The sequence below is a fragment of the Cuculus canorus genome, chromosome 5 (assembly GCF_017976375.1).
Source record: "Cuculus canorus isolate bCucCan1 chromosome 5, bCucCan1.pri, whole genome shotgun sequence".
Classification (NCBI taxonomy): Eukaryota; Metazoa; Chordata; class Aves; order Cuculiformes; family Cuculidae; genus Cuculus; species Cuculus canorus.
This window is the reverse complement of record NC_071405.1, coordinates 13,955,358-14,243,715: the sequence shown is the minus strand read 5'-3', so window position 1 is coordinate 14,243,715 and position 288,358 is coordinate 13,955,358. Positions and strand designations below refer to the sequence as shown.

Here is a 288,358-nt window from a genome sequence, read left to right as displayed (position 1 = left end):
CTACAGGCCAAAATTCATATAAGCACTGAATAATCAAACAATACATATGTAAAAAATAGTCTCTACTTAAGCAAAGAATATTTGTTTTTTTTAAAAAAGGAAATACTGCATAAACACATATGTGAAGATACCCTGGAACGTAGAATTGTGTATTCCTTTTGCTCTTTATCCTCACACTTTAGCATGACTTCCTGAATAAGTCAGCGATCTTCAGGAAAAAGCTAACAGAAAAATAAACAAATAAATAAATTAGAAATTAAAATACAAACTGTAAATACAACACTCAGTGTTTTTTTTTTAACAGAAACTTTCTATATGGATATATGCAAGTTACACATATGGAAAATAGACTGTGGCTTTGTGCACTTCTTAATATAAATATCCCTGACATAAAAATTACTGTTCTAGAAGGCTTTATGGAAGGATTGGAAAAAAGTCCCTTGAATGCAGACCTATGTAAACTGTTTAACAACTAGGAAGAGAGTCTGATAGAAGCTTTCTCCCCCCCCGCCCCCATCCCACCCCATTCTTTGCAGACTTCTGTCTCGTTTTGTAAAACTGATTTGCTGTGTTGTTTCAGAAGGGGCAGCTGAGCAATCCGTCTCACTGCCTCTCTTTCCCATGGAACAAATCCCCCCCAGCCCTCCTGCTGCATCCTGACAGAGACTGCAGGCCTTTCTTCGCTGAATTCTTTCAATAATGCTGTAATTGCAACATTAGAAGAAACAATCAGGACTAAAGGGAGCTGCTTCTGTATGCCAGATCTGCCTAATAACTTAATTAAATAAACAGAAATATAATAATGTAAATATTTCCTTTCTTTAATTCCTAGGCATCCTGAGAGAATGTTGCTGAAATGATATAAAATTATCGAAAACTTTTTCAGTTCCTCCACACTTAAAAGTCATTTCACTGTCCTCTCATGCCACCCACTCGTACTATTCCACTTTTAAGATTTCAGAACCATTTATCAGACAAAGAAAAATGCATCCTTGGAAATGAATACCCCAGATAGTCAAAAGTGTTTATAATTGAAAAGGAACCATGAGGAGTATATTGCTCTGTAATTTATAACTGCAGATTTCCTTCCTCAAATTATTGTCATTCAGCAGTTTTCTCTGAGAACTTTTACTGTTTCAAATGTTTTAGAAAAAATGCAAGAGACACTTGGATCATATTGTCTTTTGGCACGTACACAGCCACTCTGGGGTGATGACCCTACCCTATGGCTTATACTGAATAAACTCTAATGGCTTCAATACATTGACTCATGATTTACATCGGTTCAGCTGAGACCAGGCTTAAACTTATCATCAAAAGATCATTCTCCCTCTGTTTTCAGTGGGGAATTTTCTTTGGCTTCACCATAGCAAAATTCTGAAAACAACCTGTTACTCCTAGTTGTTCAGAAAGAATAATTAAAATCTTCTCAGTGACAGCAATACAACCCTGAAACAACAGCACACATGATACCACCCCAGGTCAAGCGTTTCAAAAAATCTCTCTAACCTAGAAAGAGTAACAATAAAACATTTACTTCAAATTATGAATAAAACTCCTACTGCTAGCCAGATATGACTCCTGGCTACAATGATTTTAGCTTTGCTCTTTTTTTGACAGAACTGCTAAATGTAAAAACCAGGGTGTAAATGTACAAACCTGCCTAATGCTCACTCCCGACCAGATTGAGTTTCTTGAGGACTTTTCTCACAGAAGCCTTCAAGAGCTCTGGGACCTAAGCAAGACACTCAAAAAAGACAGGCAACAAAAGAAACAGCAACTTGCAGTTGCAATAATTATGGACGAGACAGATTTTCTGGCAATGTCTTCCATCATTGGACTCAATGATTTTAAAGTTTTTTTCCAACCTAAAGGATTCTGTGTGATTCATTTCAGTCTAGACCCATGTTTTCCATTTGACAATCTCCATCCCACTCTCTCTCATACATGCATGTGACTTAACATTATATGCCAAAAAAAGTGCCATAATTTTCTATCTAATGTCTCCTGTGATTCCTCTTGATCCACATTTGGCCTAGGGACATCCTACATCAACTCAACACACACACTATAATACACTGCGCCAGCAAACACTTATGCTATTAACTACATTTGTAGGCTGCAAAATGCAAGATGCAGGTATGCATTACGTGTTTAGGAAGAAGCACAGAAGATAACTTCATGCCGTACTTTGCAAAGAGGATGTAAAATAGTTCAGGCAGCTAATATTGATGGAGGGAAGAACAAGCTATGCTCCAAGAAAGGAAGGAAGATCATAGGTTACTGCTGAAATCAGCATACCTGTTTAATAAAGCTGCAGCAACCATGTTCCTCTAACAGCAGTTAGCACACACAAGAACACAGGAAAGAGAGCTCCCAGCTCACAAACTCTCCAGTAACAGCTCCCCCTCAGTGCTTCTGTAAGAGGCTAAGCTTTATCCTTCATCACACAATCCGTCAGCTTTCACAGAGCAGAAAAATTTTTACAATCAGTGTGTAGCATGCCTTTGTTTATCCTTACTATTGTTGTTATCACTTAGTACCCAAATGTGTCATTCAGAGGCTCAATGCTCACATGCCAACTGCTGCTCAAACAGTCACGGAGTCGTAACCTGTACAAGAAATCTGCCTCCTTGCTTCTACTGCCTTTCCATGTGGAGGCACCTCATCCCAGCTGAAGTCCAGAGAGCTCTACACAGAGCCAAGCTGCGGATTTGAGGGTTAATTAGAGATTACAGATGCACCAAAAGGGGATATGAAAGAAAAGAAACAAAACGGTCTTGATACAGAGTAGCAGTATGCATTACTTAATGGCTGCAAATTAAGATCAAAAGAAAAAAATATTTCATAGAACCATGCTTATTCACAATTCCTTGTCGCTTTAATATTCATCTCCTTGTCTTCAGAAAAAGTGACCCTTGGCTTACTGCCATTGTTTCTTGCATCTTTCCCCTCTTCAGACCTATTCTTGTTTCTACTTAATGCTCTTAATTTCTTAAAAATAAAAGTTTATATTTATCTATATAGATATACACACATATTCCTCTCAGTTTCCTCAGGATATGACTCTTCCACGCTGCATAAACTTCCTTCCCTGGATTTCTCTAGCTCCATCATTCTTTTTGCTACTGTCCAGAGTGCAGCTGTCAAGGGCAGGAAGCCCCGGACTCTCCTGCTCATATACAGATTGATCAAGGTCAGGAAAATCATAGCCAGTACCTGCTGCCTCCTACCCTGCCTCCCATCCTCTCAAGCCTTTCACGTCAAAACAAATGGGTCCCCAAATAGCCTGGAGAGCTTTCAAATACAGAAACCAATGAAGCAGTTGATGCAGTAAGGTAAAACCCATCTCTGGCAAAGACATCAGGTTATGACATTCTCATACACGGCAGAAGGTTGAGTAATGGGCAGAGGAAACTCAAGTGACCACCCCTAACACAAAAACTACAGTGGGTAATCATGGCAAAGGCTTCAAGGGATAAAATGGGTATGTCTGACTGTTGCAATTGCTACATTATTTGAAATAATGAACTAAACATAAGATAAGAAGAAATTAATCTACATTATATACACAACCAGTTCAGTGTTCCTGATTTTCAAAGACTTGCAGACGCATTCTTAAACCATAAACACTTTTTCTTTGATCAGTTTTGCTTTAACTTGGAATAGAGGACTAGAGAACCACTATAACAAGTGCCATAGAAAAATTAAAGAAGGTGACGTTATATGTGTTCTGACCCATTCAGTCAACATATGCACAAAAGAAATAAAAAATAATGGTTCTTGGCATTTTCCTGAAGTTTCTAAAGGTTGAGCTTGGAGCCCTCTCACAATAAGATTAGGAGAAACTGATGCTGGAATGCTAACAGAAAGAGGGAGATCTTGTGAATGGATTACAAGAAAAAGGATGGCTATGCCGACTGCAGAGAGACTGAGGCACGGAGAGCCGCATGAAATTCTAAAGAATCATCTTAAATCTAAATGCTCATCAAAACGTTTCACATAAATGAATCATCATGGTTTCTGAAAGGGTGAAAAACTGCCATTCAGTAAAACTGAGTTTGAACTGTGAAAAGGTGAACTGGAACTGAAATGAACTTTCCCACGCTAAAGAAAATGCTTACATCCTGCCTGGCCAGTTTTAGAGAAAAAAGTCAGCTATGGCATTTGGATGTAGAACCCAAATTCGTCTGTCAGGGTTTCTCTAATCCAAGGTGTTCATTGAAACCCATTTCACCTTTACGCTCACCTGACAAAACAACATCAATAAACTTTACCAAAGACAGACTCTGCAAGGTGTCTTCAGCTCCCCATCAATTTCAGATTCATTCGAAACTCAGCACCTCACAGGATTTGACCCAGCTTGAGCAAACATCACTGAGAAAATAGCAAACCAAATCTGTAATTTCTATCAAAATATAATTCGCTGCATTTCCTTTTGTAATCTCAAAACTAAGATGCCGGCAATCCTGTCCTTGGAGAAATAGGATAATTATTATAGCACAAAACTGTTAATAGTAAGCATGTCCTCTACTTCTCCTTGATGTCAAAAAAATAATTAATTCAAGCCATGCAAAAATTAGAGTAATTTAAAATGCCAAACAAGTGAAGTGTAGTCTTGTCAGATACAATGTGCCTTTTGTAAGACATTTCCTAGTTTGCCCAACCACAGTGAAGTCCCCATGGCTTTTTTAGATCTACTCTCTGGGGTAGTTAGATTATCCTAGAGTACACCAGAATAATTAAGCAATATCACTTAAAGTGGATGTGACTTAAAGGGCTCTTTTCTAAAACATTGCTCGCTATCAATTGCCTCACTCCAAGTCACATAGAAAACAGAAGTACCATTGCATCTCAAAAAAATGGAGGGAGGGGACTTTAGGATGAGATTATATCTTAAAGATCATTCCACTGCCAAATCCCTTCTGAACAGGACAAATGTGTGGTTTTCATTTGGACACAAGGTCAGACATACAATTATGAGACTGTTGCCGTGTTGCCTCCTGCAAACTAACCTACTGTTTAAGACTGTACGAGCCCACTGAACTAGTACTTCTTCAGCAGTGCCACAATGGGTCAACAGTGGCCATTTGATTGCCCAGTGGCTGCACCAGACTTATCCCTCCAGCCCATCTCACAAGCGCTAGGGCATTGTATAATTTGTAGCAAGTGTATGATTTGCATTAGTAGAATTAAAACAGTAAAACCACGACCCATTATTTCCGAGCACATTCCACATTCAGCAAGCAATATTACAAATATTCTAATCCTATTGTGACAAACATTTTTGTAATTTGAGTTACAACTCCAGTGCTTGCCTTCTGATGATGATTTAGTCCCATTAATTCTGCCTTGGATCCTACTGTGTGGTTATGTTTATCTATTTCCTACCCTGCGTGTCCATCTATAACTGCAACCTTACAATGACAACTGCTGAAAGGACAAGGTCTGAATGAGCTACTTCAATAACTGTTTAGCAGTAAGACATGAAGCTTAGCTCAGGCTAATCCATCCATGTATTCCTACTTCCCAGGAATACTGTTGTGCTCCACATGCTCTAGTGACTGTAGCTTGAACTTGTGTCTTTTATCTCCTTATACAATGCCATCAACTTCCGTTAAGAGTTTCCTTTCTTTTCAGTTTAGGTCTGCAGGTGACATGGTTGCACTTAGATCATTGACTAAAGTCATCCAAGCACCATTAACTGTGGTGGAGGCTTGTCATTGCTGCCAATTCTGAAGATCATCTGATTCCCTCAAAGAGGCTTCTCCACTATTTCATAATTAAAATTTCCAAGCCTCACTAAATGAGACAGCACGACTAAAATGGAGGTAATATACAGCATATGTATTGTGAAAGCATAAAACAACAGCAGAGCTCCCTCTAACAGATAGCCATGAATAAAAGACATTAATCATATTAAACATTAATTGGTTCTTAAAACATTTTTGTTTGAAGAACTTTCATATTCTTGTCTCTTCGCTTAACATATATCTGGCTACTTTATTCATCTGATATTCATTACGGTAGCAATCATTCTTATTATATTTATGACCACTCAGGTTACATCTATAGTTGAGCACTAAACAGTACCAGGACTCGTTCTCTGGCCTTTACTTCAACTGGCCTCCCATACTATTAAGCCTTTTTACTCTCCAAGATAGGCCAGCTACTTCCATTTACCTGCTAGGAATAGCACATGGCTCTTCATATCTCTGCTTTGCTGAGGAACTGTGTAGAGCACAAATTGGCCCAAACCATACCAGAGGCCATTCCAACAATGTAACACCACAGGAGAACAAGATTATTGACCTGTGCTGTGTTATTTCCTAGTAGGTAGAAGCACTGCGACACTCTCTTTCCTTGGAAAATACCTATTCTTCATTCACCCAAACCGTTCCATTAAAGAAAATACACAGGGAAAAGGTTGTGAGTAAAAATTACTTGCACCAGCCTTTTGAAATATTTGCTTGTTAGTATTCCAGTCTGAGGTGTGCTTTTGAAGGAATCTACTCCTCCAAATGCTCCCAGTTACCACATTTCAATTCCCATCACACATCAGACTAAGAGCAAGGACTCACTTTTTTTCAGCCGCAACAGAACTGGGAGGGCACTCATGCTATCCAACAAAGAGCAGACATTCAGCCACAACAAAACTGATTTCACCTATAGAGAGTCCAAATTCAAACGCCTGAAATGAAGACAGTGTGGTCCTCAGCACCAGCTATTTCGCTCTGTAGATCTGCTCCTCTCACATTGCACTTCACAGACATAGCCTTCGTTTGCAGGTCTCTCACATTAAAGCCTCTGTGCTAATTGCTCTGAAACCACATGGACTGGTATCTCCCCAGTGAGAACACTGCACAGATAAGAGGGTCACAGTAAGAACTGGAAGTCATTTAGCCACTACAAGGAAGTGAAGGACTACTCTGGATGAAGCCTGTAGTGCTCTCTAGTTTGACTCCCTCTTCAGCACAGAATAGGTTCAATTCCTCCATCACTACAACTGATTCCACACCAGACTGAAAGATTAATGCTTGTCTTCAGTATAACTTCTCCTGACTGCGTATGAATGAGTTCCACTGTTATCAGAGACAACTGCCACTCAAGCTACAAACCTGCATTTTGTCTTGCAAAGCAAAAAGGATGACTTGCAAACAGTCATTTATAAATAAGGACTAGACCCTATCAATACATGATTAATGCATATGGTGTTACTTATTATATTGCATATAATGGCCAGACTTTTGCAGAGGAGGGGAGACAAGCAAGTATGTGTTGCAAGTATGCTTGACACTTCTAAGTTTATATGTCTTAAATTGACTTTAGACTTCTTTGGTTTCTACCGTACATATTTTCAGATTTTTTTGATCTGATTCAGCTTGTTCTGCTGAACAAAAGTCTTACTGCTCTAAGACCAAAGGAACACAGTGGTGAATCAGGCCCTTTATTTGACTCCAATGGCTTACTATCAGGCCTACTGCAAACTACCTATTGAAAGCATGACAGCAAGCACTATGCTCTATAGTAAGCATTTGGAGTATCATGCTCTGAGTATACACCATATGAAGAGATCTTTTGTTCAGGAAAGCAAACTGTACACTGTTTAGTAAGCCACACTCCAAATATAGTATCGATAAAGCACAGCTAAAATCAACTATTGCCTCAACAAGCATTCACAGATTTTGTCTGAATTAAGCACGCTTGAATCTTTGGGCTACAATGCATTCACTCAGTTCTTTCACAAGACAGCTCATGCAGAAATAGAGTAGGGTAGGACTGGGTATCAAGCAACGCGCAAGGGCTTGAGGCTCCAAGCGGGGAAGAAAAAAATTAGAAAAAAAACCAAAATAAAAATAAACCATATGGAATCCACACTCAGATGCCTTTAAAACAACCACAAACATTCTTGCTGCCTCAAGCTGCAAATGTCGTGAAACAATTACTGGGCTGGGGGACTTCAAAGGTTCACTGAGAGCAGCAGTTTTATTTTTCAATCAAATACAGGAATAGGGCTTTTTTTCTTCCCTCCCTCTCTTGCTTTCTCCTTTTTTTTATTCTGAATGAAACAGCGCCCAAGCTTCCTTATTTCAAAAACCCTGTTCCGCTTCGCTTGACCACTCCATAACCTTAAGAGAAGCTCAAAAACTTCAAAACGAAACTGTGAGTCATACAGAATGAAAAAGCCATTCTTATATTTCATTAAGGTCGAAAACTGCTGCATTCCTTGTTTGTAAAATCTGCATGAATGAGCTTTCAAACCTTGCATCTGAATGCTGGGTGAAGCTTGAACTTCCATAAACTCCAATTTCCTTAATCGTTGATCCTAGGTGGTGACTGGCTGTTATTTCAAGGGGGTTTGCAGATTCATAATGCACCATGCACAGAAACAACTGGACTCCTCCTTGCCTCTGGCTACCCTATTAAAACTTTTTTTCCTTTTTTTTTTTAACTTTTTGAAGGATCTGTGCACTTTTATTTCATGCTTTCATTTCAAAAAGCCAATGATCTAACCTCAGTTTCCTTGGAAGAGCTTTTGGCAAATCCTGCTTGGTGCAGAGACTCTCACCTAGAGCACTGGCTCGCTGGTGGAAGTAGCTGTGCTTAACACCATGTTTTCTGGTGGATGAAAACACAGGGCACGTTTAGCAGAACAGATGTACAGCCAGCAGTCCAAATTGTGCAGTGTGTAAAGAGCACACCTCCCTGCAACCAGGAGAATCCAGGTGGCTGGATCCTGAAGGGTTAAGTTGGCACTGACCCCTTTGTATAGAGTCATGCACACAAAAATCATGCAGAAATAACATGCTGCCCCCTTTGAAGAGAACTGAGTCAGATTGTTAAAAATGAAACTGACTCATTGTAGAAACAGTGGTCACTGGAATGGCATCTCCACAACTGCTGCGGTAAGAGAGGAAGCTGCCTGACCGCAACTGCCTTTGTGCTTATTCTAGCTGTTTAAGTTCTAAAAACCACAAAACCCCATTTGAAATTCCACTGTATAGCAAGGTTTGTGTAATGAGGTTACAATTCATAATAGGATCATTGAAAACTGAAACAAGCAGCATTAATATGTGGACTGCCTGCAACAAGCTAGCAGCAGTGTGATGATGTCATTTTTAATTAAAAGACTGTCCCTGTTTGATACGCTAAAAAAAAAGAGTACAAATCAGGTAATATGCGCCGATTCCTTCCATAGGCAAAGACTGTCAAGCAGCATTGTGGTATCACAGAGCACCCTGAGAGCCATATGGCATGGCTTTAATGGAACTAATTCCCACGTACTCTGCTTGTGTCACGCGTATCAGGATTCTGCTCCCACACTGAAAAGACATTAGTCAGAAACAGGGGGAGGGGAGGCTCGGTGATACCCAGCATCATGTCCTCTATCGTGTGGCATGCCATAAAGGTGACTGCAGAAGTGCTGAGATCAAGCAGAAATGGCCTGCAGGTTCATGCAAGAGGACTGATCGTCTGCGTAAGTCAGCATAACTCCTTAGGAGGCACCAATTTACAGCAAAGCAAGTCTAAGCCCTTTGACAGATGAGACAAAGCAGCCCTGCGAAATATGAATTCAAAATGGATGATATTTGTGTAGCCATTTCCTCATTCAGTATTGCATTCTCATCAAAGACTGAATGACATGGAAAACAAGGAATCCTCTTCCATGAAAAGCTTAAGTTTTAAGACCAGATGCAGCCAAGCACTCGGCACTGTCGATTCCCTTTCAGCCACTTATGCTTTCCTTAGGATGATTAAGTCCAACTCTGGACTTCAAGTAGAAGCTGGATACATTCCTGTGAGTGGCAGTAGTGGCTGCTGATATTCTGCACCTCACAAAGATTGGGCACCAAGATCCCAGTCTGCCCACCTTTAGATCTCTGAACTGCCTTCTTAACTAGAGAGACATCGATCTTAGCTGGGTGAGAATTATAAACAGGTCAGCAGTAATGAAGCACATCACAATTTGGGTGGAATAGTAGAAGATAGATGACAAAGAAAAGGTTTATGCTTTAATTAACTGTCAATTCCATGTCTTGCTGATACTTCAGAGATAAAATTCTAAATAAACAGAGGGGTTTTTTTCATTTTTCTACCCTTCCTTACTGGGTTTTGATCCAAATAATGAAGACTATTATGTGAACAATCCTTACGCCAAGCTGGTTTCCTTTGTAACATTTCAGTGTAAATTTTGATATATGGGTACATGTGGATCTCTGAAAAACGTTGAGTTGATCATGATCAAGAAACAAACTCGGGAATTGCTAGCATAAGGTTTTGATGTTAAGTCTTCACTTTATAGAATCCTGTCCTCACTTCAGATATACATTGCCACTAACAAAAGGAATATTTAGCAGAGATCTTAATTTGGACTAGTTATGCCTCCCCACCAGTTCTTCACAAAATGAAAGTATGGAGGAATCCTTGTCCCAGTTCCAGGTATCTGCAGGCCTGCAAAAATCTGCCTTGCTTTCTGTTAAAGACCAGAAATATTTCCAAAAGTTTTCAAGCGTTAGCCTAACCAGGAAATGCTCAGGCACTGCAGCGCTAAGCACCTGGAAATATTCTGTTCTCCAAGCAACATCCTACAGGGTACGTTTTTGCGAGACAAACAAACAGGACACGTCTTTCACTAAGGCAGATACTCTTTTAAAATCCCACGTGTGGGTGCATGTGGCTGCAAGCACACACATGTGTGTGAAAGCGAGAGAGTGTGTATAACCAAGTTTCGAAGTCAGTGGGAGGGAAGGATTACCACAGGATTGGACCCCACATGTTTAGTTTTCACAGAGACTTAGAATGAAATACGTTAGACCTAAGATATTAGGGTTCAAATTCTAGCTGACCCCAATCACTTTAAGCCTATTGAATGCTGTACTCCATATATGAGGTTTAAATTACACTTGTAGAACGTTTCTTGTCAATACTAAAAGCAATATGTTTTTTGAAGAAATAGTATTTCCTTCTTGGACCGTGATGAGTCCAAGGTCGCACAAACCAAGTGTTGTAGAACAGGTTGCACTGTAAAGGGCTCATAGGGTCACGCCGAATTTTACTATTCAACTCAAGAAACTTGGCTTTTTGTCAGGGAAATACAAAAGAGTTTATTTTCATGTGCTAATAATAGACATCATTCCATATATTCATTACTGCAAAGCCAAAATTTATTGGCTAAAAAAAAAAATTATCTATCTATCTATCTATCCTATAAAACACAGATCATTATTCCTACAAACTTTATTCACTGAACTACAGCCAGATGAACAATGAAGAAGAGCTTTCAATTTGTTCTCTTGGATGGAAAAATATTGGTTGGAAAATCAAATGTAAAGCTGTTCTCAGTGAATTAATCTATAAATAAAACACTGAAGATCCTTAACATCAGTATAAATTTTCCCACCCCTGTTCAATCTCGCCTTACCTTGGAGGCATATTAAGAAATGAAACTGCCAGGATGTTTCTGCATGATACCCTTTTTGTCTGTTTCACAGCTAGAAAGTGAAAGGCTCAGCAGGGTAAATACCAGCAGAGTAAAGTATTTTATTCAGATATCAGTTGCAAAGATCGGGGGAGGTGGGGGAACGCGATGAGGCCTTTCAGCCTACAGTGCCATGGGAGAAGAAAAACGAGACAGCAGAAGTGTGTGGTAACACAAAAAGAATGTTATCTCAGCGGAGGGGAAAATACTTTCAAATGCATAATTGCAAACACATACCCTCAGCAGCTAACCCAGAGCCCTCTCTGACGGCAAAGCTAAGAGTTTGGAAAGTGGCCAAAGTATCAGTTTTATTTGAGAGATCAAAGTGATGAAAGAGAGAGAAAGAATACCATCAAATATGATTGATAAAAAGTATTGCTTTCTTTGATTGGTTTCTGCTCCCCCTCCCTTTTCCACCTCATTCTTCTCCCAAGTTCACCAAGAAGAATGTCAAATCTGTGGTACGTCTAGTAACACATGCTTGGATGCGAGATGTGCCTATAGGAAAACACCTGCTTACTACACATACCTGTTTAAACTCTTCATGGATACAAGATTCCTACTCACTGCAGGTAACTGCTCTTAGCTATGATACAATTATTCGTAACACTTCACAGCTTGCACATACAGCTATTGTTTTGCGTTATGGTATTTGGTTGCTTTGCACAATCTTCCTAGCACTGCTTAGGATCTCCCTTTGGATTTAGGGGGACTCTGACCTGTGTGAGTTGGTGCTCTCATTATTTCTGGTCCATAAATATCCAATAGCCTCTCTTTATTGTGCACACCATCTTAATACAAACATACCGAGGAAGATAAAAGGTTTATGATGGCAACACGGTTGAGTTTATGGTTCCATTCACACAGGTAAGAGTATGTTACCTTAAGCATAGACAACCAAGTTGAAGACCTGAGATCTAAAGGGCACTTTCACACATGATGAATCCAAACCATTGCTAAATGCTCACAGGAATCATAGCTGATGGGAAGGTGTAAGACTATGCTTAGGCCTGTGTATTTAACAATACCATACAGGCCAGGACCTGCAAATTATGTACCCAGTCACTTTATATGTATACACATGTTGCAAAATCAGTTCTTTGCATCAGGACTTTGCAGGCTGTGGAGATGACATTTACTAGAACCTCTTACATGAACAAGAGTTTATTACAGAATAAAAGACAGATCACACCACAGGAATTTGGAGAAAGAAGGCTGTGGAGATTATTGGTTGGTAATGAAATGGGAGGAAAAAAATGACAGAAGTATTGATTCTAAGCAGTACTAAGAGAAATATTACAGAGCAGGGACAAGGCAGTTGCAAGCTGTGGTAAGCAGTAGAAGGAGGGTGGAAAGAGGAAAGGAGTTTACAGCAAACAAGAAAACATTGAAATAGGCCTGAGAATATTTGAAAGGTAACCAGAAATGACCATAACTAGACCAGGATTTTGTAGGTCTTTCTGTGATAAACAAAACCGCACAGTAATTCAACAAGGACAAATAGCTATTATTATGAAATTGCCCATTAAAGCAGACCAAGAAGATACAAGAGACCAAGTAGGACATGTCCAGGTAATAAATAATATCTTAGCAAAAATGAGAGAGGTCTGCTTGTTTGTTTGTTTTCAAGGAAGGAAAAATGTTCCTTAATAGTGTGCTTGAGCAACTCCCTTATGGATTTGATAAACTCAATCTTAACAAGATGTGGTTGTGAGCCTGGTTCATTAATCATTCAGCTGTCTATCTAATCCTGTCCACAATAATCACACAATATCTTGGAAAGCTTGAACCACGGGGCAAACAGCAGAGCAGGGTGCGCATGAACACATTGTATAACTCTGTAAGGGAAATAAGGACATGTAGGATGATTGGAATCACAAGATAAACCTGTAGCTTGGAGTAGAAAATCTTTAGAAGGTGGATGAAGAATACGGCATGGACAGGGAAGGGAGGGTAGGGAAACTGTAAGGACGGAGCAGCTTATGTGTGGTTGGGACAGATGCAGAGGCTGAGACAAAATAGAAGGGTCAAGAAAATCACGAAGGAGAAGGACAAGAGAAAGTTTAAAAACAGCTCTGGTACAGCTTGTGTTACTGTTGCAGGTCCTAATTTTTCACAAAACCACATATCACCGTGGCAGGGCCCGATCAGGTGCATTGTGAAAGCAGGAGAGTGTACAACAGCTCAGACCATGAAGGGTATTACTAATTTGACAGATAACTAAACTCTTCCTTTCTTCTTCTGCCCACTCCACCATTCTCCCCCTAGTCTCTCCTCAACATCCATCAATCTTTATTGATGTGTACCAAGATTTGTAAGGAAGCTGACAAGCCATGTGCCTCCCAAGATAAAAGGACACATTAAAATCCATGTAGGTAAATGTGATGGAGCCATCACTTTTGGGATGAATCCAGCCAATTTCACTATTTCCCTTCTTGATCCCTGTAGTGTTTTAAACAACATCTTTTTATTTCTAAGCTCTAATTACCCCTTACAACACCCAATGAGATAACTACGCAATTAGTATTACACCTCCGTTTAATGTGGAAGAAAATTGAGACTAATAGATTGAACAATTTAACTGCACCACAGGGAGAGTTAATTCCCAAAGCAGGGATTTAGACAAGATGAGTTCTTAGCAGTGTTGTCTGACCATAGTAATTGATAGTATTGCTGTTTCAACCTGAGTACCTCAAGGCAAGGTAGGTAACTCAATGTTTTAGAGCTGTAGTCATTCTTCATTCATTTTACACCCAGAATGAATTACTAAACAGAATGAATTATTGAGAACTGAAAACAGTACAATTCTCCGAGTCTTTGTCAGTAGCCCATTACTCTCTTTTCTGAAAGGCAAGTTCAAACTGCAAAAACTATGAAGTTAATTTAAAATGAAGAGAGCAGAAAAAAAGGAAACAAATGAGCGTTAGACTGAAAGGACAACAAGAAGTATGAGGAAACAAACAAGGATCGTACTGAAACCCTTCAAGAAGATCAAGTTATTTCAGAAACTGAGATTAAATAGACAAAAAGCTTAAGGAACTAATGTGAGAGAAACCACACAATGAAGAACAAACTAAGGCTGAGTGCTACAGGGAAATCAAAACTAATTCAGAACATAACATATGTACACTTAACAGCTCCAAAACTGTGAGACTGTAGGATACCACATGCCCTTATCTCCCTTGAGAGTTAGTTAACCTACTGGTTTCAAAGTCTAGCAACTGCAGTTACCAGGCAATAATGCATAATGCCTGCAAAGAACATAATGGTATGTGGCACTCACCATCACATAGTTTTAGCCTAACAAACAAGTGCTGTACCCGAGAATGTAAGCAGAGAAGTCAGACCAGAAGAAGTACATAATTACAACTCCTTGATTTAATTGCCTGTGTCATCCACTAGCTTTTGATCAAGGAGATCACAGAATCACAGAATGTTTTGAGTTGGAAGGGACCTTAAAGATCATCTAATTCCAATCCCCCTGCCATGGGCAGGGAAACCTCCCACTGGATCAGGCTGCGCAAAGCCTCATCCAACCTGGCCTTGAACACTTATGGCATCCACAACTTCTCTGGGCAACCTGTTCCATTGCCTCACCACCCTCGTTGTGAAGAATATCCTCCTTATGTCTAGGATATACCTAGGAATGATGCCTGATACTTCCACAGAGGTTTCCATATAATCACTGACTGGTTTTCATATAACCTTCTTACTCTATAAGAAGTACAGTAAAAATTTGGAGAATTTCCCTGCCAATAAGGAGGTTGCAATCCAAATATGGAATTTTACAGTCCCACGCACCCTGTCTAAATCGACCTTGCTAACTTGTAAGTGACCATTTTTTGCCTGTGGCATTGTTCTAACTTCAGACACAAGAAATGGACAGTGTCTTAAATCCACTTAACATTGCTTATGAGCATAGCTGTCATGTATAACTTCAAAACAGCAGCAAATTACAACAAAGTTTTCAATTAAGAACAGGTACCTGGTGATCTTCCACTCCTCTCTTGTCTGTGCAAAAAACATAGGCAGCAGAATGTGGAGTACTGTTTGGCAGCGTTACAGTTTTTGGGTTCTCTTTGGGGTTTGTTGCTATGAAAAAATAGTGACTGGTGGGCAGCATGTTGCTGAAAACAGGTAAATCTTTATGTAGCGCCTCAGTGGCTTCAGAACAAACTAAGAGATGTTATGGTTGAATTAAACATAAATTTTCAGGTTACTTTTTAAAAGGAATGACTCATTATTTTGCCTGGCAGTTATTTTAGTGGCAAAGCAATGTGCTCTCTAATACTAGAAAAGAAACAACCAAGAAGGAATGGCACATGTAATATGACAATGATTCAGCAGAGCCTCGTGGTGTGGGCTGTCAGCTAATATCCTGTGAGATACTTTGTTGGCTAAACCTAAAATTATGATGGTAGAAAGATAAATGGCACTCGCACTGTTTCTGGGAGATTTTTCTGTCTCTTATTTAGATGATGTGCACATGATCACAGGTTGGTAACTGCCCGTAAAACACATGCTGCTGAACTCTGAGATTTATCATTTTCTCTGAGAGGAAAAAAAGTCACCCATTAGTTTTATAAATACAGCCAGGAAGCAGCTTTGTGCACTTAAAAGAAATCAGCAACAGCCTGTGCACCTCAGACATTAATTCTGTATGACGTTTCAGGCACATAAGGTCCAGTAAAGTTGATCCCAACCTAAAGAACACAAGATCATTTACTCCTTGAACAATAGGCAGGGAGATTGAAACACAAACCTTATCTCATTTCAGAAAGGGCTTAAATGGCTGGGACTAAACAGCAGAGAATGTAGCAGCCCAAAATTCAGGCTGTGCACGGTCAAGGATTTTTAGACCTGAACCCGCACTTAGAACAAATAAATTATTGTGAGAACTAGTTTTAGGACCTTATTAAATAACGAATTATCCAAAGCACTTCTGTATTTTTCACCCTTTTTTGACACATTAATAACATTACTGCAATTTCCCGATTGTTGCAAGAGGAAAAGTTCATTTCAGATGGATTGCAGACATTCATTTACTTAAGAAATTAATATAATTTGGTACTGTCATTTCAACTAATTCAAAATGGAAGCAACATGTAAGGAAGATGTCCTATATGGGTAACTTAAAAGAAAAAATTAAAAATCTATGGGGCTTTAGTGATAATTTTTGCAAAGGATTTTAATAAGAGCAGGGTTAACTCCCAAATAATTGCCCTCCCCTCAATAATCCCTTGACAGTTTGTGGATAGAAGCCACAGGTGCAAATATTTATGTAGACAACTACATCAGACTCTGACAGCTGATAAATTAGTGTAAATTATCATCTAGTCAGGGAAAAAAACCCAAAACATCAAAAACCCCAATGGAAACAAAACCATGGGTAACTTTTAGTTTCTCTGTGACTGTGTAGCCACCCAGATATTTTACCTATATGAGGCACACTAAGTGTCTAGAGAAAGTGCCCTGGTGTCGACTGAGCATTCTGAAAGGTTTTCACTGGGAAGCCAGCTTCGCAGGGGGCTTATTTTCACAAGAAACGTAGATGCATTTTGGGCCAGCCCTTTCAAAAACACTCAGGCACTCTAGAATTTACAAAATCTCCACAACTTGTTCCCTCTGCAACAGCTCCAGCCTTTTGGACCCATTAACATTGCAGATTACTCCCATTGCTTTAAAATACCCTCCTGTGAATTAGCACACTGAGATGGGAATCACTTTACTGACATTTCACATGTGTTTTCCTAACACAGCCATAGTCGCAATTCAAGTCTTCAAGTGCTTGTCAGTTTGACAAGTAAAAATAAAATAAATAAAATAAATCTCGGAGTAGCTTCACACCGGTCTCCTTTACAAACGCCCAAAGGTGTTTGAGACATCTTCCCAAGTGAAAAGGAGTTCCTTTGGATAAACAGTCTGTGAAGGAGAAAGAACAAGTGTCTTGGGCAGAAAGAGAACTAAACTACATTTAGCTGAGAAGAAACAAATGTGTCCTGTGAAACAGGAAGAAAAGGAGAGGGGGGCAGCGGAGAGGGCAGCAGACAGCTCTGACTTGCTCGCTCTTTCCAGGCTTTGTATTTATTTCTGTCATGGATCTGAAAAGGCAGGCAGCAGACTTTGTAGAAGCGCCTTATGAAATGGGGTAAATAATGGACCCCAGATGCCCTTGTTTCCTTCATTATTCAGTCTAGGCCTTCAAAGCTGTTTTGCAGTGTGAGGTATCAGAGGGAGGTAGAGTGTTCTGTTAACAAGATTTCAACGAGCTTTGGAAGCAGGTCCAGGGAAGCTGCTGGAAATGTTTCAGACATACAGTACTTTTGTGCTTTTCTGACCTGTACGTAGCGAGAAAACATGGGACAGAGGGTGTCTTAATTTTTAAGAAAACATCATCTAAACAATATGTAAACAGCAACATTTTGTATGTCTGTGATCCCATTAATCCAACATTCCCAAAGTATCTGAAATACATTAAATCGTTGAAACAATGTAGTCGAGCTTAAACTGAAGAACAGAGAGTTTAGAAGATGTGTTAAAAAAGCAGTGAGCAACTGGTCAGCCATGGCCATGAATCCAGGCATTCGTTCCGTCTCCTGCTCTCCCCTACTCCTTCCCCTGCTATGAGGCAACACTCCCTGCCTGCTTAGCAACAAAGAGAATGTATTTCACTTTTGCTTTGAGACCACCCTAGACTTTTCTCTGTGCATATTTCTAAGACTCCTCATGATTTGTCACCAACCAAGAGCCGCTTAAATCCAACTGACACATTCAAACTCTTTACTTTTTTGGTAGGTTTAGCATTGCCTGGCAGTTCAAATCCAGCTTCCACGGATCACACACATTGCTAATCATTACATATCTTCCTCTCCAGTTTTTAACCTATCCTTCCTCACTGACCTTAACTTTTAAAAGCCGAACGGTGTCTCAGAAAGCATTTTATAAAAAAAAAAAAAAAGATTCCTGTCTATTTCAAGTTGCCATTCTTTTAGCTTTTGCTTTTTTCATTGTTGACACCAGCAGCTCTGCATTTACTTTAGTGACATTACATCCTGTACATGGGGATGGGTCTCTACACTCAGATGTTTCCGAGTCATTTTGGGTATAAGGATGCATTGTGCACTGCATCCTCTGTTACCTTGTCCTACACTTTGAGTGTGCAATCTTGTCCTAAAAAAACACAATAGCACCACCTAAAGGACATATTATGTATATAGGAAGACGGATTTGCAGCAAGTCTATCTAGTCTATCATGTGCCTGTGTGTGCATGTACACACACGTGCTTTTGAAACCACTGAGCCCTACAGTGGCAATTTTCATTTTCTCAGGAAACAGCGCAGCACAAAGCTTATTCACGATTATAAAATCATGCATACAGAAAAAGACATCCGAATTTTTATAGCTTTTCTGATAAGACTGTAACAGAAAAGACAACTGTTAAAGCAGCTGCCTTTTTCTCGGCACTCAAAATGAATGTAACAGGCATGCCTAATATAATAATTTGAGCAGTTTTAAGGAAGATTAAATATAGGAAGAAATACTGTTGCCAACAGAAAGGCAAGTCAATAAAATCCATATAAATCTCTCACAAAAAAATGCGTGTGAGAATACAAGAAATTAAAAGAAATTAATAAGGGGGGGGGGAATACGAGATACTTTCATTCCATTGGATCTAGGTAACACATCAGCATGCATACTACTACATATCTTATATATGTTATGCAATGGTCTTAAGTTTCCAGAAGAGTGGGGGAGTTTTTAAGAACAAGTTTATCTTGTTGTCCATTCTCAGCATCAGTCATAGCTTTCATAGTTCACTCTTACAGATCATTTCTGTGAAAGTATGAAGTGCTTTCACAACCGAGAACACATGTAACAAAGACTCTTCGTAACAAATACTTGATGGTTTGATCTATTGGAATGTACATATTTCCAAAAGAAAACACAAACAGCTTCAAAGACAGTACAAACAAGAGTCTAGTAGTGGTTACAGATATCCATGTTATATATTCATCTAACTTGTTCTATTTACAATGGCAAAACTGATAAGAAAAAAAATCAGATCCTTTGAAACAGTGCTTGTTTATAAATATATCAGAGGTGGCAACTAATTTTCAAATCCTTAAGACAGTAGTCATGCAACACCTTTCTGTGCTTTGGTTTTAAAATGGAAAATTAAAAAGAAACATCAGTTGCCCTACAAAAGACCTTGAAGTTATGTTGAGGGGTATGGACTAATTCAAGATGTTGTTAATAGATTCTGGAGACTTTCACTTGACAATCTAAAGTCATTACCATACAATACAAGTGCAAAACTGTTTAATTGCTTCAATTTGGTTACTAGTTGGCAATGTTGCATGAGAAAAACTGCTTCTTGATAGCTGAGGAGGGAGGCCAAAGAGTGATTGGGCATGAAACACAAACTACTTCCTACCCTCCAGGTCAGGATACAGGCGTATTGGCAGAATTGGGTGGGGAACCACAGGCTGTAATCGCCTGTTCAGTTCAGAAACAGGAGACTTTGGTCTCCCAGAGAGCAAATTGAGAAGGAAATATGTTTCAAGGTTTGTATTTTAAGCACTGCTTTTTCAGAATAAAATGAAAGCAGAGCCTTTCAAAATATTTAATATTGTACTTGTGTAAGAAGGATGTGCCAACCTTAAATATAGCCGTTAGGGGCCAGATATTAGGAAGAACTCAATTGCCCACGTGCATCTCCAAATCAGATGACTGGATTTCCTGAAGCACTAGGCCTCCAGCAGAAGTTTTGATTATTTTGGCATTTCCTTTAGGAGTTGAACTGTAAGTCGACAACAACCGCTGAGTGCTCAGCTGCTTGAAAAACCTGGCCTGGAGATTAACAGCTGTGCAACATTTAGCATCCTCAGCATCTCAGAATTGACAGCACTAGTTGCTTAAGTCTAGCAACAGCTTTTCGGAAGTTAGGCACTAGTTTTCCACCTTTATATATTAAAAAAAAATTACCTATTCTAACACTAATTCTACAGTAAAAGTTATCACAGACCCAGGTTTCCCCAGTCTCCTGCATTTCCATTAAAAAGTAGCAGTAGAAAGGCAAATATGTAGAAGACGGAAACAATCTCAAGGCCCCAGGCGAGATTGAACACTCACATAACTGAGGCACATACAGACAAGAAAGGCTTGTCATTCCCTACATGAATTTGAAGCTCCGTGTTTATTTTCAAGGACACTCCATATTAACATCTTTTGCCTATGTAAGTATCCTGACCCCTCAGTACATCCTTTATCTGAAGCAGAACTTGACATTATTAATGGAAAAAGCCAATTAATATTTCTTGAAGGACATGACTGATGAACCTACCAACAGGCGAGGAAACAGGTGAACATCGTGGGGAGGTGTGCATCTTTTCCAAAGGCATTAAGAGGAAAAAGTCAAACCTTCTAAAACTTCAGCCATTCACTGCTGCAGCCCGTAAAAAGAATTCCTGCTACATCCCCCAAACACAGGTTTTGTAATGCTAAAGGGCAGCCTATCAACTTACAAAAACTTTTAAAGGGGACCATAAAACCATTCCTTTCTTTTCAACTAGAAATGAGAGAGACAGTTCATAAAAAAATTGGTTACCTCAAATCAGAGGAATACCTACCAGCCTGTGGTTGGAATGGTCATTTTTCTGCCAGGGCATTATGGATTGATTTCTGATGGAGTGTTTATAAAAGCCCATCAATTCAAAGTGCCTCGTGAGGAATTTAGCTCAACATAGGTTAAGAATCTCTTATGCAAGAGTCATCATCCTAGTGATAGATCCTTTAAATATTTCCATAATTGTCAACTCAGCAGCAGTTACAATGCCAAACCTAGTAATTTTTCAAAAGACCATATCCTGCTAAAGTTCATAGAATTTCATCTGAGTAAAACCCCAGGATATAGTTTTCAAGTTATGTTTCAGCGTATAAGATGTGCAAAGCTGGTGCTGTAACATTCAGTGAAAACGTGGAGAAGGCTACAAAAAATATTAATTAAAATGAACTGCTGTAGTCACTGAGATCAATCGTTCACAGAAAAGCCTTGAAAAATGTTTATTCTCCCAAATTAGATGGAATTCTAAGCAGTGTTTATTGGAGAGAAGAGATGGAGTGTGCAATGTCTTATTCTTGCTTCCTGTATCCGCCTTTCTCTTAAAAGTGCTAAGTAGCAAGGCTGCAGGGATTATGGTGCCAAGGGAATTCTTGCCACTTTCCTTCTCTCTCTCTATTTAAACATGACAACTCTTGGCAGGCCTCGGTCACATTGTTTGTGTAGCCAGGACAAGAGGGTGGAATTCTGGAACATGTTCCAGCCCACATTCCGGATTTTCCTATAAACTAGCCTCTTATTTTAAACACACGCGTCTGTGAATTACCTTTGTGTTGCTATGCCATTTGAAAATCTGTTTCAAACAGTCCTTGTAAATTAAAATTTTATTCAGCTTTAATTTCAATCAAGGTATTTCTTCAAGGTAAACCATCTGCTAAAATGCAGTGTTTGATTTTGCAGGGGAAAAAAAAGTTAAAGTGGGGTGTGTGAAAGAAAAAGGAGAAATGGCTTGGAGTTAGCCAAGGAGTATGAAATCTTTCACTCTAAATTAACAGTTTAAAAATCGCATATATTGATTGCATAATAATTTCTACAACTGGGCTTTACTGCTTGTGTTGTCAGCAGACTTGCCTTCCCTTTCTGGAGGGCAATTTGCCTTTTTTCACACCATCAAGTAAGTAACAGGCAAAATTTCAGTAGTCATTTGCCTAACAATTGGGTATGCTAATTTGCAGCTAAAAAAAGTACAAAGTGAAGGTCAAACTAAGACAGTCAAAAATTCAGTCCCTGCTCTCTCTTACTCAGCTGATGGTTGCACAAAGATCAACATTGCTCAATCTGGTGTGTGTACTTTCAGCTCAATAAGCGCTTTCATTCATCATTCACAACTTGCTTTATTATGAAAGCTGAACTATATCTTTAACACAAACCACACTTCCTTTGTCCTGAATGAAAGATCTGCCTGGGCACACTGGAGAACAGGCTCCTTGTTGATGCAGTGTTATCACATGCACTGAGGCCAATAACTTACATCTTAAAGCCCACAGCAAAAACTAGCTATGTAAAACAAACTTCCTATGTAGAACAACCTACCCAAGTAGAACATTTTTAATTAAATGATGGAGGTAAAGGAGCTCTTTCTCCATTAGTGGCACCAGATTTAACAATCCATGTTTGTGCATCTTCTGTCCTGAAGCTGCTGATGAACATTAAGGCTTGCGCTCCCTGCAGGCACAGCCCTGCAGAATGCCATCTGCATACCTTACTAGAAACTCATTAACTGGCATTGGTGTAACTTCAGCTTTACACTTGCATGCCAATCTAACACTTTAGTAGTTTCTATGTCACTATTTTCCTTTGATTCACTGCCCTTTCGACAGTTTTTCCGTTCTTAAACAGTATTTGGAAAGGGTATTGTGTTCTGTGTTTAAATACTCTCTACATCTCTAAGGGACAAAGTGAGAAATAGCAACGAAATATGGATGTTATAAGGTACCACTTCATTTCCCTGTTAGCTTATAACCACTACAGGTATGGAAAGGCAACAAAATCAGGCTGTCAGAAAGCAGACTAGAACAGGAGAATGGGGAGGTTGTGTGGAAAGAAATAAAGTAAAAACATTGAAAGACAAGGAAGAACCTACTTAAAATTGTTACAGCAAACACCTTTTGTGACTCTGAAGACTGCCTAATGAAATTAGAATAAGCTCAAGAAATGCCTGTACTGTCCATACGTAGAGCATGGATTTCATCTCACTGTATTTCACAAGCCGCTTCTGACAACCGAGATAAGATATGTCAACACTCTTTGCTTGTAGAGTTTTTCACTCTTTTAGCACATCAAATGCATTTTATATCTTAGCAAAATCTCTTCTTCCTTCCCTTCTGCAAACATATATGCGTTTTTATGAAGGTTAGCTGGAAGTGGTATTAATCACAGGACTGTATCATGAGAGAGCATGACTGGACCCTCAAAGCTTGACTCTCCATTCTCACTATGTAACCAAAGGAGCCTGTTCTGGTTCATGAACGAAAAAAATGCAAGAGGCATGGAGGTATCTGCTGTTTGCCAAGCTAGGGCTGCTTAGTTACTGTCCATCCAAAGAACCCTCCTGCACAGTATCGTAGCATGAGTGCTAAGTGATAGCCTGAGAAAACAAGTCACACGTGTACTGCCATACTGAATAATATCCATGCGCTCTTCTTATCTCTCCACCTCCTTTCGTCTGCTGCTGAAAAACCATTAACACGCTCAGAGCTCTTAAAGGCAGAACAACAGCAATGGAGTATATGGAATCCAGGTGACCTTCTGGACTCTCTCAGCTGATGATTAGCATACAAAAGAGTAAACCTACCTTCTTAGCCAAGAGCAGCTTCATAGCCACTGGCTGACCCAGCCTTCACATATCCCACTCTCCAGAGGAAACTTTCTATTCTTCTCTTGGCTTGAGTAACTCCAGTATTAGCAAGACTGTGAATGGAAGGCAGTCCAAGGGCAAGCACGTACATTCATTTCCAGGCACAGAATGAGAATAGTTTCTGAAAAAAAATGAACAGGAATATGGTTTTATGAAAAGATAACACATCCTGTGAAAGAAAGGAAAGGTAAGAGAAATAGGTACGGAAAACTTGGAATCGTCTCTAGCTAACTCTAGCAACCTACAAAAGAAAAGCCATAATTAAATATGCCAGTTCACAATATAAAGAGATTATTAGTATTCTGGGTTTTGCAACTGATAGCCAATAAATATCTTTGTAAAATATTAACAATATGTACAAATCTTAGGCAATAAAGCACCTCCTTAGGGGTACCTTGGAAAACATTAAGCCCTGAATTCTGGTTATCTTCCTTACCAAATCAAAGGGTTTCACAGAATGTGGGTTTTCTTTAATTCTTCAGCATTAAGAAAAAACAGGAACTTCTCCTTTAAAAGGTGACTGATTTCTGTTCTGCTACAATTTTAATATGCTTCTGTTAATAAAATCCTATCATTTTCAGGCATTAACAGAATATACTATTTACAGTCAAGACTTTTAACATCAGAATTATCATATAACAGCTACAGAAGATCTACAGTCCATCCCACAGGTCTTAAAGTGGTAAAAGTGCTGTTTTCTTTATGTCCCCATAGCTATATTGAAAGTGCAGTAGCAACAGCACATTCCTAATAGCAAATTCCACACAAATGGAAAACATACAAAGAACACAGAAGCTAAGATTATCCCACCTTTTGCATACAGGTATGCTAGTTTTCTTGATAACACTAGAACTATAAAATTGGCAGTTCTTATAAACAAGCATTTATCTAACAGGAATCTGTTTGTGTTGAGTGGGTAAGAATTTGTATTTAAATTTTCTGAATGTATATTTGTGTTTCATCAGATGTTTGGCATCAATCTATAATTAAACTAATTTCTGTAATCAAATGGCAAGAACTATCATGTTTAAAAGGATAGCAAAAGCTGTGAAAGATCCTTGATAGCAGAGTTCATTAAAAATGAATTTAAATCCTATGTTCTGCATCCTGTAAAAATTAATTTCAGTTATATGCCCAAAGGTCACAGGCATTTTATGCCCTATTTAAGTCATATTCCATAGCGCATTTACACCTAGTCCTTTGCAGTGCTGGTTTAAAATTAAACAAGACACCCAAGGACTTTTCATTTTAATTTAAAGAGTTAATGTAATGGTTTGAAAAATTGTAGAATAACCATCACTAGAAGATTTTAAAAGCAAAGGAAACAAATATCAGCCAGGAATGACAGAGGTATAATTGATCCTGCCTTGGGGCAGGGAGATGAATTAGAGGATCTTTTGACGTTTCTTCCAATCCTATTTTTCTTCAATTCCAAAGTGTGAAAATGGGAAAACAAAGAATCACAGAAAAATTCTTAACAACAGAAGGAAAAGTAATTACATAATTGAGACTTAACTGATTGCAATTTCCATGTTACATTTGGACTAGGATTAGCAACATATAATAGTACAGAATAATGGAGATGAGAGAAAGATAAAAAAGAAAGGGGAACCAGAATTTAGAAACCTGTTGTGGACCTGAAAGCAACTGTTTTTTTGCCCTACGTGCCCTGAACATCACCTCACAGAAGCCTGTGCACAGCTTAGTTTTGTTTTGAAAATCAGCTTGGATTTTCTTGTATGCCCAGCCTCAGGAGAAGGGAAAACAAATCACGCATTTCATAGTGAAACCGTCAAACTGAACATAATCCCAGGTACAAATGATAGATTATATTCAAGTACAAGCCCAAGCATAAAAGCCATGTCTGAAAACTGAGGCTATACATACACCAATCTGTTCCTTTTGCAGTGACTTGTGCTCCCATGTATTTTCTCAGAGAGGTATGAAGGTATCTTTTTGAAAATTAGATTCTTAAACCTATTCAGCTCCAATGTTATTTCCTTCCTGCAGAGCAGAAAGGACAAAGCCACCTTTCACTTGGGAAGGGTAAGCTTGAAGCACTTTGACTAGAGCTAACTTCCCAGGAATTTTTTTTGGTTTATTTTCCTTTATTAAATGATTTGATAAGATCCTTATGCAATTAACCTTTATTTCCTGGGAGTGGAAATTCTTTTCCTCTATCTCTATTTGCAGTCCCAATGTATCTCAAGGGTTTCCAAACTGTGAAATTGTTCTGCCTGTAATTCAAATCAACCAAGTTTCTGGTCTTTAAGAGTAAGAAATTAAACAGCCTGTCTTGCTTATGCTGCCATTAGTGCATTCGGTGGTGAGCAGAGAACCAGTTTTACAATGGAAGTTTACTTAATCTTATAATCAATATCTTGCAGTGATTTGATGCCATTGTGAATCATAGAATAAGTAATGTTAGAAAAGACCTCTATGATCATCAAGTTCAACTGTCATTCCAACACCATCCTGACATGAAGTCCCACATCTACACATTTTTTGAACACCTCCAGGGGTAGGGACTCCACCACTTCCCTGGGCAGCATGTCCCAATGATTGACCACTCTTGTCATATAGAATTTTTTTCTACTAGCCAATCTAAAACTCCCCTGGAGAAGAGGAATGAGAAGAGGGGTGTAAGAACAAAGCAAAAATACACATTAAAAAGGCAAGCTCAGAATTGCAACATATAAAGAATTACCATAGAGCACTGGGGATATTACCACATTTTTTCCATCTATTCCATACTATATTCAGAGTTTGCATCAAGGGCATGTAGAAGCTCAAGGGAATGCCCCTTAAGAATGACAGCAGGAGTTAAGAAGACAGATTCCATTCCTGACTTGGCCACTAGATCCTTTGAGAGAAATCATTTAATGCGATGAAACATTAACATTTTGCAAAACACTTGTGCTTGTACTCCCCAAGAAATTTGTCTGACCTGAAAGTAAATAATAAGCATAGATTATATGATGACCAGTAGCTATAGATACATTGTGAAATAAATCTAGAAAATAATGGTTTTCTGCAGTCTTTGTGTCTCATATTTAGAGATTATAGAAGATGTGTGGAATTAAGGAACGGGCAACAGAATTTATGAAGACAAGACAACTATATGGAGTCTTATACAGGTAGAGCTACAGTGACACTGACTAAAATGCAGGTATGTGCAACAGAATAGAAGGGTTCAAAGGTGACTTTGAGATGTCCTATTTAAAGATGCCCTATAGATCAAATTCATATTTCCCAACAGACCATTAAAATAGCCAGGAATTATAATACAGTACACAGATTTCTCAGTCAGTTCCTTAATCTTCTGCCCCAAAGGCTACACTGAAAGTGATGAAAAGTACAGTAGTAGGGACTCTGAATCAACCAAAGTTCACGTAGCAAGAGCATCCTCTTATCGTTAAGGAGTTGCACAGGTGCTGTAATGCAGATAATCAGGGAATTGAACACAAATACATTCTGTGTGTGGTTTATGCACTTTTCATCCATTCTTCATCATTATCTAGTTCCTCTCCAGTGAAAAAGAAATATAAAGAGAAGCATAACAATTTGCCAGCATTTTCCATCTTTTGAAACAATTGCTGCTACGATACCTCCATTTTAAGAGCAAAGTTATGGATGTTTCCTTTCTTTTTAACTCTATCAGGTGGCGTTACTCAATAAATACAGAAGGGCCAGGAGCTAAGCATCCACACTGCACTGAATATCTCTCCCTGTCTTTCCTATCTCCATTTATTTTAGCCTATGCCTACTGTTTTTACCCGCATTCTGTTTGCAAAGAAAACCGGCACAGGGATTTTGCAAGAGGAATGTCTAAGCCATGGCAATGTCATAATCTGACCAAAAAAAGTGAAATTGTCAATGTAGTCGTGTTCTCTGTCCACCTGCCTAATGCCTAACGGGAAAAACAGAGGCAGAGAGAGGACATGGTATTATTGGATATGTTATTGTAGGAATCAAGGGTTGTGGTTAAAATTGTCCAGCAAACAGAAGTCTAAACTGTAAACTGGTCAAGTAAGAGGGGCTAATAAACCTTTTCTGTTGGTTGTAAAGTGGAGACAAGTAGTTATTGGGTAGGTGCTCTGCACAGCTGTAAAATGTGAGGGACTTGGAAGGCATTGTGACCGAGACACTAAGAGATTGAATGTGACTGCATAGTACTGAATAACTTGTTTGTCGTTCATGTGAATAAAATGTGGAAGTAGATCGATGCTTTTCTCCATAATATGGGTTCTCTACTAAGCACAGTAAATCTCCGTCTTACTACAATAGTGTGAGATCATTCATGCCATTAGTTTCAATGAGACTGACTCTATACTGCATGCAGTTTGCTGTTCTCTTTCCTCAATATAACAAAGCCTGAGAGTGCCAGCTGCCTCTTGAGTCTTAAAAAGAAAGAAAGAGAGAGAGACTTTTATTTACGATGATTTTGATTGGTTAATTTCACTCTATTATTTTGTTGCTTCCTCCCATATGAAAAAATGCATTGTCGTTCAAACTAACACACACAAAAAAGGCCGCTCAGTTAGCATGCAAAACATAAATTACCAGCTTGTAATGACACTTTGAACATGTAGCATAATAACGCCATCAGCCTCCGTTTTCCCTCCAAATATCACAGTTATTTTCCTTTTGCGGTTGGAGCTATAATCACAATCCCATCTGCTGAGCTTTAGTTGAGCTGTACGCGCACAGAGTAATTGGGTTTTACGAGTGTAGTATTATAATTATTGTAGTCTATGGTTGGCACATGAATGAAAGTCATAGTCCACCACCTATAGATAGGACTAAGTTATAAAGATAACCGTACAACAGAGGAATTTTCAAACCATTTTAATGACCTTCTGGCTTTAGTGCTATATAATTTAATATAGGCGTGCTGTTGACACTCCTGTGGAAAAAGCTGCATCAGCACGCTTACCAGGGACCCTCTTCCCTTCCCTGTGTGTTAGAACTTCTCAAATAAGGTGCCAAATTAGGATGTATTTTGTTGAGAAGTCAGAGTATTGGGATGGCTGTTGAGCTGGGAGTAAAATCAAAGAGGAAAAAGATTGCAGTGCCCAAGTTTGAACAAGTCTCAGTGAGTACACCACAACAGATCTGGTCTGAAAAGATGGGCTGAAAATATTCAGATAACGTACAACCAAATTCAGGGGACATATTCAAGTGGTTGGTCTGTATACTTGGGTTCCAGATGCTTTCTGGAAATGATTTTTGAGACCCTGCTCAGTGATGTGAACAGCAAGTTGTCTGTTATCTGATTACACAAGTGTTTATTTTAAAACTAAGAAAGGGTGAGCAAAAAATGAACAGAAAGCCCAGAAAGTTTACTTTGAGAAAACAACATGTTGCATCCCTACATCAGGACCAGCTAGTTAAACTTGGACAAATCATAAAATCTCTCAATACCACAGATTACTCACCTGTAAAATAAAGCTAAGAGTTTACAGCTACCTCAGATACAGAGGTGAAGCAGTTAATGTGCAGAAAATACTGTTTGTATTACATATGCTATGTATTATTATTGTTTCTGATGTCTTATAAGGACTTCAGCAACACTGAGGAATCAGACCTGGCTGTAGTCTGACTACCCAAAGTTCTTGGGAGTGAGCAATAACAATCCATCTGTTCAATTACCAGGATTACCAGGCAAACAAAGCAAACTTTACACTAGAATACAGTAACATACAGGGTTATTAGGAATCCAGTTCCAGAGGTTGTTAGATGCAACATTACTGTGCTATATAAATGCATATTACTAACAGCATACAGTTTAGCAGTTTGGCACACATATTAGTTTTGAAAATGTGTATAAATGAATAAATGGTCATGGCAGCTTGCTCAAAATTGATATAACCTTCTCAGTTTGAAAAAAAAAAGAAATGAAAAATCAGCTACTAAAAAAGAAAAACATAGATACGCATTTGCCGCAGTATACTGGAACAGAATCTCTTGGGTAAATACCTCATGTTTTTTTGATATTAGAACATGTTTCAAAGTACGTATTTACCTGACAGACCATAACAGCCCAGAAGGAGCCCGTCTAGTCTACTGGGTAATATCTGATGGATTTTTTTTATGATTAGTATGCATGCCAATAATCATCCTAAATTGTAAATACTGTACATTTTAAAAAGCCAAAATATAAATTTAAACAATCCAAAATACACAATTATTTGGACCACAATGCATGGACAAGCTAAATAGTTGGGGTTTGTAAAATAAAAGCAAGGACAAAGAGATATTTTACACTCAGCTCCACAGTAATAAGAGCTGGCATTTTGGAAAAAAAAAAAACCAAAAAACCCAAAACAAGCCAAATTCTATCCTGATGCCAGAGCCTCAGCTACCAAAAGTATTTCACAGCTTTTTGCAATGACTTCATGGTAATTACTCACTTAATCCATTGAGAAGAGTGGAACACAAAAGTAATTTCAGACAAATTCACCACGTGATATCCTGTTTCTGTCCTATACAACATTGTTCTTATTTCATGTGGGCCAACAACATTCGTAACTACATACCATGTGCTCAAGAGGTAAGGTATCTGAAGTGATTTCACCTGGGTACACACTAATAGCACAAGACTTGCTATGTTTCTAAATCCTTTAAATAAGGATGAATGTCATCTTTGTCAACTAACCTAGATAGGCAGAGGAGGAAGAGGTCCTTGTAAGACACTTGTCCTTTCCTCTCTGTGGGAAGGATTTTAAAGGGAAGGGAACAACCATTATCTTTATTTACAATGCTTATATTTACTGCAGAAAGAGCTTGTAGTTTAAACAGAAAAAGACTTTAAAAGGGTGTAACCTTTTCCTTTAATTATTGGCTTGTATCTTTGTGCTTCACATACCGTTGTACAGTTCTCTAAAAAATGGTTGGCTAAATAGAATCTAGAGGCTTTATTTTTTTTAATAATGAAATAAAATCACTTAAGGATATTTTTGGTGTTAAGGATTTCATAAAAAGTTCCATAGGATGCACGTCCTGCCACATTTGGTCAGTTATTTGTATCATACGCCCCCATGACTTTCAGGTAAACTTACCACAGTCACTGCCATTAGCATCTCAAATTGTACTTGGAGTGAAAGTATTATCAGTATTTGCACACAAGTACTACTGCGTATGCAATTCACAGCTATATCTGTGCAAATCTATGGTCTATGCTCCATTTAAGTTCCACTTAAATCCTGATTGAGAACCCAGAACAGGCTTTATGCCTTCTTTAAAACCTACTGGATGCGTGAACTTTATCCAAGGAATACAAATATACCACAGATTCAAACTTTTTACCATATCCCTAATAACCAGAAAGCTAAATGGAATTCATTGTGAATATAACAAAATAAACACTCGGTGAATAGGAACAACGTTAACAGTGAGGGCTTTCTCCAATTTGTTTTCCTTAGGTAATGAGGACACTTTGCTACTATTACTAAAGCCCCACAGTGGCTGTGAACACTTCCAGTTAAATGCAACTGCAGACAACCAGCCACAAGAGATGCTTAACAACACATCTACACGACTCTCTTCCCCAAGCTTCCCAGGCCTGAAATGCTAAGAAGTGGTTGAAATTCAGCCTGAAAACCCAGCCAACAATCTCTGCACTTCAATTCATCCTCCAGAACATATCTTTGTATAGGTTTACAGGCCTAACCTCAGTTAACTAGCGCTCAGTTAATACAATTTCTATCTAAGCCTCTAACAATCATCGTCTTGAATTTCGTCATTTTCACCTCCAGATATTAGGGCCAGACATTATTTCTAAGCTTCTGCTTTTTTTCAGAAAGAACCACTGGTTTCTTGAGTTACTAGAACTGCTAATTGTGAAGCCAAGACCTAGCACATCATATCGCACAATTTCACAAGAAACTCAATAATCCAAGGGGAAAAATGGGTGTATTAAACACTCATCTTAAGAAAACACCTTTCAAAATAGTGAATTCTTATTAGCAGCATGAATATCTCAAAATTTACACTAGACAATCAAGTAAGCATCTACATTTCCTTTAAAACAAACTGGTAGTCACATAAGTTGCATGTAATTTATCAGCAAGGAGTGTAACCAGTGTTTTGCTCTTGTTCTATTACCTCACAAGGCAAATTTTTACTATTCGAAACTAGATTAAATCCTTTCTGTCATGCCCTTCTCTGCAGTCACCGACTTTTAGTCTTCTAGATTTTAGACTCTTGAAATAAGATGTATGTTGTTCAGAGTACTCAAAATCCACCCATGAACAATGATGCAATATTTGGAATTATCTTTTTAAGACTGAGGACGGAGAAATGATTATTCAAAAAGAATTGTGAAATCAGGGATATTTGTACAGGGCTAGTCCTATAGTATGTATTACCTATTCTGTGCATTTATTATCATCCATGCACATCTATTCATTCACAAATAGCCAATAATCACTCTTGCTTCTGCCTGCTGGATATAAAAATGTTTGCTTTATTTTTCATTTATACATTATGCCTAACTCACTTCTTTTTTTTTTTAACCAGATAAAAATGGAACTTGAATCTTTTGTATTTGATGTGGTTCCTTGAAAACGAGTATCAAAATTTGCCACATAATTAAGCCAGGAAAAGAAGACTCCACAGTAGATAAAAAAAAGTTGGCTTCAGGATTTTTTTCAGTATATTCATGGAAAAAGTCATCAGAACAAAGAGCATGTATAACATATATGTAACTGCAGTAAAATATTGGCTATGTATATCTCATTCCTCTGGGTGCCCAAAGAACAGCATCAATAAACTTCAGCTACTGCAACACAGAGTAGAAAAAATGAATATGAATAATGAATATGAATATAAGGCTCCTTTATGACTGGAAACTATTACCACTAGCTTTCCTTTAAATAAATCCCTAAAGGCAAGAAGAGGCTGTTTCCATATGCATGGACTTCATGAGACAAAGGCTAACTGGACTGACTGTTTAGTACAGCCTCCCACATACGACAAAGTGTGTCCTCCTGGACACTGGCAAGAAGGGACTTTTGCCAGTGGCATGCATTAGGCTTAGGAAGTCGCAGTTGATTTTGTTAGACAATCCTCCTCCCCTCTCCAGGGGGCATTTGCAAGCAGACACGTTGTCAAGACACATTGCTTTGCTTCAAGAAAAAGAAACTGAAGTGAACAGGACCACGAGTGTCAACATACAAGAGTCCGTGTATAAATCTTTTTTCCTGGACCCTATTCCTGCATCCCTCAATACACTCGTTAGCCAGAGAAGTAGCAAGGAAGTTATAAACTACATCAGTTTTAGACACAGATGTGTACTGGTGAGACATAAACAAGGGCAAAAGCTGATGTCTCAGTTTATAATTGCAATCAAGTCTTGTTTCTGGAGATTTCATTAACACAAAACTTATTAAAATCAAAAGGCAATTCTTTTGGCAATTACTATTTCTTAGATCAGTAGGATTTCTTGAATAAATGGTAGATTTGGTTGAGTTTAGATTATGGTATTTAATTCATCTACCTTCCTCTTTCACAGAATGTTTCAAAATTCAACCCCCAAAATGAAAAACGATAATCCTCTCAAGCTGGGGGCACATAACTTATTTGTCAATGAAACCTGTGTCACCCTCTCCAGCTCCACATGACCCACATGATAATTAGTCCAAGCGCCTTCATGCCATATGATTTTCACCCTGACAAAGACATTTTGAATGGTAGTGGAAAGCTGCAATACCAGTAAAAATACTTCTGTTTGTCAATCAAAGCCAGCAGCTGGCCCATTGCAACTCAATCCTGTAAGCAGGTTTGCCCAAGCATTAATTTGCAGCACATTATCTGCTTATCTACTTATGATTTAGATAATATATTCATCATCTCAAATTCTCCATGCTTTAAAATAGTCTTTTTTTCCGAAGTAGGAAGCTGCTATAAAGTGATAGACATTTTAAAGTAAATTATATTTTTTCAATGTCAGTCCATGAGATACGTTGTATTCTCACACTGCAAGGTCTCAGATTCTATTTTAATGATAATTCCTACATCAATTGAAACTACATTAAATTCTTAATACACACTAACTCAGCTACAGACAGAAGAATGAAACAAAGGAAAATCTTGAGGGTTTAAGTTAACATTAACATTAACATTTAAATTTACCAATATGCTTGTGAGTTTTGTCCAGAGAAGAGGTGAAGACCATTAAAGAACACTCTAGGCTAGTGTCTGAAATAGGCTGGCTATTTTTTCACTTTTTTTCATTCCTAAACTTATTTCAAGGAAGTTTTCTCTCAAATGAGTGAAAGTTGAAAAACATACAAGTTCATGGATATCTCTATTGGTAAGATGGCCAAATTTATATCCTTTTATGTAGAAAGAATATTATTCATTGAGGTGAGTATTTTAGTAACAAACTAACTATTGTCACCTGATATCAAGTATTCTCATCACTTCCCTAGTGCCATGCTCTTTGCATATCTTTGTGCTACAGCAAAATATAATAGAGATAATGTGGGAGAGGGAAGCTGCAAAGTTTTTGTGTGATTTTCCTTCACCATCCTTCCTGTCTTTCATTAATAGCCTCCATTGTTTATCTTAATCTACTCTAATAGGTGAACTCATCTCAAAGACAGGTATGGAAGAAAGCAGCAGTTTACTTGTAACTCAACCGTTTGCCTGCAGCAAAATCACATAGCTACATTTCAGAGAATAACTTGGTTTTATCGGAAGAGAGAGAGAGATATGGAGATCAGGAGGGAGCAGGTAAGCAATTGTAGGCTAAGATAACGCTCTCTCCCCTCCCTGCAGTCTCAAATTGTTCTTGCTGTCTGAATGCGTAGATTTGAATCTCATGCATTTCTTCATTTGAGGCTAAGTCTGCCCTCAATGAGATGTAAATCTATTAGAGTTACTAATAAAATGCAATTACATAGCAGAATTGTTACTGCAAGGCACATTTGTAAGTTCACATATAAGCAGGGAAGTGCTTGCAAGACATATTTCTTAAAGAGCAACAAATAAGTACATCTGGTATAGTTTGCAAAAGCGATTACTAGATATTATATCATTAAGAAATAATTTTTCACCATGAGATTTGCATGGACAATAGATCTTTTAATCTCTAAGCTGCTGTTGAGATCTCTGTAGTTGGCATAGATATTGAATAAGTTATGTAAAGCAAGTTTGAGGGTTTAAGCCAGTTCCCATTGGCAATCTTCCATATTAACAGTGAAAGCAGCTTTTGGTATCAACCTGAGCAAAACGACCAAGGTGATAATAATTGACTGTTCTACTCACAGCATGCTGAACAACATTGGCAAGTGCGAAAACTAATACCAATGCTGGCAAGGAAAGGGAATGGGACATGTGAGGTGTTCATAATTTTTAGTTACAAAATACGTATTTAGTACCTTCTATCAGAATTACATTAGCCCATCCCAATTTTCCTTTTACTTGACATTTTTAGTATTTCGTAGCTGCAGCGCTAAAGGGGAGGCAAGATCTTTCCTTTAGCAAACTCGTACACATTGTACAGGTAGGAAAGGAACAGAAGAAGGGAAAGCTAAGAAAACAGTGCAATGATACATGACAGGTTAGCCCCACAAGTTTAGGCATTTGTTTTAGCTGTAGCTAAACAGCCCAGTACAGAAAAAAAAACAAAGTTCACAACGGCACTATAGCTTTTTCCAAGTAGCCTGGCCAAGTCCATGTGCAGGGAATATTAGTAGAGGAAATCAGAGTAGGAAACAGAGATAAGCAAGGTTATTTAGGGTAAACAGTAGGAAGAAGCCATTGGAACAACTCACCAAATGGTAGTGAATTCACCCCAGCACGTCATCCATAACACAGGTGCTTAGAGTCTATCAGGACAGTCAGAAAACAAATAGACAGCAGACACTAGGAAACAAACAACATTCCCTGCTAAACAGTCCATGAGGTGCCCACAGGTCAAATACTGCAATTTTGGTTTCCCCATCTTATAAAATGTAGAATGGAAAAAGAAAAGTAATCATGATCAAAGGATATGAACAGCTTCCATGTAATGAATAATATAATAGTCTAGGAGTCCTCAGCCTGGAAAACAGGTAGTTATGAGGGAAATATGGTCAAGATCTCTAAAATCATGACTGGCATGGAAAAGGTGAACAGCTAAAATTACTCCTGGTGGTTAACAGTACAAGAAGTAGGAACAAAAAATGAAATGCGCAGGTGACAAATTTAAGATGAACAAAAGGAAATATTTCTTCATATGGTGTATTTAAGCTGAGAAATTCCTTACTAGACAGAACAGGTAGCTAAAAGTTTGTGAAAGACAAATTTAAATACTTCTGGTTTCCTTAGCTCAGGAGAGCATTCTAAAAGAGTAACACTAGTACAATTACCGTGTTCTTTTTCTCTTTCCCAAGCATTCACTCTCAGATTCAGTGCACTTCACTTGGTGCACATCTGCTCCAACTCTGCACACCCACTTGTAAGCTGCAGAACTCTGAAATTTAAACGTTTGAATTTTAACACTCTAAATAGATTATGAAATTTTGAATAGGGTTAAAATAGAGCTTGAAGCTGCTTTAACTCCTATAAGTTTCAACTAATGAATCAAGGCTTTTCTAGGAGGTATTATGGGAATGTGTCTTAAATTAAAAAAAAAAAAAAGTTGGATTTTTACTGTGCACTGATATAATGAATGGGCCTTCATGAAATGTTGGTACTTTGGTATGGTTGATGACCCAATAAAATCAGTTCCATTCAAAGAAGATTTTACATTTGTTACTTTCTTCTGGTAACACAAAGACCAAAATGTTTGTGCTTCAAATGCCACATTCCACAAAAGACGTTTTCAGTGCGTTGCAAAAGAAGCAAAGAGAATTAAGGGTTTGAATGGCAAAGTTACTAAACAACGGAGTTGAAAAGGAAGGATCAAGTTTGCCTCAGCCCCAAATACTCCTATTTGGTGGTCACCTGCACTGCTGAAGATCAAACCCATTTCCCTCTGCCTGCTTGATTTCAGTGAATTGACCCATGCATGACCTCCCATTTGCCAAAAATATTTCCTAAACACTAACCCACTGGTGTTTGATTTCATCTATAAATGATTTATTTTTTTTTTTTTGTTAGGTGAATGGATCACTGAATCTCTTCTACTATGTTGGAGATAAAAATTGTTGACCCAAGCACTGTGCATCCTAATACAATGAACCTCAGTGTTAACGAAACCAGGAAACCCCGTGCATGTTCTGGATTATTGCAATTCCAGTTCAGCAGCTTCACAGAATTTCTCAGACTCAAACGACCAAATTCATTATGTGGCTCCATTCATAAAACCCTGCTGTACTTTATACTGGCCAATAACTTGAGGTCTGATGATAAGATACTGATCAAATGAACTCTGGTCAGATCTGCCTGAGCAGTTTTCTGCGCTTGACAAAAAGGAAATGCAGCAGCCAAAGAAGTCCTTGCAGATGCCCCACCTATGAATAACAAGTTGCTGTGAGAATTGGTAACAATTAGTTTAATAGGAAACAAGAGAAACAATTGCTTTTGCTCCATGTCCTGAACTACTGCATTACAATGTGGTTCTCAGTATCTGAAGTGTTTCAAATATATTGTCTCTTTATTTAGGTCACAATTAAAGCAAAGCATTCTGTAAAACTCTAACAGTGGGTGAGAGAAGGGAGCCTCTTTTCCTCACCGTAAGGCTATCCTCAGAATAGCTGAATACCCTTGATCAATACGTAAAACATTCACGGGCATTCATTGCAAGGCCCCATTTTCTATTCTCCTCTTTTTGGGCACAGGCTCTGATAGGGAAGATCAATATATTTCAAGCAAATCCTGAACCATGGGCTTTAAATAATCATTTTAAAATAATAATAATGAGATATAATTCCTTTTGCCACATTGAAACACACAGACACTAGCTGGGGAAAGACCAGCATACACAAATAGTTAAGGAAATGAGCATAATCAGCATATTCTTGAAAAGAAAACACATAGCTCGCACTATGCTGCAGTCTCTCTTGCATGGAGCATCTCTTCCCCCATAGTCCCACTTTGGTCTGCCTGCAAGCAGGTCTCAGTCCCGGCTTGTGGAGGTGAGAATCTGCCACAGCACTGCAGGCTGCAAGACTGCCATGAATTTAAACAGACTACATTTTACTCTAAGCTTTTCTTCCTGGAGGCTATGTACAAACTTTTATCTGAGTTCCCACCACACCTCTGCCTGGGAATGGATAGCTTTCCCTCAGGGTCATTTGATACAGAGTCCCTGCTTTATATATACAAACACCCACACCTTCGTTATACTTCTGCTTTATTTTCCTCCGAGGCTTGCAGTTCTTTCTGTCCTAGTGATAAGGACAAGGTTCTTCGGTATGACTATATGATTCAGACCAGGAGCAATTCAACACTCAGTCTTTAGAAGAGCTGCTGAATAATGCAGCCACATAATTCCCTAGTAGCACTGCAACTCCTCCCTGCCCAGGAACCTTCTCTTGGGCCATACACACCTTGTCAAACAGAGACACCATAGCCCAGCTGCAGAAGTCCTCACCCAACTCAGGTAATTATGTCCCCGGACTAACAGTATCCTGCTTCTTCCAAGCCCACTAGCCAAAGTGTTAGTAAGACTTAAGTCTGTCACTCAACATAGTCAAAAGCTTTGAAGACAATGACAAACGCAATGGTCATGCATTCTCAAGAGGAGATCAGCAGCTATTAGATTTCCTTCTGTACTAAATCAGGTCAAGAACATCGCTTTCAATACTGCTGAAAATTTTCCATGCAGACCTCAAAGTGCTATTATTTTTAAACGCAGAACAGAATGATCTGTGATAGGATAGTCCATGAAAAGCACGTGTTCAGTGATAGCAAACCAAAAAGAACATGAACTACAGCACAAGGAAGATGCTGCATTTCAGTCACGTTAAATATAAGAAGAAACTTAAATACAGAAGACCTGAATTGTAATCACTCAGGAATTTTCTTCCTGAGAATTTGGATTTGGGCAGTTCTACTTAGAGCGGGAGTTTTTAGTGGATAGAAGAAGAAAAGATGAATTAACAAGCAAGCAGAGGTGTCCTGTGCAGTTTGTCAAACTTCAGTTGCTGGGATACAGCAATAGAAGAAAAGGTCATCACATGTATGACAGTTATGCAGAGATTCAAGACTTTAAATAGAAAAGAGTTTATGTAACCTTGGTGCCCAAGTGCTTCCTCATGACAGTCTCTCACAGCCAAACCATCATGGTGCAGTTAGGAAATGTTACCTGTTAAGTTGAAGGAGTTCTTATATTCACATCGCAATTATATCAACAGGCAAGGTGTAAGGTGTAGCCATCAAAGGGATTTTTATGTTTTATAACAGGAGATGCAATTAACAAATTTCTTTTTGTTCTATGGTTTATACCATAGCAATAGGACAATTCTAAAATAATTTCATTCTACAAACCGAACACAGCAATTAGAGGATTCTGTTGGGTTTCAATGTGCCGTTTAGAAGACAGCATTGCAAGATTTGACAAGATTGAAATTTACTAAAAACAATAAGGTGATAGCACTAATTCATTCATTTCATATAACTACATAATAATTCATTGCATTTTTACAGGGAAATCTACATTTTGACAGTTAAAAATCAAACTCTTCTTCCCGTGAATCTAACATAAAATTCCAAGAAAAAGAATTCTACCATGTTCAGATGGGAAGTGCCCCATGGTCTAAAGTGTTTAAAAATTATCTTCAAGAGGTATGCTTAGAATTTTCATTGAGAAGTACATTTTAAGTATAATAGCATGAGATTAAATAATTGAGAAATCCACCCTAGACCCAGAGCAAAGCAGTTTACAAATCCACTTGAACTGAAATAATATATTTCACAAACCAGATTAATCCTTCAGTCACTATTAAAGATTTTGTTGCTGTACAAATGAATAATTGGACAGGCTTTATACTAACTGTTGGGTTTGATGCAATAAGTCTTTTCTCAGAGCCATTCACATACCCACCACTCCAGTAAAATCATGAATGTATGATTGATATGTATCTGCATGATGGCTCTCAGTCATGCCTGGTACCTGCAAACATTGCTATCCTAGCTGCAAACTGTGCTATACCTTTTATGGTCTTCATAGAGAATATTCCATCCATGCCACAAAAGACATCACTTGAGGAAGAATGAACACGTCAAAGTATTTGCCAAAGCTGATATCACCATTTAAAATGCAATAAAAATGCATTTAAAATGGTCTAAAAGGCTGGTCAGAGGTTGCATAGAATTATCGTTGCTCTCTGCATCACACATTACCTTGGTCATTCTGCGAGGACAAGTCTGTAAGAACTGGGACTGTAAAAACTATCCATTACCAGCTCTTCAAGCCTTCCAAATTGTCTTCTAGAAACCAGAACCTTCAGAAACTTCAAATTTTGACTCTGTTTTAGGATGGGGATATATCCAACTCAATTTGGACACATTGCAGCTGAGGGATGGGATCATTATTGGTAATGTATGACATGGCATATCATTATGCTCACTGCAGGGAGGTTGGACTAGACAGTCTGTTAATGTCTCTTCCAAAACAAACCATTCTATAATTCCATGGTTCTATGACAAAGATTCAGGAAAATTATTCCTGAAGTACTGAATGTACTGATCATGCTGGGCAAGACATCTAGAGAGAGTCTTCTGATGAAAAACAATTTTGAGCTCTTTGTGAGCATCTTCAGCTTTCAGGGAATTATCAGCCTTAAAAAATTCCCTATGCTTGAAATATACTTGGATTTCACTGGAAGTAAAAGATGTATGACAGACTTGAGCATAAAATGTAGCAGTTCAGTTATATCACTGTATTTATGGTTAGCTTTTTCTCAAGAATGGTTGAGGTAATCGCTCCAAAACAGCTAAGGTAAGCCATTTTATCCCTTTTAAAAGCTGCTGCAGTCTAGGGAAGGCAGTTAGGAAGGAGAAGGAGGAGAGAACACTGATAGATTATCAGTTTCATGGGTCATCAAGAAAGCAAACTTCAGTCCACGGCAGCATGCAGAAGAAAAAAACCTCTGCTTTCATAGAGAAGAAAGTAATTGGTAACTACTGGCTATAAAAAAAAGTTTGGCAACCTCAAAAACTGTCTTTACAGTATTCTTTGCATACCTTACATTTGTTGAATGGTTTCCAAAACTAAAGCTTTCCCATGGGAAGGCAAAGAAACAATAGCAATTTCTTCTGAATGAAGCTCTACTAAAGCCAAAGAGTAAACATACAGTATGTGACCTGAAAGTTTGCTTTTAACTGTACAAGTGGCTAATTACATAACTAATCAAAATACCTTCAAAAGTAATTCCTAAGGGAAGATGAGGGGAGGTGGGGGGGGGGGGGGGGATTAAAAAGGAAAGAAAAAAAGGTAAAACTGCAGCCCAGAAAAGAGAGGTGGTAAACAGTTAAATATAAACAGTTATAATGTATAAACTTGTATGTGTGTGCACATACATTCAAGTTTAATGATGTTTAAAGATTTATTGTTCTTCTGCACAGAACTGTGTAACCTGGAGAAAATCTGTATTCTACCTGAGATTTCAGTGCAGGTTAAAGAGACGGGTTGGTATGCAACACAGCTCATATTCCAAAAGGGAACACGAGCTGATGACGTGGCAGCTGTGGAATGTGATTACTGGATGTCCTAGGCATACTTCTCAACATCAAACAGTGAAATAGTTTGAGTTTCAAGACTGATTTTGAAAGGTGAACATGCTGGCAGAATTTAAATTCTCTTTTAAAAATTAGACAGGTGGGGAAAAATCTCTTTCTTTACTGGGGAAACATGAAAAAACTCTACATTCGGAAAAAGGCCCCTCGGCTCAGTAAGATGACATGTACTCACATCTCCTATGCTACTATCATAGCCATGCATCACATGGAATTAACCTAGACATAGACTTTCCTTCATATTCGTTGTTAACGAAAATGAAGAACAGGTTTAGACTTTATAAACCTTGGAGTGCCATCATTTTTATGCACCTGTATTATGGGTTGAAAGGAATTCAAACATTTAATGCTTAGTCTTTATACATATCCATTTATACAACAGTTTAAAAAAACTGTCCACTTCTTTGCAAAATTAGTTCCAGGCCCAGGTGTCCCAGTTTTGTCGTGGCACTGTTCGTCTGTGTGCTGAAGGCAGGATTATCTAGGGTGTCCCCTGACCCCTGCTGGCAGGGTTGGCCCCTTGGTTTCTGCGTGCAGGACACAGAGGGGAAAATACACTTTATGGTGTCAGGAATGCCAAGAGGAAGGTATAAAAAGTTTGAAAACTAGGCAATAAAGTGTTTCGCAGGTAAAAACACTCCAATCTTGTCTGGAGACTCTGGCAGGCTGAGGTTATACAGGAGAGAAACCAGGAAACTCTTCTGAGATCAGGACCCTCTTTTAAACTCTTTTAGACCCTCCTGATCAGAGACGTCCATCTGAGGTTTATGTACCAACTGCCAACGCAGACAAATTCAGCTGCCTGAGACACAGTTCGAGGAACTTCATCCTGCTGCAGAAGAGGTGCTGGGAAAAACAGCGTTAAAAACATTGGAACAGGTTTCTCAGGGAAGTTGTGGATGCCTTATCGCTGGAGGTGTTCAGGGCCAGGTTGGATGTGGCTTTGGGCAGCATGATCTAGTGGGACGTGTCCCTGCCCAGGGAATAGGGGTTGGAACTAGGTGATCGTTAAGGTCCCTTCCAACCCTAACGATTCTATGATTCTATCTCTGACAGCAGAAGACCAATGGAGATCAAGCACAGTCCCTGGCTTGGTTCAGCCCAGCCCAGCAGGTGCTGGGAACAACAGCAGGAGAAGTCCTAGTGCTTGCCTCGTGCTGCTTATCACCGTCTTCCAGGCTGAAGTGGCAATACTCTACAGCTCTGTGAAAAACCTGGAGGATCTTAACGACTCCTGGCTTAAAATGTGAGGACTGCTTTTGGTCAGGGAGTATAGTTATTGAAGAAATTCTGCAGGAATGTATGCCAAATAAATTGGTCCAAAGATCCATCTGTTTCATAATGTGGTATGGAAGGAGATCAACATTGAGCTGGATCTACTCACTTCCAAACAGACCAACCTCCCCCTGCTATGCAAATGAACAAGACATGCAGCTTTGGAGACAGCACCTCCCTGAAGGCGGTTGTACAAAAGCAGACCAGCATTTCACATTACAAGAGCTAAAAGAAGCCTCAAAGCAAATGTTGTCTAACATGCTGACAGCAAGCTGAAATTAATAGTTGAGGAAATTGTTTTTCATATTTAGACGCATTTCCAAGGAACAGCAGAGAATGAGTTCAACTGGAGTTAGAGAAATTCTTTTCATTATAATGAAAAGTCAACAAATTTTCCGTTAAATGTTAAGAAGTATCTTATTTTTGATCATTACATCTCCATAACTGCAAACTGAACACTAGAGGTTCTAGCCTTAAATTAAATAAAACCATCTGCAGTTATTAAAAATAAGTTTAAGTTTCTGTGTGGGTCAGTTATTTACTAATGAGTAAGTACACTTAAAATCCTAACTAATGCCTTTGCTTTACCCAATCTGATTCAGTTTATTTCAGCAACTAGACAATCATGTAATCTTTAGTTGGAAAATATACAGCTCTGAAAAAATATGATGAGAAGCCTGGAGAGGTACACTATAATTATGAAGAGGCTCGTCAGTACCTCCAACATTATGTGCCAATATCAATAGTCTTAATGAACTACATTTTCCCCATATGCTTCCATATGTGGCCAGAAAAAAAGAAAGCATGAGAAACCGTTTATGTCCAAAAATCAGTCTCCTAGATTCATTCCCCTCCACCCAACCAAGTCTCCATTAGATGTCTGTCAGTACCAGTAAATCACTGCACTCAGGATTAACTAGCAGATATTCCACATTTTTTGGTCATCATTCTGACTTTTGTATCAGCTTTATTTCCCGCTAGAAAAATAAATAATCCTTTGGGAAATATATTTGCTGTCAAGACTACTTTCAGTATCGAAAGCCCAAACTGCATATGATGAGATTTTTCTGAAGTTCTCTTTTCTGAGTAGTAGAGATGGTTGCTTGCAGCTTCTCCGGAATGCATCCCTTCCCAAAATGCTGCAATGCATCTAGCTATTAATTTCCTACTGCATCTAAAAAAACTGTTGTCACCTATGTTCTCTTGTGATGCTCAAATAAACCTTGCTTCTCTCCTAGAATATAATCTTTTTCTTCCCTACCAGACTCTAAACCAGCAGAACCTCTGCACTATAAATCAAATAAGGTGGACTACTTGCAAGTGGAGAAGGCCTTTAGCAAAAGCCTGGGAAAATTTCCCTGGCTTTAATGGGCCTTGAACTTCACTGGTTTTTGTTTCTAGCGTGGTTCTTAGTTCATCTGAATTAAATAAGCCCCTTAACCTCAGAAGTAATCAGGAGTTTTGAATATTTAACTCAAAAATTTTGCTTTCACAAATGCAACAGTATTGTGTGTGCACCCACGCATGCTTTACCTTCTGGAACCTATCCAGAAGAATGAAGAAGGTGAAAATGAAAACAAGGAACCATAGAAGCACACTATCTTCACTAAAGCTCTCTATACTTCATCTTTTCTCAAAGCAACACGCTGCATGTTCTTAGCCACAGGTCCATATTATCCAAGTCCCCTTAACTGATTTTTTGGGGAATTACTATGCAATTAAAAGTGTCCAATTCATTTTCCCTCTCCAGCCTCTGAACTTATTGATGTGAGATAAACTTTATCACAATCCATGTTGACCTTCCTCTCTTTTGAACTCAGAAACATTTATTAACTTGTAAGTTATGTAGCAGTGGGAGAACTTAAATAACACCCTTCTTGGTACTTTGCTTCCTGCTGAACAGCTATTTCAGCACCCGTGACTCCTTAAAAATGAGCTCAGCTAAAGCTGAGAGAATTACAAGAGCTATAATTCAGCTTATTTCTCTCTTTTTTTTTTTTTCAACTCATAGAAATGGAGAATCTTACCTGACTAGTAAGAAAAAGGCAACTGCTTTCTCCCAACCTGATCTTGGAATAAGCTGTCAGCTGCTCCCTGAAAATTGCTCTTAGCACTAGCCACATGTCAGAAAGAAGGCAGGCTGCTGGAGTCATTACAGGCAGAATTTTAAGCAAGTCATAGGGTTCACTTACGTAAGGTACTATAGGATCAGAAAACATTATAGAATCAGGGCCCTAATGCACAAACAATAAAACCTTGTGTGGATAAGTTAATGAAGTATATTCATTGATTTAATTTTATAAATTGTATTATATTGACGTAACTCTACAAAAACCAAAGCAGAAGGAAGCATCCCTATGCACAATCAGCATCTGTAGCTGTGCAGTCACATTGCCTTCCACTAATTCATGTTCCAAGACACAAAGTAACGGTTGGTATTTGTGAGTGTCATGCTGATTACATTTTCTTCCTGCCCTGCCCCCTCCTCCCCTGGTAACCCTGTTAATTTTTTTTCTACATACAGAATCACAGAATCATTTAGGTTGGAAAACACCTCTAAGATTATCAAGTGTAACCATTAACCTAACACTGCCAACTCCACTCCACTAAAATCATGTCCCAAAGCACAACATCCACACGTCCTTTAAATACCTCCAAGGATGACAACTCAACCACTGCCTGGGGAGAAACTCATTTAGTGACTAGGTCCAGCTATCAGGTACAAAGTTCTGCGACGTAAAACCTGCTCAGGATCCCCATCTTATATCCTATTCAGAACCAGAGATTCCAATAGCACAATAGGAGTCAAAATCTGTAGGGCAACCTCTGTTCATGCCGTTTTACAGAAGAACTGGTGTGGCTGCTCACAACAGTGAAGCAGTCCTTAGCCAATCCCTTGTGTTAGGGTGGAGTCAAGTTGATATAAGAGCTAAGAGGACCCAAGCACAAGCAGCTGTAGCTGTCATTATGAAATGTTTCAGAAGATTTACATGCAAGTTATCAATTATTAAGTATTACACTCAGTAGATTCTGTCACCATCTCTCACAGTGCCGCCTGCAAGTTTATTTTTACAGAACTCTTTCCTTTGCAGCTGAGCCACTTCTACCCTTTTGCCTTTCAGTTCTGCCTAGTTAGAGTTCAAGAGATAATTTCTTGCTAAGAAATAAGGCCGGAATGAATAATGCTACTAGTGTTATTTATGTATGGATAATACATTCCATGAATGTTTTCACCAAAATGATTTCTAAATGCTGGTTTGATATTTCCATTTATCTAATGAGCAGTGCCTCATGTTCGCAACTAAAACATAAACCAGTGCAATGTGTACAGAAGCTTTTACAGTGCAGCATCACAGCTAATAGGAATTAGTACAAACACATTCTTTTTTTGTGACATTACATTTTTAGAGTTCAATGGCCCTTATTATATCTCAAAGCAAGATGAAGTTTCTCATGATTCACCATGTGGATGATATGACAGCAGAATCAAAGAGAGGTCAGTTATCTACATCCAGTAGGTTCAGCCCATCTCTTTAATTACAGTTTCTTCCCCAACCCTCGAGGTCGGGCCAGGGAAATGGGGTGATGATAGAGGTAAAGGAGAGGGCAAATATTCTTCCCATGAAAGGTATTAGATCTTCTAAAATATTGCAAATATCTTTGCCGTGCACATGTCAAGATAGCCACATCAGTGTCCCATGCTTCCCAGCTACATTATATCAAATTTCAGAAGGTGCTCTTCCATTGAATTCTCAATTTTTCCTATGCCCACATAGTACATTAGCTAACTAACACATGGTAGGTTTGTGCCAGGAGACCAGTGAAGTCTTTTCCATTACTGACTCAGTGAGTTCTTGTGCCTTTTTCAAAATGATCATGTATTATTTTTATAGAACATAGTTACCTATAAATCCTTATTTGTGCACTAGGCAGCTGGGGCAAAAGAACTGCCATAAGTCTAGAAGCCGGAAGAAAATGATCACTATAGGCATTTCTTGCTTGCACTAATTTAGATTTTATAACTTAAACTTTCTGTCTTAATTTCCCCAGATCGGCAAAATAAATTACATTTGCAGGGTCCTTGGAAGTATTTTACTTAATATCTGACAGCATACATATCTGTTTATGTGTGAATACTAAGAATATTAATTAGAAATCTATTATAAAAGCAAAATAGATTACTGCTATAGCACTCAATGTCTTCAGTGTATTAAGGTTCCCATTCTGTTTTGCTCTGCACAAAAAAAAAAAAACTCTTACCCTGAAGAGTTTTCCATCTTCAACCAAAACCTTAACCCCTTCACACATTCTTGTTTACCAGATACACTTTTATATTTATATACTTTTCTATAACCATGTGTATTTTTAAAATGGATTTTATACTAGGCACAATTCTAGAATCCTTCCTCCTCTCAGAAGTAGCTGGGACATGTGGATCCTCCACTCAACATTGCCTAGGTTATGGGCTTTCACTTGGACAGAAAGACAACATTTACTCCCCAGAGGCCAGTCCAACTAGCTAGTAGATCCTCTGCATCCACTACTGGTGACGGGTATATATAAAAGCTGTAACAAATGCCAGTGAATATTCTACTTGTCAGCCTGAAGTGTAAAAGTCTAGAATAGAATTGGATTAGGTCTAATCCCCAGTCTTAAACTCTCTAAAAGGGTTCGCATATTTTGGCTGGACAAAGCAACAAGCATCCTTCTCTCCCTACTAAATCTTTTCTGAAGTCAAGTTTGCATAAAGTTATTTCAGTTCAGGTAAAACCTCAGTGGATTTTTTCTTTCCTGAGTAGGAACCACATTTGGCTTCTCTGTGCTAGCTCAAAAACTTATTGCGTTCTCTAGTAACGCAGAAAAAATTTGCCTTTTACCAATAACATTCTTGCAAAGGAAAGAGCTGCTTCTAGAGTCACGGACACACTACTAGAGGGAGGCTTATCTGTTAGCTAGAATGTACAGGCCAAATATTAAACAGGCAGAGACTGTATCATCAGCACAAGCAGAATGATGGTGAGGTGTTTTAATTGCATATAACTCTGAAACCTGGAAAGACTGAGAAAGTGCTTTATGCACCAGATATCACTCGATCAAATAAGCAGCAAGTTGCACATCTTTCTGGCTGCCACAGTGCTCAGTTTGCCGAAAGGCACCTGGTGTATTTGTACACAGGTGAAAGTCACTTTAAATATTTGTTCTTGATTAGGTATTATTTTTCATATCACCATCTGCGCCAATATGACTCACTCATTCATAAACTTTCTTCTCTTTGAGAAGGTAGGAGAGTTATTGCTGCATGTATCAATCACTCCAGGTTTATGAATTAAAAGCTTCTTCAGTTCTTATTGCCACACAGGTGTTCAGGGTGTTCACCATTCAAACTCTAAGATATTCTAAACTGTAAAAAGAAGCAAACCTGTACATTTTTAACAGAAGAATGTAACCAAGAGCTACTGCTGAGTGACACGGACCAAAAATAAACGTACAGATGACTAAGCACACATTTGCCAAACAACTTCTAAGACCGATTTAAGAGTCAAACACAGCACTGCCAAAGCTTTGAACTAAAGGAAGCAGATGCTTTTGCTGCTGTGACATGCATTTCCACCCAGCAGGTAGACGGGATGAAATCCGGTCTCATCAGGTCACTAACAAGGATTCAGGGCTAACAGCAGATTGGGCTAAGCCAGCAATAACAACACTTTTACATATGATTTCCTGATACATGGAAGTTAGATATTTCCGCTATTTCATCTTCTATTTTTCTTAGGACAAACTGCTGAAAACTACATTGCAATGGAATGCAGGCATCTATTCTGATACACAATAGTTTATTGAAATAAACTGCACAGGAAAAGTTCTTTCCCTGTATGTATGTATGATTAGCACTAAGTGAAGTGACCTGTGCACATGCATGCAAAGACAAAGATACTTTGCTCAATAAAAGTAAAGGTGATGTTGATGGGATTAATTCCTGGTAAAATAATACCTTCAAAATCCTCTTAGATCAGTTATTGCTGTCAGTATAATGATTTTTATTTTTTGCTTTATTACCATCATATGTTTTCATAGAGTCAAATCTTTAGATGTTTACATACTTGGCAAAAGTAAAAGCCTCAATTAGGTCTGTGGAGCTCTGAGTCAGTTTTGTGTGAATTAAACCTGAAATTTTTCTTTCTACCTTGAACAAATAGATTTGCCACAGCAACAGGAATAGAGGGGAAAGCCTGCTTGGTTAAAAAAAATACACTGTCCACAAGACATCCGTTTTGTCAATAAATTGTTCGTGCTATGGTCAGTTCCCATTTCTCTGGTTTTCTCCCCAGAGGTCTCTAATGTCCCTACTTCTGGTCATTTTCCCAAGGGAAATCTTTGTGTGGCATTAATAGCTGGAAAGGCACAGATTGAGAACAGTGTGAATATACACGGATTATAAGGCTATAATGACACCAATGGCATATTTTAAACCCAGAGTTCCCCAGGGTTTGCATCGGTAACTCAGCTGAGAGACCCAAGTTCTCACATTACTTATGTTCATTATGAAACATCAAATAGTTGAAAAGAGAAGACACTTTGATTAAAGCTCCTCAGCAGTTAAACACTAAAGCCAGAAGCTCCCTCTATGAGCCCAGTGACCTTATGGATACCTATGTTGGCCTTGATGCACTTGGTGGGGAGAAAAGTTAGGCTGAGCAGTGGAACATAAGAAGGATGTGGAACTGTTGGAACAGGTCCAGAAGAGGGCTACAAGGTTGATCAGAAGGCTGGAGCACCTCCTATACGAGGACAGGCTGAGAGAGTTGGGGTTTTTCGTCCTGGAGGAGTCTCCAAAGAGACCTTATAGTGACTTTCCAGTACTTGAAGGGGTTATAAGAAAGCTGGGGAGGGATTGTATACAAAGACTTGTGGTGATAGGACGAGGGGCAATGGGTATAAACTGGAGAGGGGCAGAGTTAGACTCAACAAAAGGAAGAATTTCTTCACTGTGAGGGTGGTGAGGAACTGGCACAGGTTGCCCAGGGAAGTTGTGGCTGCCCCATCCCTGGAGGTGTTCAAGACAGGTTGGATGGATCTTATGAGCAACCTGATCTAGTGGGAGGTGTCCCTGCCTGTGGCAGGGGGTTTGGAACTGGATGATATTTAAGGTCCCTTCCAACCCAAACCATTCCATGAATCTGTGATCTTATCCGCATAAATTTAAACCAATGCATTTAAAACCACAGACTAATTAAAAAGGATGCATTCTAGTGCACAGCACTTTACTGGGAGGTGGGGAGGAGATCCTGTTTAAGTGTACATATCAGATGCAGCTTAAAAGCAATTGAAAATGTGACAGTAATTCTATGATGGGAACATTAGTCACCTGGAACAGACAGGCTGGGTTTATTTCATATATTGGCTAGCATTTTAATAGCTCTTAGCAGCAGAGCAGTGACCAAGACCAAGCCAAAATGCTGGAGACAAGCAGTCTTTGAAGGCATTCCAGCCACACAGTGATGTGGGACACTTACAACCAGCAACAGGCACACGAATTACTATGAAAGTTCATTTTCTTTTGTATTCCCACTTGTCTCTTAGCTATTGAGGGTTTCTCTAGGTTACACATGTGCTATGGTATACCACTCTATCTTAGATAATCTCTCTCATGAGGGAGACCTGCTTTTCCTATAGCAACAGACACTTCAAAACTTCAACTGAAGTCAGCAGGAACAATGGTGGTTGTTTCTTACTGCTGAAAGATAAATGAAGGACTTCTCAGTGGTCATGGAAATATTTTGACACTCAGATTTAATGTCTGTTCTCAGACTTGGTGACACAGAAAGCCAAAATGATTCTGTCTTAATATTCCACTTTCAAAAGACACCAATTCATTATATGGCTGCATTCTGCCCTGTGCCAAAATTCAATAAACTGCAGTTGTGCATTAACGAAATATCAACAAGGAAATGAGAAGTATATTCAGTCAAGTTTTGTTTCCATGAAAGCATAAGGATAGACAAGAGGGAATACAAATAGTGTACATTGGAAGCCTTCATTATTCAAGTTGCATGTAAGCACTCCTTTCATCAACAAAGACTAAAGAAAGGAGAATTATGCCACAGATGATTTTTATTTTTCTTCAAAATTAGATAGGTAAAGATAGCGGACTAGAATTTATTAATAAGTGAAAGGAAGCCTTAAAAAAACTGAAGAAATAATAAACTGATCCGACCAGCTGTAACTCCTCCAAGTTATTCTGTCTCAATCCAAACACCTTCAGCACCAGTCCTCTAAAAAGACCTTTTCAATCTTTCCTTGCCTTTTACAATACACCAGTGTTGCTCAATTCATTTAAAGCTTAATTCATGAATAAGAAACCACATTTACTCCACGCTCCTGCCTGGGATCTATCACACAGATGGGATGAAAGGACCTCGATTCAGAGGTTGCCAGGAAGCTAGGTCACAGTGGTACAGGGTCAAAGTTTAGGCCAATACAATGAAGCCCACAAAAATTTGAGTAATATGCACTTCTCATCACAATACATGGGAAATTACACTTACTGAGCCCCACAAAATATTCCCTACAGATCCCAAAAGTCTCATTAAGGAGAGAATATCAACAGAGTCTGTGGGCATCAAGTATTTCTCACCCTTGGCTGAAACTGCTGGGATGGGGAAAAAAGGAGATGGCAATTGTAGAAGGACGTAAAGCAGAGTACTGTCTGTTCTCCAGTGCTACATGGCTGCTGACCAGAATAAATAATCATTTTCCTCATCTGAATCTTAAGAAGCACTTTGGAGATCATATGTATGTCACCCAACATTTAGGGAGACGGGAAAGGAAAGCATACTCCAGTCTTGGACAGGAAGGATTGTGAGCAGCTCCCAAAGCCCACTCATGATGCACAGGAACACTAAAAGCATCGGTGTCTGCGCCGGTAGGGCAGCAGCTCCCTTCAGTATGCAGTTCACATACAGCTTTACCTCCACCAGAAAAAGAAACATTCAGCAGGGAAGAAGAAAAAAAAAATCCGTTAACTAACTTTCCAAAACATAAAACATTGAAACAGAGTGTTTGCTACGAAATTCTCAACTGCCAAATGAAATGTATCAGTGCAAAAAATAGCAGAGAAATACCAAAAGATGCCATCATGTCCAGAACCGCAAGCATTTCCTTGTATTCACTATCCCCATAGCTAGACAGGGAGGTTCCTCCACCCAGTGTGACTGTAACTTCCCTTATAGAAATACCACGCACGCTCTGAGTAAAGCATTGAATGTGGTTTTTAACACTGATGATTCAGCTCCTAAGTGGCACATAAACAGCCAGGCTCACTGCAGCTTCATTCTGCATTTGCAAGCAGCAGCCAGAGGTGCTGGGAGTATACCCTTCAATTGTTAACCAAATGGAAAGATCCCCCTTCATTCATTTCAAGCTGGATCCATTGCACAAATCATCACCTTCTCTTGCTAAAGCAAGTTTCTGGACTCAGATGCAATTTGCAGCTGAATGGGAAAGTTTTGGTTACATAGATCTGAGCACAGTTCCAGCAGCAATAAGATTGTCCCTACCTACACCTGCTGCTGCTTTTGGAAAGCTGGGCTTCATTCTTCTGCTGTACTACACCCAGTGCAAACTGAAGACATGAAAATGAAACCTTGATGCTCCTTTATCAAAGGAATAACTGGTGAGCATTGTTGGCTGCAAAACTTATCAGCTCATTTAATTGTATTCTAGCTCCCATTCTGTCTCCCCTCCTAATCCGTGTCCCAGTCTTTTAACTTAGGAGTGTAGAAGCCTCATCCTGGCAAAACTCCAATTCTCATTGCAGTCACAACTCTCTTTCTTGTTTCCCTTTATGTTATCTTCTTTCCCTTTATGTTATCTTCTTTAGCATTTATATCCAAAGTCCCCATGGGCCACGTTCCTTACTGCAGTCCTCTCTTCAAGCCCATATCCTTCCTCAGACGTTATCCCGCTAGTTTTGCATGACATTGTTCTTGCCCAGATTGCTTTAGCCTCCACCATCCTACCACTAAACATTGCTCCTTTTCCTTAGTTGCTACTCTAGCCCATTAAACTAACATCCAAATTATGGTTTTCACTTGCATTCCCAGTCTCTATGTCCCATCCACAGTCCAATCGGTTTGTTCCTTTACATTGTGCTCTATAGGAGCAAAGAAAATAAAATCTCCCTGCACAGTTGTCCATGCTTAATATGGGACTCAGTAATCTAGGACTGCAGCTAGATCTAGGGAGATCCCATTCAGCTCTGGCCTTGAAGAATCCAAACACGCTGCACATACTTCAAGGAATGCACTAATGGCAGTATTACAAATCTCTAATAAGGACACCCAAATTATAAGGTGGGGTTTTCTTGCCCAAGACCTAAAAGGCATGTTCCATTCACAGGAATGGCAGGAGGCGGAGGGAATCTTTTATATAAAGTCTGCAATTCTGCCAATTTTTTAGGTACAAAATTCAATCCAAACTTCAAGCTTTAGCACAAAATGAAACGAATAAAGATGAAGAGTATTTCTGACATTGGCAACCAAAATGTCATTTTGTTCTCATTCTCTGAAACATCTGGACTCTTACTGTAACATCCCTAAAAATCAGGCGAAGACTGTTACTGCAAACAGAAACCACAGGCAACACAAACATTGCTCTTTGTCCAGGCAAAAAAATTTCAAATGAGCTAACAATAAAACAATTGATAACTACTAGCTTTTCTATAATCCAGGGTTTTCAAAAGCCCCAAAGCAGTCAAGTTAAATTTCATAATGCTCCTGGAATGGACTGCATATCAGATAAATATTGTTGGGGAGATTTTCAAAGATACAAAGGTTATCAGATTAACCAGCTCCCCACTAAATCTAGTGGAAAGAAGGAAATCATTCACAGCAAAGAGGTAAGTACTACAAACAGACCTTCAGCGAATTTGTAAGAGCAGGCTGGAAGTCTTGTAATCCCCTACCTTATCTGTCATCTTACTGCTGGTGCCCGAATGCCACTCACGCCCTGGCTTTGGACAAAACACATGCCATCACCAAAATCCTGTTCTGCACCAGCGCCTAATGAAGACTGAAGACCTGATTCCAAACATTGTCTTTTTTTCCCATGTGGATAGAGAAGCTTCCATTAGGTGCGTTTCCTCAGATTTCTCCTAATATACACTGCAAATCATATCTCTTAGAATTCATTTGCAGTGGCTATGGTTTAGTTTTAAAACAAGAGGTAAAGAAGCTGCAGTACCAATGACCTGGATACATTTCATAAATTAATTTATTTGCTGCGATATTTATCTTAAAGGTAAGGAGACAGGAAAAAAAACAGACAGAACAATGAGAATGTTGATGACAGCAGAAGACCGAACTTCCAATCTTTAGCTTTATCCACTGGAAAAACCTGAAATATTTCTTCCTAACAACAATCTTGGTCCCAGTTCTCCATTTAGCAGTTCATCCTAGGCAGAAATTGCTTGCTTCCACATTGTTTAATTCTGCCCTGTCCCAGAGATAGTTCTTGAGTTTTGTCACCCTTTACAACAGCTGCTTTTTCTTAAGTTATCCAAAAGGTGAAAGGAGGAGACAGAGGGAGCGTGGAAACAGAGCTATTTAGAACTGTCTTTAGGCTTTGGCCAAATATAATCCATGAGAGTAGGAAACGAGCATACACGATGGGGTGAAGGTTCTTGACTGTTTACAGTTAAACACCCAAACCACAAGATATTTATTATTTCATCTTTGTCAAGCAGATTTTAGGAATCCAAAATAGAGGCTTCAAAGACCTTTTTATATACCATTGAATTATGGTTTAGAGTTTTGATCTAAAAAGAATAATCACCTTACTCTAAATGCATTTGCACTCATAGTTCTACCTAAAATCATCTATTAAGTTCTACAGAAAGTTTTAAAACCCGTTGGAAGAAACACTGTTTCCATTCCACTGCATACATTTACGGAGTGTGTTTTATAAACCTTGCAGATGCATTCTGCATTCTTATTGTTTCAGCAGAACACTCCCATGACTGCACAGAGCTTGCACTGTACCTGGAACTCCCAACACCCCTCCGTGTTCCTCCTGCAGTCATCTAAAAATCTCCTAAATTCCCACAGAGAGATAAAAAGGACACTAATACATAAAGGGGAAAATGAACACTAATACATAAAGGGGAAAATGGAACTATTTCCCATGTCTGGGAACGCCATTACTGGTATGATTTATGTCTTCATTTCAATAAACAGCAACTTCTTACTGCAGCCAGAATTTCAAATAGCAAAGGGGAGTAAAGGACTTGCCTATTTCTAAGAGCATCGAGTATTAGGTCAATTGAAAGCCTGAGAGAAGGTTCTGTGAGGAAGCTCCTTGGCAACAGCCTTCTGTATCAGTCATCGTAAACACAGCCCTCCAGCTTCTAGCACTATATTTGCACACACACACGCATTAAATTAAATATGCCAAAAGAATACTGTGATACCATATAATACGCACTGTAAATTTTAAATGTAATTGCTTCCTATAACCATGTTTGCCTTAACACTGTAAATACGGAAGGGTGTAACCCTTAAACAGGTCCTTATCAGTTAACTGTACAGAAATAAGAAACAGTTGGTGAGTTTTTAAATGTATTGACTCAGCAGTTTACTAGAAGAGATGACTTGGCTGCACTGAAAGACTGGGAAAAAATAAGAAGAGAAAGAGTTCTCAGCAGGCAGTTGGCTCTCACTTTTGCTCTCTTTAAGACCATACATACCAAACTTAAATGTGTTGTGAGGAAAATTATAATAAATCTGTTCCCCTACTCTTATTACTACAATAGTGAATTATTTGTATAGTATCTGCTTTCCAGATTTCTTAATACCAGTGAAGTTTTTTGCCAAAAAAATATATATTTAAATATAAAAAAAAATAATTTCAAAACTTCACCATTTTATACGGGTCAAAGCATAGGGTATACTGTAATAAAACAAGGCTTATCCTCTGGTGTGTCTGATCAACAAAAACGCTTGTGAGCATTTCCAGTGAATTAAACAAGACCATTAACTTGACTAGTTGCTCATGCAAGCTTGCAAAACTGGAAGTTTTGACACACAAGATTTAAATGAAGATGTCATTTTACAACAGATTCTGGAGCAAACCATGATTCATTGGTCACAGACAAGTGGAAGATATGATCCCAGCTACTCATAAGGGAAAAAAGTAATAGAAGAAACAGTGCTTGTCCCTTTACAGTCAGGAGAGTCTCACTGACACCGAGAAAATAGCAGAATAAAAAAACAAGTAGAAAAATGATATTTTATTTACCAAAATTAATACTTTCATCCCCACTTTACTTGCCATTGTTTTTAAACTGCTGAACAAAAAAAAAAAAAAATCCCAATTTTGAACTTATTACCAATTGTTATTAGCCTGTAGAGCTGAAGTCTCAGGTACTTTACCTTCCGGAAGCACCTCTACTGTCCCATACTCTCTGGCAGCACATGCCTGACTGAGTCAAAATGCCACAAATTACCTCATCTTCCTTTCAGTGAAGCAGAGCCATTTATAGCAAAGGCATTTGCCCTGGATTTGGCTCGGGCTGTCTTCTCTTTTTTTGCTAATATTTCTGTTATAAAACAAAACCTTATACCTGTCTTATCCGAGTGCCACTCCACTGGCTTCAGAGAAGCTACACAGCAAGCATGGTTACATACAGCCTTTCTCCTTTTACTTCACAACCGTAATTTCTCTTACCTACATTTTTACCATTTTAGCACCTAACTTTTTTAACTTCAGTCCAAGACTTTTCAACACCTCTCCTACACTTCTTATTTTTCTTACTTTTAATGCAGCAATTCAACGCTATCTGCCTATCTACCTTTTCCCAATTGAAATAACCTTACTATCCTTTTCTTTAAATTAATAATTCTTAGGAATATCATTTGTAGACAATCTATAGAGAATCTGTATATTGAACTCAACAGTTTTTTAAAAAAAACAAACCAAACCGCACAGCCATCAGTCTGTAACCTATATAGATAAAGCCAGCATTCTACATCATCACAGTTTAATTAGAGCCTTTGAAGCCACGCACCTTTGATCTAAGCTAAGCGATAAATGTGTTATATTTTAAATGGATTATTATATGTTCTGTTTAACATGATGGTAGGTTTGAGCCAGCACAGTCGTAGTGTAATGAGGAAATAACCTGAATGGAACAGCACTAAAAGTAGAGGCATCTGCTCTGCTCCTTTTGAACGTACAGCTGCCTGGCTGCCTAAAAATTTCTGAAGAGTCACGACAAACAAAGCTACCCAAACTCGTAGAGGGACTGGACATGCGCTACTGGCAGAATAAAACTCTAACCTTTGCATTTTCAAGGCAGTGTGTGGAAGTATGGCTTGTAAATGTTTTCCAGCGCAAACAGTGAGGACCCAAAGACAACAAATCTTGTAAGGGGCCCTTTCCAACAGAAATGAGCCAAAACCAGAGAATTTGTTTAAAAACCTTTTCAGTTTTGGGAAACAACAAATGGAATTCCTGTTCAGAAAATGAATCTATCATTATAAGGACCTAATGCAGGCCCTTATTTCAGTCAAAGGTGATACAGTTGTCCTGAATTTGATTGATTGAGGTTTTTCTGATCACATGAGATGTCCCCACCTCTAATAAGAGCAAAAGTCAGCCGTTTTTCATTTCTCCAATTCGGAACTAAACACCCTACCCCGGAACGGTTAACTCACCATAAACCTTAGCCAGAGATGTTTCTGCTTTCAAGAAAGAACAAGTTGGATCCAAATGTATTCTAAATTTCACTCACAATATTTGTAAGCGTTTTTTCTATATCATACTCTGATCAAAAAGTAATTTGTCCTTGTTTCTAGTTTTAAGTGAAATAGTGTTTTAACTTGGTAATCTGAAGGCAATAAAAGCAGAAGGCAGATAATCATTCTTCAAAACATTAGGTGTACTATGCTTAAAAAAAAAGATAACTTGCTTTCTGTTCTGACACTCTGGGTCAGATTTTATGGCACTCATAGAATCTCATCTATCAGTAAATACGACACTCTTACACCTGCCACTATAAACTATCCTAAGCTACCAAGCCTCAGTGACCCATTTCCTAATATCAGTACCTTTCTCTGCAGTCCAGCATAGCACTTTTATCCACCTAAAAATTGACAAGCAGGCTGTAAAGGAGTGATAATAAAAGTACGCGAATATGAAATAATTGTCCACAATGACAGGCTAGTGGCATATGTGTTAATAATACTATACAAACAACCACTCAAACCGCAAAGCTGCTAAAGTGGAAGAAGCAAACAAAACCCAGTGATTATCAATAGTCCAGTCAAAGGTATCAACTGCAGGGAACTATGGGAATGTGAACCCAGTGTGCTAATTCCAATATTTAAAATACTTGGGCTGAATGTCAGTCATTTTTTTTTTTTTTGTTACTTGCAAAATGGGCATTGGGGGAGGAGGGGATGAAAAAATACAACCAACTTTCCACCATAATTATATTTCTCAATATTGTCACTGATTAGAAGCTGACCCAAACACTCCCACTGTTGAGGAAGACTCCTTGTGGAATAAAGGAGCTCTACAAAATCTCTCTTCTCATCAGTCTTTGGCCCCATGCTTCCTATTTAACAGGGAGAGCAATAGCTTTTTGTGGATGTATTGCTTTGTCCTGTTGAGTAAAATACCTTCTGAAAAAGCTATTGGTCTATAACGCAAAACTCCTGGAGCTGTCATATTAGAACACAGAAGCAATTTACTCACATAAAAGTAAAGTTTGTAGTCTCATTTCTATGAATAAGCTTAATTAGAATATGAACGTGATCCATAAGATGTTACTATCAAAATAAAGACCACCTGAAAGAGTAGAACATGCTTATTTTCACACCTGCAAGCCATTTACATTACTTATTCAGTAAAGTGGACTTTGTAATCAGCACATTGTGGGCACCTTTTAACTCAACTAACCAACAAATTCCTCTAATGTGTTTTTTCCTTACTGCGTACTGAGAACAGCATGGAAAATCTTAAAATCAACCAAGCATCTTTTCTTTCCTACTAATTTAGATGTGATTCTGTCCTCTGTTCTTTTCCCAGATTAAGGGAATTTAACTAGTTTCCTTGTAAATGAATATTAAATAGTCAATTTTAACAATAATGTTTATATTTCTGGAGAAAAAAAATCCACAGATTTTTAATCTAGGGCCCTAATCCCAAGATCTTGATACAGCAATGAAGGAGGAGCTTCAAGAACCATAGAGTTGTTTAGGGTAGAAAAGACCTTTAACATATTGAAGTCCAACCATAAACATGACTGCCAAGTTCACCACTAAACCACGTCCCTAAGCAGAACAACATTCACAACAGGACAATCATTCCTCTTCTTTCTGAGTAACCACATGAAGGATAAGGCTTCAGCACTCCTTTAGGAGTGAATGAATTATTCACGTAGGATATTTCAAGAGGTATAGGAGGAAAAAAGTACAGCTTATTCTGTTCTCCCAACAGCACATGGTCTAATAAAAGTCAAGTGCACAACTCCTCCTAGAAGCAGTCGATTGCCACTAAATACAGGAATCTAAGTGCAACTCAGAAGGGACCACTTTTAGTTTGCCCCCATTCATAGGCCCATCACTGAGAGCTTGGCTGCTAGTCTGGGTTTGTGGGTGTGTTTATATTCTGAGCCTGGAGACTGCTAAGGTAGGATGTAGAACTACTATGTTATGTAGATATTGCATGTATCTTCAAACTATAAAATGTTAAGTAACGATTATTTAGCCCCGTACCAGCAAAAAATATGCCCATTTTTGTTTTGTTTTTTTTTAAATACACTGCAATAATGCAAAAACATCTCGCAAAATTGGTTCTTTTATCCTTCCTTATATCCCATATTTGTGCCTTTTTACCACACAAGTTCTGAAAATCTTGCATAGTTCAGCAGTGTCTAGATTTCCACTAATGGGATTTGGACACGTATTCCAGCCCTTTCATCAGCAATAAGGAAGCTGAGTGTTCTCTATTAATCAGCTCAGCACGGTCATTATTTAACCCGTAGACAATGTATGGCAGCAAAGTTTAAATTTTCAACCTTGAGAAGGCAGCAAGCTTTGCTAGCTGACCCTGCTGAAGGCAGGCAGAAATCAGAAACTCTTTGTAGACAAGAAATGGCAGACAAACTTAGTCTTCTAATGAGAAAAAAAATTCAATGAATCTGACCTAATGCTAAAGCCACAAATAAGGAAAATTGCTAGACAACCTCCTAAATTATGGATATATGCTGCACAGCGTTGCTCAGAGGAGAGATAACATGAAAGGCTGTAAGACATCTTTAAACTCCTCCAGGCTCACAGAGTTAAACTACAACACCAACAGAGCAGCAGTTCCATCCCTTTTTTTGGGCATGCTTCACCATCCGTAACAAAGATAGGAGTTGAGAGTAACTGAAACAGTTCTGCACCGCAGTGGTGTCCTCTTATTTTGATCAGTTCTCATGCCAGACAGTATCAAACATTGGTTGCAATGGAAGTGCTCTTTGAGCACATCTTTCTGCTCTCTGCTACAGCACACATCCAAAAGCTTTTAGTTGGCGATACCTATATTCACCCACAGATATCATCATTCAGAGACACTATTTCATTCCAAGCAATAAAATAAAAATTGCCAGAACAGCAAGATAGACTGACCCAAGTCTCTGCAATAGGATGTTTAAATTCTAATACAATTTAATGTACAATTTTTATTACAGCTTCTATAAAGTATTTTGCTATAAAGCAGCAACAGGCCATTGGTTTGCACTGTTGTGTTTGTACTCGAACCGAAATTGCATAAGAAAGATAAGACGTATATGGCACAACACAAAATGAAAAAGGCTAAATTCAATAATGTGCAAAAGGTTTGATTTGTATTTATTTTAAAAGTAGAAGTTCCCTACTTCTGCTTAAACAGAGCAGATGAGATATACTGCTTAGAAATACAAAGAAGCCAACACAGGCTGAGGGAGGAAGCATTCCTAGTCAAACATCTCTTTATGTTTTCACCATCAAAGAAAGCAGCAGTGATAGTTTGGTCTGGCCATGCTTAAAAAAAAAAAAAAGACAAAAAAAATTCTTTATATAGCTGAATCTGTTACTACAAACCTTGTGCAACTGCCTGTTTTTAAAGATGTAGAATTTTCTTTCTAATGTGATAGCATTCACATTTGAGGAATTGAACAGAATAGAAAGTTGCTGGGAAATTAAGTTTACATGTAAAATCTTGATTTGTACATTAGATGTGTTTCTGCTTGGTCAGCCACCACCAAATCTCATTTCAGTTAAATTGTCTTTGAGTAGCGCTCTGGCCTTTACAGTTAAAGGTAAATGCCAAAAGATCCTACAGTTTTCTTCACACAATTTTGAATGCACATCCCAAGCGATGGGGCAACACAGAGGTGGCTGCAGTAGCCTCCCAGAAGGGTCAGGAGTGTGCCAGCTGTGACTCCGAGCATCCTGTCACCTGAGAGCATAAATCATATTTCACCACGTGGCAAACCCAGTTATCCAGGCTATCAAGCAAAATAGGTTGTGTATGAACACTTATTGTGAGTATACGTAACTTCTTATCTGCAAATGAGGTTTAGTGGTAGGAGTATAATGCCAGGAATTCTCCACTCAAATGTAGCCTTGCCACTCACTTTTTGATTCTTTTAAATATTATCATCAATACTGAGATTTTTATGATCTTACAAGATGAGGCTGGTAATGTTACATTAACCTCAGGTACACAGAAACATGAAAACTTTTGTTATTGGTAAAAGCTAAGTATATTTTAAATTATGAGAATACCAACAGGGAGATAAACAAACACATACCTTTGCAAAAGCCATGTGGATTCACTCCTATCCCAAAGCAGTTCTACACTTAATGCCATAATGGCATAAATCATACATCCCCAGCATTAGCTCAATTCAACAGTAATTCACTGAGCAAAGGACGGATTGACAGCTTGGCCCAATGCTTTTTAGGATCCATTTCACCGTTCAGAAAAGACAAGAAAATCAGCTTTTTCAAGGTCAAGCAGTATTGGAGGCTGAACTAGATTACTAGAGCTCTCCCCTAAACCATAGCTAGCACTCCGAAACTTTTCTTAGTCTATAATACTGATCTTCAGTCCTAACAGTGACCTCTCTCTCCTCCAGAACGTGCAACTCAACCCTCCTTTCACTCTATGCCTTTGCAAAGCGGAGGCAATTAGGAGCATACTTATTACCGATGATGGGAAATAATTACCAAGTGAGATTACTTTCTACAAAGAACTTGATTTCCTCAGCAAGCCCAAATACAGCCAGCACAAAGAGCTTGTAGTTCAGCAATTCCAACATTCTATCTGTATGGAAATCAATACAATATAGAATAACACCCAAAGTATTCCTGTGTATTTAACTTGTTTCGGTTTTTCCCCTTGAAGTTAATGCTCTCACTCTAATGCTAAAGCAGTCAAAACAATAAATGTTTCGAGTCAGCTTTTAAGAGAATGGGGCACCTCTCCTCACAAATAGGGTGCCATATGGATTCCCTCCATGAATATGGGATTTCTTTTTAAAGTCACAGAATGCTTTCAGCATTTAATGGCTGGTGCTACTGCTGCTCGGGTTCCTTTTGTGAGTTGCACCCCAGGGACACAGACCTCCATGCATTACCAGCTTTTTTCCTTATTTTTCACCCCCCATTATCAATCTGTGTAAATAAGATGCACAGCATCCACTAGTTAATAAACAAACTCTCGCTTTGATTGCACTTTCAGTTTCCAAGCACAGAGCTGACTAACTACAAAGAATAAATGTGTTTGGGCTTTCAGTGCTGGCCTTGGAAGATTGTTCACAAATACATGATTCATATCCTATCCTGGACATTAACACTTTTCTTATGACTCATACGTACAGTTAAACAATAAAACAGAGCACTTATTGAATTTTTGTTTAACATGCATGAAGCACCTATTATTAATATTTTTCGATTTAATTGTTTAACAATGTCAATCCTATTATTAGCTGTAAGTAAGGGATGTTTCCACTTCTGTCTTGAAATAAACATACTCTTTTGAATTTACTCTGACTTATCTTTAGAATCTTTCAGTGACAGCTCAGAAAATAAATAATAAAAAGCCATTGAGCACTATATGGAGCAGGGTACGTAACTTAACACTGAACCCATAATACATTATTTGAATCGATAGAAGGCAGTTGCCTTGTATCTCTCATTCTATAGAACACGATGCGTATAACATACTGATCAACACACCATTTCCTCTCATTGTTTTCCTCTCCAAAGTGAAGGATAAAACAGAAAATATGGCCTTCCTTACACAATAGAGTCTTTCGGTCTTCTATCTAGTCCATGCATGTTAGGATGTTCACTGTAATACAATTCCCGGATAAATTATAACTAATGACTGACAAATCTGAAACCCATTAAGAGTTCAAGTTCTGCTAAAAAAAACCCTGAGGGTTTATTTTTAAAAAGTTATACTTCACAGTTCAGTTTTCTTTTAAGGTTTGCTAAATCATCACAATTCAGCGCTATTTGCAATTTCACTGCAAAAACCCCAGCTTCAGCTCAACACCAGTATCCATGGAAATCCTTAGAAGAGTCTGTAGGAATTTTACTGTAGTGTAGATATAGATTCAGGTAATATATAAGATTCTCACCTCCAATTTAATCCTGCAGGATAGTTTCTCATCTTGGGACATGTATGTCTGTCCCAAGCATGTATTCTGTTTACATAAATAGAGCTTTCAAATCAGTTTTACAAATCTATCTTTGTGCAAACTAATTTCTAAACAACTACAGAAGTAAATGTTCCACTGAGACAGAGCTTTTCAGTCTCCTATATTGAACTTTTCCAAAGGACAAATTCACCTAAAATACTAGTGGACAAATTCAGGAAATATACTGATGACACAGGAACATGTTTTACAGATGTTCTTCTTGTCAGTAACCCATCAAGCGATGAGTAAGAACCTCCTGGGTTTCATCCTAGCCCCACTGAAGTTACTCACAAAAAATCCACCCTATGGGTGCAAGGCTGGCCTTAAATTCAGAAGTTGGCTCTACCATGAGAATGTGTTTGCTCTAGCCACTAATATTGTGTAATTTCTAAATGCTTCCTGACTGTTCATGTTCCCAACCAGTTATGGAGCCGTGGTCTCGGACACGCTGCCTTCAGAAGCTGACCTTGCAGAGGCAGGAACAGTGATTTGCTGGTGTTGACAAAGCCTTTCTGCTGTGGCTGCTGCCCTCGCGTCTGTGAACGCTGTTTCAGCATGGCTGAGCAAGGACAGAAAAGAAGGGGGAGTCACTCACAAGCAGACACAAGTACCAGTCATTGCTCCCACAGGGCTAATAATTCAATCCCAGAAAACTACACTTTGGTTAAAATAACATTAACACTTTAGCTCCGTCCCATTAGCAGAAAATAGAAAATACTGCCGTGTCAGGATGAAGCACCATTCCCAGTTTCCTTCTCAGATTTTCAAAGAGTTGAAGGGAAAGGAAATGGTATCCATGCCTCGTGTTTCCTCTGGGACCCAAACCTGCTTCCAGTGAGAGGTTGAGAGGGCCAGAAGAGAGTTTGGTTGAGAGGGCCAGAACCAGATCCCACTTGTCTGCTGCTGACCCCTTCCTCTCACCTCTCAGCATCTACATGTATCCGAGACATGAGAATCACCTCATGAACATGACCTCGTGCACAGCATTGCCTCTCTTGTGTTATGGCCCACACTTGTGTGCCAGGCACCTCCGTGGCCACGGTGCCTGGGCGATGCAACACATTCATTGTTGCTTTTTTGTTAGAGTAACATTGAACACATCATCTCAGCCAGGGTCTGTGGGAAGAGGCACCTCAGGCAGTACTTCTGAGATGGCATAATTTATCCTCTGTCCTAAGAGACCTGGATACAGCTGCCATCTTAAGGCAATGCCATACACCACATTGTCTTCACTGGCTGAGGAGCCACCTGAGGGTACCTCAGCACCAGCTGGTGTGGAGCAACCTGGGATGACCCAGTAGCATTGAGGCACTGGGACCAGCTGGTGTGGCAGGAAGTGTGACTGCTCAGCACCACAGCACCAAGGTTTCAAGCAGGCGCTATGTTAATGACAGGCACGAAGTTTTTCACATGTACCTCTATTCCAGATTGCCTTGCAAAACACAAGCTAGTAGCAGGTTTCATTACACAGCTCTTATCTCAGCACCAGATGACCGAAAAAACTGAAGGGAAATATGAGCAGGGGAAGCATTTCTTCATGTTTTTGTGTGCCGCTTGTTGCTAGGAAAAATATTTCCTTAGTATCTCTATGGGCTCTGCAAGTCAGCATCGGTGGAGCTCTGCTGGTTGCCAGAAAGTATAAAACAGCAAATGTCAGGAAAAGAATAGGAAGAAGTAAAGCTTTAAGAATGTGCCTCATGATGAATGTCTGTTCTCTCAGTACTGTCCCTCACTTGTCAGTAAAGAGATATATGCATCTTCTTTCTTTGCTGGAACAAATCTTGGAAGCTTCTTCCCAAGGTACATTGCCTAAGCTATATTATTTTTCTGTCTGTTTTTTTCAGAAGCTTGAAAGCAGTTTTTTGTGTCAGGGCAGCACACGGTGGAGCACACTTGTTTACTGACTGCTGAGCAAAGGAACCTGTATTTGAAATCTGCAAAAGATAACGAGCAGGAAGGTCTCCAGAGCAGCAGAGGGGCAGAGCAGCCTGTCCCCAGGTCTCCCACCTCAGTCCCCTTGTTCCACCAGAGGTACTACTGGTCATAAACAGTATCAGATGCCTCAAAGAGGAGGACAGAAAAAAACTCCAGTCTGGACCCCCCTGTGCTGCTCTGGAACCTGCCAGTCATTTCAATGGGGTATCAAGGCCTTTTGGGTGTCCACACAGCTGAAACTGGCAACAGAGTCATTGTGTTTCAACCCTTTCAACCCAAAGGATAACATATTCCCTAGGCCAGTTCTTCAGCTGACTTTCTGCTAAGAGCTGGGGCCAATGGCAATGACAAAGGACTGTGGGGTTGAGAGTTTGAAGCTGGTTGTCGCTGAATTTTCCTCATACAGGCCACAGAACAATTCAATGTATCTGCTTGAGATGGATATTTAATCCACGTAAAACGGTTTCCAGTCCTCACTGATCACCCTCCAAAATCGTCCCGTGGCTGCTCCCATTGCTCATGGCTATTTAAATTCTCACATGTTGTTCTTTGAATTTTCAGTTTTTCACAATAAAGTGGTCTTTGCATTGTTTTATAAGCCATTTGTTTTTAAGTAAGACTTTTTTTTCCCACAAAAAGAAAGAGCAAGACTTTGTCTGAATACAAATCCCATGCCCAAGAGTGTGCTGACATTTGTGCACAGAGATGTGCTCTCCAGTTTATTCTATTGTGCTTTACTTTTTTTTTTAAAGTAGTTCAATGGAAAGTTTCAATAATTCCAGGCAAGTATCCTTTAACAACACTACCACAGAAATAGCCTGAAAAACCGGAAATACATCTCAATGTTGCCAAAGGAATTATGGGTTGATGGTTTCTTATTTTTGCTTTTTCTAAATGTAAATGCTCTCAACAAAAATATAAAAGACTCTTATGGCTGATAAGCAGTAATTTAACTCAGGTCATTAGCACCAGCAGCTGTACTTTTAGATATCTGGGTATATTAATGCAAGTGTAGGATTTCTGCTGTTGCCGTCACCTCTATTTTTAGATCCCATGTTTGGGGTGAGCGAGTGGCTTCTGTTGCAGCAGGTGCTGGTGTCCGCTGAAGACTGTAGCCTTAAGTTTTAGCAGGACAATTCCAGCTATGAGTCCTTCCTGATGCCCAGTAGAGGCTGAGCACTCAGGAGGGCTTAAGAATCTCAGTACTTCTATTGATCTAGACCTAAATTCCCACAAGCAAACTAATTGCCGAGTCCTTACCTGACCAAACTGGGTTTGCCCCAGAACATCCCCTGAGAAAAGGCTGGAGCATTAATCCACGGCGCCATCTAGCACCCACAAAGGGAATATTTACCATAGGACTTTTCCCACATCATTATGACTCAAACCTTATCTAGTATTTCACACAGAAACACCGAAGATGATAACAACAGGAAAAAGAATGTTATTGTTCTCACTTCTTGACCTCCTGGAGGCCAAGAGAACTGGAGCATGGCAAGTTAACTTGCAATCCCTCCTGTACCCCTTGATGGATCTGCTTTTCTTACTCCAGGAATGGCGAGTGGCTTGATCCACATGTGGGCAGAAAACCATTTTAGGTACATGAAATCTCCCTGCCCTTTCCTCCCCAAGCCGTCACAGCTCCAGACCACTGCAAAGGGCAGTGGCCAGAGTGAGCTGTTTCAGAGGAGCATGTGAGAAAGTTGACACTATGAAAGCAAAGCCAAAAATCATTGCAACAAAGCTTTGATTGTCACGAATTACACATAACACTTAAGCATTTGAAAGCTATTTTTCTTTCTAGTCATATCCACCATGGTTATGCCAAGCATTTTCCATCTAAAATATTAGAAATGACTGGCAGATTTCAGATCTGAGAATTCAGACTTGTTTCATATAAGGGAACAAAATGAAAACTGCTTATTTCTTCTGTCTAAATATCCTTCACTCACCAGGCTCTCAGCCTTTGAGCCTATTTGATAAATAGGAAGACCTCCATGGCTTTCATCAAGACATGGGTATCTGTTTGAAACACAAAAGCAGAGAGAACGCAGGCTGAAATCAGACAAGCCAGGAAATGCTTGAAAGCAGTGAGACAACAACTGCATAACCACAGGTAATATGCAAGTGAAAGATCAAATTTAAAACTCCAGCTCAAGCCTGCAGGATATTTGCCAACCTGCAAGTTAGGCTCCAGTGATGTATGGAATATATTTGCTCTGAGTCTATGCTCTGCTGTATGCCAGAAGCTTTTAAACCAGCTTTACAAATATGTTCCCATCTTTTGCCAAGTGAATATACAGTCTTTTTCCCTCACGTTGGTATCTACAGTTGTTCTTACTAGCTTCATGATTTCTGAGGCTGTAATTAATCTTGAATATACTCAAATACTTTTGTAGGGTACACCAAGCGTAAGTGCTTTCTTATTCTAACAAAACAAATACTGTTTGCATATTTACATTGCACATAGGATTTACAAAAAGACCAACAAAATGGCTTAAAAATGCTTCAGTGATCAGTGGTATGTTAGCTCTGCAGATTGGCAGACTATTCTGCTCTACTGCATTTCTCTGCAATTAGTTGTTCCTCTGCTCTCCTCTGCCTCCACTCCATGTCTGGTGTGATCCCTTCTCCTCCCACATTAACTGCTGTGCTTTTTCTGTGTTTTCAATAGCAGCGACTTTCAGAAGCCTGGCCTGTTCTCTCTGCTGTAACTCCTTTAGCTTTATACATCTTTCCTTTGCATTTTCCTAGATCTTACAGGATATCTCTTTTTCTGCAATTGCTCTCCTGCAGACGTAGACTTCCCTAGCTGTTGTTATTCCTCCAAGTCTCAATTCTATACCTGAAATGCAGATGTTACAAAATCACACAGTATCACAGAATGACCTGAGACGGAAGAGACCTACAAGGATCATCAAGTCCAGCTCCTATCCCTGCATAGGACAACCCCAAAATTTACACCATGTATCTGAGTACATTGTCCAAATACTTCTTGAATAGTGTCACTTGGCGCCATGACTACTTCCCTGGGGACACTTCCCTTCCAGTGCTTCAAAACCCTCTGAGTGAAGAACCTTCTCCTAATATCCAACGTAAACCTCTCCTGGCATATATTCGTGCCATTCCCTTGGGTCCTATCATTGGCCAGAGAGAAAAGACCAGTGCCTGCTCCGCCTCCTTCCCTTATGGGGAAGCAGCAAACTGCTATGAGGTCCCTCCTCAGTCTCCTCTTCTCCAGGCTGAACACACCAAGTGACTTCAGCTGGTCCTCATAACACATCCCCTCTACACCCTTTGTCTTGTCAACTTTGTGGCCCTCCTCTGGACACTCTCCAGTAGCTTTAGATCCTTTCTATACTGTGGTGCCCGAAACTGCACTCAATACTTGAGGTAAATGTTCATACCTTCTGTCTAGACCTCCTTAATCCATGCCACTCCAGGCTATGCCTAGACCACAAGGCAAGCGTGTGCTGCAATGCAGTTCCTGCAGTCCAAGAGGAAAGGTGGCATTAGATCCCAATAACCTGGTGATACGGCCAGGGCACACAACCAGCTTGAATCTCCAAGTGCCTTGATAAAGACAGCCACTCCATCAGCAGTACGTAACCCAAATGTTCTTCCAGTCTTCTTCCATGCCCTCACTTCATTATTCCTCAACCCTTATGCTGCAAACCACCAGGCAGAGTGAAGTGCAAGCCCTCCTCTCTGCCTTTAAGTTACAACGTTTGATAGCAGAGCTCAAGTCTGCAAGGAGGTGAAGCAAGACTGGGTGTTGCTCAACTGCGGGATACCAGTCCCATGCAAAATCCCACATCCGAGAAGAATGGATAGAAAGGTCGCCATAACTACTTCTGTTTATCATATTTAGCACAGTCAAATACTACTCTGGTGTTTGTTAATATTTAGACTGTAATGCCTGTCAAATATGAATAAAGAGGATTCCTCCTTTGCCAGAGTTTGCAGCTGTACACAATGCAAAAAATAAAATTAAAAACAATGAGTTTGTTAAGGAATGCAGGAAATGTTGTGATGTATTTTTATTGCAACCACTTGAAAGTGGAATTGCTGTGGAAATAAAACAACTCCAAATACACTGAACATGCTGACTCAGTTGATCCAGAAGAAAAATTACAAGTCAGCAACTTCAAGCAATAGCAGTACCAAGCGTACAGTATCTGCTCTACTGATGTAATGTGCATTGCAACATTGTGTTTCCCTGAATACTGCACTTATGAATTTGATGAGACACAGCTTTTAGACAAGGTTTAGGACTTGCTGCAAATTACATAACAGACTTTTACTTTATAGCTGAGACTCTTAGATATTGGACCCACCCAACTTCTTACCAAACAGGATATTTAAAGGGAGCAATTTCCTGTAACTTCCTTCTGACCTTAATCTGAGCACACATCAAATTTAAGATGAGAGCAGACCTAGCCAGTTCTCCTAATGTATTCAGAATTATCAGCATCACGACATTTTGCATTCAAAACAGCTTATGCAAATCATTTTATATTGGCACATGCAAATTATTTAATCACTTTTTGCTATTTGATAACTTTTCAAACAATTTTCTTTTTTTTATGAGCACCTTATAAGCAGATACTAAGATAAAGGCGGACACATTTTCACTTTAAATTTTCCATATAATGTTGTAATTTAGAAGTGTCCATAAGAAATTATTAGAAGCTGATAAAAGTCTGTAAACAAAATGAGGATATATTCTAAAGAAGGAAAACCACACCTAGAAGTTACAATTTTAAGCAATTCATTGGAGTGTGTACTCTATACCTATATTAGATGAGAGAACTGTGACATGCAGGGGGAATATGTTGTGTGTCAAACTGGAAATGGGTTAGGGATTCTTTGTGCCAACTGCTATTACTTCAGGAAAACACAGGAAACAGCTAAGTTTGTAACTTGTTAAGTGGTGGAAGTTAGGAGCAAAGAGAGAATACAGGTGTCTTAGTTAATGTGAAATATATCCAGCCTGTGAAACTGTCTCCGTAAGGAGGATCAGAAAACAGAGTTAGCAGATACACGTGAATTACCTACTAAGAGACAAGAAAGAGGCCTAAACAGTAAATGGACAAATAAAAACTAAATATAACCAGAAAATATTCTCTAGTTTATATGCCACTTTTATTCTCCCTTCACCCTTTCTACTCATTTTATCTATGCATCTCACAGAAAGACTGTACGATAGAACTTGTCTGTTCTGTGAAAGGACAATAGAAGAAAAAGCTAGCAGAAAACTGTGGACTTATAGCGCTTTCCTTACTATTATAGTACATTTCTGTGTCCCTGCAACCACTATTTGGAAGTTTAATGATCACGAAGCATGATATCATGTAATCAGTTTATGCCAAATATCAATATGAGCGATTTTTAAAGGAGGTAATCTTATTTGAAATGTGAGTTGCAAGGCTAATTTTCTCATTGTGTACTCTGTTTAGCAACTGTGAAATAGAAAGAATCCAGAAATTAAATATAGAAAGCCCCTTGGACTTATTTCCCACTCACCCACCCTCCCCACTTTGTTTTGCCCTTCTGGAGTTTAAACCTCGCTGATGAAAATCACGGAAGAAGACTTTGTTCACTACTACTAAAATCCCAAGATTTCAAGGGCTTTTTGTGGTCTGATGAAGTTGTCCACCTTCGAAAATTCTGGCCTTACTTTCTGCTGTTCTTCCCTCAGACAAAAGTTTCCCTATAATGCCAGAAAACCTTGGCGCTGCTCTGCTACAAGAATAAGGCAAAAAGTAGTGACATACTTTGAAAAAGAAGAGAGCACACAAAATAACACCAGGATTAAAAGAAGGCTACAAAATCTCAGAGTCCACTTCTTAGAACAGCTCTGCTTATGCTAGAATAGTGCCTCTAGCCTTTGTTCTCCAGTGAAATAGCAGTGACCAAGCAATAGCTTGGTTGTTCTCATAGAAAGGGAGCTTTAATAGTAGTGCTTATCCTCCCTGTAGAATATTTTTGGATGCCAGACACTAATATTTTGCTTTTCTACCGATGGTCCAGAATCAGGTCAGGAGAACCATGATTCTAACTGGCAAAACTGCACACTGAGTTGTTGCAATATATCACCCAGGAGCAGCTGAAAGAACAAATATTATGTGTGGAGACTATGCAGCCATGCAATTGGAATCGGGACAGCTGTGGTCTCTGCAGAGGGAAAGGAACATTCACCAGAAAAATAAGATGAAAATCCTCAGTGGCCAAGGAGTTCTGCAGCTCCAGCTATGATTTACATGTTGATCTTTATATGTCTGGGCTAATCCCTTCCCCTCACTTTCACTGAATAATACATCACTGAGCAAGTGGTTTTATGTAATAATACGGGCTATTAGTCCTGATACAGTTATTTTATTTCATAAGCTCAGGAACAACTGTGTTCAAACTTGTTTCTCTTAAAATACTAAAGGCAAACTTGAAATGTCCCATACCTTTAATTCTTTGGATGACTGCGACCTTGCTTCCAAGCTTTGAAATACATAGTAATTTAAGCTAGAAGTGACTCCAAGAGAAAAATAAAGACTGAAACAAAAATACATTAATTCAAGTGACATTTAGGTCAGTACAATCTTTGGCTCACTCAGAAGAAACCAATTTAAAGTCCAGGAAGGCAATGAAATCGAGTGGCAAAAGGCAGCTCCAAGTTAGCACTATGAAAAGAAAGAGAAAAATCATTGCACTAGAACCTTTGTTCCTACTAATTTCAAGTAACAAATGGAGGACAGAGAAGCTTGCAAAATAATAATTATTATGTATTTATTTCTCGTACAGTTGGTACCTTAATCTGGTGTTTCAGTGTGGACACTTCACGCAATTTTTTTATCCTGGTTTTTGTCATTAAGCGGCCCAAGTGGAACTATCCTCTGATACTAAGTCCTTATGTTTAATTTACATAGACAACAACCTCAGGTCTGACACTTATTTTTGCAGGCAAAAATCAGAATCCTGCTAACTTGCATTTTGTTTTACTTCTCCACAGCTTAATTTGCTTACCTGGAGAGAGCTCACCCATCCTGATACGGTACCTGCACGAATAGAAAGCAAACAATGAAAGAATTTCTGTGGTTTGGGTCAATAAATAAGACAAATTTTTTCTGGTGGTTGTGGTTTCTGGGCTTAACAATGTGCCATCCATCCTTGCTATTGCAGCTCTTGGTTAAGTCTTATGTAAACTAAATCCTGTTTCTCAAAAGTAGGCATGAATACTTTCACTTTGCAGTTAAAGGCTGTGAAGATGGTAGAATTCACAGAACATTTTGGCATGTAACCAATACATGTGGTAATATGTCTACCACAGTTCTAGCCAGGTACCGTAATAGATCATGAATTTCAAGTTGCCCACTCTATTATTTCCAGCTGTGCTTTTGTACAATATGTACACCTACAACTTTCCCCACTCTTAAATGGGTGTAAGCAACTGGAAACTCCTTGGAGCGTGCATTATTCCTGACCAATCTGTTGCTTAGAGAACAGCAGAACAATACAGGCATCGGGGATGATGACATTAAAGTTTGGCTCGAAGAAATTAAACCCCACCATTTACGGTCTTGGTATTTATTTATGAATTTAGCTTCCTTAGTATATTTATCTTCCTTAATCCACCTTTAAGCACTTAAAAAGCAACAGCCTGCTTTTGAAATTGCTAAGACCGCATGTCTCCCACTGACCCAGCAGGATTTGGATGGCCTAGCCACTTTGAAAGTGAATTTGATGAGGGTGCTCAGATGTTGATCTAATTTTGAAAGTGTTTACGAAATTCCTACTTGTTGATCTTTAGGTAACTCACAAATAGAGAGGAGAAATCCAGATTCCACTGAGACAAGGCTTATATTTCACTATTGTAGTCACCAAGTATCCTTCCAACTAATTAATAGTTAGTACAGTACAGATTATCATTCAATGAAAACTTTGTAAAGTCAAACATTTTATTCTTTGAGAAAGAAGTGGTGAAAAATGACACTACCTTTCTTAGCACAGAAAAGAAAAAAATTGCCTACATCGAAAATGTTGGAAGAAAATCAGACAAAGGATGCACTATGCTGAGGGACATCAAGCCATGTACATTCTGCAAAAAAATGCTTAGATAATAGACAATTCTGACAATTGAGCCCTTGTTTTCAAAGCAAGAAAATTCAATTTGCATTTTCATTTTTGAATGGGTTGGTTTGATCTGAGTGCAGAGGCAATGACAGTCACTGAGAATACAAGACCTTTAATATTAGCCGACAGGTTTTAGTCATTGGTAAGACTTGTAACCAAAAGTAAAGCATACACAGTAAAATTAAAGTGCAAAATAACTAATCTGCAAAATATATATGTATATGCTTAACACAAAGGAATTGCGTCGTTTTGCTTAAACAGTTTTCTAAGTTAGATCTCACTTCAAATGTAAATGTGTTCAGTGTCACTACCACTTCTAAGGATGAAGACTAGAAAACAGGGAAGATAAAAATCTTTCTCAAAGATGATATTTCATAACTCATCTTCTTGGTAAAGCCATTGTGACAGTATAAAAGGCTTTTACTCTCTTGCAGGGGGTCGCAGGTGCTGCTATGTGTACTAGCTCCAGCTATTCCAAGTTCTGTGACTGCACTTCTACACTTCCCTTACCTTTTGCAAATGTGAATCCTTAAACAACACTCCCAACTTTTGGTTCAAAAAGAGCACAAAAACCATAACAATGAGTTATGTCTGTTTCAATTCTGGTTAAATGTACACAACAGAACTGGAGTCAACCAAATACTACAAAATCTGAGGCCTAAATTCAGGAAGACATTTAAACTAATGATGGCTTTAACCATGCTAAGATTAAGCATATACAGAATCGTAATACATGAATATATTTCGTGATCACAAAATACAACTAGACAAGCACTTTTTAAACTGTGATTGAACACTGTTAAGTGATGACAATAGCACTGATTTATTACACAACCCCTTTTCAGCAACTATTGTCAGAAAGAGCTCAAAAAATTGGAGAAAAAGAGTAAAAGAAATTTTTTCTTCCCACAGTAGTCATGCAGAAAGTCCTGTAATATCTCTGAATCACCTTCTGGTTTTAACTGTTCATGACCTAAGAAACACCTAACTTCACTGACTTCAGTGGGGCCTTAAATATAGGTCTTATGAATTAAGTCTTATGTAAGGGATCAGTAAATCTCAGAAGTTTCAGAATTCAGATCAGATCAGATTTGGGTAGGAATTCAAAGTATGTGGCAACAAATCACGTCAAATCTCTAATTTATAAGTCTGGAATTTCAATCTGGTAACAGTTCACAGGATCTAAAGTGATATCTCTCCAGCACACCTGAATCTAAGGTGGTGAGTACAAACTCAAAGAGAACATTTCCGTCTATTCCAGTAGGAGAGTACATTGTTAACAAACAAGGGCTTGTATCATGCATGGCTTTGGGGCTTTGCTCTTGCAATTCCTTGAGAAATAAGCAACTATGAGCAGAAATCTCTTGCATACTGACACAAATCTGACCACAGAACACAGGCCAGGCACCTCCACATTTGAGAGAAATTTGCATCTACTCCTTTGCTCGTGTGAGAAAACATGGGTACCTTATGAGTCTATTCATCATGTTTAACCTTGTAGATACACTCTGCATCAGCCCTCCGGTGGACCCAAACCCTCAGCAGAAGAAGGCAGCAGCCCTGTCCCTGCCTGGCTTCATTTCTGTGCCCAAGAAGTGACCACACCTACATTAACGCTGCGTGGCTTTGTTAGGAGTTTCAACACAGAAAGCTTGGAGTGGAAGAGTGGAGAGGCAGCTGTGCCGTTCAGAGACCATCTCCTCCTAACAAAGGGTAAATGCTGGGCCGGCTGGGAAACTTTTTATATGCTAGTGCTGCTGAACTTGGCTGAAGGCTTTGATTCCACAGGACTGATCTTATAGGAATTTGTAGGGAAAAAAAGATCCATAAGTTGTAGTCTGCATTTAAAAGTGTTACCAGCATAGCTGTGATGTGATTTTGACAGGTGTAACTGCAACTATAAGATTGTTATGTACGTGGTGCACTGAAACCCTGTTGCTGTTGTATATTGTTATCCGGTCCAAGCACTTTTCCTTAAAGTGTAATTTTGTCTCCTGGTCTTGCTGTTTCATAGCAACACTGGTAAACTTCAAAAAATCAACCTATGCGGAAGCAAAGCACTTGCTGCTTAGAAAAAAAATTACATGTAAAATACTTTTGAGGTGTTCTTACACAGACTCATTCACCTTTCCTGGGAGTGCAGAAAGGGAAATTGTCTACTTGGTCTTAGGTTGAATTTCTCCTCTCTTCTTAGTTCCAGCCTTCTTCTGGAAGTTCTACAGCTCACCAAAAGAAGCTGCAGAGGACGACATTTGTTTACTCTGGATCTCCCTTTGAAGAGTGATTACAACAACACCATTCTGCATATCCGGAGGGTGGATTTCTTATCTCCCTGAAGGAGAAGGAGAACAATCACATATTTGATAAGTTCAAACAAAAGCGCACACAATTATAGGAAGTGAAATGTTTGCTAGAAGAGGGCAGTTTATACAAAACCCATTTTTATAACCTCATATATATATTTATTTCATGACAGCTTTCAAGAGCAATGTTCTGTAACTCTGCAATATCTGCATTTTGTGGTGGCACATGAAATATTTTCCATTTGAAAATTGACACTGAAGGAGAAAGACTGCAGGAAATAGTCATTCCAATAACTTTGCTCAGTGGCTACTTTCATCCCCACCCATCTCACACTCTAAGGCTATGAGGAGTAGGCAAATCCACACAGGCAGCCTCTCCACCTGTGAGAACAGTGGTCAGAAACTTGTGGGCGGGAGAGGCACTCACTTCCACATCAGCTCTGATAGAGATCTGCTGTTGTAGGCCTCCTGCTCTGCCCTCTGCAACTGCCCTAAAGCAGCAAAGGTGACCAGGAATAAAAGTGCCAGGCAGTTTGTTGTGTTGTGAGAACAAAGGACCACGGTTTTGTGGCTGCAGGATGGAAGAGGCACTGCTGACAAATAGGGTCTCATATGCAGAGTGCGGTATTCCAGAGGCAGAGTTCTTTACCAAAACCATCCACCTCTGAAAAGACATTCATGAAGGTAGAGTGATATGTGAGACTCACAGAATCAGTTCCAGTGAGCCATATCACACAAAATAAAAGCATACTGCAGGTTGTTCAGCCTGGAGAAGAGAAGGCTCCGAGGACATCTTATAGTGACCTTCCAGTACCTGCAGGGGCTACAAGAAAGCTGGGGAGGGGCTGTTTACAAAGGCTTCTAGTGATAGGACGAGGGGCAATGGCCATAAACTGGAGAGGGGCAAATTTAGACTAGACATAAGGAAGAATTTCTTCACACTATGAGCGGTGAGGCACTGGCACAGGTTGCCCAGGGAAGTGATGGCTGCCCCATCCCTGGAGGTGTTCAAGGCCAGGTTGGATGGGCTTTGGGCAGCCTGATCCAGTGGGAGGTGTCCCTGCCCATGGCAGGGGGTTGGAACCCAAACTATTCTATGATTCTATGATTCTATGATTCTATGATTCTATGATTCTATGATTCTATGATTCTCTGACTGCTTGGGAACAGTGATCTGAATGTGTTTGGATTATGGGGGAGACAGGAATTTCTTCCTGATGCAAGAAATGAGAAGCGAAGGGAGATTTTGATTATGTCCTTGTCAGTTCTAAAAAACTCATAACAATTCCATGTTTTAGAAAGATTTTTCATCTGTGTCTGTTTCCTTTCAGAAAAAATGTATTTGCTTGTAGTAAGCATTAAGCCAATCTGTGTCTAACAAGGAATGCTTGCATTGGTTTTTTTTTTGTTGGGGAACATTATAACATCTTACTAGGAAAATCTCTCTTTTTTTTCTACAAAACTTGAGAAAAAAAAATTACTAATCTGATCCAGTTCTATCAGAATTTTCTCCAGGAGCTCATCATCTGTAAAATTAGACCAACACCTCTCACATGCCATAGTGACGCTCAGACATATCCTTTATAATAATCCTTAAAGCTTTTGGATAGCCTTAGAAATAAAGCAACACAGCAGTGAATATTAGTATCATTCATACACACATAATAATTGAATATCAGGAAAATGTGAAGCAAGCAGTTAAAGTGGTTTTAGAGCACTACCATTGAAGAATGACAGCTTGTATTTTCCTTGAAAGGCAGATTTAAATTACAGGACAACAGTAAAGCGGACTGTGAGGAAATGCTTCACCACTTCACACCAGCACCCAAACTGTCAAACATCAAAAAAAGAGATCAAAATGGAAATCTCAGGCCATTGTGTTTTCAGATGAGATTGTGGTTACTTGCCACCTCTAATAAGGTCAGAAGAGAAAAAAGCCTCTACAAAAAATAGTTGAAAATGTTAAATTAATATAGGTTTGGACATAGGGGAAAAACAATCAAGCAACCATATGCAAAAATAGCTTCATTTCTTACTACTCCCAGTTTTCCCCTTACTGTTCTACTGCCTTTTCCATCATGAACTATCGCCACTTTTGTTTTGTTCTGGTCACATCAGACACTGTCCTGACAGAGGCTGCAAACTGTCCTCTTGCTGGACTGGTAGGAGGTTAATGTGCAGGGACCTATGTGAGTCAGCTACAAATAAATAGATTAGGTTGTCCTCTTATTTTTAAGGGTGACTATTCTAGCCCAGAACTGAAACAATTTGGTGAGGTTGAATAGTATTCATGTATCATAATAAGAGCATCGGTGTAAGAGGTACAATACAAGATTCCAAATTTCACATGTATTATTTGTGTAACTACAGTAGCTTAAAACCAAAGCAGTAAAAGATGGATCCCAGGATAATTTACTATAGACAAAACTAAGAGGTTACAACTGTTATCAAGTTCACTGGGAAATATAGAATAAAGTTGTAACTCAATTTAGTGTCCACATCATTCAAAGAAAACATTTACGATCTTACATCATTTCCACTTAATGTTTCTGTTGGAAAACCTCATAAAACATATTATACACTGATTGAAACATGATAATGAGGAGTCTTTAGAGATTTTGGAATCCACTAAACCTCTTACAGTCTTTAGCTGGCATATAAAAGCTAAATGAGGCTGTTCATTCTCTACATTTTCTACAAGGATTTCCTAAAGAAGGCTTCCTTGGTATTATCTGTAGCTTTTTTTTTTTAAGGCAATCCTCTAGCCTGAAAATCCAGATTCCAGGGGGAGTGAGAAACATTTTCAGGATCAGATTGTAGTACTTATAGAGAAAAGAATGCTAGTAAATTAGAGAGATAGGCATAATACAGTGCATCTCAGTACAATGCATTTATACTACAGTTATAAGGGTATAAAGAGATTGTTTAGGTACGTACAGATAAATGTACTCAAAAGGGAAACTAAGTTACAGAGGGCTTATTTGGATCTGTATAACTTCAGATCTGCATTAATACCATACCTGTGTTTAGCACTTTGAAAAGGAAAGAAGTTGATAACTGCAGTTGTTTAGTGAACACAGAAGGAATGCCCACCACAGACTTTGTTCAGCCTTCACCACCGCTGCTCTTTTATTACTTATGAGGACTGGAGCCCTTCCAAACTGCACAGCAATCCTATGTCCTGTCCACACATCATCACTAAGACCTGATCATAGAATCATTTAGGTGTTCACAGAACTGAGGTCAAAAAAAGGCTAGCTTAGAAATCAATATTTATTTTGCTGGAAAACTTCCATTTCTCTTTTTGATGTGATGTACAAGTGACTGCTGTGGAAGTGTAATGCTGGGGTTCAATCCTCCTACTGAGATAAAAGGCAAAATAGTCTTTGACTTCCAGACCTCTAAGTTAATTTTCTGAACTTATTGGAAGATTCAAAAAGTGAAAATATATGTTGCATTTTAAGGCAAGTATCACTTTCTTCAAAGTCATGTACAATTACCTGAAACATAGATGCCTTTCTTTAGTAATTTATGCAGAGTAACTGCAAAAATAACACACAAAAATATCTTCCTCCCTACATATGTACATTGATTCTTGTCCGTCAGCATAGATAGATCCAAAGAGTTTTTTCACCTCTAAGTTTTCAAAGTTAATGATTTACTTTTGATTTCCTATAAATATGAAAGATACTGCTGCCTTTCCCAGAAAGGATAAAGAATTCTCTTCAGTTGCCTTTTTTTATGTGACATTCTGCAATTCCCTTCTGACAGAAAATGCAACATCCACTTCTGCAAGGTATAATTGCATGGAGTGTAGAAGAGAATACAATCCAGTAAATCCACCCAGAGATTACACTTGCTCTTTTTTCTGTTCCGTAGATGAGATTTTTATCAATGGGAGCTTTGGCATTAGACAGGCTGTTCGAATAAATTCAGGGACAGAAGTGTCATCTGGTTAACACTCTTAAGTAAAAGCAGAGTCACAAACATGAAAGAGATCGCTGATATCCTTCTATTTATGATGTGATTGTAAAGCGTAAAGTGTGCTACAATCTTAAGGCAATACATGGTAATTACCCTTAGCAGATCTCTGATGTTACAAAAGTAATTGCTAAGATCTTTTCTGTATTGCTGATAACTATATCTATCACAGCTTGGTTTGTTTGTTTTAAATTGCATTCTTGCAAGCAATAGGAACACTTGCTGATATAATTCTATAGAAATACTTTTTTTTAAATAGTTTAAAACACTGGAACATATCCAACAGCCCCTTAGCTCTGTTCATCAAAAGAAGACAGCAGTCTTGCTGGGGGCAAAAGTCCACAAATGTACGTATTAGGCTTGACCCTGGGCTACCAGCGTCATGGAAGAGTTTTTCTTCTAAGTCTATCATCAAGAGCACTCCAAGCCTGTAAAATATATATAGACAAAAATTCATGGGTATGGTTTTGGTGCTTATAAACAACACCCAGCTGCAGAGGTAAAGTACATGTAGTCGGCTACATACATGTAAAAGTGGGGATAGTCATTTAAGAGAGCCTATATTACAGACAGGCAGAAATTCATGCTAAGCCCCAGCTGTGCTTACTTACATGACTCCCAGAATTAGTAAATTACCCTAAAGCATATCTTGTTCCCCGTGTCCTTAGGAGTAGGTGAAAACTACTCCCTTCCCTGCAGGAGACATAGTTTGGGAGAGGTTAGACTCAGGTTGGCTCAGGTACAAAAGACTTAACATTTCTTTTCCCTAATACAACGAACAACTGAACATATGCAAAAAAATATACAAACACAATAATCTTATCACACTTTTCATAAAGCAGTAGAAAAATGACTGGGTTCATAGGCTTCGTTATTATGCAAATAAAGAATGGATCAGGAAGAAGGAAAATGGAAGCTTTGGAAAACAAGATGTGTTTAGAAAGTAAAATGAGCTACTAGTTTTAAGGGAAAACTTCATGACTAATTGTTTTCTATTAGTTAGGAAGTCATCCAGTGACTGGTACCCACCACTCATGATGTAATCCCACAGCTAAGATGAATTGCCTTTCTATTACTGCTAGATGTGGGGCAGAGGTGTTTTGTGAATACTCTGGATAACTTCTGAAAGAGACTCTTTTTTCAGTAACTGATAGTTATGAGCTGACAATATCCTACTTGCATATGTTTCAGAAGGGCAGAAGTGAGAGCAGAAAAGGCCTAGTGAAATATCTTCCCTTAAGAAAAAAAACCCAAAAAATATTGATATTGAGTTCATTGTTACATCCTAACTAGATAAAAAAAATATGGCACATAGGGAGTTATAACTATTTAATATTTCTTATTGAAGAACAAGAGGAAACACATCAAGGATAGTTACATTACTAGCAGTAGTGCCACTGACTTATTCTGGGTTTAAGTCTGTACAGAAAGATCTTGTAGAGTAAAGAACTATTTGTTGGAAAAGGAGCAGATATCAAAAGATCTTTGTCATAAAGCTACAGAAACTCAAATCAAATACAGAACAAATGTCTGCAATGATTGCTGAAGTAAGATGAGTTTGTGGTAGCTCAGACAATTCTGAGAGTATTTAGGTGACACAGTTTCAAACAAAACAATTTATGGGAATAAAGCAAATACTATGTATTTCCATTACTGCCAGACAGAGAACCATATCCAAGAGTCAGGATTCCCCTAACTCTTTTGTTCAGTCGTGCCACACAAGCAGTTCAGCTAACCAGAAAAGGACATTGCATTCTTCTTTGCACATGCAGTTAAATTGTATGAATCTAAGGAGAGCATATTAATTTAAACAATGAAGTCAGCCAATAAATCTTACAGTTGTCTAATTCTTCCAAAACTGTAGCCTTAGTCTATGCCTCTAAATAAATAAGGATGTTCATCATGAACTTCTGAGATCAGAGCCAATAATAGTCCTTCTATAGAGTGATTCCACTGATTTTAATCATGTTACTTTTAGCGTACTCTGGCACAAGCCAAATACCCATCTCATAGACTATATATAAACATTAGTGTGAATAGCAACCTGCTTATGGACTCCAGCATACTTGCTGACCCCCAGCTACAACCACAAGAAACAAGAATTTTAGAACTAATCATACCTCCTCCTCTTCTGTCACTCAGTCCAAGTAGGAAGATAATTGCTTTGAACATATATATTTAAATAAAAGTGGTTGCATTAATTAGTTCTCCTGTCATATTCACTTTAGTTTTTCTCGTTGTTTTTTTTTAGACAAAGATTGGCCGTAAGTAACTCCGTGTTTTTAAGTGAATGAGACCATATGAGCACTTGGTCCTGCACTTTTTCTGCTGTTAATAGCTGAGCCATTCAGTATGGGACAGCAGCACCCTCAGAATTCCTAAGAAAACTGAGTCATCCCATCATCTCTCACAGGGAGGCTGAACAGCTGCATATTACTGCCACCTAGTTTTCAATTTTTATCATTATTACCTAGACTTTTGCATTCTCCATGGTAAAAATATATATACATAAAAGCAGAAAATTTTCATTCTAGTCACCTATGTGACATATTCTGGGATGTTTAACAGTGAAAAATTGTGCAGTGATAAACTTACTGAACAAATCTACATATATCTACATACAATATTGAAATATATCTTGAGGATGCATAGTTACCAATCTCAAATACAAACACAGGGTGAAAAGCCAACTCAAGCTTTCTACGCAGGCTGGAAACAAAAGCCAAGTTTGTAGCACCACAGAAGTTTGTAGACCTACAGCTGATCTTTGCCAGTTGACACTGAATCTAATGACTTTTATCATGGACCTTTTTCATTGACAAATGAAACTTTCCCACTTAATGTAGTTGCTGTACAAAAATCTCGCAGAAAGGTCTTGCAACATAAGCTGTCTCACTGAGATACTATATATTTTTCATTTTGAGATGTACAAAGAGAACTTTTACACTGGGATAATCTTTTTTTACACCAAGATATGAACTATAAGCTTAGCAATAAAACATAGAGACATGTGCAGTACAATTAAAGCAATTTTAGAAACCTCATATAAATTCCATTTTGAGGTCTGAGATGGAACTGTTGAGATTCTCCATTATGATGACGTTTTGCTTTCATGCTGGCTCTGTGGTGGCTGGCTCTGACGAGAAGAACCTGTGGGAAACCGTGCAAGTTGAAGGCTGAACTCAGAACTCAGCTGAGCAACCCTTCACAAGACATGAAATAATAAATATATTGCTACAGGCGGGTTCTAGTTTTGAGAAAAAGAAGAATGCCCATAACTGAAATTTCTTATAACCATTAGAGCAGGGACTCTGTTATGCCAAGGCAGAGAAACATGCTTTATAATTTATCCAGTGCAATTCTATTAAACTCGATTAGGAAAAAGTCTGTTCTTCACTTCAACTGAATTTTGTCCATTTTTTTAACAAATAATATGACAAAAAATAGGCCAGTTCATTGTGTTAATGCATAGGAATCACACCCAGAAGCTGCTCAATGAATCTTATAGAGGAGCCTCAACTCTTCTTCATGAAAGAAAAGGATTTAAGTGACAATTTTTTCATGGCACCAAGAGCTGCAATGACTGAAAGTAAAGCAAGATGTTTGTGACTTTCAGGCATGATGCAATCTGAGGAATTTTGCATGCTGCATGGGTTGACAAGCCATGATTCTGAAGCAAGCTTTCTAAGACAAAACTGAGACATCTATATTGAAGCAGGTTGAGAGGCCACAGATGTCTCCAAACACTCTCCTTTTTTTTTTTTCTTAAAGCGTTATTGAAAGAAAATTCTATTTGAACTCGGATCCCAGGCTTGAAAACCATATTGTGCACCCCCCATCGTGCTCAGGTTAAGTTCATTCAAACTATTTTATGCAGCTACAGTATGGATCACACTCAGTTTTTCTTTTTTCCCTAACAGGTTTGTTTCTGGTCATAAATTCTCAATCAGTAGGCAAACCACATTGTACAATTTAGTAAATAGTGTAGTTAAAACATGTTTAAAGTCAAAAGAAAAAGGATCTGACAATGGAGCATTGTCCCCTTTTGCAGAACTGAAGTGTACCTTCTTTGATTCAGTAACCTTGCTGCACTTTGGTATGAAATTGCCCTCTTTTCCATCAAACTTGCATTTAAAGTGTCTCATTAGCATGTCTCACCGGATCAGTAACGATTCTGCTAGCCCAACACTCGTTTCAGTCAAGCCACCATGGTTTTTCTATCTGTTTAACATCTAAAACTCCTTGACAAAGTTCCTTTTAAAATTTACTCCTTTTGTTTCTCCTTAGGTTTTCTGCAAAGATCTTTAAATTTCAATGTACTCCGAGATGACTACTGAACAAAAATAATGTCTAGCCCAGCTAGTAAATCTAGCCTCCATTCAATGGGATTAAATAAGTGCTTCACGGCTATTGTAGAAGCTTCTAAAAAGGATCTTGCATCTTTAAGAGTTTCCTACAATAAATTAAACACATCTCACCCATTGTAAAAGACAAAAAAAAAAAAAGAGGCTTGATCCAGCCCAGGGTAGCCACTGTAGACCACAGGGATGACGTACCTCTAGTACCAGACACCCACAGATAATGGAGCCAAAATCAACAGCAACAAGCAATGGCAGCAGAATATTATTTCTTTAGGAATTAAGGCTTGGACTTCATGTCAGTAACACATTGCCAGCAAAATAAAATAAATATATAATGTATTCAAAATCTGCAATCAAATGGGTTATTAAAAAGGAACATGGCAGGATTTTAGCTTGAATTTGCAGTACCTCAGCCAGGAAATTCTTGTTTCTTTTGTAATATTTAAGATCTCAGCCCCAATGTTCAGACTCATTGCAGTACCTAAACCCGCTTAAGTACAGGCACACGAGTCACCCTGCCGATGTGATTGAGACTGGTGCCCTGCTTCAAGTTAAGCTCACATTTAAACTTAGAGCCAATACACTCCTCCAAATGTCTAGATGTTTCTCTGAACTGAGATAGAGAAATCTTGAGCCATCTAACCATAAGGCTGATTGGAAAAAAAAAATGGTGTGAAAAAAAAAATGGTGTAGAAAAATGGTGTAAAAAAATATCTGTGCAGGGAATTATCTTAAAAAGAGTAAGTGAATTTACCATGAGGTCCTGTGGATGGGTAAGAGGCTACAAACCACTGCACCTTCAATGTGACTGTCCTAAATTAACACTCATTGCCCTCAATGTTCCCTGAATGATCTATCTGAAAATCATTCTCACTTGATGAGTGTTGAATGCCCTGCCTGAAGTGAACCAGTGTTTCAAAGATGTGTTAAGAACACAGAAAAAAACCCTTCCAGCATGATTGGGCACCACTTTAGCAAATCTTGCTGTAGCAAAGAATGTAGTCAATAAATCAAAAAATATCCTTTAATTCTTATACGCAGATAAGGGCCTGCGTTGTACTCATTCCAATAATTTGTACTGCCATTAGCTGTACTGCTAAAGTTCTCCATGTTTCACAGCAGCTGTGTTTAACCTCCTGAGTATCTGTAAGGATGGAAGAAAAAAGAAAAATGAAAACTACTTGCTTGTTTCTTTGTTCTCTTTAAAAATTTGGTCTTTATGTCTGCTTTATCAAAAGGGACACCTGTGATAGGAATCTTTCTTCAGTTTAGGTAATACATATCAAGTTGTTTCAACAGGGTGTAATAGAGAGAGCTTCATTAATACTGACTGGCAGCTGTGTGTCACAAGAAAGGCAGCCAAGGTAACAACATCATTCATAGGATCATAGAATCACAGATTCATAGATTCATAGAATCATAGAATCATAGCATAGTTTAGGTTGGAAGGGACCTTAAAGATCATCCAGCTCCACCTACCCTGCCATGGACAGGGACACCTCCCACTGGATCAGGCTGCCCAAAGCCCCATCCAACCTGGCCTTGAACACCTCCAGGGATGGGACAGCCACAGCTTCCCTGGGCAACCTGTGCTGGTGCCTCATCCCCGTCATCATGAAGAAATTTCTTCTTCTGTCAAGTCTAAATCTGCCTCTCTTCAGTTTATAGCCATTAATCATTACTTTTAAAGCCATCAGGAAAACTTCATAAAACATGTTCTTCAAGTACTAATTTTCTTTAATTTTAATCATTTAGTTCTCATTATTATTACAGACAGATTAATACTAATACCACTGCTACTATTTATTGCTATTACTAGGTGTAATACAGGATAGGAAATACCGAAATGACCATTTTTCTATGATACCACAGCCCCAGCAAGCCTAACTGTCTGTTATTGCTAAAGGAGGAGATGACTGTGTGTGGGACAGCAGTCGCTGGTGGAAGGCTGCTTCATCCCAACTGCATCCATCACTGTCCCTCTCTCTTCCCGACCCTGCTAACAACAAATGGGGCTGACTCTTCAGTTTTATCTGCGCTGCTGGGAAGCCAGATGTACACAAAAACCAGCAGGCATAGCTTTCTTCTAGAACTAGGTGGCACATAAAAAGAATAACATCCCTCTAAAACAAACGGCACAGAAAGTTACACCATTCATTGTAGGCACCTTGGTCTGTACTGTCAGACCCTCAGGAAAGGACCCCAGGGTCCAGAGTTTGCTGCTGCTGTTTCTAGGACCAAAAGGAGCAACGCATTTTTGTGCAGTCACTCCCCAGGTCAGATCTTCTACCTACGCAGGGAAGAATTGTAACCCAAGAATTCAATTCTTAAATTCCTTAACAATTCCTTCAAATCAACCCTTAACAAAAATTCCTTAACAAATCTTCAATTCCTTAACATCACAGGGCTAATCAACCATGGAACATTAGCCGGATATTCTGTATCCCGAGTGTAAATGCAATCTAAGTGGTGGAAGAATAGAGAACAATTTCCTCAGTAGCAGTGATTAAAGAAGTCTGAAATAAACTACCTTGAGTTCACCAGCCAAGAAAGTGGGGAAGCAGAGAAGGAAGTGCTTCTTGTATAAACCAAGCAGGAGAGAAGATTGTTATCTCTTCTCCCCGCTCCCTCGTGCTTTAACCCACCATAGTTTACTAATATTATTATCCAATCATTAAGTTAAACCCATTTTCCTTTGTGCTTTCCTGGTGTATATGGTGTGATCTTGTTGTCCCTGAGGTCTGTCAGTGTTCCAGCTAAGCTTAAAGCAGAATCAGTCATATTCAGCCAGTTTTCCTGTTCCTCAAGCTGGATGGAACTTGCAGAGCTGATAATTATGGCATAACTTTGTGACCTTTTCCCTATACAGTCACTCTTGTGAGCCCAAGTCATCAAATGTCCCTTTGCAGGTATCCTGCTTCTGCAGAAGTCCTTCAGGACTGTAACTGGTATCAACTTGGACAGCTTTGTTGGACATTATTAGTATTTTCCGATAGTTCCTCCTGATAGTCTTTTTGCCATACAGTAACTGCCTCTCACAAGTTTCAAAGTAAAAAAAAGTAAAAAGTTCAAACCTTGAAAACTTTAATGTTTTCACAATATAGTGTTATTTCTAAGCCTGCCTCATCCTTTCTGAATGTCAAACTCGCAAGTTTTGAACCACTTGTGTTTGCATATTCAATCAAACATCAGCTGATGGACCAGTGCTTTGGTCCAAAGTAAACCAGACTAATTCAGTTCACAGATGGTAAGACTTTTCTTTAAACCAAAAGCAGCTACAAGTTAATATTTTTATATTAATTGAGAACTATTAAAGTATTGCTACAAAATGTGCCACATTGGTTATTGATATTCATTATTCTTAACTTCCTGCAGTACAGGCATACAGATTATCTACACTTTGGCTTGATGTGTATTACAAATATGCAGCTTGGAAAAACTCACTGAATATGGGAAATTTTTGTGAAACAGAGTTCCCAGTTAATCCCCAAGGTTCAAGCGTAATTTAAGGAAAGCAGTGTCCATGAGACACCTCACTTTATTTTAGCACCCTTATTCAAAAGAATTATCCACAAAGATAAAATTAGTTTAATGATAGATGGGGAAAATAATGTCTTCTTAGCCCCTGAAAGCATTATTTATTCTAAAGCAGATTAAGAATGTCTATTGCATGCAAAGACAAACAAGCCAGTGCCTCAAAGAAGGAAGACGGGACTTTCAGAGGAAAGTCAGCCAGAAGAAATCCCACATGAGCAACCTGACAGACATTCCAAAAGGGTGTCATCAGCCCTGCAGCATAATTATACACACAGTAAAATAATTCCTGGATTCATAAAGCTTTCAAATGTCCAAATCCAAAACCAACAGGGACCTAGCTGTGAGATCCCCGGAAGAGAGAATATAGGTGGAAAATTCATAAATTCATCTTAAAAGAAAGTATTCTCTGGTTCTGCACCACCTCATAGTCATCCACTGAATAGGCTGCATCTATTCATAATATCCCATACTTTGCTGAAAGCTCTTTAAAGCAGGGAACATCTTTTTACTCTATGTATTTAGGGCAGTTAATAAAAAATGATCCCATCCATAACTATGATCTGAAGTCCTGCAATGCTACACCAAAAATAGTAACAACAAAGCAAGGTGTTGCTGTGTGTCATTATCAAAGCATTTTACTCATGGCTAAAAGTCAGTTCTCCGTGTTTCACAGAGAGGAAAAAGAGGGAGAACTAAATGTGTCTGACTAGTTTTAATTAGTGTATTCCTTAGCCAAAAAGCTCAAATCTACCAGCTAGATCCTATGTACAGACAATGAAGGAAAGAGGTGTTTCTAAAGAACGATTCACACTACCCATCAATGTCTGAGGTACTCATAAATTGTTATATTTAAGTTATGACTGATCCTCTTACAGTGACTCTGTCATTTCATCAGCATTCACTGTGACATGGTATAGACAACTAGTCCAGACCAAATGCTTTAAATTGCAAATCTCTAAATTTTGAAGTAGTGCTGCAAGCTACAGAGAATTTTATGAACACAGTGGGCTACTCCTCATCCTGCCGTACTTATCCAGTTTTGACACAGACCTTGCATACCCTCCTGCAGTTAACCCTGCTCACAAGGTTAGCTGTCAGCAGACACATCCGCTTTACCTCACCCTGCAGGAAACAAAAATTGTATTTTCTTTAGTACGGCAGGCTGCAGTTTACTATCCTGACCTGAAGACAGACACTGTTCCTTCTGACAACCTCCTACAGTAATTACCAACAGAACAAAGTAATAGGAAATGGTTTCCCCTGCTTTTTTTTTTTGTAAATTCCACTCTGTGTGTCAAGGACGAGCTATCCTGCTCTTGCCCTTTTATAGCTGATAACTTATGTGGCAACAAATTCTATAAAAGAGAAGGAAATGCAAAGCTGTTAGTCAAAAGAAAGCAAGCATGAACCAAAAAAAAGCAGAGCAAAACTAAGAAAATGGAAAGGAAGTCAATGCCTTGCAACAACAGAAGGCTGAAGACACTGGAAAAGTCACAAACCTTCCACTGCTGCCATAAGATGGGCATAAGAGTAGTGAGACACTGGCACAGGTTGCCCAGGGAAGCTGTGGCTGTCCCATCCCTGGAGGTGTTCAAGGCCAGGTTGGATGGGGCTTTGGGCAGCCTGATCCAGTGGGAGGTGTCCCTGCCCATGGCAGGGGGGTTGGAACTGGATGATCTTTAAGGTCGCTACCAACCCAAACTATTCTATGATTCTTTAAGGTTCGAATACTATGCGCCTTAGTAAATCAGTAAGTTCAGAAACCAGTTACCACAAGTTACAGCAGGAACAAGGAAGAAAAGTATTAAAAAATGGGCAGTTGCTTTTGGTTCCAAAGCAAAAAAAATCTGCAGTCATTTGGGCAGCGAAAAAAGGCTTTGTATCATTTTCATAAAGCACTTGTAAATGTGCAGGTGCTGGAGAAAAAAAAAAATTAAAATTTAATTTCCCTTATTTCAGTTCCTCTTTGGAAATGATACACCAAGAAGAACAGGAAATCCTGTTCCTGAAATGCAGATGTCACAGTGGCAGAATACAGCTCCTGTAAACACAGGACACTGACCAACATTTTAGGACAAAAGCAATGACCAGAACAATTAAGTAAAATATACAGGAGGATTAATTGGTAAGAAGAATTCATTAATCAAGCTGAAATTCGTAAGTGACAAACCAGCTCCCGAGGAAGGAGAGATCAGCAGTACAAGTATCAAATGCAAAGTATTTGCCTCACTCTTAAGGAGAAAATTCACTTTTTAATAGGAAATGCAAATGTAAAACATAAGAAAAATAGGTTCTTTTCTACTTTGAAATTTTGAGGTAATTATGAAGCCTGTTAATGAACAAGGAGGTAGAATGTCTCTGCAGTGAAATATTAATTTTGGTCCATTGTATGCTTGATGATACCCTAATTCCAGACCAGATAGATGCACTCAATTAAAAAAAGACCTCAGTTATGTGTGGGCGAGAATTCTGTGCAAGGAAACCATTAAAACTATAGTCAAGCTTACCTAAAGTTACACAAATGCTATTTCACTGTCCAATGAAAAAAATTGTGTTGTAACCTAAGCTGTCTTGCCTGAAGAAGCAGGTTGATCGGGCAATGCTGTCTTCCAGTTTGGGGTCATAGATTTGAAGCAGGCTGTACCAGATTGCCAGTGACCAAATGTTCTTCCCAACTGACAGTCCTACACTGATCTCCTTGAAAAAGAGTTGAAAGCCTCTGTTTTCTTCCTAATGGACAGGTGTTCCCCAACACAAAAAACTAACCCATCGTTACATTTGGTTGCTAACTAGAATCCTTATGGGTAGTCTCAAAGGAAGACAATGGGTGGAAATGACCATGGAAAGTTAATGACTCTTTTAGCCCCACAGATGGTCACCCTAACTCATAACTCCAGGAAATTGTCTAAAACTCTGTTATTCAATTAGAAAACCTAGTAAAATCTTAGTATGATAACGAACAGCAAAATAGACACGAGTTTGTTATGTGATGAATAGTAGAAAAAAAGACAAAGACTTTTTACTTACCCAGGCAGGAAGAAGGCATTTTCTCCCACCGCAAAAGAGAGGTTTAAGTCTCCCACTACAGAGCTGTCATGCAGCAACATTTGAATTTTGTATTCATGCTTTATACATTTCAACACCAACAAAATCTTGTCATACTGGAAACTGCTCAGAGAAGTACAAAAGAATAATAAATGATTTGGTTTGATAGGAAAGGTCTCAATAACTAAATTTATATACTTCAATTCAGCAAATTCCTAATTATTCATATATTTATATTATTTCCATATCTTTTAAAAGAATCAGTGTTGTAACTACATGTCCTAATACTAAAAGAGTAAAATCACTGACAATAAATATTTTAATATACAGGTAAATAATATCCATGTGTCAAATACTAACATGACAATTAGAAACAGCGCTGATATCTTCCTCAGGAACAGAATACAGTAACTTTTAAGACAATCGTTTCAAAACCATATTCATGATTAAACAGCCCAATCTCAGTTTTGAAAGTGATCAAAGAGCCCAGAACCATGTTCACAAAGATTTTGCAGTGCTGGGTACTTAGCCATCATTCAGTGATTTTAGTGCATTAAAACCTACCAATTCAATGGTTGTAGGTATTTGGATATCAAGAGAGTCCTAAATCCTATTATATTCAGTGGGATCTAAGCACCTGACTTGTTTAGATACTTCTAAAAATGCTGGTAAATGCCCAACAAACATTTCTGAATTATAATATTGGTACAAACTTGTATGGACAGGGAAAAGACCAGAAAACTGCATTTTGAGAACATTTCTAACATCTTTTATGCTGTGAGATCAAGATACATATGAAGAGGCAATTACTTTTTACCACTGTGAAGTTAACCTGTTAAAAACAGAAAACAGAGACTTGGTGAACTTGAAAATGAACTACTTAACCAGAGACAGGATTATTCCTATATGGCAGAGGTGAGCTGAAGAAAAATCATGTTTAGTTCATCCATTTTTCAGAAGAAAGGATTTAACCAACTTTTCTTGGTGAATTTGAAAGACAACCCTGTGCATTAGACCTCAGCCATATTCTTCTGAGGTGTGTTTCCATCTTAGTTGCTGAAGTCTGCTTCCTGAGAGAGACAGATTTAAATTTAAACTCAATACCCTGGACACCCTTTTTATTTTCCATGGTGTCATTGTTTTTGTTCTGCACTTTAAGCTGCCTGATCTGAAATTAGCTATTCATCATACTGCCCAGTTAAGCAAAAAGAGTGACTGTACAATGGAAAGTGTTGTTGAGGGTCTACTTCTGTTGCCAAGTGGTATCTAAATATCATTTCTTGATCAAGGTCCAGCCTATTTTATTTTTATCTTGTTCATAACAAAAGAGAAACAACTTGGCAGAAGTCTGCAAACTATTAGTGGAAAGGCAGAGTAGCTACTGGGTACCAGAGTATCCAGCTAGATACACAAATATTCCCCGACATAAATATCATGAGCACACAAATAAAAACATAACTTACATATAGCACTGTCACAACCTGAATGCTTTTTGCATCTATCTCTGAAACCGTGTCCGTTTGTGCCCAGCTCAACTGTGGGCAAATAAGAAGCAAAGAACAATATTGTTCTTTGCTAGCAGAACATAGAATTGCAAGTCCCGCAATTTGCAGGTCACAGTAAGCGTCACAACCAGAAAGTGAACATGGAAGTTCTGAGTCACAGGAACACAATAAGTGTTAAAACTCATGATCTTCTCCGAAGAAGTAATATCCCAAAGGCAAAATTAAGAACATTTCCCTCACTATTCATGAGGTCCAGATTTTTCCAGAGACTCAATGAGCACACAAAATATCAAATGGTGATATATGCCCAGAACCAACCCATTAGATGTGATTTACATCGACATAGGTTGAAGGTTTCCAGACATCAGTCCAAAAACGCACAAGAATTTTTCCTTCCCAAATCCAGGTTTGCTGCCCAGAACTTTGATTGACTTTCAACAATACTGTGAGTTACTCCCTATAACCATCGCAACTGTGATCTAGATCCCCATCCACATCCTCCTGCACCTCTTTGTCTATTACACAAGTAAGTAAAACCAGAATATTTTTCCAATAGACCAGGAGGAAAAAAATTCAAACAAAAAAATCCCGGCAATCGAGAAAGAGAGAATGTAAGAATATTATCCAACTAAGATCTGTGAAGTGAAAGCGTTCTTAACAGCAGACTTGTTTCTGACAGGTTCAAGAGGCCACAGGTCAATTTGTTTTATTCATTAATTTTTCTTTTGAAGCCTAAGAAGGAAAAAAAGTTATTTTAATATAACACCATCTCAAGGTGTACAGCGTATATTTTCTTATCATCACTTTGCACATTCCATATCTACCCATGTCTCCACTCCCCAGGATTTCCTTTCAAAGAGAATTACCAGTCCTAGATTTTATATATTAGTTTCATTGTCAGTATTTAAATGGAAAATCTTACATTGAAAGAGAAGCAGATATTTGACTCGGGCAGCAGCGATTGTGCTTAAGTGCCTTCACATGCAAAAGTCAAAATATTTACCTCAGTATTTGTTTGTAGAGAAGACACCCACAGTTACAGTCATACATATACACACTTTTGACATGTCTGACTGAAATCCACATCAGATTGCACAGTCATTATCACTATGACTTCATTATGGTGTTTAATCATCTTTTCTGTTTTAAGTTAATTAATACAACTATTCTGTTCTCATTTGAACACTTCATTTGCTAGGACTACAGGTCTTGAAAAATGACATTTTCCAAAGTAGCAGCTGAAAAAGATTTAAGCCTTTCCCTCCTCTACAAACTTCTGTCTATTAGTTTCCCAGCACAGAGTGGTATACCAGGACAAAACAGCTATAGAGGTTTCAGGATCAATAACAGTTTTAAGGTCTGGCATGGCACATTGTCTTAAAATAGAAAAGCAAACTTCCAATTGATTCACTTCATACATATAGCACAAGAACCTGACTTCATGTGGCCAGTAGATACCACTGACTCAAAACGCTTTAGAGTTGACTTCTGCTGCAGTTGATCTTCACAGTCTGTTGCATCAGGCTGCTAATGAAGGACTCACCAGTTTGACAGGTAGGAAGTGTGTAGAGACCTAAAACCATTCCCAAACAGGTATTTCTAAAATATGCCCTGTGACATAATAAAAGCTGTAGCAAGCTGAGGAATTGCATTGGGATTTTTTGCGTTTCATGAATAATGTATCTCAAATGTAAAATCTGGTAAATTTTTTATATCACACAAAGCTATCTGGGCCTTCTCACATGCACGTGAACATACACACAAATACAAAGGGAGAGGTGTGCAGAAAAAAAATTACAAGCTCCCTTCAAAAATATATTTTTGGGAAATATCTGTAGAAGGAATCAGAGCCCAAGCAAGGAACAGTAAAGAAACAGAGAGGGAAGAACAGTGTAATGTGGGGAAAAACAAAAGCAGTTCAGACAATTCATTGGGAAGTGCACACATTGAAGCAGGAAGAAGAACTTAGGTGATGCCTACCAGCTCACAGAAGAGTGCAGCTTTCTGGAGAAGCCCTAAGAGAGTCAAGAGTCCATAAGTAGTATCATCTCAGAAATTTGCTCATACACAGTGTCCCACTGGTGCAAAAGCCAACTTCATAAGCACACTCTGTAGGGTATTTCCACCACTCTCCAGAGGAAAAACTTGTTTGGACCATCATGAAGAGAAAACAAGGAGATTCAGTATAATGTGAAAACAAGGAGATTCAGTATAATGTGAAAGGTGTGGGGAAGAATTCAAAGTCACATTTAGTCTGTTCAGCACGCTTGGCGAATTACATGACTTTTACTAAGAGATAATTTGGCATATTGAAGAAATACTATGACAAACTGTAGTTGTTCCTACTTTTCTATCATTGGCTAATCAACTTTTTCTTTATTTCCAGCAGTTGCCAATATTTTGTGGGAATGACTACCTGACCTCTATTTCGGTATGTCTGAAATACAGCATGAAAACTAGTCTTAAATGAGCCATTTCAATGAAAAACCAAATAAGCAGTTACCCGCATTAAACAGATAATGCCCAAATACATAAAATTGATTACAGGTTACAAGAAGTCCACTTTGTTTTTCACCCAATAAAAATAGATCACAGTCAGAGAAGGAAGTATTTAATTTCTGTTGATTCAATCTTTTAATTAAAGTAAACATAAATATTGTAAGCCCCGGTCAATTCGTCTATTTTTGTCCTAGAAATGAGTAATTATCTTGTTTGTGACTAATCTCAGTTGAAAATTTATGAGAGGTAAGGTCCACTTCGGAAACACGTGGTCTAATATCAGGACCTGAGACTGTACCAGAGGTATTTTTCTGTTTGCAAAGAGCAATTTACAATTATTACTCTTTTCCAACTAAAAAGGAATGGAAATAATTCAGGTCTCTAAAATTATATCTGATTTTGTTTCTAATCCTAAAAAGACTTCAGATTATTTCATATCTTCCCCATTTTTCTGTCACACCTAATGATCATTTTACCCGCAGAGACTTAGAAATCACACGTACTCTGTGTCACCCTCAAAACAGGGAGAAAACAAGAAGCAATTTTTACTCTCAGCTCTCATCAAGGTTATGGTATTATCCTTATTCGAAAAAAATGTTCTGTCTTAATCTACAGTAACAAAATTAAGGAGGTTCAGTTACCTGCACTGACTGAGAAGTCTTTCCATGATGCAAATTCACATTGGTAACTTTATAGTGCATATTAACCAAATAGTTTCCAGAGACATGAATTTCATGAAGCTTTACAAGGATTCTAGGGGTGGAAAAATATGTTCCGTTTTGGAGTATATTCTGTCTCGGCCACAGTGCCTATGGTAGCCGAAGTTTTTTATACATCGACATCAAGATCAAAGTATTCCTATCCAGCAAGTATGACCGTTGACATCAACAGAGATGTTCCAAGTTGCTCCAAAAGAAGAGGTGCCTGAACATTTTCCATAGGCATTTGAACAGAGTAAGCTATGATCTCATACAAAAATAGCATTAAGAAAAATTTAAACCACAACCATAGAGCAAAGAACATTTAGCTCAGAAAAAAATCCTTCCTTCAACCAAGGCAACTTCTCACAACAGCCAGAATTTTGCAAGCCTTTTCTGGAAAGAAAGTAGTGTACCCGGGAGATTTATGTATCAGATGTTCCCTGTTTGATATTGATAGCTTTGATTCTCACAGCCCAGAAGAACAAACACATCCTGGGCTGCATCAAAAGAAGCACAGCCAGCAAGTCAGGGGAGGTGATTCTGTCCCTCTATTCCTCTCTTGTGAGAACCCACCCAGAATATCGTGTCCAGTTCTGGAATCCTCAACATAAGAAGTATATGAAACTGTTGGAACGGATCCAGAGGACGCTACAAGGATGATCAGAGGGCTGGAGCACCTCCCATATGAGGACAGGCTGAGAGTGTTGAAGTTGTTCAGCCTGGAGAAGAGAAGGCTCCGAGGAGACCTTATAGCAACCTTCCAGTACCTTAAGGGGCTACAAGAAAGCTAGGGTGGAACTTTTTATAAAGGCATGTAGTGATAGGACAAGGGGGAATGGATATAAACTGGAGAGGGGCAGAGTTAGACCAGACATAAGGAGGAATTTATTCAGGGTGAGACTGGTGAGGCACTGGCACAGGTTGCCCAGGGAAATTGTGGCTGTCCTATCCCTGGAGGTGTTCAAGGCCAGGTTGGATGGGGCCTTGGACAGTCTGATAACAGTGGGAGGTGTCCCTGCCCATGGCAGGGGGGTTGGAACTGGATGATCTTTAAGGTCTCTCCCAACTCAAACCATTCTACGATTCTGTAATTTTATGTATCATAGGATTTGTACAAAATCCAGTTGTCGGAATTCAACATAATGAAACTTATACATTAAACCAATTCTATGCATTAAAACTATTCTCCAAAAAGGTTATGGCAGCCCAGAAAAATGGACTGGCAGGAATTCGCCAACTGTATATTTCATTAAACATCAGGGCTTTGTATGAATGCATCACGTGTTGTAAGGCTCATCAATGTCAACACATCTGCAGTCAGGATAATGTTCCCCCACGCAATCTGTCCTTTTTAGATACAGTTATAATAGCCTGATAACAAGCATACTCCAGACTTACCAGCTGTATTAAGTTTTATCTGATATATTTTCCAGGGACCAGAACATGTTACATGTTTATTATTATTATCGTTGTTATTGTTGTTTATAACTATGCAAGCGAGCTAGATAAATATAAATACTTGAGATTAAAATCCTGATTCTCTTAAAGACTTAGATTGTTTCCACTGATTTTGACAGAGCCAAGATTTCATTTCTGAACCTGGTCTTATTTAAAAAAAAAAAAAATTATCAAAATAAAAAATAGACAGCACAATGTTGGGAGGTTGAGAAAAGATAATAGCAAATCCAGAGACAGAACTACATGATTATGCAAACATGTTATGAAACACCACTATGTTTTTCAAAGCAAATATAACAATGATCCAAAATAGGAGTGGAATAAATTGTCTGTGACTGTTTTATCCCATTTCATAAAAAGGACCACAAAGATTCACAGAGTTTTACATCAATATCTTGGTTTCAGGAAAATCAAATTATTTTGCAGCTGAAGGATGAATTTAAGATGGAAATTTAGAAGCTGAATTCCTGAGAAGGAATTTCAGAAGGGTTAGGTAAGAATTCACTCCAGACCATGAAAATTTCGAAAATATAAAGTTAACTAGTTTTTGCCCAGGGTCAGACCTATAAAGGTTTTGAAGTGCTGAGTTCTGACTCCCAACCCCACATTCAAATTAGTAGATTTCAAACAGCTAGGTACTTTCTAGGTGTTACAAAGATGATCAGGCTGCTTTGATTGTGCCCTTGTGTGGGACAGAGGAAAAGACTTCTGCATACCACTGATAATTTTTGTTTTCCAAAGCAGAAAAGGAGAGGGAAGAGCGCAAAGAGGATTGGTGAGCATCACCGTACTCCAACACAGAGTTGTTCATCAAAATCTAAGTTTTGCTATTGTGATTGTGCCAAGATTTATTAAAGCACAGCATGTGTTCACTTATTTCTATCCAAAATTAACTGAAAAGGCACTTTGCATCTGCCCTCAGGAAAAAAAGTTTGCTCATTTGGCAAACATTGTTTAAAAATCTGTTTCTTTCAAAGTTTGCCTCTTTAGTTCTTTTTGTTTGTTTGATTGGGGTTTGGGGGGCTTTTTTGGTTTCATACATGGGTGTGTAGCTTTCTTCCCCTCCTGTACCTCTCTTCCTCCATCTGTTGACCTCGCTTTAGCACATAGTTTCCCACTTACTTTGCCAAAAATGTATAAAACTTGGGGGCGTCTGCTCCGATTTCTTTGTGACTTGTAACTGTATCATTAAACTAACATTTGCTCTCTTATAAAGAAGTCCCTATAACTTTAATTAAGCTCTTCTGTTCCATTTGCTCTTGCGCAGTGGCAAGTGTGAAGTAATGCTTCCACATGGAAGTGATAGGGAATGGTCTTCATTATAAACAAGCTGTGTGAAAAGCCAGAAACCTCAGTACTGACTTTCTCACAGTACCTCGTACTATACTTTCTGGATACAAGATGTTTTCCTACACAAAACAATATTTTCCTTATCTTGCATTTCCACCAAAGCCCCTTTCTCTCCCACTACCACTCCTGAATTCTTCTATTCTGACAACAAACATACTCCAAATCCTCTCAGAGGCCCAGGAAAACAAGACCATTCTTTGAAAATTCAGTTTTCCAGCCATGGACATGGACCATACAGCATCTCACTAGTCTCCTCATTTTCACAGTTAATCCGGGGGTCATTCACACTACTCTATTGCACATCAAGAGTTGGATTAATAAGCTGAAAAACAAAAATTTCATCTGCTGGATCCTCCTGCGTCAGAAACACTAATGCAGACAGGTAGTAATATTTACATAGGAAGAAAAACTACATAATTAGTTTGGGAATAAGTTTCTGTAAATCCAAATAGATAATGCTACTGAAATAAGGAAGTGTCACTGGTATCAGAATTAGAAATAGTTTTTCCTTATTAAAGTGATTCTTTACTAAATATTGTATATAAAGGTAGACTCAGAGGATATACTATTTCCTACCACTGCAGACAACTTCCTGTTGTGCAGTTGCACACTAGAGATCACACAGTATTTCAGGGAACATTTTTGAAATCAGATCTAGTTATTTTCGTTGATTTCTCTCAGTTTACATATCTCCTTTGAGAAGGAACATTCAAATGCTAGATAGTTTGAAGTAAGAATGTGACAGTTTTACCTTTTAAATGGAATATGAGTGGTGCTTCCTCTTCTACTCTGATCCCTTCTCGTTACAACACCATTTCTTCTTCACAATTTTGTTTATATGCATTCAGCAGGTCTTATTTCTGTCCTACAATAAAGCTATAATCATTACAAGCTCTTCTCTTCCATTGTCATGTACTTAAGGTTTTAACCCACATGCCACACAGTCGATTCAGAAAACAAAAGCCAAATCCCCCAAATCTTAATATTTTGTTTTGACAATAATATAACCTTTCAGTCTTTCCAGGTGAATTTTCCCAGTATTCCCCTCAATTTCTTAAACTCAATATAAATCCAGAGGTATGTTCTCTGAAGAGCTTATATCCCGAAAGAATAAAAGAGAGCATGACCAGAAAATCCATTTACAAATATGCTGTGCAGACAGCGACTGACCACCGGCAACCCTGAGAAAGTATGTTTCATTAGGAAATTTCCAGGTAGCTTGAACAAAGGAGAGAGAAGAGAACATTCCCGGGACAAAACCAGGAAAGCTGTAAAATCCTGCCTCTTAATTAATTGTTTCTTGAACAGAAAATATCTCATATTTTTTGTTTCTTAGAGTAAAACATACATCAGTTGTGAGGAATCTGGAGACCATTCTGAAGTAGCCATTGTTCTAAAGTACAGCCCCATCAGCACAGAGATCCAAACTGTGTCAAAAGCACACGAGAACCAATCCCATGATGTTTCCCCCCCAAGTCTGGCACTGAATATACCCATGCTAGATCTCATAGAAAGGTATGTTCTGCAGATTTTCTCCTCCATTGTGTTCAGAAGCATTTAAACATCAGGCAAAACATAAACTTAGAAGATGTGGTTTCCTGGCTCTGGGTGAAATGGAGATCCCACAACCAGGTGTCCTTGGAGGTAATCCTCAACCATGATCCCTCCCAGCTCCAGGCACTCTAAGGACAGCCCTGCTAGCACTCAGCATTCTGAGCACGGAGTAAAACAGTAAGCACACAAGATATGTGTCGTGCTAGAAGATGTCTTCTGGACCCTGAGCAGTTTCTAGTAGCCATCTTTGCCACTGTAAAATTCACAGAATATAAACCAACAAGGAGACCTAAATATTACTGAGCAAAAAGTAATGAAATTACTATTTCAGACTTCCAGAACTTAAAGGGGGTCTATAGGAAACCTGAGGAGGGGCTCTTTATCAGGGAGCACAGGGAAAGAATGAGGAGGAATATTTTCAAACTGAGAATAGAGATTTAGATTACATTTTAGGAAGACATTTATTCCTGTGAAGGTGGTGGGGCACTGGAACAGGTTGCCCAGAGAAGCTGAGGATGCCCCACCCCTGGAGGTGTTCAAGCCAAGCTGGATAAGGCTATGAGCAACCGGATCCAGTGGAAGGTGTCCCTGCCCATGGCCAGGGGGGTTGGAACTGGATGATCTTTAAGGTTCCTTCCAACCCAAACCATTCTACGATTCTGTGATCCTACAATATTAATTCACTTTGCTCACTATTCAGTCACGGGTCTGAGCAACAAGGTATCACCAGGTATCTCTCACTCCTTCCACAGAAACAGAGATTACTTAGGAAAAATTGCTAGATGCTCTTTTTCACTGACATACAGAAACTCTTCTATTTCGTAAATAAAAATGTGATCTCTTTAAACAAGTACAAAAAGTCTATATTATCAGACCGCAGAAACTTCCCTCTGAAGTCCTCACACACAAAAAAGAGAAAAACACAATGGGCTAATTTCTAAACAAAGGATTGTGCATTTTCCCACTTTAAACTGTTTATAAAATCTAAAATCCAGTCAAACTATACTGCGAGTGAGAAACAAGGGCTTTCAATTCATCCATGCCTCTTCCTTCAAGCGTGCCTTTCACCATCTAAGAAAATCCCAAACAATAACAACAAACTAAAAAGCCTAAACTTTTGGCTAAGTTTCCAGATGCTAATTTTGTCTGTCATGAGCTGCTATTGTCAGTCTGAGAGAGGGATTGTTCCCAACTTTTTTAAAAAAAGGAAAAAAAAGTAAAAGATGCAAAATACACTCAAAGTAACATCTGTGTTTTCTGATTTTATTAAAGCGTTTTGTCTTTGTTATACAGAAATAACAAAACACTGAGCCCTTCCCATCAGTATTCATGACGTCTGCCTTTTCATACAAAACGCTCTGAAAGAAAATTCCCCCTGGAAAAAAAAATACTTCCCTTATAAAAAAACAGATTGAGAGACAGATGATTGCATTGTTTAATCAAATTTCCATCTGAAAACTCTTTTCCTAGTTTTAGATATAGCTCACCCAGCAAGGCACAGGCACTAGGAAGCACGTGGAAGTATAAAGTAGCAGCTCCTCCATTTTATTATCTCCCTTGAGCTTTGCAATTGGCAAATGAAAAAGAAAGTGAGGAACAAAAGTAGTGGACATAGATTAAGCCCTGCTTTTTAAAGTTCAAACTGAATTTTCTTTATTTTTCTACAGCTGTCAGATAAGCAGGGTAAAACCACTAATGCATGTTTAATATATAAAAACTCATAATGTTCAGTAGTACGACCTCCATTGGAGACATTAGTTCAGGCCAGTGAACTTGGAGCAAGCCAAGTGTGGAAATGTGGAATTGGGCCAGTGACCCCCACCAGTGCCTGTCATATCTGCTGAAAGCAAACTTGTCAAATATAGAAGGGGCAGAAGGAGGACAAGGGTATCCTTAAACCAGGGAGCAGCAACAAAGCAAAGATGCCCATCATCTATTCACAGTTGTCTGTTGTTCAGTAATGGCTCTGGCCGTCTCAGGAACAAAAAGTCTGGTTATAGCCTCAACCTTTCAACCTTGGCCCGTCCGGGGGCCTTTCGTTTCACAGGCTCCCCAAAACTGATGAGTGATCATAAAGCTATGATACGCTCCTTGCTGTTATCATCTCTTCAAACGTACTCGGTAACAAGCAGAAGAGGAGCAGAGTATTCCCAGGACTGCTAGCCTGCCGTAATGAAAGAGCCACTGTTCTTCCCTCTCAGCTACAAAAACCTTTAAAAATAGTTGATCAGTTGTATTAGTTTCTTAGGAATTTTTTTTAATAAGTCAAATAATTTTAGATATCTGCCTCACGTCCCAACAGTGCATTTAATTTATTTGTATATTTTTCCTTGAGTTTTGGCTGTAGCCTGCTTGCTTTCTGTTCCCTCAGTTTTGTTTACTCATTTTTATTCCTCAGGAACATCAGATGCGAAGGCAAGGAAAAACCCACAATAAGCATGTGATATCAGAGACAGGGAACCAGGTAAACTCCCATCATTGTCAACAGAAGACAGAGAACCTACACTGACATTGTAAAAAGACCAAGAAATCTGTAGGACACATTGAGCTCTCAAACCAGCAAGCCTTGATGACCTCGTTAATGATTTACATTGCTGTTACTGGGAGAAAGAAGTGACACTGCATAGTGCTGAGGGTGTTCGGTGTGCAGCAGTAAGGGTACATTTTGATGCCTTAATACTGACATCATGCTGTGTACAGTGGGTGCTTAGAGTTCCCATGGCAAATCCTGAATTATTGAAGTCTTAGACTCCACTGAATGCTTTGCATCTCACAAAGATCCTTTCCCCTGCAGAAAACAGTAACTTCTGCCTGGCTGGTAGTACCCTGCCTCCATTAGGTGTAGAGGACTCCAGCCCTCAACAAGCTCAAAGCTTTTGCACTTTTTCTGGGCATCAGGTGCTGCTGTCCCTGAACACCACCACACTGGAGCATCTTGCCCCTTCATTAGAAAAATCTTAGAAAGTAAAATATGACTCTAGCATCCCACTTACTTCTCCTCTTTCTCCAGCTGTCACAGCCTCACATCCTTACATTTCTGCAAGACAATTCTCCAGTGTTTATTTCCCACTTTCTATGTATTGCATTCCTGACTATTCTGTATTTATAATTCTCCTTCTCAAAAATAACATATTGCAAGTGATGTTTTCCAAATTAGTTACCAGACTATCTCTTCAGCAAGATATCTGGGGTGGCTCTTCTGTGAAAGCAGATCTTTCTTTCCATGGCAAGGTGGTTGAAACTAGGTGATCTTTAAGGTCTTTTCCAACCCAAACCATTCTATGATTTTATGATCTCTGGTGGCATTTTTCCACTATGAGTCCTGATAGTTAATTACCTGTCCTACCTATCTAGCTACACATCAGTATTTTTACCAGATGCAAATGAGCTTTAGTCACTGGGGAATACCATAGTTGTTCTTTTTTAACACACGAAATCTGCTGGAAGTTACTATTTCCATTTCAAAAATATTGAATTATATTTTCGGTTTCGGGGGGGGGGGTCTAGGCAAAAGAAAGCAAGTTTGATTGCAAAGGAAAGGACTTAATTTTATCCTCTTCAATATCAATTCTTGCAGATCAGATGAGAAGCCTGATACTCCTTGCTATGCAAAGATCTCTTTGAATATGTCCCTACGTGTGCAGGTTTCTTACATTTGTTGTTTGCATTTTCTCATCCTAACCGTAGTGTTTATACTGTGATGATTTTCAGACTTCTTGTGTCATGTTCTTAAAAGATAAGCTCTTAATACAGTCCTTTCCAGGAGAGTTATTTTTAACAAAAAGATTAGTTTCATTTAATTTTTCATTTTGTTTATTCTGTTGCATGAGAGCCTGAGATAAGTAAACTTCCCTGTTCTGAATGAACTGTATTCTACCGAAGCACTCATCTAAACTATACCTATGACTGTAAACCAATCATTTTCATAGCAAGATTTTATACTGCAAAAATGGAGAGAAGTAATTTCATAGATGTACAAATGATAACATAGCATATAAGAAATAGATATTTCCCTAGAGTAACCAAGTTTACTGAATGACAAAGAAGAAATTACAGGTGCACTCATCTAATGAGAGTAATTTGTATTCTTAAGAAAATTCTGCCCATGTAATTAACAGAAACACACCATCTTGTAAATGGAATCCCTTAAAGTAAACCCTGTGGACCATAGCTATCCTTCTGCCTCACTACTGCTTCCTATTTTAAAATAAGATAGGGTAATTTTTGAGTACTGTCAAAATACTTATAGCGTCATAAGCCCTGGGGATGATTACGGAGCGTTCAGACCACTGAGATGGAGCTTGATCCACCACCATCGCCTCCAAGATCCATGACCTCTTTTGGTCTCTGAAAAAAAACCACAAGACAGCCAGTTTTCAAACATGCACTTTCAGGGGGGTCTGGTAACATTACTATTAAGCTTAGTTTATTACCTGTCACTGTTATTTTTATGTATATTGCTTATTATGCTTATTATAAAGCTTACAGGTAGTACTGAGAACACTGAGAGGATTTCGATACAGAAGACAATTGGTTGGAGAAAGGGACAACAACTGGCAATTGAAGTGGGAGAATAGATTGAGCCAGATTTGGCCCTCAATTCAAACACAGTACCTTCACTTAACTATGTGCGTGGATTTTTTGGGTGCTAACATGCAAACTGAATACAAACTGAATATAAGCAGACATACTGACATTGAGCTGTCGTATGAGAAAAGGACTCAGGCTAAGGAGAATTAACCAAAACACACCAAGTTGATAAGTAGGAGTTGCGAACTGGGGCAGATTAAAGAATATGGGCTGAACAAGAAGCTGCAAGATGGACAACTGGATAACTGTGGCGCTGTTCCCATCAGAGCCAAGCGTGGAGGCTTTCTGCATTTGATAAATACCAGCAAATCTGTTCCAAGTGTGTGTCTGTGTGCACGCACTACAAGTTGATCTTATGACCAGAATCTCTGCAGCTTGACTGGTCTGTGCACTGCATTTAAAACTCCAAACTATGTTGGTGAACCTGTGGTTATCTCTGAGTAGAATAGGTGAGAGTTTTAATTATGCATATGCATACATCTAGTTTGTTTTTTTAATTGTAGAGAAGGTACAAACTAACTAATGGAAACCTATAAATACAGAAGTGTTAAAAAGACAACAAGATCAAGTTCTCAGAATTCAGAAAGCCTGAGAAGTCAGAACTAAGGTTGGCCACACAACATTAATGGAACTCCCTATATGAATGGATCTGTATGAAAAAAACTCCTCTATCCCACTGGTGAGCCTCTAGTTCTCTCATTTAATACTCACATTCCAGCTCATCAGACTGCTCAGCTGAAGCTCATTCCTGAGCAGATCTGTGAATGGAGCAGAGGCCCTGTAGAAAAATGCTGCTTGATCACACCTTTAAAGGCTGCGTCATATTGCATCTGTACAAGTGGGCCAATTTGTGTTCCACAGACAACCAGGTTCAAGCCTGGCATTTCTTAGACCCTGAAAGCCTGGATTTGGCATTTTATATTTAATACAGTATTGTGCCAATAATGCATGTTCTGCAGCTCTGTCAAGCTGTAAGAACTGTCCCTTCGGAGGCAGAGAATTCTTTGACCGCACAAGCTTTTGTCACACAGCTGGGGTAGTGTGGAGTACTTGGCTCAATTTCACAAACCGTATGTGTGTGTGCCCTCATTCTTCTTTGTGTTTTTGCCTCTGCCATCCAAAGGGTCAGAGTGCACTACTGAACCTAATGAAAACCTCCCCACATCTGGGAAGTAATCTCTTCCCTTTTACTGCTTGTAATGCAGATAAGAACAGAGAGGTTTACTCCGTTTAAAGGTCACAATGTGAGTGAGTAGCACACCCAGAGATGGGACTCCCTTTTCCTGGGAGAATTATAGATAGCAGAAATTGGAAGGTTTAGTGATATTCTTTAAGCAGATCATATTCCCCCACACCCTTCTCTACTGCCCCATAGATTTGTTTTACATTTGCTTTTCTGCTTGTTATTTTTGTGGAATGAGGTGGAAAGTGCTTGTTTGTTTGTAGAGTGTTTGTCATGAGTCTGGTTGCATACTTGAGTCATTTCCCATTACACTGATATTAAACATTCCTACAAGCCCTCATGCCTTTTCCTATTATGTTCCTGGCTCATTGACTCCAGGTTTCACTCCAGAAACTACCTACTTTCTGTGCTAACTGTTTGCCCTAACGGAAAACCTCATAAGTTTTCAAGGCGACCTAGTAGAAAGCATTTAAAATACAGGATAAAAATATATATTTAAATATTATTTAAAATATAAGAAAAAATATGGTAAATTCTCAGATTTTCAACAAAAGAGATAACATTTAAAAAGCTCCTCCTCAGCTTTATGGGGGTTCATATCTCACAAGGACTGAGATACTTGATTTCGCTTTGTCCCTAGCAAGAGTTACACAGGTTTTTTTTTCCTGCAAGCCATATTTCTTGATTATTTTTGTTCTATATCTGATACAATATATATATTTTTTTTTAATGAGAGACATTTGTTGCTTGTAAATTGGTCTGTCTTTTATTTTACGTTATATATTGACAATCAAAAGGTAGTCAAACATGTCTAATAAGAACAATAATAATTATCTCAAGTGCAAATGAGTTTATATGGTCAAAGTTCCTCCACATATCATCACCAAGTCTTTATTCTAGCTCCTAATGTATCAGCACAGCTCTATGATGTTTGTTAAGACAAAAAACATGCCCCTTTAGTGGAATTTTATAAATTGTCTGCCAGTTTTGGATGTATAACCACTGTTTGTATGAGATCTACCTATGCCACGTCTGTTAACTGGCTCTGAAACTACTTCTGATCTTTTGTATGTCAGCAGTTCTAATCCGAAAGATGCAATTTTTCTTTCTGAGGGCCATCTCCTCATTTTGTGTCTCTCTGCTTCTCTCCTGTGCCACAAACATGTATTTCATTAGACTATGTAACATCCATGTTTGATTATCCTTAGCAGACTAAAATTTGCCAGTTTCCATATGGCTGATCTGTTCAATCTGCCGCATTTTTCATGATTTATTCAGAAAAAAAATGGCAATTTACAAAAACAAATTCTTTGTTTCCCCACAGAAAGACCAGTTTCTATTCTCCGAGCCAAAAATCTAGCACTAAACAATATGTACAACAGAAGCAGATGTAGCTATTATAGTGTGGCCTGGTGCTTTGAGAAAAGGGGTGACATGAGTAAAATTAATGCATTAATACATTCACTTCAATGTGTTTAACCTTTTCTACTCAACATCACTCATGCGATTCTTTTGAGTGTAAAAAAATTTAAACTTCTTCACCCTTGCTAGTTGGCAATCCCACCCAGAATTGCTGTAAATATTAAAAGGAACCCCTTGAGAGCCCATGTTTCTAAATATATCCAGTGGGAGCTTTCAGCTCATAAACAACCATTTCTGTTGTTGTCAAATTCAGCATTAAACCAAAGTATCTATTTTATATCAATACAGTTTAATTGGTTTTCTGGATGGCATCTTCACAGAATAATGCCAAGATCAGTAGCGAGTACCAGGGCTGTATTAGAAGAGTAAACATTAAGTGATTATGTCCCTTTCTGAGAGCACAAAAGTTACTCTAGCTTGAAGCCATATGGCCTGGAAGCATGTTGACATATCTCAGCAATAAAGGGTTGTGTTACAGAAGGGACCAGGTCAAGGAGATCAGAAAAGCTGGATCGGCTACTTGACCAGTGTCACATCACTGAATCCGGCGTAAAGAGCTTGAACAAAATGACATGAACTCATCTGCGACCACTGTCTAGGAGCGGAGACCTTTAACAATGGCAGCACCTGCCAGATCGCCGTTCTCCTCCCCAATAAAGTCACCAACAGCCCCCTCACTGTTCTGTCATGTGCCTGGCACAAGGCCCCTATTGTTACAAGCCACTCTCACTCCAATAATTTCTCCTCTAAATGACACTGCACCACCACAGGTCGTTTCAAGAGGACTGAAAAGAAAGATTTTGCATCTGTTTTGAGTTGTAGGCACCAAGGGGGAGGGGACTTGAAACCCCTTGATAGCTGGCAAATGGTAATAGCAAAATGTCTCTATTGTCTGTGTCTGAACAACCAACCATACTACATGAGAGTTTTTATTGTCCTCAAGGCAATCTGCCACGAATGCTCCCCTTTGCCCATACTCTACAAAGAGAGAGAGAAAAAAATCACCACAATAGTCACAGTTAGGAAACCTTAGTGAGAGTTTAATGACCAGCTACCAACTAATGGATGGTGAGTAACATATGGCAGAGCTTGGCCTCTTCACATATTGATTAAAAATAATTTAAAATTTAAAGCCAAGTTGGTTTGACAAAGTTCCAGCTTCTCAGCAGCCACTTAACAATCTGAATAAATCTGAAGGGGAGAAGCTTAAATTCTAACCCAAGGCAAAGTAGAGCAAATTCATTGTCACATTACATAATTGAATCTATTACATTCACCCAAGATTAGCAGCCAACACTTAACGATTTTCTCCCTCTACCTAAAATATTTGCTGATGTAAACAGCACAGCAACTCTTTGTAATATGTGGTAACTTTTTTGGAGTGCCTTTATTAGACCCTCTTTATTAAGCATAGACATTAATGGCTATGGTCAAGACCCGTTTGTCACATTTTAGCCACATAATATTATTTCAAGCAACAGGGTGATTGTATTCTCATGTCCTCTAAGCACCACTCAAGTTAAATGGTCATATTTTTATACACATCATTGTGTCCTTTTCTAGGGTGATGCATGTCAGAAGCTGCAGCATTTGAGATAATTGTTCCTACTGAATGGATTTAAATAAAGTCTAACTGGATTACTCTGTATTTGCTTTCAAAACCAGCTACACACACTAAAAAATAGATCAGATAACAGCATAGAAATTACAGTAACTGTCTCTACCAAGAATCAGATTTGCAGCTAGGAAAATGGCAAGCAAATAAAAGGAACAAAAAGATGCTTGTACTGATTTTTAAATGGTGATTATATGGAAAAGGAAGAGGGGACCCAACTATATGCGCAGTAAGAATCAGGATGAATAATTTGGATATTTAGCAACTGACATAAATTGTTGGCTAAAGCACTAAGCTGGAACCAGGAGATCTGTAATGTTGTCCCTATTCAGGTGCTGAACTGCTCTGTAACCTTACCCATGTCACTTTTTCTCTGGCTTCTCTCCTATTCTTTTTTGCAGTGGCTGCTGCAAAACATTACAATCTTTGCCAAGGCTCTACCCATTAACTCAACCCAAAAGAGTCACCAAAAAGAGAGTTTTTGAGCTCAAACTTTGACTGCTTTTCAGTCCCATTATGAACATTTTCCTAACATGACAAAGGCAAATGATGGGTTTTGAAAAGTTAAAAATTTGCCTTCTGGAGAATGTTACACCCCGAGTACTCCAGAGAATTCTATGGCCAACCTGAAGTAGCAGTGAGTCAAAGTATCTGTAGGGTTTCCACAGGTTATTGTGCATCATGATGACACGGTGGCATATATAAAAGTATAAGGGCAGAAACTATGGGAAAAGAAATTATGTGTACCTCTTCTGGGTAGCAGTAGTAGCAGCAGCGGCATGGAAGTAGGCAGCACAAGGTTGGAGGCAGTTTGGCTCTTAATCAAGATATCAGTTGATTACATATTTTAGAATAGTGACTTTAAAAATACTTTAACAAGTTTCACTTGATTATATCTTTTTGTTTCTCTTAATGGAATTACCAAAATACTCATCAGGAACTCCATTTATTTCCAGAGCTTTTCTATTTTGCCAACACATTAGTTCATGAAAGAACTTTGAAATGGATTGAGGTATATACCAACGGAGACACAAGCAGAACTCCTAAACTGCCACAAGAATTGAGACCTAATCTGTTTAAATGCTTTTAAAAGAACAATAAAAAACCTGACTGGATAAAAAACTACCATCTTCAAGCACTTAAAAAAAATGCATTATTAATTGCAGAGTGCTCCTCAGAGATAACAAAGAATGATTGTTGCATTTTACTGATTGGAACTGGAATGCAGCAAGAGATTTTTCTGAGGTTGCACAGGAAAATCTGTGTCAACACTAGGATTAGAAGTGAGATCATCTGGCTTCCAGCTCCATAAAATCATCCTTCCTCTCCAAAAAAACTGCTTTTCTTTTCTAATAATAAAAGCCACTACAGGAAGGGGTGGTCTTATGTTTTTGTCTTTTAACTTCAGAAATATAAAGAATGATCAGCTGTGGTCTTCCCTGCATTTGGACTTCTTAAATGCTTCCTGAACACAGCCATTGGGCACTGTGCACAGGAAAGAAGTTAACAGCATCATTTTCATCTCATTTCTTCCCCTTCGAGCTCCCAAACAGCAAGCACCATAAATTAAGATTTGGATTAAATTAATCCTTGGCACACCCATTTCTCTTTTAGGTATCTTTGTGGAATCTGACCACATCCCAGTCCTCAGGGTATTTTTCAGCTCCACAAGGCAGGAAGTACTGCTCTCCATCACGAGATGGGGAAAAATGGTATAGATCATTGACTTGCTAAAAATCCAACATGAAGGTAGGTTTTTGAAAGTAGTGTCCTAAACCAAGCGTAGTGTTCTGCCTGTTGGATCCACCTTCGTCTTAAAAGACTGAAAGTGCTACTTGCGATTCAATGGGGATGCCAGGATCATCTTGTCTTATATCAGCCAAGTGCAAAACACCAAATGTATACAAATTTGACATATTACCCATTCATTTTGGTATTTACTGTATATTCCATATAGGATATGTTAGATATATTTGGTTGGGTTTTATGTTTATGATAATATAAGTATGTCACATTGGCACGAACACACAACTTCTGCAGAACTGCAGCTGCCACGTGAGATTTCAATACCATGAGTATTGACTAAACATCCACTGAAATTATTTTCTTCACACCGTTGCACCGAACATTTTACAAATCTGTTATTTTAAAACCAGAATAAAACCAAAGAGCTTGTAGAATACACATAAACACCTTCCACAGAAAATACGTTCAGAACATCAAGTGTACCATCATTTTCTCCCAGGCAATTATGTATTGACCATAAACATTATTAGAGTTTATGTGCACACAAATTATCTCTGAACTACTTGTCATTAAAGATAATTAAAATCTTCCATCTGAAGAGAAAAAAAATATGACCTGGGAGTCCATTTGGAAGCCATTATGGACAGTCTTTGTGCCTCATGGCAGGGCACATTGCAGTTGAATTAGCCACGTGTTAGCACAAGTTCAGAGCAGTAAAGAAACACAGCGCACTGACTGAAGAAGGGCAAGGGAAGGCAGAGGAGATGTGCTGCAGCCTTTGCACTGCCCAAGGACCTTGAGTCTTTCTACCCAATATTGGGATGCCAGAATTTTCACCTTCTCCAAGATGAAACACAAGATGTATTAAGAAATCCTCAGTGAAGACATCCAACCCTACAGCTAACTGAGCACTGTGAAGATTGTCTTCCTAGGAAGGAAAGGAGAGAGCATTCAGCACTTTCCAGGAAAGTCAGCGAATTACCGGCATTTGCATAACATTAGTAAAAACTACTTCTGCCACAGATATTTTAGGACCATTTAGGACTTCCTCCTCCCTTCCTCGAACCCCGTCTCTGAGCAGGTCAAGTAAAAGTCTGCTGCCCTGAGCCCTGCTATCTTTCTTAGCAATCTGATTAACATATGGACAGACTCTGGCTTACTGAAAACAGGAAATCAATTTGAAAGGCAAGACAAATATTATTTGCTTTCTTCCCATCTGCTGTGATATGTGAACACGCCTGCTTTCAGCAGTGATACAGGGTTATTGATTTAGGATATTTATAGTGTATATGCTGTTATCAGGCCAGCTATCAAAGGGCTGCAGGAAAGGCTGTTTGACCCTACAGGCTATTTAAATATGTAGCCGCTTAAAAAGAAGTAAGAATTTCTTATTCAAGTTGACAGCAATACTATTTCATGTCATGCCTAAAGATACCATTTCCTGCTTTGCCATCTATTTCTGTTTGATTGCAAGTCAAATTAAAAGTAATTGTTAAAGGTCTCTCCTGTCTGCGTGGTGACCCAAATGCATTTCCAGGCTACTGCTTTGACCCTCTGGGTCTGCAGAAAGCTGGTTTTCACAGCAGCGTTGCCTATTTACCCATAATCAGGCTGAGTCACTTTGCTAGAGGCAGCACAGAACTCCAGAAAATCCTTTGCCATAAACACAGGTTGTCGTTTAAGCAGACGAGTTTTAAGAAGTCTATATATAAATAATCGAACCAAGTAATTCTGAAGTGGCCACAGATAACTATCTATAAAGATAGCACAAAGCAGTAGCCTGGGCCAAAATGTGAAATATTGGGCTGGATCACCGCTGAGAACGTATAAGCAGTATCTTTCATAATAGTATTACATTCAGTCCATAAACACTTCTCCATGTTGCTCAAGCCTTACTAAACAAACCTCGAGTTGTCAGGAGGATTTATTTTGCAATGTGAACCAAATTAATACAGAGCTTTGTATAACAACATGAGGGTTTGACAAGGAACACAGTCTGCACACAAACGCAAGTGTCTTCCCAGAACTATAAACTAAGATGCAGACTAACTTACACAAGGCTTACGCCCAGCTGGTCAAGAAGCAAAGATATCACATTAAATGTATGATCCATAAAGACAAAGCAGTTATAGGACACTCCATGCATACAGGGAAATCCTCAGGACTGTCTCATATTTTCCAGGATGTTTGCAAGCAGAAATTCACATCTAGGACAATGAAATTTTCCAAATTTGCTGTTCCTTCATATCTCTCACATGGTTAATGTTTTATACCACATACTTTCTGAGATGCAGGCAGAACTCTCTGTATTTCCACTTTCTTAACACTTTCTATAAACTGTCAAGTATTGCCATTTAACTTGTCTTCACCAACTCGGAATTATTGTTTCAGGCTCTTTGCAAACTCAGGCAGATATCCGTACTTTGGTTTCCTTCACATTGGAAACATCTTGCCTTTGACAATGCAGTTGGAAACTTGTTTATTTGAATGAAGTCTGGTTGTCTGGAAAATTACTGAAATACTATCATCACTTTTCCTGGGTAGTCTCATCTTCCAGAAGGTGTGTTCCACAGTTCAGGTAGCCTTTAAAACTAGTGTCACTCTTGCTGTTATCCAGAATAGACAATAGCTGGATTTGGAAGATTCCCTTACACACGAGTCAGACTCCAGTCCCTGCTCTGTCATTTTCAAGGGCTCCCAGCACATGACCTCATGTGAGATCCTCTAGCCTAGCAAGTCTCTTAGGAGTACAAGCACCTTTTTAGGAATAGATGAGTATGACTGATGCTCTTGGAAGCACTGCGCTGTTTATGTGACCATCTGATGCCCCTCCCAGCCCAGTTTCTCTGTCATTTTAAGTAGCAAAGACAATATTAGAAGTTACTCGAATATAAAATAGAAATGAATATACATTAGTTATTAAGTAAAGCATTCAATAACTATCATTTGTGACTACGTAATCATGGAGAGAAATCAGATATTGAGTAAGTCTTTCATTTGTCTCATGCAGATAAAACATTGAATTGAGATACAGGAGACCTGTACGTGACTTTTGCTTCTACCTAGGATTCCTATAGCCATTTAATTTGCCTATTGGAATTGTCTGTTAGGTGTAGGTGACTTTTTTAAAGAGCTCTTGGGCAAAAAAATAAACCCTACCTTTTCCCTGTAAAAAGTACAGCATTTCTGCTGTTGGCAGATGCCTATATTAAACATTTTGGTGCAACATGAAGGTACATTCACTCCTCACTTCTTCTTTCTCTCATCATTTGCTTCATAATCTAGACTCACGTTCTGCAAAAAGAGAGTGTGATGCAAAAGAAAAAAAAGGAAAAAAGCTAGAAAAACCACTCAGAGAAAACTGGGTTGGCAGCTTACCCCAAAGGGGAAAAGGATGATGGACAGATACACATATCTCTTGCTGGCAAAAAGTATCTCCAGGAAGACACTGAATTTGATGGCTGGAATACAGGCCACGCATGGGTCTCGGACCATAGGCACTCCCTGTGTACTGTCATTGGGACTCAAGTAGCAGACCCGGCACTGGAACCGTGATTGAACTTAGCTTGATGGAATCTTGGATCCTTCAAAGGATCAAGAAAGGTCAAACTAAGGGAAAGATGCTGTGGGAAATCCACAGATCTGGAACAGAGGCAAGACATGTCAGACCTTCCTGACATGAAGGATCTGTGGACCTGAGACCCTCACACAAGAATGAGGAGGATGTCTCCAGGTATTCAGAAGGGACCAGGGTCAAAAAGGATGGGGCAAGGCAGAGCAAAGGTAACTATTTGCAGCAATGAAGAGTAGAACTGTTTTTCAAAGCCACATGGCTTGAGGGCACTTGAACAGAAACTGAAGTTTAGGAAGCAATTACGTAGCCAGAGTATGAAGAAGCTATGAGGTAATGACAAATTTGGTGTAGTTTCAGTTGACGCACAACATCACTTCAGAGAAGTGTCTTCTGCAGCAGATGACAACTGACCAGCAAACACCTGGCTACAGTTTTACGGACATCCAAGAAGAAAGAATTGAACTACCAGCAGATTATTAAATTAGCAGGAGTTATATTGTGTTATACCATTACTCAGATGCAACAGGGACAATTGTAAGTCACTGGCTGAGGAGCACCCTGGAAGGATGATTCCAACCGTGTGCACAGTATGTTTCTAAACACCCCAGGGTTCTGCTGGGAGTTAAGCACCACACAGACCCTGCATTGGCCTCCTGCCTGTAAATGAATTTTTACTTTTTCCAATTTTTATTGTCAGTTTCTTCCATCTTTCACTTACCAAGGCATCTTGCTGATCCTTCATGCACAAGAGGGTGTGTAGGATTGCAGTCTTTTCTACTAGTAAGCATAATTCGCAGTAAAAGTCACAGAATTAATTTTCAGGGTCGGGTAACCCTTGTGCCTCAAAAGCTCTAACACATTATCATGGGAACCCTTCTCCTGACCGGAAGAAGCATAAATAGGAAATCCTGACATCTGGAGGAGCACATCTGGCGACCATAATGTTTCCAAACTTGCTAAGAGTCCTTGTCAGCCTTTTACACCGGTTTATTACCAACTTCCTTGTGTCATGTTCTTTCTTTACAAGGTGTGCCCATATCACTCGTGTATCCTGTTGAGCAGCATCAATTGTATAGTAATCACCTGCTTATCTGTAGCACAGCAAAATTTTTAAGATATTCCTGGCACTGGTGAAAATTCAAGAAGTTTACAGTCAGTTGCTTCTCAGTTGTTCAGGATTATATGGCTGTTGAAAATATCCAATTCAAGGTAATAAAAAGAGCATGGGAAGGAACGTAAAATCATCCCATTCAGGCCTCAAACCACAACTCTGCCTACAGAGAATAGGAAGAAGCTATCGTGTAGAATCATTTGTACTTGACGAGTGTGTTTCTTTGGAGCATTCTGGGGTTGCTGCCATCAAGCATAATACAACATGCTCAAAAAGTATCTCCTATGATACTGTTAAGCATGACAAGACCATCTTTCACACATGGTAGAATAAATTCACGGGAAAAAAAGGATGTCTCTAAGCAGATAAAAAGTCTTTATAAAAAATGTGGCATTCAAAAAATAAGTTTCTGTTGCCCTTTTGGTCTTCAAAGGCACCTCATTTGCTAAGATGTTGTGACTTCTTCTCTGTTCAAGTCCTTTCTTGTGACCTTTTCCACATGTCAAACCAAGCTTCTCCTCTCCTAGTCCTACAGTTCTCTACCAGTATAACTCAGAGGCTTGCCACCACATAAGATCTTGGATTTCTCATTCAGCTTGCTCTTCACTGCCTTCCAAAGTGTGTTTTTATTCATTGCTCCTCTATCTTGCCAGCACTTTGCAACCGGAACCGTACCACTGTACACGCTGGTAAACATCGAGCAAAATGTTGTTGGCAAATAGTTGCTATATAAAAAACAACATAGGAATTGTCTGCACTGTCTTGCACACAGCAACAAAACATACTATTATTGCTCCAAACATATATCAAAATGGGTCAAATCATAATGATTTTTTTTTACTCTATTTAATCAAGCTTTCTGTTAAGCCAAGAACTAAGTAGAACTTGAGAGTGAATGTCCCCATGCTTGGTCCAAGAGAAACTGTTTTTTCTAGATGGGCTTAGTTGAGAGGAAATGAGATCTATGCACAATATTCTGTGCATCTGTGTAAAGTTCACCTAAAATTACAAGAACTATGTAGTGCTGACTGTTGTTTCACAGAGCCCAGAACTGACTAAATGTTCAGTTTTCACTCTGCAGTCCCAGGTAATTCTCCTCACGCATTACCTCCAAGTATCCATGCCTTGACATTTCAAGAAATACCAAAGATACTTTTCCTAACTCGATGTGTGTTCCCTGCACAGACAGAGGGCATTTCACAGGAGTCAGTGGAACAGAAACATAAACAAATACCGGTGCCCTGGTTAGGCCTCCGAACAGGAATGCTAAACACCTCCTCCTGCTCTCTGTCACTGATACCTTCATCCCCATGGGTCACTGCTGGTGGCCACAGCTTTTAATCACGTGCTGGGCCTCCAATGATTTATCACCCCTTAATAGTTTTTGTGTTGAAGATTCCCAGTTGGCTGCTCAGCTCCCCTTCCCCCTCGCCATGTAGCATTACCCAAGAGCATCAAAACCAAAGCAGGAAAATATACTGTCCATGCGGAAGTAGAATTAATGCTGTTTAAGAAAACTGTTACTGACAGGCAATTTTAACAAATAATTAGTGACACCATAAAAGATTTTAGGAATTATGTAAAGGTCATAAATTAAAGAGCTGAAATCTAGTATAGACTATGTTGTTCTCTGCACAGTGCACTTGAAAACACAGTCAGTCTTGATTTTGATAAATTCTTGCCGAGAATTTCAGCCCAAAATTGCTTCAGTGGAGCTTCCTTCCAACTGAACAGAAACCCTGTGTACAGCAAAAACTCCAGCACTTACAGAGTTCCTGCATGTAACGTGACATTTCTGATTTCAGTACACAACCAGGATTTGTGTCATACAGAAAGCTGATGCTACAATTTTCATCCACAGGTCTCAAAATTTTCCTGCCCTTACCTCCATTTCAAAGCTGAACTGACTTCCCAGTTCTCAGGGCGGGATGCTGCCCAAACCAGGGTTAAAGCCAAGTTTCCTTAGTCCTCAGAGAAAAACATACTGCTATAGGCCTAGACACCTCTCAGAAACAGATAAACTTTTTCCACTTGATCAGACTCATTGGGAAGAAATGGTTATGATTCCATTTTGAACAAACAGCTTCAGTCCATACCAAGTCCTCACACTTGTGTCTCAGATTCTAGCAGGAAGGGATTCTTCCCACTCAGGTGGCAATAACCTCTGCAGGTGGTGGTGCTGGCAGTGATGAGGATAATGTTCCATCTCCTCTTCTGCTAGAGTTTGTCTGATGAATCCAAACAATCCACCTAGCTCATTTTTCTCTAAAACCAAGTAGAGGCAATTTAGCTGTGGGTTCTGAACACCGGTAACCAATACATTGTGCACAGGAGCCACATCATTTCAGTCACCGAATGGAGGAGTTCAACCATTTATTAGGTTTTGTTCAAGTGGGAAAAAAAAGATACGAATTGGTAATATTTCACTCCTGCTTCTCTTTCGTATATCTCTAGTCCTATTCAGTGGTCTAATCAAAGATCCATAACACTAGCAACCGATGAATCAAATTGAAAAACTAAAGAACGTAATAGATTTCAGTGACAAGTTTACACTAAGAAATCTGTAAATAAATGTCAAAAGGTAAAGAAATCCAACTTGTCAGTCAAGTACCTTGGAGAGAACTTATTTGGCATGCATGAGAAGTTTCCCGCTACTCAGGTGGAGAATGTAGCTTCAGCATGTCAATCCTCCCTTCCCACCCAGCTCTCATGCTCCTGGGAAGTGGAAAACCAGGGAGAAATGGAAGGAAAAATGGGGACGGAGACATGTTCAGGTCTTATCCCCGCATGAAGCTCTGATGGAACCAGGAGACACATACTGATATTAAGACCTCAGAAATACACTCAGATGCCATAATTTAGGTATAGCTTTAGCATCTGCCAACACTCTGGAGTTTCCTTACTTTTATGACATCAGCAGCCATTGTTTTGCAGATAAGGTGTATTCTCGATACATTTAAACTTAATCTCTGTGGGCTTGGCTCCAATAACACTGAGTACGCATAGCAGTAAACAAAATCATTGCCTTCTCAGTGATTATCATCTCTGAAAACAAGACTTTCTGTTATACATAAAGTTGCTATCTGTAAAACAATAGCATGTATGTAAAGGCAAATAAATAAAAACATGATTTAATTCATAAAACACAACCTGCAACTCTGCCTTACAAACAAGGGTGTCCATACACACAACATATAACTTACCCTGCAAAACAGGCACCTCTAAGGCAGGATTACAATACAGGTTGCCTTCTCACGCCCAGTAGTGCAGACCACAGTGTTTCCCATCACTGGTGGATCAATCCACAAAGGCTGAAAAGGATAGCAACGAGATACAATTGTTTAATTGCTAGCACATGGTATATAAATAGCACCTTTGCATCATGTCATACAACTTCCATTGCCCTACATGGTAGCAGGTTCTCAACAAATAGGTGTATGTCAGAATGAGGGCAGGCCACAACCCTTATAAAGCAAACTGTTTCTTTCTTTCAGTCTTACCACTTGCCACAGGCTGTGAGAGAAATGCTAAAATCTAAAGTCAATACACAGAGGTTTGTTTATTGCATCGTAAGGACCAAAGCAGACTTTCCTGCATATGAGACAGAAGGCAGAATGTATAAAAAAGTTCCTCTGAGGTCTGCAGAGAACGTTGAACAGACCCGCTGCTATATTGGCCTTTTTCTCACATATCTGTGTTTCAAATTTTAACACAGCTGTGAAAAGAGGAAGAAAAAAAAAAAAGGCAACACCAATAGCCTTGCCAAGTGGGCATTCAAATGTCAGAGACAAAGGAAAGTTTGGTAAGGAGATGAGTTTGCTGTGGGCAATGACTGTGTCAGACAGCCAATGATATCACTCCCTCTGCTGTCTCCATCACGATTTTCCAGAACCGGATTACAGCGATGACAGATTCCATTCCAAAACTCCCAGACAGCTCTTTACATAGATGTTAGCAGAACAAACGCATTACATGAGATTTCCTCTCTCCATCAAGCAGCATTTGATGTTCTTTAATCCCCACCTTGGGAAAAGCATTCAAGAACCATATGGACTCGCTGAAATGACACAGGATGTCCTGTCTCATAGCTAAACTCACCAGTTAAGGAAACTTTGTGGGGCAGAGAGGGCAGAGAAAGTAGGTTGTGCCTTTTATTTCCAAGAAGAGGGCAAGGATAGGCTCCAAAGCTCTGCACATCGCTACATTCTCCATAGAATACCAGTCTGGTGACTTAATAGGGCGCAATGGGGAACATAAAACCAGAAAAGGACTACCTGCTGTATTAGAGAATTCTTCAGAAGGCAGAAATAAGTGATGAAAAAATTAAAAATTTCTTCCACTTTCATCTTTAAAAATTCATTCTTCCACTTGTACAGAATTTGGACCATAGCTGTTTGACTATAGAAGTGTAGGAAGTAACAGCACTTGACATTTGGATGGAAGATTTCATTTAAAATTATTAGCCAGTATTTTCATGCTGTCAAACTGACCCAGTATTTAAGAATTTATGTGTTCAATTAATCTAGTTCCCTTTTCTAATCAAATTATCTATTGCCTTTTGGCATTGGCTATAAGCTATTCAATTAATATTTTTACTCTGTGTGGAAACTCAGTCTTATTTGTAACTATTACTGATTGTATCATCTCAAACAATATCATCAACATCAACTGTCTGCAGTCTGCTGCATCACCTTTGACCCGAGTAGAAACTTTTTCTTCTCCTTCACAGAATGATATTCAATGAGCAAAGGACCACTTTAAGTTGTGCTTTTAAAATGCGATGCATGCATTTGTGCACGTAACACTTATCCCACTTTCACACTCTATGTATTAGAAGAATGATCAGAAGATAAAAGCAAATAAAAAATAATAGCACACGCTCTTTTAGAGTTACCATTTCTTAAAAGTGCCTTTAAAATATTACCGCTCTATCTTTTTCTCAGCCTTACACAATCATATACCTCTCTGTTGGTATTTAGTTAATGGAAAATCAAAGGAGGTTTAACAGGTGTTATTGTAAAGGACCTCTACACTTGAGACAACTGCTTCATGGTCATTATCTAAGTATGTCTTGCGGTTTGGACATACACTTGAAAGTTTAGATTTCTTACATTACCCATAGCTCCCATTCCCTGTATCAACCTCCGTTTTGTTAACACCAGTGAGAACAAGGCGCATGTTTCAGATATGAGCTCACATGAAAGTGTCTTCTAATTCAGAGTTAACAATTGATTCAGGCCCATCTCTGCTTGTTGTATAATTCTTCTTTTGTTCCCAGTTGTATTCTGGGTGTATTCTAGTATTTCTGCAGTGTGATGAAATTCATTTCGAATAAGAGCACAGCTACCAACATGCTGCCCACTCTAACTGACTCAGGCACCTTCTGCTCTGTTACAGTGACCTCCCAAGTCCCCAGGATTTGTCTGTGTAGACAACATAATCACAGTTCATCAAAAAGTGCAAGGAACGAGCAATGTATTAGAAAAGTTCTTTTTACTATTAACTGCAAGCAAAGGGTTGTAATAAGAATGTATTACATTGCCTGGCACTAACAGGCATGTCACTGCAAGCAAAACCAGTTTCACGTCTTGGGGAGTTTCAGAAGCAGACAAATACCGTGACTGTCTTTTTCTTCTTGATGTCCTTATATAATTGATCTTGAGCTAGGAACTTTGCATTCCAGCAGAAGCCTGGATTAAAAACCTAGACCAACAACAGTCAGCCATCAATCTTGAGGCCATCTACCCTATCTGCAGCCATTTGTATCAGCCATTAGCTATTTAGTAACTCTAAGTCTCAGAGAGGGAGATCATCTTTCAAAGAGAATAAACGCTCCGTGCATATCCCCATTCATTCCTCCTATTCTTTTGCTAATTCCCATCTATTACTCCCTCAGCACTTGCAATGAAATCTCATGCTCATTGCTTCAGTCATATTTATATGCCACATTCCTAAGCATCAGAAAAGAATAACTAATCGCTTTCTTTTTTCAGATACAATTTCCTACAAAAATTTAAGTGTGAATTTTCAAAAAAAAACCGGCAGATCAAAATACAAGGATCAATAAGACCTTCAGCACATATCCACAACTACTTGCTTCTTATTTATATTGATTTCTCCCTAGCCCATTGCTGATGTGAAATGTGGCACCAGAGGCAGCAGTGTTAAATATACCCTCCCTTTAAGGGTTCTTTTCACACTTCCAAAACAGTGTAAGATGAGAGGGCAGTTAACATAAAAGAGACAAAGGCCCTGTATTCATAAAGTTACCTCTGCATAAGAAGATCTTTTCTTCTTCAGATATTCTGAAGTTGCTTTTTCTGTCTGAAACATTATAATTTTAAAGACATACATTTTACTAACATTCCAAATTTGCATTGAAATCCTCTTTCTGCTATACTCTTGTTCTCAAAATATCCCATTCTGTGCCCCATTATATCATCACAAACTACCTCTCTCAACAAGGTAGTGTCTCTACACACATAACCCTTGAATTAAAAAATGGCAAAATGCTCTTGGGCAACTAGCACTTCACTTCCACCAAGACAGCCATGAGGGCTACATCTTCATCAGAATAACAGTAGTCTCTAAAGTTAGGAAAATCCTGGGATTCATTTACATGGATATGACCATGTGATAGGTTTGCACCTGACATAAATAGTTGCAAGTGCTTCAATATTGCAGACATGCTGATTTTCCCCACAGAACAATAGATACAGAGAACAATAGAAGATAAAATAGGTTGATGGCTCCTCCACAGCACAGGAAAAATTACATTTTGCTGCCAAAGCACTGGTATAGTTATACACATAATCAAGAGGTTTGCTCTCATCTTTCTACCAACAAAGCTCAGTTTCTCAGAGCACAGCCAGCAATCGTGGGACTGTTCTTGCTCTTTGGCTGCAGCAGATCTGACCTGGCAGGACACTGTGCTCTTCTTAATACCTTTTTCTTACTCTGCACTCATTCATCGGCCAAGGACCAGGAGAAGAGATGCCCATTGCTGGGTCTTTTCACTGCCTCTCTTCCACCTACTTCTGCTCAGGCAACAGACTGCTTCACTTTGCACCAGGAAGGATTAGACTACATATTAGGCAAAAGCTCTTCACCAAAAGGGTTGTCAAACATTGGAACAGGCTGCCCAGGGAAGTGGTGGAGTCACCATCCCTGGAGGTATTTAAAAGACATTTGGATGTGGCACTTAGGTACACAGTTTATTGGTGGACTTCGTGGTATTAGGTTTACAGTTGGACTCAATGATCTTCAAGGTCTTTTCCAACATAAACAATTCTATGATTCTACCCAATGCCCAGAAGAAGTGCCATCAACAGAGTTCCTGGCTGCAAGTGTGTTATCCAAAGCATATATTTAGAACATCAACACAGCGCATACGTGGCCTGCTGTACTTCCTAAATAGTTATAGTAATCAAGATAATGTTAATTGTTTAGTTAAAATCTTCTTATAGTTAGCACTCCTCTGGGGTTTTCTCATTGGAATTCTTGTTCCTAAAGGAGACTAAATAGACTAAAGAACAGACCTAAGAAACTTTTATTACTTTGGGATTGGTCATTAATATTGCCACATCATTTTTTCTTCTTTCCAGACAACAATTACAGGCTCTAGAATGTCATTACTTTTTTCAAGTACATTATACTAAAGATCTTCATGACCATAATTTCCATGGAACAGGCAACATTTATTTTAATTAGCTTATGATTTTTCACTTAGTGCACCTGGTGTTCTAAAAGCAGCCCAGAAGGCACCAGCAGGGAAGAGTATGTGCCTCTCCCACACCCACATTGCTGTTCTGAGTGTCTCTTCACTCATAGGAGAAGAGATACCAAACTGCACACCTTTTGGCAGGCATCACACCCACATCTCCATCCCACAATTTAGTCAACCGAGGCACAGCCCAACAATAAATCAAAATGCCTGAAGTTAGTCATATCACATTCAACCTCTACGTTTCTAAGGCATCAGGTTCACAACACTTTCTGCTAAAGCTAACAAATTGCTTCAAGAGATGCTTTTTACCTTTTTATAAATTGAAATAAATTTGATCAAGCCTATGAGAGATGCAGTTTTCAAAGTCGAGGAAGACAATCTGGTGTCTAATCTCGTCAAAAGACTGAGACCTTGCAGACCCCTCTTTAAATTCCTAGTCTACACAGTCACAGTCTTAGCCAGAAACAGCAACACTAGAGTAAAAAGGTACAAGTTATTTGAAGTTTTTTCTGATACAATAAAGCGAATTGATTTATTTTTTTTAATATAGGCAGCACACATTTTCTGGCTAGCTTTACTTTAAAAGCATTTCGTATGCACAATTAAGATATTAAGCATGGCCCAACTATGTTGTTAAGAATTTAAGTGTGCCAGTACTGACAAATCATTGGCATTTAACAGTTCTGCCTTTAAAATCGTCATAATTTGACTTCAGAGCACTGCAAAAAGCTAAAAAAAGATTTTAGGAGTTGGAAAATGACTTTTCTTTCCAGACTGTTCAGAGTACTGTACATTCATTGTACTTTTGAAAGCAATGTGACTTGTAAAACTGGCAACTTTCCCATCCATAGCGTCTTAGAGATGCTTATAGCACATGATATTTTAATTGCCTGATGACAAAATTATTTGGAAATATATCAGTTTCGCAATGCATTTGCTTCATATTTTAAACAAAAAGCATGAGGTCTGAATAACACTAAGGTCTGGATATAAGCCCAACAAAACACTACAAATGTTAGGGAAAAGTGTCCATAATCCATCAGCCTTAATGCATCCATGAACCTGTATGCATAAGCTCAGGTGTTGCTAGGAATTCAAACTGACCCATAACTCTCCGGGTGCTACAGACAGGCACCATCGGTGAAATCCATGGTCTCTCACGGGGGCCTGAAGTTTATTCTAGACCATGTCTTCTTATGGGTGGTCTTCTCAAGGGAGGAGTGGCTGCCAGGGACCAACATTTCTCTTTTTCTGGCGATCAAAACCCTAAGAACTTCTAATCAACTATTCTCATTTAAAATATGGAGCTACAGAACAAAGAAGACAGAGTTGCTCAAGAAATGTAGTGAGTCATTTTACAGTCAAATTACAATCATATGGTCTGATTTGCACAAACCAGGCCACAAAATTTCATCCAGCAGAAAACTGATTCTTTTGCACATTTACAGAGAAATGCTTATTAGGTAGAGTCTCCCCCTAAACCCACAGAACATTGTTTATATCTGAATGGGGTGTCTACTGCCTTCCAAGCAAATTTTTGGCTTCTTTGCTTTGATATATAAAATCCTAAAATGGCTTTTTTGTGTGCGCCAACTTGTGGGACTGGCAGTGATTCTGTGTTGCGTTCATTAACCTGGAGTCTTGTGCTTGATGGAAACGCTAACGGACACGACCACGTAGACAAACTTCTGTACTTTGGAATTCATGCCTCACTTTCTATAAGCCAATACACACAGATGTATCTGTTAACCCCCCATCAACGTATTTGCTGTTAATATCTCACTTTTTTAACAGGCAGTCAGGAAAGTTGACTAGCTTCATGTGTTCAACACAGAGGGAACAAGAGCATTACATTCTGTTGCAGCTCTTTAATTGGGAAGTTCCTTCCATTTCATAGGTTTTCATTTGTGTTTTTTAACTATCTTACCAGGGCTGGTAGGTAACCTTACAAGACAGATTGAAGTTAAAAATAAGGAAAAAATTCTCTTCAATAAAATACACAATTTTAGACTTTTCAAACTGTTTACACGGTACCTTGTATGCGCAAGTGCTAATTTAAAGAGCTAATGGACTTTCTTGTTTTGTTTTACAAAGCACATGTAATGTATGCTGCAGTTAATAGATGCACAACTAGATCAAAGTCCTATCATCCGCACTTGGCAACTTGCAAATTTAGGTCCTGCTGAAATATCTGAAAGCAAATCCTTTTATGAATATGAGCTTGATTTATAGGAGCTGAAGATCAAACCTGTAGATGAGGGTCTTGTAATTATTTGTATATAGGAAAAATGTGGGCTCCACTCCTAAACTGGGATTGTGCTGAATGCTGTTGTGTAAAAGGAGTTACAGTGGTGCTCTTTACCATATTAGAGATCATATTTTGTACATGGTGACTGACTCTTAACTGTATCAACACTAATAGATGCCACTATAATTTATCTCTTAATGGGATTTCCTCTCTCCGCAACTTCCCAGGTCCGTGGCCTTGTTTATCAGTTCAGTAACGCTTGTAACGAAACATTCACATATATTCTACAATGCACATCACAACCTTACAAGGAGTGAGGGTAGCCAGACACCCTGAAATATGGAATGTGCATTAGCAAGCGTGGTCCATAAAATTTCAAAGCCTGAAATCTTTCACAGCCTGACTGATTTTCCCATATAGCGCTCCACATTCCTAGTGTAACCCAATCCAGGCACTGCAGGCTGAATGATAAACAGAGACTCCTTCAGGAAGCCTTGGGAAAGTGGAGCCTCAGAATATTACACTTTGCTCTAACTATTCCACAGGTGACTGTTAAGGCTGCATAGCCCATTTGTTCTACTCAGTAGAAGGCAGGCAGAAAAAGTAAGAATGGGACAGAACTAGTAACTAAGAATATCCATTAATGAACTATCACTACACTCAAACACTGTCTTTTGGAAAATAAAAACACTGCAGTACTTTCCAAACCTGGAAAAAAACCCAGAAGCTGTATTTTGGCAGATACAAGATTTAGTAATGCTTTTGCAGTAGGTATACCAGTAAATGTTGTTGTAAAATGTGGTTAGTGATACCTGCAAACCATGAGAAGCATGAAAGCACATTTCTACTACTGGACTCACTTCTATTTCTTCTACTTCCCAGCTGTGTGCTTGCCAGCTATAGTTTACGCATATATTCTTCGCAGCCGCAGCCACAAGCAATGCACAACACACGCAAGCACTCAGAAAACAGGAGTCTCGCCGTAGCCAGGATACACTCACCAAGCCAGGCTCTCAGCAGCATTCAAGCTGCACAAAAAGAGCCCAGAGCGGAGCCAAAGCAGGTACACACCACCAGGGCTCCCCAGCCCATGAGACTGGCTGTCCTCCAGGTCAAACCTAATGTAAAGAGGAGCATCTTCAGAGTTGTTCTGCTTTACATCAGCTGTCAGTGACTTCGAGCTAGTGCAGTTTTCAGGCATTGTTGGGATATTTTGACCATACTCCCTCACTTATAGCTTTGCATCCTATGTAGCATAGGAACTCCCGTGGCTACAAGAGTGACAGCAAAAGATTACCATGCTAATAAACTTTCTCTCACAGTAGAGATCCAGCAGGCCAGTGCAAACCAGCACAGCCAAGAACCAGGGCCAGGATGACTAATAACAACCTCCTGAGCAGCCACAGCACGTAGTAAGAGCCCAAAGTACAAAGGATTTTCAAACAAAATAATACGTAATATAACACAGCCACTGTATTGTGCCCATATTAGTGCTGGGAAAGCAAGCTTCAGCTGATGATGTTTCCAATGGCTGTTGTGATCAAAAGAGGGAGTGCACAGTTCCTCATCTATGAAAATTTGCTGTGCCCGTTATTCAAAATTATCTGCTAAAAAATATGTGGAATCATATTTTTGACTATGGATTTGGGTAAAGCACTGGCCTGGATCATACTTTGATCAGCTATTATTCTTGTTTGTGACTGGGCAGCGGAATCAGGTAGTATTGCCTCTTTTCCCTCATCACATGACTATGTGAGAGAAACAGGAAAGATTTCAAGACAGCAGAGCAGTATATCCAGGCTGGACAGCCATAATCTGCACATTATTCTTCAGATTTCCACTGCTTTTGGTGGTAAAAAAAATGTTTGCAGGAAACAGACTGAAATGCTACCCGCGTCATTAAAAAAAATTGTCATCCTTTCTTTAGCATTCATTTAATTTTAACTTTCATGCAAATGGAGAAAACAGGTTAATTACTTATCATATAACAAATATAGCTCCAAATTCTTCATGTACCCATACTATTGAGGTCTGGATGCTAAATAGCTAACCCAAAATTCTTATATTTAGTACAGACCGTAGGTATGCCAACATTTGATTTAATCTGGGAAAGTACATCCCCTGCACTGCAAAAAAAATAAAAGAATAGAATGAAGGAATATCTCATCCCTCCTAGACATGGTTCCAGTTCTGGATCAGAAATAACTTCATTGCCATTAGCAGCACAACGCTGTTGTGTGAGGTTATTAATCTCTGACACATGTAACTGCCTAAAATACAGACTGTGGTATATTATGATTCCCACTGATGGAAGTAAATATCCAGAAGTAATTGACAATTCAAAAGATCATATTTTTCTGTAATTTTGCTCACATAAGGAAAACAATGATCTACTATTACTTGCGTAAGAACTGACAGGATATCCAGCTCGCCTCTAAATGACACCAGCGTAATCTGAAGACAAGGAAATAAAAATATTCAAGGGAGATTCCTTCCTTCCCACACACAACACTAGACGGTGGCACTAATCCCATCTTGTGAGGTATCTCCTGGAAATACACTTCCAGGTAGTGGGCTGAGGGAGAATGTGGCAGGAATCAGTGCCCCTGTTCTGCTGGAGAAAGTTTAATATTTAAAAGAAAAAAATGTCATCCTTTTACTCCACATAAGACATCTTTCCAGTTTTCATCTAGAGAAAGTGATAGAGTTTAGCATAGCTAAAAATACCCATGACTCACATGGGGTAGTGTCAGCGTCTCATTTGAGCAAGATGGAGTAGAAATCCAGACTTGGTCCAGGTGGCTGCGTGAAGAAGAGCATTAACACCTCATGAGCCACAAGGCACAGCTGGCCCTCTTGTTTTGAGCTTAAATTTCAGGTTAAGATCAAAGAAATCCTTCCAAACAAAATTTTTATCAAAACTTTTCCACCTTCCGTATTTGACAAGTCAATATCTTCCATTTTGATGGACTCTGGCATCCAGAGGCACAATAATTCTCACATTTCCCTGCATCCTTTCAAAATGCAACTCAGCCTTAGGAGTCACTTATCTCCCAGTTCGATTTGCACAGAGATAACTTTCTTTTTCTGCATGCAGAGCTGCTGATCCTGAGCTGTGATGCCACAGAATGACAAGGCTCAAAAGAAAGAAGGCACTTCTTTCTTTCCCTCTCCTCTCTTGGTAACTACTCAGATGAGTTAGTTCTGTTAGAGGCCACTGGACAAGATGACATAAAATTCATACAAGTCATAAGCAAAAAGCAGAGCAACACGGACTCAATTTTAGCACTCTTTGGAGACTATAAACTTCAGCATCACAGCAGCTCATAATACAGGACCTAATGTTTTCAGCGTGTGAGGCACTACAGCAGAAATAGTACTAGATACACGATTTTTCTTTTTGCACATGCATGGCTTTAAAGAGGATCACCAGACTGAATCACGTAGGTCTTACTGGTACATAAATAATCATTGTTGCATTTGGGAAAGATCCCACAGCTCTCAACACTGATCTTTGAATGTTTTTTGAAGTAATAGAAAGAAATACCATCACAGCCTGCCCAACCTATGCCACGGCCTGTAAGTGGTAAATATATATTTGTACATACAATTATATGAAAAGGTTATACATTTCAGAATCTTTAGATGCTGCTGAACTTACCTTCTTGTTGACAAAATTACACTAATACTAACTTGACAAACTGAATTCTTCACTGCACTATTTTGCACCAAAAGTAATGTTAGCTGATTTTTGGTGGAGAACTACATTTTGAATAACTCTACATTTTTGGAATCCAGCCTGAAACCTCAAAACTTTTCCCAAATGAAACTATGTTAATAAAAATCTCAAACTCATCAACACAGAAGCTACACATACTCTTACCTAGAGAGAAACATAATGAGTAGAATTTAGGGGAGATTAAATCCCGCAAACACACCATAAATGTAGAAAACATCTTTATCCTCATGTTCAGTAAATCTTTTCCTATCTTACCGAAGAATGATAATCATTCTTATGTGATTAATTTTAATTTGAAATAGCATTTTTTGAAGTAATCCACTACTTGAACTTTCCAATTTATTCACAAGAGCCACAGAAATGCCTCACGTAACATCATAATTTTAAAATCATCTGTGGTCACAGAAGCTACCCAAACTAACGTGCGCACACAGCTTCCATTAGCAGCTGAAGATCAAGCTGCAGAACAGGTGATGCCACCATGTGCAGCCTTGACTGCTAAACGAGGTCAACTGACAGGCATTATTCTGAATTAGGAAGACCAAATGGAAAGAAGAACCAAGGTTGAGGAGGAAGCTTTGGGAGGCTGAACAGCAGCATCACGGGCCAAGCTCCTTTTGTGCTTGAAAACATAAAGAATTTGACATCTGACCTCTCCAGGGAGAAACCCAAGCAACATCTCCAAAGTAGGCAGTGAAGCATGGAAGTGCACTATACACACAACAAAGAACAGATAAACTAATACACATTGGAAACACAGATAAACAGGTGCTTCATGGACAACTTTGAGAAACCCCAGAAGCTTTGTCCTATATATCACACATATCCCATAGTACTTGTATATCCCATGAAAAGTTCTGACATCTCACTGAGACTGCTCTGAAACACCCATATTTCACAGCTCTGTCTTGTACCTTTTTATAGTTTCTCAATCCACTTCCTCATAAGACGTAGCTACAACCCAATTCTTCTATAAAGCAGCATTAATGTTCCCCTTCTCCTGCTTATCCAGGCGGGCAGTATTTTCTACTGTGGCCACCTATGGCCAAATAGGCCATTTATATTTTAAAAGAGCAGTTATTGAAGTTGTCCCTATTATTATGGCTGATAAAGGCCAAAACCCAGAAACAAAGATAGTTGCATTCATTATCCCCATACTCTTTGCAATGAATGAAAATCAAGGTCAATCCAGAATGACTGTTCACTCTACTCGAACTAAGTTTTGTGAAACAGGCATGCTTGTTTACAAACACACACCTCCCAAGTATCTACTTTTCATTCAGTAGACATGACATGTAGAGAGTGCTTTACTTGCTTTGAAATGGTTACCAACCCCGTTGCTATAAGCATCCTTCAAAGCAATTTATGTCTCATTTTAACCTTAATCCATTGAGTGCAGGATAAGCAACCTTGGCTCCTCAGGAAACTAGCTTGGGTACCTTAGTTCTGAAACAAACAGTGTCTGAACATCTGGATGTCTGCTTAAGTGAACATATCAAGTCAATGAAATAATCTGAGCAGAATTCCAAGTTGTATCTAAGGTCCTTGACTGCCTTTGGACCAGAAGCCCAGAGAAGAGCAAATAATCATACTCCGTTATCTAGGGTTCTAAAGAAGCAGACTTCAAAATGGAAGGCTTTGGAAAGTGGCTGGATTTCCTGCACCAATAGTTTCAACGGTGGCTTATTCGGTCAATTTTATATGACTCAGGGGAAGGTGGAAGGAAAAGGCCTAACTGACCTGAAGCTACTAACAATGAATCCCGACACGCAGATTTTATTTTAAAATTCCCCTTCACTGCCTTGTAAACACTCACATGCAGACTGAGAAGAGGTAAGTAGGTTTTTTCCCTTTTTTTCAAGTACAGTTGGCAGCAGATCCTACTCATGGTCAGTTGCCTGGCAACAAAACAAGTTTCTCTGGCTACAAAATAAATATTCCACATCTGAAATATTTGAGAAAACACTGTTTTTCCTAACTACATTCCATAGTACTTGGGCCACAGGTTTTCCCAGAATAGTTTAAAATGTTAACAGGGTTACACAAAGGACGACCTCCAATTAGATTATCACTCTGAGACAGATACAGATATGTCCCCCTACAAGACACTGTTCACATATTCTTAATATAGTATGTTAAACATACTCCATGGTCAGGAGCTCATGTAAAGCAGTTTAACTGCCCAGGAACAAATTAGCTAACTGGATCCTGTGCCCTTTTAAATGTAGGCGTGGTGGGAGACATTTTAGAGGGACTAAAAATCTGGAAGTCACTATATTTGGTCTGAGATGCCTGCCAAAGAAAGCATGTCTAAAGAAAGCGCCAGTGAGAACAGACATAAAATCAGATATCTCATCAGCTACCAGAGCCACAGAGGGACGCTACTGGAAGTACCTGCTCTGGGATCAGTATAGAAAGTGTTAAAGTCACATGTCTTCAGGTAACTCGTAATCCACACTGTTATCTTTCTCTTCATCCTTTCATATAATCATAGAATGGTTTGGGTCAGAAGGGAGATTAAAGATCATGCAGTTCCAACACCCCTGGCCAGGGACACCTCCCACTAGATCCAGTTGCTCAAAGCCTCATTCCACCTGGCTTTGAACACCTCCAGGGATGGGGCACCCACAAGCTCCCTGAACAACCCATTCCAGTGCCTCACCACCCTCACAGTAAAAAAATTCTTCTAATATCTAAATTTCCCCTCTTTCAGCTTAAAACCATTACCCCTCATCCTATCCCTGCACTCCCTGATAAAGAGCCTCTCCTCAGCTTTCCTCTAGCCCCCTTTAAGTACAGGAAGGCCACTATAAGTTCATCCCAGAGCCTTCTCTTTGCTGAGGACAGAGGCAGTAGAAGACAGTTCTTCCAACTCTCTGAAACCATTTGTCACACTGACCAATTTTAATGATGCAATGGACAGATTCATATTTTTCAGATGCAAAGAGAGAGTGCACTGAACCCTACAGAATCAGTTAACTCTGTACTGTGTCCCGTCATGGTTGACAGCGGATGTCTAAGAGGCTAAGAATAGGACAAGCATACAGTGATGCTTCTTTAATATCCTCTTCAGCTTTCATCGTTCTGCAGCAAAAGGATTTCCTGTGTTCAATAGCACTTGATGAATTCTTCTTCCATGGCTTTGTCTTAATACAAAGACTAGGGAGGAGAAGTATCTATTTCTAGGTTGCATTATTTGTTGATAATTCCCTGAATACAGCAGTAATTACTTGGAGGTTTTTTATAACCCAGTGGCAAAGAAAAAAAAGTATTCTTGAAAGAATAAAAGAGAAACTATCCACCTCCTGAGTATCAATTGGAAACCCTGATGAAGAGTTTTAAGCCTGCCAGTTCTCAAAGGCAGTCAGGAAAACAGTCTCTTAAGTCAATAGACCAGTCCTAAGTTGAAGCATTCTCGTAAATACGGAACTTGGGTTCCAAACTCACCTGGGCCTTTCCAAAAGAAGTGTTTAGACATGTACCACAGACATGCAGGGACCTACGGCCAACCTGCAAACCTAAAAATCTCCCTAGCATACCTAAAGCTATTGATGTCTCTATTCTACACAAGTTTCCCTTATTTTTTTTTTCCTTCTGCATACACCCAGAGCATTTGCATCTCAGTGCTGGAAGGCCCACATCTACCACACAATCAAGCACGAACTGGAACTAGAAACTAAGTTGTACTAGACATGTCTGGCCAATCATCTCAATTGAGTAGCCTAATCCAGCAGACATGTTAAGAGCCCTCTAGAAGCTTAGAGAAGCAACTATTGATTTCTTCTACTGTGTGTGGGAAGGAAAAGTTATTTTCCCTCCATTTTGTTATACTCATTTGCCACGTAGATTGTTTTTTCCAAGGTTTTCCTGCCACATTCAGCAGACAGGATGGACAGTGCTTGCTTAATGAGTTCTCATGTTTTCTATATTATCAGTGCCCAGTCCTGTGTGCAAGAATAATTACTTTCCTCCCAAATCTTTATGCGTTTTACAGGTGTTGATTAACATTTTTGTTATATCCACCTTATCTCATTTTGCAATAAGAAACCAAAGTACAGAAGAACTACTCTTTTTGCATATGCTTATTTTAGATGTCTCACTTCAAATTCTCAGCATTCGAATTCTCTGTGTATTAGTTTATTTGTTAAACTGACAATCTGCAGCTGCTAGTGCTTGGCACACAAGCAAATCAGACTCAGGATCTCCAGGTAAGCAGACAAAAAGCAAAGAAAACATATTTTTAAGTGATTTCACTTAGAGTTAAATTACAAGCAAAGACAGAATTAATTTCCTCATCACTGCACTCAAAATTTTAGTCTTCCTATAAGCCCTGTCTTTCAGACTCCATATTTCCATTTCTGGAACATTCAGAGCATTGTTCCTGCAAGTTTCAATCCCAGAGCATTTCATCCTGTGCAATAAATGAACAAAAGAAACTGTGGAAAAGTGCAGTTTGAGACTGACTGTATCAGAACACACATGGAGCAGAAGAAAACTTGCACATAAAGCCTGAATTCTATCATTATGTTAATTTCAGTGCTCAGCTTTGTTACATCCTATTTATTCGGACCTGTAGATGTTCAGCATACAATGCTACACTGACACTTCTGTGTTTCGCAAACAAAACTGGATTATACAGATCGGGAGTACTTTATGCTGCAGGATGAGTGGTAGGTGGGAGAGAGGAATTCTTTACATTAAAGTTTAACAGAAATTCACTGATCGCCAAAAAAGCATTGAAGCTTGAGTTCCAAGATGTACATCAACATTCTAAAAGGAGAGAGGTCCAGTAGACATTTTATCCATTTCTTATTCCTTTCACAGTTTCCTAAACTTCTGGTTCCAGGTAAATCACTTAGCTCAGTAAATTTTAGCCTTCCAGCTTAAGCCTTGTCCTGTATTTCAGACTCCACTTTTGTCCTGTCTGCTAGCCCAGACTATTCTAATTTCATAGAATGACTAGGTTGGAAAAGATCTCATAGATCAAGTCCAAATTTCATCCAGTCTATCTCCTTCCTCAGCCTGGTGTTCAGTCAACCAGTCATCCACTTCCACGCAGGTTTTGCTTTCAGCTCCTGTCTCCAGTCACAGTGTCCATGTCCTCACCAGCAGTTCTCACTTCAGCATCATTCTGGTTCTTTCCAGATCTCCCTGCTGTTCCTTATCAGATCTGTACATGTAGCCTCCCTTAGTCCCTTCCTCATATCTTGTTATTTGTCTATCCCAGTCCCTTTACCAGAATAGTCCTTGGCTCTCACCATCAACCCAGCAGCTCCTGTCCACCCTCTTTATCTCTGTTTTTCACTGATAGTGCCAGTCTTCTTGCATGGCGCAGTCCAGCTCACCTTTCACCAGCCCACTTTCCGTCTCTACCTAAAACCATTTTTTCCTGGCAATTCTCTTATCCTTGTTGCCCCACACGAGGTTTGGTCTTGTTCCCCTTTAATTTGAAGTAGGTAGTTACATAATTAAATAAATATACATGATTCCCTGTGTATTTATAACTCCCAGACTGGGAGGGTGAGAATCATCTCGCAGAATGGGACAACTATGTTTTTTCAGAGAAAAATATTGCCAATAATTTTTAGCATGGGTAAAACAATATATTTCTCTATAGTCTCGTTCTTGGAAGACGCTAAACTGTTCTGGCTGAAAATTTCTGAAGAAAATTCAGCCTAAGGCAGACACCCAATGCAAAACGGAAAAATTTAGTTTGAAAAGCTGCTTTGACAAAGTTGTGAACAGTTGAAAATAAGGATTTAGGACTAGAAGTGCCTGGAAGCCTTAGTAACAAATGCTGTTACCAGCCCTGACTGTACTGAGAGTCCAAAGGCCACTCTATACCACCACCTTCTTCGGTGACAACCAAGCATAAAACAACTGCACTCTATGAAGTAACTGAGTTTCTGCTAGCATAATCAAGACAAGACTTCTGCTATTTCATTGTCCACTAATTTGATGCCTGCATGAATCCTGATGGAAAGATCCCAACAATACTTCTCCATTCCCTCCAGCCAGGTCAAAGAATATGTGGGTTACAAAATTTCCCCTGCGCCTCAGTTTACAACGTGGCAGTTCATTGTAAACGGTTGGCAGACAAGGCACTGGGTCTCCAGCTGTTCAGTTTCCTTCTGCAAGAGTCAACATAATTGTTTGTGCCTTCAGCTTCTCCACTCTGAAGTCAGCCGTAAAGGACCTACCTACAGTAATGAGACCACCTGTTGCATCGCCAGATCCATTTAAGGGACTTCTACCACAGTTTGGTTTACATGGGTTGACAGTAATTAAGTGGATGCCATTGTAACAGCACCGCTAAATAAAATTATCTTAATAAATAGAATTATATGCTCATCAAATCACGAGTTTATCTGTAATTAGTTCTCCATGTCATAATGCCATCCGTATTGCCAAGTTTTTGCATGTTACCAGATGTTATAGCAATGATATTTGCAAATGACATGATAGAATCATAGAGTCATAGAATAGCTTGGTTTAGAAGGGACCTTAAAGATCATCCAGTTCCAACCCTCTTGCCATGGGCAGGGACACCTCCCACTGGATCAGGCTGCCGAAGGCCCCATCCAACCTGGCCTTGAACACCTCCAGGGATGGGGCAGCCACAGCTTCTCTGGACAACCTGTGCCAGTGCCTCCCCACTCTCATGGCGAAGAGATTCTTCTTAATGTCTAGTCTAAATCTGCCTCTCTCCAGTTTATATCCATTGCCCCTTGTCCTATCACTACAAGGCTTTGTAAACAGCCCCTCCCCAGCTTTCTTGTAGCCCTTTCAGGTACTGGAAGTCACTATAAGGTCTCCCCACAGCCTTCTGTTCTCCATGCTGAACAACCCCAACTCTCTAAGCCTGTCCTCGTACGGGAACTGCTCCAGCCTTCTGATCATATTTGTAGCCCTCTTCTAGACCCGTTCCAACAGCTCCGTATCCTTCTTTTGTTGAGGATTCCAGAACTGGACACCATACTCCAGATATTTACAATCAACTAAGTTTTCACAGCTCAGAAAGATTTTTGAGCCCTGGCCAAAATAACCCAAAACTGTCTGTTGTGGAACTTGAACATGGCTATTTGGTTTGGGGGGAAATTTGGTTATACTGGTATCATTGCTGCTGGGAAAATATATACCATAAATTAACACAGTCCTAACACACAACAATGTAAATGGCATTCTGCAACTTCAGTTAGTTAAGCAGCTATATCTCACATTTTTCTTTCAGAACTGCACAAGATCAAGCAGCTTAAAGTAGGAAGGGCTGTTAACATATTAAAATATTAACATTCCTTTACAAAAATATAGGTGTGTATATACCTATACACACACCCACACCCATTTCTGTATGCACTTACTGCCAGGTGTGTACAGTCAGAGTTCATAAACCCCCTACAATGTTTATAAACTGCTTTAATGTCACCTGTAAAGCAGATCTTCATTGTAACACTGATTATATGGAGGATGAAATTCAGACATGGGAAGGTGTGATAACCTTCCGAAGGTGCTCACAAAATAGGAAATAGCACATATGTAGTAACTCCTATACTTTTGTTGAAATCGCTGGCTAAACCCAAAACAAAGCATAATACAATAATTGTAAGAAATACAGAGTCACGATATCACAGTAACTGCATCCATACATCAGACAGCTCCATTTTTGTTTGATATGTAGAAATATAATGGGTATAAACTGGAGGGGGGCAGATTTAGGCTAGATATAAGGAGGAATTTCTTCACCATAAGAGTGGTGAGGCACTGGAACAGGTTGCCCAGAGAGGTTGTGAAATCAAGGATTAGAAGACTTGTTTCTTAAAGATACTATCAATTTATCTGCAAGCTTTGTTTTGCACAAAACAGCTAAGAATAGTGATGATTAACTGAAAGAAGAAAAGTGGACCACTGTGCCTATTTTTCCAGCTACTTATTTTCAAAGGTATGTCTGCACACCCAGTAGACAACATTTGACTTTCCTATTGTGGTCTGCTGGTGTTGAGGAACAAAAAAAAAAGGGACAGAATCATCATTAAAACTAAGAACCACAGAAAAGGATCAGGCAGGTAGTTACATCTACATTTAATTTATTATCATCTGGCTAGATTTCAAGTCAATGACATGCATCTTCAGTCACTGCAGGCTGTTTTGTAGATTGGTCACCCACCATAAATAAAATCTGAGGCTGAAATCAATTGACCCAACATTTATGCTGTTTCACAACATTAACATGTACCAGCTATCATGTCTGAATTTTAGGAGGCTTCAAAAGACAAAGTGATGAGACTTGATTAACAGTTACTAATTACACAAGCCTGTAGGATTCTGGCCTGAATGGGCCAGAAACTCATGGGAATACTGTAGGGTTTTGCCTAGCCTGAACTCTAATCATATGAGCTATCAAGAGAGACAGAAGCCAGTTTGTGAAGTGGCTTCTTACATCACACAGAAAATTATCAACCCAAAAAGGATTTTTTTTTCTACAGGTGACTGGGGCAAAGACACTGCATTTCTCAGACAAGGCAATACCATTTTTTTACTTTTACTGTAGAAAACAATGAGTTCTTGAAAGTAGATGTTAAATTGAGTTGTATATGCAGTAAGACTTTTGGATGTTTGTCTTAGTATAACATCGGCTTGAAAGCCAGTGGTTCACTTGGAAGCACTAATTTGATTTTGCAAGGTGAGTTAATAAAAAAGTTCTAAGTCACTATGACCTTGGTGTCCTTCAGTGTCCTACTAGGGTCCTTATTAAAGGCTAGAAATAAAGGTAATTTGCAGGGCTTTGGAGCCAAAATTCATTGCATATTATGCTGTTATATGTGCCTCCCACACTCCTCAGTGCTGCTCAAGCACAGCTAGAGTCCATCAGACAATCTCTGCAGCACAGGTCTGTTTTTCATGGAACAGACTATTCCAGTGGTGTCCAGCTCATTTTGGTACTCCTACATTGCTTGATAAGAAATGTGAACATTCAGCAGTTTATGGTCAGTTAAAAACATTCACCGAGTTTCAGAGCCAACTGACCAAGTGGAACCACAAGGAATCTGGAAACAAATCAGCCAAACAGGTAAAAATCTACTCCTGCAAGTCCATGGCGCAGCACGTGGATATAGAGCTCAGCCAGCAATCCTCAGCTTCATTCAGGCACAGTCAGTTGTTGCATCCAGGCAGGCTGTGGAGACGACATCTTAATGAACAGACTAGCAGTTAGTCCAGCAGGCAGCACGCAATCATGTTTCACATAATCAAGACCGGGCCACTGGCCGTCGCGGATTGCCCAGCAATAGGATTCCTTCCAGCTTGTCCAGATCATTTAATTGGCAGAACTTCATAAGTCTGTTCAGTTCATACCCAAGTTTGATAGGAAGTCATTTGACTCAATCAGTTGTCATTATTTTTAGCCCCTCTGTCAACGTGAGGCTTTCTGAAGAATCTTCACTCAGTTGCAGTCTCAACAGGTCATTTCTCTCTCATCAGATCCCCAGGTAAAAATCTGCTCTAACTCCATTTACCTTATCCAGTTCTCCCCATTATCAATTCAAATCTGAACAAGCTTTTTGAAGTCTCTTAGTCCTCTTTCCTTGTGTCAGGAAACCTTCGGGACAGTTTATAATCTATATAAGCACTAAGACAGGACCACAAAATGAATCGTATTAATATAATTACAACCAGTAAAATCATCAAAACGACTGATTCCATGTTTAAGCTAGAATAATGAAATAATGCAAAAAAAAAAAAAAATGTACTCTGGGAGACCTAATTATATAATGCAGCATTCAGTTCTGCAGGGCCAGCCCAGCAATTCCTGTAACATTCCAATCAAAGTGATCTCACTAGCATGTGAGAGAAGAGTCCAGCTGACAGATTTGGGACATGTAACGTACTAGTTAGTCAAGAGGCCCCATGTGCTATTCATAAAGAATTAACAACTCTTATATTGACAATGACAGTATTGTCAGAAGACCTTTGGAAGGGGGAAAAAACTCCATAAACTCCGTCTCTGTGAAGTTGGACTTCTTTTTTTTTTTTTTTTTTGCCCCTTTTTTCCAATGCTGATGTAATCTCCAAACATCTCCCGCAGCAGCTGCTCAGCGAAACCAGGCACCTTCTCCCTAGTCCCTTTCAGCAGCACACGCAGCACTTTCCAGCTCCCTCAAGACAATCGAGGCCTTTCTTTCACCAATTAGCTATCACTTCAGGAGCCCTGCGCTGTCCAATGAGCTCTTAAGAATGGTCTTTGCAGGAAACAACACTGGAGGAGCTTTTTTTTCCCTAGACAAATTAAAAGGGGAAGAAGGGGAGGGGGGGGTGAGGGAAAAAAAAAAAGCACAACAACACAAATCAGAACATAGAAGCTGTCCAAAATCCATCGCTCATTTAGTACATTTACAAATGCAGAAATGTCCTCAAGAGCCAATGCTAGAGCAAGGCACACACAAAAAAAAGCTCCTGCTTTTCTTTAGGAGATAGTTTGTTTAGTCAAATATGTTAAACAGGTTTCACAGAAAGAAGGGCCCCTGCTACAGCAAGTTTCTGGGCTATATGAACTAAAAGGCAAAGAAACTCCTGGAAGATTATGTTCTATTTCCTTATTTGGCTCTCCAAATGTAAAGCAGCATTATTTGAAGCAGCCATTATAGGAAAGAACTCGGTTTAGCTCACTTTAAATATAGATGGATTGATGAAATGAGTAATTACTGGAACTGCCAAGATCTTTTTGAACTTGCTCAACTAGTAAGCTCCTTTCCCCAGAAACCACACTTTCCATCTAAGAAGAAATTAAAGCCTGATTCAGAGACTTAAAGCTCTGTGAATTTTACATTATTTTTCCTTTAAAATCGGAATACGTACAGTAATACCTTGAGTTCCGCAGTGATGCCAAGTCCCTGCTAGAACAAGAACAAGCTCTAGGGTCCAGTTCAAGAAGAAAACAAGGAACTTTTATAATTGTTCAAGTAATACCTTGCCTGGGCCTGGACTTCAGCAACTGGACCTGGACAAATGAAGATGTGAAGGCAAAAAAGCGAAGGATAAGCAGCAAGTGAAATGACTTAGACAAGGTCCAAGCAATAACACAGTGTCAGGACTACCTCCTTGATTTTCAAAACTCTGGGTTAAACCAAATAATATTGAGTGTCGGTATTCTCTTACAATACCATTTTCTGGTCAGATTTGTCCTGATTGGGGTAACCTCATGAGAGTCAATACCTTGCCTTCTACAAGGACAACACAAATACATTTACATTTCAATTAAAAAAACAGTCTATGCCCTTTTATTGACTGTGTATCAGGAGCAAAGGTCCAGGCTTTGTAAATAGTTAAATGGCATGGCAAAGCAAACACTTTAAGGGGTTTCAGGAGTTTGTTCGCACTAATGGGTGTTCTTAACTACTACAGAGATTTTTTTTTTTAATGTAATTGAAAAGTGTCAGAGCTGATCATATTGCTTGAACGGAAAGAAAGTCTGATGTATTACCCTATGTGCATTTATGAAGGAATGTGAATCAACTCAAATTCCTCTGCATATGAAGGCTCAACCAAGGGATGAATACATACAACCAGGATTAAGAAGGAATCTTTGCAGAGGTGCACCAAACAATGAGTGTCTTTTCATACCTACAAAAGATGCTGAGTTTAAAGGGAATACTTCTTTCAACTAGTAAAGATTTTGGTGAAAAAAATGCAGTAGGCTCGAGAGAACAAATATACGTACACATAAATGTTACTAGGGTCACCTCCATAAACACGCAAAAGGATGAAAGGGACCCAAAAAGTCTATCAGCTTGCCCTAAAGCAAGATGCCATTCCTGACAGCTTTTTCCCTAAACCATTTTTCTAAGGGACCTACATCCACACAGATGAGAAGAAAGGAAATCTTCATCTCATCTGAAAGGGATTTAAGCAGGAAAAACACTTTGACAAATTGTTCAGTGGGTCTATCTGCTACAATACCACCACTGTAAGCCCACAGTCAGGGGCTCTATATTATATACTCAGCTGGGCAACTGGCTCATTTTGTGGCTGTAAATTGATTTTTTGGCTGAGGCAATGGTATCTGCTTTTTTTGGGGGGGAAAAGCACATATCTGTGAATGTTGCCTCTGAATGGATGTGACTGCTGTACCTGAAAGTGTATCTTTTGTGACAACCATCTTCCTTTATCCTGGTGCAATCCTGCTGTCCATACTCTCTAGGGATTGCTGAAAATCACCAGAAGGATTTTCCTGATTTCAATAGTACCTAATGAGACTGTCATGTAATACAGCACATCCTGTGCCTTGGCCATCAGCTCCAGTTCAATCTGTTAGCAGTGAGAAGCCCGGTGGTTATTTAAGGGTACATGAGGAACAAATTGGTGGTTCATTCCAGTGCCAAGTGAACAGGTGCCTCCTCGCTGGACTCACAAGTGCTTCTCAGCTATGCCATCTCCAGCGTTCCCTGAGAGGTGTCAAAGCCAGAACAGAAACCACACAACCCTTGCTGGCACTGGGCTCTGCTTGGGACAGGCTTATATAAAGCCGGGTAAGCTTCCACCATGGCTGCCTGGTCAATAGGCAGTCTATGGCTCCGCATGCCACGGCTGTCAACTTGGCAGTCTTCATAGGTACTACATTTATTCACACAAAGGAATACAGCATTTCAGTTGCTGAAGATGGAAGGATAGTGCTTTCCTGCTTAGATTTCACTTCTTAGGGTAGATTTCCTCCCACAGAAAATTAATGGCACAGCATAAGGAAGGCAAATCTATGTGCCAGATGAAAACATTATATGGTTAGATTTTAGAAAATGCAATTTAATATGGATAGCTGTTCTTCCCTCCTTTGTAAAGTATTTTGAGTCTGAATGAGAAAAAGCTCTGTTTAAAGCCTATACATTGATAATTATTATTTGGATTTCCCCAAACATACTTTTTCGCACAACAGATGTTCCTAATGCCTGGCACCATTTTTAATGATTTGCCTTTTTGAAAAATGTATGCTGTATCACACAGAAGAGCATCCTCTCTGTTCAGACTTTATTTTGTTAAAATACTTTTTCAACTAATTATCTCTCTAGAGAACAATGGCATGATAGAATGGTACTCCTGACAGCTGATATTTTATTACTAACATGTTTTCATCACATAACCACCATTATTACCCTCTTCTGCTATAAATATTCATTAAAATCCCCTAATTTGAAACTCTTTCCAAGACATATTCCATATTTTGCTTTGAAATTTTCACATAATTAATTGTCCAGGTAATCACCACCCACTGAACGTAGTTTAAAATGAAAAAAAGTACATATTACGCATCCTTGTTGACCTTCAAACTGTAAGACAACAGATCTCATCTCTAATTTTCCAGTTCCAATTATAAAGCAGTCTATCTCCTAAAATATCACTTCAACCCTAAAATTTTAAAATATCAATTGAATCTACAAGCAATAAGGCAGGCAATGCAACAATAACCATAAAACATCCGCTATCATCAGTTTGAACTATACCCCAAAAAATAAATTACAATTAAAAAATAGAATATTTAACTTACTGTATTTACCACACATTCAAAAGGCAGGATATCTACAAAAGAAAACAGCAAAGAGTTGCAGATGTCGACGTGGCTAAGAAGTTCACAGTTTGTTCTTAAGAAAAAAAGAAAAAGTCAAGATCGGCACTTATCTATCAGAATCATGCACCTTCTAAAGTTATCAGAGTCAAAAAGGCACCTTGCTCCAGTTTACATACATGAAATCTCCTGAACAAGCATTCTACGGCACACTGAAAACAAAATACCAAAATAAAAAGAGCCAGATCGAGGTATTCATAGCTTTAGAGGACAAAACCTGACATTCAAAGTCAATTCCTGCTTCAAATAACTTGTGACAACATACCCATATCAAGATCATTCAATGTTGCGTTGAGTCAAAGGAAAGCAAACACCTGCCCCACTGGTTTTCTACTGGAAAATCCCCAGCAAACATACTCCTCCCACTGCAGTCACTTCAATATGCCCATTTCCATGACCAAGAGAAACAAAGACAGAACTAAGATGCTTCATTTATTACATATTTCTTCTCTTAAGAATAATCTCAGTGTCCATAAAAACAAAGACTTGGTAGAACTCTAGCTCATCGTCAAAGGCCTCACAGTCAAAAATCAGTGAGATTTAAAAGCAAAAGAGCACAGATTTTAGGAAACAATAAAATCATGGGGAAGAGCTAGGAGGAAATGAAACAAAAACTTAGAAATCAGCCTTAAAAGTGATTACCTAAAGAGGTTTGTATTTTAGTAAACACTTGATGAGACCTTTGCAGCTGTCACTCCATTATCACCTCCACACACTGCTGCACGCTGCAAGGCTCAGCACCAGACATCTTGCTTCCTTGAATTTCTTGAAGCGTGATCAGAACATGATCGAGACGTAGAAGAATAGATGATGTATATGCCATGATATTTAATCACATCAGCTAATTATAGGATTAGTGATATCCAAAATGTCCAATGGTGAACAAACATAAAAACACAAAAAGATTTAGTCACTCAGGGAAGAAAAGCCAAGCATACATACTTGAAATTCATGTTACAATGTTCGGAACAGCTTGTTATCAAGGACTGATTATATCCATTTCCTTCTTAAGTGGTCAGAGACCCAACTCATAAGCTAAGTCTTCACACTTGCTTAGATGTGTCATTTTTTTGGTTAGAAAGAACTTCTGAATTTTTGCTAGGGAAATTAAGGAATTACCAATGAATTCAATCTGACATAATGGATCCAGCCCTAAACCATCCTTTCTCAGTGCTTTCCTTTCATCAATGGATTTTTTTTTTTTTTTTTCTTCACTGAACTCATAGAATTCACACCATTCTGGTAGAGAATATTATTATGTTTATTTTTGGCAAAACGGTGTTTTGACTGAAATGTCCATTTTTCAAAACTAGAAATGTGGCCAAATGTGCTCCAGATTTGATGAAATATTTGTCAAGAACTACTGTTCAGATCCCTAAAATTCAAGATCAGAACAAAACAGAAAAACAAACGAAGCCCTTCAAGGCATTATACAGTCAAGGCAATCATGCATAAACCCACAGTTTGAGTCTTTTGACAAGTGCTGTGGTCACCTATCTTTGGGCTGTCCCCAAGTCTCTCATGACTTAAAAACTTTGCTTCCTGTACAAAACCAGACTGAGACCTTAAGAAATGTCACAGAATGGAAAACTTAGTTCCCTCTCATTTGTAACTACCTGTCCGTGGCAGATTAAGCACCATTATGGAAGGAGGCTGCTACATGCTACCTTTCCTCTGGCTTCACTTGGATGATGCTCCTCCTGTGCTCAACCAAAGAAGAGATCAGATCAAAACCTGCGTCTGGTTTACAACTAAATTTGGGTTTCCTAGACATCATATGTTTTGACAGCATGAGTCAGCACTGATAGAAGTGAACAATGACCCAACTGCAGTTTCCATTCAAGGGCCAGTATTGTGACTAACTTGACTACCAAGTGAAAGTTAAAGCAAAGGATAAAGTTTCTAAAATCTATCATAAGAAAATTGTGCTTTGGCAAACTATAGACCACAAAAAGAAGTCAAAGATGGTATCATACCACCCATCAAAATCAACTATTGAAAAAAAAGTTATGCTTTATAAGTTTTATAAGGTGACACAGATCTGAACCTTCTTTTTCTGTTTAAAAGTATCTGAAAGGTATATTTGAGATATTTCTTATAACTTTTTACTTAGAAATGAACAGGATTTAGGAAACTTTGAAGACAGGTGATCAAAGTATGACTGTATTTAACAATATTCTCACTATATATATGTGCAACTATAAAAAACTTAAATTTATTTAAAACCATATGATTAATAATGAATTGTCAGACCTACCATTACCACAATAAATTTAAAAAAAAAATGGTGTGGGATCGCATGGCTTAGACTTTATGCTTTGGCTTTGTCTCCTTAAGGGTTTGCTTTCTTAAGTCTCATTTTTTATTGCCACAGAACACTAGATTTACAATAAACCCAGGCTGATCTATCTATGATTTTGGAAGCTTCCATATTCCAGTCTGATATTTGCATCAGAGGCTTTGTGACCAGACCCAAGTCAGGCATTCAGCAAACTATATTGTGTTTTGAACAAGTTTTTCATTCTCTTAACAGGTTATCCTGCTTATTTTTAAAGTCTCTTTGCAGACAAAAAGAAGGGGAGCTGTGACAAAGAAGGAAAGAAAAGAGTCCATTTGAAAAAATTACACTGCTAGATTACAAGAGTTGAAAGCTGGTATGTAACTTTGCTCCGGGTGATCAAACTGCTAATCAGGAATGCTGTCGGGAACAGAATGGAATTCCAAATAAATTAGCCATGTCCAAGAAGCCAATACAACACAGGATTAAGCCTCACAAAGAAAACAAATTTATTCAGCCTACTTTATCGGAATTCTTAATAACGTGTACTAGTTTTTCTCATAGCAGACTGAGCTCTTCCACTGGAACAGTGTGGAGAAGGAAAAATGAGTCACACTCCATAAATCTCCTGCTTGCACAGACACCTAAAAATGTTATATAGAGCAAGACACACAATACTATTATATATATAAATACATATGCACATCACAGTTACAGTAGAAATGTGCTTATTTATTTCTCCGAATTTATTTCCAAGGCACTTGACCAAAGAAAAGACACAACGCTCTTCTGTGAAAACGTGCAAAGCTAAAGAGAAAGGTTAGAATTGCATTGATCTCCACACCAAAATAAGCTTCAATACTGTAGTATACCAACCACCGAATTAAATAACCAACTACAAAAATAAATCTCTCTCCTGTATGACTATGCTACACATTACATTTTTTATCAAGCATACAAAGAAAAATTCTTATGTCCACACACTGCAGCCGGGAATATTGTGCTGAGGTACTGTCTGCAACTCAAATGTATATTCTATTTTTGCTTCTGACAGCATCCCAGAGACTTTCAGCTTATGCCAAAAACATAGGAACATTAAAATGTGTGCTGAAGTTCTTGCATTTCCTTGAAGTGGGATTTTAATCTTTATCAGACTGTTTTTCCCCATCTATGAATCAGAGACGATAATATGCTTTTATCTATACAGTCGATTGAAGACAGAGTGGGGGGGGGTTTGAAGCATTTCTGTAAAAATAAAGAAGTTTTTAAAAAAGGAGACTAAGTACTCACAAGTAGTACTTCAAGCAGAATCTAGGTGTGTATAGCAACACTGTCCTGCATGGGAAGTGCTTGTACCATCTTGGCTTCTGAAAAAAGAAATATTCTATGCATGTTCACAAACATATCATATCTTCATTGTTTAGTACATGTATTCACTGGAAAATAAGAGACTGACTACAGCACGACTTGCATTTACATGGCTCTTCCATATTACCTTGAGAATCCAGGCATGTGTGTGCATGGATTTCCTGTAATAAAATTCATCAAGCAAACCACCAGCTGAGTGTGAGTCGTAGGGATTCATTTCTCCGGTGGTTCCCAGACATGGCATTGCCCTGCTTTCCAGATGACCAGGCTGCACTAGTCATTTGATATACATGGTTAGTTTAGGTATTTTCCAGAGACTTTTCATCCTCGATATGGGGGACTCTGTGTAAGACACTGCTTGTGCTCCCTTTCCTTCCCATAATGAAACAGATTAAATGTTATTTACTATTATCACTGCATCTAGTGTTTCATTCTAGTGCAAAAGCACAGGTTTCTACCAACTGTGATGTAGTGTAAGATTTTTTTAACAAGTCTTTTTTCTTTTATGTAAGGAGATATTTGCACAACTATTGAAAGAAAAGCATACATCCCTAAATCACCTTCTCTGGAAATGATCTCCTGAGAACAAGGGTCAAATGATGCAAGCTATTGATCCATCATTGATTCAGGTGACTGGAAAGGTTCTCTACACCCCAATGCCTCCATTAGAGGGACATAAATAACCATTTGATTTGAACAAAATATTTCAGGGGAAGCATAAACTATGTGTTTTTCTCCAGGAAAATAAAGCAAGGAACACAACCAAAATTTTCACGAAGTGCTAGGAAATGAGTTGATTTTAATTTTTGAAAGGGGGCCTACAGGAAATCTGGGGAGGGGCTCTTTATCAGGGAGTGCAGGAATAGGACAAGGGGGGGACAATTTCAAGCTGAAAGAGGGGCAATTTAGATGAGGTATTAGGAAGAAATTTTTTACAGCGAGGGTGGTGAGGCACTGGCACAGGTTGCCCAGAGAAGTCGTGGCTGCCCCATCCCTGGAGGTGTTTAAGGCCAGGCTGGATGAGGCTTTGAGCAACATGATCCAGTGGGAGGTGTCCCTGACCACGGGAGGGAGGTGGAACCAGATGATCTTTAAGGTTCCTTCCAACCCAAACCATTCCATGATTCTATGAGACTCTTCGAGTAGAAAACAGATGGCATTATTAGCAACTGAACAAAAATTTTTTGATTCAGGGGACAACAGAAAAGACATTTTTCCAGCTAGAACAATTTGCCAGAGCTTTATTACACATTTGTAAATAGCTTCAAACCATCTGAGACAACAATCATGGTAAATGAACTATTGTTCTTAAAAATGTTACCCTGTTCTCTACCTTGATCTGCCAAACAGTTCTGTATATACTCTCTGTTAATGGGTAATTCATGTGCTCAAGCTAAGCACACGTATAAGTGCTTCCAGAGTTGGGGTGGATTTCTAAATTTCCAGAGTGCAGCACTGGATTTCTAACTGAAGAAGGGAGGATTATCACTGGCAATGAGCAGTGCTGATCTGCTTACCCTCTCTCAGATGACCGTAGGCCAATGAGACGTGTTCTAGGTTACCAAATCAAATATTTGGCTTTATAAAACATTGTCATAAATTATAGTTTGATTGCTCCTTTTATACCTTAAAAAACAGTACACATGAATTACTTTTGAGAATTTTTTCTTTTAAAAACACAGAAAATAAAGCAAGTAGGTGAAAGGTAACTGTATCACTTTACAGACACAAGCTCCCCTCTGATTACAACTAATTAAGATATTCAGCAGCCTTAAAACAATACCTTTTTTTAATCAATGAACCCAGACAGCATTCACAGCTTTTTGCGATGACAAATGCCCTTTGAAAGAGTTAATAGGCAAAGGTTTGTACTGGCAATGAATAGGGCTACCTTTAATTGATCCAAGAGTCTTAGAGAGCCGTCTTATAGCATGATGATGTATTTGGGTTGCAAATAGGCCAAAATAAGCATAAAGAAAATCTGTAAGACCATGAGACCTTTCATTTTTTTCATTGCGGGGAGGGAAGAAGGGGAACTGCTAGGGAAACTGAGAGAACTATGATGGGGTTATCTTTGTACTCCAGCATTTAAAATAGATAAAACGACAGAAATTTTGAGGAAAAGAGAGGAAGTGACCAGGCCATAACTCTGAGAACAAGCATCAAGATACACGAAAACATACAAAAAAGGGCTTCTTTTGGGGGAAAAAAAAAATAATAAAAAAAAGAGGAGATGACCTAATGGTATAAAGAAACGTTGATTAAAGAAATACCCTGAGGGAGAAAGATATTCCATCACTTTAATAAACACTGCGTAACCCTGCATTCCCTCTAAACTTCTTAAATGAGGAAAAAGAAAGTCTGGAGAAGAGGCAGTCACATGGATCTATTTATAATTTTCCCTTCATTCTTAGTTCATCTCTTACATGGTTTTGTTTGAGATGTAAAGGAAATTTGCACACAAGAAATGGCTCACAAAATTAAACAAAATTAATTAGTAGTGCGTATTATTCCCTGAGTAATGAAGGGAAGTGATGAAGGGAAAAAAAAATATTTATAGGCAATATAGAAACCAATTAGTCACATTTTCTCTTTATGGGACCGATCACACACTAATATTACCTAATAATTATGAAGAAACCAATCTATTCAAATTTGAACTAGCCTTTCAGTGTAAACCAAATTTTGGCAGAATCCCTTCCTCATTTAGAAAAAGCCAAACTGATTTCCTTGAACTTTCATGGGTGCAAGTTTTATGCCAAGGCAGAATTTTTCTGGAATGTCTGAGGCAAATCAGACAAGGAAATTTATAGACTAAAAGTCCATTTTTAAATTGAGTCACTATATAAGCAAAATATCAATAACTTGGGGGGGGGGGGGGGAGAGGGAATCAAATCAAGTTGCTGAGGTCTGAGATTTTCTTAAAAGACAGATATAGGAAAAATTTTGACATCATTCCTTAAAAATAAAAAAAAAAAACAGAGCGATGAAATATTCCACTCCTGTATATGCATCCAGATACATTAGGAAAAGTAAGTCAAGTCCCATTTCAATTTGGAGCAGGGAATCAATAAGCTGTTCTTAAGTTCTGCTCGCACTGTTCATCTTACTACCAGAAACAAGTCTTCTTCCAGGAGTAATTAAGGAGAAAAAACAAATTACAAAGTCTCCATTGCAGGTCTAGGTAAAAATGAAGAAAGGCCGACTTTATGTCTAAGACAGCCAAGATAGGATGCTTTGAACAATAATACATACCCATTAGGAATATTTGCCTCCTGCAAGGATTGTTCTCCTGCAGTACAAAGTTCTGAGGAAAAGAACAAATGAAAAATTCCTGTCATTAACTTCAAGATATTTTTCTAATTGATTATTCTAAGCCCTCACCACCAAGCACCACAGAATTACAACCATGTCAAGGAAAGGACCAGGTTCATCCTTCAAAACAAACCTCACTTCGAGGCACAAACATCAGCAGTTGAGCAGGAGAACCAGGACAGGGGCAACATACTAAGGAAAGCATATGCTGGGCTGTGCAGCCTTGCTTCCTTCTGTGTAAAGAGAGTCACAATATTGCATTGCGTTTTGAGTTGTTGTCATTTGTTAAAAGAACAATAAAAACTTCTGAAAGTCTTCTCCTTGTTCTATTCTCTTCAGACTGTCAGAATCCTCCATTGTAATTCAAAGCTAAAATATTTCCTTCCACTGTATCAGGTTACGTGCAAATTCTAGCTACCACAAGTTTAATAAAATAAATTAATTTTTAAAAAAATTAGGATGTACATAATGTTGGTTCTTTAAAGGATATCAAGTTCTTGTGAAACCCTTCAGAATCAACTGCTTTTTGTGTAGAGGACACCGGATAAACCACCCACCCCACCCTCCTGAAACACGGCGAAGCTCTTTTATAAAATGAAAGATAATCACATCCATCACAAAATAGCAATGTTTAGTAGCTTACTATTTGACAGAAAAATAAATGAGCCAAACTCTGCTAATACATTTCTAGGCTGGTAGGGGTCAGGGAACGCAAGCAGGATTTCCTCCAAAAAATGCAGCCATCAAAACTGCAGCCAAAGTCACTCCATCAGGGCTCACGGGATAGATGAGACGTAGAAGTACAGAGAAAGCATAGGTGGTTGACTAGATAGGAAGTTTCCTTCTACCACTTGCACCAAGAGCACCAAGCTATGGACCTCAGCCACTGCACTGGTCCGTAGTACCCATTGAGACCTTGGAGACAGCTAAGGGGAAAATAGTCACTAAAGAATGACAGATAAAGCCCTGCAACATGAAGGAAAAAAGCAAGAGTGGTAAAACAAGAGAAAGTAAATCAGAGAACTAGAAAGGGTTATCTTTGAGATATTTTCCTACCAAGATGATGTTGTATCCTCTTTGTCTCACGTTCCACCAAACTGAATCTGATTATAACAGCACCTTCAACAGCAAAGCCTACCTCAACGAATGTTACAATCAGCATATTTGTGGGACAGTCCAGGGTCTACGACAACTCTCTATGGGCTCTTTGGGGAGCCCCAAACCCTAACCCTCCCCACAGAGAGCTGTCCTTCACAGAGACCTGCCCCTTTCTGACACTCCATGCCATTCAAGGCCGTATTTCTAATGCTGTGCTTGTAAACAGCCTACAGAAAAAGGGCCAATATTCAAATCCTGTTCATGTATATTCAATGTCACTGCAGAACACACCAAGACAAACGGGCAGTTCTGTGGCAAATACCACCAAAATCTGAGTTATTTTCTGAAATCAAGCCAAAAATGAATTTATAAGTCTGGTTGCGCAGCAACAAAACACACCCCACCTGGAAGTCTGTGTGGGAACTGTTTACTGCACACCGACAGAGCACTACTGGGAAGGCCAGAAAGCAAATATGACTGTGGACTGCTGCAAACATGTGGGACAAAGGTGTATTCCCAAAGCTGTCAGGCTCAAATTGTGAGCTCGCACACGTTACCTGCAGGTTACTGGACATGCGTGAGGTCTAAGGGCATTGTTCCTCTGCACATCAAATTGACTGTCATTGTCACTAAGATTATTCTGCATCTCTTTACAGGCTATAACTGACCACCAATGCCAAAAATGTAAGAATCCTCTCTACGTGAGCTTATCTTTACTCTAGTAAATACAATACTGATGAGGAAATGAGGCACAGAAAGTCTGGACAGAAATTAATCCAGATTTGCCAAGCAACATGTATTCTATGGCTGCCTCGTAAAATTAATAGCAACAACATATTTTTAAAGCCACTTCATGGTTTACTCTTAAAGGAATATTTCTATATTTGCTTAGTCTTTACCCCTGCATGCACACACAGGCACACACCTGGAACTTAAAGGTGGAAAAGCTGATGCAGGAAAAAAAAAAAAGGGGGGGGTTTCCAGGGCTAAGGTGGACTCAGCTTCAGAAATAAAATCAAAAACATTACTGTTTGGGCCTCGGATCAATGTTCAGTCACAAGCTTCCCAGACTCCTTACAAACTGAAATAATCCTCGCTATCTTGAATAATTTATTTAAAGTAATCTTCAGCAAGATTTACCTAAAAGCTAGTTGAGTCCCTTTGCAAAACGTGCTGTTTAACTAAGCATTAATTACACTCTCTGCCATCTACAATCCTGGGCCAAAACACAGCACGCAGGGAAATAAAACGCGCAATGTTTTGCTAAAGGAGGCAGGAGGAGTTTTGATGCTGTAGCAGAAGCAGCACCAGGCACAGAGAAAGTTGTGGTTTCAGCTCCACAAATATAAATCCTCAGTAACTCCACATTGACAGAATCCTCACCCTCAAAGCTCCGAGGACTCTCTTCAACTCAGCTGGGATACTAAGAAAGCAAACTTTGATGCTTTCCCCCCCCCCCTTAAAAATCTGCTTCACAATTCAACATCTTTGATGTAAATCTTTTTAAAGACTAAGATGGCATCAAATCAGGGACAGGATGGAGGGAAACCTGTTTCCGTCCGAGGGGGTACCATTAGGAGGAAGGTTAATAGCCCTGGGCATGCGATCAAATTAAGATTTGTGCCAGTTTCCCCAGGGTTTCCCTTGCCATCACCAGCTTCCCTAGGCTGGGCAGCTCACCCTCATCTTCCTACCAAAGACAGCTCTTAAACAGAAGCACAAGAGCCTGCTGGGGAGAAACAGAAAGTTAATCACATAATTAACTTATATGGATAAAGTATGAAAGAGGCAGACGGGGGGGAGCCTTTGAATATCTTCGCCTTTGGAGACATACAAACTCGCTGTACGTGCAGCTTAAAAGACAGGGAGAGAGCAGGAATTCGGACCTTCCCAACATGTGGATCGCAGCACTGAGGCAGCACCAAGCCTAAACAAGGCTGGAGTTGGCATTCAGAGCACACAGCCCTGCAGAGTATGGGAAAGGGATAGAGCCGCCCAAAGAGCTGGCGCCACTAACTGACGAGCAGAGCGCAAGTGATAAAGATTTACTGCAAGAGAGGAGGAAACAGTCCGCTGGCCCGATTAGAGCTGTGAATACCGAGTTGTTCAGGGAGGATTTTGCAGCTGACTGATCACAGGCTGTCGGAGCAGGCCTCGGACAACAGCTGCAAGGCTTGCTGGGCTGCAGAAACAAAGGGCGCCTAGCACGGTGCAAAGAAAGAGTTGACAGGTTGTTGTTAGCAGTGGCAAATGTGTGAGGTATGTCACTGTGTGTGAGACGGGGTGGGTTGGGTTGGTGGGGAAGAAGGAGGGCAAGAAGCACACAGGCAGCACTCAGGAAAGGTGGGGGCGGCTTGCGACAGAGGGAGCAGGGACACAGGCTTGGTTGAAGCATTTTCCCCTAAAATCAGGCCGGTGTTTGTAAGGAGGACAATCACAAGGTCTGTTTACTGCTGCCAAGATGAATTAGCCCATCGTCTCATTTATAGGATGAATCCGGTGGCACAGACTATAAGGTGCATGGCATTAAAGGGACTAATTAGACGATTCCGGCAAATCTGAATTAAGACCCTTTCTTTCTTTGAAAGCTGGAAAGCATTTCTCAGGACTCTGGTCAGATGGCTTAGGTTTTGTTGGACTTTTTCTTTCTGTTCTGAGAAGGGATATCTTGTGCAATTCCCTAACTCACAAGGGTCTGCTCTAAATTTTGCTCTGAGCTTCAAGAACAGTTGTTAGGAAGCTGCTGGCATTTACATCATATCTAAAAAGGTCCAAACCAAAATCCTGGATTCTGCAGGAATTCAGCTCCCAGTCCAGGGACAAACTTTGCAGCTGGTCCCTCCTGTTATAGCGGGCTAAACCAGAAGCCCACATGTGAACATACCTGAGCTAAGAGCCTACAGCTGAATTCTCACTCACACAACACAAAACAATCTAGGTTTTTCAAAAGCTGGCTTCTAATCTGACACCCACCCCCGCCTCCAAGCACAGCATCTGGAGCCGAATGCTTTTCCCAAGCAACTCTCTGCTTTCTGGAGCCATGGTTCACTAAACTCGGGAGTGCTGAGTAGGAATGTATCAATGAAACTCCAGAGATGATCAAAGACGGAAGCAGGAGAACAGGAGAACCTACTTTCAGCTCCCTGTTTGGCAAGTTCAGGATTCAGTTCCTGAAATCCGGCAACATTTTATTCCAATTAGGACAAAAACAAAGTGTTACAAACACCTCTGAAGCAACGGTGCATGCTGTTTGCACACAACCACTATATTACAGTGGTCACTATTAAAATGTTTTACAAGTGGCTAAGGTTACCATGGTATTCACAGCACAGGAAGAGAAGGGAATACCATGAAAATCAGTAAAATATTCATCACCGCAAACTGCAAATATAAGATGCTACATAGTAATTAGTGACAATTTAAGTACAGGCTTCTTGGTTTTTTTAGGTATGTACGTATCACTAACCAATGAACAGGAGACACTAAGAAAGTGTAGCGGCCTTTATAGCATCTGATCAATTATACAAACAAATCCTATTTTGATTTTTTCTCTACTAAATGATCTCTGAGACCCAGTTAGTCCAGTCCCAATGGGCAGCACTTGATACACTGTAAAGGGAATTCAGAACAAGAGGCATTTCAAGGCTTCTAACACAGCTCCATTCTCCACAAGTATCAAAAAAAAAAAAAAAAACCCACCCAAAAGTGTGCAGAATACTCCATCTAGGGGCAGAAATGTAACCCAAAATTTCCTCAGCGTCTGCTTTGACATGTGTTAACCTCATTCTACCACGACCGAGTGCATGAGAAATAATCAGACATTTCACAGAGGTTCCAAATAGTTCTTCCTCAGTATGAGTCTATAGACTTTTACTTTTTATTATTGTAAATACAGAGCTTCCAGCTTGAATTTCTGCTTAACAGTGATGAAGAACGCAGGCACTACTTTTATACGTCTACTAGCAACTGGATTATATTTTAAACTACAAATATTATCTCAGGAACAATTTATAATCCATGGTATCCATGCACTCAATGTTTTCAGCTGAACATGGGCAAGTTAGAGAGCTCAACTGCAAAGATAATGAAATGCCTGAAGAACTATTTACGTAATTATATTTTTTATATAATTAGGTTTCTACCAGAGCCAAAGCAAGGTCTGAATTTTACTTCAGGAGGAGCAGAAATGCCTTGTGGTGAGGTATACTTCTGAATACAAAATTCCCTCTGTAGCTGGATAATTCAATATCATTTACGCTTAATATTAGCACATAGGATTTGTTCACTAACTGTACTTGAGAGTGATGTATGAAGTAGACAGAAACATCAAATTCATAGGCTGAGGAAAAAACCAAAAAGATATAATAATGCCCATTAACACTTTTTTCTCTTTGGGGGGGGAGGGGAATATAATTACAGCAAGTATATCGGGCTTTTCCCTCTAATTATGTTTTCTTTCTACAAATCACTTTCATCTGACAAGTCTGCACTAATTTTCCTTAGTAAGCAATGGGTTACAGCTTTCCACTGCACTGTGTCTTGCTCTTTGTCTCTCTGGTACAGCCAGGCTGCTACTGAGGCTGGTGTAACGCTTTTGAAAGTAATCAAATTACTCCCTGTGTTTGCTGTCCTTAAACAACTCTGTTTGATCACCTCCATTCTTCCTGTTCAGCCTTTCGGCTGCAAACTTCATACTTCATAAACGCAAAGGTTAGAATTTTCTAGACACCGCTTTAATTTTTCAAATAGCAATCCAATTACTGAGCAAATTGGCACATGTGCCTGGTTACATAGTGACTTGGCACTGCCTCCACTCATTGCTGGCAGTGATGAATGTGTTCCCCCTCAGCCCTCCTCGTCTATCTGCTCCAGCCTCCGAGCCAACACCAGTGACCACATAAGGAGAGTGCCTGGCAGCTGCAAGCCCGAGGTGCCAAGAGGCAGATTGTATTCTGTAGCAGCAGGATCTGGGTCTGTGACTGGCATCCTGGCTAGTCTTTTGTAAGACCTTTTCCATGGCCTCTAGGTTGGCACTAATGAAGCCTGTAGAAATGCCTGCAGGGAGCTGGTATAGAAGTGAGTTAAGTCAAAGGTTTAATTTAGTTTCTAAAGCGAAGTGAATGTATATTGGCCTTCTTTTTCCACCCTGCAATTATACTCCTGCCACATTTATGAGAAAATACAGTATTCAGTCAACAATAGGAGTGCATTCCTGGGTATGTCTGCACCGCACATTGGGGCAAAGATCCCCAAGCCAGCCTCAATTAACTTAGCTGCAGAACCAGAAGCAATATAGCTGTGTTTGCTCGGTGTGACACCCGAGCTAATTAACTATGTATGGCAGTAACAGAGCTTTACTGTTTCTGGCACTGCAGCTAGTATCCCTGTGTGGTAACCTACTACCGACATGCCAGCTCACTTGGAGGTAACCTGAGGGCTCCCCTAAGCTGATGCTGCCTTGCACTGCAGAGAGACATGTAGTAATACTCCAGGAACTGGAAGGAATTTGTTGACCTCTTTACATCATGTGAGAGTGGTGAGGCTACAGATGTGGTTACAGTAAATCCGGACCGTTCCTCTCCCATCCCATCCACATTCTTTTATTACTCACAACATGATGGTTACAGAGGATCTCTAAGTAATGTGTTAAGCATCTTGAGCAGCATCTGTCACATGTGGTGCTTTCTAAATTTCTCACTTCCTCCCCCAGGGGCAAAAAGCTGGACAATGATATTTGAAAGTATTTCTCAAACTTGCATTTTTGTCTTTTTTTTTTTTTTTTTTAAAAGGAAATTTGGGTCTTAGCCCATAAGTGAACTTCTGTGGGCTATTTAGAAAGCCATGCAACAGATAAGAGCTTTCTCAAAACAGGATAATTTTTCCCCATCTGGATATTTTTATGATCTCCAAGAAATTAACTTCCTTAAAATAAATTAGTGCAGCTACTGAAGACCAGAGATGCACTATGAGCCCTGTAATAAAAATAGCCTTTGGTGAAGGTAAAAACAAAACACAACAATCTGCCAGCTATTCCTCTTTGGAATCCCACCACAGGCATACCAAGAAGCTGCTGGAGAGAATCAGAGTTATTTGTCTAGCAACTTTCTGATGCAGATTATAGTCTGGAAAAATATCTGAGTGGACTCTGAACTGCACATACTGGAATATTTTGCAGAGTTTTCTTGCTTGGACTTTACTTAAGAGCACAGTTGTTTGTTACTGATGGAATTTTTACTTTCTCTTTTAATTATTTTTTTAAACCGAAGATGTTGGGAGAGGTACTTAATGAGATCTGAGCTGTGACAATTAGGTTATATTTCATTAAGTTCTCCTCATTTATCATTTAAGAGTTTATCAGCTGAGCTCCCTTTACCAGCGTTCATCTTGCTTGAAATCTATACACAGAGAGAGGAAGACCAAGACCTCCTATTGACTTTCTAGATAACAAAGCTAAGTTGTAATTACAAGAACCACAGTAAGGACCGGAGGACTTGCTATTCAAATCTAACCACCCCAGCTCTCAAGACTGATTTTTCACAAGGCAGCAAACACAATGATAAATTTTAACACACTTAGCTCTCAGACTATCCATCAGCAAAACCGCACACAAGAGCGACACAGCAATGTGGATTTTAGGTGTGATATCCAAGTGTGCTGTTTTCCTACAATGCTCTCTGCCTCTGATGCAATTTCACATGTGTTACTTGAGGAGACACTTTCAACAACACTAAATTCTGCACAGACTGTACTGCTAGTATAAAACAGTGATTTAAAACAATGAGGCCTTCAAGAGCAATCTCATTATATCTAATAAACCTACTAATCTGTAAGAATGGGTCAGTCCAGCAGAGCCTAATGTATTGGTGACTGCAGTCACTTACAGACATCTTCAGAAAAGAAAGCATGTTTTGATTAACAGATTTTAAACCACATTCAAGAGATCCCTGGGAATCCTTGGGCCGATTCTAAGGCAGCAGGAAAAGTAAAGTGCAAACAGTATTGGTAGGCTTCGTAACCTTATTCAGGGGGCTGACGTTACTGACGTACAGAAGTACCAATAAAAGGTAAAGAACTCAGAGCTGTAAGCGATGTGCGGCCCTACTGACACCTTCAATATCTTCTACAGGAGCAGGAAACTGAGGTGGAAACTGGACTCATACCCCTGGCTACTGGCCTGAGGACAGAAGAAAGAGAGGTATCCAGAAGGGCATATTAAGCATGTGCTTAACACTAGGCATGTGAATGCCCCAAACGCATAGAAGCTCACATGCCAAAGTTAGCAACATTGCTGTAGCCAAGCTGTGCTGAGAGTTAAGCATGCACTTAAGAGCTTTGCTGGCCAGCAGCCATTCAGAGATGTACAATCAGTGCAGAGACATGTAGGCAGAGACTTCCTTTAATGGGTCCATTGAATCCTCTTCTTGAAGATACACACTTGGTTATTTTAACGTATTTATAAACCCAAATACTCCTCTTCTGATTACATTTCAGACACTAGCAAATATACTAATATCATTTTGCCTGGAGTTCTTTGTTTATCACACTACTTCAAAATTCAGAGCCAAACGATTCAAAATCAAATGCAAAAAGCAGCGGGAATATATAACGCAGAACTCTCCCAAATCCTGTTCTCTGCTTGCTTCATCCTTGATTTGTTTGCTTTGAAGGTGCCGGTAGATGCTTGTCTGCATGCAGTGATAACCACTAACAGCAGCTTGATGAATAAGGGAAGAGAAAGTGGAAGGAAAGCAATAGGAAAGGCGTTAAGGGCACCAAGTCATTTTTTTCTGGGAAGGGCATTAGACACATGCTCGCTACTCCAGCCACAATGCTATCCAAGCTGTCCTGTGCCACTGCCAAAAACTGCAACAGGTGCCAAAATATTACAGCATTGGTTAAACCCACTCCTAATGCACCAGCTCAGGGACTGATCCAGATCCCAGAAGCCAATGAACATCTTTTCCCAGACGTCAATTGTTTCTGAATAGTTCCCTGTTATTTCCAGCGCGATGCTGGGGGATACACATAAATTTAACTGCCAGGAAGCAATCCTCTGATTTTGCCACTGCAAGTCTGGATGGATGCCAAAGCCATGCACAGCTTCCCAAATGCATTTGTAAGGTAATTAATATTTTATATTCATGACAATAAGAGAACTTCATTCACAAGGAACTATTAAGACAGTTTCTCGTTCCTTTCTCCCCAGCACATTACAATGACAACTCCATGCCAGCAGCAGCCACATGGCCTAAAGGTGCCAAGCTGGCAAGGATACTCTTCTCGCAGCATTTGGCATCTAACCCCTTGGCAAACCCCTCAGCAGTTGTGCTTGGCTGCTTTTGGAGCCGTCATGTGGTTAGGCTGCTGATAGCATAGGAGGGTGCTGTGTCCTCTGGGCACCATTTCACTTTAACACCTGTCTGATTCAGAGGAATGCACGCACATGGAGAGCGCGATCTCCGCACAAATCCTCCCAGAGACGCAGAGCACATGCTCCATTTGTTCCTGAAAGGGGTCGTTTCCTCAGACCCACAAGTGCTTTCTTTCCCCCCCCGCCTTCTCTTCCCCTCCACATATCTGTATGTAGCCCTTAGAGGGTCCTACATCCTGCCATGCATTCCACATGTGTTGGAAGTTTGCTCTGTGAGCCAGGAATACAGAACGTAGCCTTTTTGTATATAATGAAATCTCATATTTTACTGTGCTCATATAAAGCCATTTCTTTGTGAATAAGACCTTTTTTATTTGTGACATTTTAACGATCTACAAATGTTTGGTATAGATGAAAGGAAATGATTATTTCCAGGTCACCTTGCAGTAATACTTTTTGATAGGCACCATAATTCCAATTAAATTGAGTAATAAGGGAGGGGGGAAACCCTTCAAACATTTCAAGTGCCACTGAAGCAGAAATATTTTTAAAGAAAAAGATAAAAACAAGCATACATCATTTACGAGTCACAAAATATCAGAGAAGCACAGATAAGAAAATTCAAAGCCCTTTTTCTACCATGGACTACTCAAAAGAATTGTGATTGTTACGACACATAGACTATAAGAATAGAACTCCGCCCCACAAATACTACGCAAGCTTGTAGTGAATGCAGCAAGTTCTCATGTAGCAGGATTAGGTCTGACTTGGGGAAGTCAGACCCAATAAGAGTCAGACCCAAGTCACAAACACAGGGAAATAATCTCAAGGCTGAGACCAGAGATGTACTTGTCAGAATCACAACTCTCATCCCCAACTTGGCAGAGGCAGCTCTGGGGCCCCAGCGTGCTACGGCAGAGGTGCGGTAGGTGTGCAGAAAAGAGTGTTGAGGCTTTGCCCAGCACCTCTCCAAATCTGTGCCTGTCCAAAAGCGCTACAATCCGTTTGCACAGATCACGTTTGCATGAACAACGGCCTGCACTGATTCATCCAGTACATTCTGACACTTTTGAGCACGGTTATCTTTGGATCAGACACTCTCTAAAGGCTGTGAAATCAATGCAAGTCTTCAGTTGCTAAGCTCACGGTCACAAAATAACTGCTATCGCTCACTCTAGCGGGAAGGCTTAGCGTACCCATTTCACCCCAACTGGAATGTACAAATAAAAGGCAGGAGTCCTGTGTTCTACCTCAAGCCATACCATTTGCCTGTCACGTTGTTACTGCAACTTTTGTTCTGAACGAAGCTGATGGCCCACAAACACCAGGCAGAGCTCTAGCACAGAACACAAACCCTGCGCACCGCACGTAACTTTGCACCTATCAGTATTCCTATGTTTAGCCATCTGTGTTAGGACTTTTAAATAAAGGGCTTTTTTAAAAAAAGCAAACAAAAGCCAAACAAGCGACTACTGTTTTGAGATCCTCACACTACAAGTAAAACAAGCCGCTATCAGAAGGTCACTGGGGCTGCCCACGTGCAAAATTGCATTGAAGTTATGCAAACAGAAGAGAGGATAAAGTATTTATAAAAATACTCTTTTCATGCCCTAGTCTAGCACAAGGTAAGCAACTTCTTCTGTTTTGAGGGAGATGGGTTTTGTTTTGTTGCTTTTTTTTCCCCCCCTTCTTGAACAGTTCTTCACTATTTATTAGTAAAAAGACGTCCTCTCCCCCCCTCCTCTGAAACACATGCTTTCTTCCAAAGGACAGGGTGACATACAGGATGGACACTGGGACCATGACAAATTTAAGATCCAGCATCTTGAAGGCTTTCCTGGCCACAAGCCAAACTTTGTGGGATGGAAAAAGCTTTTCAATATGGCATTTTCAGTAACAATTCCATATTTAACCCTTGGGAGGTAATGAAATATGCTAACTTAAAATTATTATTCAGCTACATATAAAAATGGTATTTTTGATCATTTTAGAACCTTCTCTAATTACATCACTTCCCATTTCTTTTTCTCTGTGACCTGGGCAATTGATTTCATTTTCATTAAAGCACCTGGGCAAAAAATAAGTACCAGATAAGCATATAAAACTCTAACAACATTCCTGAAATAGTTTTTCTGTAAAGTATATGGCATGTTCAGAACACATGATTCTGTAGTACAACGATTTTATTGGCTTCACTGCTCAGTGTGGTCATCTCAGATTCATGCCAAATAAACCTACCACACTGCACAGTCATTTATTTTCCATCTCTGTGTACGCATATAGTCTTTCTAAAAAGCAAGTTTCCAGTTCCTGCAGAAATTCACATTATATTATCTTTCCTTGAATATGATAACCTAAGAACAGGGCACTGTATGTTACTCTTGGCAACTAAACTGGGAACAAGTAAGTACAGGACTTCAGAACAGCCAATAAGAAAAGAACAGCTGGGCTGGAGGATTTGCCTCCAACAAGATCCCTACAGGAACCTGGTGCTCGGTACCAGGAGCAGTCTCAGTTGGGTTGAGCCCTGGAATGAATGCACCATGGCTTATAGACATGTTATGTGGAAGCCCCAGGAAAGAAAGAAATTAATGTCAAAGTCAGAAAAGCCTCCAGTTTCAATTACATATACAAAAACCTTCGACATGAATAGACCTTGCCAGATGTTTCCTTATCATAATACATTTCCCCTCATTAACATGACTAAATAAATACAACTTACCCAAATCAAATCCTGACCATTTCCCCATATTAAACTTAATGAATTTTCTCAGGTTTATGCACTTTTTCAGCATGCAATCTAAAGTTGAGAGCTTCTCCATGAGAACATGCCTGATCGGGGCTTTTATGTTTTTATGAAACAGTTATTGTGCCATGACACAAAGGTAGAACAGCATTTTAAAGGGCTGCTGACTCTGAACAATTTATATGCTAATTTCAGAAATGATTCCTCCTACATTAAATAAGGAGCTAAGGAATGTTCCAAAGGTCTGGACAGACCACACCATTAACAGATTGGGTAAATCAACGCTAATACTGCCCACAGCGTATTACACTGTGTGAACTTTCTTCACTGCACACACTTTACTAATTTTAGTTCCACGTGGTTCCTCAGCTGACTGGCCAAAATATAAACCACACCAGCTCCCCTAAAGAGGTCCCTGTGCCCATCTTGACCTTGGACTTGCCTTTAATATTAAACTTGAGGCAAAAACTGAAAGGTCACACGATTTTTTCATTCAGGGTACATTTATAAATGGTTTATAAAGGGTTAACAAATGATTAATAGATGGAAATATCAAAAAAGTATGGGCAGCTATGAACAATAAGTATAGCTGATATGCATTTTAGGAAAGTACAAAGCAGACCCATAGCCCGAACTCCAACAGTGTAAAGGCTAATAATTCAAATATCGTCAAACTTGTTTGAGCACTGACAAATCCCCAGCATTTATTAGCAGTGTTCTGAGGCTGTTATTGTTTTAAAGGACAAGTCAAATCTGGTTCCAAATTTAGATTTTGTACAAACAAGCTGTTATAAAGCCTTAGAATAACAGAAAGGTTTCCAGTTTTTATTTTACTTCCAATAAAAATGATCTTTAAACAAATTCTCATATGGCATATGTAATCCTAACAGTGCAGAACTGAAAAACATGAAATTAAATAAGCATCACTAAATCAAATGGAAGGATCATAAAATACTAAGATCAATTGAATTTTTAAAATTCCTTCTGGTTTTATATCTTAGCTTACTAGTTACACTGCCGAAACACGACACTGAGTCGAAGTGTGATGCTGAGTCCAAGTGCTTAGCCGTCACAGGCAAAAAGCACCACACTGCACTCACTAGTGATGAAATTTTGGGCTGAGGAGTTAACTCAAACCAGCATCCAGACCATTTACAGGATCTTGTGCATTACCGCAATGGGACAAGCTCTTGCATTCTCCCTTACTGGTAGACTCTTAGGTATTAAATACCTTTACATGACAAAAATCTGATTTCTCTTCAACTGAAGTTAAGAGCTTCTGCTGGGGACTCTCTTTCCTTCTCTCTCACTCTCACTCTCTCTCTCTCTTCCCCCTCTCTCTCTTCCCCCCCTCTCTCTCTTCCCCCCTCTCTCTCTCTCTTCCCCCCTCTCTCTCTCTCTTCCCCCCTCTCTCTCTCTCTCCCCCCTCTCTCTTCCCACTCTCTCTCTCTTCCCACTCTCTCTTCCCCCTCTCTCTCCCTTTCCCCCTCTCTCTCTCTCTCTCCCTTTCCCCCTCTCTCTTTCCCCCTCTCTCTCTCTTTCCTCCTCTCTCTCTCTTTCCTCCTCTCTCTCTCTCTTTCCTCCTCTCTCTCTCTCTCTTTCCTCCTCTCTCTCTCTTTCCTCCTCTCTCTCTCCCCCTTCCCCCCCTCTCTCTCTCTCCCTTTCCCCCGCTCTCTCTCTCTCTCCCTTTCCCCCTCTCTCTCTCTCTCTCCCTTTCCCCCTCTCTCTCTCTCCCTTTCCCCCTCTCTCTCTCTCTCCCTTTCCCCCTCTCTCTCTCTCCCTTTCCCCCTCTCTCTCTCCCTTTCCCCCCTCTCTCTCTCCCTTTCCCCCTCTCTCTCTCCCTTTCCCCCTCTCTCTCTCTCTCCCTTTCCCCCTCTCTCTCTCTCTCCCTTTCCCCCCTCTCTCTCTCTCCCTGTCCCCCTCTCTCTCTCTCTTTCCCCCTCTCTCTCTCTTTCCCCCTCTCTCTCTCTCTTTCCCCCTCACTCTCTCTCTCTCTTCCCCCTCTCTCTCTTCCCCCTCTCTCTCTCTCTCTTTCCCCCTCTCTCTCTCTCTTTCCTCTCTCTCTCTCCCTTTCCCCCTCTCTCTCTCTCCCTTTCCCCCTCTCTCTCTCTCTCCCTTTCCCCCTCTCTCTCTCTCTCCCTTTCCCCCTCTCTCTCTCTCTCCCTTTCCCCCTCTCTCTCTCTCCCTTTCCCCCTCTCTCTCTCTCCCTTTCCCCCTCTCTCTCTCTCCCTTTCCCCCTCTCTCTCTCTCCCTTTCCCCCTTTCTCTCTCCCTCCACTTAACTCTATGAGGATTACACTAAATGTCAGTAACTCACAATCTCATAATACCGTTCTTAACGTTTTGGGGACACAGTTGAGCATTAAGTCGAAAGAGCACCCTCTCATTGAATTCAATAACTGAACTTCCACTGAGGGCCAAGGAATTGGATTAGGTATTGTACTTATGGCATGGGCGACAGCAAACTCCCTCCCCACCATCACACATACCCCCCAACTAATTAGCGCAATAAGACTTAATTATATCACAGGAGCTCTCTCTCAGCAAACTACAATCAGTCACAAAGAGCAGCCTTCCATAAACCAGTACAAGCAGGACCCCAAGACTTGAAACAGCTAAAATCACATACAGCCAAGAACATGCTTTGCTACACATCAGACACCTCAGTCAAACGACTCCTGATAATGATCAATGATGGTAAATTGGCAGCCAGGCTGCTGGAAAAATTCCAAATTTCACCTTTCAGCTACAGGAATGAGGAGGATATATGTGAACGTGATCTTTGGCAGGGAAAGGTACATTGTTTCACCGCTGTGGGAAAAATGCTTAATGCTTAAACACTTCCTTAAAATAAAATTACAATGAAACATTAGAAGTAGCATTATTAACAATAATCAATTTTCCTGCCTAAATGACAAAATAACTCCAAACCCATCCCTAATCTGTGGAAGAAAAATCTAGTGTTTCATGCCCTGGCTTTTTTTTCTGAGCACTTCAGCAGAGATGCTCACTGCAAAGAGAATAGGCCCTTGTGTGCTTTGGATTTTGAAACTCAAGAAAGTTCCCAACTCACCTGTTCTTTTTCCCATCAATGAATGAGAAGGAAATTAACAAAAATTTTGAGGTTAGACCATAACACTCTAGAGACGCCCAACACAAACCCTTACACCCCAAATTTATTTCTGAATGGTGAACCATGTCCAAGAAATAACGTCTCTGAAGAGAGACAGAAAATGTATACAGCTTTAAAAAGGATTTGGGGATCTTGGAAACTAAAGTTGTTGCTGAACTCCATGATACACAGAAAAATGGAGTTGGCTTTATAATCTTTATATGAAAACCAATGCCATAAAAATATTTCATTGCCTTACACCAAGTCAGGTCTTCCCTCAACTGCCCGATATTCCACCTCTGACCATGTCAGACGTCTGCTGTTGGGGCAGTATCTCACCTTGTGCCCTCTACTGAGGAGGCACAGGAAGCCAAGTTTGAAAAAGTATGTGTCTTGGATATTCTGTCCTTCATGCTGGTCCCAAAACAAGAATGAAAATCTAGTACAATGATAAAGCTGTTGCTAAATATTCATACAGATATGCTTGCTGAGAAACCACTGTCTGCTACTGAACACTCACATGCATATGTACACATAAATATACTTGTAAAAACACCCTGTGCTTCCCAATAGAACGAAAAACGGTCCCCAGTCAGACATCATTGTTCGCCCAGTTTAGAGTCACTTTTCTTCACTCCCTTCTCAGTTTTTTCACCTCAGCTTCAACCCATCGTCCTTTACCTCCTGCACAGGCTCAGCCAGCTCCTTTCCTCCACTAATCCACTTCTTCCCCAGAAGATACCTTATCTGAAAAAGAAAAAAAGCTACTGCAATTCATGTTATTATATCATTAGTTCTCTGTATGTCCCTTCCCTCACACTGCCTTTTTAGGTTACAGTTTCTTTAGGACAGTGATTATTTACTGTTCTGTGTACTAATAGAACACAGCCCCAATCTTAACCAGCCTCAACTCACTATCATAAGAAGTTGAGAATAAAAAGAAGCTGCCTTTGCTCTAGGTAAACGCTCTCCAGACTGATATCAATCATATTTATCTGTCTTTGCAAAACAAAGACCAGAAAGCACATAAGAAACATGTCAAACATTATAGAACCTAAATCACTAATTCTTTTGAAAATCACTTATTTCAAACAAATTTAATATCATGAAATGTAATCATATTTTTATTCCAGGCATTGATGAAAAAGTAAATTGTGGTGGTAATTTTGTTTTTATTCAAGTCTTGCCTACATATTTTCTTAGGGCACTTAGGAGTAAATCATACCTCCTTTCTCTTCATTGAGCTGCCTAAATACAATTAGGAAAACATTCGATTTGTAGAAGTTGGCTTTTTTTGTTGGAATTTGTAGAAGAGAGAAAATATTCTGATACAGAAGAGATTCAAAATACTCGGGAAGACACCCTGAAAACCATTTAAAAAAACTGATTCTGAATGCATTTAGCATCAAAATGTTTTTTACTGATAATTTTATAGCAATTATTCACAGCATTTTCTTAGCAGCAAAGCACTTAGCAAATAGGAAAAGCTAGGCCAAAGGCATGTTGCCAATCTGCTTTTAGGGTCAAAAAAACCCCCACAATGACATTGCCTGCTATTTTCAGAGTACATGGCATGGCAGACAAAAGGCCACTGAATCTTTCAGGTTCTTTAGTAGACTAAGAATCAATAATTCCTTCTTCTGCAAAACAGCTGTAAAGCAACCTAACCACAAATTCTGCAGAGTAGTAGATTAATTACTACCACTCTTAAAGCTGGAGCTCAGAATCCCAGTCTTCTAGTCAGGAAAAAATCATATTGGGTTATTACAAGGACTAACCATTCTGAGATGCCAAAAGGATCTGTTTTCTTTCCCATGAAGCTCAAGTTTCCACCTTTGGCTACATTCTCATAATACAAAGTCCTGGTTTTAACCCAACTCAGCAGGGCACACAACAAGAAGCATAGAAGAACTTCCCCGAGCGTGCGCTGCGCAGCCAGCCAAGGCTGCTGTAGAAAGAGACATCAGTTTCAGATCAAGACAGATGATTGCAGCCACTTTATCTACTTATCTTCCTCATGCAGAGCAGTAACTATCAGACAGTTCAAGCTTAAAACGGCACATTGCAGAAAGGCATCCACTTGGCAACTCTGAAGTAAAACAATAATGCTTCAAAATGCCATGCTGTTTGAAAAGGGGCATCTTGCTGTGAACATTACTCAGATATGGAGAGGCTATACCTGCTAGCTTAGTATGGTATGCAGCATGCTTCACGCACTCAGAAAGCACAGTGGTTTAGATCTGCAATCAACCTGTCAGAAACAGTTCTTGCAGAAGGGGAGTTTGAGTACTTTACCCATGAATTTAAGCAGCGTAGGTAGTAAGTCCTTCAGCCCTCTGCTGGTGAATTGTGGGAGAGGAAATGGACAAAAATGATGGAAAGATATTAGCACTACACAATCATTAATTTCCTTTTGTAAGATTACCTGAAATTCCAATGTTTGTGCTACATTGGAAAAGAGGCATAAACCCCTGACTTATAATTGGGCCCCCAATTTACCACTGACAAGAGTCAGGACTTAAACAAGAACATTCAAAACGCTGAATAAAAAGAAGCTCAGATGCATCTTTGGGTATCTATGATCAAAACTTATCTGAAACATCCTAAAGAGCATTACAGCAGAATTCATGGTATTAACACAACCACACGGATTACTAACAGCTATTTACCATGTGCAGAGATACTGGTACCACCAGCTGTCAGCATTATAGCTAATATTGCTATATTCAGTGTAGATTCAAGTGAATTCCTCTACTAGTCTTACATCTCCACTTTCCTGGGAAATCACTTCCACCACAAGAACAGAATAAATCGTAGAACACTAAGGCACCTCAAGCTGCCAGACGCCACTAGCACTCATGTGGTCACACATACATTGCTTTCCTGTCTACGCAGAGATGTCCCTTCAGAGTAAGTGCATTTCATATCCAAATGCCCCAAAAATACATGAGTGCTTTGATGACTTGGGTCGCCCTTCTTGAAAACCATGGTACCTGCTCCGTCAAGAATTTGTGTAGTCTTTCCTAATCACACAGTCTGAAGCCTTCTAGCTTAAATGAACTTTCATTAAAACAGGCAAGTCACCGAGCATAAAAACCACCCCTTTAAACACGTGAGGTTTGGATGCACTTTTGCTGAATCCAAGGCAGATCCAAGGGAACCTTCAGGAATTCTTGTGAGTGTTGTTAGCAGATCTGACCTTTGGCTGCAGTCACAGAGGCTGTAGGGACTCTACACACCAGTCAGTGCTTATCTTACAGATCCTCATGCTATTTTGCTAACATGATGTTTTTATGTCTGCTGGAGATTTGGCCTAACATAGCATCCTTTGCAACCGCCTGCAGAGGCACGCATGCAACTATCAGCCTGCTAACTGCTTTTTTCCACCCACTGAAAATGATCAAATATCTTTGACACAGGGAAGTTTAACTGGGAGGAAGTGGTGGTCATCCTCTTGCAGTAACCCCTAGAGAAGACGAGAATGTCATTGCAAACTTGTGGGAAAAAGAAAGTTTTTCCATTGTCAGCATGTAAAATAGGCACGGGACAATCAGTACTGCAGGTTTTTTTCTGCAATCACGTTGACAAATCTGTGAATGGGAAGAAAATGAAAGCCAGAGGCAATTTGTTCAAAAAAACTATTAATTAACTAAGGGTTACAAAGTTGATATTTAGAGAGCTGACTCTTCAAAGAGACAGAAGTAGCACTCGTAGTCTTGAAATGGGCATAAAATATTGATACTAAAAAAGGTATAATAGATTTCTAATAAATAGCCTTATAAGTTTTTCAGTATCAGCCTGCCCTCAGTGTCTTTGTCCAAAAGAAAACAAGAAAATTCTGCTACATGTGCTACAAACAAAGAATTGACAGCACTCCCATTACTCACCTTCATTTCCTACCACCTATTCTCTTAATCACTGCAGGCTGACATATTCCCAGAGTGACTTCACATAAATTCTCTACAGATGAAAAGCTCAATGTTGTTTCTACCATCACACTCTCACCAACGACTGCATTCTTAGTACGCATGTTAGTGCCAAAGAGAGGTATCGTAAGAGTTCGTACACTTGACCTTCTGTACCATAATTCCCGTCATTTCCAGTCTACATCTTAATGTTCTGCAAAAGTTAGCACAAAGCATGGAAGCAAATAATGAAACTACACGAGGGGACATTTCCCCCCACTACAGGCAAACACAAATAATCACAGAGCTGATGCAATAATTAACAAGGGAATTGCTTACATTAATGACAGAAAATGGCAGGGATGAACCAAATTCACTGTGGTTAAATCACTGCAGATACAAGGAAGATCATCTAATGTGATAAACTCATGATATCTGGGCCAACTATAAGGAATGAAGTTTCATTGCTATCATACCGTCATTGCCATCTTTCCCCATTCTCCGTTTTACACCCACCCCTAGGCAGCTCTCGGTTATAACACCTACCTCTAATTGCTCCCTAAGTGATGTGTTAGCTTACATTTCTCACAGAAAGCATATTATGCCATTGCCAAGAGAGATGTGCCCATTCTGACCTACCAAATCAGTGCTGATGTCTCAAAGACTGCCTCCCGTCACCAGGTAAGATATTTACTTACAATAGCAACAACTCTCAAAAAAATAGCAAAAGTTAGCAATGTTGTAACTTCATATTGTATGAGATGAAAAGGAAACATGCATGTTAGTACTCATGCATGCTACATTTTGTGTCCTCCCCAAGGCCAAAACACATTTCTTTGTGAGGACTATATTGTGAGGTGTACAGCATCAACCCCCTCCAGAGCCAATGTTAAACAACAAAAACAAATGCTCTGCCTCTTCACTGAATGAACACACCCAAAAGATGCTTAGATTCTAGTTCCAAAAAAAGGACAGTATTTTCGAAGCCCTCCAAGCACCATCCACATTATTCAGCAAAACGACTCAATATTTACATTGTAGAATAAATACAGAGAGGTCAATTCCTTCCTAAAAGGATACCAAATACCAACTATCCTGCTGTTCAGACGTTTATTACAAAGAGGCAGATACGACTAACAAAAACTATCAGTTTTGGTGAAAGTGACTGCTGCTGGCCACGTTCACAGAGCCATTTGACTCCTTCCAGCAGAAAAGTAATTTAGAAAAATTACATGGCTTTATTCACCCTGGCACCAAGCAATCTATCTAGGAACAAGCTTGAACTGCCAGGGATACGGGATCGAATTTGGGAGATGGTAGTTGTAGTGATCACATTAAAGCTTCTCACTTCTCTATCACAAAGTTAAAACCTTCAGATGCCGCAGAGACATAGTTTTTATGTGTACATGTATGCGTGAGCTTACACATAAATATATTATATACAAATACACATACGTAGACACATGCAAACACTTTTGGAGAGAAACCTCTTTTCAAGCACAGAGCACTTTGACCATAGCTGCCCTCCTGAGAGCTCATTTTCAGATACCTATATAAAAACTATGCAAAAATACAGTAATTTCTGCTTACACGTGGTAAATGCTCTGCTGCCACCCTATGACGCTTTCTGGTATTGCCCATTTCCGAAGTCATCTCCTCCCAGTCGATAACTAACCAGGTAAAAAATGATCCAGTTCCATTAAAGGCAGCACTGGTAGCTGAACTACTTTGCGTACCTGCGGTGCCTTGGCCTCTGTGGAACACAGGGCATCGCCGCCTTCTTTCACCTGTATGCAAAATGGCCCCAGTTCTTTTTATCATTCTGCCAACAGAAGCAAAAATTTATCTTAATTCCCAGTCACAAAAACGTTATTGGGCTCTGGCAGTTAACTTTTACTGGTTTACAATGTACTTTCCTTTACACAAGATAATGCCAGCTAACCCCAGCAAACCTTTCACACAGCTGTTATGCTTTATAGTTGATCAAAGCATTGATTTCGCAGTATTATGTCAATGCCAGACACGCTGATTCCCCTCACTGTTTTCACTCAGGGTCTGTTCAGTTCCTTTCTTTGGTTTCTTTACAAAGCACAACTTGTCTCAGTCCTTACTACTACATCTAAATTAAGTTTGCAGCAGTATATAAACACAAGTGTTAGCCCATCAGGTTTAAGTGAGAAAGGGAAATGCTGTTACTTGTATCTTAAGATTCGCTCCATCTATAATTACGTCTTCAAGCATTTAAACACTTCAGCTTCCCTTGCAGTAAAAATACACATTTGCAGAATGCTGATTTAAAGAAATGAAAGAAACTAGAAAAGGAGTTTTTGACAGTATGTGTTTGCACACAAGAACAAGTTGCTCAGTTCTGAAGAATCTGCCTCTGTTGCAAGGGCAACAACATGCACATCTACTCAAATTACTGTAATTTAAAATTTGCAAGACCAGTTTATAGAATGAATTACTTTAAAATGTGGTTTACATTCTCATTTACCAGCTTGAGATGGCATAAAACATGCTGACTGCTCAATGGATGAAGGCTCAGTTGAGAGCTTATTGTCACAGAGGAACCACAATTACAGGCTTAAAGGAAGCCCAGCGCTGCTCGATTTATTTTCACATATTTCATTATTATTCTTGTTCTGGCACATGAGATGTAGCGGGAATGCACAGATCCTAGAATATACACTAAAAAACTAAAGAAAGAATTAACTGCTTTCGCAAGAACTGTCTACAAGAAAGTTTGACCATGGTGTTAAAAAATTTAGAGGCTATTTTCAAAATGTTTTGTCCACTGCCACTCTCCAGGGTTCTCAGAGGTTGTTTTGGGACTTGTTAGCAGTTCATGGCATTTAACTATATTTCATCCAGATGAGATGATGAAACTGGATTTGCCAGTTTTTAAGAAGTTTGGCGTTCTTACTCACATTTTTATACTCCAAGCACAATGCAGAAATGTTCAAGATACAAACATTTTGGTGCAGACGTGTATTACTTATGACTTGCTGCCTCAAAACATGCCTCCTTATGTTTAGCCATAAAAAAACTAAACCTGATTGTATTTCGACCCCTTGATTCAGGCTCCAGGACTTAACTATGCTGAGAATGTTCCATTAAGTGCATCCACGAGTGCTGATCATACAGCTCAGCCTGCATGGTTGGAGTCTAACATGGGGTCTTGATCTCCCTCTGCTGGCTATAATCGCAACTAAAGAATTTAAAATATCCTGTCATGCCCAACAAAGAAGGAAGAAAAATAGAATGTTAAAAAAAATATAGAAGAAAATAAATATACAAAAGCAGTCTTTATATCTTCGTACAGGATTTTGATTTTTTTTAATGTCTTCTTTTTCCCAGTTCCCCAATTTTCTGTAATAGCTAAGGCTGAAATTCAGCTCATCAATACACATTAAATACAAACTCACAAAGCTAAGTCTTGGGTCATATAAATATCTGTGATCTCCATCTTTATAGCCTCACACCTCCATTCATACATCCTCTAAAAGCCCTCTCCCACCTCCACATTCTCCTGTCCAAAGCCGGCCTCTCCTCTACACCTCATTGGAAGAGACAGACACCTTCAGCGCTGCTGCTTCCAGGGGAAAAGACCATCCTGGGCTCCCGCCTCTCCTCTGGGCAGGGGAAGGAGGTAAGGTTGCCCCTCTGTGTGACTGCACTTCTCCCTGGACTTTCCAGCATGCAGATGCACCCACAACTGTGTCCTGCTACCCAAAGTCTACGAACCTCTGCAAATCAGGGTCTCCAAGTGAGATTACAGCGCCTGAAATGAAATCTCCTGATGTTCCCATTTCCTGCTCCAGCACCAGTTTGTGACTGGGAAGCTCTGCAAGTGAGTCCTGTGCAAACAATTTCCTTCTTAAACAGTGTCAACAGATCACAGAGTATGGTATCTATGATGAGACAACCTATCAAGATAATAAGAAGACCTTTACAGCAAAAGGTGGGAAAACTGCTGGAAAGAAAACCACCACCATAACAGCAAATTAAGACACGCTTGCCGAGGACCAAAGTTAGAACTTAGGTCAAAATTACTGAGGAGAGGTCTACTAGAGGTAACAAAGTGACAAATGTAGGATTTTGGTTCAGACTCTACTTCCAAGAGAAATTCTTGTGCCCAAAGACATTTTGTCTCGCCCTCTTCTCTGAAAAGCTTTCTTTCCTTGTCTTCTTTCCTATTCTGACTGCAAGAGATAAGATTTCTGCCTCAAGGAGCTTACAGAGCAGACTTGGTGTCCTCTCAGTGTCTTCTGTGATAGATCACCTAACTCAGTTTTTTAAAACTTATTGCAAAAGTATTTTAGAGCATTGTGCCTGACCCACCATGAGTATTAATTTCTAAGCCACAATTAAACAGCTAAGAAGATACAATACTGACAGAAAGACTGTGCAGTGCTGTAAACAAAACCCTGCAAGATAACTTGAAGTACATATGACAGCAGAGATTTTGTTGGTCAGTCAAAGGGCTCCAGACCTATTAACGCCACTGGCCAGCCCACCTCTGCAGTAAGGTACTACCAAAATCAAATGGCAGCGCTTTACTCATCTTACTTGAGCCTGAACACCATTTACGTGGTACAAGATGGAATCAGATCTAATGACACAACAGCCAAAGCATCCTTTCTATGGGAAAGTATTTACTTCAATCCTATAAAGTAACAGCAGAGCCATCACCAAAGGCCATGGAAAAGCAGCATCAAGGAAGGCCATGAGGCACCATAACACCCCTTGGACTGCCTCATGTCAGAGCACAAGCTAGTGTCAAATTGCTGGGGGGGGAAACAACTGCAAGGGAATAGCAGAGCTAGATCCTTGCAAACATTTGTTCAAGAACTTGTGCTGTAAAATGATACAGTGCAGTGTTCTGTAAAACATTAGTTCTGTTTTCTGCTCAGTCTGTTAGCACACCAGCACGCTGGTGGCCACAGAATTAAAAAAAGCCATAACAGAGCTGGCACAAATCTTGCAAAATTCCTCCTTAAACAATGAAATTGCCTTCCTCTCAGTGGGATTCTTACATACGCTGTTGGGTCACAACCCTTTTTATCTGAAACACCATCTTATCTATATGGGCTTTAATTCAACCCTTCCTCATTTAGTAAACTCAGTGTGGTTCTCCCCAGACATCTGTTCATGAGTGTGTGGTGAAAATCGAGGTAATGCCTCTCTGTGTAAATCAGAAATTGCATGACTGAAACTTTGGGGCAGAACTGAACCTAAAGTGCTCCAGAACTAAATTTCATGGTGGCCACCTATACAATATGGGTGAGTTTTAGAACTGTTAAGCTTTGAATGCAAACCTTCAAGCCCACACTTCGCTTTCCAGTATCTGCACAATTAGGAAGTACAGGAGCCCAACTGTACAGATCCCTACAGGACTATAACAGGGTCACTCCAGAGACTAGAAAATAAAGACTTCGAAAACCGTCAGAGGCAAAAGTTTAATAGTCACCGAGGAGGGTCTCAATCAAGATATTTTCCTTAATTTAAAGGGTTGAGTTTGATGGCAGTAGATAACATAGTGGGCACCAACTGTTATGGAGCAGAGTTAAGGAGAAAAGGCCATTAGACAAAATAGGAGGAAAAGCAGAGCATGAAAAATATTTATTCACATGCTCTATGAGTCTATGTAATGTACCCTAGAGAGGCCCCAGTGAGCAAGTTCACTTCAGACCTCAATTACAACATGTGGGCAATTTTATTGCCCAACAAAAAAAGTACATTAGACATTTATGATCTCATTTTATTAAATTCTCCTACTTATTATGATCACCATTGGGTGTGGATGTGTGCAAGGATAATACAAAAATATATACTATATTTGTATAGTAACAAGACTAAAAGCTCACCTGCATGGCAGGTGTTGCTGCGGCCACATGCTTGGGTTATGGATTAACCAACTCCTATCAAAAACTGGGGTCTATAAACCAAATCTAAAGCAAGGAAGGCAGGTGCTTTTCCTGCTGATCTAGCTGAGGGCTCTGATTGAATTACGCCAGGAAGAATAGCTTTGCTTTCTTCATGAAATCTGATTAGAGATACCTTACACAACATGGTGTAGCTTAAAGGACAATCTGCTCTTCTTATGGCCCTGTCTGCTGGCTACTTTGATCTAGGTTTCATTGTCTGGGTTTAACACCTTCACCTTTGATTTTGCAGAGAATTTCTTTAGAGCTATGTTTCTACACAAGTAATTGTTCAAGTCTTTTCAGAGAAACCATCAATTATCCAGGATGCTGGAAACTAAGCACTTGTAGAGTTGGTGAAATACAAGATTATTTTCGCTGCTATTAAACAGGTAAGGGAAGACACATTAAAGACTGAAGTTTTACTTTCTAAGATTATTACTTAATGAAAAAGAGCACTGGCAATGGCTAAGCACAATGTGTATGGAGCCAACTTATTCCTAAACGCAAGAAGGAGAGCTAACATCATAACATACTACAGCCAGACCGGCTTTCTGCCTCACCTCAGTCAGACACTCGTTGTAGAAGGTCACTTACACCACCACCACTACCCATTTCAACGCTATAGTGTTACCATCTTGTATTGCACACAAAAATGTAATTCTTTTCTGGAAGTTAACAGAACCCAGTCTGATTTTAGCCAGATTCCTACACAATAACCCTAACTTTAAGACCAGAAGGGATTTCTATTTTTATGCTTACCTGATGTGGCAAGGCTATGTAACATGATCTTCAAAATTTGACTCAGTAATTTCTGCATCCAGCCCAGCAACTTCTATTTGCATTAGAGATTGTATTTCACATTACACAGATACACATCTGCTAGACAATAGACCTAGGTCTTAAAAACACACTCCATTTTCTATTTTGACATGAATTTCCAATCTCCAAAATGCTGATAATCCCTTGTCTGCAAGATCATGCAAGATCATGCAGGGCAACTGGCCTCTTGGACAGTTTTCCGAATTCAGTATGATGCTGTCAGCACTCAACAGCTTTGATAAGCCAGAGCACTCACTCACCTAAAAGAACAAAATACAAGCAGTGCAATGGAAGACGAGGCTAAAGAAAATCTCAAGCATTCTTGGAGTGAGTTTCAGGTCTAACAGAACTTAAAATTGGAGCTGTCGAACAACTGCTGTTTAAGCTGGGCATCGTGTATTTTCTCCTGTACCACTGTACAGCTACAGCAGTACCTTAACCACTGGAATCTAGCTCTCTACTTACGTTTACTGAACTTCTAGCACATATGCCAGCCTCATATTGTCCCTACTAAATAGTTTTAAAGTCAGATGGCAAATGAGTAATAGTCCTCCCTCCTCTTTTGACAAGGTGGGAAACAAGCAGAGGGTGTAGTTAAGGGGCTGGGAAATAAGTAAAGTTAGTAGTAAAGAGCTTCCAGTATTTCTTACGCCATTTTAAATGAAAGTGAACAAAAAAAGCTACATAAAAGAATAGGCAGGAGCAAAATTACAAACCAATTGATGTGGAAATGTCAACATCATCTTATGAACATAAAAATGAAGTTCGCAGCTGTTGAAAAAAAAAAACCCAGTACTGCTGTTAGCAAAGGCAGCGAGCAGGGACTACAGGTTTTATTCTTAACTCTCCCACGGATTTCAAGCTCAGCTGTGGGCAGATCACCAAATATCTCAGCTGATCATCTACAAAATAAGGACAGTAATATTTTCCTATTCCAACAGGATGTTTTCAAGAAAGTACTTGGGAGACACTCAAAATAATGCAATGATGGGGGCCATGAAAGTATTAGTACACAACAAAGACACCACCTGCTCGACTAGCTTAATGGAAAAAAGATGACTGAGACTGTTATAAGGAAATTTCTAGCATGAAAGAAAGGGACAAGCTGCAATCATCTTCAACTTACAGTTCGAAGTTGAAAAGCCAATCAACATCAATAAACCATTTCCTACACAAATGCTCTGAAAAAAAAAAAATTAGTTATAGAACTAGATGTGAAAAACAATGCAAATAAACTACAAAAATGGCCGGAACCAAGTTAGAAAAAATATTTTAAGTATTCCCTCATAGTAGATAACAGAGATGATTTATGACAAAATATCATTTTGCTACCTTTGGCAAACAATTGCATAGATGACAGAGGTAACAGTATACCACAGATTTCCTCCAGAACTGCAACAACTGTAGTTAACTAAGGCTTTTAGAAAACACACACACTTATTATAGAATCATAGAATGGTTTGGGTTGGAAGGGACCCTAAAGATCATCCAGTTCCAAACCCCTGCCATGCGCAGGGACACCTCCCACCAAACCAGGCTGCTCACAGTCCAATCCAACCTGGCCTTGAAGACTTCCAGGCAAGAGGCATCCACGACTTCCTTAGGCAACCTGTTCACGTCCTACCACCCTTCTTGAGAATTTTATGCTGGGAAATAGTTCTACAAATATAAAAAATGTTTAAGAACAGAATGAAATAGAAAGTTCACAATAAAGGAAGCCTGAGGATCTGGAATTTATTGCTGAATCAGGAACAGATTTCTCATGACCTTAACTTCTTCATTTAGCTACTCTGTGGTCTATTTTATGTTTAAAAAAGTGACAGTATCTGTGGAGGATGCAAGAAAGCCCAGTTCGCAGTTCAGACACACATTAGCCCACACTTCTACAAACTGACAGACAATGCTAAACATGCTTAATTCTCTGGACCATCTCCTTTTCTCTCCATCAGTGTGTAAGTGCTCAGTTCTCACTGAAAGGCTTCAGATCCTAAACTGTCTTCCAGTGGTTTCAGTGAAACATCAGACCAATTTCAATTAATGTAACTCCCAACAATACAGCATCACCTTTTGTAAGGTGTTCTAGCTGCTTCTACGTATTATACAGCATCAGTGACCTGGTAATAACTTTTTAATTCATTCACCGAACTGAGTTTATAGAAGAGCTGAAGTGCCAAAGGTATAAGCGTTACACATTTTAACAACCAGTAGGAAGCAGAGAAGACACACAAATTAATTGTTCTCACCAAGGGAAAGATCAGGTTATCTGATGCGCTCGGCTTGCCAGTGAGCGAACACAAACCAGGAGAAGGACAGTACATTCCTCCTCTTGCCCAAAACAGCAAGAGATGTAGAACTGAGACTGAAGAGAACCCAGCAGAGAGAACTGCATGGAGAACTATGGGGAAACAGAGCAGGGCCCAGGGATGCTGACTGAGCACCAGAACACATACACATAACTGTCATCTTCCTGTTTACAGTGGGAAACCGAAGGAACATATTTTAATTGCTATCCCTACTTTTAAAATACTCGCATGCTGTAAACATTTGTAAGGCATTAGCTGGAACCAACAGCACATCCTGTAACAACAAAAGCAAGGTTTGTTACAGCCATGGGAATTCTTTCCAGTGAAACCACAGAGAGGTAGGCGGGACAGGATCTTAGGGACCAGCTGAGGCGTCACCAAGCAGGGGCAGGTTCACAAACACTCAGACACAGCTGTAGCAGGTGACTCTCAAACCCTTCCTGAAAGGATACTCAAGCGAAGGGAGTCTGTAACTTTTAGGAAGCAGAGTTAGGAAGCATCCCTCATATTTAGTATTTTGCTGAAATCCAACTTGTTCTACACAGAGATTACACAACATAAGCAGTTCACTACTCTCAGCCACTTGCATGCTTGAATTTCATTTATAAAACTATTTGCCTGAACAAATTATTTCTTTCAAAGTTCTTCCCAACTCACAACTAAAATTCTTAAGACCTCTGTTAGTGTCATACAACAAATGCCTTCCCCCATTTATTCCAAAATGCAGGGTCCAAGATGGGAACAGCGGGCCTTGATGGGAAGTACTTCTACAAATCACAGCAAAGCAATTTTCTTTTGATCTCTTTCAGATATTGTTAGCTCATTCAATTTATAGTACACTATAAGCCCTAAAGTATTTGTCTTCTAATACCGCTTACTCAGTTGTGCATTTCCACATTTTATGCATCTGAACTGTAACAGTCCATATTTATCTTCTAGATTTTACTTTGATAATTTGTGCAATTTCCTCTAGTTTATCAAGGTTATTTTGAAACCCTGTCCTACATAGTGAAGCACTTGTCCTTTCCCTTCTTCTGAATTACTTCTGCACAGTGTTCACATAACAAATGGCTCTGAATGTTTATAAATAATGCAGATTAAGTCAAAAACGTTTGATTTGTGGAAATCTCCCGTGAGGCTTTTAGTTAGAAAAATAAAAAATCTAGTGAAAGAAAAATCGTCAACACCTACAAAAACCAAAGCAGGCAGATGTCTATTTTTGTTTTGTCTTCAAGATAGATTTAGTACTGAAATGACTTCAGCTGACTAAAGCAATGTTAAATAACAGCAGAAGCTGTTGTAACACTACATACTGCTAGCGATTTACTGGCAGGCAAAAAGATAAACCATCTAACAAGATCAGAAATACTTTTACATCACATTTCAGAGGTAACTGATCTATACTCTGCATCAACTTCCTACAGGCTCTGTTTTTCTTACAGCTTTGTGTGTTCCTATATTTTCACTCACATAAAGTGTTGGAGAGATAAAAAATGCAATGTTCCCTAAAATGTGCCAAGAGATGTACAATATCACTACAACAAAGAGACATCAGGAAAGGATGCCTCAAGCACTGCATCTACACTCAAGAGAGTATTTCTTCCTTTGTCTGTAATTTCTACACAGTTAATAGATTATTCTGGCTCCCTATTTGCAGCTTTTTAAGCTCAGTTATATTTAAGTGTGCTTGTGAGATTTGGGTGCAACTGTATTTCTACTGAAAGAATTAAGAATACTTCAATAGTCTCTATCTCCTTCCTCCAGTTCTAAATGTTTAAGTAAAACAAATTCATAGCAATTCAGGAAGGAAAAAAAAAAAAACACCTGAGGGAATCTCAAATTAGTCAACAGTTTGGTGATTAAAGCCCTCCTACAGAAGCTAGAAAAATCTGAGCCTGATTTAACAATGCAAGATGATCTTCTGCATTCTTTGGCTGTCACATACTTCACCTAAGCATCCACAACAGGCAGCATCAGAGACAAAGGAAAATTTCAGCCTCTAGTTTGACTAAAAATTTATTTTGTTCTGGTCTTAAAAAAACATCTTTCAAACCAGAACCTGTTTCAAAAGAATGACACATACTAGCCTACATTATGTGCAAAATCTGTCCCAGTTGAAATGCTACGAGAACAATTATTGCACTTATGTTCTCAGGAAAAACAGAAGGAATACCCCCTTTGCAGATGCAAAGACTGAAATTCAAATGGAAATCAAGCTGCTCAAAAGCCTCCAAACTCAGCTCCAATGAAGTTTCGCCTTTAAAATTAGGCATACCAATTACCTGCATATGATGTTCCGCATCTCTAGAACTAGTGAACAACAAAGCAACATACTTTAGGTCCTGTGCTCTGAAAGCAGGCAGCTATGTCCCACCTGCATGTAACCTCTCCCATAGGCCCAGACTTCAAATAGTAACGATAAAGGAAACATAGGTGCTGAACACAGCAGAAATCAGTAGCAGGGAGAAGGGAAAAACACAAACCCCAAGAATCATTTCAACACCCCAATTATTTTCACATTTTAAGAAGGAGAAGTAACTTTTTTTTAATAGTGCAAACCTCAAATTTTACCCAGTAACATACAGTCATTTTCATGATTTATACAGTTATTGCATAAGACTTGTGGTCATTTACACCTTCCAGTACAAGTGACATTATGTAACTCAATTTTGTATTAAATTGCAATTACACTTTCAGGCAATTATACAAGCATGAAACAGGAACAAGACTAAGACCATTCCCTTCAGAAAGCATTCTTCACATCTGTCCAGATACAAAGAGTGCATAATGAAGACATCTGTGACGTTTATAATAATCCCACACCAATTTGTGTTGCTTTGGTAGATTGTAGTGGAACGTAATGGCAAAAAAAACCCACTCAAACAGCCTTAAAACACACACACAAAAAAAAAAATTAAACTTGCAGGCAGATAAAAACTGGCCACTTCTTTTGGCAATGCTACTTCTCTGAGTATTCAGAAAAGTGGAAAACAAGGATAAAAAATTCAGTAAAAAGGTAAAATAGAGAATTTAATCTCTGTTATTAAGTGCTAAGAAATTAGTAGCAGTGCTGACATCACGCTAGAAGGAGCAGAAACCATCCTGATGTAAAACCGTACTGAAAAAAACATACCCAGTCCTAGAAAAGTTGTGTGCTGATGCCTCTATCTACTTGCCATTACGTGTGTTCTAAGAGCACGACTGAAAGTAAGCATGGTAATGCCACTGAAGCCAGTGCAAGTGAATTACTGGTTGGATTTTTCTGGAACAGAGACAACAGACTGAACACAGACCAGAGCAAGGCTTAAGAGGCAAGATTACAAAAGTAAAGAAAGGTTGCTGGAGTGACTCAGAGCTCAGTTCACATTTGTTCTACCAAAATGCAAGCTACAACACATATTTTGCCCCACAGCACAAGGAAAATACAAGCAGAAGATAAAGAAACTAGTCAAGAATCAAGATAAATCAACATAGTCAAGAATCACTATGCAATTTCTAAACAGTGAGACAATAATGCAGAAATATGCTTCTGAGCTGAAATCCAGCATCATTCCAGACGATTTCATCTCTGTTATAGAGGAAAGAAAAAGATGAACGACTAAAGAGAGGAGGAAACGTATAAAGGATGACTGTGTGGCACTTGTAAAAAAAAGTCTCGTACTCTAAAAAAGGATCAAATACCTTATAAAGAGTAGCAGTGTTTTATGGCCAATTAGCTTCCTATGCCTTTGTCAATGCAGATATGATCGCAATAACGTCTACTTTGGTGACAAGCATCTCAAAGACAAGGCAGCACCCCAAAGGCTGGTTTATTTTTACAGATCAAAAAAGTAGTTGGGATTGATTGTATTCTTCATAGTGATTCACTAGTTATGTGACCAAGATACAGAGACACCTTTTTCAGGCAAATACTAAGAGATAATGAAAAGCATGTGGGCATGGCTTCCTGTTAATTCTCCATTTTAGATTTGTTGACAACGTTATAAACCAAAAAAACACTGCCTAGGTGAAAATTAGTGGCATACAGCATGTGGTCATTATGCCATAAAAGAATGTGATCTGGCAGTACTGGTTAAGCACTTTCAATTCCCACAGACTCACACGAACATTTGAACGGCTAAGCAGTTTGATTATCCCATTCAACCTTTTCTTCTCTTCCCCCTTGAAGTGGGAAACTCACAGTGATCACAGTGATACATTCCAGCCAAAGTTCAATCCTCTCCATTTTTTCATGGAACGTGATACAGTGGAGAACAGGACTTGGAAGAAAGAAGAAGAGGTTCTATAAAAGCAACGTGAGAATATTTACTCTAAAGGAGAGCTCAGTGTTACCACATTGAAAACCACGAGTGCAATTCCTCCATTCAAAGTCATAACTGCTCTCAAAGTTACCAGCACGATGCAAACAGTGTGAACTCTAGATCAAAACAAAGAAAAAGAGGGTGCGTGAAGCAGGCACTCCCTGTAACTGAGTTGGAATTGATTGTGTTCTGAAGTGATTAACTCCTGAAAATTTGGTAAAATACGCTGGTGTCACATTTCAATAAAAACAGTGTTTCAACTCTGACTACAGAAAGATTAAGGATTTTGTTCTGGTCCTGCCTAATCCATTCAACAGCCCTTGCCAAACTCGCCTACCAGAAAATGCAGTTCCGGGGTTTTTTTGTGCTGGAAAAAAGTAGTAGGCTTAGTGGTTACAAAGTTCATGTTTTAAAGTGCACTGCCATTTTAAACACACTTTCCCTTCCTAAAAAAAGAAAATAAAATATTCTGATAATAGTTTATAAAAATAACAGCTGCAATAGTCCTCTAAAATTGCAACTTAAAATCAAGTCAAATTAGCAAGATTCAAATCTTTTCAGAAAAAAAAAAATATGAACCAAAAATAAAAAGCCTCTTTCTGCAGAGAATTGCCAAGTAAAACCTCACATCCTGGCTCTCTCCTAAAACAGCACCTCAGCAAATCCAGTCAGTTTCTTCCAGCTGACAACCTCAAGAAAACAGAGGTCTAAATACATCAGTCCTTCCCGCCAGTCACCTACATAACTGCAGGTGTGGGTGCTGGTGCAGTTTTTCCATCAACTCTTCCTCTGTAGGTTCTTCCAAAACATCTCTACAAAGAAAAAGCATGAGTTGTTAGAAGCAGCAAAGGGAACTTCTCAGCATTTGTTTCTGCAATATACTAAGATGTAACGTTTCACTCTTGAAACAAGGAATTAAAGTTAAAATAAGTTGATTCTCCCTAAAGATGCATCTACTTGCAAGTGATCCATCCTTTACAGATGTGTCATGGAAACCAGCAGCTGTTTTCCCACAAGAAGCAGGGAAGCAATTTCCTGCACACAGTACAATACAACTGAAGGTCAGTAGATTTGTTTTCCTGAAAAAACTCCCAAATGAGAACACGTTCCCAGTGCTACTATTGAGTATCCAATGCGCACCAGAAGTTCCACTTGTGCATGATCATCAAGTATCAACTCGCCACCCACAATTTCATAAGCCAAGAATGTACATCACTTCCTTCATCTTCCCCTTTCTTCTCCCTCTCAGCAGTCCCCCCCTACTGCCCCCAACCTCTTCTCACATCACGCTATGGGCAGGATGCATAAAGGTTAGGCTACCAAGCCAGCTTAAAGCAGCCTAACTAAAACACTTCCTGAATGTCTTCGAACTAACAGATGAAACTGTTTGCTTGAGAGGAAGGAAATAGAAGACATGCCTTTTATCCTCTCGCAGCCAAAAGACTTTCTTTAAAACAGAGGAGCATAAACTTTAAGCTGTTATCAAGCCCAGTTCAACTCACCTGAACATTAGTTCAACTGTCCTCTGGTATTCAATATCCGAAACAGGCTCCCGATGACAGCGACGGTCCCACTTGTGAATAAAGTTCTGGAATGTAAAAGGAGCAGGAAAACAAATGAAAAGCTACATCTGGTGACATCAGAATACAGGTTTTATCAGTGTAATATGTTTGGGGGTAAGGTGTGGGGGTGGGAGGAGATTTGTTTTTAACAGAGGGGCAGAGCAATGATTTATTTAGGCATCAGCTACTTACTGGCTGCAAGTCACTACTTCATTCAAGCCTGTTACTCAGGAATGAAATAGCTTTCTTATCACACACCAAAAGAACAGCAGAGCAGAAGATGGCCCTGCTGCCTTCTACTCTTAGCAAGGACTGCCTCCTTGAGATAATTGTGTGAACTACTCACAAGAGTTCACCTGCCTTGAATTTTTTTTTTCTTCTTAAAAACTCAACAACATAAAAACACTCTTAGTCCAGCCATCACAGCTTATACTCAGCTTCTGGTTTCCTACGTTCAGTCACCCATTTTTAATTACCGTGAATAAATAATACCTAGGGAATAGACAGAAAGCTCAGGCAAAAATAAGAAAAAAAAAAAAGTAAGAAAAATAGTGACATCCTGCTTTCCTGCTACAGAACGCTACATCTTGACTCTTACAGCAAACTTTGGCCACAGCCCTGCAGAAGTAAGCAGCCAGAAGACTTCATAGGATTAGCCTCCAGCTGGAACAGAAAGGCTTTTCTGAAACACTCATTGGCAAGATTGAGGCTCAGCATGAGACTCGTACCTAAATTTCTGTCTAAAAGTTTGCCGTTCTTCCTGAAATACTGAATTTTAGTTCTCAATGCAGTCAATAACAACAAGATCCCCCCCCAAATAAGTTTTTGTAGGTTTTGAGATTAGGCGAAGTGCCCTCTACAGGTACTCAGTTTCTTCCACTACTTATAAGAGAAGTCTACAATGATTAACCCAGAGTAGATGGCTGTGATTAACATTCCCTTCACCCTCAACAATTCAGAAAGTATTTGGATTTGCACAGAAGTACGCATGGCACTGCTTAGGTACCTACATTTCCACAGCTGCTTTATAATACTCTAGAGGATGATCTTTTCAAGCTAAGATATCAGAACCACTCTACTAGTGTAAAACTGATAAGGGGAGTAATTCAAACTGTAGTGGGAAGAAACAGAGGATAACCAAATAAAATAAAAAGGTATAAATTTAGAGAGCTAATTTAATTTGCTGACAAATCAAAATGTAAAAAGCATGCAGCTTGAATAACTAATACTGAAATTAAATGCTAACATACGAGAGACAAGCACTTTTACAATACTCAGTATATTTTTCAAATCCAACAGATTTTTCCCAAGAAGTTGTCTAGGACCTGTCTTCAAGACCCCAGACCAAACACACTTCCTTACCTCTAGAAGTAAAGCAACAAAGAGATTAACCCAGATGACAGAGGAGATCAACCACCAGGCTACAAAATAGATCTTTGCCCACCTGCAGATCAGATTAACAGACAATAAGTAAAATAAACAGCAAATAACCTCAGCCTGAAAGTGACCAAAGAGAGTCATGAAATCACATTTTTCCTTGAAATATAATATTACTACTTTTTTAATGTAAAAGGAGGTCTGGAACAAAAAAAATAAATCTAAGAAGTTTTAGCTTTTCATTAAGTTAATCATGCTTCCCCCACTTAACATACCTAACTGAACTCTGAAGGGACAGAAAAGCAGCCAAATGGAAGTTCTTATGGATCTCAGCAAGAGATCCATCCAAGCTAGTACCTTCTTTGAGTGATCAAAGCCAGAAGCACAGTAAAGAGTGCAAAAACGTGGCAAAATACCTATGATGCTACCCTCCTGATGCTAACCATGCGCAGTTCTGAGATTTCTTGAGCTAGCAGTAGCTTCTATTCTTTGCAGATCCCAATGGATTTTTCATGACTTGTTCAGTCTTCATCAGACCATGTTAAACTTTAATCACACACAATAGCCTGCAGAAGAGCATTCCACAACTTAACTACATGCTGGGTTAACCAGCCAAGGATCACTGGACCAGCTCAACCCAGAGGCTATCCAGTTCAAACTTTATTCCATAAAGTAATTAAATACAAATGAAAGATATGTCTAAGTCTTCAAGTCTACAAAAAAAATTATTAACCCCCAGGGAAAATACAGAAGCAGCCCAAAATTAATTACAGCAATTTGTTAATATCTCACTTATGTGAGACTAGCTTTGCAGTGAGAGCCACCCACCCAATAAACGCCATGAGCCTGTTTACAAGGCACTTGTCATTCACTCTTTTTTGAGCAACAGGACTATCAAGCCAGCTTCTAATCCCTCTGAAATGTGACCATAGATTTCATGGCATCCATCGAGCACTAGATCAACCACCATATTACACAAGTTAAAGAACAGTCACAAATTAAGTTTATTTCCTATACACACAAATTGACCCAAAAGAAATCCAAGCAGCACCCCTCTCAGCATATGGCAGGAATTGTACTAAGTGTATAATCACTACTTGGTTATCTTATAAGCTGGATTTATATGTGTCTTTTTCAGTATTATTACTGCTACTTACGGGCTTGAATATCTTGAAAACGCTTCCAAAAAGACTTGCCAGTTGTTTACAACCATCACATCCCAGAGGGTCACGACTGCTGCCTAAATAACAGGAGTAGAACAGAGTGGCTCTATCACAAATTCTCAGAAAACAAGAGGAGGAGATAAGCAGAGAGGGAAAGAGGGACAGATTCCGTCAATGATCAGACTCACTGCAAAGTCATCAAAGTTGTTCGGCCAATATTCCAGCTGCTCATAGGTCCCACACAGCAAAGTGCCATTATCATATGTGGTATTGACAGCACTAGAAGAGAATTACAGGCTGATGGGAGCATAATTTTCTACATAATATACCTTAAAAATAAGAGACTTGGTAGAAAGTTAAGTATCTCACAAAAAACAAAGTAAATAGTCAAAAAGTATTTAAGCTACAAGAAAGTTAAATCTCAAGTTACAGATAAGCATTCCTGCTATTTCAATACAGCAAGAAGAAACAGATGAAAAAAGCCTGTGTGATCTAACATTGAAAGAAGGGTGGGTGGCTCCAACAATAAGGGGGGAAGGGGGAAAATGAACAAATAACCACAAACAACTCAGAGGTTTGAAAAACAACTGAATAATGATGTTTAGAATGTTACCTGGTATTTCCCAGGGGAACAACAGCACCTTTAAAGAGCATGATGCCAGTTATAGCAAATGCATAGAAAACCACCTGGAAGATACACAGGCAAGTATTAGTTTCGACATGCAAGCAAGTATTTCTGCCACTAAACAAGAAAATAATGCAATCAATATGAAATTCATGTTAGTACCATAGTTAGATGAATTTTGGTCAAGAATAATGATGAAGCTATTAAAGTGAAAATACTTCTCAATGTCTGCATTATTTAAGTCATTGCTCTTACTTTTCAATATGCTATTTAACTTTCAGTTGTTAAAATACATGAAATGAATTCACTTTATAATCTATTTTACTTTTCTGTATCTCAAAGCTGATATTTAACTAGTAACACTGCAGAACAGTGACAAAACCAAACAAAAATGGTACCTGTATTTACAAGATAAAAAATAAAACGTTTGGGGAGATTTGTGAACAATTCAGTGCACAAATAGGTTCTACTCAACTTAAGGTTCTACTCAACTTAACTGAAAGACAAAATTAAGTCAGTATTTTGTGTTACATCAGCACCTTCTTTAAAAATGTTATGTTAGTCTAAAAATAAAGGTTTCAATAATAAAAAGAATTTTGGTACTTCTTTCTCAAACTTGTTAGAAATGCAAACCTCTTTTAAAAGAGATATCTTTCACAGTCTTAGCCTAGGTGATTCTGAATTTTTTTTATCCTCAAAAGATCACACTAGAATTAACCTACAACTTCACTCCTCTGAGTAAAGAGCCATTTGTCCTAGAAGAGTTTGAAACAAGACAAGTCTTCAAATGAAGATGTCATTAGTCATATTTGTGAATTTTGCCACAAAACAGACTCAAGACAAAAGTCTGGGAAGAGTAGAAGAGGAACTGCCCCAACCTATGAACGACAGCACTTTGAACACTACTGGAATGAGTTGAAGCTGACATTCCACAGCCTGCCAGAAGATGGGGTATCTGTCCTGACAATAATAAACATATCTTTTTCAAAGGAAAAATTTATCCAGCCAATCAATCAATGCTTTCTCAGCACATGTTCCAGGCTAACACTAGGAAAAATATTTGACATCAGCTGGTAGTGGAGTCAGAATTCACTGTGGTCAAAGTTCAGTGACAGCTTCCATGTAAGCTCAGGTGAAAGCAAATTAAATTACTAGAAGTAGCAAAAGCTGTGGCAGACTTGCCACAAAATCGGTGCAAAACTATGATTTACATTCTGGGACTAAGGGCAATTAGCAGCAGACCCTTAAACCACTTCATGAGCATTACATACTTCTAACATACATGGGTAAAGACACTACATTGAAACACTAACACACAATTCAAAAATAAATAAATAAAAGAAAATAAATAAATAAAAGAAAATAAATAAATAAAAGAAAATAAATAAAAATAAATTCAAGCATGCTACTATAGGCTCCTGCCATCTTAGCTGTGTCTTGCAGTAACGAAGAGCTTCCAGCACAATGTAACAGCCCAGGTGCAGCCATGCCAGTAGCAATACTGCTTTGGCATCTGGATGTAAAGCACAAAACACCTCACCCCACAATTGCTCTCTCGCAGGGCTCTGACGTACGGGCTCTGTCAGATCCAGCAGCAATGGCAATCCCTGCCTCCTCCACTTATCCACCACACAACCCTACCAGCCTCCAACAGGGGTGACAAGCAGTCGTGTGCTCCTTTAGCGTGGAATTTAATTGAGAACTCGCAAAACTAGCAAAACTGCAATCAGCCTTCACACAGCTCGTTCATTCATTGAGTAACAAACAATAACGAAAAGCTTTTCATTATACTAAAGCTGTTCCTATCACAATGCAAGATCTGCTTTTAGGCACCTAAGCTCTACTTTCACCTGGAAAGGCTAACTTCCCAAACAGTGCACTCCCAAGGGATTTCTCAGTTTGAAGATGAGCTCCCTGGAAAGTGTGACTTGTGCAGCACAACAAACATGTTACTGACTTAGCTGTGCCCAAACCAGTACTTTATTTCCAATTGCAACATAAACATTTCCAGACTGCAGTTCAAGTCCCCTCTCCTACAGATAAAAGCAGAGATTAGCAATTACAAAAACAGACATTCTGGGTAAATTGTGTGCTAAGGGTACAGAATAGAACAACCTTTCAGACAAGACCTAATACACAGCAAATCCTTGGTCTCTAATCATTATCTCAAATCAAGGCATCCCAAAAAAAACCCACATCAACAACAAAAAAATCCACCCAGGCCTTCATTTGCTCTACCAGGAAGACACTGCAGCAAAGCCAGGAACTCAAGAGTTGGGAAATGCAGGATTTATGTAACGGACATCACGCACAGTGATCTGTACTTGAATCATATGTTTACAGAGTGTGCTCTACACAGACACACCCAAAATAGAATGGCAGAGGCTTGTAAAAACTGTGACCGAACATGCTATCTCAAGATATTCTCAACTAAAAATTATCTTAAAGTTAGTTTCCTATTTATTTTAACAGAAACAAGGCAAGGTAAGGAAAATTAGGCTACTTTCAGCATCGGATGAATTTTCATTTGAAACTAGATTATCCAGTCTGAGGCAACCACTCAAGTTTTAAATGATCTTTCAAAGGCACTTCTAAACGAAACCGATAAACGAGGCACTATCAGGGTGTGGAGCCCGTAAAACAGTAGTTTGTTGCAGCCTTGCAAGACATGACCTGGAGAAGAAATGGCTGATTAAGGTAAATCATTATTATTAACGGTAGTTGTCATTCAAAGAACCTGGTTCACTTTGTTGAAGACCCTTATCAAACTGCTAAGTACAGGAAAGGAAATGACCACCTTGCATAATGACTTACCACAAGGATTCCTGCAAAGGCTCTCAAGTTTTTCACCAAATCCAGCAATGTAGTAACAACCAAAGACATGAACTGAAACAAAGCAGAATTTTCTATGCTTTTTATCACACTTTCAATTCCCATCAAAAAAGAAAGACCAACCAGGAAAGTGAGCTATATCTAAACGCGAGTCATCTTCTATATTTCCATGAGGTACTTCCTATGAAAGAGCAATGTTGTAGTTCTTGTCATATGATAAGTTTTACACATACAGAGGCATTGTGACTCACAAGGGCTGTATGCCCAGTAAGGCTAGAACAGGAAAAAAAAGTCCCAAGTGCTCAACAGCTCCAGAGTGGCTGTTTCATACTTGGTTCACACCATTTCTAGTTCACACTTTCCACTGACATTATGACTTTCAATTACATCGGGTAGGTATTTATGGCTTATTGAACCAAGATACAGGTTCTGCACTCGACACAAATTTAAGCTTAGCTTTCAAACAAGTCTAAATGCAGGATTACAATAATTAATCAAATGATTCAAAGTGATTTCAGATTCAAATCAGGTATTCTTGTGGAAATACCTATACTGGGAAAGTGGAAAGAGGGATTCATGCCAAATAGCCCTTTGCACCTAGTGAAAGCAAGTCTATCACCTCCTGAATACAAAGTTCTTCAAGGATATCACTTTCACTCATCTAATTAAGAGTGAAGCACTACACAAGTTTTTTTTTTACAAATGTTTTTGCATGCATTTGCCCACTTTAAAATATCAGCATCAATTGCAATGACATCAACAGAACTTCCCTGCCACCTCAACAGAGAAAATCAGCTGAAGAGAGAATGAGTTTGTGAGGTGCTATGCAATAGTCTGGACAATTAGAGCTGAGTTATAATCCCACTCAGGTGCAAGAGAATTGCAATCTACATGTTATTATGAAAGACTTTAACAAAATTTACAGTTTAACCAAAAAAAAAGATACCAGAGGGATAGAGGGATAAACAAATACCTTCATATTAGGAATAATCCGCAGGAACCTGAACACAATTAACATGTTCACCAATCGCACCATATCCCACAGGGATAACAAGCCCATGAACTCGGGTCTCCTACAAAAGATGAAAGAAAATAACAAATAAGAGAAACGGCCCATGACAGAAAGACAGTGAAACCTACTGGGCTGCAGGTAACCGAATTCTCCACAACTTTTGGTTAAATGCACGGCATATTAAAAAAAAAAAAAAAAAAAAAAAGAGATTTAGTTCCTCATGTAATCACTCTTTACATCCTATGACAGGCTAGAACACTATATCCAGTTTTGGAATCCACATACAAGAAAGGGACAAACTGCAGCAAAATCAGCAGAGAGCCAACAACGTGGTCAGGGCCTGATACAGCTGCCCTACAAATAGAAGCTGCAGGACCTGGGCTTGTTCAGCCTGAAGAACTCTGCTTCAGGAGGATCTAACAACAGCCTTCTAACACTTATGATGTACTCCTCAAGAAAATGGAAGCAAGATTTTTTGGCGGCAAGGGACAGTGGGTCTAAGCTGAAAGAGTGGATGCTCACAATGGATATAAGGAAGAAGTGAAGAGCTTGCCAACCATGAGGAGAGTGAGACAGAGGCATGAGTTACCCAGGGAAGTCGTGCAATCCCCATCATTGGAGGTTTTCAAGTCCCAGCTGGATAAAGTTTTGAGTAACTTGGTCCACCCTTGCTTTGAACAGGAGGCTGGACTATAGACCACTTGAGGTCCCTTCCGGCCTGAATTATCCTATATAAAAATCTATAAACTATGAAAGGAAGTACATTAATTTAGTCAGCAGATATCTGAACTTCCGTAAGGTCTAATAACTGATGAAGAAAGTGACTCATTTAGCCTGGGGTTTTGAATATGTATATAGTGTTCTTTAAACTGCATGTTTGTATTAATACACCTGGGTTAGTGGCCTTCCTTCTGCTGGGAGAGAGGCACCAAAGAGGGTCCTTTCTCAAAAACAAGGCAAAATAAAAATACTACAACAGCAAGATACTTTAGGAACTTGCACAAATATATGCATTAATCCTTCAGGGTGTGCTTGGCTGAAGTTACACTTCATATTTCACTAAGCTAACAGACTGTCTCTCCAACCTTCTTCCTTACATGCATATTCCACAGGTGGTATACACATACACTTCGAATCTCAGCCTGAGTTTTAGTCGACTTTTACATCAGCGTGCTGGATGCTCCTCTGCTGGAAAGTTGAGCAAGTGGAGAGGGGTGAAAGATGTTAACAGTCACAGAAAGATAATCTTTGTTCTGTCCTGAAGATGTTAGATGAAGCAACCGCCACAGCTCGCACCACAAGCAACATCAGAACTCAGAATGACTCATCTGGGTCATATCCATTTGCAGTGACTGACACAACAATCTTACAAGTAATACTGGTGCTTCAAGATACTACTATTGTGCCAACACTGTCTACATTAAAGGATCAAAGAGCAAAATTAAAACCAAATACAATCAATTTTAAGTTAGATCAATAGTTAACACCATTAGATTGTTAGCAATTAATATCCTTACGGCAATCATCAATTTTGAGTAACGGAAGTGCAAGAGGTGTTCAAATATAAACCCATTGCAAGCTGTAATTTCTACCAGGTCTCTTTATAGATATTAGTGTAACTTAAGATTTTTGATTGCAACATAACAAATAAAGCAGAAAAATGTCAGAATATGTTATAAATCACCCCTGAAAGTAAGATTCAGGAGACCTTCCAGAAGTCCTTTGTTTCCTCTTTTGTTTTGGTGGCAGTTTTCAAATTTTAAAAGATGAAGCAATGATTTTAATGTTTTTGATAATGAAAAGAGATCAAGAGTTACCCAAGTGCTACGTGAACTTAAGAAAATCAAGATACAGTTGCTTGGTACTCCAGTATAAATAAACTGTTTAAGTTCAGGGGAATTTTTTTTACCAAGTTTTATGGCACAGAACAAAAGTCAGACTTCAATCTCCATACAGGGTTGAAGGGGCTTTGCCAGCTGTTTTGGAATTCATATAATGGGGGTTATGGACGATCCGATACTGATACATATTCAGTTAGCAGCTCTTTGTGTACGTTGTATGAAACCCCTTCCCACACCTTCAGTAAGCACAGGTCTGATAAGATATTATTTTACATTAGATTACAAGTACTAACAATGCATCCTTCTCAGATGGATGACAGTCACAGCATAATGACATACACGTGTATGTGTGTGTATATTCCCCTGACCCACCTCAAATACTGAGCAAAGTGCAACAGTTCACGGAGATTACATACCAACCAGGATGAGGAAATCCATACACAGCAAAAGTAGCAATCTCCAAAGCCTTGAGTTAGGGGAAAAAAAAAAAAAAAGAAAAAAAAAGGCAAAAATCTTACTTTGTAATTCTGAGTTTCAAAAATCATGTAAGTTTCCTGACAAGAAGCATTTTCAAGAGTTTTAAGCCACTAATTTTGCTTATTCTAAAGCTCTGAAATTGTCATATTTGACTAAGTATTCCCCAAACTAATCCTATGTACATACATAATCCAGTGGTGACACGTATAAAGACATGCAATTAATTACATTAATTGTGAATTTGGCCTCATGAGTTTCAGGCTTTTACCAAGTAATTATGATAATGATGGTCTGCCATTTTATTTTTTTTTTCAAATTCAAAGAGAAAAGCAATTTTTACCTAGGTAACAGAATTCCTTATATAATTATTGAAAGAATGTTTCCAAATGTTTCCAAATAACCTTAAGAAGGCTGCTTATAAGAAAGTTCACCTTTTCCATCAATTTTTAAAAGCCCACCTCCACAAAGTAGACACTAAGAGAACCATCTGCCACCAGAACATTCAAGTCACTGAAAACCTCAACGCTGGCTCTCATTATTTGACTCAGCATATTAGTGTTGAATAAAAAGCAGTCCACTAGCTCTTGCAGTGCCTAATCATTCTAGTCAACCAATCCAGGAATACAGGAGTCAACGAAAAGCTTACCAGCAAAATTACAGTCAGAAGTCCATCAAACCTATTGCTTGGGTATGACAGGTATCTTTTCAAGCCCATAGCTAGGATTTTCAGCAACATTTCCAGCAGATAGTATAGGATGAAGAAGCAGTTGATGGCCTTTATCCCCCCAAATATAAGAATAAGAATTAGAATTATTGACATCTCAGTGAAGAGCAATAACTGTAGGAATGCTGTTGTATCTTACCCCAAGGAAGAAGTCATCTCTTTCAGAAGGCTGCTTATCTGCATCCATCACTAAAACCACCTTAAACAACAAGAAACATTTTATGAATCCACTGTTTTACTGCTGAAGAAAACACGTTTTTAAGCATAAGAACAAAACAGACTTTTATGCTTTTGCAGTTTTTTAACTGCAGGTATTTCCTCCTAAGACTTTGCAGGATTAAAGCATGCCAAACACGGACACTGGCTGCAAAAAGTGGTTATTAAAACAGAGACTAAAAGACAAAAACCAGAACTGACATTTGCAGCATAAGAAAAACAAACTTTTACTTACGCAGATAGAAATAATGTTTGCAAGGGCTACTACATTCCCCAAGTAGCCAAAGTAGGGATGGCCAAAGGCTAACTGCATTTTCTGCATAAAATGGGATTGGTACTCTGGACTGGGAGGATGCTGAAAAGAACACAAAGGATGTGCTGAGACACAAAACATAAACATTTGAAGAACGATGCATACCTAATCTCGGGTTTAAGAAACAGACCTTTCAAAGCAAAACTTTTCAAGGCCTTATGCTAATTTTGGCATTTCAGAAGGAAGGTGATTTTAAGCCCTGGCTGCTAGCAGTAAGAGATCATTTCTGATTAGCAAATGAGTTGGCAATCACTGCACAAAACAAGATAATGGCAAAGGGAAATAATCTGACCTCTCGAACTCTTTCTAACTCCTATTCCTCATTTACTTGTAGTAAACAAGTATTACTTCCTATTAAACAAATTACACAGAGCCCTCCTCTCTTTTGTCTGGCCAAATTGCCTAAAAATGACAACAGAACAACCAACCGTGCATTTTGTCCATTTAACACTACCTGGCAATTCCAAACTAATGTAAAACTCCCCAAAGCAATGCCATTTGTGACTATAATTGCAATCCATGAGCTACTTAAAAACCAATGACACTTGATCACACCCAATGTTCAACAAGTTATGAATTTTGTTTACATGCTTTATAGCAGAATACTATCACTTATTTTCATGCAAGACTACGCTTAACTTGTGACACTTTATAAACAAATGTCAGATACACACTTGCTTAATGGCATCTTTGTCTAGTTCTTCAAAGAGCTTCTGAAACTGGGCAGCTGACAGCTGGTCACAGGAGCACGTTTTGAGTGACTTCACATGAAAGAGAAACATTCAGATCAACACTTGCAATAGATACATCTTCAAACGGTGTCAACACACACAGACTATTTTAATAGGAACAGAGATGTAATACAACCTACACCAAGGTATTAGAGTGAGCTTCAATACTGGCTTGCTTTAACACAAAACTGCCACACGACTGGAGGATTTGTCTCACATTTTCTATATTCCCTCTCTGGGATCACATGCTGCTTAAGGAGGAGCAGTTGCTTCTAATACATTTTAATTTTTAGTCTCCTCTAATATTGCCATTATTATGTTATGATCCAAGGAACAAAGATATTATGCCAGTTATCACTGCAGATAACTGCAGTTCTGCAGAAGTCACTGCCTGGAAGGATAGAATTATTTTGCAGATTGTAACGTGAGGAAGATACTTGCACAGCATTGCTAACACTAACTGCAACTGTAGCACACACAGCAACAAGAAGAAAAACTTAAACTTGGATTTTTGTATCTAACAATGCAATGGATAGCTCAGCATAATTACAGAACAAGGTGTTTCTTTTCAGGCAATTCTGTTTACACAACCCCTACCCCGAACAATATCAGGAAGCAACACATGTATATCTCTTCATTCCAGTTCCAACCATTACATTGGATCCAGTCAACTATTGATGCTATAGCCATGAGCTCCAAACTGTCACTTCCTTTTGGCAGAAAATTTTACAATATGGACTTGCAAATCTTGGTGCAATTATGTTCTTATAAAGCAATCTTACTTTCAGATAACTGCTCAGAAACCATATCAATGATTTCCACATCTCCTATTAGAGCTAAATAATTTCTCTAATCTCTGAAACTCATGGCATGAACTGCGAAGTTAATTAAGTCTTCAGTTAAGCAAAACCACTCTTTCTGTAGCCTGATACAATATTAATATCTAGAAGGAGCAGCCCAGCTAAAATCCAATAAAAAGGACATTTTCAAATGGTAAAGGGAAGCTGCCATAGACAGTAGCTCTAGACCACAGTGAGAAACGCTTTACTTCCAGACAATAAAGCAAATTAAGACATTAGCTCTGCAAAACAAGTATTTTCATTACTCTACAGGTCTCTACAGGTGAATGCGTTCTTCATCACACCAACCAAAGTAGCAACCTTAGGGTGAAATCATTGCCTAGAGATAGTTTTTGTTCTGAAGACCAAAACATAAACAGTGATTGAGCTGTGTCTCTGTTCACACCCTTAATGAAAGCAGTATAAAGCCTACCTGAAAAGATACTAATCCTAGATCAATGGTGTGATTAAGGCAAGTCCAAACACCTGTTCCATCAGACAGTTTGACAGTCATCAACACATAGACTAAGAAAACTGAGTTCTTACTCTCATGATGGCTTGCTTGCAGCGAGAATCCATTTCAACTTTCTGCAGCACTTGTAGTAAGGCCCCAGTGCTGACATACGACCTGTTTAAGAGAAAAATCAACGGGCCCTGAAACAGATAACTGTCTTGATAGCAGAAATAGCTGTTACAAATGCATCCCTGCCTCTTTGGGTTTTCTTGAAAAGCAGATAAAGTTAGAAGTAGGAATAAAAAGAAAACGGACTCCATAAGAGTCCTGAACAGTGTATTGTAAACATCCAGTTAAAAGAAAAGTAAAATAAGAGACAAGCAACAGCCATTTTTCAATAGAAGATCCTTAGTAAATATACTAAGCATAACAAGATGATCAAAAATCCGCTCTTTTCTCCCAGATTTTTTTCTGTTTCTGTTTCCTGTTTTCTGCTTCAACACTCTTCACTTACTGTTGTGCATTAGCAGGAGCCTCTTTCAAGGAAGAAAGCACTTCAAACGCAGCCCGGATTCCCAATCGCCTCCTGAAGAGGGACGACTGAACTGATTTCTGGACAGCGAAAACATCACAGAGGAGACAATTTACTTACACTTGTTTAAAGGAAATCAAAGTACATCACGCAAATAAGACCCATAAATTATTTGCTCAGCCCTTACACAGAACCTACTACAAGCCTCAGAAAAGGCCGTATCTGTTCAGGAAGCCTAGTTGGTTTTTTTATCCCACTGCCAAAGTCTCCGTCATTAACCACTAATCTAGTTGTCCAGACACTGGGTCCGCCCAGACACTCCACAGTTCAAAAGGAATACCATAAAGAATCATAGGCTTAAACCAGTGAAGCCCATTCCTACCAGAAGGACTTGGGGAAGATCAGGGCTACCCAGCTCCTCATGCAGTACTACGTCCTATGGTCAGATAATACACTGATCTTCTGGCATACAGCCCAGATTTGCAACTAGAGATCAGAATTGGAGACTTTCCTAGATCTCACTCCCTTCAAGAACTCTGTGTACAAGAAGGAAGGAAACAAGCAAACAAGCCTCCAGAGTTCAAGTAAACATCCAGGTCATGGTTTATTTTTAATTCTGGATTGCATAGGCACACTCCTGTGTGACAATAGTAACAGCATAGCTTGAGTATCCACAGAAATTCATACTACTGTGCAAAGAGAAGAGTTAGACAGCTTGCCCTACTTCAGCTTCTTGTCAAAACCAAGAAAGCCAGAGCCACAGTTTTTAGTGCATCGTTTTTGTAATAGCAATCGCTTTCACATTCAGCTATTTTATTAGGAGTCAGATTAAGGCATGCTTTCACATGGGAAAGAAGAAAATGCAGAAAGAAGGGAAGAAATGGAGCAGGAGGAAAGGACTACAAAAATTCCTCTTGCACATATTATGTTTAAACACTCCTCGGCCATTCCTTCTGTGTAATATTGCCTAAGCCTTACTATCCAACAGACTTTATCTTCTCTTTGGAGATCTACTGGAGCAGCTATTATTTCACTTTATCCCCCAAGCCCTCAACTCCATTCGTCCCCTGAAGGGCTGAACGAACTACAACACTATGCAAGTAAGGAGAAGGATCTATAAGGCTATAGGTAAGTAAAGGAGAAAGTAAGTAACGAAGGCACTATATGAACATATGTAAGGGCAAAATCATACCCACAGTCAAAGTCATCATGTTTCCCTTGCCACCAAACCTGAAGGAAACCATGGGGATGAGAAAACACCAGTCAGAAAGTACAGAATCAGGAAGCACCATTCATTCCAAGCTACAGAGGCCATCACCATACTGACACAAATGGAAAAAAAGCTTAACCAACAGCCCAGGGGCTTTGTTGTCAGACTCCAGTGTTTTTGCATAGCACAGCCCTGACTCAGCTTTACCAAAAATATTACTGTTTAGCTGTGGAGTTCTATTAAACATGCAAGAGGGAAGTAAAAGACACAGGTGGAAGGGAGACTGTTGAAGAACTAACTCAAGACTTGACAGAAAAGCTTCACCATGAAGGTCAGAAAATTCAAAGAAAAATCTGAGTTTGATGGTACCTCAGCACAATCAGGACCCAGCCTGTTCTGAGGAGCAAGAGAGTGTCAGTTCCCCTTTTGACTGATGACTACCTGGCCAAATAGGCAGTTGTGTGCCACCAGTGTGATAATCATTAATACTTAAGGCTAGCAGTGTGTTATTTTGACTAATCTACTATGTGTGTTGACTGCTAAGTAACTGTGGGTGCACACCTTGGATGTTCTGTATTCAATGGTGGAGATAAACCCAGTTCTGAAGGTCTCCACCCATGCAGCTCTTCCTTACACCACACAGCCAGTCGGTTACTTCTTTTTGAAGAAAGAAAGTCACAAACCTAAGCTCTTGGATGAAGTACATCATACTGGAAGTAACAGCAATGAATTTTCATTTCACAGAATCACTAGGTTAGAAAAGACCTCTTGGATCATCAAGTCCAACCACTCCTTTCATTCAATTCATTTGCATCGCTCCTGCTTTTCAAAATACTCTTGCCTCAACTCATTACAATATTTCCCGGGTTATTCAGCTACATAGTCTCTTACAGAAAACAAAAGCATTTACAGTCTTTCCTGCTAAGGGAGTCCAGACCACTCGCAGCTGGAGACTAAACAACCAGTGTACATAACACAAAGGGCATTGCACAGCCTACTAATAAAGAAGAAGGAACTTCAAAGTGACAAGTTTAATTGTCACCACATTGCACACCCCTTGAACATGCAAAACTACACTTATTTTTGTCAATTTTTACTTCTCTAATACAGGCACCTGAGTCAAAAGAAGTCATTGCACTACACATCAGATTCATATTTCAAAAGCTGAGAGAATGACGTATGGTCAGGCATCTTCCAGAAGCACATTAAAGTATTACACAGATAACTGGCACTGCATGGAGAGTAAGCATAGGTTCCTTTTACTTGAGACTGAATACTACCAAGAATAACCTGCTATGCCAACTGGCAACTGCTTCTGGTAGAATGCAATCACAAGTCTGTCTTTCAGAGGCAGCAGACCACGCAAATCATTCTAACATCATATCCACTTACCAAGTTGAGGATGAAGTAAAAAAATACCAAATGTGAAGATGTTTTAGTCAGTAATTCTTTTTTACTGAAAACTTCTAATGCTGTGCTACTCAGAAAAACCAACGCTAGGATTTGCAACAATAGTTTTTTAAATTGAACAGCAGCTTTTCTTCATAGAGACCAAGTTTAAGTTCATTTGTCCTTTTTCAGTTTTATAGTAGTTTGATTTTTTTTCTCCCCATATGATAGTCAAAGCTCACAGCATACACAGAAGTATACAAGCAGGTAATTTTGTCACAGAAGAGGATCAAGCTTCAACAGCACGTAAGGGGAAAAATATCTACAGCAAATAATCTCTAGTATTTTAAAACCAGATCTACAGCCAGGATAGGCATACTGCTTTAATATACAGTTGAAACTTTTAATACTCAAGGCTTCACAGTGTTATGGTTATGGTGGAACACAGAAATTAGGAATGTTTTACTCACCAGAAGATAGCCTCGAAACTGGTTGTATATTATTGCTGTAAGCAAGTTCATAAGAAACAAGTTGCCTAAAGGAAAAAAAGAGGCAGTAAGAATTATTGAAATATACTTCTGTTTCTCAAAGAAGTTCCAGTGTATACAGTAAGCATAAAATGTAAAATTTTTAAAGGATTATTTTTCTTCTGGTTGATTTACAAAATGCTTTTAATGTTGGAATATAATGTGACGTATCCACTCCCTCATGACATGTTACTGAAAAAAATCAAACCATTCATAAGTGCCTTCCATGAAAATTATCTTGCAGGATACTACAGAGTAACTGGAAGAAACACAAAACAGGAGAAATCTATCATTTAACTTCCCTCAACACACTGTAGCTCTTAGGCATGAGTATCAAAGTTGAAGTGCGTTTAAGTTACTGAAGAGGTAACTTACCTAACACAGTGAAGAGTATGAAGAAGATTGAATACGCTCGATTCTTAGAATATGCGGGAATCATGACTGTGTCAGATTTAAAAAAAAAAGATCAGAATTTAATGCTTAAGATGAAAACTGGAGACTCTATCAATTTTTAGCAATTGGTAAAAGCTTTTATATAGCTCCACTTCAGAGCTGCATAAACAATTACACCAAAGAAAAGGCAAGTATCAAGTTAATAAAGGCATGAAAAATCTTTACATAACCTTGCTCTGGCTGCACTAAGACCTACCAACTGAAATAATGGTTATAGTAGTCTGAAGATAATCTTACTCTATTATTTTTTGAAAGAGAGAAGCAAGAGTTATTTCTGAAAGATTGCTCACCATCAGGATTATTTGCAGTAGTGAGCAGCACCAGCAGTGATGTCAGTGAATCTGGCAAATTCCGGAAATAACTCAGCCACTCCTTATCCTGCTGGCCATCCTAGGCAAAGGGATGGCCATTGTTAGAGAAACACTGGAGAATCACTGAAACTGTCTCACCAAGGGAGGGGATATAAAAAAAAAAACCCTAAACACTAGTCAATAAGACATTTCTTACACAATCAAATCTATCCTGTGAAAAAAAACATGAGACAAGCACAAAAACTAGGACAATACACAGGAACACGGTGCAATTGCTTCATTTAACAGCATCAAACAACATAAGGAAGAATAGCAAGCTAAGACAGACACAGGCTCAATACAGAAATTATGTCCAGCTAAGACCTCAGACCCAGGAAGAAAAACAATGACCTAAAGTACAGGAATCTGAAGCCACCCTTGATTGATACAAAAAGCACCACCTCTGATATTAGTGTATTGGAGTTAAAAGGGCTCCCTAAATATGATTTTATTAAAAAAATAATAAAAATCACAGATTGATTCCATCTTCAGTCTTAACTTGCAATAAAAAAAATAGCATAGAGTAGAAGCTCCTTGCTCTGTTGCTACAGCATCCTGTACCTCAGTGCAGGTGGAATCGCATACTATAGGACTAGAGTCTAGGACTTGTCCAACAGTATAATACAATTTGAGGACCATATTAAAGTATATCTTGTCTATACTGATGCATAGAATTGTTTGGAAAAGATCTTTGAGATCATGAAGTCCAACCATACCCGTCCACTACTAAACCAGATCCTTGAGCACCTCACCTACACACCTTTTAAACACCTCCAGGGATGGTGACTCAACCACATCCCTGGGCAGCCTCTGCCAGTGCCCAAGAACCCTTTCGTTGAAGAAATTTTTCCTGATGTCTAGTCTGAACCACCCCAGGCACAACTTGAGGCCATTTTTGCTCGTCCTATCACCTGTCACCTGCTACTGGGGAGAACAGACCAACACCTATCTCACTACAACCTCCCTTCAGGTAGTTGTAGACAGTGATAAGGTCTCCCCTCAAGCTCCTTTTCTCAAGGCTAAACAACTCCATTTCCTTCAGCTGCCCCTCTTAACATTTGTTCTCCAGCCCCTTCACCAGCTTTGTTGACCTTCTCTGGACACACTCCAGCACCTCAGTGTCTCTCTCCTTGTGAGGGGCCCAAAATTGAACACAGTATGCAAGGTGTGGCCTCACCAGTGCCGAGTACAGGGGCACAATCACTTCCCTGGTTCTGCTGGCCACACCATTTCTCATACAGGCCAATATGCCACTGGCCTTCTTGGCCACTTGGGCACACTTCTGAGTCATTTAGCCAGGTGTCAGCCAACACCCCCAGGTCCTTCTCTGACAGACAAAAGAACAGAAACAAAACAAGGATGGCAACACCTGGGTGATCCTGCAGCCTTCTCAGTAAAGAAGAGCTGCCTCAATAACTACCGTGTCACAAAAGATCCTTGCCTACAGAAGAGCTCCTCTTCAACATCTACAGCTCCACTAGCACACTCACAGAACACAAAATGTCTCTCACTTCCCTTCTGACTTCCAAATAGAAACCTTAACAACCTTTAAATTAGTTATCTGCATAAAAGTTACTACCACGACTTGGAACAGAAGTTTTCCCCCTTCTCCAGTTATCCCCATACACAGAACACAACCAGGCAAGTTACAGGACTCTTTTCAATAATGTATGTTAAGATTTACTTCAAGTATGAGTGCAAGCATAGTCCTCACTGTATGTTCTATTTACACAAAATAAGAGCACACAAGGAAAAGCCGTATGCTATAACAAGCATTAGTGAACATTACAGAAGGTGTTGAGCAGGTGGAAAACATGCAACTGTTCTATTTTGAAAAGCTAAAGATTCAAAGTGCTGTGTAGAATATCAGTGAAAACATTACAAAGCTTAAACATTTTGGCAGTGGGGGGTTGGAAAAAGGAGATCAGTGCTACAGCACACAAAAAATATTTGCAAATTCTTTGGTGACTAAGGTCAACAAAACTATTTTATGACTCAGCAGAAACATCAGATCTCCTAAAGCCCTGACGGTATCAGAATGCTTAGCAAAATCACACTAGGAGGCTGCTCCTGAATCCACATATTTATTTTTTCCTAATTTCAAGTATATAGCTAAAAAAGTTGCAGACAGCAAACAATATAATGTGAATCACTCAGTACAGGAGAAACAAAGACTGGAAAAATGTACCTGTAGAGGAAAGACCCAAGACATGGCAAAAAGCTGGAGGCATTGATTTCATTGCTAAATGTATTTTTAGAACTTGCTTTCAGTATTTTGCCCTGTAAGGCTACAATTACTTTGTATGGGTATTAGACCAGCAAGTCAAAATAAGCAAATACAGACTGCTCTCTAATTTGTTATTTTTTCACCCAAATGTATACAAAATTGACTGGTTTGGGTGGACAAGTCATATCCCCATCTGCCAGGAAAGCTCATAACTAAAATTAGATCTGACATACAGAGAAAATACAAAGATGCAGCACATAACTAAACAAAAGTGGAAAGATAGAACTCTGTTTCTAATTCCAGAAATTGTATAACACGGGAATTAAAGGAATCTGCTGATCATAAGGAATTCTAGAGGCAGGCTCATGTGGAAAATGTAGTAGGAATGAAGGCATAAAATTGATATTATGAGGAGGACTAAAATGACTGGAGAAATACACCACAAATCTTAGCGCTCCCAGGAATACATCTATGAAAAGCCTTAAAAAGTAAGGATATGATACATCAAAATACAGGATGTTTAGGAGGAAGGGAACATATCAAGAGCACTGGAATACAGAAGCGATTTTAACCACAAAACCTTAAATTTGCTTTTCTGAAGCAGAAAGAGCAAAAAAACAGGAAAAAACAGAAAGAATCAGAAACCAAAACACGGGAGCAATGCAGGCAGAAACAGGCAAAAACCTACCAAAGCATGGCCAGGGATACCAGTATTGGAAGATAAGAAAACACAGAAGAAACTAAATTTAGCAAAGCTAGATAAGAAAAAAAGAAAAGAAATGAGTGGTAAGATAAATAAAAAAGTGACAAGATTAACAGCTTTGGACAGAGAACAGCATAGAAAGTTTCAACAAAAGCAGAGAATGTAACCGGAAGGACCAAATTTGAGAACTGTTTAAGGAAGCCTCTTATACAAACAGACTTTAAATTTCTGACCTGTGATAATGGCATCAATACCAGTAATACGCAGGATGATAAACAAATATAGCAACAGAACCACCTAACTTCACCCTGACCAGTGGAACTAGATAATAAAACAACATGCCACAGCTTAAAGCAAGTGTGAAGGACTTCATTTGTGGAGTAGGAAGGAGCATTATCACTTAAGAACTGGTATATTCTGAAAATAAATTCTTTGCTAAAGGAAAAAAAAAATCCTAACACTATTCTGAAGGGCCTCCTAATCCACACTTAAAGAAACAGCACTATATATGTATATTACACGCATATTAAATCTCTCTAAATGGACTTGAAACTTATTCCAGTAAGTCTGACACGGTAACATGACTTATTCAGCAGGAACAAGTTTCACCAGTTTGATTAGAAAACTTAACATGCAGCAGCTATGCAAGTAAAGGGAAAAAAAAACCACTGAGACCTATGAAAGCATAAATATAATGGGTTACCTTGGTTCGAGCAAACAGTAGCATCGCAAACATGGTAAAGAGAGACAGATGAACAGCCAGTAGTAGAACAACACTGTCGGGAAGAAAACATATCATATGCATCCATACCAACTTTATCATATTCTTACTAAAATTTGCTATAGGACAGTGACTTCTGTAAGCTGTACAAATACACAACCTCTGTCACAGGAAGACGTCTCTTTGGAAAAGCATCATGTTGTCTGGTTAGAATTTCACCACTGAGGTTTCCAGTTTAACATTTCTAATGTCAGTTAAATTTGACATATATACGGCTAAAGCCATTCAGAAATTAAAAAGCTGAAGTAAAGCACTCCAAAGACATAAAGGAAGTGGTATCTTGTGTGGCATTCGTGACTGGAAGACAAGTACAGTTATGTCTACCCACACTTCTGAGAGGCTACCTGGGAGAAACAAGGCACAGACTTTTGCACAGATGCTGCATCAGGTCTTCCCTAACAAAAGGGCTGTAAGTAACATGTACAGAACTAAAAAAAACCCACCCAACTAGCATCAATACCCTCATCTGGCACAGAGAGTCACACCATTCTAAAGAAATTTTACTAACTAAAGAAAACAAAAAGTTAACACAACCTCCATCCATTGCTACCTGATTTCATTGACCACCTCGCTAGACCGTCAAGGAGGAAGATGTTTTCTACGCTATTACCTACCTCGCCATTTCAGGCAATGTGCTGTTGATGCTTTTTAATGTTTTCTTCATCATAGAAGAATTCTGAAGGAGAAAGAAAGGACGAAGAATTCTTCGTATTCGCACATCCTGCAAAAAACCAAAATAACAGCTCAGATACAGAGTTCCCATAAAATTACCACCACAAACATTTTTAATACAGGTTTGTCAAAAAACACTGATACACATTTCAAAGTCAATAACATAATGTAAAAAGGCTGTGCTCAGAAGCTAAATCTGTCCCACCAAAGTCACAAAATATGCAAAATATGGGTGCCTTGTTAAAAGCATGAGAGATTGCTTTAAAAATGCACACTGACATACCAATAGCCTCATAAGGCCACTAACTGTAAACAACCTAACTCTACTGCAGGGTAGAGATAACAAGCAGGTCAAGAGATGGCGTTTTCATATTCTCTTCCAAGGTCCATTTCACGAAGGGAATAGCAAGTTACTTTCAATAAAAACAGATACATATTTGGAAAAGAAAAGATTTATTTAAATTTTCAATCTTCTTTTTTCCCTTTTATCATTAAAGGGCCTGCTTATTACCCAGTAATTTCTGCCTCTGACAAGAGTAAAACAGTTGATTGCATTTTCCTTAACATACATTAAAGCAATTAAACTGTTTGACCCTTGCACTCAAGGCACTTGCCAGCCTTCAAGTTACTTCTGTGACTGATCAGCTACTTCGAGTATTTCAGCATCTTGCATTTTAGCATCAGTCTTCTCAGGACCACACCTAACTGCAAAACAAACGCTTTCTTCCTTCATATTCCCTTCTTCATGCTTCCCAGGAGCTAGACTGCTCCTTCTGCCACTGGAGGCTCCTGTTCAAACTACTTGTCCACTATCGCACCTACAAATTTCAGTCACTTCTTTTCAAGGCACATTCCACATGTTGCAAGTGCATCTTAATCCTAGCTAATCTTCCAGCCACATTGTATTTATTTGGCTTGAATATGAAAAGGACATATGCATTATTCTTCTAGTTGGAGACTTAAAAGCTTAAATGACATGTTCTTTCAACAATGTAAGATTATCTGTTTGATACTACATCACATGCTGGTCAACACTGACCAGCAGTCAACCACGACCGCTGAAGCACAAACAACAAAACAGTGGGTTACTAAAAGCAGCAACTGCACCCAACCTAATCCTGAGTGATACAGACAATTTGGAATAGGTTTGAAAATTATCTGAAGGCAACAGATCACACACAGAATCACAAAGAATCACAAGGTTGGAAAGGACCCATTGGATCATCGAGTCCAACCATTCCTAACACTCCCTAAACCATGTCCCTAAGCACTTCATCCACCCGTTCCTTAAACACCTCCAGGGAAGGCGACTCGACCACCTCCCTGGGCAGCCTGTTCCAGTACCCAATGACTCTTACTGTGAAGAATTTTTTTCTGATATCCAACCTGAACCTCCCCTGACGGAGCTTCAGGCCATTCCCTCTAGTCCTGTCCCCTGTCACTTGGGAGAAGAGCCCAGCTCCCTCCTCTCCACAACCTCCTTTCAGGTAGTTGTAGAGAGTAATAAGGTCTCCCCTCAGCCTCCTCTTCTCCAGGCTAAACAACCCCAGCTCTCTCAGCCGCTCCTCAAAAGATGACGGCTTTGACACAAGAACCTACACAAGAAGCAAAAGTCAAGATCTCTGCCTCATTCACTTCTCAGCATTTTACCATATTAGTATTTTCTTAACGATGACTGTAAGTGAACAACTAATTTCACGTAGATTTATGTCATGGCAGAGAAAACCAGTTGGGAGATTGCATTATTACATAAGGGAGGACACTTCTAGAATAATTTCACAAAACTGACATTCCTCTCACAATGCAAGTGTTTTAAACACAACACAGCTTCATCTGAAAAAGTAGTTGTTAAACGATACAATTACTTTTTACTTAAACTATGCAATTACCTTTTACTTAGGCATCACTACATAGACTCCACCATTGAATTGGTTTAAGAACACAATTCTCCTGCTGTATGACAAAATTGGTGCTACGCAACCAGATTTTTCTCTACAATCTTTGATGCTGACAGACTGTAACAACAAAGCTTTATTTCATTTCACCAATGAACTAACATCTTATATTAAGAATCAAACAGAATCCCTTGAGAAGCTATATTACACCAAATATTTTCATTATTTCAGTGTATTATCCAGCTATCCAAAACAATAAATGAACCAGGTCACCCTCCCCCTCTTAATTCTCCAATATATCAGATGGGGCCCATTGACTACTGCCTTGCAGGTTCTCCTCTGCCACACTCCACAAATAAGCTGATGGTTTTTGTATAAGGCAGTTCTTACCTCCGCACAGAAAAAACTCAGCGATACAATCCAATCAGTAACAGAGACAATTAATGTCAGTATATAAGCCATTAGCCATTTATTTTTCCAGAATTCTTCCCATCCAATTAAGTAACTCTAGGGAGGGGAGAAAAAAAAAAAAAAAAACAACAAAACACACCACAATTATTTAAATAATAAATTTCAATACATTAACAAATCAGCACCAATTGTTTTCCAGATACTTGTGTTTTTTACATCAGTGCTTATAAACAGATCCCTGAAATTCAAATCAAAATATGCTGATCGTGGCATTTTTCTTGAAGAACTACATAAAGGTCAGCATAAGTAAGAGGCACACACGGGCCATGTAAGAGGAAACCTCTGCATGCAAGATAAATGTCCATTTAATAGCCATAAAAATAGATTTTTCCAGAAACAAATATCATAAGAAAAGTCAGTTTTTCTGATTATCTTTATTTTGCTTTGTTAAATTAACTGGCATTTATGTTATTATTATTATATACCCCAATTTTCAGGGCCCAACACAGGCAGCTAAGCAAAAATCATTGTATTCTTAGCAAAACTTATTTCCCTTATTCCACACAAGCAGGAGTTTATATTTCTTAGGTTAAAAAAATGTTTTTAATTTAGAAAATATGTGCTAATTTCTCCTGAAAGTAAACTTTATTATAGCAAAGCATTTTCATCATGCAAATCCAAGATTTGAGTAACAATTCTAAGACATTTCTCCCAATATATAAATTGGAGAAAAGCCACACTCACATCCCAACACACCTTGTACTTCACTCAGTACCAAATGTGATGCTCACCTTCACAGATACATCAACCATGAACACAAGAAAGCAAAGCAGCTCAATGCTTTCTGTTAGGCCACAGGGAGGATTCCATGCAGGGAGGCGATATCGGACATCTGATGTGACAGTAAGCGAAGAAGGCTTTTCAATGAAAGCTAAAGCCAGGATTATAGTAATGGTTAAACTTAAAATCCTGTTGGATAGAGATGAAATTAAAAAAACACAATCAAAAACCAAACACTCAAAACGACCAAACCCACAAAATGAGTCAGAAGAATAACAAAACACTTAGAGCAAAGCAATTTTCTTAGCAGTAAACCAAGCATTATAATATATTTAACACAAATGGGTTAGATGGCAACATAGCACTTGATTTGCATGCTGTTGCCTGCATTAGAGTAATGTAACTGCTGACCATCAAATAACCTTAGGTGGTGCTCTTCTGAAACATCAGCAAACAATCTAATTAGCGTTTAACACGTTTAGAAATAAAAACTCTAATACACAACTCTGTAAATCATGCCAAGAGTCCACTCAAGCAACAGCCTTACGGCTGTTTCAAAAAGCCTTCTCATAATTACACCTTCATATATCTTCTTGCTTTTCATCCCTGTCATGTTCATGCGTAGTCAATCCACTTGCTTCCTACAGTAAGTTCTTATAAGCATAAAAGCACAATTATCTAAGTATTTAACAAAATAGAAATATGAAGAATAAATAATTAAACACTTACTCCTAAACAAAAAAAAAAAAGCCAAAAAAGAATACCCAACTCTTACCACTGCCAAATTCTTGAATAGTACCATCGATAAAGCCACAGGGAATTGAAGTCCACACGGTGATTTATAGATCGATACTGAAGGCAAAAAGCAGAAAGGATAAACTAAAACATTATACTCGGTCTGCCTCAAAAAAAACAAAAAACAAAAACCAAAAATCAAGTTACCAAAATAAACCAAGTTTTAATCAACAAAGCTCAAGCCTTGAGACAATTCCAGTTTTACAATAAGGAAATTATTGCAGCAGTTATTAGAGTGTCAGTCACTGATGACCACAGCTGTAGCCTATACGCATGCAATGGGAAAGATTTTAGTGAGTTTTGCTAATTTAAAGAACACGGAGCTGCTCAGGTAAACAAACTGCATGGCAGTCATCTGAAGTAAGCATTATCACCATCACAAATGACAGCATCTGTAATAATTCAGTGCCTATTCTGTCTACCTGTCAACATAATCCAACCATTTCATTTACCTTTCTAGCATTCATTCTATTCATGGAGTTTCTTTTGTCTTTCTCTTCCAAAAAGCCACAGGATGCAAACAATTTAATTCTGCATATAAAGAGGCCTCAACCTACACCTTTAAACAAAAGAGGCTTTAAGCTCAAGGTAGCGATTCTTCAGAACAGAGCTGCTTTTGCTGAAAGCTGCTCAGCGTCTCCTGCCTCTGCTAAGAAGTATCTGCTAACGTTTGCACACCTTAAATATATCTGATCCCCAGAGATCTCCTAACCAAAAGACATCTGAAAGCAGCAACAGAGCTCAAGAACTGCCCTCTAGCATTCCTGCTGTCTGCAACCAATAACCAGGAGATAACAGGTTTGAGGAATATGTAGTAACAGCCGGTAAAGAAGAGAAAAAATGAAAACTTACAAAAGGTACTAAGTTTAGCTGAAGCAAAAGAGTTCCAGCTTCTTGCTTAAAGCTAGCATTAAACTCTACCAGCTCTTAAGATAGGCAAGTAGTCAAATTTAGAAGCAAATCATAGGGCTTGCTCAGACAGTTTCTCTTAGCAGTAAGGTCAATGACTCTCAAAAAAACCACCCAAACCACTCCACAAACCAGCATTTCTTTTGACAGCCTTGAAGAGGAGACACTGTCTATTTCATTATGTGGAAAAACATTTTATTTCTAGGCCAAAGTTCACTGAAACTTGCATACCACAGGCACTGGAATTCTGATTCTGCTTAGTAAATCAAGATGATGTTATAAAGACATTGCCTGAACACATAAAAACTTGAAAGCTAGCCGAATGTGTGACAAATATCCAGCATGGGAAGCGTAACAGCTAACACACAAGTTATATCTACCTGTATTGCATCTTCAATAAATACTATAGCTTGGTTTATATACAGGTCACTATCAGCTCCAGGACCTATGAAGTAAAAAAGAAATAAGAATCACTTGCTGTGTTTTGCATAAAGGCTACAGCTTGGTTATTAGTTAACAGAAGTTCCACAACCGTCATTCTCATGATAAAGGGCACTGCACACACACACGCGAAAAAAAGCAGAGATGGCTCCTGCTTTATTTGCCTTGTCTGCAGCTCTGTGCATTAAGACAAATAAACAATAATCATCCCAAGCGCATCTTTCTTCATTTTGGGGAAACGTTCTCTCTTACATTTAGTTTAAACAACTAAATTATATTAGTAGTTAAACAGTTATCACAAGACTGGAATATTTCCATACAGAGACAAGTCCTAGGTAACATGCATTGTAATGGAGCTTCAACCAAACTATTCTTTGACCAAGTGCACAGTCAAATGAAGCCGAAAAATCAAACACTAGGAGTTTAGGCATTTTTACTTTTGTTTAATAATGTACCAAGGTTTAGATCGATCTCATTCTCTCCAAAACAAAGAGAAATCTCCAGTCAGCTGAAAACAAAATTAAGTCCTTTTTTAATTTGTCTGGAGAGTTATTATGGTATTAATAACTCAAATAATCAAACAGATCAGAGTTCAAGACCTAAAAAGTGGTGAAAGTGCACAAAGGCAAAAAAAAATCACCAAATTAGTTACTATGCAAAATTTCAAAATCCATTACTAAGGAGTCCATATGAGGAGATATACATAAAGAATAAAGGGCAGTCATTTGCTTTCATTTGAATTAGAAACTTGAGTAATCTGGCAATTAATCCAACAAGAGAGACAAAGGCAATTAAGGTCAAAATGAGGAAGGAAAAAAGTGGGTGAGTGGGAAGAGAAAGCTGACAGGGGCTAGAAATAAGAAAAACACATGCAAGTGTAACTTTCCCACAGTGGGGAAGAGGCCCAGGGAGAACTTCATACCATCCCCTCCCAGGAGACAGCAAATCCAGCACAGGATACAATGAGACTGCATCAGTCCCAGTGCTAGCACAGCGTTCTGCAGGCTGCAAGAAAGCACCATTGATCCGAGTCCCAGACAATTTTATGTTCCATGTGATTCAGCAGCATCAGTTTTCTACAAAGCCTGCAAACAGTTTTGAAATGTCACACTTTATCTAAGCATAACACCACAGTTCTGTGCTGATTCTAAGAAACACTGAGCATAAACAGGAGACAAGTCAGCCTCAAGATCTTATCGTTTTAAAGATGAGATACACCAATGAAATCATAACAAAATTATTAAAGGAACAGTGCTAGTTAAAAGGACAGCAAGGACAGCAAAAGTGTAAGGTTCTGGGAGCACACAGCAAGTCTAGCGCTGATCCCAATGATTTTGAAAGGGCAGAAACTAAGCAACTGTTCTTAATATAAAACTCAAAAAGGGAAATCACTAAGAAATGTTTACTCTAACAATTTCAGGGTGGTTTCTTTAAAAACAAAACAAAACAAAACAAAACAAGGCATTCTCCATGCACGCTACCCGGAATATCCACTGTATTCTGCAACTCTTAGTCACAGCAAGTGACGCTTAGTCACAAGCAATGATTAAAGAACCGCTGAGTTAGTATCTACCTAAGACTCTGCTGCACTTCAGAAGCTGAACAGACCTGCAACAAAAGGAGCGGGTCTGTTTAAATGATGTGATACCCTGAAAAGAGAACCTGAGGGCTCCAAAGGAGAATGGAGAAGTCAGACCTCTAAAAGCTGCGGAGTTATACACAGAAAACTTGCCAGCGACACAAAAAATAGTTACTATTACAAAAGTGGAATATTTTGATTTAAGCTGAAGTAGAGTTTCATCCAAGTAATTGTATTTTCTGAAAGTCAGAACATCGCTCTGAGAGCATGGGTTCATAGAATCGTAGAATCACCAGTTTGGAAAAGACCTCTTGAATCATCGAGTCCAAGAGGTCCTTTTCTATTTCAAATAGCGCTTTTTTCCAGACATCACTACACTCCTGATTTGGTTGGAGAGGATAATGTCTTCTGTTAAGCATCATCTGTGCTGAATAAATGAGTCTTTTTCTCCGATCGCCTCTGCCTGGAGTCTTTCTCCATCTCAAAGGCAAGGTCAGACAGAGCTGGCTCCAAAGCGCCAAACCAGCAAGGGATCTGACTGCTGAAAAGTTCATAATAACATTAAGATGAGTCCTTGGAAAGTAACAGAATATGCATAAGATATCTCGGAAAATTTATACGTATGGATTGAAGCGGGAAACCCATCCTGCCCCTAGCCCCTGGCTCGCCGCACACCAGGCTGGAGATCGCCTCGCCCAGGTCTCATTAAAGGGTCCCCGTTTGCTGAAACTGAAAAAAAATGAGCCTTAAAATGAATTTATTTGCCGGCATTTTCGGCGTTCCCCAAGAACACCACACCCCCCCACACCCCCCGCCGGCTCTGCCCTGGCGGACCCAGCGGGGCTCGGAGCCGCCCCCGCCCCGCCGCACTCACTCACTCACCGCGCTGGGCGCCCCCGTCCCGCCGCAGCCCCCGGGCCCCCCGCCAGCCCCGCGGGGGCAGCAGCGGCTCCGCCTCCATCGGCAGCGACCGCCGCGATCGCCCCGCTCCGCCGGGATGGGGCCGGGGGGGCAGCGCGGGCCGCCCCGTCACGTGACCGGGGGCGGGGCTGCGGGGGCGGGGCGCGGGACTGGGATTGGGAGTGGGGTTGAGAGTGGGAATGGGATTGGGAGCGGTATTGGGATGGGATTGGGAGTGGGATTGAGAGTGGGAGCGGGATTGAGACTGGGATTGGGATTGAGAGTGGGTCTGGGACTGGGATTGAGATTGGGACTGGGAGTGGGGTTGAGAGGGGAAGCGGGGCTGGGAGTGGGAACAAGAGTGGGATTGAGAGGGACTGGGAGTGGGATTGAGGCTGCCATTGGGAGTGGAAGGGGATCTGGAACTGAGATTGAAATTCAAATTGGCACTGGGATTGGCAGTGGGACTGGATTTGGGCTGGGACTGGGACTGAGATTTGGAGTGAGGCTGGGATTGAGATTGAGACTAGGACTGGGGCTGGGACTAGGATTGGAGCTCAGACTGGGACTGGGATTGGGGCTGGGACTGGATTGATATTGGGATTAGGACTCGGACTGGCATTGGGACTGGGATTGAGATTGGGACTGGGGCTGGAAATGAAACAGATTCGAATTGGGATTGAGATTGGGACTGGGATTGGGGGTGGGGCTAGGACTAGGATTGGAGCTCAGCTTGGGAGTGAGACTGGGTTTGGGCTGGGACTGAGAGTGGGGCTGGGACTAGGAGCTAAAACTGGGTTGGGACTGGGACTGGGATTGAGATTCAGATTGGGATTGGAATTGAGATTGGGATTGGAATTCAGATTGATTTTCAGATTGGAATTAGAATTTTGATTGAGATTGAGATTGGGACTGGGATTGAGAGTACAGATGGGACTGGGATTGAGACTGGGACTAGGATTGGGATTGAGATTGGGATTTGGGTAGATTTTGGGATTGAGACTGGGAGTGGGATTGAGAGTAGGTCTGGGACTGGGATTGAGAGTAGGTCTGGGACTGGGATTGAGATTGGGACTGGGACTAGGATTGGGATTCAGATTGGGATTGGAATTGAGATTGGGTTTCAAATAGATCTTGAGATTGGTATTGGGATTTTGGTTGAGATTGAGACTGGGACTGGGATTTAGACTGGGATTCAGACTGTGGCTGGGATTGGAATTGAGACGAAATTGGGTTGATCTTGAGATTGGTATTGGGATTTGGATTGAGATTGGGATTAAGATTAAGATTGGGGTTAATCTTGAGTTTAGTATTAGAATTTTGATTGAGATTGGGACTGGAATTGGGATTGGGGCTGGGGTGAGACTGAGATTAGGATTGAGATTGGGATTGCTGCCAGGAACCGGGCATGGGCATGGTGGTACCCACTGACAGTTTTCATAGAATCACAGAATGACCTGAGTTGGAAGGGACCCCTGGGGATCATTAAGTCAAATTCCCATCCCTGCATAGGACAACCCCAAAGCTCACACCATATGCCTGAGGGCATTGTCCAAATGCTTCTTGAATATCGTCAGGCTTGACACCATGACTGCTTCCTTGGGAAGCTGTTCCAGTGCTCCAAGACCCTCTGGGTGAAGAACCTTGTCCTCATGTCCAACCTAACCCTCCTGTGGCACATCTTCCTGCCATTCCCTCGGGTCCCTCTGGCAGCAAACAGGGTGCCGTATCCTGCCCCAGCACCACCCACTGCCCCAGGAACCAGTAGTTTTAAGCAATCAGTGTCAACCAAGGACAGAGAAATCATGGCTGCCCCATCCCTGGAGGTGCTCAAGGCCAGTTTGGATGAGGCTTTGAGCAACCTGATCCAGTGGAAGGTGTCCCTGCCCATGGCAGGGGGTGGAACTGGATGGGCTTTAAGGTCCCTTCCAACCAAAACCATTCTATGACTGTCCGTGGTAAAAGGTGTTGCTCTTCACCTGAACTTGGAGAGCAGATCCCAGACATCATTTACGATTTTTTTTTAAAATATCCCTTGTGAGGAGTTGCAGCTTTTTTACCTCATGGAAGCTGAGGCCACAGCCTCAGGGAATGATCGACAGCTGAGTGGCTGTGAAGGGCTTGATTAAGGTTTGTTGAATAAATAAAGATGGAAATTACTGCTCCCTGCTTGCATCCGCATTCTTAAGTAATTTATATTAATTATTTAATTACATATAATGTAATTTATATTCAGTCACCTAGGCATCCCAGAAGCAACAGTGCACTCAGCTCATACTACTGTGGCTGTTAAAAGACGCTCCACTTTTGCTGCTCTCCTCTTTCTTCATGGTCCCTTTCATACACACTCTGCTCAGTTTCAGAAAGCTGCAGTTTCAGAAGGGTGTTGGGATAATTTGAAAACTATACACTCCTTTCTGTCACCCACTGGGAGCTATGGCAGCATAACCATAGAATCACATAATGATTTGGGTTGGACGGGATCTTAAAAGATCATCCAGTTCCAACCCCCCTGCTGTAGGCAGGGACATTTCCCGCTGGATCTTGTTGCTCATAGCCTCATCCAACCTGGCCTTGAACACCTCCAGGGATGGGGCAGCCACAGCTTCTCTGGACAACCTGTGCCAGTGCCTCACCACACTCACAGAAAAAAAAAAAATTCCTAATATTTAATCTAAATCTCCCCTCCTTCAGCTTAAAACCATTCCCTCTCATCCTGTCCCTGCACTCCCTGATACAGCCCCTTCTCCAGCTTTCCTGTAGCCCTTTCAGTACTGGAAGGCTGTTAGAAGGTGTCCCTGGAGCCTTCCTTTTCTCAAGGCTGAACAATCCCAACTCTTTCAGCCTGTCCTCGTACGGGAGGTGCTCCAGCCCTCTGATCACCATCATGGCCTTCCTCTAGACTTGCTCTAACAGATCCATGTCCTTCCTGTGCTGAAGACTCCAGAACTACAATGATAAACAGGAAAGGATATCATTCCTTTTTTTTCAGAATTCAAGGTCCATCCCACACTGTTTAATTAGCAAGGGGGATTTTTTGCCATCAGCTGCACAACTGATGGGTGAAAAATCAGTTTTACACTGATTTCTAAATAAATCAAAGTAAGATGTATTCTTTTTGGGGAGCTTGAGATAAAAAGGAAAACTTCATGACATTACCTTTACCAAAATAGTCATCGCCAGTGAAATGTGAACATCAGCAGCTACATATTAGAGCTATTTCCCATTCTCAGTATACAGCAAAGCACTGATAAAATTGGAGTTATTGTTGATAACACTTGTACTAGAGGTATCAGATGGAACAGGTACAATGAAAATTTCAGGACAGTAAAAGGAAAGTAGGGTTGGGCTGGTACACTCTGTATTCTGCACTAGCAGGTAAGAAATAAAATGCAATTGGCACACGTGGTCTAAGTGCCATTGCTAAGAAACATGAATGTCTTTCTGCTAAGTGTCGGAAATATTCAGGGTAACTACATTAACAGGGAGTGCATGTAAACACTGAATTATTTTTGCTAATTTTTTTTTCATTTGAATGAGAGCAAATGTTTCCTTCTTTCCTCTGCTGTGACTGTCAGGAAAGAGAACCAAAAACCTCAGGAAGAAAAAAAAGAAACAAGAAAACTTCTTATTTTTCTCCTGAAATTCTTTTCAAAATTCATCCAGTCCCTCTGACTGGAATGGGAAGTGGAAGTGCTCAACTGATGGTGAAGGAAGGCAAATCTCAGCTGGGGTTTTCTGTCAGTCAACCGTAAACATCCTTAGTACGAGCAACATCCACTATAAACCCACCAAGAACAATGCAGCATCTTTAACTCCAAGTGAATCAACTCTTTCTGGATTGTGGAAAACAGATGTGGAGAACGTGTCCTTTAGCAGACATTTTCCATTAGCACAACATACAACCACTTTAAGAAAAGTCTCACTTGGTCTCAGCTCCCCTGCTGTCGCAGTTATAGTGTTATTTGCCCAGAACCTCAGAAAGGCATTTCTAGTTTCCCCTATTAAAACACACCTTTCAAATCCAATTTTAAAAAGCAATGGAAATGGCCAAACATTGAATAACAGCAGAAAAGGGACTCAAGTGGAGGAACCAGTCTATCCTTGTACCTTTGTTATTTAAAAGATCAGTGAAGTCAAAAAGTTCAAATAACTTTTTGCAAACAGTAGGTGGAAGGTGGGTAACGCACTAATTGAGCTCAAAGAAAGTTGGCTTTATACTTCATTCTTCAATACTCACTCGATTTCCAGATGTTTTACAGCCAGCGAGCTTAATTCCAACAGAAAAGGGATTGTGTGGGCACGTCAAACCACTTGCTGACAGCATGGTCAGTGACAATAGATCACAGCTGGACAGGCAGCACCAGAGCACATAGGAATAACAACAGTGAGATGGATACCAAACTTGTGTCCTCTCTATTCATGATACCATGTGCCAGAGGACGTTTCTTATTTCAGGTACACTGAGCTACACTTACCCATCAAACGTTTCAGGAAGGAAAAAACACCATGTCATCTTGGCGATAAACTGGAGAGGGGCCGATTTAGACTAGACATAAGGAAGAATTTCTTCCCTATGAGAGTGGTGGGGCACTGGCACAGGTTGCCCCGGGAAGTTATGGCTGCCCAATCCCTGGAAGTGTTCAAGGCCAGGTTGGATGGGGCCTTGGGCAGCCTGATCTATCGGGATGTCCCTGCCCATGGCAGGGGAGGTGGAACTACGTGATCTTTAAGGTCCCTTCCAACCCAAACTATTCTATGATTTTATGATCTACACCCTTAAAATACTGCTGAGGATCCTGGAGAGCAATAATCATTAAACAATCCCTGAAGAGCCTGATGAAGTAGGTATTACTCATCTCTGAGAAAATTAAGTCACATTTTAAAGTTAATTGTCAAGTTACACAGCAAGCAGATACAAAACAAGAAGCTGAACTCTAATTTGGATCCCGCTAACAAAGAGATTACCCATCTGCTTCAAGTTCAATACCTTGCTGAATTATACCTTGTGGGGCTATTCGGAACACTGGACCAGTCTACATAGCCAACGCTAGATAAATAAAAAACATGTGAAATAAGAACTCAGTCAATTAGCATTATAAAATTACAAGTTTATTGCGATGTAAAATGAGACTTCCCCCTCAACAGCACATGCCAGAACTGTTAGAATTTTATATTTTCAGCTGAGTGTTACTCAAAAATCACATTATTAGAACCAAACTTAATATTTGTTTGTGTATTCATTTTCACAAAGACTACCCTGCATTTATTTATGATTAATGGGCTTATCCAAATATTTTCAATTAAAGACAATTAAACTCAAGCAGTTGAAGAAAATCCTTAATAATGATTCCTTAGCCAAACTAGAGTTTAAGTACATTGGGAACAAAACAGGTAGTCGTTCAAAAAAAAGGACTTGATTACAAATACCATTTACGATGGTCGTAGTTGTTTGGCTCATCTCTGCTTATCATCACAGTGTCCTCCAGTTTCAAACATTCTGCTTAGCAAACTAATTACCACAGTTAAACAGGACAGAAAATCAGTCCACATCTTCAGCTAGAGAAATTCCTTCCTTTTTTTCTAGCTTGGATACCTACAAGTGAAAAGGATACCAATTCAACAGTAAAAATCAGTTTGCGTTTAATGTCTTCTGTCTTTTCAGACTTCCATCAAAAAACAGTGTAGAGCCCAGATTTATCAGGAACTGACAGCGGGATACACTCTAGGGGACAACTGAGCTGAACAGACTGTTAGTTGCAGTCAAAACAGAAGGTCAAACTTTTTTCCCACCCACCCCTAAACCTCCTCCAGGCTGCATGCTCCCATCACTTCCTAGTTTTTTGTCAGTTTAGCAACTTCACTTGGCTGACTAAGGAGTGAGACAAGCACCAAAGCCATCTCTGAAGCCAGAAGAGACTGGAAGGAAGGCACGACTGCCCCTTTCAGTGACAGCTGTCAGATCAGATCAGGCCACAGCCCAGAATCCTGCCTGTAACCGTGTGCCTAGAATAATTAAAATGAACACAGGAAATGCTTTTGATGCACACAAAGAGTTTTATAAAACTGTCGCTGTTCTTAAAACTTGAGAAAAGGAATTGCCTTATATTAGGCTAAGCTGTTGATAAAACTAACAATATAAATAGTTTCAGAGAGGATTCTACAAACTCAAGGAGGACAGACAAAGAGCATGAAGTAAACACAATATTCTGCACATTATCTTATCTCTAGCTCTGGAAAATTCAGTTTTACATTCCCTAAATCTATGGGGATATACAGGGACATCATACTATAAATTCCATGTTCTTATGTTCTTTGTTCAGCATGTGCTACTGGTCACAGAAGATATGCTAATGAACAGTCAGGTCAATAAATCTTTTGGGTTGATCAAATGTAGCTACTCTTCTGGTACGGCCAGTAAGCGCTGGAAAAAGCAGAACGGACTATAGATACTCAATCCTTGCGGGTACGTGTGCCAGCTTTCTTCTGAGCTGTGTCACAGCTCCTCCAAATTATGCCAGCTATTAAAATCCCAGTTAACATTTTGGCAAATAGAAATTGTTCAAGTGCATGTTCTGACCACACGTCCTTTACCACAGACATAAGTCAATGGCAGAAGCAACAGACAGTGCTACTGGAGTTCCTGGTGTTGCTCTTAACCACTAGTAATTTCATCGGGTGGAACTTTCAGCTTAGTGGAGCTGAATGACATTAAGACTCCAAGGGCAAATCTGGCAACTCCCAGCAATCTCAGCCTCCTCTTAGCTCTTTTCCTTCTGCAGCAAATACAGAGAGGATTTTGGACTTAAAAAGAGTGAATAACTACATTGGCTTGACTATACTACAAATATTCAAAGTAATAAAGTACTCTTCCACAAATCCAACAGAATTTTCTATTATTAGCACTCCAAATTGTTTCCCTTCACAGACGAGCTCAAGCTGTAACACAACTCTTCTACAGGAAGACTTGGCATTACCCACCTAAAGGTGGGTTTTATGCCATTGAGAGTTTGTGCCTTATTTACACAATCCTGTTATTACACCAGAAAAACCTAAAGGGCATATTAAGACCCAGGAGCATAATTATCAGTGAGGTATTGTCCTAGAGAGTGATTCTTTTCAGAATTATAGTTGTGCTGAATATGCACTGTAAGTGAAAACTCTTACAGTATTCACTTTCTTGAAAAGGGCAGGTGTGACTCATACGATTTCAAGTCATTATTTTCCGGTCTTGCAGAAAGCCACCCATAACAATAAGTTATCAGTTCAGGTTACTGCTGAACTTTATCAGTTCAGGTTACTGTTGCCTAAATAACTGATTCTTCCCCAAAGCTGACTCCGTTTTTAGGAACAAGTTGCAACGGCTGGTACCCTTGCACAGCACAACCACTATTACATACAAATCTAGTTAAAGAGTGTAACAATATCCTGTGTCATTAAAAATTATTAATCACATTTACTGTAAGCATAAAATAATTACATTTTGGTCCAGACCCTACAAAAATATTTTACCCAGCTTCCACCAAGGCCAAAAGAACTTTTGTCCTGGACTTCAGTGGGAAAAAGTCCAAAATGATGGAATAAAACCCCACCACACAGATCTACAAAAAAATGCTGTACAGGGTAGCTTTTATCCTAGGTTTCAAGGTAATAAAACACTATTGCAGCATGTCTGGCATTTCACAGATGAGGGAATTAATATTTTATTACATATATAAACATACTCTTGAAAGCAATTGAGGTGTAAAATCTCTAGCAGAAAAACACTTCAAGGTGCTAAAATTTTTCAGGCCAGCACTTTTGCCATAAAAAAATGCATTAAAATAATGTCAAAGGTGTGACTAAAAACTACCAAAAGCTAAGCACCGTTCTGAGAGTTGCTTGAGCCCCTCCACACCTCACACTGCTCAAATTAAGCACTTAACTGTTGCTGTATTTGAGCAAACATATACTGGTGAGTCAACGACTGGAGGATCAAAAAAGGTATTGTTGTAGAAGCAGGTGGGAGCAGCGTGCACAACAAATTGCTGCCTCTTACTGGCTTTTCCCACACAGATGTAGGTCAAGTCTTAATCCTGCAATTAAACAGATCCCTTCAGACAGGTCCTGAACTGAAACCGAAAGACATAAGCTTGTTCTTCACATTAGCGCAAGACTTTATGAGTATGAGTACACCTATTAGTTTCTGGGCTCAGCACATATATTCTCTTCTTTTTTTTCCATCTTCTTGCTTTCCAAGCAATACGATAAGCGTCACTTAACAAAAAAAAAAACAACAGCCTCCATTGAACACAGAGAATTTTTAGCCTCACAGTTATGTGAAAAGAATAATCATGGTTATTTCTGTATTAAACTTTTATCCTAAATGCTAGGTGTCTTTTCCTAGAGATTCACTGAAACTGGGTTGTCCCATTTCGAGAGCTTTAAATATAAAAATGTACAATAAGCAGAGGGCATTTACCTGTTTATCAATACATCTGAATTGCCAGGACCATGTGGTGTTATAAAGGAAAGGCCTCAAGTCAAAGCGGTTATCATCGGGACTGTAGTTTTCAGCATGGTAGGAAGGGGTGAGGGTGGTCATTTTATGTCTGTTAATGGAATACATCCTGAAGAAATGCTTAACCTTTGATGCCACCTGGTGTACAAAGAATATAGCAGCTAATCAGACAAAGTTTCTTAGTATTTAAAAAAGATGAGAATGGCATTTTAGAGACTGTGTTCTAGTTTTACGCACCACCTCGGTCTCTGCACCCAACGTTCACCAATAAGGAAGTGCCTTGTAAGAAATCCATCAGTAAGCACTAGTAGCTGCAGTTCAGGTGACTATGCACAAGAGAAGAAGAACTGCCTAACAGCAAAGCAGGCATCTCTTCAGTTTAAACAGTTTTTCAAAGCAAAAGCCATTTTTTGTCTCAGAATACACAATGAAAGGCTTCAAGAGCCATACATCTTTTAGAGAATAAATTCACAGAAACATAGAATCATAGGATGATTTGCGCTGGAAGGGATCTTAAAAGATCATCCAGTTCCCGCTCTCCTGCCATGGGCAGGGACACCTCCCACCAGACCAGGCTGCTCAAAGCCCCATACAGCCTGGCTTTGAACACCTCCAGGGATGGGGCAGCCACAGCTTCTCTGGGCAACCTGTTCCAGTGCCTCACCACCCTCATCATGAAGAATTTCTTCCTAATGTCTAATCATAATCTTCCCCTTCCAATCTAAACCCATTCCCCCATGTCCTATCACTACATGCCCTTGTAAAAAGTCCTTCCCCAGCTTTCTTGTAGCCCCTTTCAGTACTGGAAGCTGCTCTAAGGTCTCCCCAGAACCTTCTCTTCTCCAGGCTGAACAACCCCAACTCTCTCAGCCTGTCCTCATTGCAGATGTGCTTCAGCCCTCTGATCATCTTCGTAGCCCTCCCTCTGGACCCCATTCCAACAGTTCCATCTCCTTCTTATGTTGAGGATTCCAGAACTGGACACAGTACTCCAGCTGGGGTCTCACAAGAGAGAGAGAGGGGGAACTTGCTGGCCACTCTTCTTCTGATGCAGCCCAGGATACAGTTGCATTTCCCTTGGAAGGTACAGTTTTGAAGTAATTGTTCTCAAATTACCCCATTATTATTATCCCCTTCAGCTAAAACAAACTCCACACGACCTTTCTCCAAATATACTCTATTTTGGCAAAGACTTTACATGATTTTATTATTTTTTTTAATATTACCTCTCTTGGAGTACAAATTTCCTTCCACATATTAACCAGCTTACAGAACATACTGTATGGTCCAGCCTTTGCAATTTTTCTCAATTTGCCATAGATGGAGAGCTCTGCATATGTCATCCCCATATCTGCCTGAAATCACACACATAGAAAGTCACTGAAAATCTTAACTATGCAAATGACAACTAATAGTTTTATGGAGCAACTAAAAATAACTAAATATAACTAAAAATAGTTTAATCAAAGAAACATTACAGAGAAATTGTCAATGATTAAAAAGACAAAGCAGAATTAAAATAAAAAATGGAATCTGTCTGAAATGAGAGATTTGAAATTCCTCATTAATATATTTGATTTGGCCAGAGGAAACATTTCTTTCCTGTGGAAGGTGGGTTCATTTTCCCGCCTAGGTAGTTTAAATATAGTGTACATAGTAAGGTAAGGCCAAATGAAGAAAACCATTAACTCTAGTGCAGCAACTCTTTGCTTTATCATAAAGAGTAGTTATATATCTGGTAGCTCCCAGAGATGGTGGTTGGGCTTAACAATCCCCTCTCATCCAAGTGGACAGCAAAGAGAAGGGCAGCGGGAGAGGAAGAAGGGCCATCAGCCATTTTAATGGCAGTAAGGCCCTGACTGACTCTATTTTGATGTTAAGGAGCTTCAAAACAAACCGAATTTCAGAACATCCATCCTTCTAATTGCCTAAAGTATAAAATCATTCCAAAAAAAGTTAATTTGCTGTTTTGGAAACTATTGTCAACATAGATAAGCCTGGAGTGGGATACTAATACCTGGTCAGCGGCTTTAAGATTGTTCACAACATGCTTGTCAACAAGCATGGATACATATAAGAGCAAACAACAGTTATTGGACAAAAAATAAACAAACGTTGGGATCAGGCTTACCAGAGCATTTTAAAGGCACTGCCCATTACCTCATCAGTTTGAGCCACTTGTCCATCCACGAGGGGCTCTAACTCAGCAGTCGGTGGAGCTGACATGATACTGTAAGACAAAGATGAAAACAAAACCATGGATTCTACCCAGCCTCTTGAGTAGTCTTCTTGATTAGCATTTGCTGCATTACTGCAACTTAATCTCTGTTAGTAGAGAAAAGCAAACTGTGTCCTACAAAATGCTGCACCAAATATCACAGCCTCACCGCTCACCTTCTGAGGGCCGTGAGCTGAAAATTTTCAATGCAATATTGTATGAAGTTCTTCAAATCGTCCTTGCTGATTCCACCGATGGGATTGATATCAGCACTTGAGCAATCGTACTTCGTCAAGTAGCCTCGGAGACTGAGCAAGAGAGGGAATTCCATATAGTAAGAATAAGAATAATGTGACTTTAGTATACTATATAATATTTCATACCATATAGAATACCTATGTCATATAAAGACAGGGAGAAACAGACTGCAGCTGACCAAGTTGTTAACATATTTATACACTGTAAAGAGCAAACGAGCTCAGCAGCAACAGGGCCATCCTAAAGCCATGAATTTACCAGGAGGAAGACAATATTTTAAACAATTATGAAGCATGCCCATTCTAAAGTAATATATTTGAGGCAAAGCAATCAAAATTCTGTGCTGAGCAATTAAAAAAATAAATCCCCAAACACCCATAGAATCAGATGACACTACCCTCCCAGATTCTGAGATTATCAATTCCACAGTCTTATGGGCATTGCCTTAGTCTCCAAATAGTCAGCTGTTATAACAGCACTGCAGATTTTTAAAATCTCTTTTTCAGCTCACAGTTCACAACTTAATTCCTATTACAGTAATTGAAAATGCAACGCCTAAGAGGCACTGAACTGAAAATGGCTAAGGAAGGAACAGCAGTTTATTGGAAAATTTTGACAATGCTTGGGCTAAACTTCTGAAAAATACACAAATTTCCATTCAGGCCCATTCAGCTATTTTCATTAATTTCACTGTTATCAATGTATTCTTAGCTTGTTACCTCTTCTGAGTAATAACCTACACTGGGATTTGGTAGAGTTGCAAGGAAACGCAATGATCTCTTCTCTGTTCGCCTGGTTTTAGATTTCTCACTTTCACTAACCTTTCATCCACATTGGCTGATCCCAGCACCAGAAGCCCTCCTGGCATCCCACGAGTCCAAAGCGTCAGCTGAGCAAACAGGTAGGCAAGGACCATTCTTATTCTAGCCTGCAAAGCACAATGAAAAATAAAGCAATTCTATAAAGCAGAATTTCTCCCCAATACTTTTTATTAATCAGTTCCTCAAGCAAACCCATAAAGAACAAAATGCGAGAGGGTTAAATGTTAATGCAAGAATGATGGTCTTGTGCAGAAGATGCCGTACACACATAGAAAAGCCAGGTTCGTTATCTGCTACAGCCATAGACTTAAATGACTGGGAGAGTTTATTATACTCAGAATTGAAGAATGGGGAGTAACTGCCATTTCCTACCTCTCAGAAGCACTAATATGGATCCATGAGGGATGAACTATGCAGATAAACCATCTGTCCAATACATCCTTTTATGGAATATTAGACTAAAGAGATTTACTTACAAAAAATTTGTAGAAAGTTTTCTCTGCCTCTGTCTCTATTCTGAAACTGTACTTCTTCTAAGGATAATAATACCAAACAGACCTGAAATTCAGCCTCCAACTTTAGCCACAATTGTGTCTGATGTTAAGCAAATCACCACACTCCTGTGACTGAAGCTGATAAAGGATTCAATGTTTGCTTCCAGAGGAGACAGCTGGAGTTCTCCAGTAATAGCAGAAGAAAGATCAAGTCCTCGGCTAACAGAAACTATCAAACACAATAATTAACATTTAGCCAGAATTAAAACAGAGTTGCTGGTTAGCTTTTAAGAATAGGCCAAAAAGAAAGCTATCAAGACAGTGACAGGTATGACAGGAGCCAGGGACTCGAAGCCACCAGGCAGTTATATTTTCTGTCATTCCGTACGAAGTGTATACCAGCACTATCCAGGCACAGCACTAATCCGATCTGACACAATGAAAATGCATAACTGGAAATGTGTATTTGAACTGCATTTTATAATCCTATTGAATATTAAATATGTTCTGATTCAGAAGAAAAAATTGCCTTCTACCTTTTAAAACTGAAGACATCTAGGAACTGGACTGGGAAGCTTGACATCTCACACAGAGCCTTTTAAAGGCTGCTAACATTCACCAGAGGGAAGTTTAGTAAACATCAGCAATATTCTTGAAATATACCATTTTGTACTCCAGAAAAGAAGGGAAAGGGAAAGGGAAAGGGAAAGGGAAAGGGAAAGGGAAAGGGAAAGGGAAAGGGAAAGGGAAAGGGAAAGGGAAAGGGAAAGGGAAGGGAAAGGAAGGGAAGGGAAAGGGAAGGGAAAGGGAAGGAAAGGAAAGGGAAGGAAAGGGAAGGAAAGGAAAGGAAAGGAAAGGAAAGGAAAGGAAAGGAAAGGAAAGGAAAGGAAAGGAAAGGAAAGGAAAGGAAAGGAAAGGAAAGGAAAGGAAAGGAAAGGAAAGGAAAGGAAAGGAAAGGAAAGGAAAGGAAAGGAAAGGAAAGGAAAGGAAAGGAAAGGAAAGGAAAGGAAAGGAAAGGAAAGGAAAGGAAAGGAAAGGAAAGGAAAGGAAAGGAAAGGAAAGGAAAGGAAAAAAGGAAAGGAAAGGAAAGGAAAGGAAAGGAAAGGAAAGGAAAGGAAAGGAAAGGAAAGGAAAGGAAAGGAAAGGAAAGGAAAGGAAAGGAAAGGAAAGGAAAGGAAAGGAAAGGAAAGGAAAGGAAAGGAAAGGAAAGGAAAGGGGAAAAGGAAAAGGAAAAGGAAAAGGAAAAGGAAAAGGAAAAGGAAAAGAAGGGGTCTGACTTGATTCAACCTACATGAAACACACCTGCACATTCTGGAGTGCCAGGTTTTCTCGGCTGCTCCCCCCGTAGACAGAAAAACAGGGAGTTCGACCTGTCACCATGCTGAAAATTCCCACAATAGCTTTCACAGCCGCATCTATGTTCAGATTGATGTGATAGCTGAGAAGAATTCAAGCAGAAGTGACTCAACTAGCACAATCTGATAAAATAGCATTAAAAAAGCAAACAGCCCACACATACAACAATGTTTTAAAGGCTGCTACCATCTCAGATCTGACATGAAGAAAACCACTTTCTACAGTTTGTTTCTAAATTGCCATGTCTTTCACCAAAAGCTCCCAAGTTTGCCTCACATTTACCACTTAAATAACAATGTCTGTAATGCTCCTCCTTAACACATCTACAATTCTTCTCCTATTTTCTCCTGTTTTAGAGTTTGAACGTTTAATAAGAAAGTCTTTGCCACAACAAGATTTTTTTCCAGCACTTCTCAATTTGTACCTGCCTATTTGCTCAGCCAGAAGCTTAGCCCTGTTGCAAGTATCCTGGGAGGAGTTCTCACTAGCCATGTAGCAAGTGGTAAAGATACGCTTGCAAAATTCTCGAGGGTCCTCAGGGACATAGGTCTCATCATTCACAATCCTGCGTGCATCAGCCAGCACATCTGCATCTGAAGACAAAGCAAAAGAAACAGAATTAGAGTGGAAATGCTGGCACTCCTGCTATCCAGGATATACAAATATCTTATACGTATCTTGCATTCCAATTAAGCTTTACACTACCCATCACAAATAAAATGAAAAAAAAAAATCTAACTCCCCAAACATATTTACATATATCAAATTAAAGAATCACTGATTTTGCTCCTAATTTTGAACACTTAAATATTAAATTCTTTTGGTTTATGACTTACAAAAATTTCATAGAAAATATGATCCAATATGTACAAAGGTTTAGCTAAATGCATGTATATAATCATAGAAATCTTTGGTTGAAAAAGACCTTTGAGATCATCGAGTCCAACCATACCTGTCCACTACGAAACCACGTCCCTGAGCACTTCATCTACCTGTCTTTTAAATACTTCCAGGGATGGGGACTCGACCACTTCCCTGGGCAGCCTCTGCCAGTACCTCATAACCCACTCAGTGAAGAAATTTTTCCTGATGTCTAATCTGAACACGCCCAGATGCAACTTGAGGTCATTTCCTCTCATCCTATCACCTGTCACTTGGGAGAAGAGACCAACACCCACCTCGCTACAACCTCCTTTCAGGTACTTGTAGACAGAGATAACATAAAATGTAGTCTACGTAAAGCCATTCTAAAAGCTTGAAGCATACCTCACCATGTTTTATAGTACTGAATTTAATAGAAGGAGAAAATTCTCATGATAAACCGAAATTTCAAAACTACAGCAGCCAACATCGTGAATGATACACTGGATAGAACCTAGCCTGAGTTCCACATCCAATTCTTAAACTCCAAATGAAAACTATTTAGCCAATGCAAAGAACCCAAACTCTGGACACACATTTTTGCTGAAATTTTTGAAGAGATACAGCGGATTCCATTAGAACAACAGGGCAAGAGTCTACCATTAATGACCTCTTGCATCTAATGCACCCAGCTAATATTAACTTGTTCATAACCATTAGCAAGCATAGCTAGCCAGACATCCATATTTACTCACTTCCATTCTTGACTGCCAGGCACACCTGGTGACACATGGAGTATACTATGCAAGCTGTAGCAGAGCTGTCAATTCCACCACTAAGAGGTAAGAGAAATCCTGCCTTGAAAACAGAAGAAGGAAGACATTCCAAACAGCAAAATAAGAAATATATATATTGTACTCTATAGAAACACTCCTGTAAAAGGACCGCATTTGCGTTGTTCAAGTCTGCTTGTATTCTGTTGGGGAAAAACAAACAAACACACAAACAAATCAGATCTAGCAAACTCTCTTAAGCTCTTCTCAACTGGATAATCAACCAAGTAGCCAGAGTAAACCCTTTGGCTAGAAAAGCTTCCAGCATGCCTTCCTCCTCCTCCAGTAAGACGGGGGAGTTAATAACAAGGATTAAATTTTCCATGTATACTTCAATACTGAACTGAACTACAAGTTCATGTAACCCTGCTTATTTTAAACATCTGCATTATGTGATTACAATATTTTATTTAAAGAAAAAAACAGTGTTTCAAAAAAAAAGTAATCTCCTTTCTTAGGTAAGCTTGACTGTTGCTTTCAAACAAAGCACAATTCCTAAGGGAAACGTCTGACGAGCACACTGAAGTCACACCTTACATACAGGTTTTAAGTCTGAATGAGCTACCAGTGAAAAACTCAAACCTTGCACTTTGCACTAATATCACTGTGCATTAACAGCAGCACAGGGTAGCAATGTGTACTGTCCCTACAGCACAGAAGATGACGTGTATATCAAGGCAAAGAACAAAATAAGTTTTTCTTACCTGTTTGCTGCGCCTTAAATAGTCCCAAAGCCAACATGCAGGACCAAGGCTGAAATTACAGCAGAATATGCTTATTCCAAGAAGTTTACATAGTAAGACCTAAGCAAGCCAATATATTTACTGTGGTCTTCCAATGAGCTACTTCCTTTACTTAAGAGATAAACATGAGATCTTATTTACATCTTCCTTTACTTGTTTGAGTTTGTGGGGTTTTTTTAATCAAAATAAATTCAAAGCAACAGATTCAGTATGTTCTTACCTGATCTCCTCCTCGGGACTATGATGTCTCCACTGAATTGGCATACAAGTAGGTACAGCGACATCATCAGAACATGACAGAGCAAAATTCACTTTTACTCTGGGATAAGGGTGCACTTTGCTTGCCTAAGCACATTAGAATTGAGAAGATATCAACTTTAACATAGCATATTCCTATAAAAAAATCAGATCTACAGAATATTGTGAAAATTAAGACATACAAATACTTTTTAAATTCAGTAATTATTCAGAATTGATGGAGTTAGCAAACATAACTCCTTTAAAGAATTCTTACCGCTAAGTTACGAGATGAAATCTCTGCTCTGTAACTTCGAACATCCTCCAAGTCCAGAGTGGCAACCAGCACCTCCTGTGAAAAGGCTTTCAACATTAGATTGATTCTACACAAACAGATAAACAACATTTTACAGGCCTGGACTACAAAAAGCGTTGGGAAAGAAGAATGCACACAACAGTTTTCAATATAGATTTTTATGTGCACTTCTGAGTCATTTCTGACTCAGCAGAATTACATTACAAAGCAAGCACAACTGACTCGCTTCACCGAGTACACTACAATGCTCATAAACCACAAGACATTTACAGACCTTGTCAGATGGCTGAACAATGGGTTCACCATCAGTTATGGCAAAGGAAAAAAGAAAAAGGCAAGAAACATAATGGGGAAAAGACTGATTTGGCACATAATGTGAGGAAGCCTACAGCTTTGATGACAAATCTTCTGAGAAAGGGCTTTCTGAAGTGAAGCTCAACGTATCAAACCTTTTGTCTACCAGACCACATCATAATTAGAACACTGCGATCTTTGTCTTTTTATTTCTTAGCTAAGGGAATACAAGTTAATAGGGTCTCTCCTAAACATGGTGATTGCATATACAAATATTTTCATTAAGTTTCTCCACTGCGACAGCTCTTCCTCACTCGCAAGAGCAAGAAAACTACTGGGCAATTTGACTAGAAAAAAACCTTGGATCCAGTTGAATAGCATGGTAAAAATACATCTTTCATAGCATACAGACATGGACTTAGTATGTGGACTCTCTGGGAAGTGTTAAGCATAAAAGTAGCTGTACTAGTTTCAGCTGTAACTAGCAGCTCAGATTGCCCGGGGAAGCTGCGGCTGCCCCATCCCTGGAGGTGTTCAAGGCCAGGTTGGATGGGCCTTGGGCAGCCTGATCTAGCAAGACGTGCCCCCGCCCATGGCAGGGGGGCTGGAACCTGACGATCTTTAAGGTCCCTTCCAACCTAAACTACTCTATGATTCTACAAATATATTACCACGTCATCGAGTGAAAACTGGGATCCTTGCGCAATTGTTTCTCCATTCATTGAAATCATGGCACAGCCATCATAATACAGCCGATCACCATCACAGCCTTTCTGGTTAGCTAAAATATATATTCCACCATTCTGGAAGGAAAGTAAACATACAAATAAATGCTTTTCAGAATAGAGCACTTGACACCATATTAAAAGACAAAATGTTATTTCTCTGTTCCTGCCATTCTTATAATCTTCCTCTGTCTTTATTTTGTGAATGATTTGCGACTCTTTCTTGTCATTTGGAAAGTACTTCACATGTGATATACACGACAGAAACAAGTAATTACATAAGTAAATGTAGTACGTGAACCCTATCCCTTTCACACTATTAAAAGACAGGAGTCTTCTGTTATTAGCAAGTGTCATTCCCTCAGCCCAATTAGAGAGGGCTACACCTCTAAATTGAAATTCTAAGTTCAAATTGAGAATGAGAAAAGCAGGAAGATGATGACAGAAGTTGTGTTTGGATATTTGAGGACAGAAAACACTAACCAAAAGCATGTTAAATTACAATGGCAAAGCAGTTGTACAGATCAAATATGTTTCAGAGTGTAGTGCACATTCATTACTTTGTTTTTGTCCCCATCACTGCTAGACAGAATTACAGGCTATTAACTAAAAGTCTTCTCTTCTTCAAAATAAAACAGAACTTTCAAAGTATAAAAATATAATTCATTTTAAGTAACAAGATGACAGGAGGTAAAAAAGGAATCTGAGTTCAAACACAGATTTATGTTTCCCCTTTCTGATATAGTTACCGTTATTTCTCCAACACAATATTGCTGTGTGAATGAAAATCGAGAAAGAAACTGTCATCTTAAGGAAACAAATGAGACTTCTGGTTGATTTTATATGTGCCAGGAAAATAACTTCCTCTGTTGACCGAACTACAAGCTGGCAATGAGCTGTCGTTCAGTACATAAAGCACACAGAGAGAGACTGCTGAGGCACAGATAATTACAGGGAGCAACCACAGCCACCGGCTGTTTGCCCTTTATGCAGAATGTGCATTCAACACCCGAGCTGGTTATTCTCTGTATGCAGTGGATCCAACATTTCATACTTTCAATTACTGAAAGACAGTTACTCTAACTATTTTCCATCCATTATCCAAGTGCAATACTTTTCTTCCTCAATGTTTAATGGAATTAAGATTGAGGACATCAAAAACATTTTTGGAGTGTCTCCTGAGCTGGGAGTTATCAAACTGTTTTAAAGTATTCTGATTCTTCTTTATAGACCTGTGTGAAAGAGAGATGATACAACTGGCACGCCGGTGCAGAAATACATTCTCCCATACGAAGTTTCTTCTGCGAGTTCCTCCTGCACACACACAAGTAGGTTTGTATCTCTCCTATTCCCATGCAAATATCAAATGACCTCTCTTTCCAGTCTGCTGCTCCACAGACCAGACAGAGATAACCTGCAAGCAAATGGCATCTGGAATTTGGGGTCACAGAGGTGGAAACAAAGGATTTATTTGGAGAGGGACTTTTTACAAAGGCTTGTAGTGATAGGACTAGGGACAATGGGTATAACCTGGAGAGGGGCAAATTTAGACTAGACATAAGGAGGACTTTCTTCACCATGAGAGTGGTGAGGCACTGGCATAGGTTGCCCAGGGAAGCTGTGGCTGCCCCATCCCTGGAGGTGTTCAAGGCCAGGCTGGATGGGGCCTTGGGCAGCCTGATCCAGTGGGAGGTGTCCCTGCCTATGGCAAGGTGGATGATCTTAAAGGTCCCTTCCAACCCAAACTATTCTACGATTCTATAGTGCTTCACATTAGACCATGACAGTAGGATAACCGAAAGTAAGAGAATTCTTCCCCTACAGCTGATTCAATCAGGGAAGGTGATTCCAGGTAAGAAAACAAGAAACTAAGAACAAGACCTGTCAAGGCCACCCCACCAACACAGGAAGAAAATGCTATCTCCTATCCCAGGAGAGGAGTCTCTTTTGAAACAAAATGAGGTGCATAACAAAAACCTAATTTTATCTTTTTTTAAGCGTATACCTTTGCTGTTGCAGAATTCACCAAATCCACACGGGTGTGAGCCTTCCGCAGCACATGGTGACTCCCAGAGGAATTAGTGAAAATTTCCACACCGTCAAGTCCCATTTCAATATGAGGGCTGTCAAAGCAAAAGGCAGAAAACAAGTCAGCTGGCAATACTACGCTGTGAATGCTGCAGGTATCATTTAAAAGTACTGATAATTGAACACATCTATGTGTTGCCAGTTTTCTGCACATCTTAGCTCAAAAAAGGATAAGACTCTCAAAAACATCTGTTTTCTTGCATTGTCTGACTCTTCTGTCAAAGACCAGTAGGGGCTGCAGAGGGTGGAAGGGCTTTTGCTCATTCTGTTTTAAATGAAATGCCTTCTACTTTACTCTGTAGAAGCCTGGGTCTCAAAGAAAGAGCGAATAAGACAAACTTGGTTGGAAAGGAGACACTCTTGTAATGTCAGCTGTTCCACTTTCCTTCTTCCTTAGAAAATCCAAAAGCAAAAGCAAACAGAACCATGAGAAGGAAAAGGCTTTTACTGCTTTCTTCTTGTTCCAATGTCTAAAGAAAGAAATACTAAAAAAATCCTATCTTACCACACCTTCTGCAGTCACAAGGAAATGAATGTCTGTAACTGGGAGATTTGGAAAAACACCCGGAACATTTCATTTCATGTTAACTGAAACAGCTTTCACACAACCACAACTCCACCCCCACCCGTGAATTAAGACCTTTGTGAATGGGATCAACTTTGTAGTTGGGAAGAACTTTAAATTGTAACAGGAACTAAAATAATAACAGGAAATGTTACTTAAGGGCACTATGCTTTCTTTCTCTTTTCCTTTCTCTTTTTTGTTTCCTTACACATTACCTTTATGCATTGTCTGATGCTGGTTAAAAATCGAAGCAGAAGGACTATGCAAACAGCTAAGCAGTAAGAAACAAGTGCTACATCTCAAAGTGGCATTCCCTAGAAGTTTACGCTCTAGCTTGTCAAGTATAAAAGCCCTATTTGTCTGTTAAGTGGAATGCTTTGGAGGAGCCAAAGTCAAAGACAAAAAGAATTAAGTAAATAAAATAAAAAGCCCTACTAGCACTCTCAGCTTTTTAAGACTAGGCACAGTAAGTGGCAATAACACAGGATTCTAGTGGCTGGATAAAATTGATACGACAAATTGATATAAAATAACTGTAACTTTGGCCCTAAAGCAGTGGCTCTTTGGATCCAAAGAGGACATTTCAACCTCAGGCTCAACTAGAAGCTGAACAACACCTGGAAGGGGAGCACTATAGCTACCTGTTATCTGTTTCCTCAGGTCATCTTTTGCATTCCACTTATTTTTGGTATTTCTCTCCTACCTTCTGTTTCAAATGAACTTAGCTTAACTTCCTAAAACTTCTTTTGCCACTCTGCATCCAGCCTAGCGAAATCTTTCCCGTGAGGTATTTATTGCTCCTAATAAATATTTTAGCTTAATGGCACTTTCTGAAAGATAGACTACCTCGAAGAATAATAAGCAGGTTTCTTTCAAACATTTATTTGAGGGTACAGGGTATGTTTTAGTTTGCTTTTCATTTCTTTTTCTCCTTTACCTGTTTGGTGCCCAGAGTTCTTCACATATTTCTGCCCCGAGGCAGGTATCTTTGGTTGCTAGCACTGCATCCCCAAAAGGAACAGTTTCCTGAGAAAGAACAAGAACATCATTACACAAATGTAATAGAAGAATCTACATCATCCAAAAAGTTAACCATTGAATACCCACTTCCTTCACATTACATCTTCCTTCATTTTATACCAAGTTTAAGCAAAAAAAAAAAAAAAAGCTCTAAATGGCAAATCTCTGAATTCTGTTGAATTTTTGTGTCGAAATCCAGTGTCGGATCCAGTGCTTTGCTTCAGGACAGGACAATTGCCTTTGAACTAAGCAATCTACAAAACAGAGAGTGTCTTCCACTAAAAATCACATTCATGCTTTAGTGGGAAATAGGGTAAGTTTTTTAACCTTCTGAATGACGAAGGTTACATTTGTTTATTTATTTATTTGCCTCGAAACATAGTTATTTCTAGTTTCAAACACAGATAAGCTCAGTACTAGACCTGTGCAAAACAGGACAATCTTAGAATCATAGAATCATAGAATGGGTTGGGTTGGAAAGGACCTTAAAGATCATCCAGTTCCAACTCCCTGCCACAGGCAGGTACACCTCCCAACAGACCAGGCTGCTCAAGGCCTCATCCAACCTGGCCTTTAACACTTCCAGGGAAGAGGCATCCACAATTTCCCTATGTCTTCAAGGTCCCATATATATATATATCTAAATGAGGCAAATGTAAAACCTACTTTGCTGCCAAATACTACCACAAACAAGATTAAATTATGCTCTTATTTAATGTAACTGAGAACTATCACTGAAATCTATAAGTTTGCAGCATGTAGAAATTGGTGTACTACAGTTTTATACCACAAATTCTATTCATTTAAATTGCTGAATTGGGAAATTTTAGAATTAAAACGTCCTTTACAAACTTACCTGTCCAGTCACTTCCTGAATTATCCTGGGTAGAAAATATTCCTCCACGTGCCTAAAACAGGTTTATAGGTTGTGAATACATTGCTATGTAAATTACAGCAGAAAATCTATAATGTCCACATACGGTCACCTTCTAACACTTATTAAAGAAATTGAGCTTCAGTTTACAAGGCTGTGCATGTTTAAGAAAAAGAAAGAACCTTCATACTTTCAGTGAAACTAATCACAAATCATCAGCTAGCACCATCGCACTTGGCTTCAGCAATGCATGGTAAACTCCATCCCAGCTATAACCTAGACCTAACAACACACCATGCAGTCAAATACCAACTAAAAGTTTCTCTTTTTGCAGTATTACCACATAAACAACTCAGAAGTCACCTGGAACTGACTGAGCTTAGGAGGACTCTCTCAGAAGTACTTTACCGACTCCATCTGGACAGAACCATTCTTTGACCACAGGATGAGTACACGGCATCAGAAATGCGCATCGAATATATTTTGCAGCATCATAAGGTACATAGCATTCACCCCGAGATTGTTAAAATTCCGAAAGAGCATGCCCATTTCACACTGTTTTCCAGTTTAATATTGAACAGGATACCGCAACTCAGCAGATAAACTTAGGCTCTTCCAATCCTGAACTGCATATAGTCAGAAAGTAGACACAAGGAAAATGACACTACTACACTGTTGCAGGATCACTCAGACACACTTTTCCTTCCAGTTCAGCAATTCAGAGTTAGATTGTACTTAATAAGCTTTCTAACTGAGCTCCAATTCAGTTGCTTAACTGACTCTGCTGCTCACCCTGTAGCAGCATTGAGAGACCACTACCGAGATTTCCATCCTTTCTCTGTGGCTGCAAATGGCAAACTGTGTTTTCGCACACAATTTGAATGGTAGCCAGCTTACCTTGCTTTGTTCCATGGGGTGAACCACCTAAGTTCCCTGTAGTTTCCTGCATTTGCCAATGATATTTTGGGTCTGATCAAAAGAATTTTTCTTAAAACATAAAACAAAAGAGAAAGGGCAAGTTAAGACCTGCTGTACAGCCAAACGGGACCAAATAAGAACACTGAGTACTAGCAATTCTTTTTTTTCTATCATGATGTACATTGAACTACTACATAGAATAATACTTAAAGTTTCAGTCTGCAGACTTAAGGGTGGTTTTTTGGAGTCTTTCAGAAAGCAGTGGAAATTTAGTTTCGACAAATTCAGAAAGGAAAAAGAGATAATAGAAAACATTAGCTGTCTCTCTGAAAGTTAGTAGGTAGGAAGACAACTCCATCGCTTTACATAGCACTGAAGAATCTTTCTTGAACGCCACACAGATCTCTGAAAGGATACACTGACGTACTGCTTCACAAAACGCATAAAGAACTACTTACTTATTTAAAAATATCACTCGACAATTGTAGCGAACATTTCTGTGCAGAACAGGCCTGTGAAAATAAGCAAAGTTACCAGTGGCTAAGCTCATGAAATGAAATTTTAGAAAGCTACAGAATCTACTTCGCTGCACAAACACTATTTTTAAGACAACATCTCTATACGGTATCACTAAAGGAAATGAAATAAAACCATATATCAAGTTTTAGCTTTTAATTTTTTTAATTCAAATAGTTGTTCGGAAAAATGAGTTACTGGCTATGCTGTCAGTCTCGGGTTTATCAACTGCTGCCAGATTACTAGTGTGCCAGAGAAACACAAGCAGACTCAAAGAATGCTACTGGCTGGGCTAACTTATTTCATTAACCCTGGCTCCGTTTGATATCACCAGGCTAGTTCAAAACAGAGCTAGCTTTATGCATTTATAGCAATACTGACAAGCAGGTGTACGTGCTAATTTACAGTTATAACTTCTCACTGTTCACAGTCAGCACATGACTTACAATGGTTTCAGTGCTTCTGACACACGTATGTTGCTTAAAGATGCCTGCCTGTCCAAGTAAATTACATTAGCCCTGACACTCCTGAAAGAGTCAATTAATAAAGCCCTTTGCATTACATATAACCCAAAGTCTTATTCATGGCAAGACAGCACAGCCATTAAGGTACCAAATAAATAACTCTAATGATAAAGTTTCTCTCTGAAGGGCTCAGCCACCAGAAACCTTTGAAAGGATTCTCTTTCAGGAAGTGTTTTCCGTGTTGCAGTCCTAGTCACTGTAATTAAAAGGAAAAGTAGTGCAGTTCCATCTACACATTTGGTACTGAGTCCTCACTACCCAGAAAGACAGCAGAGGCAGTATTCCTACAGACCTTCCCCTTTATCATATGTACACAAAAAAACTTACATTCCCACATCACAGATAATATCTTGAGTAGCTGGAGACTCCAAAAGTTTTGCCAGAGCTTGAAATGAATGCAAGAGCGTGTCAGACTCATAATAGTGATCCGAGCAGCCATAACCACTGTGCATTAAAACAAAAGAAATAAAGAATTCAGCCAAATTGGCACCAGAGCCAAGGGATCAAAACTCCTTCATAGAATGATAGAATGGTTTGGGTCGGAAAAGACCTTAAAGTTCATCCGGATCCAACCCCTCTGCGATGGGCAGAGACACCTCCCACTGACCTGGTTGCTCAAAGCCCCATCTAACCCAGCCTTGAACAACTCAGTGATGGGGCATTCATGACTTCACTGCAACCTGTGCCAGTGCCCCACCACCCTCAAAGGAAAAAAATTCTTCCTAATATCTAAATCTCTCCTCTTTCAGCTTAAAACCATTATGCCTCATTCTGTCCCTGCACTGCCTCATGAAGAGCCCCTCCTCAGCTTTCCTGTAGGCCCAAAGTTCTGGAATGCTGCTATAAGGTCTTCCTGGAGCCTTCTCTTCTTCAGGCTGAACAAGCCCAACTCTCTCAGCCTGTTCTCCTATGGAAGGTGCTTCAGCCCTCGGATCATCTTCGTGGCCTTTAATGGACTCTCTCTAACAGATCCATATCTTTCCTGCATTGAGGGCTCCAGAACTGGACACAATACTCTAGGCAAAGTCTCATCAGAGTAGAGTGGCAGAATCACCCCACTCAACCTGTTGAGGTTCTCATCCACCAGCACTCCCAAGTCCTTCTCTTCAAGATCATTCTCAAGACAGGGAACACCTCAACCACACAGGTAGTTTATTTCAAACACGCAGAAGCAGCGTTGCCAACATCATGCCCACCGACAGCATTTAAATCTCTGTGGCATTGCTGGATATTTTCAAGAGCAGCAGCCTGGGCCTAAGCAGAAAAACTGCAGCTCCCGTGAAGGAAGACTAGCTGAAATAGGTCAACAAATTATTGGTACCAGTCAGATTTCCAAGAAAAGAGAACCAGTCTTATGCCTGCAACTACAACATCTTTCTTTGAGCTGAGAGATGCATGCTTTTTGTGATGTTCTGGGCGTCAGCGTGGGCACAGGTCATGTTCTTACTGACTGCTCTTCAGGAACCTCCACATAAGAAGGAGATGAAGCTGTTGGAACAGGGTCCAGAGGAGAACTACAAAGATGATCAGAGGGCTGGAGCAACTCTGCTATGAGGACAGGCTGAGAGAGTTGGGGTTGTTCAGCCTGGACAAGAGAAGGCTCTGGAGAGACCTTAGAGCAGCTTCCAGTACTGAAAGGGGCTACAAGAAAGCTGGGCAGGGATTTTTTACAAGGGCATATAGTGACAGGGTGACGGGGGATGGCTTTAAATTGTAGGGGGTAAGATTTAGACTAGACATCAGGAAGAAATTCTTCACGATGAGGGTGGTGAGACAGTGGCACAGGTTGCCCACAAAAGCTGTGGCTGCCCCATCCCTGGAGGTGTTCAAAGCCAGGCTGGATGGGGCTTTGAGCAGCCTGGTCTGGTGGGAGGTGTCCCTGCCCATGGCAGGGGGTTGGAACTGGATGGGCGTTAAGGTCCCTTCCAACCCAAACCATTCTATGATTCTATGAATTAATCAGGAACAGATCCGAACCAGGTGCTCTTACCAGATCTCGAGCTCTGGACCAAGCCGGTACCGGGCTCCTCGGCACTTTGCCATGTCAATACCTGCAAGAAGGTTGGGTTAAACACAGTCTGGGCAATGGGAACCCGTCAGTGCAAAGCAGGCACAGCCTCTGCTGCAGCCTCAGCCAGAAACGGGCAGAGGGAGGGAGAGAGGGAGAGAGGGCGAGGAGGAGATGGGGGGGGGGGAAGGAGATGGAGGGGGAGAGGAGGGGAGGGAGAAAGAGGGCAGAGAGGGGAGGGAGAGGAGAGGAGAGGAGAGGAGAGGAGAGGAGAGGAGAGGAGAGGAGAGGAGAGGAGAGGAGAGGAGAGAGAAGGGAGAGAGAAGGGAGAGGAGGGGAGAGAGGAGAGAGGAGAGAGAAAGGAGATAGGGAGCCAGGGAGAGGGTGGAGAAGACAGGGAGGAGGAGAGAGGAAAGAGAGGGGAGACGGAAGGGGGGGGGAGAAAGGGGAGAGAAGGGAGAGGGAGGAGAGGAGGGAGAGGGGAGGAGGGGGAGAGGGGAGAAAGGGAGGTGCCGATGCCCCACTCACTTCTGAAAATCCTCTCGAGGTTGCCCTCAAAATCCAGAGCCCATTGGTTGAGGGCGCAGGCGGCGATGGTGACAGCCCTGCCCATGGTTGTCCCGCCACCTCCCCGCCCTTTCCGTTCCGTTCCGTGCCGGTTCCGTGCCGTTCCTCTCCGTTCCTCTCCGTTCCGCGACTCCCACCCGTGGTGCCGGCAGCGTTAGGAGCTCCCCGGCGCCCGAGCAGTGGGAATGCAGCCCGAGCCCTTTGTTTTAGCCCTCCAGCTTGAAGAAGAGTTCGTCAAAACTGGCTCAGAATCTGAGTACTGAAGATAACGGGAGGAGGATCCAAACTTTTGCCCATTATTCACTTTTCAGACCCATTAAAGAAGCTTCCAGGGTACCAGCCCCAAAGCTGGGCTTTACAGATCTCAGCCCCTAACCCGCTTGGTTTTCCTGAACCTCCCTACAGACGGGATTCTAAGTGTATTCTGTGCTCAGTTGTCTCCTTGGGCATCAGTTCCATTTGTCTCAAAACCTGTGTTCCTCTTGACGCTCTCCTGCGCGGTGCCCAAATGGAGCCTTCCAAAACCACCAGTGCCCACAGTGCCCGTGCTTTTGAGACCGAAAATGCCAGCAAATAAAACTCTCTAAAACTCCTTTTGGAGATTTAGAAAGCAAGCAGCCTTTATCAGGACTGGGCAACACGAGGGAGTGATCTCCATCAATCGTGTGCGGCGAGACAAGAGCTGGAGACAGAATATATTTCCTACATGCATATGTTTAAATCTTCCCAGAAATCTTACATGTTTTCTATTATTTTCCAAGGACTAATTTTAATGTTTTTGTGAACTTCTCAACAGTCAAATTTCTTGCTAATTTGGAGCTTTGGAGTCAGCTCTCTGTCTGACTTTGCATTTGAGATAGGGAAAGGCTGCAAACAGAGGTAATTTGAGAAGAAAACACATCTGTAAATAGAATTATAGAATGGTTTGGGTTGGAAGGGACTTCAAAGATCACACTATTCCAACCGCTCTGCCATGGCCAGGGATATCTCCCACTAAACCAGCCTGGCCTTGAACACCTCCAGTGACTGGGCAACCACAACAGCCTGTGCCAGTGCCTCACCACCCTCATCATGAAGCACTTCTTCCTAATGTCTGCTGCAAATCTTAACCCCTCTAATTTAGAATTGTAGAATCTTGGGTTGGAAGGGACCCTAAAGATCATCTAGTTTCAATCCCCCTGCCATGGGCAGGGACACGCCATGCTAGAGCAGGCCATTTAAAGCCATTCCCCCTCGCCCTATCACTACATGCCCTTGTAAAAAGTCCCTCCCCAGCTTTCTTATAGCCCACTTTGGGTTCAGCACAGATCATACTTCACATAAGACGTTATTATCTCCAAAGAATGAACTGTCTGAAAAAAAAAAAAAAAAAAAAACAAAACAAAAAAAAAAAACAAACCATGCTATCAGAGGGACATTCTGTTTAACTTCCAGAAAAAAAAAATATGATTACCTAGATGAAACTTAACTCTACAGATGTGCTGAAGATTCAAATGCAGGCTCAAGGCAGTTTATTCCAGGGTGGTATGATCAGCAACTTCATTGACATCTACCAGCATGAAGGTACCTTGCAGCCTCTGGAGGGTCAGCACCAGTGGGGAACCCCCTTCCAACTCCAAATGCCTCTATTAGTGGCAGGACTTGATGGTTTCCTCAGCTCATTTGCTGCACCTCAAAGAAAGCTGTGGGCCAAGGAGAGCAATGATGGTCTGCTTTGGGCTGCCTGGCAAACAGGAGCACACTGGGGTGGGGCTGGGTCTGCGCCCAGGGCAGCTGAGGCAGTCAGACCTGATTTCCAGCACTGAAGCTGGTGTGCATGAAGTTTCAAATGCATGAGCATCCCTTGAACGGACTAGGATTTGGGGTTGGATCCTCTCTGTGGTGTGCCTTAGGAAGGGTGTTCAGACTGGTCTGCTCTGCTCCACACTGGGGTGGCCCCACCTGAGTACTCACGGCAGTTTTGGGTGCCACAGGATAAAAAGGATCTAAAGCTACTGGAGAGTGTCCAGAGGAGGGCATAGAGTTGGGGAAGGGTTTAGAGGGGAAGCAGCTGGACTCACTCAGTCTGTTCAGCCTGGAGAAGAAGAGACGGAGGGGAGGGAGACCTTATTGTGCTGTGCAACTTCCTCATCAAGGGAGGAGGAGGAGCAGGCGCTGAGCTCTTCTTTCTGGCCACCAATGACAGAGGCCAAGAGAATGGTAGAAAGATGAACCTGGGGAGAGTTAGGTTGGACATGCGGACAAGGTTCTTCACCCAGAGGGTGGTGGAGCACTGGAACAGCTCCCCAGGGAAGCAGCCACAGTGCCAAGCCTGGCAATATTCCAGAAGCATATGAACAATGCCCTCAGCCCCATGGTGTGAATGTTGGGGTTGTGCAGTGGTGAAGGAGACAGACCTCACAAATTTCTTTAAGCATATTCTTTTTAATCAGCATGGCATACAGGAGTCAAATTCAGAAAGTACTACTACGGTTTCTCTTAGTACCAGCTTCTATCATTCAGGTAGATTTCTATACAGTTCCTCAGTTTTCCAACCTTCAGACAAACAGGATGGTTTTGGTTTTGTCTATTCCACACTCTCTTGATTGTTTGCAGCCATGTCTCTAATTCACTTATTCCCAGGAAGTTTATCCCAGCCTGGCCCTATCACACATTCAAGATATATCATCCTGTGTGTCAAGCTTGGAACACTTGGTGTTTTTAATAATGTTTATTGTAATGTGCTTGGTACCAGCTTCATGCTTTATCTTAGTCCCAATTAAACTTCCATATACTTGGTGCTGCACCCACAAGGTTGTCCTGTGCAGGAACAGAAATTGGACTCTATGATTCTTGTGGGTCCCTTCCAACTCAGGACGTTCTATCATTAAACCAAACATATTCAGAGAATAGCGGTCAATGGCTCAAAGTCCAGATGGAGAACCGTGAGAAGTAGTCCCTCAGAGGTCCGTGCTGGGACCAGTGCTGTTTAATATCTTCACCAATTATATTGACGGTGAGATTGAGTGCAAACTCAGCAAGTTTGCAGATGACACCAAGCTGAGTGATGCAGTTGCCACAGTGGAAGGATGGGATGTCATCCAGAGGGACCTGAACAGGCTGGAGAAGTGGGCCTCCGAGAACCTCATGAGGTTCAACAAGGCTGAGTGCAAGGTCCTACACATGGGTCGGGGCAATCCACTATTTCAGTACAGGATGGGGGATGATGTGATGGAGAGTGGCCCTGCAGAGAATGACTTGAGGTTGCTGGTTGATGAGAAGCTTGACATGAGCCAGCAATGCACGCTTTGCAGACCAGAAGGTCAACTGTGTCCTGGGCTGCATCAAAAGAAGTGTGGCTAGCAGGTCAAAGGAGGTGATTCTGACCCTCTGTTCCTGTCTTGTGAGACCTCATCTCACAAGTTCTGGACCTTGAGACCTCATGTCCAGTTCTGGAATACTCAATATACGAAGAATATAGAGCTGTTGAATGGGTCCAGAGGAGCCTACAAAGATGATCAGAGGGCTGGAGCACCTTTCCTATGAGGACAGGCTGAGAGAGTTGGGCTTGTTCGGCCTGGAGAAAAGAAGGCTCCGAGGAGATCTTGTAGCGACCTTCCAGTACCTGAAGAGGCTACAAGAAAGCTGGGGAGGGACTGTTCACAAAGGCTTGTGGGGATAGGATGAGAGGCAATGAGTATAAACTGGAGAGGGGCAGATTTAGACTAGACATAAGGAGGAATTTCTTCCCTATGAGAGTGGTGAGGCACTGGCACAGGTTGCCCAAGGAAGCTGTGGCTGCCCCATCCCTGGAGGTGTTCAAGGCCAGGCTGGATGGGGCCTTGGGCAGCCTGATCCAGTGGGAGGTGTCCCTGTCCATGGCAGGGGGGTTGGAACTGGATGATCTTTAAGGTCCCTTCCAACCCAAACTATTCTATAATTTCATATTCCACTTTTTGTCATAGCAACCACTTCTTATATCACTTGGATGTTCTCACGGAAACAGCCACGAACTAACCCCCCCCACCGCACCTCCGATCCCCCTCGGCCGCCCCTCGGCAGGCTGCAACCCACCCGCTTTGCCCAGCGAGAGGGATGCTGGCGGCTCCCCCCGCGCACCCCGCCCCCTCGGCCCATGGGTTGAGCGCGCTCCGCCAATGGGACGGCGCGGAGGGGGCGGAGCGCGGCGCTGATTGGCCTGCGGGGGTCGGCTCTGTGCCGGGCAGCGCGGCTGAGGGAGAGGGCACCGCGCGCCGCTGAGCTGCCCGAGGTAGGGCGGCCCCGCTCCGCGGCTGCGGGGGCAGCGGGTGGGGACGGACCGCTTGCGGGATCGGGAGCGTTTGTGGGTGATGGGAAAGAGAGCGTTTGCGGGGCTAGGAGGGAGTGGGAAGGGAGCGTTAGCGGGATTGAGAGCGTTTGCGGGGCTCGGGGAAGGGAGAGTGCGGGATCAGGAGCGTTTGCAGGTGACGGGGAAGGAAGCGCTTGCGGGATCGGGAACGCATGCGGGGCTTGGGGAGGGCAGCATTTGTGGAATCGAGAACGTTTGCGGGATTGAGAGCGTTTGCGGGGCTCGGGGAAGGGAGAGTGCGGGATCGGCATCGTTTGCACGTGACGGGGAAGGGAGCATTTGCGGGGCTAAGAGGGAGTGTTTACGGGTCTGGGAGCGTTTGCGGGACTGGGAGCGCTTGCGGGATCGAGGAGGTACTGGGGAAAGGAGCGTTTGCGGGTGATGGGAAAGAGCGTTTGCGGGACTGGGAGGGAGTTGGAAGGCAGCGTTTGCGGGATCGGGAACGCTTGTGGGGCTTGGGGAATGGAGCGTTTGCGGGGCTGGAAGGGACTGGGAAGGGAGCATTTGCAGGACTAGGAAGGGAGCGTTTGGGGGCCTCGGGGAGAGAGTGGAGAATGGAAGTGTTTGTGGGTGCTGTGGAGGGCAGCATTTGTGGGGCCATCGGCTCAGTATACAGCCCCTGACTCTGGAGGTACCCTTGGGTCTGGACAATCCCAAGCACACACACAGGCTCGGTGGAGAATGGATTCAGAGTAGCCTTGGAGAGAAGGACTTGGGGGTGCTGGTGGATGAGAAGCTCAACATGAGCCAGCAATGTGTGCTTGCAGCCCAGAAAGCCAACCGTATCATGGGGTACATCAGAAGCGTGACCAGCAGGGTGAGGGAGGGGATTCTGGCCTTCTACTCTGCTCTTGTGAGACCTCACCTGGAGTCATGTGTTCAGTTCTGGAGCCCTCAGCACAGGAAGGACATGGATCTCTTAGATAAGAGTCCACAGGAGGCCACAAAGATGATCAGAGGGCTGGAGCATCTCCCATAGGCTGAGAGAGTTGGGCTTGTTCAGCCTGGAGAAAAGGAACACTCCAGAGAGAACTTACAGCAGCCTTTTGGTACTTAAAGGGGGATACAAGAAAGCTGGAGAAGTTCACTTTATGAGGGAGTGTGTGGATAGGACAAGGGGGAACAGTTTTAAGCTGAAAAAGGAGAGATTTAAATTAGATATTGGGAAGATTTTTTTTTTTCCAGTGAGGGTGGTGAGGCACTGGCCCAGGTTGCCCAGACGGATGCCCTGTCCCTGGAGATGTTCAAAGCCAGGTTGGATGGGGCTTTGGGCAACCTCATCCAGTGGAAGGTGTCGCTGCCCATGGACCTAGATGATCTTTAAGGTCTATTCCAATCCAAACCATTCTATTATGACTTGCTTCCCAGGGCATGTATGTCTTGATGAGGGGTCTCGGGTGGAGGACAGTGCTGCCCTTCCTGCCTGTGTGGGGCTGCTGAACCCCTCCTGCACAGCTGCCGGCTTGAATCCTCTCCTGTGCCAAACATGTAGCTCTGTGGAATATTGCGTGTTAGCTAGGTATTCTTTAAAATATGTATTCAAGAACAGGACTCTGCCTTATCTTTGTAGGACAAAATCTAAAAGTGAGGGGGGGTTTGCCACACTTCTGTTTGCTCACACATTCTCTTCAGCCCAGAACATGCTGGTGAAAATCATCAAATGTGTAATTCTTCCTTGGAAGGACGTCACGGAAACTTTACTCTGTAAGCTGTATGTCAGATATGTGGCTTGGGCATCAAATGGGGAGAGCTTCGAAGTGAATTGTGTGGTTGGTGTCATTATTCCTTTAACACAGTGTGGGTACTAACACAGTACTTCATCGTTAAGCCCTGAAGCCTGGTTTCAGAGAAGGAGCACATCTCTGGAGTTCTCTGTGCAGGTGACACTTGAGCTGTGAATTTTGCTTCAGGCTCTTTTAAGAGGCTGACTAAGTTTAGGAAAGCAGTAGTTGGGTTGTGTTTATTAGGGTAACAGGAAGCTTGAATTTGTAGAAATTGAAATAGTTACTCATAGGAATATGATTTCAGTGGGATATGATTTCAGTGGGAGTATTGATGCAGAAATGTTAGCATGTGTTAAGTGATATGTGAATATTTCTGAACATGTTGGTTGTTACTGCCAGTGTAGCTGTCTGTTGGACTAGGGTGTATCTGTTGACGGGAAGACTTCTAAGCAGGTACTTGTTTAAATTGCTCTGTGGAAAGGCAAAACTCCATGGCAATTATTAGCCTTTAAATAGGGGGAAGCATGGATCCCACCTGGAACCTGTTGCATGTCAGCCTTTCTCATCTAGCCAGTGCCAGTTTTAGTCGTTGGGTGATTATCCTCTTTCTGCACTGGCTGGCAGGATTAATGATAAACTGGGTGTGTGTGTGTGAGTCTTGCACAAAATCCCAGGTGCTGCCAGCTGCAGTCAGGCTGTTTACGAGTGCTCAGCAGACTGAGCAGAGTTTTCAAAGCTAGTAGGCTGAGCTCTCTGCAAAGTGACTGGGCTATTTTGTTACTTAAGAACCTAAAACATCAGAATTTTATTTTCTCTGTGTCTTAGAAAAGAGGCCTGCTTTCTTAGTAGGACTGAGGGCAATTTAACTGGGCAAGGCACTGAGCAACCTTTGCTAAGTTGCCTTTGCTCTCAGCAGAGGTCAGTGTTTCAATTTGACCTAAATAGTTCCACTTCTGATGATTTCTTAATAAGAGCCTTTCTATCTTGATAAGATTCTTGTTAGCGTTGTAACTGTTCCTTCTAAATTTGCATTACTGTTGTAAAGTGAAACCAACAAATAACTGGAGTAAGTCCCCAAGCTCTAATACAGTGCTCTAATACAGAGTTTAATACAGTGGATCTCCTGTCCTGCCTCTTTCTTGGTGTGTGTGATCAGTAACCTCCTCTTGAGGTTGTTTCATTACTTGCTTTAGAAACTTAGTCATCAAAGTATTGATGCCTGGAAGGATGTAGACTTCTGGCTCAAATATAAATCAGAAGCCTGACTGTATTTTAGAATGTCTCTGCTGAAGGGTAGGTTGTTAATTAGCACTTAAGATAATTGAAATGCTAAATAGCATAAGCTTCTTGCCACGCATGTATCTTCTTGTGTTCCTTGCTTAGGATTTCTGCCGGACCAGGTTGGCAAAGGAGAGTGATTAGACATCTTTTCAGTGTCATCATCATCAGGGTCAGGTCAAGGCCGGGCAGGGACTATCAGCCCAGATATGGGGGTCAAGGCCAGACCTGGTGAGAGGTCAGGACATCAGCCTGTGGGTCAGGCCTGGGTCAGCAGGACCCGTGGCCAGGCAGGGTAGGGCTCTAGTGGAGCTGGAGAGTAGCACTCGTATGGCATCACTGGGACAGGGATTGATGGGCTGAAATGGATGTCCTGGTCAGGCAGTGGCTATAAGACCTCAGGGCCCTGACTGTGTTATATTGTCGTTTCTTTTTCAGTGGAAATAACTGCTAGTTTCTAGTTTGAGTTAAACCACAAAAGTCTGAAAAGGAACAGGACCTGAAAAATGCTAGCAAATTCCCCTCAAAGAGCAAACCACGAGGTTCCGTGTGTTTCAGGGCCTATATCTTCCTATGAGCTAAAGTTCTGGAAAAATAGTGACTTTTTCTTTTACATGTTCAGATGATGGTATGATGATTTTGAACAAAAGAAGCATTTGGGTTGGGCAAGGTGAAAGAAAGCTAGAATTCATATTCCACAGAGAGAATTAGGTGTTGCCTTGTAAAGCACTCTCTGTTCCCACTGATTTCTGATTTAGATGGGATTGTGAACTGTCACCTTGTTTTCCTTGATATAGCTTATGTATGTGGAGCAAGGGATCTGGGGGAAAGTACATCATTTGTCAAGGTCCAGTACACATAATGTTACAACTTTAGCAATTTCTCTATTTAAGAAAGGCCAATAGCTACAGAACTTAATTTTCAGAGGTTTATAAGAAAGTGGCAAAACATTTTTTTCCCTTTGCATATGTAAGAGGCCATACATCATACAATATACATTAAAAGACATTTCTGGTCAGCAAGAAGTTTAATGGATTACTTTGACATCATTGTTTAGGTTGGTTTATTCTTATAAGATCATAAGGAATTAAGAAATTTTTTTTTCCTTTCTACCTTCCTCCTTCATGTCTCTTGTAATCAAAAGGCTATATAATAGCCTGTTTTAGTAATTATTATTTGTGTTTGTCTTCCGTAGAGCCGTACAAATTGCTAACAATCAGCTGCAGTAATACCATGAGTATTTTCTTTCATACAGGACATGGCAGCCCATCAGGAGAAAAAGCCTTCTGAAGAAAGAAAACGCAGAACTGCCCAAAATGATACTGGAACAGCTCAAGTCCAGTGGGGAAGAGCATGGTGAGAGAAGCTGATGACTCTAATTAGTCATTGTATTCCAAATTGGTTCATATTTACTCTTATAGATGCTACATTCCTTTTAAACTTCACTCTATCAATAACAGAGTGTTGCTTTGCCCTGCTCTTGAAAGCTCATGGAGCTGTAGTAACATGACAAAGAAGAATTCTTGAAGGTTTTTAAGAGAGCTTGCCAGATGGCTTGGGTTAAAACACAGTCCTCCTTGAAAAAAAAGGAAAGCAAATCACAAAAATAATTAAAATCTATAGTTCCTTCAAGGGCAAAACAAAATCTTTCGTGATATTTGGAAAATAGGCATCTATCTGTGGTATCACCAGCTGACGTTTGCTGTAGCAAGATTTAGGACTCATATGCTTGTTCTCACAATTTTGTGCAAATCTTAGTATTTTACTGCAGCTGGAAAGAACCATGGGTGTTTATATGGCTTGCCACTACAGACAGTGTGTGGTAGAGCAAGTTCAACTTCTGGCTGTCCAGAACCTGTCTTTTCTTGTGTTACCAAGCTTTGCATAATGTTCTTGTGATTCTGTTACCACTCCTGACTGAGCAATCTACTAGGTATAGCCACGGTTGCCATCAAAAACATGAATAATAATTGTAATAATAATCTGTTTTTTTGGTGGGGAGGTATTATCTATTCTGTTGCTCTGATCAGCTAGTTTTATAACACGTTGTGGTTAAAGTGTGTAGTGTGCTAAGTTGTTTATAGCTGTTTGACTTAAGGAAATGAATGTCCTATGAAAACTTTGTAAGTTTTCATGCTGCTAGTCTAGAAGGTCCATTGAAAAAATTGTCTGACTTAATCAAACTGCTGTTCTAACTGAAAGATGAGGGAGAATAATACTCTCTTTTGGGTTGCAGGGAAGTGGATTGGTTTTCCTTGGCAAGCATCCTTTTCCTCCTCATGTTTGCACCACTTATCGTGTATTACTTCATCATGTCCTGTGACCAGTACCAGTGCTCACTGATTGATCCACTCGTTGACTTGTTCACGGGAAAGAAACATCTGTCTGACATCTGGGACAAGACTCCTACGCTGACCTATAGGGCTGCTGGCATCTATGCCCTTTGGGTCGCTTTCCAGGTATATTACTGAGTTATGATCCAGATGAAGTGGCTGTTTTTTTGAACAGCTGTTTGATTAATCCTTTTACATGAAGGATAATGGAGAGGCGCGTTGGCATTTACTCTGTGGTATTCCTCGTTTTACATGTTTCTTGGAATCCAAATGAAGCTTGTGGAATTGAAAAATAAATATGTATGGAATATACACGAATATTCCTGTGTGACATATTCCTTGATGCGTTTTTTAAGAAAAAGCAACTACGAAACAACACTACCCATTCATTTTAAATTAATATGGAATAAATATATCATAAACTAACACTACAGAAGGGGCAATATTTTCTATAGACAGTAAAAGAACATTGGTGTATTAAATGTTAAAATAAACATTGTTAAAATACCTTCAAACTTACCAAATTACTTGAATTTTTTTTCCAGATTGGAAAACAACTTATATATAACACAGATTAACTTCACAATAAAAAGATAATGAATGACCTGCCTCCCCAACAAAAAAGGATAACAATTATACATGAAATACATCTTTAGGATTTTTTAACAGTTGGATGTATTACTTGTCTAAAATTGCAACAGCTAAATTGTGCCATATTAGCTTATCCAATACTTAATTTAAACTGCCATGTGTTATATTTAGTACGTGTACGAGAGGGGCAATGGTTTGGGGAGGGTGTCTTGTCTGTTTTTGCTGTTAATCCATTCTCTCTTCTAGGTGGTTTTATATGTATTCCTTCCTGACTTCTGCCATAAATTTCTTCCTGGCTATGTAGGAGGTGTACAAGAAGGTGCTGTCACCCCTGCTGGTAAGTTCTTCCTTAGAATATGTACACACTATACATTCTTTTAAAATTATAGTTGTTTTGTACTTACAATCTTGAATAACCCCTATGTACCTGGAGGAAATAGGGACATAACTGCTTTCATCTCCCTCATATTACTTCAAACAAAAATAAAAAGCAATCTATGTCATCTTTTGGAATAAATTATAGAATTTCTGTCTCTTACTGTTAGTAAAACTATTGATACGGCAGGCACTGCCCCAGCAATGGCAAAATATAGATTGATAGTCTTGGCGCTTAAAATTGGCAGTTGGACCGCTGCTGGTATTTGACAATGCGGTTACACCTGCTAAAGCTAAGTTAATCCAGAAAAATGAAAAGTGTGTGATGTCAGCTAAGTATGAGAAAGGGTAATTTGTTACCTTAGTCAGTTTTAGGGCAGATTCTAAATTTACTGTTCTAAATTACTGTTGATGAAGCAAGAGTTCAAGAGAAAACTCAGCTTAACAAAGCCTGACGGTTACAGCAAAGTCTAACTCTGTCAGTAAAGTGTGACAGAATATTTAATTGGGAGGATGAGAAGAGGGAGGTTGTTTCATGAGCACTTGATTGAGCTTTCATGTATTGTATGCATATCCATATTAACAAAAAGCTGTATTAATGCAATGTCACCAACGTTCAATTATTTCTTCCTATTTTAGGTGTAGTGAATAAGTATCAAATTAATGGTCTTCAGGCTTGGATCATTACCCATGTGCTTTGGTTTGCAAATGCCTATTACTTCCACTTCTTCTCACCTACCATCATTTTTGACAACTGGATTCCTCTCCTATGGTGTGCCAATATCCTGGGATATGCAGTTTCCACATTTGCAATGATTAAAAGCTACGTTTTCCCTACCAATGCCAAAGACTGGTATGTAGGTTTTAATAATGAGAGAATTCTACATAATCTACATATTACATGCAGCATTCAATTTATAATAATGGCAGAATATACTGCCACAGACAGGCCAATGTAGGGCTGTGGGTATCTGCTTCATTAGCACCATCCTCTGTTTCATGCTACATGTTGTGACTGGTAGCTTCAGTATTACAGATGTTTATTTGTCACCAAGAGGATGGATGTAAGATTATAGTTAAGACTGTTCAAAAGTGTTACCAAGAATAAACTGGGCTACCTCTGAAACTAAAATTTATCTGATAGGAAGCTTTGGTCAGATCAATTTGTATTGTCTTGCATATCAGTTTATCATTACATCAAGTGAATCTGAAATGTGTCGTCAGAATGTTAATTACCTGTATTTGTGTATAACTCCATACATTTTTAATTTGTTTTTATGCTTTCTAGCAAATTCACTGGCAACTTCTTTTACGACTACATGATGGGAATTGAATTTAATCCTCGGATAGGAAAGTGGTTCGATTTCAAGCTGTTCTTCAATGGGCGCCCTGGTATTGTAGCCTGGACTCTAATTAACCTTTCCTATGCTGCTAAACAACAGGAGCTGTATGGTCAAGTAACCAACTCTATGATCCTTGTCAACGTCCTTCAGGTAAATTTGGAGGAGGAAAATAACAAAAACACTTGGAAATAAACTAGTATTAAATTAGAAGAAACTCCTTGCATTGGAATTCAACTTATACAATTTTTCCTGGCCTGAACAACCTAATTGATGCACTTGCATTCATTTCTTTGGACACTTCTGTTTGTTCAGAGTGCCACTGTGAATACTCTGCTGTATTTGTTCAGAGTGCCATCAGTGTGGTCGTGTCTGCATCAGGAGATTCCAGTGTAAACTTAAATTAAGAGATACTTTCCTGAGCCTACGTTCTGGAAACAAGCATAGCCTAATCTTGAATCCAAAGAGGACATATTCCCCCCTCTATCAGCATAAGATTCTTTAAGCAGAAGAGGGGTAGGAGTGGTCAAATGCAGATATGCTTCAGAAGTGTATGTCCTTACAGTAGCATACTTGCCTTGGTTATCTTGGTTAATATTGCTTTACATTTAGTTATTACTGCTTTACATTTATAAATGCAATATGTTTGTGTGATATGTTCCTCTCAATACCCTATTTTTTTGGTGTTAAAGTAAAAACGCAAGTCAATTTTGAGACCTTACAACAAGATAGCACAGAAAGATTAGGCTGATGCTGTTAAACAGGATAACTGGTGACGGTGCTCTGTTATTAATGTGAAATTATTCTGTTTCAGGGTATTTATGTTTTGGACTTCTTTTGGAATGAAGCCTGGTATTTGAAAACCATTGATATTTCCCATGATCATTTTGGATGGTATTTGGGCTGGGGAGACTGTGTTTGGTTGCCTTACCTCTATACTTTACAGGTAAAAATGTGGTACAATATGTGTTTGAGCTAAAATGAAAGAAATATTCTCTCCAGCAGTTTGATGTGTATCTACAATTGTTTCCAGATAGTTTGAAACATATAGAATCCTTTGTAACAATTCACTTGTAAGAAGGCTTACTGTCCTGCATGGAATTGACATCTTTTCCTCTCCTCCCCTTCTCTTGTGGCCTTTTCTGTCACTATCTGATGTGTTTGTATATTTTTCTAAATGCTTTCAGGCCCTTTTTGTACTCTTATGTATTGAGGGTTTCTCACTGGGTGATGGTTTGATTTCTTTCTTTTCTTTTTCTTCTGTCCTGGATTGTCCGCAGTCTTGCTTCTTCTCTCATGTTCCACCTAAGAAATGCAGTTTTGGTGATAAAAAGACAGGAGAGAGATAAAAAAAGAAAATGTAAGATGTAGACTTTTCTGTAAGTTTTGCACGATTTTATTGGTAGAGTGGATTTTCCTAATCTATCTACTCATCTGCTCTGGGTCACTATAGGTAAAGGAATTAGTCTGGCATCCTGAGCATGTATTTAAAGTTGTCACAGTTTAGCCCCAGCATGGCCAGTTCTGGCCAATTTTGACAGCTACAGCTGAGCAGTTGGGCTCCCATTTCCCTTCTCCCCCAACCTTCTCCAACCCAGGGAAAGGGGAATGGAAAATGGGAGGAAAAGACTTGTGGATTAGAAATTAAAAATACAACTTTAATGAAATAATAACAGCAAGAAAATAATAAAATGTATGCAAATACATGAAATCGCACCCCCATCGCTCGATGACTGTACGTCTCTACAAATGCTGCAAAGTAGACATGAGGAGGGAAAGGGTCTGAGGCTAGGAGGGAGCTGGGCTCAGGAAATGGATTCAGGAACGCATGGATCCAGTACCAGGGGCAAACAGACGAGGTATTCATTGGATGTTGGCCATTGAAGAAGACAGCAAAACTCTCATGACCTCTCAGTTTTATACAGAGTATGACATACATGGGATGAAATACTGGCGTCACCTGTCCTGCAGGTGTGAACTTTTTGCCTCTTTGACTTACAGCACTCCGCCAGCTCGAGGATGGCCTTGGTTACTGTGAGAATAATTATAAGCAATGGCCATTCAGCATGCCAGTGCCCCGTGTTATCGCTACTAGAGAGAAATGCTGTCTGAAAAACATGCAGTTAACTTGCAGAAAATAAAGTTGCTTAAACGAGACTTAGCTGAAGTTAGAAAACTGATTCTACTTTAGCTCAAAACACAACAAAAGTAAATCACTGACTAACTCATTTTCTGCTCTGCAGGGTTTGTATTTGGTTTACCACCCTGTCCAGCTGGGCATGGCTAATGCCATAGGGATCTTGATGTTGGGCTTGATTGGCTATTACATCTTCAGAATGACCAACCATCAGAAGGACCTCTTCCGTCGTACAAATGGCAACTGCAAGATTTGGGGGAAGAAACCAGAGTATATTGAGTGCTCCTACATGTCTGTGGATGGGACCAAGTACTACAGCAAGCTGTTGACCTCAGGATTCTGGGGGTGGGCACGCCACTTTAACTACACAGGAGATTTGATGGGCTCCTTGGCCTATTGCTTGGCTTGTGAGTTTGAACACATCTTGCCTTACTTCTACATCGTTTACATGACTATTCTGCTAACTCACCGTTGTATTAGGGATGAACACCGCTGTTTCAGCAAATATGGGAAGGACTGGAAGCGCTACACTGCTGCAGTGCCTTACCGGCTCATCCCAGGAATATTTTAAGGCTAACACAGAACTCAGTGGAAAGAAAAAAGAAAGTTTTTGGGGAGGTGAAGAGAGTTTATCCACATAGTTAAACTAGCCAAAACACATGGTGAAAGACACTCATCCTCTTCTGAAAGATGCTTGGTGAACAATGTTCATACTGTTCTGAAGGAGGAAAGGAGGCTGGACAATAATCCTTGCTGTATTGAAGGAAAGTGCATGCAGACTGTATTTAAAAGTAAATTAAATGAAGCACTGTAATGTCCTCGGTTTTTGAAGATGCTTTTACGTGGCACTTCCCTCCCCAACCCATCTCAAAATAAACTTGGAATTGAAGAAAAGTTGCATATAATGAGACTCCCAAACTCTCCCAAAGCTGGGAGAAGTAGCAGCATTCTGGAACCAGTTTCCAGTGACTTCGGAAAGAAGGAAAATAGCTGTGTGATCTGTTCATGAAATAATTTGTATGATGCAACCTGATCTGGTGGAAGGTGTCCCTGCCCATGGCAGGGGGTTGGAACAGGATGATCTTTAAGGTCCCTTCCAACCTGAACCATTAGATGATTCTATGATTTTATGATGTGGTTGCTTGTGACAGTCATAACCTGCAGTTAGTAACTCTCGAAAGGAGGTGTCTTTGTTTCTTTTCAAGAGTTTAATTGGAGAAATACTCAACTGGGGAATCTGATCCTAAGCTAGTGTGTGGGAAGATAGTTGTAATCTAATATGAAAGTTTGTGAAAGCTGGTAGAAATTGATATAGCTCAAAAGTTAACATTAGTTTACAGCACCTGAGAATATGGTGCATGACCAGCTGCGTGTGATTTTGATACTGAAACCAATACTTTCTTTGTGAAGATACTGAGCATACATTCATTTTAGTGTGGATAGAAAACTTTGTTCTCTATCATTTGTATAAAATCATGTTTGTAAAAATTGAAGAAATAAATTCTTAAATTCTCATTTTCTTTTCTGCTATTTCTTTCCTTATTACATATTTATCTTCCAGAGTTATTGGATTCAAAAGGAGGTCTTCAAAGAGTATAATTCCAAGAGCTGATTTAAGAATGCATGAAGGAGAAACAAATAAAGAGCAATGATAGTATTAACAACCGTGCATCTTATAACAAGCTTACATTCAAACTAAAAGACTTCTTTTATTTTTACACATATGCAGTTAAATTTTACAGTAAGTAAATAACAGTGTAAATTGATTTATTTTTTTTCTGTAGGAGCTCCCAAATGCACTTATCTCCAGGCAGATTTGAATCAGGTGTGTGGGTGAGTATGTCTTCTGATTTTTTTGCAGTACTCCCTGGAAGGGAGTTTGGCAGGAGAAAAAGTATCTCTCCAAACCTAGAAAACAAATATAGCTTGGCTTTATTCTAGAGCTGGATGTATAAGCACGTATAGAGATGCTGCCTTGCAGAAAGTTCTTACAAACCTAGCTGTAGCACCAGTCCCATCTGTAGACCTCGGAAAGGGTTCATCACCGTTTTGCAGAAAACAATTTCAACAGAGGAGCAATGATGGCTGTAATAACAGTGCGCTCGCTGGCTACAGATGTATTGCTGTGGTAGAACATGAACAAAGAGGATTTTTAATGCAAACACTGAAGTGGAGGGGGGGATCAATACTGGTTGCCTTCACTGAAAATTTGTAGCCCACCACCTTAATAGTTAACGACAGAGCAATGCTTGTGAAATGGTTGGTTTGTGAGAACTCAATTCAGAGGAAGGGAAAACTGATGTGTGGGCTTCTAGGACTGTTGGACCCCATCAGTCCCTGGCACTGCATTGGTTTAGGCTGCCCCTGACTTAGCTGGAGTAATTGGATAGTTTCTTTTTTCAGCTTCCTTGAGGCTCCATACTTGCATCATTTTCTTTTGTAGCTTTGGAAATCACACTGACAGTTTACTGTTAATGCCAAGGCTATTTATGTATTGCAAGATAATCTGGACTCTAAATCATGATAACCTTGCACAGCACAGAACACTCCCTTCTTTTCACTGATAAATCCTGGATGATTAGTGGAAGACAGTTCCCAATTAAGGCCAACAAAAATATCAGTATTTTAAAAATAAAATTGTGGAAGTTTGAAGCTAAAGGGCAGTCCTGTGAATAATGAGCGCATTGTGCATTCAAGTGCTTCTTTGGGGCAATTTCTGTTACATCTAATATTTCACAAAGGATTTTTTGCACTGTGACATGGGAGCGTGGAAGTACTTCTAGATCTTTCTTCGATACAGACTGAGAATACTTTACCCTGCAGATAGCCTGGCCGCCACAAGTGAGATCTCTTCACTGGCTAGATTGTTAAACTCATGGTAGGAAGCAACTAATTGCAAGGTCTTTCAAGCAAGAGGCAATCACTGGGCTAAACTCATATCCTATCTGTTGTAAGGATGACAGGTTCTGCTTTTTCAAGCTTGCCTGTGGTCCACACAGATCTTGGGTTTTGCTCCATCTTTGTGGCTTACAGTCTGAGTATCTACTGTATATATACAGGGGTCTGCATGTGGCCGGAAAAGAAAGTGCTAATTCTGTTCAGTTCTGTGTTTCTTCTAAGTGAATGATTTTTTGGGGAAGCATGGAAAGTATCTAATTCTGTAAGCCTCATTCTAACATCAGCAAAGTGTAAGCAGTACTCTAAGCCATGTCCAACTAATGTTGACCTTTAAAATGTAATCAGTTGAATGACTCTTAACTTGCTTGTCATCAGATCGAGTGATGCCTGTGCCATGTTTTCTGTTGTATGCATGCCAGTGCTTTTTAAATTTGTTTCCTCCACAATGCAGAAAAAAAAAATCAATGTATATTTCACTTTGAAGTCTTTGAGTGTGTGAACTAGATCAACTTTTGCCCTGATAGTTTATATTTATTGATTCTATGCTGTCAATATCACTTACTAAGTTTTGAGAGCGTATGTCTCTGTAGTATGTTAGGAATCTCAATTATAGAATTGGCAGTGTTTGTGAAGTGATAGTTGAGTTGAGTTGGATCTAATGGGAAAATACAACAGAAGCTTCTGGTCATTACTTGGAGCAGTAACGAAATAGTGCGTTTGGATTATTGTAGGAAGAAAAGTAACAAATGCCTGCTTCAGCAGGGCACAACAGGATGAGTAAGTTCCAGACTGCGTAAATCTGCCTAACAAACAAGAAAATCCCAATCTTACACTATATAACCATTACACATTGTCAGTATCCAATCTACAGATGGAGAGGATTGGAAAGAAGGGGTCTGCCAGTCCCTATAGGAAGGGAGGATGCCCTCCCACATTTATAGCCCTTGTCACTAGATGGGATCACGATACGATGTCTGAGATCAGGGCTTCGCCTTTCACCATGAAGATAGTAAATCATTTAACTCTTAATGCAAAGCTACAGTTCAATTTATTCCCATCCAGCCTGCAAGAATGCTGACACAATCCGGCGGCGGACTATATTATATGTAATGCATTTAGGCTTTAAACATGTTCATAAATATATAAACTTCCTTTTTAAAATCTATATCTCTGAGCAACTCGGCAACTTTTCCAAAGAGCTGTGCTTAGGATATCATGGAATGTGATTGCTCAGTTCCAGTTTTATTCCATGTGAATGACAACAGAAGTTCACGCTGTTGCCTCATGGTGGCAGCCACAAAATACTTTCTGCTCTAAATTATCAATCTAAGTTGATATCATGTGCTATCCTTAACCTAGAACTGCACTCGGTTATTTTGTTATTCTAAATAACACGTTATCTTCTTTGAAGGTTAAAAGTGATGTGCAGTTGAAAATAAAACTGGAATAGTTTTTCTGCTTCAATTCAAATGGGAAAAAAAAAAAAAAAAGCCTAACTGTGTCAAATCAAAAGGTGAAAAAGCTGCTCTTTTTATTTTTTTTTAGATTAGAGATATGGATCTACTTTATGGCAAATTCATAGAGACTGGCTACATGAAACGAATTCATACTACTGTGATTACAAAGAATCTGAAACTCTAGGATATAGTTGTGACATTGATGGGAACTAAAATTTATGACTGCTAAATTTAATTTTATGACATATGGTAATATTATTAAAACAGATTTCTCTAGCATGAAAAGGGCTTCAATTCTCTGACTACTGAAAGACTAAAAGAATCAAATCAAAATAATTTATTTTTCCATGACTGGTCTTACGCTTTGTACTTAGAAGAGCTAATTTTTATGTTAACAATCTCCCTTTGGAAGGTGATGCTTTTAAGTCCAAAATATTTACAGCCTGGTTACATGAATGAACTCATGTAGTAAGTACATTTACTAAGCATGAGCCTCTCCTTCTTTTACCTACAGGCAAACTTAGTATGCCAGGAAGCAGGACAGAAACAATCCGAGCGAGACAACAAATTATTTTTGCACACTATGTAAGTATTGGGATAGAGAATAACTTCTGTTAGAGAAGAGGAATGTTCCATCTTTGCCCTTTTTCCTCTGGCCAGAACAAGTGTCAGCTTTTGTAACTTGCTGTTACAAAAGTGTCAGCTTTTGTAACTTACTTGGAGGTAACTTGCTGTTACCTCCACAGGAAGAGAACAAAGCAACAAATTGAATATGTGGAGTGCATCTAAAAAGAAGCCACCTCATGGCAATTCAGCAAAAAGAAGCGTGAGCGTAGGATAAATTCATTTTGATGAGGTTAACATTCAAAATATTGCGGCTGAAATGCACAGTTAAATACAAATTACCAGGAACAGTACAGGGATGTTCTACAATTCCTGGTTAGAACTCTGCCATCCAGGTTGTATCATATGTGCCATGAAGGTGGTACTTTGCATCCTGTTTATTGCACTAATATTGCTTATGTGTTAAGAGAAGACCAGTAAATACTGGGTTTTTTTTTTCTCCCAGACAGTTGTTTCTGTTTTTAGCATAGCTCTTTTAGTTGTTTAGCTGTGTCAGTGCTTCCAGCAGAGCTGGGTAGCCTAAAAGTCTGGCACTTCAAAACATATCTGTATTTCTCTCCCCTAAAGTTAAACTGATGTGACAGAACAAATCCTGTCCTCAGTTATACTATGCAGTTCTTTATTTTGGAATAGCCAAGTTTCTTTGACCAACAATGACCTATGTGTCTTCTGTTGTTTAATATCTTCTGTTGTGTAACTTCAGTGGAATTTCACGAAGCTGAACTGACTGATTGCTCCTACACTGCATTTATATTTTTCGTAGCTAGTCAGGTAAATGAAGTGGTTCACTGGTGATGTGGCAAAGTTCTATGATTCAAACATAAGCCACAGCTACACAAAATGCAGACTATGCACATACTCTAAACACTTCTGCTTTTTTTTTAAGATCCAGTATGCTCTTAAAGTGAGGCCGCTTTGAAGTAAAACCTTTGCATTCTTTTCATACCTGTTCTGTCTTCATGCCAGAAATTTGGTGTTTGAAAATTAAAAAAAAAATGAAGGGAATTAAAATTAAGTACCTGAAACTTGCAATCTTGAGAAGCTAGAAATGGAAGAGGAAGAAAGAAGAGTACCATCTGTTCTAGTTGCACTATATGGCATCACGTGGACGTCAGCCTGATGGTTCTGGGATGATCTGAATCTTTTTAGGCAACGTCTCTATTTGTTATCTGAGGAGAGCACAGGAATGAAATTGCTTTGTCCCACAAAGTTAATCTTGCTTTACACTCATCATATCAGGATGTCCTGTTTCATGTTCTCCTAAAAGACAGTTTTATTAGTTAAAACTCAGACAGCACTGTGGTATGTGCTTAGACTTGTTTATGAAACACTGGGAAACCACCACACACAAGCCAGTACTCAACACATCGAGTTTTCTTGAGTGCTTTTTACTCTTTGTGTGTGTCTTCCTCAGTTATGAGAGCCACTGAGTGTGCCCCATTTTCCCACTGCCTTAGAGACAACAGCTTAATGAAAATTAGTATCTTTGGTGGTTTTGTTTACATTTGATGGAGAGAGTTACATACTATGAAAATAACAAAACTTCAAGCATAAGCATCTCCAAAGTGTAAATTTCTGGGAGCTCTGGCATTCGGCTTTTTGTCTAAGTTTAGAAACCTGTTAAGTTGAGGGAACTGAACAGAAATCTGGCTCAGAATTGTATGCAGAGGCAATTTGTACCTTCCCATGTAGAATCATAGAATAGTTTGGGTTGGAAGGGACCTTAAAGATCATCCAGTTCCAACCCCCACTGCCATGGGCAGGGATACCTCCCACTGGATCAGGCTGCCCAAGGCCCATCCAACCTGGCCTTCAACACCGCCAGGGATGGGGCAGCCACCGCTTTCCTGGGCAACCTGTGCCAGTGCCTCACCACTCTCGTGGTGAAGAAATTCCTCCTTATGTCTAATCTAAATCTGCCCCTCTCCACTTTATACCCACTAAGCCGTGTAGCTGGCAGTTCTGTTTGACTAACAATGCAGAACATTTGGACAGTGTTCATGGACTGCTTTTTCCTCTGAGAACCTGCAAACTGGAGTACAGAAGTTGTTGTCTCATACTTCAGTGCCTCTGTACCACCTCTGGCTGTGAGCGGCTGTGCACAAATAATATAGAAAAGGAATTTTAATCATTCTGAGGATCCATACAATCCATTTTATTCAGATTTCATAGATGCACTTGATGGCTTTATTTTAGAAGTGCAAATGGAGGTAAAGTTACAATGATCTTTCTGATGGCAGGGCTGTGGTTTTATTCCTGTGGCTCCATAAAAATTTATACAGCAGAACTGGAGAAAGTTCTGTGTCTTTTTGGTTGGTTGGTTTTGGTGGTTTGTTCTGATTTTTTTTTTTTTAAGGAAAGATACAGTGAGGAAATAGCTTCTAAAAGTAAACTGAGTACTAAACTGTGCCCTCTAATTTTTTCTTCACAAAAGACACACTTATGTGCAATATCTTTATTATTCATAGTGTTCTGTAAAACAGCATCGAAAGCAATAACGCGTAAATGTGGAATGTATAATGTGATGTTTTGCCATAATAAAAAAAACATTGCAGTATTTCAATTGCACTTTTCACATAATTTGACCAATTTAATTTTTTTTTTATATATTTGCTTCTCTGTCATTTATCCAGGAAGTGAATGCAAAATGCTATTTGAAAGCTGCTAAAAACCTAAGTATGTCTTTACTGTTATCTATTCAAAATGACACTAATCACAATGTACTTAATCTAAGACTTTTAGTCTCTTAAGGATTGTGTAGGAATAGAAATTGTTCTTACTCATGCAAACACTTACTTACTTGGAGGAAACCTACTCACCAAGTATAAATAAATGAGATGTGTTACAGTGCAGCATAAATAGCACAGCGAGTGCAGAGAAAAATTACAACTATCTGCCTCAATTTTTGTACACACATTGTTCAGCAAAGCCTTTGTCTAAGTTTAGTTTGTTATTATACACTGTGAGAAAATAGTGGCTAATCATTAAAAAAAAAAAAAGTTAAATCAGGAACCATCAGATGTCCCAAAATGAACAATGAAAATCGTATGTAATTTAAAATGTAGTATGTGGTTTAAAATAGAAATTTGCCAATCTGTTCTTTGGGGACTATGACTTTGGGGCCTTGAGCAGCCTGGTCCAGCGGGAGGTGTCCCTGCCCATGGCAGCGGGGATGGAATTAGATGATCTTTAAGATCCCCTCCAAACCAAACTATTCTACAATTCTGTGACTAAATCTTGCTTTTCACTAGGAGCTTTGCTCTAGATTTCAGCACTATCAAACGTGGGTTTTTTTGAAAAGCCAGCTGTAGATATAGTCAAAAGAAAGCCTCAATTTTTCCTACTTCTGGAAAAGGTGGGGTTTTTTTAATATTAAAAAAAAAAAATAAGCTAGAGGTGAAATCCCCAGATAACAAAGATTAAAAGAGGCCAAGATGAAAACTGCCCACATATTACTGTAATTACAACAGTAATTACTGTGCTCCTAGCAGTCATGCTGCCATACACCATCAGATGATCAAGTGATTTCAGGTTTGTGATTGTCTGAGATAATGGAGAAAAATGTCTCACAAACTAACTTCTGTTTTAACAGATCCTAACTCCTAACATGCCAAACTCTCAAAATGGAAAATGTTAACTCTTCTTCAATTTTATTTTTGCATTTCTGCATTTTTGGGAGTCTGTTACCTACCCAAAAAGCACACTGCCCACCAAATCTTTTTGTGGAATCTTGGAATTAACACAAGGGTGTTTCTTCCTAAGCTTCCTCAACATGATTTCTCTATTTAAATCGTACAAAACATTTTGTGATGTAGAATCAAATTAAAGCTCTCAATATTTTATCAACTAGAACTGCTTTAATATCTATTTATGTAGCAGTTCTGCATAGGGAAGGAAAATCTTTATTAACCTGTCAAGTGGAATGTGATTTTGCATTCATTCTGCAACATATTGATTGCTAGCTGAATTTGCAGACTATCAGTAACCACATTTATTACTCCACAATAATGTTGGGAAGCAACTTGTAATTTATTTGGAATAAAGCAATTTTCCCTAATGTACTGCGAGCAGCCTCCAGTAACCACATTTAGAATTATTTTTCCTGGACTCGATCCAAATATTCTTGTGAAGGAGCTCTTATATTCGTTTGCATTGGGTTTCTATTATTCACTCACTTCTCGGTAACCACGGAGGACAGCAGGCGCCCACAGTACTTGTAACAGCTTCCTTAAGGTACTAGCTTTAAGTGAAAAATTCGTAACATTTAGAGCGTCAGCTGATTTAAACAGCAACAAATAATATTTGTTATTTCTTTGGTGATTGGAACATGTTCCATGGCAGATAATTTTTTAAATCCTTTTTTTTTTTAAGACCCTAAAATTAACAGGAATTTAGAAATAAAAGGACTTGATATATTATTACTGGGGCCTTCAGCAGCCTATTCTAGTGGGAGATGTCCCTGCCCATGGCAGAAGGGTTGGAACTGGATGATCTTTAAGGTCCCTTCCAACCCAAACCATTCCATGGTTCTATGATCTAGCCAACTTTTTTTTTGGATAGTGGCAAAAGCACTTATTTTTGTTCCTTCAGTCAACTCGGGAGCCTGAACTAAACAGTTTGGGATATTCCAGCACTAAATACACAGCATGAAAAGGAGGTGCTCAACTCGCACCTTTGCAGAAGGCTGTAAGGAGAGTTAGGGCAGTGTGGGCGTGGGGGCGTGACCCAGAAGAGTGAGCATAGCACAGGCCAGAGAAATAACCTTGCAATACTTAAGAAAAAGCTTGATGGGCATAGCTTAACCCCTATTGGTTTAGCTTGCTCATCAACATGGGGATTTCTGGAACATGGTTGTCTGAGCCTTTTTTTCAGCAGTTATTTTGGATCCTAGTGTAGCTGTTTCCTTCCAGGCAAAAAAATGAAGATGGGAAGAAGCATAGAAGGATGAAGCCTGAGAGACAGGAAGATCAGACAGTAAAAAGATCACAAAAAGCAAATAAAACCCAAGTATATAAGAGGGGTGCCCTGAGCAATGTTTGCCCATCTCATGAACACCTTATTAACATATTTAAAACAACTGAAAATGTCAGCTGAAGTTTATGTAAGTACAAGGTGCTATCGGCAGTGATAAAAAAATGAAGCAGCTGTCATGACAGTCAAAGCATTTTGATAGCCACTCCATCTGTCTGGTATGGGCATTCTCCACTATGTAGTATTGTGGTACTTGTGAATCCACACTACTGTTACTGTTTCCAGCGTGAAATCTGAAAAGCCTAAGGGCTGTAGGATGGTGAAGAGTTTCTTTTTATTTCTTGCAACCACCCAAGAAACAACAAAAATAAGTATTTGTATTCTTCTCCTGATTTTTTTTCCGTTTTCTCATTCGAATTTGCACTCCTCAGAGAAACTTTGGTAGCCGGCAAACTTAGTAACAGGATATGAACTCTTAAAGCCCATAATGAAGAACCATCCCTTCTCCAGGGCAGCAACACTAAACTGAAAATACATGTGATAGGCCAGCCTTCCTCTTACCAGATGAGAAACCCCTCTGAACAGCCCCCCCCAACCTATTTAGATCTCCATCAGCTGACACTATATTGAGCAGATTTTCCATGGATAGAGGAGGGAGAAAAGGAAGGAAGGAAAACAGCATCTGGCAGCTTCCATCAGCCCACAGTGTTAACCAACAAGCATTTTTAGTTCTCTCAAGATAGCTGATAACAGCTTGTTTTGGCCATTTGCTGTGTTCTGGGTAGGGTTTTTTTAACTGAAATGGCAGATATTGCTCTGATGATAAATGAGAGTCTTGCTATGATTATACTAAAGTGAAAATACTTTGTTCCCCCTTAAAAATAGTTGCAGGAAGTTACATGCAGAGAAGTGCTAAGCGGACGGCATGAAGACTGCAACATCAAACCCTTGAGCATCAGAGGACAGGTTTATGATTGCTTCAGGAACTGTCCCTCTGTCCCCACTGTACACGGTTCATGCTGCAGCAGGCTCGCCGCTCCTCTCCCACCCTGTTTCAAGCAGTGCACAGGCAGACATAAAGAATCATAGGATCATTAAGGTTGGAAAAGACCTTTAAGATCATCCAGTCCAACCATCAGCCCAGTACCACTATGCCTACTAAGCCATGTCCTGAATTGCCACATCCACAACCTTTTTGAACACCTCCAGGAATGGAGACTCCACTGCTTCCTTGGCCAGCCTCTTCCGAAGCTTCACCACTACTTCAGTAAATAAATGGTTCCAAATATGTCCAACCTAAACCTCCCCTGGCACAACTTGAGGCCATTTCCTCTCGTCCTATCACTTGTTGCTTGGGAGAAGAGACCAATACACACCTCACTACAACTTCCTCACAGGTAATTATTGTAGAGAGCAATAAGGTCCCCTCAGCCTCCTCTTCTCTAGACTGAACAACCCCAGTTCCCTCAGCCACTCCTCACAACACTTGTGCTCCAGACCCTTCACCAGCTTCTTTGCTCTCCTCTGGACATGCTCCAGCAACTCAATGTCCTTCTTGTACTGCAGGGCTCAAGAGAGAGGCATTGCTTTCTTCTTCAGGAATGTGCTCAGGATTAGGATAATCCCTTGTTCACCTTTCATACTGTAATGTTTGCTTAGAACGCTATCAGGTGTCAAAAGGTTTATAGGGAACAAAAACTCCTTCTCATGTTTCAAAATCCACCCATTAGCCTTTGAACCCTGCCCTGGTTCCATGCCTCCTCCTGGTTACTCCCATGGCACCAGGCGGTGGCAGGGATAGATGAAAGCCCTGCCAAGCACTGCGTGGGCAAGGTGTGGAACTAGGTCATTTTTGGTTTAACTGGTTCACTGCCACCACAGGAACAAGCCCCTTGCCAGCAGAAAAGGAGCTGCTCCTTGTCTTCCACCCTGGAGGGCTCCCATGTGCAACATGAGGGGCACACAGGATGAATTTTCCCATGAAACTACCTGTGGAAAGGGGAAGGAGGGGTTTCACACAGAACTGAGGAAACCAAGAAGGTGCTGACCTGCCTGGGCAAGCTGAGAGGCTCTGCAGCACGTGGGGAGGGCAGGGAAGAATTTCCCAGGCTCTCCCACCCTGCAGGCTGCCAGCCTGAGCAGCGGCTGCATCCCAGATATCACGGCTTCACCCTGGTAGTGTGGCTTCACCCCTGGTACCACAGCCACCCCTGGTAGCACGGCTTCATTCCTGGTGATACAAAAAGTAGTTATCATTACAAAAAGTGGAATATTTTTTATTTAAACTAAAGTTAAGTTCCAGCTAAGTAATTCTGTTCTTTGAAAGTTAGGTGGAGTGTCCCTGTGATAGCACGTTTTCTTTCAGACAGTGTTTATCCAGACACTGTTCATTCTTTGGAGATGAGAACATATTATGCGAAGCATGATCTGTGCTGAACAGATGTGTCTTCTGTAATCACCTCTGTTTGGAGTCTGTTCATACCTTAAATGCAAGGTCAAGCAGAGAGCTGGAGCCAGCTCCAAATTAGCAAGAGTTCTGACTGTTGAGAGGTTCATAATAACATTAAAATGAGTCCTTGGAAAGTAACAGCATGCATAAGATTTCTGGGAACATTTATACATATGCATATAAGTGGGAAATATTGTCTGTCCCCAGCTCTTATCTCGCTGCACAGGATCGATGGAGATCACTCCTTCTTGTTGCCCACGCCTGATTAAAGGGTGCTTGATTTCTAAAACTCCAAAATGAGTCTTAGAGAGATTGATGGCATTTTTGGTATCACGGTGTTTTTTCCAGACATAGTTCGTTCTTTGGAGATTATAGTGCCTTCTGTGAAGCAGGATCTGTGCTGAACAGATGTGCCTTCTTCTGTAATCACCTCTGGAGTCTGTTTATATCTTAAAGGCAAGGTCAGAGAGCTGGAGCCAGCTCCAAATCAGCAAGGGTTTTGACTGTTGTGAAGTTTCATAATACTAAAATAGACCTTGGAAAGTAATAGAATATGCATAAGATTTATGGGCAAATTTATACATCTAAGTGGAAAATATATTATCATAGAATCATGGAATAGTTTGGGTTGGAAGAAACCTTAAAGCTCACCCAGTTCCAACCCCCCTGCCATGGGCAGGGACACCTCCCACTGGATCAGGCTGCCCAAGGCCCCATCCAACCTGACCTGGAACACCTCCAGGGATGGGGCAGCCACAGCATCCCTGGGCAACCTGGGCCAGTGCCTCACCACTCTCATGGTGAAGAAATTCCTTATGTCTAGTCTAAATCTGCCCCTCTCCAGTTTATACTCATTGCCCCTCGTTCTATCCCCACAAGGCTTTGTAAACAGCCCCTCCCCAGCTTTCCTGTAGCCCCTTCAGGTACTGGAAGGTCGCTATACGGTCTCCTCAGAGCCGTCTCTTCTCCAGGCTGAACAACCCCAACTCTCTCAGCCTGTCACTACATTCTGTCCCCAGCCCTTGTCCCGCTGCACGCCACTGATGGAGATCGCTCCCTTCTTTTGCCCGGATCTGATAAAGGCTGCTTGCTTCCTAAACCTCCAAAACGCGTCCTGCGGAGTTTCATTTCCCGTCCCTTTCTGTTTCCCCGCCCCGGGTGCCCGGGAGGCGGCGCAGGAAGCGGCATGGCCGGCGGGGCCGCGGCGGTAGGACGGGAGCGGGGGGATGAGGGAGCGGCGGGGAGGGTCCCCGCTCCGGCTCTGGGGGACAGCGGGGGCTGCGCCCTCTCTGCGCCTTCCTGCCGGGGCTTTAGAGTCGGGGAGAGGGGTGCGTTGGGAGGGACGTGAAAGCCCGTCCTGAGCCACCGCCCTGCCGTGGGCAGGGACACCTCCCGCGTAGAGTCATAGAGTAATTTGGGTTGGAAAGGACCTTAAAGATCACCAACACCCCCTGGCATGGGCAGGGAGACCTCTCACATGGAATCACAGAGTGGATTGTGTTGGAAGGGACCTTAAAGATCATCCTGGCCCAACCCCATGGCATGGGCAGGGACACCTCCCGCATAGAATGGTTTCGGTTAGAAGTGACCTTAAAAACCCATCCACTTACAACGCCCGTGCCGTGGGCAGGGACACCTCCCGACAGAAACATAGAGTGGATTGTGTTGGAAGGGACTTTAAAGATCACCAACCCCCCTGACATGGGCAGGGACACCTCTCACATAGAATGGTTTGGGTTAGAAGTGACCTTAAAACCCATCCTGTTCCAAACCCCTTTGCCATGGGCAGGGACACCTCTCACATCGAATCATAGAGCAGCTTGGATTGGGAGGGACCTTAAAGCTGATCCTGCTCCAACCCCCCTGCCATGGGCAGGGACAGCTCCTGCATAGAATCATAAAGTGGCTTGTCTTGCAAGGGACCTTAAAGTTCACCAACTTCCCCTGCCATGGGCAGGGACACCTCCCTCATAGAATCGTGAAGTGTTTTGTGTTGGAAGGCATCTTAAAGCCCATTCTGTTCCACACCTCTCACATAGAATGGTTTGGGTTGGAAGGGACCTTCAAACCCATCCAGTTGTGATCTCCCTGACATGGGCAGGGACACCTCCCACATGGAATCAGAGTAGCTTGTGTTAAGATCTTAAAGGCAATCCAGATCCAGCCCCTTCCCTCTCCCCCCCCCCCCGCCCCGTCATGGGTAGGATCACCTCCCACACAGAACCATAGAATGGTTTGGGTTGGAAGGGACTTTAAAGATCACCAACTTCCCCTCTGACATGGGCAGGGACACCTCCCACATAAAATGGTTTGGGTTAGAAGGGACCTTAAAACCCATCCATTTGCAACAGCCCTGCCATGGGCAGGAACAGCTCCCGCATAGAACCATAGAATGGTTTGGGTTGGAAGGGACCTTAAAGCCTGTAATTACATTATGTCCCCAGGTCTTTTCCCACTGCACGTGATTGATGGAGATCGCTCCCTCATGTTGCCCAGATCTGATAAGGGCTGCTTGCTTTCTAAACATCCAGTTCCAACCCCCCTCCCATGGGCAGAGACCTCCCCTCCCTCTAAACCAGGCTGCTCAAAACCCCATCCGACCTGGCCTTGTGAGTCTTCAGTGCCCATGCATTTCCAGACCCACTCCAGCCCATCGGTTGTTGACATTCCTCGTGTGATAGCATTGGTGTGGGCGCAGGAGGTGTGTGGGCAGCCAGCTCTGCAAGGTGTTCAATGCCATTGCAGTTTGGCCCGATGGACCTTACCTGTATCCCAGCAATGTCCCTGTGCCCAATAAAAGGATTAGTTTCTTGTCAGGTTTATAGAATCCTAGAATCATCAAGGTTGGAAAATGACTTCTAAGCCCATCAAGTCCAACCATCGGCACACCACCACTGTGCCTATTACACCATATCCTGAAGTGCCACATCTACACATTTTTTGAACACCTCCAGGGATGGAGACTCCATCAGTGCCCTGGGCAGCCTGTTCTAATGCTTCACTACTCTTTTGTTAAAGAAACTTTTTTCTCATATCCAATCTAAAAATTGGTGCAACTCAAGGCCATTTCCTCACATCCTATCACTTGAGAGAAGAAACTAGCACCCACCTCGCTACAACCTCCTTTCAGGTAGTTGTAGAGAGTGATAAGGTCTCTCCTCAGCCTCCTCGAAGCTAAACAATCCCAGTTGCCTCAGCTGCTTTTCCTAAGACTTGTGCTCCATCCCCTTCACCAGCTTTGTTGCCCTCCTCTGGACATGCTCCAAAAGCTCGATGTCCTTTTTGTGGTGAGGGGCCCAAAACTGCAAATAATATTCAAAGTGTGGTCTCACCAGCGCCAAGTACACCTCCATGTTTGTATTAACACATTTTGACAAGTGTAGTGTGTGTGTCCGTTAAAGAGGGAGCTGAGGTGTGCAGCTTGTTTGTTTATAGATATTTTGTTAATCCATAGTGTAAAAACCATTGCCATGGGCCTCACCGACCTCATACGCACACCTGCCACAATGCCCATTGGGAGAAAGATCTGCCAGTTACTCCAGGACCGCATCCGGTTGTTGAAGACCCCAGTACGTGTGATATTGTCAAGGCTACACAGTAAGTGCGTGCAAAACGTTGGAAAAGATAGGAGTGTCCTCAGACATAAGCCAGGTTGGATATTTTTACAAAGGAAGATTTTACAGTTCCATTCTCTTCCCCATAGTGAAAGAAGAAAAATCACTTAAAGGTACTGTCGTAAGTATTTTTATCATAAACAATGGTATCTCAACCAGGTGTGTTTTGTTAGGTAGAAAATTCTACTCCTCAAGGCTCAGCCCAACTCTTCTTGCAAGACTTCCATTGAATGCAATGTGGAATTTGCTCAAGTAGGAACTGTTGAGTGTTGCTCACTGAGATTTACTTTTTTGTTAGTATGTGACAGCCTCAAACCTGGAAGATACTTAGCAAGTAATAAGTAAATCAATATGTTTTTCTTCTCATTTAAGGTATGGATTCATAGAGCGATGCAAAGAACTGGTAGAAGCAGGATATGATGTTCGACAACCAGACAAGGAAAATGTGACCCTTCTTCACTGGGCAGCCATAAACAACAGACAGGAGCTGGTGAAGTAAGCTCTAGAGTCCTTGTGAAAGTAACACAAGTGTTCTGCCACTCTGATTTGTAATCACATTGTTGCTATTATACTTCAAAACACAGGAACACGCTGCTTGAGAAGAAAAGCATAAAATACAAATTCAAAGCTAATTACCTGTGTGAAAATGTCACTGAAATGTAAAGTTACCACAGCTTCTTTATATGTTAAATAATGTAGTAGATGAAATTAGATTTTCCTGGGCTTGATTTGTTTTGTTTAACAAAGATAAAAACTGATTTTATAAGTGACTTGCTACTTACTTTGTTTTTTCTTAAATATTTTCTCAAAACAGCATTCTTTACTGCAAAAATATTCTTGTCCCTTTGCTTCTCTAGTGAAATTTTTTTTATGAGTTATTTACTAGTAGAGCTATGTTATCATTAGTATAATATTTTAATGTTTTATTATGTCTATTATTAATGTTATTGTGTTGTCGTTATACAGCTATTATATTTCCAAAGGTGCTGTAGTGGATCAGCTAGGTGGAGACTTGAATTCAACTCCCCTTCACTGGGCCATTAGGTATGATGCTTGTTACTACTAATTGTAAATCTGGTTAGTACTAACTTATATTTTGTGTAGCACAGCAGTGGTCATCTTAAATAAAATTCTATGGTATGTTTATTTTATTGAGGTGTAAGGAATTTCACTGCATGTCCATAAAAATGCTGAGATCTGTTCTCTGAATCTTGACAACTTTGCAGGCCACAGAGTTGGGTTGTGTGTGTATCTCTGTTGTAGTCACTTGGACTCACAGTTTGAATTCTCCCTGGGGATGAAACAGGACTTTTCAGGCTTTGCCTTGTAAGAACCGCCTTACTGGGGAAAGAAGATTCATCTGTGTTAGGTCGCTGGAGTTCACTTTTGATGCTTATTAGGGCACAGTTTAAATCTGAGAGTTGTGGTCTAGGTTCCGTCAGACCTCAGCCTGTCCAGCTGGTCTGCTCTCAGCTATTTTAGCTTCTGCACTAGGTTCCCTTGGTGCACTCCTGTAAGACTCAACGCTGCCAGTCCTGGACTTGAAAGCACAAGTGCGTAGCAGTAGGACCTGACATCTGACATCTGGATCAGTGTTAAACCTGATGCAGTTTAAAACCATACAGCCTTGGCTTGACGGGACTTGAGTAAAATGTTCAAAAGAATGAAGTGCTGCTTTTGGAAAAGAATAACCTTAAATAATTATTCTGGGATAACTTCTCCAAGTGCAAATTCTCCTGTTGGAAGAGCAGTGCTTTTCTCTGGGCTTTTCTCTCTTAGTTGTCTGCCAAAGAAAGTCAGATGTTTCTTCTGAGAAAGGCTGCTCACAGAACAAATTACTGTCGAATAACCTTTGTATTCTAAGTGAACAGTTTGTCGTAGACTGACTTATGAAGGTATATATTTAATAATACTTTCTGATACAAACTTTTGATTTTTAAAGTGATTTCCTGAATCAAACCACAAGAATCTGAAAGGATTTTAATTTTTTTTTTGGGGGGGGAGTATCTATGAGAATTATTAAGGCAATGCTTTCATTACAATTTCCAGCTTTTTTGTTGTCTTTATAGTTCCGTTTCATATATTGTTACAGACAAGGACACCTCCCTATGGTCATGTTACTGCTGAAATGTGGTGCGGATCCCAGTCTTATTGATGGGGAGGGATACAGTAGCCTTCATTTAGCAGTGGTGTTTCAACGCTTGCCCATTGTAGGTTACCTCATCTCAAAAGGGCAGGTAGGTTGTCGATGTCCCACATATTGTTTTCTACTTATGAGTGGTTGCCTGTGTGCGTGAGACATTTCAGAATTAGTAGTTTTGTTTTCTAGATGATAAGCATGTATTTAATAACTATTTCCCTGTGCCATGAGTTCAGAGAAACTTAGATTATTTATATATATTTTTGGGGTCTGGGTGTGTGTTAATACTGTGCCCTGTTTCTGTTGTCCCCACACATACGCATTCACATACAATTCCGACTATTTGAGGAGAGTTGTTAAGGCTATGGAGATTGTGGTGCTGTATAAATAAAAACTAGCTTTTAAAGCTGAAAACAAAATGCAGCATATGAAGTATAGACATCGTGAAGTATTTACGGTTTTATTACGATTTTGTAACTAATAATCTGTGCAATTGTCCATCAATTGAAGCATGCAGAATAGATGATCAGACTAGTTCTGAATTTTTAATTAGAAATTTCTCTGTTTTCTGTAATTTTATATTGTAACCATTTTGATACAATACAAATGATTGCTTATTGATGTCTGCTTAGCGTACATCTGAAGTAAACAAGGTTAATGACAGATGTAACAATTTGCTAACAAAAATGAGAGGAGAGTTCTTGGGTGATCTAGGCTGTTTCTTTGAAACCTTCTGTATTAAGACTTAAAGATCTTATATGTTTATTTTCTTTCACTTAGAACTTTCTTTAGTAGAGTAACTGACTTCTGGAATGTTAGTGTAGATGGTGTGTATCACAAACTTAAAGTTTTTAGCCTATCTTCTCCTAAAAAATCAAAGTGATTAAACATTTATTAAGTAGATCTGCTCTAATGTCATAATGGGGGGAGGTGGCAAAGAAGGAAACCTTCCTTGTGAAGAAGAAGGAAGATTAGGTCACACAGGTTAGATGTTTCAATAATTATGTATTGAGATACATAATCTGTCCTTTTAATGTTGTTTTCATAAACTGGTTTTGTGTACTTGGACATTGTTACATACCTCTGCTTACACATGAAAGAGAACAAGAAACATGGTTAACGTCTCTAAAAAATATTGTTAGTGGAGACTCAGCATATCCTGAAAGGAGTCACTAGCAAGACTCAGAAGGGGAGAAGAATGTTTAAATGAGTGTTTGTGTCCTGGCTTTTATAACTTGGTTTCTTTCTGCTGCTCCAAATCTGACCATTTGTGATTCTTGAATTTTCTGCTAATCACTTGCTTGTTATCGTTTTCTTATACTTAGAACATAGACACAACAGACTTAAATGGACAAACACCTTTGATGTTAGCAGCCCAAAAAGCCTTGGGGTAAGTAGTGAATAACTTAAAAAGAACCTAATATTTTATCATATCCAAAGAGTAGTGGGGTGATTTTTTTCCTATGCAAACTTTGTTAAACTGACATTCATTTTCCTTTAAGTGATACTAAAATATGTAGTACTTCAGAGATCAGGAGTTATGAAGTAGCGAATTGGTAACATCAAAGAAAGGAAACAAGAATTTCTAGACGAAGTTTACATTTGTGGCTGAACCGCTGCAACATCATTGTGCTTTTCCAGAAATGAAAATAATGGAGGTGGGCACAGTAAAGTGCATTTCGAATAAATAAAATGTGCAGATGTAAGCTTATACACAGTGTTGTAGAAAGATATAATCTGTGTATATATCTCGTTGTTGAAATGGTAAGATAACATAGTCTGGAGGAAAACCTTGCGGGTAGTTCCTGAATTATAAACTTGGACCTCTCGTTGATGAGCCTGATGAGAGGTTGCGTATCTGCTGTTATTTTGCAGATGGGAACAGTGGGTTTTATAAGATGTTCAAAAATTTCATCCCCAGTATAGATTATCTTCTGTTTGTTAACCTTTCTGCTTTATTTTCATCTAGATCAGAACCCACGAAGTTTCTCTTAAAGTTTAACCCGTCTCTCAATGCTGTAGACAACGTTCAAAAGAACACTGCGCTGCACTGGGCAATAGCATCAGGCAATACCATTGCAGTGGATCTGTTGCTGGAAGCTGGTGCTAGCCTGGACATAAAAAATGCCAAGGTACAATTTCTTTCATGGTACTTCCTTCCACGTGGCATGAATGTGTAAAATTAATGTAAAGGAAAAATTGAGCCCTCTCAATTAGCACCTTTCTTGTTGCAATGTCGCACAAAGAATGAATACAGCAGAGCTTTGCAATGTATTTGTAATGAATAGCCAAACCTTTCAGTCATTCTAAACATAATTGTGTCCTTTGCTGATCCTCTCTCTTTCTCTCTCTCTCCGTCTCTATTTGTCTTTCTCTCTTTCTCTCTCTTTCCTCCTCTCTCTCTTTCTCTCTCTATATATCCCTCTCCTTCTCTCCTTCTCTCCTCCTCTAGAGCTTTTTCTCTTTCTCTCTCTCCTTCTCTCCCCTTCTTTCTCCTTCTCCTTCTCCTTCTCCTTCTCCTTCTCCTTCTCCTTCTCCTTCTCCTTCTCCGTTTCTCCCTTCTCTGTTTTCTACTTTAAAACATCGTCATGAAGAGTAATGACTTTGGTCATACTTTTAAAAATACGAGTGTTGTGGTGTACGGTGAGACACCTAAAGAAGATGTTTGTGTCATTCTATGAAAACCAGTGTTTGGCAGTGCCTGTTGGTACATTCAGAAGGGCTGGTCACATATGGATCTCTTTGTGCTGATAATCGTAATACCAGATAGTGAGAATGATAAAGGTTGAAACTATCGATTTCTATGAGTACATAGGTAGTCTAATGTAGTTATTTAGGGTTTGTGTATTAGGCTGTGCAGCTTTTCCATCTGCCATTTTTTTCACTCATATGTAGGAGTCCTAGATTATTGCTATTTGGTTTTAGAAATTGATCATAAACAAGAAACCTTCCCTTTCGCTAAGCATGTAATATTCTAGCTGACAGTTAAGTGGTTTGGATTATTGGAGACAGTCCAACAGAGAACTCAAATGGATGCAACCTGGTTGCAAGTCCAAGTTTTTAGATGTACAAAGCACTGGATTTAGCATGTTACAACTCTGAATTTAACTTACCGCTGCCCTTCAGAAAAAGGGACAGGGAAGTAAGTGCCAAGTTATTCTTGTCTCTGCTGTGTTTTTTTTATTGCTTCTGTTGAAAGGAAAGCATTTATGTATAAAGGCCATACATAAATAAATATTTCTGTTGTTAAAGGGAGAGGCACCACTTGACCTTGCTTATCAAAGTCTGAATCGCTTAATGATTTATATGATAACAGATGAAGAAAGAATGAGAAGCAGAAGAAATAACAAGTTACTGAAAATATTAGAGAAATATGAGGTAATTTCACTAATAATAATTGATGGAAATAAGCTACAGCATTCAGTGTTTAGAATAGCATGCAACTTAACTCTTTTCTAACAAGAGGATCTTCTAAAGTTTCTGAAATTGAATGCACAAAAGTAAAACTGTTTAAAAGCGTGTAGCAGTGGTTTGGGGTGGGGGATGTCATTCTCCCTGCTTTGGTGTGTTCCTGTGTCACTTTGTCTTACTTACCATGAGTCTTTCAGCATTTATTACATTATCTGAATACTTTTGAAGCAAGTCCTGCTTGAATACTTCATCATATTTTAACAATTATCCTTTTCATAGCTCTTCCTGCTGTTGGCATCTTCCCTTGCATGGATGTGGGCCATAGGATATGTAATGAACTTAAGTTCTGATTCTTGGCTTATGAAAGGAGTTCTGCTTCTCTTCCTGCTGTTTGGGATGGCTCTGTTTGTGAGGTTTGTGGCTTTTTTCTCTCTGTGTATAGATGTATTTGTATAGATGCCATATAAGGTATGTAATACAGTATACTTTTCAGAGTTCAGTTTCACTTAGCATAAAAAATGCCTCCTGAGAAATGATTTCGGACTGTATGAAGGATTTAAATGTATGTGGTTTTTAGAATAACTGTAGAAATTGAATGTCTTCAGGTGTGCAAAATAGAAGTTTTTCATCACTGAAAGATTTGAAAAAAAACCACTGAAGTGTTTTTTAAGCAGTCTCTTAGCTAGTTTTGATGGTAGAGTGTTATTGAAGGTATGTACTGGGTAGACACTGAGATATCCATTCCCAGAGCTCAGAAATGTGCTTTATCTCCACCTTTCCTTCTGTATTTGTGATGGAGCATGAGTTTTGATGGACCATTCCTTCCCCTTGTGCTCCCCAGGCCTCCCTGTGTTATCCTAAGCTGTTCTGCAGGTTTCCTGCTTTCTTCAGCAGTCGCTGCAACAGCCAGAGTTCATTGTAATGGTAACGCTATCAGTGTGCAGACAGGGATAGCACCTCACTTAGTGAGCATAGTGTAATATTAGGCTGGAATGGAGCACTCCTCAATTTTCTTTTCGCATCATTAACCTCCTGCACATCTGGCTAAAGAAGGCTTTTGAGTGACAGTTCTTGTTTGCTTTGAGAGACTTGAAGTATGCTGTGTATGTGAAGGTTTTGAAATAACAAAACAGATAATTTATACTCTACAAAGTTAACATTTTAAATACTTTTTTAAAAAAAATAATTTTTTCTCTTTTAATATTCTTTCAGGCAATTTGTGGGACTCAAAAATCTAAGATATCTTCCCACAGCATTTCTGCTAAGTTCAGTTTTTTGGATGTCTGTGACCTGGTTTTTCTGGTTCCTGCCTAATATCCTTTATGCTCAAGAAATACAATATAACTTGCCTTATAGTTCCTAATAAATCCAAGCCTGGTCACGCAGATAGTAATGAGCGGATAATTCCATGTGACTGTTAATGCCTGCTAAGATTGGTTTGCTTCCATTGTGCAGAGGTGAAATTACTTTAACTTAAATTTATATGTGGACTAAAAATCTGTACCTTCTTTTATCTTTAGCAGATATTTGTGTACAATTTTGAACTATTTCTTCTGTTACTGGAATACCAAAATGAAAATGTCTTTGCTTTAAACCTAATTGTGTCTGTTAGCATCTCCATGTGACTCTAATCTTCCTCATTGAGACTCTCATACAGTAAAGTATTTTGGCATGTAGTACAATAACACATGCATTAATAATTTTGAAGCATTTCTTCTTTCTGAAATGACAGATCTTTATAGTTAGTGGTATTTGTGCTTCTGCTTTTAAAAAACACCACCACTGTCCTCTTTGCCCTCCAAAAAACAGGGAACAAATTTCTTCATGTCCTGCCAAAATAGACTTTTCATTCTCCTATCTGTCTTTATGCTGCATCCTCAGGGTAAAAGGCATTAATCTCTACCTTTCGTTTCCTTTCTTTGAAGTGCTGAGTGCAAAAACATTTTAGTAGTTCACACTTGCTTTTCAGTGCCTGGCTCTTCCCGTTACACAGGAGGAATCTGTTTATTTATTTATTGATTAAGTTTTGTGAAAAGGCCTTTAGGGAGATACTTAGAACTTTAAATAAAATTTTCTACTAAACCAGCTATAATATGTTGGTACAGAATTTTAATTAATTTTTAATTGCTTCATCCTTTAAGTGGCATTTTCTTTTGTACTGTTCCCAATTAAGATGTCCTTAATAGAATTATCAGGATTAACTTCAATTAACTGATCAAGTATATTCCCAGCGAGGATACATGCATATGCTTGTCTAAATGAAAATCATGTTATTCAGTGTTGCATTGTGAAGTCATAAGGGTTTCGTGGTATCATCTAAATTAAAAGGAAAAACATTCCAATGATAAAGGTTTGAGTCAGACGTTTTGATGAAGACAGTGAGTGTAGCGATAGTGTTGAAGGTCTCTACCATAACTTGGCGAGATGGACAAGTGGATATTTTCCATTTCACTGTACAAGCCTTTTTCTCATGAATGTCTTTTCCCTCTGGAACTGGTCACAGATCTGAGTGTTAAAAAGCATTCAGTATTTTAGTTGCCTGCATTTCTGTCTGAATGAAAATCCAGCCGTTCTAATTACGGACTACTCAGCTCCAAAAACCAATGGAAGTGCCAAGAGACCAGCAGTGTCAATAGGAAATCATTTTGACTTAAGTAAGTGCACCCTACAATTGATTCTAACACACACATTTATAAGGCTGTTAATAGGCTGCACCGATGTTCTATAATTTGTTATATTAAAGCTCCTTTGCAGTGGTTTTAGTTCCTAAGACAAAACAACCTTCTAGTTGCAGTACTCGATTTTTAGGAGTTATTCACACTGTGCAGTTTATATCATGGCTGAGCGGTCTCCAGGGATGCAATCAAGGTTTGGGCTCTCTGACTGCTCCTTGGTGGCATCACGAACTGTTCTTTAGGAGCGTGAGCTCTCTAGTTTGATGTTTGAATTGAATTGGTATGAAACTTGTCCCACTCCACATTCCCCTGATACTTTATGGAAATAGTTAATCTTGACGTGTTTTTCTCCCCATTTCACCTGATATACAGAGGTTTTTAGTCCATAGTGTGAAAATTATATTCATAATGACTGTATATGCTCACTTGTGTAATAATAATTTGTCTGCTAGAGAAGTTAGAGCAAATAAATATATATAAAAAGTACTGAATTTAAGTGCCGCTCTGGAGTTTGTGAGCGATGAATTCCCTCCATATGCAGTCATGAAAACAGTCGCCCACTGGGTAGAAACAAAGGGTGTGCAAGAAGAAAATGTCCACTTAGAATAGAAATTTGTCATTTCACCATCAGAGGTTTTCTAGTATATTTGTGAGGGAAGAAGGGTTCCCAGTAGCTGCCCCATAACCTTCAGAAGTGTTTAGCAGTGTTTGCTTGTTTTTTTTGAGTGACAAAGGTAGTTCCAGGATGACTGAATTTGCATTTTTCGATCTAAATTTATTCAGTTGTTTCAGCTGAAATAAATGAGAGGGCAGGACAGCAGCGTACAAGCAAGAAACAGCCTGAGTAAGAGCCTGCTTGATGACTTAGAAGTGTGTGCAGCGAACAAATCTCACAACTGCTGGAACTTAAGAGCTATGAATATCTGGTTGGTATAACTGAAATAAAATAGAAAAAATTCATCGGGAAAGAAGAAATTTATATCATTTTATATCTGCTAAGTATTCAAAGGTAAAAGGCTGCATGCTGCATGCTGCTAGTGAGGATGGCAGGGAGCTATTTGTGATGCAGGTCTGCGCAGTTGGAAAAATCTCTCCAACACTCAAACTGGACAGAATATAACAATATAACTTCTCTGAAGGACAAGGAGCATCCTACTACAAATGTGAAAGTCATTCTTTTCCATTTTGTGTGTTCATTCTAAAATAATAAGCTAATTTTGGAATATTTTGTCTTACAAATAGCACTGATGCAAGAATATATACAAGAATATATTCCTTAACCTGGATATTACATGTAAGCAACACAGTTCTTGATGTCATTGTCATGTTCAGTGTGGTGGGTCTTTTTTATTATTTCTATAAAACTTGGAGAACCGATCCTGGATATATTAAGACTTCAGAAGAAGAAAGAAAAGAGGTAGGTGAAACAAATGGAAGGGCAAACCTGATGCAAGATGTAAAAGCTATTGGTTGATTTTTCAGTCATCATGTGCAGCTTTGTTAAATTTGAAAGCAGTGAAATACTCTTCAATTTTTTTAAAGAGTTTTTAGCTCTGTCATAGAACAACATAGATCATAGATCATAAATAATTTCTCCTACTACTGCTTGTTTCCTTGTCTTCATCATTCTGCCATAATTTTCTTGCCTCTGTCTCCTCATTGAAATGTGAGCTTTGGCCACACATCATACAGACCCACACCATTGATGTTATCTGTGTTGTGAATTCACATAGACCTTCACTTAATAAATACAAGTTTTGTGTGGTTTCTGCTCCAGTTGTCTAAGGTTAGAAAGAGGGGTTCACCATGATTTCCTACGATCCTCCATGCTCATGAGGCGTACCAAAGGCTAGAAACGGCTAACATTTTAGCAGATGCTTTGAGGAGGTGTGATTTTTGTGCTTAGGCATTATTTAAATCATGTGCTGTTTCCGAGCTCTGTTTTGGAATGGCAAAAAGAAATCACAGCCAACCAGTCAGCAGAGAATTTAGTATCTGGTCTCCCTGATGTGTGGATTAAGGAAATCATTTTGTCTGTGATCTTTTTGCTCTCCATGAAGATGTATTTCTCCAGACTGCCAGGGTGAATAAACTGCAATTTTAACTTGTTGCCACAGGACTAGTAAATGTTGTCTATCATATCAGTACTTATAAAGGAACAGTAAATTCAGCAGCTCTCCTTGCTTCTCTAAAGTCTGTCTGACTATGTGAGAGGTAATTATATCTTCATACCATCTCATTTAATGAATATTTCATTCAAATTATTTATTGATTTTGGCAACACTGAGAGAGTTTTCTGAATAATCCTGCATGCATTAAGTTGCATTATTCTGTTGTGTTTCTCCTGGACCCTTTTAAACAGCAGGTATATATTCCTATTGGTACTTAGCAATCAAAATGCTTATGAACTGCAAAAGGCCTAATGTAAAAATCTTTATAGATCCCCCTGAAAATGTGATCCCAATGTAAGTGTGACCTACTTTGTCTTTCAGAACATTGTAGCTCTTGCAGAAGCAGGTTGCTTGGACTTCAGAACATTTTGCACATCGTGTCTTGTAAGTGAGGCTTTGGTATTTGTTTTCTTCTTTAATCTGGCTTTTACTCAATACTGCTATAAAAACCCCATTTTCTTCATTGCTTGTCATGCGAGTGTTGCATGCACAATTTTTTCTGTATTATTTAGATTTCTTTTTTCTTTTACAGTGACAAAAGAGATGCTTTGAAATGCTTGGATTCTAATCTTAATAAAATAGCGGCATTGTTATTTCCATCTCATTTTGTAAAATTAAGATTTATAGTTCTCATCTGTGTTGTGGTGTCTGTTATACAGTGATTGTACAAAATACAATAGTGCCCATGAGATGATGCTCTGAACTTTGAGCAGAATAGATGCTTTAGCTATGACTATTCTTTTTCTTCATCCTCAACTAGGTAAGGAAGCCTTTGAGATCTGTGCATTGCCTTGCTTGTGATTCATGTGTAGCCAGATACGATCAGCATTCTCTGTGGATTGGACGGTGCATAGGTGAGAGTGTTTTATCAAATTTGAAAATGCCACTTATTTTAAAAGGTGGAGAAATAACATTTTGCTCCTTAGAGAGAGACCATGCCTGATATAAAAATGCACAGTTGATACTGAAGGGTTACTCATAGGTGCCAAAGGGCAGTTAGTTAGATGGCAGAGAGAAAGGTAATTGAAATGATTAAAGGAATGGAGTGGTCACCCTAAGAGTAGAAAACCAAAAAGGCCAGGACTCTCTTTAGAGAATAATGAACAGGGAATGTGATTGAGACTTTAAAAAAAAACCCAAACAGTGAAGATGGTGGCTACAGTGAAAGCAGAACTGTTATTTGCCAATCACATCATACTAGAACTAGGGCAGGCTCATTGAGAATAGCAATTGAATTTAAAATTCGTAAGGGAAAAATGTCTTTACATGACAGGAAGTGAGGTTTTGGAGCTCTCTGTCATAAGGGTTTGCAGATACAGGCAGGATCAGAAGGTTAAGAATGGCATTAGGCAAACTTCTGGACAATGTGCACAGAAGTAAATGCTAATGGAACTAGACGAATAGGCGCACTCTGACATTTAAATGGAGTAACTGTGGATGAGGAAAATGAACTATAAAACGTAGCCCAGGCTCGTTTGTCCTCCTGAGCTAATGTTGCCTGTTGTCACTGTTAGAGATGGTGTCACTGTTAGAGGCAGCAAGGAAACTCCATAGAGTATTTTTTTCTGTTCTTCTGTTCTTTGAGAAACCCTCTTTTCTTCCTTTCTGTCTTATTACTGGTGATGTTCCAGATAGAAAGGTTAGAGCTTCACATCTGTAGCAATATATTTTTGGCATAGTCTTTCACCAACAGCTTTTTTTTTTAATGTTAAATACTTGGAAATGTTTTTACAGTGTTTGCCATTTACAAGGTGGTGAGACACCCTTCTGATGCATTGTTTCAAAGCTTTGAGCAATGCTGATTGTAATTTAAAGAAAAAATAATTTTATATCTTCTGTAACAGTTTCTCTGACAGAAGTCTGGGTTTTTTTACGCCTACGTTTGCAATTCTGAAGCACATAAAGGTCAAACAATTAAATGGGATGGCTTAGATTTTTCAGTCATATGAGACAATTGTTCTGTGCGTGGGGAGAGTTGTGGTTGCATAATCAGTCCTCATCAAGCTGAAACAGCTGAAGGCCTGCTCTCAAGAAGAGACAAATCCTGGCTGACTTGATCAGCACTGATTCTACTGTGTAAATTGGGACAGCTTACAGCAGAAAGTTGAGGAAGATATCAGCCTTGTCAAAGTCTCTTGAGGATAGCAGATGTAATAATAAGAAGTGAGTTTGATTATTTTTGTTCCTGTTAACTTAAGGGGAAATGCAAATACTGCTGGATTTTAAAATGTCAGCCTTTTTTTTCTTCCTTGGCTTAAATACAGGCATCGGGAACCATCGTTACTACCTATTGTTCCTGTTTTTCCTATCCATAACCAGTGTCTGGCTGCTTTATGGAACTCTTCTGTGTATGTATCCATGAATTTATCTTAACTTAGTTTTCAATAATGAGTGTGTATGATTTTTTTTTCAGTATTTCATTTCCAGCAAGTGTAATTATATCTGCAAAAAGTGATACCATATTTCAGCAATCATGTTATCTTGTAATTCCGTCTTTAAATGAAAACATAGAATCATAGGATGGTTTGTGTTGGAAGGGACCTTAAAGATCATCTAATTCCAACCCTCCTTCTATGGGCAGGGACACCTCCCACTGGATCAGGCTGCCTAAGGCCCCATCCAACCTGGCCTTGAACACTTCCAGGGATGGAGCAGCCACAATTTCTCTGGGCAACCTGTTCCTGTGCCACACCACCCTGATCGTGATGAATGTCTTCCTAATGTCTAATGTAAATCTCCCCCGTCCAATTTAAAGCCGTTCCCCCTAGTTCTATCACTGCATGCCTTTATATAAAGTCCCTTTCCAGCTTTCTTGTAGCCTGTTCACGCAGTGGAAGGTCAGTATAAGTTCTCCTTGGAGCCTTCTCTTCTCCAGGCTGAACAATCCCAACTCTCTCAGCCTGCCCTCAAAAATATGTCATGTCTCAGTTTTTGGTCAAGTATCAGATTACAATTGTGTTGAGTAGAAACTAAGATACATCTCTAGTGGGGTGTCCATTGGAAAATACAATATCAGAAAGCATTTTTGTTAGACACTAAATAGCGAAGACATGTGGAGGAAGGTCAGGCTATAGGTTCTAGTCTGGATACTCTTTACTGCAGTAGAAAATAAGTTTGTAAATACATTGCAAAGGCTTTATTGATTTTTTTTTTTAATTTGGAAATATCTATATTGAACACTTGCAAAAGTTTCTTCTTGTTTGTAATGTAGTGATAACTTCCAATAAAGGAGAACTGTGTATCTCACTCATATATCCAAACCATTACTTTGGAGAATTTAAGAAATTTCTTGGAGGAGAGACGAGAGCCCTTATAATGTAGATCCTGAGGATGGATTAATGTAGCACTAGCTTTTCAAATAAAAAGTAGGGGGAGTTAATTTTATTTTGTAGTACTTCACATTATATCGAGCTTTTGCTCATCAACATAGAGTGAAGTGAAGCAGCTATGGCAGTGGAGGACACAGGACTCTTGTGTGAACATGAGTTGCTTTCCTGTATTTCTGTGTTGGTCTTACATATGCAAAAAGCATATTATTTTCTCTCTTCCCTGTGTGTGAAGGAACATGGGAGGAAAACCTCTTTATTGTTCTTCTCACATTGTGGCAAAACCCCATTGCTCTGCTTTTAGTTATTTGGGGGTTTTGTAGGTTAAAGACATTCGTGGGAGGCTTTAAGTATTTCATAAGATGGATGTTCCAGTTCACATCTCTTTAATAGTGGTAAAATGCTGTTTTCCTGGCATTGTCACCATAATGTCTTCTTTTGTTGATGGCAGTGTTTGAGATAAATGATAAATTCATGTCTTGAAATTACAAATAAGCATGAAGCAAAATTTCAGAAGTCTTGACAATGAGAGATGATGACTTATCCGATACCAGTAGTTAACATTAAACTTAAAGTACCTAGCCAGAGCCTTGCATGTTCTTACTGTGGATTATGAACACATAATGTAAAGATTATGCAGCCAGAATAGCAAGCAGTCACGTATCCATGCAGATGCTTTTAAGTGAGAACATGATGTATTACACATGGTATTTCTAGAGCATGTTGCTATATAATATTCATTTTATGCAAATAATCTTTGTTCAGTCTTCAGTAGCCTATAATAAAAATATGATTAACTTATTATGCATCTTGTCAGATTGGTCAAACCATTGCGCAACAAGTTATCAGCAAGACGGAGCATGGACGTACTTCACACAGATAACATATTGTTCTCCCTGGGTTTCCTACATCTTTGCAGTAGCCTGTTTTCATACTGTATGGGCTACCTTGTGGTTGACTGTTCAGCTTTATCAGGTATTAATTTGCTTCATTTTACGCTCCTCTCTTAAAAAGTCATCATAATAAAACTTTTATTTTCCCTAGATGATTTGCTCTCATAAAAACTTTGTGCCTGCTTTCCTTGACTGATTTATGTCACATCTAGGTTCTTCTCTTAAATCTCAGGCTAGCCATTTACGTTTTACAGGTACCTGTGCACTCAGCATTCCCACGTTAAATGTTGGAACGGTCTGCAAATCATCCTTGTAACTAAGCTCTGGGTTCCCTACTCATCAAAAATTCCAAACCTATATAAAGATGTATTTAAAGGCACGAAACTTATTTGACTAACAACTGGTAATAGTGCCCCAAAATGGCACAAAAGCTCAGTAGTACAATTAGACCGGAATTGAAAATGCTGTGGAAGAGCGCAGCAGTCTTTAGACTGTATTCAGTCCCATTCCTACAATAAAAATACATAACCTGGATTTTATCCCAATAAAGACTGTCAAATTTCTTGTTCATGTTTTTCTCAGAGAAAGTTTGGCTATGCAAACAACATTGAGAAGAGCTGTCTTAAAACATCTAGGAAACAGCTTGTTTAGCAGCTTTTAAGAAAGATGGGTCACTTGACTATGTGTTAAACATACTGAGCTAAAGACTTGGTTTACATTTTGTTTTTTTTAAAAAAAAGAAACATCTACAATTGTAAATGTGTGCTGTGAGATTTCTGTCATGGCCAAGACACTGAGATACCATCCTGGGAAAAAAAGAGATCTAGGTAGAATATTTACAGTTGTTTACTGTGTTCCGTACACAGTCATTTGTAAATGTACTGCTTAATGGTACGTAGGTGTCATTCAGTGAAGCAACCATGCAGCTGTTTGCAAGGACTTGAAAGATTTATGTTGATAAAAAAAATAAGGAAATGGAATAGGTAAGCAAAAATGGAGGAAAAAAACATTAGATTTTATTGTGAAACTCGGTGAAAGAAGACATGGAATCAAGAAAATGCAAAAGTTATTGTTGAGTCTCTGACATATACTTCATCTTTTTTACTAAGCTACTTTGTCTTTTTCAAGGGATCTTTTTCTGCCAGTTTGTGTGGTAGAATGTAAACAGAATCTGAGGAGATGGGTGCTTCACTGTCAGAGATCTTAAACTTCTAGAGGCATCTGTAAAAGTACAGTCTTTACAGTCATCCCAATTAAGCTTGCCTTCTCAGTGGAAGTGTTAATGCTTGCTCTGTTCTTTTTCAATCTAAGTGGCATTTAAAACCATATTTTTAAGTCATTAACTAGGGCAGCAGTCACTTATTTGTTAGGTATGACCGCCCTCTTTTCCTCCCTCCCTTCTCAACAGAATCTTTTGGTATTGCCAGAATTTTAATTTGTGATGTTCATATTTCAACCATTACTTACATTTTCTTTTCCTTAAGATTGCATTCTTAGGATTGACCTCGCATGAGAGAATGAACCTGCTGATACAGAGAAAATCTTCTAAGCACTCTGTTTCACTCAGGAGAACTCCATACAAGTGAGTATTAGTGAACAGTATGTTTTAAGCACATATCTTTTCAGTGCTGATTTGCTTCACTACTTCATAAATGCAGAAAAAATAGAGGCCAATGGACGTGCTAGTCATGCCAATGAGTTGTGCTAAGAGGAGGACATGGACCTCATTTTCCTTGCTGAGAGCTTCCTTTGCCCTAGGAAATAAACAGCCAGCGTAAGAGCTACTAGGGTTCTTCCTACATGGCTGTATAGTATAAGAAAAAGATGTGCCAAAATCAGTCCACAGCTCTAATCAGTAGGTGCAGTTTTGGTGGTGAGGGATGTTGTCCTTTCATTTGTTCATCAATCTCTGTGTCTGTACTGTAGGTTAGAAAGAGAATTAGGGTATCAGCTGGCCCCTTTCTCTCTTCTATGGCAGTATTTAACTTAATAGAGAAATTAGTACCTAGGTTTCCCTTTATATACTAGAAATCCATCTTTCCTCATGTGTGTTAACAGATCCTACTAAGTAATAACTTCTAAATAATTGAGTTGAGCTTAATCTACTCTCATTGTTAAATGTAATACAGGTTGTAAAAGTTCAGCAAAGGAATAATTCTTGATAGAGAACTGTTCTTGTATTTTTTCTCCCGGAGCTGTCTTCAATGACAGTTTTCTGCCTTAAGTACTGTCTCCTGGTGACCGTGTATTTTTTGATGCCTGCAGTCTTCTTTTGCTGGGTTTATTAATGGCTGTTTCTCTCATTTTCAGTCTTGGATGCTTCCAGAATATTGCGGACTTTTTTCAGTGCACTTGCTTTGGTATGTTCAAACCCAATGCGGTTGACTGGACCAAGCAATACAACCTTCTTCATCTGGCAAAGGAGAAAAATGTTCATTCTGTATGAAGTTTTGCTTAATTTCTAAAGCCGTTGAGCTGAAATCTAAATAAAACTAGATATTTTGCTAATTTTTACAAATTCTTCTGAAGTTACTTGTTTTTATTTCTATTACTAAATATTACACCTATCCTGCATAAGCCACAGCAGGTTTATATATGGAACAATCACTCTATGTCTGCGTATATGTAGTCTGAGCTGAAACTATTTGAAATTTTATATGATGAGATGACTATAAGAACATATTTTTTAAAGGTAATTAGGTCAGAATTTCAAAACCACATTGGTACCCTGTAAATACCAACTTCTTTGCTTGCATTTGTTTTGTCTTAAACGTTGAGTGCAGGGGTGCGTGTGCCTGAGGAGCTTTAAACAATGGGGGGAGCGTAGAAGCAGGCACTGCTCCCCCCAACTAACTACGTATGTGCAGCCAAAGGGTTCAAACAAAGGTTATTCTGGCAAGGGTCTGTGGAATGGCTGACAACCCTGGAGCCCTAGCCCCAGTTCCACAACTTTCCTGAAGGAGCTTCTGCACATGCCCAATATGAGAACTTTCACAGCAATTGAGAACTTCCACATGCTAACAGGGCATGGGCTTGCCTTTTATATAGTGCCTGCTTCTAGTCTCAGCCCAGCTGAAGGCTGCAGCATTGCTTTCATTAGTGCATAGTCCAGTGACTCTTCCATGGATTCAGCTAAAAGCCATGGCAATGCGTGCTCGCGGCCCAGAAAGCCAAATGTGTCCTCGGCTGCATCAAAAGCAGCGTGGCCAGCAGGGCGAGGGAGGGGATTCTGCCCCTTTATTCCTCTCTTGTGAAACCTCATCTTGAGTATTGTGTCCAGTTCTGGAATCCTCAACATAAGAAGGATATAGAGCTTTTGGAATGGGTCCAGAGGAGGCTACAAAGATGATCAGAGGGCTGGAGCACCTCCCACATGAGGACAGGCTGAGAGAGTTGGGGTTGTTCAGCCTGGAGAATGGAAGCCTCTGAGGGGACCTTATAGTGACCTTCCAGTACCTGATGGGGCTACAGGAAAGCTGGGAGGGGCTGTTTACAGACGCTTGTGGTGATAGGACGAGGGGCAACCGGTATAAACTGGAGAGGGGCAGATTTAGACTAGACATAAGGAGGAATTTCTTCCCTATGAGGCACTGGCACAGGTTCCCAGGGAAGCTGTGGCTGCCCCATCCCTGGAGGTGTTCAAGGCCAGATTGGATGGGGCCTTGGGCAGCCTGATCTAGTGGGAGGTGTCGCTGCCCATGGCAGTGGGGTGGAACTGGGTGATCTCTAAGGTCTCTTCCAACCCAAACCATTCTAGAATTCTATGAGATGCTTTTGCTATCATCCTCTACACAACCCGGTGAGTACAAGAACGCCCTTGGCCACCCCTGGGACCCTCTCTCCTCCCCCAACCCAACCCATTCTATGATGCTACCATCCCAGACGCCCCCTGCCGTCAGCAGCAAGCGAGCCTGACCCAGAGAGTACCTTCCAGAGCCCCTAACAGCGCATGCACAGGTTCCCTTGCCAGTCACAGGCCAGGGGTGGGACAGAGGGTGGAACCCAGGGGCCCAGGAGCTATAAAGGATAGTGGCTGATGGCGCATCGAGGCTCTGCAGGCGTTGGGAGGCAG

At 39.7% G+C, this 288,358-nt stretch overlaps 5 protein-coding genes and 1 long non-coding RNA gene across 14 annotated transcripts; 2 read left to right on the top strand and 4 right to left on the bottom strand.

The window, feature by feature from the left end:
- Positions 1-103,492: 103,492 nt before the first annotated feature.
- On the bottom strand, positions 103,493-163,042 carry LOC128852220 (uncharacterized). Its single transcript, XR_008449933.1, has 3 exons — positions 161,707-163,042; positions 118,436-118,543; positions 103,493-104,338 (listed from the first exon to the last, which is right to left on the bottom strand). It is a non-coding gene; the product is annotated as an uncharacterized LOC128852220 (long non-coding RNA).
- On the bottom strand, positions 137,024-174,272 carry SMIM38 (small integral membrane protein 38). The gene is made up of 3 exons (XM_054066735.1): positions 165,523-174,272; positions 149,456-149,507; positions 137,024-146,199 (listed from the first exon to the last, which is right to left on the bottom strand). Exon 3 carries the CDS (start codon positions 138,642-138,644, stop codon positions 138,513-138,515), a length of 132 nt encoding a protein of 43 aa, XP_053922710.1. The 5' UTR covers positions 138,645-146,199; positions 149,456-149,507; positions 165,523-174,272; the 3' UTR covers positions 137,024-138,512.
- Positions 174,273-180,474: 6,202 nt separating this feature from the next.
- TPCN2 (two pore segment channel 2) lies at positions 180,475-212,932 on the bottom strand. 3 transcript variants are annotated; one of them, XM_054066734.1, is made up of 27 exons: positions 212,799-212,932; positions 210,277-210,341; positions 208,968-209,044; positions 208,204-208,381; positions 207,392-207,508; positions 205,049-205,155; positions 204,357-204,429; positions 203,999-204,000; positions 203,639-203,705; positions 200,664-200,763; positions 200,296-200,361; positions 199,864-199,928; positions 196,777-196,874; positions 196,355-196,436; positions 194,913-194,999; positions 194,161-194,280; positions 193,849-193,908; positions 193,632-193,760; positions 192,925-192,974; positions 190,629-190,728; positions 189,638-189,709; positions 186,812-186,885; positions 186,387-186,477; positions 186,193-186,275; positions 185,021-185,102; positions 183,599-183,684; positions 180,475-182,908 (listed from the first exon to the last, which is right to left on the bottom strand). In XM_054066734.1, the coding sequence occupies exons 1-27, from the start codon at positions 212,875-212,877 to the stop codon at positions 182,830-182,832; spliced, it is 2,289 nt and encodes a 762-aa protein (XP_053922709.1). In that variant the 5' UTR covers positions 212,878-212,932; the 3' UTR covers positions 180,475-182,829. The 3 variants fall into 3 exon arrangements, with proteins under 3 accessions (XP_053922709.1, XP_053922706.1, XP_053922708.1); XM_054066731.1 differs by lacking the exons at positions 203,639-203,705; positions 203,999-204,000 and adding an exon at positions 211,260-211,422 and having other exon boundaries at positions 212,799-212,917; XM_054066733.1 differs by lacking the exons at positions 203,639-203,705; positions 203,999-204,000.
- A 4,990-nt stretch (positions 212,933-217,922) lies between these two features.
- On the bottom strand, positions 217,923-239,614 carry NADSYN1 (NAD synthetase 1). Of its 3 annotated transcripts, none has more exons than XM_054068807.1 (21): positions 239,514-239,614; positions 238,968-239,028; positions 237,305-237,421; positions 236,396-236,449; positions 235,917-236,006; positions 235,002-235,053; positions 234,063-234,151; positions 232,478-232,595; positions 230,419-230,550; positions 229,415-229,489; positions 229,121-229,245; positions 228,862-228,910; positions 228,080-228,182; positions 226,888-227,056; positions 226,410-226,545; positions 224,614-224,720; positions 223,711-223,842; positions 223,477-223,546; positions 222,543-222,671; positions 221,278-221,454; positions 217,923-218,412 (listed from the first exon to the last, which is right to left on the bottom strand). In XM_054068807.1, exons 1-21 carry the CDS (start codon positions 239,596-239,598, stop codon positions 218,359-218,361), a joined length of 2,124 nt encoding a protein of 707 aa, XP_053924782.1. In that variant the 5' UTR covers positions 239,599-239,614; the 3' UTR covers positions 217,923-218,358. The 3 variants fall into 3 exon arrangements, 2 of the variants coding, with proteins under 2 accessions (XP_053924782.1, XP_053924783.1); XM_054068808.1 differs by lacking the exon at positions 217,923-218,412 and adding an exon at positions 218,420-219,592; XR_008450183.1 differs by lacking the exon at positions 217,923-218,412 and having other exon boundaries at positions 221,317-221,454; positions 223,448-223,546.
- Positions 239,615-243,745: 4,131 nt separating this feature from the next.
- On the top strand, positions 243,746-258,669 carry DHCR7 (7-dehydrocholesterol reductase). Of its 5 annotated transcripts, XM_054068768.1 has the most exons (9): positions 248,137-248,237; positions 249,118-249,340; positions 250,052-250,142; positions 250,820-251,033; positions 251,469-251,673; positions 252,335-252,466; positions 253,764-254,064; positions 255,442-255,490; positions 258,527-258,669. In XM_054068768.1, coding segments are annotated over exons 1-8 (1,266 nt in total). In that variant the 5' UTR covers positions 248,137-248,139; the 3' UTR covers positions 255,444-255,490; positions 258,527-258,669. The 5 variants fall into 5 exon arrangements, with proteins under 5 accessions (XP_053924740.1, XP_053924741.1, XP_053924742.1 ...); XM_054068765.1 differs by lacking the exons at positions 255,442-255,490; positions 258,527-258,669 and adding an exon at positions 243,746-243,801 and having other exon boundaries at positions 253,764-255,172; XM_054068766.1 differs by lacking the exons at positions 255,442-255,490; positions 258,527-258,669 and adding an exon at positions 243,807-243,873 and having other exon boundaries at positions 253,764-255,172.
- An 8,540-nt stretch (positions 258,670-267,209) lies between these two features.
- ZDHHC13 (zinc finger DHHC-type palmitoyltransferase 13) lies at positions 267,210-286,743 on the top strand. The gene is made up of 17 exons (XM_054068554.1): positions 267,210-267,263; positions 269,511-269,653; positions 270,043-270,165; positions 270,637-270,714; positions 271,763-271,907; positions 273,136-273,200; positions 273,780-273,942; positions 275,063-275,188; positions 275,501-275,634; positions 276,434-276,536; positions 279,191-279,313; positions 280,389-280,451; positions 280,828-280,921; positions 282,332-282,415; positions 284,211-284,368; positions 285,771-285,868; positions 286,597-286,743. The coding sequence occupies exons 1-17, from the start codon at positions 267,243-267,245 to the stop codon at positions 286,730-286,732; spliced, it is 1,857 nt and encodes a 618-aa protein (XP_053924529.1). The 5' UTR covers positions 267,210-267,242; the 3' UTR covers positions 286,733-286,743.
- Positions 286,744-288,358: the final 1,615 nt, after the last annotated feature.

What these genes read in the sequence shown, in the direction of transcription:
- ZDHHC13 (XM_054068554.1), top strand. Translation starts at nt 267,243, where the DNA reads ATGGCCGGCGGGGCCGCGGCG. An exon ending in GATATTGTCAAGGCTACACA is followed by an intron (nt 269,654 to 270,042) that starts GTAAGTGCGTGC and finishes TTCTCATTTAAG; the next exon opens with GTATGGATTCATAGAGCGAT. An exon ending in GTGGATTGGACGGTGCATAG is followed by an intron (nt 280,922 to 282,331) that starts GTGAGAGTGTTT and finishes GCTTAAATACAG; the next exon opens with GCATCGGGAACCATCGTTAC.
- DHCR7 (XM_054068765.1), top strand. Translation starts at nt 248,140, where the DNA reads ATGGCAGCCCATCAGGAGAAAAAGCCTTCTGAAGAAAGAAAACGCAGA. An exon ending in GTCCAGTGGGGAAGAGCATG is followed by an intron (nt 248,238 to 249,117) that starts GTGAGAGAAGCT and finishes TTTGGGTTGCAG; the next exon opens with GGAAGTGGATTGGTTTTCCT. An exon ending in TCCTTGTCAACGTCCTTCAG is followed by an intron (nt 251,674 to 252,334) that starts GTAAATTTGGAG and finishes ATTCTGTTTCAG; the next exon opens with GGTATTTATGTTTTGGACTT.
- NADSYN1 (XM_054068807.1), bottom strand. Translation starts at nt 239,598, where the DNA reads ATGGGCAGGGCTGTCACCATCGCCGCCTGCGCCCTCAACCAATGGGCT. An exon ending in ACCCCATGGAACAAAGCAAG is followed by an intron (nt 235,054 to 235,916) that starts GTAAGCTGGCTA and finishes AACCTGTTTTAG; the next exon opens with GCACGTGGAGGAATATTTTC. An exon ending in ATTTAAGGCGCAGCAAACAG is followed by an intron (nt 228,183 to 228,861) that starts GTAAGAAAAACT and finishes TCTGTTTTCAAG; the next exon opens with GCAGGATTTCTCTTACCTCT.
- TPCN2 (XM_054066734.1), bottom strand. Translation starts at nt 212,877, where the DNA reads ATGGAGGCGGAGCCGCTGCTGCCCCCGCGGGGCTGGCGGGGGGCCCGG. An exon ending in TATTCAAGAATTTGGCAGTG is followed by an intron (nt 208,382 to 208,967) that starts GTAAGAGTTGGG and finishes TCTATCCAACAG; the next exon opens with GATTTTAAGTTTAACCATTA. An exon ending in ACAGTTGAACTAATGTTCAG is followed by an intron (nt 182,909 to 183,598) that starts GTGAGTTGAACT and finishes TTTTCTTTGTAG; the next exon opens with AGATGTTTTGGAAGAACCTA.
- SMIM38 (XM_054066735.1), bottom strand. Translation starts at nt 138,644, where the DNA reads ATGGAATCAGTCGTTTTGATGATTTTACTGGTTGTAATTATATTAATA.